This window comes from Kogia breviceps, chromosome 17 (assembly GCF_026419965.1).
Source record: "Kogia breviceps isolate mKogBre1 chromosome 17, mKogBre1 haplotype 1, whole genome shotgun sequence".
In the NCBI taxonomy this organism is placed as follows: domain Eukaryota; kingdom Metazoa; phylum Chordata; class Mammalia; order Artiodactyla; family Physeteridae; genus Kogia; species Kogia breviceps.
Window position 1 is genome coordinate 1710441 of NC_081326.1, and position 288358 is coordinate 1998798.

At 44.2% G+C, this 288358-nt stretch overlaps 2 protein-coding genes, 2 long non-coding RNA genes and 1 pseudogene across 22 annotated transcripts; 1 reads left to right on the forward strand and 4 right to left on the reverse strand.

Annotated features, from left to right (window-relative positions):
* Positions 1-2330: 2330 nt before the first annotated feature.
* On the reverse strand, positions 2331-105905 carry PXDNL (peroxidasin like). Its single transcript, XM_067018055.1, has 8 exons — positions 105759-105905; positions 104829-105013; positions 102384-102437; positions 101499-101570; positions 87591-87660; positions 9136-9296; positions 5621-5724; positions 2331-4409 (listed from the first exon to the last, which is right to left on the reverse strand). Exons 1-8 carry the CDS (start codon positions 105903-105905, stop codon positions 4396-4398), a joined length of 807 nt encoding a protein of 268 aa, XP_066874156.1. The 3' UTR covers positions 2331-4395.
* Positions 51590-51849, forward strand: LOC131743727 (signal recognition particle 9 kDa protein-like; annotated as a pseudogene).
* A 10700-nt stretch (positions 105906-116605) lies between the features above and the next one.
* LOC136792907 (uncharacterized) lies at positions 116606-125305 on the reverse strand. 2 transcript variants are annotated; one of them, XR_010837506.1, is made up of 4 exons: positions 125168-125305; positions 123916-124050; positions 118363-118497; positions 116606-116851 (listed from the first exon to the last, which is right to left on the reverse strand). It is a non-coding gene; the product is annotated as an uncharacterized lncRNA (long non-coding RNA). The 2 variants fall into 2 exon arrangements; XR_010837507.1 differs by lacking the exons at positions 116606-116851; positions 118363-118497 and adding an exon at positions 121937-122001.
* A 28510-nt stretch (positions 125306-153815) lies between these two features.
* On the reverse strand, positions 153816-215736 carry PCMTD1 (protein-L-isoaspartate (D-aspartate) O-methyltransferase domain containing 1). 17 transcript variants are annotated; one of them, XM_067017530.1, is made up of 8 exons: positions 215440-215696; positions 188879-189308; positions 183314-183433; positions 182503-182761; positions 176188-176290; positions 164196-164367; positions 162534-162657; positions 153816-156836 (listed from the first exon to the last, which is right to left on the reverse strand). In XM_067017530.1, the coding sequence occupies exons 6-8, from the start codon at positions 164247-164249 to the stop codon at positions 156472-156474; spliced, it is 543 nt and encodes a 180-aa protein (XP_066873631.1). In that variant the 5' UTR covers positions 164250-164367; positions 176188-176290; positions 182503-182761; positions 183314-183433; positions 188879-189308; positions 215440-215696; the 3' UTR covers positions 153816-156471. The 17 variants fall into 17 exon arrangements, 15 of the variants coding, with proteins under 15 accessions (XP_066873631.1, XP_066873633.1, XP_066873630.1 ...); XM_067017532.1 differs by lacking the exon at positions 188879-189308 and having other exon boundaries at positions 215440-215572; XM_067017529.1 differs by lacking the exon at positions 183314-183433 and having other exon boundaries at positions 215440-215527.
* On the reverse strand, positions 169201-174661 carry LOC136792908 (uncharacterized). Of its 2 annotated transcripts, none has more exons than XR_010837508.1 (3): positions 171942-172715; positions 169705-169895; positions 169201-169308 (listed from the first exon to the last, which is right to left on the reverse strand). It is a non-coding gene; the product is annotated as an uncharacterized lncRNA (long non-coding RNA). The 2 variants fall into 2 exon arrangements; XR_010837509.1 differs by lacking the exon at positions 169201-169308 and adding an exon at positions 174617-174661 and having other exon boundaries at positions 169498-169895; positions 171942-172110.
* Positions 215737-288358: the final 72622 nt, after the last annotated feature.

Here is a 288358-nt window from a genome sequence, read left to right on the forward strand (position 1 = left end):
TTTATATTTTCAATCTTGGTGTTTTTCTCTATTTTGGAAAGCCACCTCAACTCTATTTGACGATTCCAATAACATAGATGAACCGGGGTGACATTTTGCTAAGTGAAATGTACCAGTCACAGGAGGACATACTTACATGTGATTTCACTTATATGAAATACCGAAAATGGTCAAACTCATAGACACAGAGGTAGAATGGTGGTTGCCAGAGACCAGGGGCAGAAAAAATGGGTAGTTATTCAACAGATATAAAGTTTCAGTCATGCAAGATGAATAAATTCTAGAGCTTTGCTGTACAACATGGTGCCATGAGCTAACAATACACTGTGGTGCACCTCAAAATTTGCTGAGACCTGCTGTATAGCACAGGGAACTCTACTCAATGCTCTGTAAAGACCTATATGGGAAAATAATTTTAAAAAGAGTGTGTATATGTATATATATTTACCTGATTCACTTTGCTGTACAGCAGAAGCACAACATTGTAAATCAACTATAGTCCAATAAAGATTAATTTAAAAAATTTGTTGTAGTGTGCTTACCACAATTAAAAACAAATTTTTTTTCATTTAATTAAAATAATTTTAAAAAGAAAAAATGTAGACCGATTATCCTTCATAGGAGAATGATAGAAAATACATACATCAAAACCATCATTAAGTAAGAATAACACATTATTACAAGTGGATGTATATTAGAAGTCCAAGTTTGGTGTAACATTAAGAAATCAGGTAATGTAATTCGGTACATTATTTGTAGATAGAATGAAAGACTATGGGTAACGGCTCAGCAAAAACTTTCCCCTTCTTCATGAGCATCAGACCGTTGGTTAATCTCCTGCCTTTCTTTCCCTGGAAGCTGATGATACATGAGTAGGCCGTGGTGTATTTGATAACAGTAACCCCGGGAGATGAATCGCTTCTGTTTAAGGATAACTGTACATGCACGACGGGAGTCCTCTATCTTTGTGCTTTTAGAGTGAGGGTCCTTGGGACTGGGCAGGCCCTGTTGGGGGGCACCAGAAGCTACGTTCTGGAGTCACTACTCGGATTATTTTCAGGGAGGGTTGCAGTTTCTAGACCAGGGGGCTCCTACACGCACAGCAATTTAGTAAGGATTAATATTTAGGGTTTTGTATCTTCACTACCCCTTGACCATAGCTCCTATTCCAGACACTGAATCGACACTTTTTAGGTAGGTCTATTTAATGCCAGCTAAACGGTTTCATACACAATCCACTGAATCATACACTTTTTTGTTAACACACCCTTTGGCAACTTTATTCCTCCAATTTTAATATTCAGTTCTTTTCTCAGCCCAAGGTTCTACGGTTTTAAATATGCACCTTCATTAAGAGTTTTCAATATATATCTTTGTTGAGAGTTAAGCCATGTATTTTCTGGATGGTGTGACAGGAACAATATCATATTTAAATAGACAACTCTAATTGATTTATTAAAGTATTGCTTTTAAAAAGATAAGCAGGGCTTCCCTGGTGGCGCAGTGGTTGAGAATCCGCCTGCCGATGCAGGGGACACGGGTTCGTGCCCTGGTCCGGGAAGATCCCACATGCCGCGGAGCAACTAAGTCTGTGAGCCGTGGCCGCCAGGCCTGCGCGTCCGGAGCCTGTGCTCCGCAACGGGAGAGGCCACAACAGTGAGAGGCCCGCGTACCGCAAAAAAAAAAAAAAAAAAAAAAGATAAGCAATACTAATCAATTCTAATGATCAATCAGCTCCGCACTGTGTGTGAAGTTTGCGATGCAGGCTACACTCTATAATGAGCCTGTATGCTCTTCTGAGATGAAATAATTGGGTTTTTAAAAGTCCTTTTCTCTCCTAAAACACTGAAATTACAAGATTGTTCTCCAGAGTAAAACCATGTTAATATATTTCTCCTGCTAAGGTCAAACCATTGTATTGTGGCGGGAGGGTACATGCCCTGCTGAGGGAACATATAAGTGGCTGCAGTTTCCTGAGAGTGTTTCGTTCCAGTAACAATCCACTCTGCCCTAAACCCCAGCAGGTGAAAATGACTCACTGCTAAATCCAGCGAATAGCCAGACACATGGAAAACTTCCAAGTGTATTTTACAAGAAGATGTTTAATATCTAAGATATTTGATAAAATTTTCTTCATCGATTAGTGTATCAAGAAGGACCACTTAAATCTCCAGATTATAAGAAGTTATTGATTAATGCCACTTGTCAAGGGCTTAGAAGGTTATGGCAATTTAATAAAATTCACACATGAAAGCACATTTCCCTTCTTTTGGAAAACACACAATTTTATCTCACGTTTCTAGAACAACATTAGCTGAATGTAGGCGTACAATTTGTGTTAGGGTAGCTGGACATTGGTTTAAACTTTGATCTTTTAAATTTTCTGTGATATTGGAGTTGATATTTTGACACTGAAACATTATAAGCTATATCTTTTTTTCCCCCACTCTTACCATTTTTATTCAGCATAGTGCTGGAAGCTCTTTTTTTTTTAAATTAATTTTTATTGCAGTATGGCTGCTTTACAATGTCATGTTAGCCTCCACTGCACAGCAAAATGACTCAGCCATACGCATACAGATAAGCCCTCCCTTTGGGACTTCCCTCCCGTTCAGGCAGCGCAGAGCACTAGGTGAGTGAGTTCCCTGTGCTACACAGAATGTTCCCACCAGCCGCCCATTTTACACACAGCATCAACAGTGTATACGTGTCCACCGCGGTCTCCCTGCTCCTCCACCCCACCCCTTTCCCCCTTGGTATCCAAACATTTGTTCTCTACATCTGTGTCTCTATTTCTGCTTCGCAGATAAGATCATCTATACCATTTTTCTAGATTCCACATATATGCGTTATTATACGATATTTGCTTTTCTCTTTCCGACTTCACTCTGCGTGACACTTATATCTTGCTGGAAAAGTTCAGGAAAGGTGACAACTGATATCAGTATACTATTGATGGAAATCAGACTGACTCGTGATTCCTACAAAGGTGTTTCCATGTACCAACCTTTCCCATGAACTAAAAAATACCTTTCTGAAACGAAGGAAGGATACTATGGAAAACTGGGTGGTATAAAATGCCTGCGCGATTCCCTTCACCTTCTCTAACTTATTCTCTGCCCCTTTACCATCAACATCGTCTTAGTGACAGTTCTGCATTGTGCCCATTCTGTCCACTTGTATATACTGTGACTGCCTGATGAGTTTGCGGTAATCAGTTGCTCTACTTGACTGCTTCTAATACATTCTCTACTTTATTCATCTCTGCTGACAGAAAAAAATAAAATCTTCCCAAACCACCAGATACAATAATTTGTGTGCAAATCCTCTAGGAACCTCTACACAATTTTTCAAGCTTATGTATAATGTCGATTTGAGTGCTTTATAACACTTATTCCGTTTAAGCTGATTTAGGCAAGTGCTATGTCTTATTCTTCGTATAGTTAGACTTTTCCTAGTCAAGTCTAGCACAGAACATGCTCGATCCAGGTTAGTCGAATTTATTTAAGTTCCTTTTCCATGGAACTACATTCTTAACTCTATTCAATAGTTGTTCTTCAATGTCTGTCCATTTCTGCAACACTCACCTAGTTTCAACAGCACGGTGTAACAGACACGCAAGTTTCCTCTCAGATAATACAACACGTTCGGCCTCTCCTAATCTTTTGCCTGTTGGTATACTCATCCAAGCGAAGGTTATTGCCAAGGTCTTGCACGTGAAGAAATTCAATTAACGTGAGCCCGTTTATATCAAAGTACCCATGACTAAAATGCTTTTTACACATTCATACTTTGTAATCAGAGCGTTACAGCATCCTTTAAAGTCTAGCCCTACTTCCGTCTCTTTCAAAAAGCCTTCCGGGCTTCTCATTCCTAATTCTTGCTGCTGTGTGAAGCCTCTGGATGGCTAACATCAAGGTAAGAGATGGAGGCCTGCATCAGGCTGATAAAGAGGGAGACCGAGAGTAAAGTTGCTGCCGTTTTGGTGACGGAAACCATTAGAATTAACAGTGGTTTAGATGGGTGTGAGGTAGGCTGAATAATGACCCCCCCCAAAGATGGGGGGCCACGTGTGAGTCCCCGCAGTCGGGGCCTGTTCCCTGGCGTGTTCAGAGACTGCAGGTAGGATAGAGTGGAGGACTTTGCGATGGGGAGAGTAGCCGGGGTCACCCCCGTGGGCTCAGGGTGGACATATGGGTCCTGATGAACCGGAAGCCGGAGGACCAGAGTCAGCAGTAGGAAACGTGACCATGGAAACGGGGTTAAAGTGATACGAGGAGGGAGAGCCACGAGCCAGGAACGCAGGCAGCCTCTAGAAGCTGGAAAAGCATGGAAACGATTCTCTCCGGAAGCCTCAAGAAGACGCACGGCCCTGCCACATGTTGATTTTAGATCTCAAACCTCCAGAACTGAAAGAGAATAAATGTGCGTTGTTTTAAGCCACTAAGTTTTGTGGTAATGTGTTGCAGCAACAATAGCAAACCAATATAGAAAAAAATGAGCTAAACGATCAAAGAGATCTCCATCAGGGCTTCCCTGGTGGCGCAGTGGTTGGGAGTCCGCCTGCCGATGCAGGGGACGCAGGTTCGTGCCCCGGTCCGGGAGGATCCCACGTGCCGCGGAGCGGCTGGGCCCGTGAGCCGTGGCCGCTGAGCCTGCGCGTCCGGAGCCTGTGCCCCCGCGACGGGAGAGGCCACAGCAGTGAGAGGCCCACCTAGCACACACACACACACACACACACACACACACACACACACACAGATCTCCATCAGAAAGGACTAAGGCTCCCCCCACCACCAGTGACGTCCTGGAGGCCAGACGGGGAGACACCTTCCACCTCCACCTGGTAGTAATGAGGTCCCCCTCCCCTCCAGTACTGGGCCGGTGTCAGTGGAGACCAGTCAGTGGGCACTGGAAGGGAAGTACCCGTGGCCATGGGAACCTCCACCCACGCCCAGCAACAGCAAGGGTGCGTCCCAGTATGTGTCGACGGAGGCCCAGTGGGCACCCTGGACCTCTGCCTGCCCCTGCGTTATAAGGGGGGACGCACATTCTCCTGCTGGAGCAGTATTAGAGAGAAACCCCTGAAATAAAAGGTTTATATAAGCTCCTGAGCCTGGAGTAAAATCACCACAAAATTATTAGTATTATCCATTTAAAATGAACTGGTACATCTACATAAATAAGCAATAGGTTGCTTAAAGAAAGAACTAGCAAATCTAAAAGTCTCAGGCCAATATTCTCGGTTTACTCCAAGCTTCACCTTTGCTAATGTGGTTGGCTTTCTTGAAATCTTGGGCTTTGCCAGCGGTGACCTCTTTGTACGATTTTGAAATTTTTAAAATGTAGTGTATGTGAACGGAAGCTGTTAATCCAAACACTCTTTTTCTTGTGCTATAATTAGACTTCCCAGTCATCCAGTACTTTTAATAATAGCATAGTTTCCATCTTGGCCAAAATGTAAATGCCAATGAGGAAACACGTTTCTCGAATGAAGCTGCTTCTTTCTTTTCACCATGTCAGTGTGCAAGAGGTGAGGCATTTGATTTCAATAACCTTAATTAACATGAAGAATGTTCTGCTTTGATAGCACTCATTTTTACTAGCATTATTCACCTACCTGTTAGCTTGAATCCAGTGATGGTTGAACTATTTTTAATAAACTTCCTTATCAATACAAGACATAAATGTCCTCGGTATGGTTTCTGGTTCCCTGATCGGATGCTGAGTAAGGTAAAAATAAGAAATATTTACCTTAACCAATAATCCCGTGTCCTGACACCCCAAATATGTTCTGTCTCAGTCCCACGTTTGTTTCACTTATAACTTAACCACATTGTGAATTTGTTCATGGGTGTTTACTAGGTTTTTGTCTGTGTTCCTATCTAGACTATGACCTACAGCCACAAAACTCTGTCTTTTTACCGTTCAGTTCTCACTGCCTTGCCAAGCTCATGGATTAGCCACTTAATGAATGTTTGTAGAAGAAATGAGTGAATCACAGTAAACAGTCAGTTGAGTTGCTTCCTACAGACTTGGATTTTTGTCTCACAACTTTTCCACTGTACTAACTTTACACTATTTCAATGATTTCTGTAATTTGACTATGCACAAATTGGATAGATAGATAGATAGATAGATGATATAAAAGTGAAATCTTGTTCACAAATAATTCTGTAAAAAAGGTGTGCTTGAAATAATCAAATAAGTGGATTATGTAGTTATTTTCCTTTTAACCATTATTCCCAAAGATGCTGCCAAATTATAGGTTTCTGAAAAGAATTTCTTTATTTCCATTATTATAAAAATGGATGAGTTCACTGACATTCTTTCTGAAGTCTTTTGAATACATTTCTCTCTCTGTCAGAGAACTAATTTTTATCTTTTCTTCATGACTGTCTTTGTAGGAAGATATCATTCATGCTCATCTCTTTCCTTTGCACTGTCTGACCTCCTCTGTAAGTTTTCTTCAGACCGTAGCTTGCATGTGGTGTGTGCTGCATCTGCACAGAATCACAGGACATGCATTTTGCTCTGAGCTTTTCTTCTCTCCCTAGTTCGAGAAGCATTCACCTGATTTATAACTTTTCCAAGTTTCTTTCTACCTCGACTTCCCCATTTTTTAAGGCATTCGGGCAATTTTACTTTCTTTCCCTTCTGAGTATTTTTCTCTTCATCACAAAGCAAATCAATTGTTTTAATGCACTAGCCCAAGGGCAGGAAAAGCTGCCAGGCCGACCCTGGAGCCTTACATAGAGACTCTGACTGGAGGTAGGGGAACAGCCGTGGGTTTTCTGGAACAGGAGGCCCAGCACACAGCCTCAGGATTGACAGGGAGAGAAAGGATGCCCAGCACCCAGGGAACACTGTCTGTCTGAATCAAGGTTGCCAGTTCCCACCTTTGCCCTGACTTTTCAAAGACTGACTTCCAACTTGTAAGGCAGATGCTCTAAAGTTCTCAGGGAGTGGATGAAGTCTGGCATCTACTTTGCTCCAAGCCCAGAGACTGACATAAAAAGAACGAGACTTTTAACAATGTAAGTATTTAAAGTCTTGTTTGTTCCCTCGTTCTCTCTCTCTCATTGTCTCTCTCTCCCGACTCTGTACGTGTGTGTTGTATTGAAGACCCCTTATTAATTTGCTAAAAGTGGATACATAAATGAATGCATTAAAATCAAATTTCATTTTTTCTGAAAATTAAGCCAATATGTAATATATAATTTATGAAATTTGGAAAATGAAGAAAATAAGAAATAGTTGCCTTAACCCATAACCCCATGCTTGTGCTCCTTTGTGATTATTTCATTATTTTTATCTAATTAATTGTGTGTCTCTTTTCTCTCCTTGATGGTAAACACTATGACAGCCAAGACTGTACCTGGTTTTCTTCTAACTGTTAAAATTAACACTGCTTTCCGTGTAATATGTGTATATACAATAGGTGGTTAATACCTAAAATCAAGCCTTGCTTATAGTGTATGTATATCCAAATACAGTTTATACACACAGAACATGATTGTGTAATTAAAAATTGGATTATATATTAGTTAACATTCTGTAGGTTACTTTTTCACTCAACATTATACCATAAGTTTCATCATAAGCATTAGGTCTTTTAAACTCACATGTTATTACAGTTCTCTTTCACAGTTGGGAAAACTGAGGCTCAAAGAGGTTAAGAAAGTTGTCCAGGATCACACAGATAGTAGGTGGCAGAAGTGGGACTCTCATCTAAGGTCTGTTTACTCTGAAGCAGTAGTACTCAGCCCCTAGTTTATCAGTCAATGCAATACTACTAAAAAAAATTTTTTTTTCTATATGAAATCTTGATGAATATCTTTATTTTGCCATCATCTCTGATAATTTCCTTAGAATATAATCCTCAAGGAAGTCAAAAATTCACAGGGTATGAGCATGTCTAAAACGATAGGAAGGAACAGCCTTTCATGATGTTTTCATGGAAGTTTCTATGTCACTGTGCCTATAATGTGTTAAGAATAATTACTTTTATAAATAATATTTGCCCATGTGATATTCTTTTGATTGCTGGGTTTGGTACTTTTAAAAAACTTCTTTATTATTACTGAGATTGACTATTCCCTAAGTGTATTGGGATGTATTTTCTTTTGTTAAAAACGAATTCCCGTTGCCTTAGAACAAATCCAAATTCACTCTCATGATCTCCAAGAACCTTCACATTCTGTGCAATAAAAGTGCACTGACTGAATAAATTGATGCTATGTGAATGTAACCCTTTTCCCCACTATATATCTCAACTGTTCATGGTTAATATGTTGGAAACTTTTCTTCCAATTTAACCTATATCTGGACATTTCACTGAAAACTCCTCTTGGGCATTCTCACTGCAAACTGACACAAAGCACTGGGGTCTGTGTCAGGGTTGAGGTTCTCTGAATGTTTATATTGCTTCTCTTGGTTTTCCAAGTATGTAATCACATCCATTGCAAATAGCAATCATGCTTTCCCCATTCTAACAATTATATCTCTCATTTATTTGTCCTATACACAACTTTGGTCATGACAATAGGCAATCTAGACCTGTCTTTTCCCAAGTTAAAGGCATTGTTTTACTAGTTTATAATGTTAACTAATAGTAGGGTATAAATATTTTTTTAAATATTAAAGAAGATATTTCTGTTTCTAATTTTCCAAGGATTAGATGGAAAAATAGTTTTGAATGTTATAAAAGGCATTTTCAATGCAAATGAATGTCTTAATTTGCAGTTGTTCTCATATGAAATATTTTATTATCTTGTTAGATATCTTAAACTTCATCTTTTTTATCATTGTAATGAATTATATTCATTTACGCTGACATTAAATACTGTAGAATATTTCAATTTATATTCTAAGTTGGTAGATCTATAGTTGATTTTTCCTGTGTTGTTTCCATATAAGAGTTGTGAAAGATTTAAAACTTAGAAAGCTTTGCACATGTTTCTAGAATATAAAAACTGCATATAAAATATGTTCCCTAATTTTTTTCTTATGTCATTCCCTGCAGTGGTCCACTTTCTATGACTCATCATCATAAATGACTAGTGTTAGAAGATCGGCCCATCTATTTTTCTCTGTTTTACACATGAAGAAGTAGAAATCCAGGCTCTACATTACCTGTCCACTGCCACAGACGGTAAGCTATCATCCACACCCTCTCGTAACATGTACACCTGCAGCCCCCGGAAACGGCAGAACCCGAGAAAGGTGTCTGGCTCCTGAATCTCCATAGCAAGTAGCTCTGCCCGCCACACAGAAACACGGCTATCGCACTGCTCCTGAGCAAATAATGACACGAATAAAAGGATAAATCCAGGTGTTCTGATTTCTAACCTGTCTATTTGTAGATTTCATGATCGCCCCATTATTTAATCATGGCGATCTAAATATAAAAACAAATAAATATTGATATCAACTACTTTTGGGCCATGTAATTTCAAACAATAGTTATATGACTCCCCACTTGTCCTAGCTGGTCAGCACGTTCAGCAGAGACTCTGCAGATAGAAAGAAACACCAACGTGTGAATACAGCCTATCCACGTGTACAATCTATCGAAATTAAAAGCAACAGGAGAAAGAAGATAAATAGAGACAAATGACTCAGCTGAGCAAACAGAAATTCAGCTAAGGTCCACTGGAAATATGTTATTGTCTTTTTGTCGTTTTTGTTTTTGTTTATCTTCAATGCCCCTGGGCAAAACTATGATTTCCAGCTATAGATGAGGCTGGCATTCGCACGTATATCCAGACAGGGAGATAGCAAGCTCAGTAAGAACATGAACCACGCCCCCAAATCTACACTATAAATTTGCAATGCTAACATGAATAATTAAAAAGCAGAATTAGTCGGACACAGTTACTTTTTTATTATGTTAACATTTTATGTAACACTGGAAGGTGTGGTAATAACTGAATAAAATCCACGTCTTGTATAATTACATAGGATTATCCAAATAATTGCTAAGATAATGACACCACCACCGCCTGCAATCAGTGACACGATGAAGGGCACGGGTAGCCGATCTGGTGGTTCCGTCAAGCCTGATATTACGAGAACACGGAAAGCAGGGAAGTGCCCTGGGGTAAGCAGGTATCTCACACTAAAACGAGGGACTAGACCGAACGTGATGAAGGAAAATTGAAAATTCAAATTCCAAAATAGAACTAAGAATATATGTGATACAGGAGAAAATGGGAAATCTAAAATACTAGTCTTGGGCACCAAAGAATTATAGGTTTGAAGTTTTATTTTGTCTTTTATTATTACTCTTCATAGCTAAGATAGTTAATACTTAACCTGATATTCTTGAGCAGAGTTGAATTTCAATTATTTTTAAATTTGCACCATATTTTCGAACTGCTTTGGAATATACATTCTCCACACATTTAAATGGCACTGTTTTGAAAGTATCATGGCTTAAGACATGGAAAGGGGTTGATAGAGTGTTGTTCATTACAAAATTCTTATAATTATTTTCAAAGACTAGCTGGAATTTTTGTGAATAAGGTATTAACCTGAATTAATCTGAAAAGTAAATTATCTTTTAAATTTTTTTCCTTCTCATATAAATTAATGCTACTTGTGGGAATACATTGATTTGACTCAATCAAACAACACTTGTAAAGTTAATGAAAACCAGAGTATCTGTAGATTAAATATAGATGAATTGCTTCATGACATTGTGTCAAGTGCAATGCGAGTATTGCTGTTGAATCTTGTTTTCCATTATCGCGGCAAAATGTTATTAAAAGCATTTGTGAATTCAAAATCCTTAAATCTTTTGACCTCTACAAATGAAATAAGCCCTGAAAACACGGCATCAAAATTCTAATTCTCCTTCAAACCATTGTATATTTGAGGACTCTAATTAATTCATTATTTTACACGATAAAGTTCATCTTGACTTTGCATTCCATTTTAATTACTTTAAGAGTTCAAGAGCTGGGCTTCCCTGGTGGCGCAGGGCTCGAGAGTCCTCCTGCCGATGCAGGGGATGCGGGTTCGTGCCCCGGTCCGGGAAGATCCCACGTGCTGCGGAGCGGCTGGGCCCGTGAGCCGTGGCCGCTGAGCCTGCGCGTCCGGAGCCTGTGCTCCGCAACGGGAGAGGCCGCGGCAGTGAGAGGCCCGCGTACCGAAAAAAAAAAAAAAAAAAAAAAAAAAAAAACGCAGATGTTGGAGACGGAAACACAGGGAAGACTAGATTCATTCAACAGTCGCAAGATATTTTTAAAGGATCATAAGGTTTATGGATAATTTTTATTCATAAAGTTTGGCCAAGTGTGTTTGACTAATCATTTGTTTAAGACCCCACTTAATTCCACGTTCGCTTATTCCTTCACTCCATCAATGCTTATTTCCTGCCAGGGACCAGGCACTGCCCTTGGTACAGTAACTGTTGAGGCACATTCTGCAGGACTGCACCCTCCTTTGCCCCACCCCACGGGGCACCCTTAGTTCTCCCGTAGTCCCACGACGTACGGTCACTTAGCCTGCACTGACCCATATTCCTTGTGACTACTTCTTCCTCTACCTGGACCGTCAGCTCTTGGAGGGTGGTGGTCCCATTCCGTACACAGCACTGATCGGCGTCTCATCGTAATCGTGCTGGACATGCTGGTAGCCTGGAAGTTAAAAATGTGTTGTATTCAAGTATATTCTTCGGCTTCCAACTCACAGGCTGTATTTCCTAGTGCCCTGTTTGGGCTGACTGGCTTATTACCTACTGACAATTTGAACTGATTTCAGAATATCCCGACAGACTAAAGAAAAATAGACTAAAAAAAAAAAAAAAATAGGGCAATATTTCAAAATCCGGTTCTCCAATTGCAATCTTGAGGGACAATTTTCATAATATATTTACTTCAGAGACTTTTAAGATATTGATTTGGGGGAGGAAAGATGAATTTCGGAGTAGAATCTCTATTGCATTCCAGCTCTAGCTACATGGCTTTATCCACAAAATAGCTTCCATTAACAACAGTGCTCACTTAGTACCTACGATGTGCTAAAAAGATGTGCAAGGTGGTACCTCATTGTGGTTTTGATTGGCATTTCTCTGAAAATTAGTGCTGTTGAGCATTTTTATGTCCTTGTTGATCCTTTATATGTCTTTTTTGGAAAAATGTCTATTCAGGTTTTTTGCCCACTTTTTCAGTTGGGTTATTTGGTTCCTTTGCTATTAAGTTGTAGGAGTCCCTTATATATTTTGGATATTAACCCCTTATTGGATATAGGGCTTGTAAATATCCTCTCACTTTCTATAGGTGCTGATTGTTCCCATCGCTATGGGGACGCGTTTTAGCCTGATGTAGTCTCACTCGTTTATTTTTGCTTTCTTTGCCTGTGCTTTGGTGTCACATCCAAAAAATCATCGCCAAGATCAGTGTCAGTGAGCTGTGTCCCTATGTTCTCTTCTTGCTGGACACCTTAAACAAGTGCACGTTTAACACATCAGTCATCCTCTGATAAAGCTGGGGAAAGTAAAGAAAGAAATTCTTCATCAAAATTGAAAAAAAATATACAAGACATTGAAGTTTTTTTCATTGTGAAAAATACGGGATCCTGGTCAATGCACTTAGGGTCTAGCAACAGCTAAATAAACCATTACAACAACCATTAAGGACTGTCTTGAGGTTTGTACAGAAAGCAAAGGCAGTACATGGGCAGCACATCTATTCTATTTTGCAGGATTCTTTGGAAAAAGTTAGGGAGAAATTAGCCAACAGGAGGAAGGTAAAGGATAAGCAAAGTGTTTCAGGTGGAATAAACTGGGAAGGTCCACCGATGACACGGGCTACCGTTTATTGATTAAGCTCGTGGGAATGTATGTGTCCCATCTTAAAGCAGCAGAGGTAAGACACGTACATCCACCTCACAAGGGTTTATTTGTAAAGCTCAAATGAGATGAAAGTGTGAATGTGCACGAGAATATGGGCCTTTCTAACTTCACTAGGGTGGCTTACATTTACGGCAAAGACTTCTTTTTAAATTACTATTCAATTTACTTAATTTATTGAAGTACAAGTAAAAGTAATTTGTTATTAAATCTAGTTTATACATATTACTCTATAAATATAGTACAACTTACCATTTACAAGGTTTTTATATTGTAGATGATTAAAATCTTTTACACCTTGTAAACATTATAAATTTAATATATCCAGTTTCCTAAGTACCGAATTGTCTATCTAACAAGCAAAATATTTCTAGTTATTAAATAAGTCTTATAAATCTAATGAGTTATACTCACAAAGTTGATTATTATAAATTCTAAATATTACCATACTGCTTAAAATCTTAGTGAAAATTCCTTTATACCTTTTAATCATAAATGTTAAGGTAATGAGTCTCTTTACACATTTCAAAAAGAAAAATAAGTTTTATCTGTTAAGGCTCTAACCTGCCAAGTTCTTTTAAGCATAATAGATAAAACAGTACCAAATGTTTGCAGTTGTTCTCAATGGAACACAAGAACATTCAGAAAATGGGTTTGATTTTCTTCATAATGTTTCACATTTAGTTCCACTTTTTCTGGAAACGTATTCAACATGCTTACCCACTGACAATTATTATCATTCCAAACAAATCGAGCTTCCCTTTTCAGTATTTTTATATCACCCACAGAGATACTTGGCCAGGATGATGGCTTGATTTGTACCCCAGACACTGTTTGAGAGCAGGAAGCCCCAGAGTCACAAGAACAGAACTGCACAACTCCTGAGGCTACAGCGTCTACAGACTCATCTGGGTTAAATCCGAAGCCTCGCAACCCCAGCTCTCCATCCACTGAGGGAATTAAACACATCTGCTTACCGCTCAGTTCTGTTCTGAAGTCATATTCCTCTTCTGCGCACCTGGTAGGACCCCGGTTTCTTTAGATATGTCCCTGATGCCCCACGGGGCCCCCTTCACCCCCAGAGGCTCCGTCACCTCCCGCACGTCACTGATGTGTAGTCAGCACTGACGTACAACCAAACCACGGGAGACTCAGTCTTTCACGGGGCTTCCGTGCTAATGGACTAGTGCCCCACTAGCCGTGAGAGCATTAAGTGAGATCGTGGAAGAGTAACTGAATGCCTCCTTCCTTAGTTGGCCAGGTAAGCCCTTTTCAAAAGAAAATAAACAAGATGCGTAAAAATCCGAGAAGAAGAGGAGAGAAGGAAGAGCTAGTGAGTTGGTGTTGAACACAAAGTACTTCAGCGTCTGAACGTCAGCCAGTGAGGCCGGAAAACAGTAAGTTAGGGAGAGAAAGGCTAGAGCCAAAACCACAGCCAGACCTTGCGGACACTTTTAGGCAAAGATAAATCTGGGGTAAAAGGCCATCAGAGTTGTAAGCAAGGGTGCTGCACGGTCACATTTTAGAAAATCTTTCTGTTGATTACTGTGTGAAAAACTGGTATTAAGGATTTAGAATGAAAGTAGCGGGACAAGGATGAAGTTGATCAGGTGACGGGGGGGGTGAAATAAAGGTGGAGGTGGTGAGAAGAGGTCGGGCCCAGCATGTTTTCCAGGCACAGAATAAGTAAGACGTGCTGAGGGAGCGGCTCTGGGCACCGTGTGTGGAGACAATCACTGCTGATGGAGTAACGTCAAACCTGGGGCTTTGAGAACCGTGGTTGTGGGAGCTCTACTGGGGGCACGTTGCGTTCGAAATGCTCATTTAACACCCAACTGGAAAAGTCACGGGCACAGCCTGACATACAGGCCTGAGTTAAACGGAGACGAGTCAGGACTTAGGAATATATTTGAGTCCTGACCTATAGGTGTACTTAAGCCGTGAAAGAGTTGAGATCACAGACAGAGCAGGTAGACGGCCAAGGTTAAAGTGCCTGGGAGCCAGGGCTGCAACATTTTAAGGACAAGAAGAAAAGTAATAAGACAAACGAGGGAAAAGAAAAGAAAGGCAGTTCACGGGGAATACGGCATAGAAGGAAAAACTGAATTTTTGTTTGGATAGAAGCTCAGGGGAGAGAAAAAGCGCTCAAGATGGAAAACACGGTGAACGGTGTCAGATACTGAAAAGCATCTGGGTGAGGAATAAACAGAGAAGCAGGTGCTGGACGTGAGGCCAGAGGCTGACCAGGGAGGGTCGCGGCGGGGAGCGCGTGCGGAGGAAAAGACGACGGCGGGGCGGCAGGTCCCCGGGGTACACACAGGCGACCTCGTGCCTCCACTGAGTGGGGCGGAGAGATGAGGGGGCGGCTGGGAACCATGTGGGCAAGGAGGCAAGCGCAGATGTCTTCATCAGGAGAAAACATGGCTTTATGATGAAAGAACTTAAATGATCAAGATAGCTGTACTGACGGCGCCGGGGAGAGGAGAGGTCCCCGCAGGAGCCAGGCTTGGAGAAGCGAGGCCAGCTCTCGGGCGAGGGCAGGTCTCTGCCGGGAGCGGAGACAGCGATTGGCCGTCGCGGGGAAGGGGGCGGGGAAGAGGCGGAGGGCACGCCCCTGGCTGATGCGCTGGCGAGGAAACAGAAGAGACGAAGAGGACCTTCCAGATTTCTCGATGGCACGTAAAGGGTCGGCAGCGCGTGGAAGGCGGCTAGATTCAACGGACGTTGTCAGACAGACACGTGGGAAAAGCGCAAGACACGGTACGAAAAGTATGGACAGCGTGCCTGATGTGATGGTATCCGTTTGCCATCTGAGGTCATGAACCCGAGCGAGACTCGGGTACCATATTGCCGTGTTCCCAGGCACAGGAGGGCTTGAGGCGTTCTGCCAACGTTAGCTTTCATTCGAGGGGGTAGGAATGCCTGCAAAAGAGACATTACAGCAACCTACCGTGACATCCAAGCTGAGGAGGGAGGATTTGACAACCAAATAGTGAGAAAAAGAGGCAGTGGCTTCACTGGTGGCGATGGCGTGAGAGGTGTGACATGGAAATGGCGGAGGGAATATGCAAAATCGGGTTTTATACATATGAATACGTGACGTTACAAATATTTGAAATTGTAGCAAGTAAATAGGACTGAGTTATTCACAGTTGATTGTCCTTCCAAAGACACAGCGTACAGACATACCCAGTATCAACATACTTATTATCAACTTTACACACATGTATGTCTTTCAAAGACATACGTATTTCCCCCCTTTGGGGGGAGAATTTATCATCAAAATGAACTTAGAGGAGTTCATTTAAATAAATTCCCTAAAACAGAAACTTACAACAGCTATTCGTGATTTAAAGGATGGAATAACAAGAGAATAAGATATTCAAAGTGGTTTAGGTAACTTCCAATTTCCAGTCGGGCATTTAAGGAGTTGGAAAGTCATGGCACCCACAACAAAAAACTAAACCAACTGAAAATCAAAACTCTTATTAGACCCATCAGACCGGTGAGGTCAAACGGCACATGACTGCCCCCAAATTTAGAGAGAACAGGCAGGTACGGAGAATGACAACTCACCGGCAGAAGCTCGGGGGCAGGCGCACTGCTGGAACCGGTACGAGGACAGGAAAACCTAGCTTAACATTGACAAACAGCTAGAAGCTCCGTGTAGACAAGTTGAAATCTACACCTAGGCTTACCATAGTCAAACTGCAGACGTGAAAGACCAAGAGATGATCTTGAAAGAAGCCAGAGGAGGAAAAAAACTTTACTTACAGAGGAGCAGGTGTAAGAATTACATCTGGCGTCTCTTCAGAAACCATGAAAGCAAGAAAAGAATGGGACAAAATACTTAACATACTGCAAGAAAAAAACAAGCACCCAGATGTCTGTACCCTGTGAAATTATCTTCCAAAAGTGAAGAAGAAATAGAGACTTTCTCAGACAAACAAAAACTGAGAGATTTTGCTGCCAGTAGATCTGCCTGCTTTGCAAGAAATGTTAAAAGAAATTCTTCAGAAAGAAGGAAAATGAGAGTGTTCAGAGACTAAGCTCTACATAAAGAAAATGAATAAATGGTAAAATAAAATATTCTACTTTTCTTATTCTTAACTGACCTAATAGATAACAGTTTGTTTAAAATATAACAAAACATTTGATGGTTATAGCTTACGAGTATATGAAATGAACAACAGAAATGTTATAGGAAAGGGAAGGAGGAATTATGAACACTCTGTAATAAAATATCTTCACGACCCATGAACAAGTGATTTGTGCTGTTTGGAAGAAAACTTGGATTAGTTGTAAATGTATACAATGAACTCAAGGGCAATGCTAAAAAAAAGTTGATACGCCAAGAGAGAAGAAGTAAATGGAGTCATTGTAATCATGTATCATTTTAAATGTCAGTGGTCTAAACTCACTAATTAAAAGACTCAGACTGTCGAGTGGAGAGAAAGACAAACCAAACCATATGTTGATCGTAAGAAACTGATTTAGGCCACACGTCACGATGTTCTGCTGTAACACAGTCTCTCCGTATATACTGTCCCACATACACACCTTCTTAGCCTGGATGCGGACTCTTAAGACATCCACTGATATAGTGATTAGAATAGCCACGCTTCCCCACTCGGTGAAAGCACACAGCATCTCCCGAGGCTGACGGTTTAGTGTTCTATTTGGGTAATTACGTAATTCGGCTATTCACCTAAAGCGCTATTGACACCTCTCTGATTTCTAGCTGGGCCCGGGGTCCTAGAAGAGCGCTCGTTGAGTGCCCCAAAGCAGACTTTTCCATCAGGGTGAAGTGTCTCCTGGATTTTGACCTGATTTAGGAACCAAGACCAGTGTCTAAAATCCCTAGAGAACGTGGCATAGCAGGGCCCACACCGACCAGGTGATCACGTGTGCTGTGCCCCCGGGCATTCACTTCCTCGCTGCTACTGGAGAAACGGTCTGAGCCCTAAGCTATCGTGTTTTCCACTAGACTGGCGATTAGGTGTATTTACCTCCCAAATGTGTCTCCTCTTGGGAATGCTGTGAAAGCACCTGTAAACATTCTTTGCATGCTTTAGGAGAAGACGTATACTCATATTGGGTCAGCAGGCCACAGACTGAAAACTCCGGAGAGGAATTAGCAGGCTAACAGAAGCATCCCAAACTCCCCTCCCTTAGGCTGGCAAGTTGCTATTTCTGATTTCCTTACATGTGTTTCATCCCCAGACACGGTCTTATATTCAGAAGAGCAAATCTAGTCCTACATGCCACAGGCAACCACAGTCAGCTTCCCGTTATACACAAGCAGATGCCTTCGCCAACAGACCATCTTGATTTACAGCCACGCAGAATGTGACGGCTATGCCGTTTGGCATAGATGGTGGTGGTATTTCTCGAAGTCCTTGGGAGGAACTAGGATGGTACACATGCCCTTGAAACCACAAACTGAGGAGCAATGTGGCCGCTTACCTAGAGGCTCAATCAGGGGCGTCACATCACTTCTTTTCACCAAATTATCCAGGTGGGCTCTTTAGGCAGAGCTAAGACTATCCTCTCCTATGGGCGAAACAGAGGTGTCTCCCTGTCCCGGCTTTCGGTCAGCACCACGCCCAAGAAAGGTACCTCCGTGGATCGCTCGCTGGCGCTGAGTCACCCTCATGGCAACGTGCTGCCGCGTCCTCCTGGGGCTGTGGCCCGTGTGTGACTGGGGCCCGTGGTCTCCCCACGGGTACTAACTGCCTATCTCACCCCCGTCCTTGCCCGGTGGTCAAGTTATCCACTTCTGACGTAGAGCTTACCCACGGCGCCTACACGAGCGGGGACCTGGTAACGTGTCCTGGCCCCCCGCCCCGAGGAGAGGTCATGGCACTTGGCAGGTAAAGGATCACAGTGCTGCCTGGGTAGCCACTTACTATTGGAGCTGTTTTCACAATTACCTGTACACTGGCAAAGCTCTGACCCACTCTGACACACCTTTAGGAAATTCAATGGGAGCCATTTAAGGACTTCCCTGGCGGCGCAGGCGTTGAGACTCCATGCTTCCAATGCAAGGGGCGCCGGTTCAATCCCCGATCGGGGAACAAAGATGCCGCATGGCATAGCCAAAAAAAAAAAAAAAAAAAAAGGAAGCCATTTAATGTCAAGTATAAAGGGATGAATGTCACCATGTGTCAACTTCCAGCACCTCCCACACATACGTGCAAGTTTGTATTTGTTTGTTTTCTGAACGCTGGCCTCTCACCGCCGTGGCCTCTCCCGTTGCGGAGCGCAGGCTCCGGACGCGCAGGCGCAGCGGCCACAGCTCACGGGCCCAGCCGCTCCGCGGCACGTGGGATCCTCCCGGACCGGGGCTCGAACCCGCGTCCCCTGCATCGGCAGGCGGACTCTCAACCACTGCGCCACCAGGGAAGCCCTCGGGTCTTTTTATAAGAACGCTAATCCCATTCACGGAGGCTCCACCCTCAGGTCCTCATGACCCTCCCAAGGGCCCACCTCCCAACACCATCCTCCTTGAGGGTTAGCATTTCAACGTACAGATTTTGGAGGGACACAGACAGTCCCACCTTAGCACCTCTGTCGCGAGGAATGAGCTCCCTCTCCACGCGGGGTGAGCGGCCTAAGCGCCTGCCTACATGTTTCACGAGCTCAGACTAACCTGATATTCATTAGTGCCACAGATTAATGTAATATCCCTAAAAAATTTTAATAACTCACTAACCAGCAGAAGTATAGGTACTTTTACTTCAAAATTGTTACAATATTCAAACTCTCTGCCTATAGAGAAAAGCATTTACTAGTTTAACAGCAATAATCAAAGACATAAGTCATGCCTTAGAAACCTGTGATTTAATATTTGGGCTTTTTTCTAAATTTTTGGTTGCTTCTTTGTTTTTACAAAGTATTACTTCCCTTTAAAGGATCTAAAGCATCTGGTTACATTACGTAGCTCACCCTAAGATACTTTTAATAAAGTACCCCATTAAATTATCCTTTTACATCTCACCTAAATGTGGAGTCTTATGAAAATATTCCAAGGAAATTAACATGAGGAAACATATAAGTTGCCCCTTTTAATGGAATGAAAATTAGGTAAAAAAAAAAAAAAAGAAATACCAATGAAGCATCAATATTAATGCAATAAGAGAAAAAATTATGAGGTGGCAAAAGAACCCTGCAGAATACTAATATCAAGTGACATACCTCCCAAGTCAGAGATGAGCTGATAAGACACTGACAGATTCGGCCTTTGCTCTCCGAGCTCAGCGAGTGCTGTCAGTCTGCAGAGGCAGGCTGCAGGCAAAGCAACTTCCTTGGCGATGCCGACATATTGTGAGAAGCCCGAAGGAACTATTTCTGTCTAAAGCTCAACAAGTACGAATTCCACAGAATTTAATTAAAAACATCTATGCATGTCAATTTTTTTAAATAATAGGAAAAAGATGATAGATTTGTGAAATAATCTCAAAAATACATCATATTCTTTCCAGAGCAAATAAAAATGCCCAATTGGATATAAATAAATTGCACAAGGATTATGTCTAAATTTCTAACATCAGCAGAACTGAATATAAATAAGATGAGTATGGCTTTTTATTATCTGTATTAGGATTAATTAGAAGAATATGGAAGAAGCATCAGTGAGATGAAGTTAGATTCCATATATCTGGGAACCAAAATAACCACGGTTTAAACAAGATAGTGATTTCTTTCTCTCGTAAAAGAATTTGAAAGCAGGACATCCAATAATATCTATGGCAATTCCTGACTATCACCTGAGAAGCAGTCTCCAAACCTCTGTTCTACCAACCTCAGCACAAACAGCATCCCCAATTTACTTCATGCTCCAACAGGGGTCCCTGGGACTCCGTCAACCTGTCAGCCTAACAACGGGCAGTAAAAAGGAGGAGAGAAGATGCAGCTCAGCCCAAACGACCTCAGAAAACTAGACTGAAATCTCACGGAATAATGTCGCTTCAATATCGTCACTAAGTAACAAGGCCACACCTAGGAGCAAGGATGCAATCTTTTAATAAAATAGCAAAATGTTAACATTAGGGTTTTTCAACTAAAGAAGGAGGAGGAAAAATAGATAATTTTTTGGCAACTGGCAGTTTCAGCCAGAAAAAGGAAACTGAGGAATGTATGTTATTATTGTAATTGTTAAGAAGACCCATTTTGTTTGGAGTTAGACATCCTAGACTGAAATCCAGGTTATGTGAATTCCAAGGTTACAGATAAGGGCTAGTTATGTCAGCTCCCAGGCCCCCTTTCCAACTGTGAAATGGAAATAATGATCGTACCTCCCATATGACTATTTCAAGGACAAAACAAGATAACATACAAATGAACTGCTAGACTTGATTTGCTAATACTTTGTTGAGGATTTTTGTATCTTACTTCATGATAGATATTTATCTATAGTTTTGGGATACTCTGTCTAGTTTGCATATCAGGGTAATAATATTAGCCTCATAAAATGAGTTGGCAAATCTTTCTTTTTCTTCTATTTTATGTTTGTAAAATTGGTCTTAATTCTTTAAAATTTTGGTAGAATTCTTCAGTAAAACCATCTGGGCCAGAAGACTTCTTTTTCAGGAGCTTTTAAATTACAAATTCAATTTCTTTTATAGTTACAGCAAGATTCAGCTTTTGCATTTTACCTTGATTGAGTTTTGGTAGTTTATGGTTTTTGAGGAATTGGTCTGTTTCAGCTAAGGTAGCAAATTTATGAAAGCAAAGTTGTCTGTAGTATTTCTTTATTATCTTTTTAATGGCTACAGAACCTGTAGAGTTATTCTGGTTTCATTCTTGATACTGGTGACATCTCTTATCTTTGCGAATCTTGCTAGAGTTTTCCATTTTCATTTTCTCTAAGAAATAACTCTTTATTACACTCATTTTCTCTGTAGTTTTCCTGTTTTCAATTTTATTCATTTTTGCTTTTACCTTTATTATTTCCTTCTTCCTGTTAATTTGAATTAATTTTCTTACTAGAATTTATGGATGGAAGAGTTTAGACTATTAATTCAAAACATTTTCTTTGTCTAATGTGAGTGTTTAATGCTATAAATTTCCCTATTAGCACTGCTTTAGCTGAATCCTCATCTTTTGATATGTTGTATATGCATTTTCATTCACTTCTAAATACTTTTAATATTTCCTTTGAAATTTACTCTTTGATCCATGCATTATTTAGAAGTGTGTAGTTTATTTTAAAGTGATTGGAGATTTTTCCTCTTCTCTTTTTCCTATTGATTTCTTTTTCTTTAAGTTCTTATTTTTTTTTAATTTATTTTTTGGCCGTGCCACACAGCATGTGTAGCTCCCCGACGAGGGATCAAGCCTGCACCCCTTGCATTGGAAGAGTGGAGTCTCAACCACTGGACTGCCAGGGAAATCCTCACTTACTGATTTTTAGTTTGATTCCATTATTGTTGAAGAACATATTCTGTATAATTCAAATATTTAAAAAATTAATTGAGAGTGTCTTATGAACAATCATATGGTCTCTATCTTCGTGAATGTTCCATGGGTACTTGAGAAAAAAAATGTGTACCTTACTGTTGTCCAGTGTGGTGTTTACACACATATGTGAGTTAGATTCTGTTGGGTGATGGGATTAGTCTTTCCTTACCCTTGCTGGTTTTCTGTCTGGTAGTTCTTCCAATTCTTGAGTGGGTTTTTGGCGTTCTCAATTGTAACTGTGAATTTTTCTCCTGCCTGTTCTGTCACTATTTTTGCTTCACAAATTTTATAGCTTTTTTGCTCAACACATGCACATTTAGGATTACTGTGTCTTCTTTGTTAATTGACCCTTTAATCATTATTTAATTGTCCTCTTTGTCTCTAGTAATCATTTTTGATCTTAAGTCTACTTTACCTGATTTTAATATAGCCATTTATGCTTTTTTAAATTAGTGTTTTCATGGTATATTTTCTATTCATGTACTTTCAACCTAACTATATAATTGTCTTTTAAGTAATGTTCTTGTATATGGCATATTAATGATGGTGTTTTGTTTTGTTTGATCCACTCAGCCAATCTCTACCTTATAATTGGTGTATTTAGACCATTTACATTAATGGTACTTATTGATGTATGAGAACTCTAATCTGCCATATTAATATATGCTTTTTGCTTGTATCCCTCCATTTCTTGACTTTCTGTTTCTCTTTTTTTACCTTTTTCGGGTTACTTGAATATTACTTAGGGTTGCATCTTGATTTATTTATGTTGCCTTTTTAATGTTTTGCTTTATATCATCCTTTTAGTTGTCACTCTGGGTATTAGAACATACAGTACGTAATTACTGCCTACTGCTATCGATGTTTTATCATTTCAGGAGGAAATCCTACTTCCACTTAGCTCTCTGCATACTCCCCATTCCTTAAATATACTTTTCTTAGGTATCTCTTTTGCATCCAGTCAACATCCTATCACTTGGTGGTTATCATTTTTTGCTTCAGCTATAAAATACCATTTAAGAACTTATGAGATAAAGAGTAGTCTATCATAGTTATTCTTATCTTTATTCATTCCCATGTTTTCTTCCATTTCTGAAGTTTTAATCTTTCCTCTGTCATCATTTCCTTTCTCTTTATAGACCTTCTTTAGCCATTTTTTAAGGGTAGGTTTGTTAGTAACAAATTCTCCGAGTTTTGTTTCTACTGAGAATGTCCTGATTTCCCTTTATACTTAGAGATATTTTTACTGGATAGAAATCATGGCTGGCAGTTCCTCTCTTTCAGGATTTAACACGTGAGCTGCTACTTTTATGGCCTTCGTGGTTCAGATGAATCATCTGTTAACATTCAAATTGCTGTTTCCCTGCAGGTAAAGTGTCATTTCTCCTAACACTGCATCCAAGGTTTTTTTGTTTGTTTGTTTTGTTTTTTGTCTTTATTTTTCAGAAGTTTTAGTTATGATCTATCAGCACAGAAGTCTTCGTGATCATTCTTTTTGGGGTTTACTCAGCTACTTAACTGTGAAAAGGATCAGAATATGCCACCCCAAAATATGCCACTTCAGTATAAAGATTATTTTGACCTGAATATTTTTGAGATTCAATGCTGAATGTAGAAAGAAGCCTTCCCAGAGTTTCCTTTATCTGACTGAAAGCAGAAACTTCTGATAAAGGAGGACCGCCATAAATCTCCCCCTCAGGGAAGTTTTACGATAATGAAGAAGACAGAAAGTTAGCACCAGAATGAACCTTCACAAAGAAGCCTTTTTGCTAAGATAGCCCTTACCTTGCATTAGTCTCTCTAACACATCTACCTACCCACAGTTTGCAGCCCTTAGAAGCCTAAAAACCCTTTTTGTTTGTGAAGTCACATCTTTGCAGTTTATCACCCTATGTTAAAAACGGAATCTAAGCTCTCAGGCCTTTTCTAGGAAGGTGCCTGTGTCATGTAAAAATTAACATCAAGTAAAATTTGTCCTCCTTTTCCTCCTGTTAATCTGTCTTTTGTCCGTCTAATTTGCAGGGCTCTATCAAAGAACATAAGAGGATGGAGGAAACAATTTTCCCACCGCTACAGTTTTGTATATTTGTCTTTTACCCTATTGGAAAAGTTTTCAGCCAATTTTCCTTGGAATACTTTTGGAGTTCTACTATCTCTCTTTCTTGGACTTCAATCCTGTGAACATTAGCTCGTTTGTTACTGACTCACAGATCCCTGAGACTGCTCATTTTTTTTTCATTCTATTTTCTTTATGTTGTTCAGATTAGGTAAATTCTATCAATCTGTCCTTCACGTTGCAGATCTACTCTCTGTCATGTCCACTCTACTACTGACCCCAGTCAGTGGGAGGTACATTCTACCATCAGTGGGGTGCTGCTTTCTTCAGGGTGGCAGGGGTGAAGGAGGAAGGTCAACTCCCACCAAAACCTAGGGCGGGGGAGAGAGTGGTTCCACTGGTGTTTGTCTAGGAGATCACTCATAGGTTCAAGAGGGACTCTAAGATTCCACCCAAATTAACAAATGGGAAATGTGTACTCCAGAGCAAGCTAAGCAGTAAGCAGATCAGTGAGAAAGAGTACGATGTCAACGCAAAACAACTGGAAAGAATAAAACCAAGGGTACAAGCTACTAAATTACACATAAAGACTAAGGATATTTTCTCTTCAAAAATACATTTGGTTTAAACATCAAAACAAAGAATGAGTAGTATAATCAAATTTTTCAGGGAAAAAAACACGAAGGAATAAGTTTCAGGAATAAAACTAGGGGCCTTTCTTATTTTTGCTCGTTAATTTGTAGGTAGCTATTTCAGTAATAGAGTCATCTCCCTAGTCTAATTACAGGAAGTGGAATAGGAAACAAACATCTAAGAAATGGAGATTAATCCAGGTAGAGCACATATTGGCAAACTTTGGTAGTTAACTGAGACACTTGAACGAAGCAGTAGATGCAAAAATTAAGAGACCATACCCACTATATGGCACTTCCCATCCATGGTTCACCCTGCCTTTCTCCTTCAACCAGGAAGGCAAAATGAGTTAACCCTTTATAGAATACCAAAGGCCATTATCTAGACTAGGTTTTCAGGAACTTGGTTAGGTCACCTATGTTTCTATTTCTGATTGATAAATACCCACTAAGAAATTCACAGAAATTAAAAATACTATATAAAATTCACCTAAAATTTTTATAACTTCAATTTGATATATTTTAAAAAATTTAATCTTATGCCCCTTTTGCATAAAAATTATAATAAACTGCCTTATTTCCTAGAATTATGGTTCCACCAAGACATATGAAGTATAAGAATGAAAATGATGAGCTTGGTATTTGGAGCTATATAATAGACGTCTATGTTGCAGAACTCTCTCACCCAGGATGAAAAAGAAGGAACAGGAAAAATTAAAGACTCTAAGCTTGGTGGCAAGATAGCAGATGACAGAGAGAAAAATGAGAGAGAGAGATTTCTGAATCATTTAAAATCCTTTAAGCTACAAGTAAAAGAAACCAATTTTTTTTACATTCATTCATTCTTTATTTAATATTCATGACTATTAATTTAATATTCATGAATACATACTATTTTATTTTTCAATGCCAATAGCTTGATCATAACTCTAGGTGCTGTCAGTTCATAGAAGCATGTCTACCAATATTTGAGATAGTTCACTAATATGACTATCACTTCTAAATAAGTATAAGCAATAGTAGAAAAAGTAAACTGATTATCAAAAGCAGCGATGAAAATCTGGAATGCATTTGTTTCATCTAACAACTACTTAACCATTAACCATAAAGCAGTTAGTATTTTATTCTCAAGCATCAAACAGACGTCATTCCATGTCATTTAGAATTCTGACTAAAAGCTGTCTGTGTCGACTTATGTTTTAACAAGTTTTCATACTATGAAAGTAGCTATTTTCTCCCCAGAATTTGACAGCTGGTTTCCCAAAGTGTAGCTGGTCCTTAAATTTGATACACCAGCAAAGCCACTGCAAGAGAGTAAAATGCAGAAGCCAGTATATATATTATGATAGAAAGGTGAAAATTAGAGATGAAGAAATTTTGTTTTCAAATAACAAATGTTAAAGAAGTTTCAAATGATCCACATTTAAGAGATGTACTAATAATGACTTTTAAAACAATTCTGCCTAAAACAATTTTTTAAATCACCCTTCCTGAGATTATTCAAATCGTATAGGATAAGACCTCCCCCCACCCCCCACCCCCCACCCCACCCCCGCATCCTGCCTTCTCCCGGCCTCCTGCTGTAAGAGCCTTTGTTTCTCTTCACCACAGTTCTTCCATCTCACAAATGGGGAAACTCATCAAGTCCACACACGGATGGAAGGAAAGTCGCAATTACAAAACTGGATATTAAAGCTTCCTCTCCATTGTTCCAGACCATTTCTCTCCTCCAGATCATCTTCCCAGTGACCTCAGGTTCTGCACGCTTTCACCTGTCCACACGCACCCGTTTGCCCTGAGCTCCTGTGGGTCTCCGCTGGAATGTCTTCCAATAGGTGTCTCCCGAATCCTTCTTTCTGCTAAAATTCAGCTTAAATTCTATAAATTCTGGGAAGCTCACCCAGGTCTCTACACAGTTCTTAAATCCCCTTGTCTCTGATCATTGAGATTGCCTATAAAATATAGAAAGAGGATAAATAGCACACTCATTTTGTAAAACCTCACCCGTTTCAGGATCTGCCCGCTTTGATCGCCACCACGGAGACAGGAAGGGGGCAAAGAGAGGATGGCGGAGCCACAAAGCGTTTCTTCTCTGAACTGCACATCCAGCAGCTACGGCTCCTGGTTATGCCCCATGCTGGCTACTCCAGACCTGGTCCACCTGCCCAAAAGGTAAAGCCTTGTTGCAAATAAACTTCACACCCACAAAATACAAAAATAAATCCTGGGCTTCCCTGGTGGCGCAGTGGTTAAGAATCTGCCTGCCAATGCAGGGGACGTGGGTTCGAGCCCTGGTCCGGGAAGATCCCACATGCCGCGGAGCAACGAAGCCCGTGCGCCACAACTACTGAGCCTGCGCTCTAGAGCCCAGGAGCCACAACTACTGAGCCCGTGCGCCACAACTACTGAAGCCCGCGTGCCTAGAGCCCGTGCTCCGCAACAAGAGAAGCCACAGCAATGGAAGCCCGCGTGCAGCAATGAAGACCCAATGCAGCCAAAAATAAATAAATGAAATAACAAATTTATAAAATAAAATATAAATAAATAAACAAATCCTGCAGTTGACTCCTAGACTCCACCTTGTAGGCAAGACAATGAACATACGGAAAATAATGTTTACTACAGCAGACTTTAGAGTGAATTTTCATAAACTGGAAATTTGATCAGGATATACGGATACACCCACCTCAGGAGAAATCAAGCACCATTCACAAGGATGAGTTAGAATCAATGAGTCGGAACGATTTCCACAAAGTTTCTCACCGGAAGGATCAAGAAGAAAAACAGAATGTGGAAAAGGATGCCTCCTGTGATGCTATTTTTAAAAAGTTAACGCTGAAAAAAAAACCCGCTGTTTATAAATATGTAAATGATTACAACAAAAGGTTGGAGGACACACACAAGGTTGTAGAGATCACCAAAAAGCAGAAAAGAGATGGTATAGGGAAGGGGAGGGGATAAAAGATCCAGGCAGAAACAGAAAAAAATATTTAAGTAAACTAAAAAGAACTCACATTCTCATATGTGTGATTAACGTAAAAGCCTGTTTAGGTGTGTACATGTGTAAAGAAATTAAATAGATGTTTAATTAAACAAGCAAATTACTATTCCTTGACGATCTCAGATTGGCTTTTCATAGTGACGTGGTGGGCTTAGGACCATCAGCAATGAGGTACACAGCGGTGTTGGTTCTCAAAGATACTCAGGGCAAAACGTTGCATGGGCAAATCCAGGCATACACACCCCACCCCACCATCATCCTAGACTCTGTTCTTTTGTCTTAAAACTTAAAGAAAATCCACTTTCTCCTCACATTTTAACGTTTTTAATGTTATGGGATATATGCCGCCTGTTTCAAACTGAGACTCTATTCAAATCCCTGTTCTAGGGCTTCCCTGGTGGCGCAGTGGTGGAGAGTCCGCCTGCCGATGCAGGGGACGCGGGTTCGAGCCCCGGTCCGGGAGGATCCCACGTGCCGCGGAGCGGCTGGGCCCGTGAGCCATGGCCGCTGGGCCTGCGCGTCCGGAGCCTGTGCTCCGCAACGGGAGAGGCCACAACAGTGAGAGGCCCGCGTACCGAAAAAAAAAAATCCCTGTTCTATCTGTCCCTCTCCGTCCACTTACCGAGTCATACACGTATATATCTTTTATTCACACGAATCTGTTATTTTGGAAACCATTTCCAATGAAAGAGTTATGTGATGAATTAGTAAACGCAGCATATATTCCTCAAGGTGGCACATCTAAATTTTGTTATCTGGAAGTGCTTTAAACACGGGCTTTCACAAACCAATCACCTGCTTTCTTTGTCTCTGCCTTTTTTTAATATGTCAGTGTTTTTGAAGATGCCAGGCTCATCTGTGTTTTTTTTACAGCATTTTTGGAAATTTTGGCTTTTGGTGAGAGCTGTTATTTTGAGAGTCCTTTATTTCCTTGGCCTGATGACAATCTACAATTTAAAGCAAAATGACAAAAATTCTCTTTTGTCATTTCCAAAAGCATAGTCTCCACTTGCGTTGTGCTACCGACCAGTGTATCCAAAGAGTTCACTTTATTGTATCGAGGAATATGTTAGCATTCACAATATGGAATATATAAGGTTAGGCATAAATTTTGACATTATTCTATACATAGAATAATTAACAGCCAGAATACAAAACTAAACACTCACTTGTACTTTCTGAAGACACACTGTGTCTTCTGTGTCCTCTCTTAGTGTCTACCGCGAATTTCTATCTGTTGAAGTCAAACCCTTAAACAGCCTTTGGGTCCTCACAATTTTTCTAGGCGGCACCTGAAATTCCTGATGCTCTCAGTTTGGTGGCTGCAGTTTGCGCTGCTGCCTCCCCTTGGCGTCCTCAGTCACTCTGCTTGTGGCGGCCACTTTGGTTAGGATTGGTTAGGTTAGGTCAGGTTAGCATTGGTGAGGTGAGATTAGGTTAGGTTAGGTTACATTAGGTTAGGATCAGTTAGCTTAGGTTAGTTTAGATTAGGATCAGTTAGGTTAGGTTAGGATTGGTTAGGTTAGATTAGGCTGAATTAGGATTGGTTAGGTTAGGTTGGGTTAGGTTAGATTAGGTTAGGTTAGGTTAGGTTAGGATTCGTTAGGTTAGGCTGAATTAGGATTGGTTAGGTACGGTTGGGTTAGGTTAGATTAGGTTAGGACTGGTTTCAGTGTGGGTTTTGGCTCAGTGAAGGGACTATATTGCACGTCGTTTCCATACAGACCTGACCTCTTCTCTGCAGTTTACAAAGTAGATATTCACCATCCCTAAAATTCAGTGATTTATTTTTTCAGTGACTAATTTATCACTCATGGAACTCACCACTGAACACCTAAATCTGATACTAAACTGCTGCTGGTTTGAAATATTCCATTTAGAAAATAATACAGTTTTATCCCAGATATTAGTAATGTTAATATTCATAGATGTGCAGGGCATCTTTCTATAGCATGCCAGTCAGCCACACATAACTGATCTGCTCTTGCTCGTGAATAAAGCAATGGCCTGCTCTCTGCGGATTGTCTTTTTCTGCCAGGCAAGTACAGAGCAGGCAGCAAAGAAGCATTCAAAACCCACAGGTGCAGGAAGTCAGCTGGCCCGGCCATTTCGCCTATCCCAGGTAAATGTAACGAGACTCTGATAGAAATCCAGAGGAATACAGATAAATGAACACACCAAAAACATTTTTGGTGTGTTTATTTGAAAATAAATAATCCAGTTCTAAGGTATGAGCATCTATTTAGATATAAATAAGCACAGCAGCTACAATATAGATTACGTGCTCATCTAGGACCCACTACATTATTAAAAGTCTAAAAACTCTATTGTAAGATTTTTCATTTAAAAAACTTTACGCATTTAAAAAAGCACTTAAAAATTTCAGGAAAAAGGCATTTTATATGTTTTCCTTATTCTTACAGAATATACAAATTTCAGGCAAATTGGGTTCCTCTTAGAGAAGAAAACCCACCTTCGATGGCCTTATTTAGTAAACTGCAGATGGATATGTTTTATGCTTTAAAGCTACAATGCTATAAACTTTTTTTTTTTTTTTTTTTTTTTTTTGTGGTACGCGGGCTTCTCACCGTTGTGGCCTCTCCCATTGCGGAGCGCAGGCTCCGGACGCACAGGCTCAGCGGCCATGGCTCACGGGCCCAGCCGCTCCGCGGCACGTGGGATCCTCCCGGACCGGGGCTCGAACCCGCGTCCCCCGCATCGGCAGGCGGACTCTCAACCACTGCGCCACCAGGGAAGCCCTAAACTTTTAAATTAAGTCAGTTTATAACTCAGTCAGCAAGTATCAATACTTGTGAGATGCCTACTAAGGAAATGGGTAGTAGGTTAGACTGAAGGTGGATAAAGATAAAGGGGTTCGTTTATTAGCACAAAGACGCTAGTCTCTTGCAGGTGACAGGTGTGCAGCAACGATCACAGGAGAATAGACTCGCTGGAACTGATGTCCATATTAAGACCCATCTACCTGTGCATCTCGCCCGACTACGTGAACGCGATCACGGGGAGAAAGACATAGTTGTCCAGGGCGGATTTTAATTGGCCTTTTGATAGTAGAGTATCTAATTAATGTTTATTCAACTTTTACCTTAAGAGGTAGAACTGGAGGAATTTCAGCTGATATGTGTTTAAAATCTCTCTTCCTTTTCTTTCTACGTTGTATTAAAGCCATTATAATGGCCATCGGTGAGCCTTTACGGTAACTTGCGGAAAATTGTTCACTTCTGGCGTTCATATGACACATTTTATCTTTACTGTCAAATAAGCACAAAGCATGCCAGGTGAAAGCTCTGTAATGAAACTGAAGGAAAGGCAAAGAACATCTCTACCAGGAGCAGAGGAGACATCAGCCCTGCCAGGGCAGCAGTGACATTAGAAAAAAATTCAACAACCCATAAAAGCCATAAACCAAAGGTCTCCTAGAATAAGGATTAATAGGGGGCTTCAAAATGAAGTTCTACTCAATTTAACTACTTAGAAGTCTTTGAGTGAAAAATATAAACATTTTTAAAGCAAAGTCTGTTGCAAGAATTGGTTATTTTTTTCTGTGTTCGTGGCACCTCTCTTTCACTGAATTATAAATAATATTCTCCTTATTCCTCTGCATCTTGTCTATCACCTCCTAATCAAAATGGTTCTCCCCTCTAAGACCCCTTACTTTACAACTTTTAGCCTTTTTATCACTGACCTTCCATCTTCTTCCTTTAATGCACACCTTGTTTTTACTTCATACAAGCATTTCATATCCACTGGAGAAAATGACTATTTGGATAGGGATTGAATAAGTGATAGAGACTTAAAATATATATTGGTAATTAAATTTATTGATTACACATATCAAGTCTTTCTTACCATACTTCTTCAAGGGACTTATGGACTGAAAACCATATGACCTGTTCTATGTTTTGAGACCTCACAACAATAGTCACTATTACGTTTGCTAAATGCCTCTCATTTACTGGACACTCACAGGCAACATTAACTGAACTTCCTCATGTAAGATGTATAATGCACAACTGACATTTAAAAATAAAAATGAGGCTTTGACAAGAGAAGAAGTTAGAATTTAAATTCAGATCTGTCTACCAAGTATATGCTGTTTTTATAGTCTATCTAATCTCCATAAGGAATAAAATGTTCCAAATGCAACAGATTATGTCCAGGAGAGGAAATAATTAGAGGAATCTGAGATGATTCCAGATAAGAATTAGCCAAATCACAAGCAGAAATGTTAGGAAAACAAGATCAGAAATTGGGTATTTGCAATGCATGGAAAAGGTACATGCTTTTGAAGGTTAACAGCAGGGGATGCAGCCCTTACCTACTCCCCTAAACCAAATATATGCAGAGAACCACATGCTACCCATCCTTAAATGGACAGAAATGCTTAACCAGACGTAAGAACTAATTCCACAAGAGAACTCTGCCTTGGGCTACTGGCTTACGGAATCAGTTGGGGGCCACAGATCCAAAGCCTACCCACCCCCCGGGGTCAGGTCCTCAAGGACCTAGAGCCTGAGGACAGTTTATGTGGAAGGTGTAAGCTCACGATCGGGATGGGGATAAAGACCGGAGGTGAGACAAAGATGCGGGCTGGCTGGCGCTCAGGAGGCCCACCGAGGGATGCGGTGCAGTTCTCAGGAGAGGCTGCAGCCGCACCACAGGGCGGCCCACGAAGGAGGGCGACGCGTCTGCCTGGCCCCCTGCACCCCGTGCCCCGTCACTCACGCCTCCCTGGTTGGGGTGAATTCAGGCTGTGTCCCCAGCCCCGCAGTGCTGTGCAGCGCTCACGCCCACCGCCCCCCGTGGACCCTCGCACCTGAACCTGGACATGGAGGTGACTCGGGTCCGCAGATGTGGACGGCGTGGGGCTGGGCCTCCGGGCAGCCTGGGGTGGTCCTGCAGCCCATCTGGGTAGAGGAAGCAGGGCCAGAATCTGAAACACCGTCTAACTGGTGCTGCCTATGAAACTCCGAGCCGCTACTGAAACTGTCTGTGATTTTTCAAGTCTTAAACTGCCTTTGTGCTCTCGAACTTGCTAGTCTGTTAGCTTTCTGCTCTTTATTTTGAAGAGGATATTCAATAAATGTGTGTGTCAACAGAGCCGCAAAATTGGCATTATCTCTGTCTCTGAATATCTATTCCAACAACCAGTGGATTTCATTAATATCCTTGCTGATTCCACATCCGTGAGCCTGTCACTCAGGATGTGAGACGACGTCGCTAAACGACACCAAGATTGTTTGTGTGATTCCACTAGAAAATGAGTGCGTGTGTTGCTTTGACCTCCACTCTCTCAAAAACTGTCCTGTTTGAACTGAAGCAGAGACAAATACGGGATTGAGAACGAATCGGTAAAAACATATCTCCACTGCCATTAAAAAAACAGAAACAAACTTCATCTTAGTAAATGTACTGGATTCATTATTTTGGTAGAAACATATTTCGGTAGCTTCATCATTTCATTCCTCATATCCCTCTGGGTGACTGAAGTTTACTAGAAAGTTTATTTCATCCAATTTTATAACAGTTTTCCAACATGTATATATGGCATTTTTCTCTCTTGTCTACCGGCCCAAAGAGTTTCCTTTTCTTCCAAATAACCCAGAATTCTTCATTAAATATTCTGGCATAATCAGGATTTCTGGCTCTCCTTTCATACATATGCATACACACATTTTAGGCTAATTCATAATCTAGGATAATTTGTAATCTTCCCAGAGATTGCAATAATTCACATACTACTGAAAACTAAATAAAAAACATTAAATTATTCCCTTCTCAGTTATGAATTTCACCAAGATGGGATTTCTTCTTAGAAAGTTTTTACAAATGGAGATGAATATTAAATGAGATATTTGAACCACTTATCAATAATCTATAAACATGATCCCTAGAATTAGCTGACTTGAAGCATTGGCTGTACCACCTTTTAGCTATACACTTGTCTAAGTCTCCTAAGTAAAAGTAAGCTCTCTTAAGTGAAAGACCCCTTTTGTAAACCAGGTGCACGGTTGGCTCTCACCTCCCTGGGAGGTGAATGTTAAAGACAGTCAGACACTGTCACAGCAGGATAGGCAAAGCCTGGTGGAAATGGCAGCTGTAGCCATAACAACAGGAGAAGTAGTGGATTTGTTCATTTAATACTTCTAAGTCCAGATGAACATTGAGGAGAGACCAGTGCGTCTGTCAGTAAGGACGTAACACTGAATAAAGTTACCCAAGGAGAAAGTGACAAGTAACAAGAGAAGGATGTGAGGCTGAACCTAGGACAACTCGCACACTTGAGAGGAAAGTGGGGGAAGAGGACCCAGCATCAGAAAAGTCTGAGAACAAGATGGGGGAAAGTCCAGGAGGAAGGAATTGTGACCCTTGCCAGACTCTGAAGAAAGTTCCCATAACTGGAACACTGGAAGGGCGTGGGATGGGCTGAAAAATCATCTATCCTTCAAGTAGTGACGGTGAAACCCAGATGACAATGAGCTTAAAAAAAAAAACCTAAAATAGTGGCAGTAAAAATAATATCTCTTGAGATGTTTTATGGCAAAAGAAAAGAGAAGACAAAGATAGATCAGTGCCGGGAGATTTAGAGAACAGCTTTTTGTGAATAGAGTTTCAATGAAACGCCCATGTGTTTACACAATGTGGCGGTCTTCTTGACTGTCTCATGGGGACAGAGCTGAGAAGTTGTGACAAAGACCACATGATCTACAAGGCCTAAACTATTAACTACCTGGCTTATTATAGAAATAGTTGACAGACCTTTGCTCCAAATGGTCCTAGAAACAGTGACTTTGGAACTCACAGATAGAAACTTGTTCTTCCTTGATTGTATATATTTTAAGATACAATATTGGTGCACCTCCTGTATAGCACAGGGAACCCTACTCGATGCTCTCTGGTGACCTAAATGGGAAGGAAATCCAAAAAAGAGGGGATATATGTATTGGGTTGGCCAAAAAGTTCGTTTGGGTTTTGCTGTAAGATGTTACGGCAAAACCCAAACTTTTTGGCCAACCCAATATATGCATAGCTGATTCACTTTGCTGTAAGTAGAAACTAATACAATATTGTAAAGCAACTATACTCCAACAAAATTTTTTTTTAATATTTGTGCAGATTTATTAACTTATTTATGTAGATACTACCTCTTGCTTCTTGACTAATTAGCTTCTAAATTCCATGAAGAATACACTCTGTACCCTGATAACGTATTTTTAGTGTCTCATGAAACAGGAACAAAAACCAACGTTATTCCCTCAACTATATAAAACTAAATGTAATTTAAAAGAATTTTCATCAAAATATACTTTAAAAGAAGAACCTTATGAAAGTAAAATGGCTTCCCTTACCTCTGACCATTTGAAGTTTCTTTTTACAGTAAATGATTCAATGTAAGTCATGTGCGATAAATCACAATTAATCAGTATGTTTAATCATTTCTGTATTAATTTTTTAATATGATGAGTCATTCAAAAAATTATCATTCAAACAAGTAAGGCATTATTTTAAAACGTATTTTTTACGCAGATGTGTATAGTGTGATGAGCACAGATACCAACAATTTTGGTTCCGCAAACACCATCTTGGTGAGTTATGGTTTCTATAGTGCCCAAGAAAAACATATACCAAATTCAATTCCATTTAATTGCAAATTTCTAAGGACGTGCTGGAGTATATTGGATTTCAGAAATGCTAAAAATTACTTATTGGCTCAAGGCACAAACAGTAGGTATTTCTTGTATGTTTTAGGAAATGAAAAATAACATCTGACCTCTCAAATAATATGCATAAGGAGCAAAATTGAACACGCTGTTCAAAATCTTAATGGCACATGTGCTGCAGATGCCAGATACTGAAGTTCCTATTTGATGAGAGTGTGCAGTAAAGGTTAAAGCGATGAGCCAAGTGATTAAGATGAAGCACACATATGGCTACTATGCTTTAACTATTGAGCCCGCGAGCCACAACTACTGAGCCCGCGCGCCTAGAGCCCGAGCTCCGCAGCAAGAGAAGCCACCACGGTGAGAAGCCCGCGCACCGCAACGAAGAGCAGCCCCCGCTCGCCGCAACTAGAGAAAGCCCGCGCGCAGCAACAAAGACCCAACGCAGCCCAAAATAAATAAATAAATTTATGGAAAAGAAATAAGATTATATTTAGTTTTCTAATTTTTTCTAACTATCCTTTTGCATTTACTTTGGCCTAATCAATTTTCGGTCTAAGTTTCCAGATATTTAATTGCATACTGCTCAACCATTCATTAAGCGTTGTGATGTATTATCAGAGCAGATTCAATCCTATGTTATGTTTTTGTACCAAGTGGTAATTTTCAGTGGTTTTCCCACTCACTTTTGCAGGATACAGAAGCATAAATCACTTCCAGACATGAATAATGCATCAAACAAAGTTCAGTTCAATAGCACTAATCTACTTTTATATAAAAATCAATTGCTCCTTTTTGGGCATTCAATTCCAGCTTACTGCCTTATCAATATCTTCTCATTTGACATTCTTGAGGAAAAAAAAAAAACAACCAAGGCAGTTGAAATGTACCATTATGTCTATAATAAAGAGATGAAATACACATAGATCTGTCAGAAAACATCTTCTCAATATAATGGACACTCAAAAGCCAGAATAATTGGTCTAACTTGTACACCTTATTGATTCTTGGATGGAAATATACAGTAGAACCCAAATCTCTTTCTTTTGTTTTAACATCTTTATTGGAGTATAGTTGCTTTACAATGTTGTGTTAGTTTCTGCTGTATAACAAAATGAATCAGCTGTACGTATACATATATCCCCATATCCCCTCCCTCTTGCGTCTCCCTCCCACCCTCCCTATCCCACCCCTCTAGGTGGTCACAAAGCACCGAGCTGATCTCCCTGTGCTATGCGGCCGCTTCCCACTAGCTCTCTATTTTACATTCGGTAGTGTATATATGTCCATGCCACTCTCTCACTTCGTCCCAGCTTACCCTTCCCCCTCCCCATGTCCTCAAGTCCATTCTCTACGTCTGCGTCTTTATTCCTGTCCTGCCCCTAGGTTCTTCAGAACCTTTTTTTTTTTAGATTCCATATACCTGTGTTAGCATATGGTATTCATTTTTCTCTTTCTGAGTTACTTCACTCTGTATGACAGACTCTAGGTCCATCCACCTCATTACAAATAACTCAATTTCGTTTCTTTTTATGGCTGAGTAATACCCCATTGCATATATGTGCCACATCTCCTTTATCCATTCATCTGTCGATGGACACTTGGGTTGCTTCCATGTCCTGGCTATTGTAAACAGAGCTGCAATGAACACTGGTACATGACTCTTTTTGAATTAGGGTTTTCTCGGGGTATATGCCTAGCAGTGCGATTGTTGGGTCGTATGGTAAGAACCCAATGTCTTGAATGATTTCTTCACCGATTTAATAATAATTCTGATCCATGGAAGAAACTGATATGGCCGTGACAGACACTGAAGGTCCTCTGACCGGCTCTCACCGCCAGCTTCTTTCTCCCGGGCACCCTCCCACCACAGAAACCAAGAATGCTGACCAGCATGTCCCAAGGCTCCTTTGCAGGTGGGCGGTCAGGTGACATGGTGCCAGCCAAGGTGGTCAGAAATCTGCTGGGAGCAGGGGATCCTGTCCGGGTCCTGATTCTCTATTAAAAGGGACAGAAAGCTTTGAGCATAGATATCTCCTGGCATCAGCACAGTCTTACTAAGACCCAGAGGCAGCAGACGTGAGGGGGCCAGAGAGGGTGGCCCTTTCCTTTCACCAGTGCCAGCAACCACCACATCCACAGTCCTTATTTTTAAGGCTTTAAAATCAAGGCTAAATGCTGCTCACAAACCTAGATATTTCTAACTTAAAGAGCAAATAATTCTGCCATCGATCTGGCTAGTTGATTTATAAAGGATTAGTTTCTATTATTTTCCTTTCAAATATCTCTTGCGATTACATATGATTTTTCATTTTTTTCTTTATGGCTCCAGGTTAAGTTACCATCTCATGCCAGAAATCCAGTTATCACCGTTTATTTGTCATTGGACCACTTGTAAAAGAGTGCATTGGGCTGATCGTGGATCCATGGCCCTCTGTTTTCTGGGTCTCACCCATCCTGTCTTTATATAATACACCCCAAGTGTAAAACTTGGGTCCACAGGATCAAAGGGTAAGTGTCTTAGTAGTTCTGTTTGCTAGAACTCTCTTGTGACAGGCTGTCCTTTATCTGGGCTGTATAATGTAGGAGCCACTTGCCACAGTTGGCTGGCAAGCACCCGAAATGTGACTAATGCAACTGAGGAAGGGAAACTTTAGCATCATTTAACTAATTTAAATGTATATATCCATATGTGGCCAGGGGCTACCATATTAGACAGCAGAGCCTAGAAGAACTAAATTCACTGGTACTATGGCTTTCAAACTAAACTTTATACTTAATTGCCTCCAATCCTTCATTCTCTAATCCAACATGCATGTGTTCTCCAGACTTAAATTCCTTAAGCACTGGATAATTTCACCTACTTTCTCAAAAGTGTATGCAGGACTCTCATGTCCTACAGAACTGAATTCCAGCTTCTAAGACTGGCATTCAAGGTCCCTCAAAACTTAGACCTTCTTGGTCTCCCGAGGTTCCTCTAGCCATGTGATGATTCTTGCCAAAGTGGTCTGTTCACTGTGCTTGGAGCACATTCACGATGTTCTTCTCTGCTCATTGTGGTGGCCTCACCTGAAATGGCCTCCCTACATCTGGAGATCAAATTGGCAAGTGTTGCCCTCTTAATAATATTAATTCTTCACCTCATAAATATGGCATGTCTTTCCATTTATTTTGGTCTTCTTTAATTTTTTTAAAATGACATACCATTGTTTCCAGAACTTAAAAGAAAAAAAACTTAAGTTCCTTTTTTAAAATGCATTCCTCAGTATTTTATTCTTTTTTGATGCTAAAAAATAGAATCATTTCCTTCGTTCATTTTCACTGTGCTTCTTGCTAGACTATTGATTTTTATATAGTGATCTAGTATTCCTGCAACCTTGATGAATTTCTTTATTATTTCTAGTAGTTGTTAGTGGATTCCTTAAGATTTTCTACATACAAGATCACATCTTCTTCAAATAGCACTAGTTTTACTTCCTTTCCAAGCTAATGCCTTTTATGTATTTATTTTCTTGACTTATTGCTCTGGCTAGAAATCCCAGCACATAAATGAATAGAGGTGATGAGTGGACAGCCTTTCCCAATCTTCAGGGGAAAGCATTCAGTCTTTCCCCATTAAGTATGATGCTAGTTCTGGGCTTTTCATAGATGCCCTTTATCAGCTGAGAAAGTTTTCTTCTAGTCCTAATCTGTTGAGGGTTTTTTTATCTTGAAATGGTGTTGGATTTTGCCAAATGCTATTTCTGCATATGTTGAGGTAATTGTATTTTTTGGTCTTTTATCCTATTTATATAGTGTATTACATTAAGTGATTTTCAGATGTTAGAACCAAATGTGCATTCTTGGGATAAATCCCACTTGGCTGTGATATATGATATTTTATATATGTTACTGGATTCTATTTGCTAGAATCTGCTTGAGGATTTTTGCATCTATACCCGTGAGACCAGTATAGACACCTGAAAGTGCTACTTTTGGTGTTGTTTAACATTTGAGACAACTTGAGGCTGGGAGACTCTAAGAAGCAGCACTGGTTATTTTTCTAAGACTTTTAACCAACTGGTTCCACGACATTAGGCCATGGCTATATACACAAGGTATAAAACAGGCACTCACAGCTTGGCCATCATTCTCTCCTCTGATTTTTAAAGATACCATCTCAAGTTCCTTGTCATTCACAATAGCAGTAATACCTCCACAAAGAAGTGATTCCAAGACAGTTAGCAATGCTCAAATCTTGACTAACTTTTGTCTGCTTCATATATGCCAGTTTCTGAGAGAAGTGAATGCAAATCTGAAGAAGGAAGAATTATAGACTTGTAAATTTCACCCTGTGACTCTGGCAGTTTTTAATGTGAACATTATGGTGTTTTATGTGTATACAGGTGTAGGATTGCTGTATATTTCTGATGAATTGTTTTTTCTTCACTACTAAATGACCATATTCGCCTTGCATTATTTTTCAAGGGCAGTTGTAATAGAATTCTTTATTTCTCCTTTCCTGCCTTCTTTGGAATTGATCATGCTTTTCTGAATGAAAATCATACACTTATATTATTCCAGTCTTTACACTTAAATTTCTTTTCTTTTTGCGGTACGCGGGCCTCTCACTGTCGTGGCCTCTCCCGTTGCGGAGCGCAGGCTCCGGACGCGTAGGCTCAGAGGCCACGGCTCACGGGCCCAGCCGCTCCGCGGCACGTGGGATCTTCCCGGACCGGGGCTCGAATCCGCGTCCCCTGCGTCGGCAGGCGGACTCTCAACCACTGCGCCACCAGGGAAGCCCCAGCACTTAAATTTCTGAATGCATGCTCAATTTAGAATATATTGTTAATCAATACCACTATACACTTTACAAAAAATATAAGAACTTTAGAATTCTTCAGCTCTCAATGCCTCTCACGTTGTTATGTCATATTCTTTACTTCTTTAGTTTTATCCCGTTTAAGAGTAGTCCAACATTAGTTGTTATTATTGTTATCTTGTAAAACCTGTTTAACATTTTCTAACTCTGCCATACCACGTTGCCTTCTGCATAATTCCCTTACATCTAGATTACAGTTAAAAATTCTCTTAAACATTGTCTAAATCTTCTGGTTAAGCTAACTGGTATTTATTTTGATTGTTGTACTTTCATTTTTAGACATCATATTTGTTTCTTTCCAAACCTGACTCTCTTAAATTTGCTGGATCCTATTTTACTACAGCTCTGTTCCTTCTCTTATTTCTTTAAATCTCTGAAGTTGGAGTCGTTCATTCTCTTTCAGAAGTTTCTATCAGCTCACATCCTAGAGTGTGCGGTGACCCTGCTCTGTGATGAGCTCTTTCGTCTCACGGTTTGTGATATCTTTATTGGCAAGGCCAAAGGTTTTCATTGACGTCTCGGCCTGGGGCGTCTACAGCCCGACGGCCGTGGGAACTGGATTCCACTTCTTCATAGGGTCTTCAACCCAACTGGAACGTTCTCCAGACCCAATATTATTCTGTGTGGGTCTCGCCTATTTCTGAACTGTTGTTGTCATGGTTACTCCTACACCTAGTTTAGGTGCTTTACCCTTATCGGTTGTTTTCCTTTCTTCCTTGCTTGTTTTTTGCTGGCGGGGCAGGGAGCGAACAGCGTCTATGCATCTGCTTCCCATCTCAAGCGCGTCCTGCCTGCCAATTATCTTGTGTGTTTTGCATGCTTCTCCCTAAACAGACTGCTTGATTCTTTCTACTTTTGAGAGGCTTCTAAGTCTCCAAAAATCCAAGTTTTCTTCTAACTAAACTTAGTTCCTCTGCTCCCAAAGTAGTGTAACTACTTCATGTGGAAAACTTAGATCAGCTTACGGAGCCTTTACTCAGCTGTGTGTCTGACACGGTATTTTCCTTTAAAATCTGAACAATTGGAATCTCCACCCATTCACAATTCACTAGTAATTCTCAGTAAGTCGAAGAGCAAACATTCTCATTCTAGGCCCTCTCAGCCTGTGCATATGCCGTGTATGTTATTTTTAGTCGGCAATCGCTTTGTATTAAATAATGTGATATAGAGAGATGGAAATATACAAGGCAATTTGTTTTAAGAGCTGAATCAGAGATCCTTCCTTAAATGATCTTCATTTATTCCTCATATTTTAGGATATGTTCATTTACATGGAATTAAGAGTAGTCTCAAGACTTCGTTGACAAAAATATGAATGATGGATGGCTAGATAAATGAAGGATAAATAATTAGATAGTATATTTCCCTTCCAAAGATAAAAATACAATTTAAAACTCATTTCAATGGATCTTTCTCACATGTACAAATTCTAAATGTACAACAATATTTAGGTACAAGGCATAAGAGAAGATATTTTAACTTTTGTTTACATATATTATACATATTATATATAAATGTATACAGTATGTTATTTAGATAATAAATATGTATGTATTTATATATGCATTGTTTTATATACGTGTGCTGAGTCTTAGAGTTGAACCATTTTGACTAATAATTAGTTTAAAGAAATTCTCTTCATTTGTTTTACAAAGTATATTAATAGAACAGAAAATGAGCTTCATAAATTTGGGAGAAATTATATATTTTCTCTCTCTTAGTTTATGTTTGAAATGCAAATTTAAGCATCAATTCATTTCTGATGCTTCAAACAAAAGTCCGCAAATTATCTGACACAAGGGATAAAAATACAGCCTATGGAGTTATATTTAAACTACAGATTTTAGCACGATTTATACATAGTACATCATCACTCATTTTGTATATTCATGAGGAACAAGTAGGCTTTACATTGTTTTTCACAAACTCCATCAAGCCAATCAGCGTCGAGGACAGTCAGCTAAACGTGGCTGTTCTGGTGCACAGCCCTCCTGAAGCGGAAGGCGGGATTTCTGCGTGAGCTATTCACAAACGGAACTTACTGATGGATTATATTTCAGTTGAAAATAAAAATGTATTATACCTGACGTCGGTCAAGGGGCATTTGCAGAAATTGCCGTCCAGTAAGTCTGTGTTAACACCGTCTCACAAACTAAAAACAAAAGACCTTACCAGAGCACCAAACAGCCCGCTCTCCCTCTGCTCTGTAATGTTCAATCTAGAAGATAAACAAGTCGCATTGAGACACATCTTCTCAGACACCGTTCCTTGCCCGACATGCGTGTTAGACTGACTGTCGGATAAGTGCTGTTCTCCGTGTCTACACCCTCCAGCTGCGGTTCCTCGTGCCCGAGGCCATTTGTGCACAGGGGACTAGGACCGAGATGACAGCACCCCTGCAGGAAAGGAAAGGAGCTGTTCTCTCCCTTTTCCCACAATCATACCGCCCAGTTAGAAACTTGGCTTTTCTTGATCAAAGGAAATCAGGGAAAGAGTGAGCCCCCGAGGGCTTTCGTCTTCTTGGTGTGCACCGTCCCGTCAGAGAGGGGGCCCCAGATTTATTAGGATCAGAACGGTGTCACGTACTGGAAATGATCAAACCTCTCTGGATCTTACAATGGGCGATTTTCTGCAACACTCAGAGTTCTAAACATTATGACATGGTATCCTTTTTATTTGCACGTATGGTTTAGGAGGCTGGTAGGTTACAACAAGAAATATTTCTTAAGCTAGAAGAGTCCCTATGCACGTTAGAGCCTTTAATTGTGCGTTATTTCAAGGAGTGTTCGAAAATGAAAAGAGAGAAGATCTTCAGTGTGTTGCAGGCTTAAGTGAACTCACTTGCTCTTAAATCAGCTGTTTCCATGTCAAATGTGTGACTACAGGTTAAAGTGAGAAGCACTGGGTGTCTGGCTACCTTTTCCTGAGAAATCCCCGCCCAGGGTTCAGAGGCGGGTGACACTGTCAGCGTTTCTCTGGGAAATCAGCAGGCACCCCAGGGTCTCTGCAAACCAGACAGCGGGTTCCCTTCACCAATTCAGGGCTGAGACATGGAGCCGGGGGACAAATCCCCCCCCACGGGTGACCTGGCCACTCTGAAAGGCAACATCCAAAAATTACCGCCATGGGGTAGATTCCAGTGAAATTACTTTTAACAAGTTGTTTATAATACATAATCTGATAGGCTGACTGTCTCAATACAATGAAAGTTACCCACGGGATGAGTTCATTCTTACATTAGTTCCTATGAATTCTTCATCTCTACACATCTGGAGCGTGAAGAACGTGGCTAGAAGCGCTGGCCTATAACGTGTCACCTCCCAAAGCGCACGGCGTGGGGTGTGGGACCCACGGGCAGCGTGAGATGTAAAAAGCCACTAAATCAACACAGAGCTTTTGTCTTTACACAAAAGCCATCATCAGGTGGGTGATACCCTGACCACACCCTCTACACTCACGTAGAATTGGGTCGTTTACCCAGGGCTTTCCGGCAGCGTTTGCAGGGAGCCTGCCCGGAGAAGCAGGAGAGGAGTTCCAGCCCTAGCTCTGCCTCAGTTTACGTGTGTGACCTTGGACTACGTTCTGGAAGCTTCCAGAACACAGACCTCTCATTTGTTGGCGAGAATGTGAAAAGCATGTAGCATGGGTCAAGTACGCATAGAGAGTGGCCATGTTTATACGGAAAATCGCAAACCTCAAAGTCTCACACCACTATCCTGACCTTACGAATATGCCTAGAATCTGTTCACCAAAGCAGCTTCTTTTTCTTCTCCTTCTGGGTTTTTCGGGTCTTTCTCCTCTGGCGCTGGCACACCCCTCGCAGACCCCGGAAGCCAGTCTCCACCCCCCTCGCAGTCCCCCATCACCTGCACCTCCGGCCGCCCAGTCGTGCCTCGAGGAAACCGGAAATTGCAACAGCAGCGGCAACAGAGCCGAGAGATAACGCGGCCTGACGACATGCTCCGTCTTGCAGCCACACACCCGGAAGGCAAAAGACGCTTCAAAGCCAACGCAATGTCTCTGCGTTTTTACCCCAAACGTAACGAATCTGACTCATCCAGTGTCTAAGCTAAGGAACAGCTGCCTGTGTCTGGCAGAATATTGAATACGGATCTAATATCTGAAACAGTGAATTTATAAAGTAAACTTAAAATCAAATGAATAAAATGACATCTTTGGAAAAATCTTCTCAGTGAGCACAGACACGAATTCAACTAACCGACCGTTTGTTTTTTGTGCCTGGGTGATCACAAACAGCATTCTTTTAACACGTACTTGTTCAGTCTCATAGACAAAGCAAACTTGAGGAGCTGAAATTTGGTAGGAGCCGGACCGGTAAACCACAGCTGTAACAGGGCATGGGGGGCTCACGGGGCAAAGAGCACGTGAGCTGTAAGTGCAACTGAGACTAAGCCTTTCAGGAGAACAAGCAGGGAAAAGGCACTTCGGCCAAATGGAAACGAGTTTTGGCCAAACCGTGGGGACGGAGAGCAGGTGAGGATTTCAGGAAGGGAAGTCACAGGGCGGTGCTGGTGGCAGCTGGGGCTGGGGAGGGGGCAGCACAGGAAAGCAGGACCCGACCAGCCGTATAACTTCATGTGGATATTTCGGTTAGGGCTTCCCTGGTGGTGCAGCGGTCGGGAGTCCGCCTGCCGATGCGGGGGACGCGGGTTCGAGCCCCGGTCCGGGAGGATCCCACGTGCCGTGGAGCGGCTGGGCCCGTGAGCCGTGGCCGCTGCGCCTGCGCGTCCGGAGCCTGTGCTCCGCAATGGGAGAGGCCACAACAGTGGCTATTTCGGTCAGTCCCTAGACCATGGGGGAAATTCCAGGGACCAGCACATGGAAATGTGAGGGACAGGCTTGTGAGCGCCGGGACGGAGAGCAGAGAACCTGGCAGGGCAGTGCCCCGGGCTCGGGTGAGGAAAGGAAGAAGGCCATCAGCAGAGACACCAGTGACAGAAGCGCTTGGCTGGCTCTGGGGGCGATGATGCCAGAGCTCCCCTTCTCGCAAGCTGCACAATATGGTGGCCACTCTTACGTAATAATCCATGGAGTAATTTTAAATGTTTAGTTGAGACAGATTTTAGAAATGGTGAAAAGAGTAGTTTTACAAAAGAAGAGGCCAAGTCCAAGAGCCCTGCGATGGGGGAAGGTGGCAGCTGCATTGTTACAGGCTGACGTGTGGCCTCCATGTGTGGACGTCTCAACCCCCAGCACCTCGGAATGAGACTGTATTTGGAGATAAGGGCCTTAAAGAAGTAATGAAGTTAAAATGTGGTCACGGAGATGGTGCCTACTCCGGCGTCCTTACAAGAAGCGGAGATTAGGACACAGACGCCCACAGGGGAAAGACCGTGTGAAGACACAGAGAGAAGACAGTCGTCTGCAAGGCAAGGACACGCCTCGGAAAAACTCAACCCTATCAACACCTTGACCCCGGGCTCCCAGCCTCCAGAACTGTGAGGAAGTACATTTCTGTTGTTTGAGCCCCGCAGTCTGTGGTGTGCGTGACGGCAGCCCTAGCTTACTAGTACATGAGCCACTAGGGCCAGAGCCCGTGCTCTCAAACGACCTTTCTAGCGTCTCACACTCTACCCGTGCGCCAGCACGTTCCCATCCTCCGGGGAGCATCCCTTTCAGATTCTTCCAAACCCTGTTGTTTGGTTGGAAATTATAAAATAATTTCTAATACTTGACCAAGGTTGTTCATATGTAACAGAGATGACTCCGCCCAAGAAAACATCTGAGACAAAGCATTAACTAGACGGGATGTCTTGGGGATCATCAAAGTGATGATTTATTTTTAAATAGTTGCTGAGCACCTACTATTTGTCAGCTCTGTCTAGAGGACGTTGTGATGATAAAGAATCCTGGGCTTCTGTTATTAAGGTATCTGTAATCCGGTAGGGGGAGAGCGTTTGTACAAAAATAAGTGTGACAGAAGCCCAGATGCTGCATGCTATAGGAGGCCGCACACAATGGGAGTTCAAGGAAAAACAATTATTCTTAGAAAAATGGAGTGGGAAAGGGAGTAACCAGGGGAGAATTTATGATTTAATTGGTACTTGGCCAGGCCTCGAATAAAGGTGGCATTTGGCTACAGGAGGATGTATGCATGCATGCAGGCGTGTGGGTGGAGGGTCTAGAGCATTTCAGCTACAGGGAAAATGTGTGAATAAACTTGAAAAGGGAGGGGAAACTGAGTATTTCAGTGTGACTAGAACATAAAATATGTGAAACACTTATAAAAGATGGGTTAGGTCTACCTTTTAAAGAGCCATGAACATCCACGAAATTGGACTTCATTGAGGAAGCAAAAAGTCTTGATGTGAAAAAAAAAACACAAACCAATTTGATTCTGTAAAGTATTTCACCACATGTGATTGAAGCAGGACAGCATTACAAAATTACCTTTGAGGTCAGTTAGTATTACAGTGCCTATGCTTGGGAAGTGGCATTCATTTTTCATTAATTTATTCATTACCCAATAGGAATATTAAGTACCCAGTATGTGCCAGCTAAACACCAATGAGCTAAAAAGACCGCTCCCTGGCTCTGTGTGAGCATGAAGGGGATGATGGGGTAAATTAAAAATTATAATGGAGGCAGGAAGGGTAGGATTTTACCATGAGTGGGTGTAGACTTGAGTTATCCATTGCCTAAGTGGATCCAGGGTGTGAAGAATGAAAATCTCAAAAATCTCTAGAAATATCTGTGATTATAGCCTAGAAGACTAAGACAAAAAACAAAACAAAACAAAACAAAACCACAACTTTTATTTCTAAAAATACTGGGGAAATGAAAAAACATTAGTCAAGTTGAGTAAATTCCAAAAAATATTTAAAAGAATAGAACTAGTTCTAAAACATGGAAAAGAAATTCAGGTGGTAACTTCTGTCCTCAAGAGGAAAAGTAGAGAAAATGAAAATAAACAAACGACAGCAACATACCCATTGCAAACTTCAGGCATTTTGAGGAACAAAATATTTTCAAATTTTAAAGAACTGACAAAGAAACTTTGTAAAGAAGGGAGACGGTCTGAGAATCTTCTGTGAGCCATAAATATGAGACATAGTACATGATGAAGTTTTGTTTTGGGCTAAGTTACAACATCTTGAGAGTAAAAAGATGGCTGGGGGGGGGGTCAGAACATGCTGGACCATACTTTCCTTTCCCCACCCTCCATGCACTCACTGCCAGTCTACAGAAATACAGTTCATTTTTGTATACTTATCTTGTGTATCTTGTATCCTCTGACTTTGGTGAACTTGCTTACTATGTCTAGAAGTTGTTTGGTAGGTTCCTTGTGATTCTCTACAGAAGGAACTCTATCATCTGAAAATACCTTTGTTTTCCTTTTCAGTCTACAGACCTTTTCCTTTCCTTGCCTTATTGCACTGGCAAGAACTTCCAGCACCGCGTTTAATAAGACTGGTGAAAATGGACATACTTACTTTGCTTGCAATATTTGGGTGAAAGCATTTGACCGTTCACCATTTAACCTGTTAATATAGTAGATTACATTGATGGTTTGCGAATATTAAACAAGCCTTGAATTCCTGGGCTACACCCTCTTAATTATGCTATGTTATTCTTTTGATATATTGCTGTATGCTATTTGCTAATATTATGTTAAGGGTTTTTGCATCCATATTCATGAGGAACATTGGTTAGTGGTTTTCTTTCTTTGTGCTGCCTTTGTCTGGTTTTGGTAACAGAGTAAATACTATCTTCAAAAATGAACTGAGAAACATTCTTTCCTCTGCTATTTCTGGAAGATTAGTGTTAATTTTTCCTTAAACATTTAGTAAATTGTTTAGTGAAGCCACATCTGCAGATGGGGATTTTTGAACTAATTCAGCTCCTTATTACATGGAAATATCCCCTATATGTGATTATTATTCTGCTATTGTGCCGTATCTCCGGAGAGTTATTGGACGGGTTTCTTTAAAGTTTAGTTATTCCAATCTATACGACAAGGCATGGCACTTAGGGAAAAAACAAACCTGCTCTTTGAGAGTTTTAACAGTTTTTAAAATTTCTGCTGCAAAATGGCTGAAATCCTCGGCAAATTTTGCTTTTGCCAGAAGCCTTGCATTCCTACCATCTTCATCCACATTCAAGTTATCTTGTTGCCTGTTGATACAGGAAGTAAATGAAACGCTGAAAAATGGAAGTTGCGTGAGGATAAAAAGAAAATCAACAAATATTCCCTAGGCATTTGGAACACACAAGGCATTGTGACCGCTGCTTTGTGTGATCACAAAAAGAAAAATATGTGACTGGAATTAGAAATTAAAATTAAATGCCACGTAAGAAGATAATCCAGAGTCACACCTGCTTCACGTAGTTTATTTCAAATGATAACGAAGTATTTATTGTGGAATAAAGGGAACGTCATGTAGTATTACATACATATTTGACACATCATTCAGATCTCAATGGATTGTTCATTTCACTTCACCCAGTGAAAGAGCGATGACAAATTAAAGGTTACATATTATGTAGCACCCAGGTGGGAAAGACGCTTGCTCTATTAGAAATTCACGGCCAGAACGAAATTAAGGCCACTACGACTAACAAAAATCTCATCTTGTACCACATGCAAAATAGCTCAGTATTGTTGATAATAAAAGGAAATAAAAGTCTCCGGTTGAGTTTAAGATATGTTTCTTAGAGCTTAACTGACGTTCTCAAGAGACAGAGGGAAATAATGAGTTTGGGGAATTGAAATGAAAGTTCCATCCATCTACGATTATGATGTATTTATTGTTTACAAAAATTATACAGATTTGAGTTAGCTGACATGTTACCTGTGCCCCAAGTTTTCGGTTTTTGTCCACATTTTGTGCAAAGGTGTTCCTTGTGAAGAAGCCATTGTCACTTTCAAAATGGCTCTGCTTTGCTCTGCTTGCTGTGGGTCGTCTAGTGCTTAGTAAAGAATGGCTTACGTCCTACGAGCTTGTAAAACAAGTTGTGAGTCAGGGACATGCTACAGAGCTGACGTCAGAGAGGGAATTTAGAAACGGGGAGCACTGAAAACGGGCCCAAGTTACCAAGGCCAGCCTCTTAGCCACTAGACAAACTCGGTGCCGTAAGACACTGTGAACTAGAGGCGCCGCGGATCACAGCTTTTCCTATGGCACTGGGTGAAAATCGATTCCAGTTTGCAAGTATTGATATGTATAAGATAAATAAAAACAGGTAAATTTAAGGAAAATAATGTGACACTTTTGTTTTCTTGGTGCTCTCTCCTGTAAATCCGCGGTGTCGCATCAAAGAGGATTTAAGCCCAAAGAAGTCTGGATAAGCGTGTAAAGGTATAACCGAGACTAAAAGCACCGAGCGTGGGAACGAGGGGAGCGGCTGATGCAGGCGCGACCGCACGTGCAAGAGGGGCTCCCACCCAACGAGGATGCGCTGGGCGCTGCCACACGCCGGCAGTTCTGCTGGGACAGACATGGGGGCGCTGCCAGCAGGCGGCTCGCATTCTCCCAGAAAAGACGCGTCAGCAGCAGGCGGTGGATGAAGCACTTGTTCCGGGAGGACAGAGACGGAGGCAATGACCTCTGCCGGGGCCGGAAGGCGGGGTCAGGGAAGCTACGTGAAGGGGACTAAAGGTCTCCATCCACTTTGGGGACCACGTCATGGTGTCGGCTCTACCCCAGGCTGTAGTCTAAGTGCTGGGGACCCCGCGGTGTCCCTAGATCCACCTTCCAGCGCTGAGACACTTCACATAGCCCTGTTTTCAGATGAGATACCGCAGCTTAGAAAGTTGTCAGCGTGTCCATATTATATTGCTATTAACTGACACAGCTGGGATGTAAACCAGGATTTTAAAAATTTCTGAAGCCCCTCCGCACGACACAGACTGCTCTCCACCCATGGAGAGGGGGTCACGCGAAGCCTGATCACATGTGTGTTTTAGACAAGGTGTTAGGAGAGAGACAGACGTGGATACTCGTTAGGGAGATTATTGGGGAAAAAGGATGGACATTACGGATGCTGCTATATTTCAAATTCTTATTGAAAACATGAAACTTAGCATAGAGTTTGTAAGAAAAAGTAATGATATTGATTAAATCAAATGGATTTTAACTGACGGATAATGGATGGAAAGGAAGGCTCCAGGATGTGAAGGACAAAGTTACTACAGAGAGTGCCTCTGTCTGCCTCAACTGGGGGGCTGGGACTGCAACATCATCTGGGGAATTTAATTACTCTGGGATCTGCTGAGTGTTTACTCAGTGAACTGGATACATCCAGGCACAAGCCACTGCTCCTGTTTTCAGAAGCTTCCAAGTAGATGGTGAGGAGACACTTTGTAGAGAAGTAACTATCAGCGAGCATCTAGGTGTCACAAGAGGGGTCCTGAGAGATTTCAAAGGAGTAAGATGGACATTTCTCAAGTTTCTAACATCAAAAATATTCCATGTTGGGCTTCCCTGGTGGCGCAGTGGTTGAGAATCTGCCTGCTAATGCAGGGGACACGGGTTCGAGCCCTGGTCTAGGAGGATCCCACATGCCGCGGAGCGAATGGGCCCGTGAGCCACAACTACTGAGCCTGCGCGTCTGGAGCCTGTGCTCCGCAAGAAGAGAGGCCCGCACACCGCGGTGAAGAGCGGCCCCCGCTCACCTCAACTAGAGAAAGCCCTCGCACAGCAACGAAGACGCAACACAGCTAAAATAAATAAATTAGTTAATAAACTCCTACCCCCAACATCTTCTAAAAAAATATATATATATATTCCATGTTGGTCGCAAATTAAACCTTTCTTGCAATACCTTATACATGAATTAAAATCAACTTAACTTGGGAATCCGCTGGCAATCCAGTGGTTAGGACTGGGTACTTTCACTGCCATGGACCCAGGTTCAATACCTGGTCAGGGAACTAAGATCCCTCGTGCTGCGCAGCACTGCCAAAAACAATAAATAAATAAACTTAACTTGATAAACATGATGACCTTTCTTGCAAACAATAAGCTGAGTTCCATGTTTTCCAAAAGAATTTGACTCTGCTGTTCTGCCGCGGGCCCGCGATGCCGCAGTACCAGACCCGGGAGAGCTCAGTCACACAGCAGAGAAACTCTGCCTCGCAGACCCTATGAAGGCACGTGTGGTTCCCAAATATAGGCGTTCTGATGGGAGTTTGTGTATTAAAATAACAGATGATTTAGTTTGCTTGGTGTATAGAACTGACCAAGCTCAAGATGTAAGGAAAATTGAGAAATTCCACAGTCAACTAATGCGACTTATGGTGGCCAAGGAATCCCGCAGTGTTGCCATGGAAACGGACTGAATGGTCTGAAATGAAGACTGTCTTGTTCTGAGGAAGTAAATATCTTTTGAATTTGAGACAAGTGTTGGGACAGAAAATACTTTATGTAACTAAGTGGGCTATTCAGAAGCCAAGAGATCATTCTTTGTACGTTGTTATTTAATGTTTATTTAGAGAGCTAGGAATGTAAATGCTTTCGGTTCGAAAGCCTTTATTTATTTTTGGAAATGGAACAAGGAATGCCTCTATCTTGGAAACTTTTTGCAGATTGTTTGATGTTAGACAAAATAAATAATTACTCTCTGGTAAGTTTGCATCGGTAATTTGAAAATGAGATATCGAGAAAAGCCAATTCTTCCTTAAATTTAGTTAATCTGTCTTTAAAAGAAAATTAAATGTAACCATTCTGCTGGATTGATGTATTTCTTTTGGAGCATAAATTCTGTGCTGTTGATGACCACCAAATGTAAAATACGGTAACTGGAATTAACTGTGCACAGCAGTAAAGCTGATTATATACGGTAGTGTAGTCTCAATTATATCTAAAAATAACTGAAAACAAGTATGCTTTACCTTAAACTTTACAAATTTAAACTATATATTTTTGTTTTGTTGTTTTTTTAACATCTTTATTGGAGTGTAATTGCTTTACGATGGTGTGTTAGTTTCTGCTTTATAACAAAGTGAATCAGCTATCCATGGACATATCTCCTCCCTCTTGCGTCTCCCTCCCACCCTCCCTATCCCACCCCTCTAGGTGGTCACAAAGCACCGAGTTGATCTCCCCGTGCTATGCGGCTGCTTCCCACTAGCTGTCTATTTTACATTTGGTAGTGTATATATGTCCACGCCACTCTCTCACTTCATCCCAGCTTACCCCTCCCCCTCCCCATGTCCTCAAGTCCATTCTCTAGTCTGTGTCTTTGTTCCTGTCCTGCCCCTAGGTTCTTCAGAACCATTTTTTGGGTGGGGGGGGGTTTCCATAAACTATATTTTTAAATATAAGGGATTCATAGTATCATTAACCTGTTGAGCAAAGACTTACTTTGAATCTAATTTTCAGTGCCAGAAACATCTGGCGTTACTTTAAATGCATGAACAGAAAGCTCACTAATGGATCGAAACCACCATATTACAGAAATGTTTGCCACATATTTGCCATCTACCTTTTCTCAGAAGGGCTCAGGATTATTTGAAGTTAAATTTTTGCACACCTCTGTGACACCTCAACCCAAGTCTCTCATTACTTCACCAACGTGTGAAGCATGACTGTCACAGCTGTTCTCCATTAAACCAAAAGTATGATATTATTTGATATCTATATTCTATTTGTAACCTGAATTTTACCACCTAAATACAATGTTCACATGTTGATTCCTACATTAAAATATTTTTTGTTAGAAAAAAAGAATTTGAAAAATAGCGACATACATATATATGTATATATACTAACAGATCTACAGGTACCTACTTTTACACGGTTACCTCAACCTGCTGTCTTATCAACAATCAATAAACCATAAATATTTGCAGATCTGGGTGAGGGAAAAAAGAAACAGAAATGAAAACCAAAAGAATGCAGCTAAAAAATAAGTTTCAGTCACGTAATGAAACTCAGTTTTTCTATTTCTGAACAGTATATAATTTTTGTCAAGAAATATTTATGTAGAACTTTCTAAGTTGAGGTATTAGACTAAGCACTGCAGGGGAAATAAAAATGAATGAGGCGTGGTTCCTGATTTTGAAGAGTTGGCCAGCGGGTAAACACAGCATTTCCAGTGAAGCCAAATAACCCCCCTTCTAATCCTCATATAAAAAGGGAAAAAATACAGAGAAAAGGTGCAGGTGGCCATCTCTCATTATCTATTTTCTCTCGTGTATTTTTTTAGAAAGATAGAACTTGAGAACTTATTTCAAAGCACCAATAGAATACGAAGGTCATTTACAGAAAAGCCACAGCAAAGAGCGGCCTCTGTCAGGTGACAGTCACGCAGGGAGGTACCCTGTGTGGCGCCCGGCGCTGTCCCGTCACAGAATGAGCGCTGGGGCTCCCTCTGCGGCGGGGAACTCAGGCCAGCGGCTCCACGGGACCAGCTCACTTAACGTGACAGCTGAAACGTTTCACTCCTGACGTCTACTTTTTTAATTCACCTTAGCATTTATCCCTGGTTATTACTGAAGAGGCAAAGCATCCTTGATTGCTGTTTGGCTTTCACATAAACAACATCTGAATTTAAACAGTATGTTAATCTGGTAGATGCTTTGGTGTTATATACATGCACATATATCTTATATATATATACACACACATATGTATACATCTGTATGTGTGCAGGTATATATATATATATATACATACACACACACACACACACACCCGCACAAGTGTTCAAACTCTGTTCTTAGGCTCAATATGAAACTTCAGTTTGAAACTTTACAATACGATGTGCTGACATATTATTAACCCTATTGTTAACTTGAGAAAACGAAAGCACAGCGGGGTCACATTACCTTCTCCAAAGTCCTACAGCTTTTTAACAGAAGAGCCAGGATTTGAATCGAGTCTGACTGACTCAAAAGTCCAACCTCTTAACCACTGCACCACAGCATAGAATGAGGATAACGGAAATAACAAGATGAACACCTAGGTCTCTGCTGTGTACAATGTGGGAATAATGGCACTGTTATCTGTTAACTGAATGGATGGATGAATGGATGGGTCTAGAGAGGCAGATAAAAAAGAGATCACTTGAATTTCAGATTGCCTCAAAAGTGTTGTCAAACATCAGGTCTACGTATGACGTGAGGGGCACGAGATAGAGCAGAGAGAGCGTTTCAAGACATCGGTAGGAGGTGTGGATGGAGACACAGCAGCCGGGCTCATCTGTGGGAAGAGGATGCCGTGCGTGAGCCCGGGTACCTTCCCCCAGCCCCCCGGCGCAGCCTCGCTGACCCCCAGCCTTCGCTCTGTGGATGGAGCCCTAGGTCCTTCCAGGGTCAAAGTCCTCCCCGTACACACCTGTTTACCTTTCCATCCTCACTTCTCTCAGATGCACCATTCACGGCCATGACCCAGCTCCATCTTCATTTGATCTCGGCTGAGCACAAACGCCGTGGGTGTCAGGTCACCTTCTCTAGGGAGCCTTTCCTGAACTGCCGAGGCCGGGCCAGGTGGGAATTCATCGCACCTCCTCAGCACCCTGTTCACACCGGTCCCACCGCCCGCTGTGGGCCAAGAAGACACGGAAGACGCGGGCTCTGATCTACCTAAGGGTGTCCTCACCACATCACACAGCGTCTGCACGGCACACACTTCATGGGGTTCAGGGCAGGCCGCCCCCAAATACACCCTTTGGCATATTGATTATTTTGAATTAAAGCTACTTGAGAAACAGCCAGTGCAAGAAGGACACTGTGACTCTCCTTTGTCCCCCTGAAAGCGGGAGATAAATCTCTCACGTGAAGATGCTCTCCCTGTACCAGGAGGGTGTAAGGTATCCTTATCACCAGAGGCAGGGAACTCAGCGCCCAGAGGCTGTACAAACAGACCCTGTGAATTCTTTACGAATGTGCTCCCCAAGGCCAAACCCCTCTATTTTGCCAATTCGTCCTAAATTTATTGTTTCTTTGTCTAAGTTTCTTCGCTTCGGTCACTTTTTTGAGCCCCATATCTTTGAGGCTCCCACACATACAAAATTAAGTTAGTTCCTGTTAACCTGTCTCACGTTAATTTACAGGCCAGCCAAAGAACCCAGAAGAAAAGAAGGAACAAGATTTTCCCCTACACACTCAACAAATATTTAAATGAATGAATGAAATCAAAGAGGCCAAATCATTATTTTTAAATAACCAGTTTTTTGTTATTTTCTGAGTTTAAGAGTATGATGTCAGGAATCAGACTATCTGGGTTTGTATCCCGTCTTCCACATTTAAAATATATTATATTGGAGAAGCCATTTAAACTTCTTTGACTCTGTCCTCTCATTTGTAAATGAGGAGGATAATATAATCTATTTCATGGAGTTGTTGAGAGTATTAAAGGAGTTAATGCGAGTAAAGCACTTTGCAAGAATGCCCTACACCCAGTAAGCTTAAATGTGGCTCTCAGTTTCGGAATAAACTTTAGAGAACAAAATAACTGACTTACTTAGTTCATAAATAACTTTTGCATAATGCCACAGTTATAAATATATCCTTGCTCATAACCCACAACTGCCATTCAAACAAAGCTGTTGAATGAATTAGAACTTAAGAGATTACGTTTACAAACTCTTTTGCGAGGTAATTCCAAGTGAGTTTAAAAAACATTTTTCCCAAAAACAATTGGGTGTATGCATTTTAGGATTTTTTTTAAAATTCACATATCTTTATAGTGAAAAATAGCACAGAAAATTTTGCAGAGCTTTTTAAAGTGCAGCAATTTGCTGTTTAAAATTAAACCAGTAGAAACCAAATTAAATCGGGCTTGATGGTGAGTGCTGAAAAAAGGAAAGTTTAGTTCAGTGTGTGTGTAGGTTTCAACCGTGTCCCGAAGAGTCACGTCAAAACTCAGACCACATCCGGTCTGGCCCAGAGATGGACATATGTAAGTAGATATTTCAGGACAAAGGTTATGGACATTAATAATTAATTTAACGAAATCAGAAGGTTCTGAAAAGAGCGGCTTGCTTTAGGAATATGTCTGGACGTTCCGATTGTTGGCGTGGATTGACACTCCTTCACGGGGGTACGGTTCATGGCGGGAAAGCTGAGTTTCAGTAGCGCACACGTTTTTCCGTGAATTGATCAAAGCTCTGCAGCTACGCAGTGTCCCAATACTGCATTCCACACATTAAAAATATACCAATAATGACAGACTTCAAAAATTGACGAAAATATACGACACTTTCTGATTTTACCTTCAACACTTGTTGCTTACATTTTAGCACCTCTCATTTGTTTGAATGGAAAAAAGTACAAATAACAATTTAAAGAAAAACTAAAAATGACAATTTTGGGGGGGTGTTTGAGAACAAGATTATCTAATGCTGTGGCTTTATGTTGTGTATATATGATATAATAGCAAAATGTAATTCCTACTTCCTATGAAGGAATGAAGTATATAAACATTTCATATCTTTAGAGGATGTTTCATCTGAACTAGTGAGAAATACTGAACTTCCTCCATGATTGCTTTGAAGTGAAGGGCTCACAGCAGGGAACCATTGATACTTCTTCACACTCTTACTGGCATTTCATTTTCTTTTCACTTTACAATTGTGTCAGTTATCTACTACAGTGTAACAAGTTACCACAAACAAAGTGGCTTACAAACGCATCCTCATGGATGGAATTGTGTCCCCCTAAATTCATATGCTGAAGTCCTAACCCCAGGACCTCAGGATGTAACCTTATTTGGAAATAGGGTCATTGCAGATGTAATTAAGACGAGGTCGCACTGGGGTGAGGGGTTCCTCATCCACGGCAGCTGGTGTCCTTATAAAGAGAGGGGCCTTGGACTCAGAGGCACAGGGGCAGGTCATGTAAAGAGCGAAGCGGGGACTGGAGAAGTGACTCTGGAGAAGCGGGGGTGCCAACGGTGCCGGCAGCCCCAGGAGCTGGGCGAGAGCGGGGGACCGGGTCTCCCCGACAGCCTCAGTCGGCACCGACCCTGCACCACCTGGGTCTCGGACTTCTGGCCTCCAGGACAACGAGATAAGGACTGTCTGCTGTCTGAGCCACGCGGCCCGTAGGACATTGTTTTGGCAGCCCGAGGAAACTGACTGTCAACGAGGCAAAAACTCCTGAACCCATGTGCACAGAAAGCAACCGTGGTGTCCGCTCACGTGTGCAGACACATGCCACATGGGCACACGGCACTCAGGCATCACAGCCTGTCTGCATCGCTAGGACCACAGCCAAGGTCCGGTGCAGTCTCCTGGAGCCTGCCTACACACGGACTCTCTTACCTCCAGGATGAGCTGATTCGTTGAGGAAAAGGGCTGTATGTTGTATAAATGTCTGACAATCAACTTTTTAAACAGTCACCCCTGATAATCAACTCGCAGAGTCTAAAGCCCTATAACCTGATGGATGATTAAATGTAAAACGATGCCAATTATAAATGCTTCCAAATAGTGAGATCGCTGTTCTCATGGCAGCAAATCTTACCTAGAAGCTTGATTGATTGATTTTTAATTTTAACGTGGGATTCAATACACTAGGTCAGAGTAACTCATGTGTGTTGAACTCCATCCATCCTTAAATCTCTGGCTCCACATTTATTTGGCTAAGATTTCATTCCGTAATTTTCAATTCCTAAGAAAACATGATATACATTTGCAAATTCTTGCTTTTGCTGTTCCCTGCTGGCATTGTTCTTTTTGCTGCTTGATACCCGCTTAAGAGCTTAGATTTTTTACAAAACATACAATAGCTTTGATTTATTAATCATATTAACATGTTAGACTAAAAAGAACATATAAGGGGACGGAGGGTAGTGAGGTGAATCCTTTAGGACGAGGAGTAGAAGCTGTCCAAGGACACTTATTCAGCTGTGGGAGAGGCTTAAACACTTCCCGGTGACAGCAGGACGGACTGGCCCCAGTGAGGCCAAAGGAATTCCGCGTCTCACAATTGCCTCTTCCTTGGTCAGCAGCCCTGCGTCCACCGAGGACCTGGAAATTACCACCCTCTGGAATCAGAACCCCGGCCTGGGAGTCAAACAGAACTGTCACTGGAGGAACGGGGATTCCTTACAAAGTAACATCTTATGGTTTGATACAGTGTCATTGTTCAGCAAATGTCCCCTAAGTGCCTACTGGGCCTCAAGCACTGGATGAGGAGCTATATGACTCCAGTGGAGAGGGAGAAAGAGAAAGTCTCCAGAAAGCAAGGCTTGTCTCTCTAATCAAAATAAATATGACACCTGGGGCTTCCCTGGTGTCGCAGTGGTTAAGAATCCGCCTGCCGATGCAGGGGACACGGGTTCGAGCCCTGGTCCGGGAAGATCCCACGTGCCGCAGAGCAACTAAGCCCGTGCGCCACAACTACTGAGCCCACGTGCCACAACTACTGAGCCTGCGCTCTAGAGCCCATGAGGCACAACTATGGAAGCCACGCACCCAGAGCCCATGCTCCGCAACAGGAGAAGCCACCGCAATGAGAAGCCCGCACACCGCAGCGAAGAGTAGCCCCTGCTCGCCACAACTAGAGAAAGCCCACGCGCAGCAACAAAGACCCAACGCAGCCAAAAAGAAATAAATTAAATAAATAAAGAACTACCAGGAATCGCTTGCAATGAATAAAAATATTTCTACATTAAAAAATGAATTCATGGGCTTCCCTGGTGGCGCAGTGGTTGAGGATCCGCCTGCTGATGCAGGAGACACGGGTTCGCGCCCCGGTCCGGGAAGATCCCACATGCCGCGGAGCAACTAAGCCCGTGAGCCATGGCCGCTGGGCCTGTGCGTCCGGAGCCTGTGCTCCGCAACGGGAGAGGCCACAACAGTGAGAGGCCCGCATACCGCAAAAAAGAAAAAAAAAAAAAAATGAATTCATGACACAGTAAAAGCAGGTTGTAAGTAGTTAAGACAAGTCATCTAGTCAAGGCACCAATGATGAGAAATTCAATTTCAACTTTTTAATAGTAACTAAAGGTCACAATTAGCCAAGTCAGGGTGGCAAGTATTGTTACAGTCAATGTGTTCTCACACACAAAAAATATTGTTTTACATTTCCTGACTCTACATCCTATAAAAAATAGAAAAAAAAAAAAACCCACTATAATGACCAACTTGCTAGATCACTGACGAAATTTTGATCTAATGGTGAGAAAACCCCAAAGACCTTAGCATCCAAGGGCAGGAAGTGTGGGCTGGAGGGATTCGACGGGAACAGTATGTTCACTTTCTGGGCCTTCTCACAGCAGTGGCCAGGAACACACACACACACACACACACACCCGGCGCTGTTTTATTAAATCCCACACTTCTGGTAGATTTTACCAAGTTCTTGACCATGATGCTGACACAGAAAAGCATTTGTATTTGCACTGCTGATGACTAGAGGTTTGTTCACCGGAGCACCCACACCGCGATTCACACCTTTTCTTGAATCTCTCTCTCTCTTTTTTTTTAACTTTATTTATCATTTGCTAGGCCTGTCTAGAGAAGGAAATCAATCTTTGGGTAATTGTGCTCTTGGCTTAAAAGGACATTAAAAGAACTAGAGAAAATTGATACAGTATCTGTTAAGATGACACAAAAAGGGTACATCTTAAAATAGTATCTGCACCAGTCAAATAAAAGAAGCCTCTTTTATAAATGTAGTGAATGATTAATGGGCCATTTCAAGACCAATTAAAAGTCTCCACACAAAACTCTACAAGTATGCAGTTGCAAGAGACAACAGATAAGCAGATGACGATTTCAGTGCCAACCCACTGGCAGAAAGAACTCATTAGCAGATTGTAGCCTGAGAAACGAACAGGACCTTAGTCACCAGCTGATGCAGATGGACAAACAGAAAAAACAGAAACTAATGCAAGACACTGACAAGCTGGGTGTGAAATAAGGGAGCCAGTTAGAGGGCAAATGTCTAATCAGGGACCTTGCTTCCAAAGAACAGCCATTATATGCAAAATAATGCAAGCAAAACAAAACTGAACACCATTTCTTCAAGAGCATTGTTCAATCTCCACACAATGAAAGCCTAAAAATAATGTTTGGGTCCTTTAAAAGTAATTTCCCCCAGGAGTTACCAAGAAAAAATGTCATTTCTGCACCTACTTTTCAGAGCACAGAAAATCTTTTTCATGATATTAACATTTCTAGGGGGAAAACACACTTTTTTCCTCAGACGTGTCAATGGAAACAAGAAATTATTGATCTATCGCTACTTACGGGGTTGGTGCTGAACAGTTCAATTCAGAAAACACTGACTGGCTTCCGGCGGGTCAATCCCACAGCTCACACCGCCTGACGCTGCCCAACCAGGACCCCCCGGGGCTGGGCAGGTCCCTATTTCTAAACTCTTTTCGAAAGTGTTTCTCAGGGTCGTTTTTTTTTTTTTTCTCTTATTCCATACGAACTTTTATTTATTTATTTATTTATTTATTTATTTATTTATTTATTTGTTAACATCTTTATTGGAATAGAGTTGCTTTACAATGGTGTGTTAGTTTCTGCTGTGTAACAAAGTGAATCAGCTGTACATACACATATATTCAGGGTCGGTGTTTCGATAGGTAACATCCTATGCAAATGTAAGATAAGTAAAGTAATAAAATTTAAGTAAATTTTAAGTAAAACTATTAAACAAAATAATACAATTTCTTAACTAAACGACAATGTCCACGGCTCCAGGAAACCCTTAAAAAGGATAACTGCAAATTACTATGTTCTTGTCCACGGATGAGAAACCGTTTTGCACAGGACAGGACAGGACTGCCGGCATCCCTCCAACATCACTTACATTCTGCTCTTTGCTGACCCGCTGAGCCCACAAAGAGTGCTGCGTGCACGTGGGGGCACACGCACACACACAACCGCACACATAGCCCTACACGTGCACACAATCAACACCCACGACGGAAAGGGAGGCGCAAAAGAACGGCGGAACACGAGCGCTTCGCCACGTCGCCGCGCGCCGGGGCCTGTGAATTATCTGCTGTGCTCAGAACAGTGTTGTGGGAGCTTGGCCCCCGCAGCCCAGGCCACGTGCACGACGAGCCCGGGCCGCCTTCCTGAGCTGCGCTGAGCCCGCAGCGCTCAGAAGCGGACGCACCTTTTCTCCTTCCCGGCTGCGGGGTCTGCGCAACGTGTGTGAGGTGTTCGCAAGCGCAGGTACCTTCTGACCGTTTGCTGCCAGACTGAGGACTTCACCCCTGTTATTGCTCACGGCTGATTACGGCATTTGGATGTAGGCTGAGTGAAAAAAAAAAAAAATCCAAGTTTTAAGGTGAAGCAGATTGGTTTTGAAAATTTTATTGTGTCCAAAACCACGGCAAATAAAATTCTGTATCCACTGATTTACGTGACATTGTGTTTTAAGTGGACAGCTAATTTTCCGAGTCTGGCAGCATGAACAGCTCCACCCGCCCTCCTGCCCGGGTACCTTGTACGATTCTGTTGGCTGCAGCTTGAGCAGAGCCTCGGTCACTGTTGGCGGCACCGGTGACCCGGCCGCGGTCCCCGTGGGATACTCTGCGGACGGAGCTGCCCGAAGCAGCAGGTGCCGGGATCCGCCCGGTGCCTCTCCGTCGCTCCTGGTCCAAGTGACACGGGGGCGTGGGGGGGCCCGTGGCCACGGACTGCAGAGCTGTGCTGGTGCCACCGAGAACCTCCGCGTCCCCAGGCTGGATTACAGAGCTGGGCTTGGCCAGCGGAAAGGGAAGAGCCGAACAGAACACCGCGGTAACAGTTTAGAAGGTGAATTCACTCGACACTGTGGTGTTCAGACTGTTGTCATTTTCCTGACCACTTTGTACTAAAATATTAGGTACACAAGTTAAATTCTCAAATAATGCAAAATCTAAAATGAATTATATCTGGATTTGATATAAATACATACATATTTTTTAGACTGGTTGTCTTGATGTCATGATGTACTGCAGACACTGCTGGAGCCCCCCTGTTCCTTATTTTAGGGACTCAATGTTCAAATGTTCCCATTGAAAAATATCCTCTCCAGGCCCCCATTCAGTTAAGGACGTTCATGTGACACAGTTCTGCAGTGACACGTAGGCACAGGTCACCAGGAGGAGCTTCCTTCCCAAACAAAAGGGCAAAAACTAGCTAGTCAGGGCTCTTCCCCGTTTGCTACCTGGGATTCAGGTTACGGGAGCCACTTTGTGACCAAGATGTGACAATGATGAGGAGGAGAGACAGGCTGACGTGCAAAGGATTGAAAAATAATAAGATATCATTTCACATTGGGCTAATGAAGCAGCTCTGGGCAGACCTATCCTGCACTATTCAGGGCATATGAATAAGCCACACACATATACACACGTACACACGTACACACACACACACCCACACACAGATGCACACACACACGAGTTTAAGCCATGTCTAATCAAGTTTTCAGTTACTTTCAGCTAAACACATTGCAAACTGATCCACCAAGTACCCTTGTAAACACAAAATTTCAACTTCCATATAGGGTGTTCCATTCATTGATTCATAAGAGTTCCACCTTTTCTGGGAATTTCAAGCAGAAATTAAAGATTTACTGGGGTGATAAAATGCCCAATTATTAGGCTTAAGTTGTGGAGGCAGCCTTAATTCCTGAGATGAATATACGCTGAAGAGTAAACTGATTTAATCTACTTCAGCAATAAAAACTTAATTCAATTTTGGCAATATTGATACCTGATGTATGTTAGTAAAACGGTAGATACTGGACAGAGACGGAGATGCACAGGACACACACCTTCCCTCCGGCAGCTGCTACGGGGACAGAGGACAGAACACCCCGTCTGTAAAACTATAGTATTGCTTGGCAGTCATTATACCAGAACTAGGTGTAAAGTGCTACAGAAAAATAAAGTGCCAGCAGGAGGGAAGGGAGAGCATAGGGAAAGCTACTAATAATCAAGGTAGGAAAGGTTTGGAAGTGAGTCCCCTGGCAGCAGAAGTGGAAAGGAAGATAATCTGATATGTCTCGGAACTACGTTTTTAGGGACTTGAAGAAAAAGTAGCTGTAGGGGCGGACTGCCTTTAATAAAGGTTATTGATCCTTCTTCATTAAACCAAATGTGTTTATTGGCACATTTTCAAGGAAAAAAGCCAACAAGTAAATTCTACTTATGCAAACCTGAGTGTTTTTACATCAAACACTTTACCTTTAAAATTCTCTCTCCTTTCCCTTACTCAGGTTGACACAGTTTTCTTGAATCACTCTTTCTCTTCTTCTAGCATGGAAGTGATATTCTCTTCCTATTTTTTAGTATTTGAGTGCAATTTTTAAGAGGCCTTCTTGAGTTACCAAAATCCAACCTTTGTATCCCTCTCCATCTCAGGAAAGAGGCCTGTAAATGATTTAATTATGTCTCCTGTCCTTACAATTTTTGGTTTGTGTGGTCTAACTTTTCTCTTCTCCCTGACTTAAACTTGGTCAGTACTTTACTTAATCTCAGTTAGTTCACATTTATCAATGTGTTTTAAAAACGCTTTGTTTTCACCTTTGCTTCTTGCATATCACATCTTCTTATGGATCCAATTTCCTACTAACTGAGGCACGTGTATTTGTAGTACTTTTAGCAAATACCCCCAAGTAAGGTTCAGTTCTTTGTCTGAAAATATCTTTATTTTCCTTGACAGATAATTTAGCTGGATAGAAAACTAAAGGAAACCAATTTTATTTTTCCTTAACACCCTCAGTACATGTCATTGCCTTCTGGCTGGTGTAGAGTTAACTGTCAGTGTAACTGCTATACATTCGAAGGCAATCTGAAAGTTACCATGGAATGAAAAACTTTGTCTCCGACTTTCAATTTTCTGACCATAATGCACCAGGCATAGATTCTTTTTAAGCCCTGTTTGGGAGTCAGTACAATTCTTAATCTGAAATCTCATGATTTTTGTCATTTCTGGAAAATGCCTGGCTGTTACCTCTCCAAACATTGTCTTCAGTTCTTTGTTTCTCACCTCTCCTCCTGAAGCTCCTCCTGGATCTGCATGGGATCTCTGCATCGGAGTCTCCATGACTCTCAACCACTCTGAAATCTACTTTATTCCAACCAATCTACCTTCTCATTCTCTAATTCCACTTTTGCTTGTGTCTCATCAGTTTTTACCCCACTCCTCTAAGGACTTGTGTGTTTTGGCCACGCCGCGCAGCATGTGGGATCTTAGCTCCCCGAACAGGGATCGAACCGGCACCCCCTGCGTTGGAAGCACAGAGTCTTAACCACTGGACGACCAGGCAAGTCCCTCTAAGGACCCTAAAGTCAGGATAGAGGTTATCTCCAAGGGAGGAGAGAAGGGTGACGCTAAGAAAGGGACACCAAGTAGCTTCTAATGAATTGACGGCGGGTTTTTTTTTTTAGCCTGGCTTATGTTAAACAGATATTTGTTCAAAGTATTCGCTATACTATATTTTACCCTTCATGAACTTTCAGTATATGTTTTATCTTCCTATAAAAAAAAACTGAACAACAAACAGTAAGTTAAGACTTGCAGATGTTAAACATTTCTTGGTATAAATCCTTCCCTTTCATCTGTAATTTTTCTATGGTTAATATTCTAACAGACATTTCCACCTCTACCTCACCTTTCCTTCAATTTATTTCTTCCTTTTCAATTTCTTGGTTTCCTTTTTAATGATCTTAGTTCCTTTATTTGCTGTATTTAAAACCTTTATGCCATATTTTCCATTAGGCAATATGATTCTTGATTTGTCCCTTTCTAAATACTAGTCAGTGCCTTTGTAACCTTGAACGCATAATGACTGAATTTAAACTGTAAGAAGGCAGAGCAAGCAGTTTTAAGACATTACAAGCAGCCATTTCCATTTCCCAAGTGCTCTTGAACACTCTCCAGATAGAAATAAATTGAAGTCTTCTGTCAACTGAAGTCTTTCTCCTGGGCTATATGCCAGATTTAATAGTATTCATAATCACCTTCTTGCCAAAGTATTTTTAACCTACACTTATTAGTTTTTTGCAAGAATTAAAAACACATTCTACAAACATGTCTGAGTTTCTGACTACAATTAGATATCCAAATTATACACAAAAAGGACAAAAACGATTTATAATATCTCTTAGAATATTACCACGAAGAAAAGCATAAAAATTCAGAGTTGATTATATGCTGGCTTGTCGGTAAATGGAGCATTAGAAAGCAAATTTCTGTCATAAGCTGTCATCCGAGCAATCTTCCAAGGAGTCCAAATGTCACACACATATCTACACATGGGCATGCACACGTGCACACACACACACACGCACACATATGTGTGCATTTATATTCGTCAATTCATATTTCAAGCTAAGATAGGAATATAGAAACAAGCATACAGATATTCTCTCATTTACATTAAAAGCTTGAAATGAGAATCAAATAATATCCCAAGAAGCCACCCTCAGCTCTTTAAGAAAGGCCTGATAGATTTAATAAAGCTGCCAGAATATAAAACATTTTATTTAACCCAAAGTTGGCATTATCTAAAATATACAAAAGATATTAAAACAAATTTTCATCACTTTAGCGGTATTTGTGGTCCTATCTTACATGGAAAAAAAGGCAGATTTGTTGAGTGTTTCTCCTCGCAATGAATAGTCATGACTATTTTATGTAAAGTTGCGAAAGCTAAATTACTGATTAGCCCTAAGCAATACTGAGGTATAAGTGGAGACTTCAATGCCAGCCTGAATGTCCTGGGATCTTGTTGAAAAATAATTTCTCAATATTTCTCCTTTGAAACTTGGAAGTTGGATTAAATGATCCTCAAAGACACTCCCAGCTCTAACAGTTCATGATGATAAAAACCTTAAATAAAAATGCAGATGATAAAAAGGAAATTGACCATACTTTTCACTAAATGCTTAAAAAACATTTCTGATATTATGCTCTTCCAAATGCAACTTTATATAATAAACTTCATAGAAAGAGGACAAAAAAGGCATTTCCATTTTACATGCACAGAGCAAATTACACGCCGCAGGTGAATTCCTCTACTGTAACCCCTGCTAGCGGCCATCCATGGAGTGCACTGGGATGTTCACACATGGCCACCGTGGTCACAGCCCCCCATGAGCTCCCCCTGGCCACAGGAAGTCATGGTCACACCAGAGCCCTGAATCCAGACGCCTGGGCAGGCAGGCGAGACTTACAACTGTTTTTTTTTGTTTGTTTTATTTGTTTTGTGGCCGCGCCTCACGGCATGAAGGATCGTAGAGCCCCAACCAGGGATCAAACCCATGCACCCTGCGAGGGACGTCTTAGTGCCTTAGTCTTGCCAGGCGAGACTTAGAACTGTTTAAAGTGACTATTGATGTCTATTTTAAATCTTCTGAGTTAAAATATTTAATTTCCTCTCATTTACCTTCTCTGTCTGTTTTGACTCCAGTTCTAGTTACCAAGAAAGAGATGAAAACAAAGGCTTACCTGGTGGCATATCTTGAACAGAGGAGGCACATTTCCATATTAACATTGTTTTGTAAAGCACGATATTCATTGATCATAAATGAATAACTGTAAGATGAAATGAACACATATTTGCTTTTTGAAGGTTTTCCTGCATCAATACCACGCCAGGTGCACGGAACGAAAGACAGCAGCCTCCTGGCAATATCCAGTGAATAATCACAACGCAGAAACAGTTACTCACTTTGCCTCTTCTCTGCTCAATGGGCAATTTCAAAGAAAAAAAAAATAGCATTAGGTAAATTTATCTCTTGTATTTGAAAAGAGAGGACTACATCACTTGACTTAGAAAATCCCCTTCGTTTAAAGGTCCCAAAGCACTTTTTAAAAGCATTTCTTTAATTTTCTCAGTAGGTGTGTGAGGAATGGGGTGGTCGTGAGTTAGAAATGCTAGAGAACAGGTGGAGAAGCCAAGGCAGGCGTCGCACGCAGAGCCAGTGTGGCTCGCAGTGAACTGACACCCCCTCCCCCGGCTGGGGAAAGACCTCGCGGTGGGAGATTGGATTTATCTCACAGCAGGTGGCGCCTCTATATTGGCCCCCAGCCACTTTCTGGCATTCTGGGGTTCTCGTCTCGACGACAGTCTGGACAGGCACACAGGGATGAGGATATGGACTAAGTGGGTGCCGGCAGCCACAGTCTCAGCCCGATCGGGACGCCACAAAGCCCGAGCAGCTTGCTCCGGCCACCTTTATGTCACCTGACCATCAATGGTCAGTGTGCCACCTGTGCAGAAAGATACTTCACTGACACAACATACTAACACCATTATCTTAAAAGCGGCCTAAGACATGTGAAGTAGAGCAGCGCACGCACGTGAGACACATCCTGGGGCATCCGTGTAAGCAGGCTCTTCCTCTGCTTCCTCATTAGCATTTAGCTCTCTGGGTCTGTCCCGGCGATGGGGTGAACGCCATTTCATTAAGTGTAAGAGGTCAGAACAAGAAGGAATAATAGAAAGAGATAAGAAAAAACGAAGAGATTGAGTATTTCAAGACGTTTTAAGAGTCCTAGAAGACAAGAATGATATCTAGATAGAAACCTGTGTAGAGAAGAAAACGCTTAATGGGAATGATAATTGCTAATATACAGAGACAGTGACTCTTTCCATAAGTGATGGAACAGATCCAATAAAAGAGAAAGAGGGCAAGTAAGAAATAAAACACGATATTCCTCCCACTACTAAAATAAAACATCCTTTGACCTTGTTACAAAATGTCTTGGCACTTTTCCCTTCCCAGAAATGATTGGAAAACAAGAATGATACAACAGCGAGATACCACTACGCACCCATTACAATGGCCAAAATCCAGAGCACTGACAGCACCGGATGCTGGTGAGCCTGCAGGGCCACAGGAACTCTCAGTCGCTGACGGTGGGAATGCAAATGCGGCGGCCACTTTAAAAGACAGTTTGCGGGCTTCCCTGGTGGCGCAGCGGTCGAGAGTCCGCCTGCCGATGCAGGGGACGCGGGTTCGTGTCCCGGTCCGGGAAGATCCCACGTGCCACGGAGCGGCTGGGCCCGTGAGCCGTGGCCGCTGCGCCTGCGCGTCCGGAGCCTGTGCTCCGCAACGGGAGAGGCCACAGCGGTGAGAGGCTCGCGTACCGCAAGGACAGTTTGGCAGTTTCTTACAATACAAAACTAAACATACTTTTACCATATGTTCCGGTAATTGTGCTCCTTAGTATTTATCCAAAGGAAGTAAAACTTACGTCCAATCAAAAACCTGCATGTGGATGTTTACAGCAGCTTTTTTCGTAATTGCCAAAACGTGGAAGCTACCAAGGTGTCCTTCAGTGGGTGACTGGATGAATAAACTGTGGTCCATCCCGACAGTGGAATATGATTCAGAGCTATAAGGAAATGAGTTATCAAGCCATGAAAAGGCTGCATACTGTATGATTCCAACTCTATGACATTTTTGAAAGGCCAAAATTTTAGATACAGGAAAGAAAGGAAAAATCGGCGCCAGAGGTTGGCGGGGAGGAAGGGGTGAATAGGTGGAGAGCAGAGGGTTTTAGATCCACTGAAAACTGCCCTGTTTGGTACCATAGCGATGAGCGCGCGCCGTGACACCTCTGTCCCAACGCACGGAATGTGCACCACCGAGAGCGAACCCCAAGGTAAACTACGCCCTCCGGGCGGTGAGGACGTGTCAGTGCAGGTTCATCAGCTGCAACAAATGTACCAACCGGTGGGGACACCGTCGGTGAGGGAGGCTGTGCGTGTGTCGGGAAATCTCAGTATTTTCTGTTCAGTTCTGCTGCAAACCTGAAACTGCTCTAAAAAATAGTCTATTAAAACACCAAACGGACAAGAAGGGGTGGGTGTATTACTGCTGGCTGCGGTGCGACCGATTCTGACAAGTGAGAAGCCTCTGGCAGGAAAGGAGCATCACCCAGCCAGGCCTCTGTAGGCTTGAGCACAGAGAGCACAGCCCAGGGAGCAAAGACCCTGCCAGCAGCCTAGAAGGCGGGGAGTACAAACTTGGCAAAACGGGCTAGGACTGAACGGAATGTCCCCTAGATTGTTCACGATCCTTTAAACGAGCGTTACTTCCAGCCACCAAGTAAACAGAAATTTGTTCTCCCCAGTGTCTGATTTGTACTTAATCTTCGCCTTCCCTCGCTCATGGACCCGGATCTGGGCACACAGCGGCCCCGGGGCAAAGGGCAGCGGCGTGGCCTCGGGCGGGAAGGCCCGCCCCTGCGCTCTCTCGGCCACGTGCTCCGCAACCAGCATCGGAAGCCAGACGCGTGACCTTCACCTGGTAACTTACACGGGTGGTGCCGAGGAAGAAAATCACAAAACAGGAAAACATCAACAATGCAGAATGTACGCCGAGGTGGGGTGAAGGCCGGGTCAGAGTGAAGGCACGTGATTCACCAGGCATAACAGCGAGGCCAGCGGAGAGCCCGTGGGGACTGCGATTTGGGATTTCTGTCCGGCTTGTTTAATGAAGGAAGAAACGGACTGAACTGGTATCCACACAAGGCCCGTCTCTGGAACTTCTCACATCCCTTTGTTACTAAAAAAGTAAAGGAAAAGGAAGTCTTGGGAATCTTTAGATTTACCAGTAAGGAAATTACTGAGAAGCGAGGAAAACGTCTGTCTTCAACGTTCCCGGTGACTGGCGCTTCTAAGAGAACACATGAAAGCGTGGCGGAGGATCTGGGTCCCCCCTCAATCCGCAGCTCCCAACCAGAGTTTTCTCCATAACGTGCTAGAACTGTAATGACCGCACATGGCAAAAGGAGAAGGCACATCACTGCCTGGGGTTTAGTTATTTTGGAGAAAATCATAGGTTTTTGTACTTATGCATTTGCTTTCACTTAACAATCTCTTTAATGAATCCAGATGGGAAAAGTTCCCAGCCGGCATTTCGGATCATTTGTTGCTATGCAAAAATCTGAAAACTAAAAGATAACTTTTAGTCACAACTGAGCAATGATGAGTTTAGGGGGCAATGTTTTCCACCTAACTGTGAACGCAAATACATTTCTAAAGTATTTCGGGGAGAAAGGGCAAATCTAATACAAAGCAGAATGTCCACTACGCGAGCATTCGTGTTAAAGATTTACATGTACGCATCTTGCACCACATTGGTATTTTCTCATTGCTCTTTTGAGTTTTTTGCTTTATTTAGTTATAGATTACAAATGCTAATGAGAAATTCACAAAAATAAGGCTTTAAATAGATAGGAAATCAAGGTGGATGGTGTATTCATCAAAAAGAAGGGCACAGGAATAAGCACATGACTGCAGAAGCCTGCGGATGAACCCTGATTTAGGGGACCTTGAGGAGGGCACCTGCGTCGGTGTCAGCTTTCGGCTGGCCGCGGTCTTCCCAACCTACATTCCCATTTGATGCTGCTCGGGTCCCCGGTCCCCGGTCCCTGCAGCTCCAGGCCAGCCCTCTCCCCGGGCACCTTCACAGAGAAGTGAGTCCCGGGCTCTGGGCCCAGGCTTCCTCTCCCTGGTCAGACTCGTCAGGGGTTGATGGAGAGAAGCAGGAAACAGCAGAGACCCAGCCATGGCGCCTCCCCCTCCTGCTCCCCGGACAGCCCTGCACCCCTGGCCATCCCACCTCCTCCCACTGTGAAACTGAGCTGGACTGGGACCAGCTAGAGATAGTCTGGTCTCCAGCACCACCAGATGCATCTTCAACAGAGAGCACAAGGGTGTAAGAGGACAAGACGGCAGTGTCCACAGCACAGCGGAAAGACAGCTCCGTGCCACTCACGTCTGGAGCCCGGCGCAGAGAGCACCACCCATCAGACACGTCTGGAAAGTGTTTACAGCCTCTCGCTGAGCTCCTGTTCACGACGAGCGTCCCGCCTCAAAATTAAATACGAGCACCTGACCGTGTTCTCTTGTCAATGTTCTGTCCGTAGCTTCTCTGCAACTGTTTTATTTATTCGGGGTTAAGGTAAAGGGGACCCAGCAGAGCCATTCTTTTTATTGGTTTGGAAATGTGACGCACATCGATCGGAGTAGATATACATCTTCCCCGGTTCTTTCTATTTCGATTCCTTATATCCTCAACCCCCTGCCCCACCCAATCCACCAAATGCAGAAGCAATGACTGGAGAAGAACTCGTGGACAGTTGGGTGAGGAAGGGTGTGCGGTGGGACTCCTTCCTCACCGCAAGCCCTAGCCGTAACTCAGGGAAAACTGGAACAGCATCTCATGATGGAGGAGAAACGGCTTAGAGTACACTGCAGCTGAACCTTGGGAGAAGCCACATAATTTGGACAATTTATGCATGTTTCATTTTTGCTAGGCTACAAGTTTACTTCATTATTTTACCACTAGGGTAGTTCAATGGGATATCAACCGTACAAAGACTGCTGTTCATTCTCTTACCACCTTTAAAAGGCTGGAAATTGCATCAATAATCAGCGATTAGAAGATGTCATCAGATTGGGATTGACATATATACACTAATAGGTATAAAATGGATAACTAATAAGAACCTGCTGTATAAAAAAATAAAATAAAATTTTAAAATTAAAAAAAGGATGTTATCAATTTTCCAAGCCAAGTAGACAGAATTAATTGCTTAACAAGCAAAACAAATCAAGAAAAAAGCACAGCATTTCCATCATTACAGATTTTGAAGCAGGTGTGTAAATACTGAAAAATCATTGTCAAAAATTTTTCTTAATTTTGTATAAATGGTGACAAAATATTCCAAAATAATGTTATTTCAACATTAGTCTATGTCATACACATTATTATGGTCCCCAAATCAGGTATTATTTCTACTTTTTATTTCTGTAACTGTTTGTTTTCAAGCAGATTTATCTTTCAGTCTCATTATCTTTATCTATAAAATTGGGATGCATTATGATAATAATTATTATTATTTACCCTTAGATTACTATCTCAATGACAGCACTAAAAGAGTAATATCGTTTCAGGAGTCTGTTTAGCAGGGGTGCAAAAATGTATGCCTCTATTCTGCTTTTTCTTTCTTTTGTCCAACTTCCCTGAAGTTAATCTTCAAAACATTTCTGCAAGGTTTTTGCTGATTTCTGCTTTTTTGCAGAAGTATTGCTTTGATTGCTTTACTGACAAAAACAACCTAAAAAGCACTTCTACCTGCAGTGGGAAGTTTGTGAAATTATTTGCTGCTGCTGTCTTCCATCCAAGATACTTGGTCAAAAAGATAATATTCTGGCAACATCCTCTGGCTGGAAATTAACACAAAGACTGACCTCTCTCCTGGGACAGAAGATACACACGTTAAGAAAGCCAAGCCACCACTGAGTTTCCTCAACAAAAGTGTTCGGAGAAGGAGAGAAAAATGAACCTTCAGCCTGAATTTTAGGTTAGTGTTTCGAGAGAAACACTGGAAATTCGAGAGACTTCTGAGAAGCAGAGAAAACTTCGTACTCGGCTCCAACTCCCCGAGAAAGCTTTTTGAAGACGCCTTGGCTTTGGTGAGGTGCATGCCTGGCAAAGAAGGCGTCTCCCGGGCTGGCCAGCTCCAGGCCCGTCCACGCCGTTCCGTAAACCCCCAGCGGCACGTTGTTGGGAGTCTGTATTCTCCCCAAACCAACAAAACCAAGGTGTTCTCAGGCACCACAGCGTTCTTTCTGGGCCGAGAATACCAAAGTTTTCTTCTTCTTGATGTTTTTTTTCCCCATTTTTTACAGACAGAATCACTAAAGATTCCAAAAGAAGCAGAACACAAGCCGTGGCTCGATGCAGTCAGCGCACACGTACAAGGTACGCACAGGAGCCGGATTAACCAAGGATGCCCACCGTCTCACCGATTTGCACGTTGCAAGTGCCGTTAGAGAAAAATGGCCCGGTTGTTAGGGCCTTCGATACCCATCATGAGTCACTAGACAAAACACCAGAATTGTGTAGCTCTCGCGGAGGCATTACGGCTATTTCCTGCCTACGCTCCAAGCCACCTTGCGCATTTCAAGCCACGTGGCTCCGCCGAACGTGCAGAGCGCTTCCTTCCCTTGGCGATGCAATAAAAGATAGTTTATGATGCTTAAAGAGAAGGCTTAGCTACTGCAGAAAAATCTAACTTTGGTAAAGCGCCAGGATTTTCCAATCACTCCTTCTAGCGGAGGACAGACGAAGACAGGTTTTCTCCTGCCTCCGTGGGCATCGGTGCCTCCCCGGAGAGGACATTCACATCAGGTGGGAGGGTGGGTGCTCAGGAACGAAACCCGGGGGCGGGGGTACTTTTCTCAAGTCCCACCAACGAAGAACTAGTCTCCGTATCCTGCTGCTGCTGAAGCAGTTACTTGAGAACATGAGGTTATAGGCAGAGTCACACCGAATTTGTTTAGACTCAGAAATCCCTTAATAGAATAATTAATTTTAATATTTAAGGTGTTATTTCAACCAACAAATTTCAAAGTTATAGGGAGAAAAATTCTGATTCAAAACTGAGCTGCGCACACCAACCTGCTTCATTCTCTTTCGAGACTCCACTGAAATAACAGCCGAGACGGTCAATACAAATAAATAAACCCATGACAATCAAAAGGCCAGAATGGGGGAGGTCACCAACAGACAGGAGATTTCAGCAAATTCTGGAAACACGTTAAACGCGTGGGAGAGGGCCGACAGATGAGACAGGCGGGGAGAGGCGTGGCGCAGGAACCACCGGCTTCTCTGGGCCCAGAGGCCCTGCGCGGTGCGGGGCCAGGAACGCCGGAGGGAGCTGCAAACAGCGAGGCTCAGGAAGCCGCCCTGTGGACGGAGACGTACAGTCGATCGGTAGCTGCCACCCCTGTAAGGACACCAACTGCTGAAAGGAAAGCGCCATATATATAATTCGTCAAGAAACTGAACAAACTGACAGAAGAAAAAGCATGGATTCTGGGTGGAGCTGAACTCAAGAGAAGCCATTCTCATTCTAGTATTTTGGGAGGAGAAATCTGTCATTTTCCCACCCAACTGTCCAAACTAAAATTCCCACCAAGGGGAAACTGTGTAAGAAAACAGACCTACGTGCAGGAGCGCAGAGGAAGCTCAGACCATCTACCCAACGTCTTCCAGTATGAACAGACAACCAAGGAGTACAAGGCAGAAGTCAGTCAGGACCATGGCAAAGAAAGGCCGAGAGAAAAACAAGGAAAACGAATCCCAGAAGAAACAGGGAAATTCAAAGAACTAAGGAAAAAGGAAAAAGTAACAAAACAGATTCTGATGAATACACTCAGAGACCTTTCAGCAAATACCAGTATATGTATTTCTGTAAACAACAGGAAGGAGACCAAAAGCCCTGCCTTTCTTGTTAGTCTGTTTCCGACCCCCTCGAGCCCTGCGTGTGGATCCTAAGATGAGACCCCCCTCGATAAAGGCAGGACCTGCCATCCCTGCTGTAGGGCCTGGGTGGGTTCCCAAATGCCCGTCAGGCACCAGGAAGTCCCGTCCCAGCTTTGTAGCTTTCAGTGCTGCTGTTTAGTAAAAACAGGGCAGGGGCTTGTATTTCTCAAAACACATCAAACTTCAACGTGTAAAATTTCTATATTTAATTTAAATATGCCACATTAAAAAAAAATAGGGCAGGGGGTTTGAGAGTCTGGTGGTTCAGTGGGCGTCTTGCTACACAGGAGGAAAGTAACGCTGACTCATCAGCAGAATGTCCCCCAAATTAGAGGTGATGCCCCAGGCTTTCTGAGGTTATTGATCATGATGAAGCTACACCTTGACTTTGCCAACGGTGGGCCTCACTGCTCACACCTGCTAGAGCCAGAGAGGGAGTCCCAGGAAAAGGCGTTAGAGCCTGAAAGAGCCTTTCTCCTACCCAGACCCTACACTTCCTCACATGCCTCCAGCAAAACAAACAAAACTAAAGCGTGTAATTTTATGCATTACGACTCCTGTGCTTCTATATGCAAATAGGGCTGGAGTAACGGTATGAGAAGGGGATGAGTAGCTCTTTTTATCTTTCAATTTTACCCTCTGTTTTGTGTATTAATATTAAAGGGCATCCTTTTATTTTTGATTTTTTTTTTTTTTGCGGTATGCGGGCCTCTCACTGCTGTGGCCTCTCCCGTTGCGGAGCACAGGCTCCGGACGCGCAGGCCTAGCGGCCACGGCTCACGGACTTAGTCGCTCCGCGGCACGTGGGATCTTCCCGGACCAGGGCACGAACCCGTGTCCCCTGCATCGGCAGGCGGACTCTCAACCACTGCGCCACCAGGGAAGCCCAGGGCATCCTTTTAGAAACCTACAAACTCCTATTTCAGATTTTTTTTCAGATCTATTTTAATTCAAGTAGATTCCTGATTAAGTTGAACTATGTAATTCTTCATTTGCTTTCTTTTCAGGAAAAAATACCGTATCTTCAGCTAAAGACACAATAAACGTGTTAATATGAGGCATTAGAGGACATGAAGTAGATTATCCTCATCTGATAGAAGACAAAACAAAAGGAGGCTGTCCAAGTTTTCCCTTGGTGTCCACTGTTACTTAATGAAGCGTTATTAAGACAGAACCTTCATCAGAAAAGTGCACACATCCTGACTTCCCCCAGAGAGAAGGCAGCTGTGTGGCTACCATCCAGGAAGAGCAAAAAAAGACAAAGGCTGGCTAGGCCTGCAAGAGCCCCTGCAGCCCCCACCCCTCCCTCTCTCCAAAGGTAACTGCTGACTTCTCAATACTATGTCTAGTCCTGCTATCTGTTTTTGAACTTCCCCTAAAAACAAAATCAAAGTATGCCCTTTTCAGTGTCTGGATTCGTTTTTCTCAAAATGCTTCTGAGATTCATACGTGCTGTACAGGACTCTACTTTATGGATATGCAACAACTGATCTCTCGTTCGTTGTTGCAGGGATAGTGTCCAGGGTGAGCTATTATAAATGACACTTCCGTCCACACTGAAGAGCACGTCTTCTGGTCACACAGAAGTGCGCTTCTGATAGGTCACGGGATGTGTGTGTTCAATTGTAGAAGTTTCTGTGCCATACGTTTTCGAAGAGGTTTCACCTCATTTGTGAAGTGCTGTCCGTCTCTGTTGCCCTTTTTCCATTGAGTTATCCATTTTTTCTGCTTTATGAATGACCTAGGCCCTTCTTTTCCTCTTTCCCACTTTTTAAGCTTCTTCTGAACAAGTCCTGTATTAGAATTTCCCCCATAAATAACCCTGGAGTTCAGCGCAAGCATCTGTCGCTAGCACTACTCCACCATCATTAGTCAGACGTGCACCTGTGTGCTTTGCATAGGTACCTGGACAGAAGGTCACGCAATCAAGAGAGCTTTCTGTTGGGAGGGCGTCTTACACACCGAGCCAACTAAAATCAGGGCCAGAGACAACGGAAGGGTTAAAATTGCACACAGCGCTTTATTCAACGTCATACCGTGACAGTAAGGACAAATCATACAATTGTAGTTCCCATCAACAGAATTCGCGATTTGTATTCCACAGTAATTAAAAGAATTGACAAATACTGACTTTTACATTTAAATATTTTAGACTAGCAATTTATACTAAGTCCTTCACAAGGAATGCCTAATTTCTTCCAGCACAGACCTACCGAGGACCTGCTAATCACCGTCTGTTTGTTTCCTCCAACGCTTCCCTGGAATAAATCTCCCTAATTCTAGACTCATCCAGGGATGCCCTGTAGGTCGAATGCTTTCTGCTGGATTTCACTCAGTCTCATGCATGGTAGGATAAGCCACTAGCATTTGAATTCACTACTAATGAATGTAGAAAATGCACAAAAGCAGATTTTGCTCCCAGCAGGGAAATAAGACAACCCAGAGAGTTCTAGTTGATTATAGTGCAGATATCTGTCTTTAGGCTGTTTGTCCACGAGACTGGACAAATTTTCTAACAAAATTTCCCCCCCCCAAAAATTGTTTTATTACTTTACTTCAAAACAGTATGATATTTTAAATTAGGTTTGTTTGACATACGTCACGGCTTCAGCCCCATCACATCAAGATGGATTTAGCCTTGATTTTCACTCCCTTCTCAACTTGGTAACATCGCAAGTCTACCCTCTCCTATAACTTTATTTTTACTAGACTGTTGAAAATCCTGACATTTCCAGGCATCTGTTACAAGTAGATAAATGTAAATGATCACTTGAAAGGATGTGAAATCTGTTTAAATCATTTCAAAGAATTTAGACATAAATGAATTAGTAGCTATTTCTTCATATGTTGGAAGCAGGAAGTTATCACCGTTGTCTTTTCATGTTTATCCAAATACAACCTCTCCAGATAATTTCACCTACACCCATGGCTTTAGTTAGTATCTCTACGCAGCAGGCTTACAAACGACATCTCCAGATTTATCTCTAAGATCTAGATTCATACATGCAACAACTTCTTTTTTTAAAATTTTTGTTGGAGTGATAGTTGCTTTACAATGTTGTGTTAGGTCCTGCTGTACAGCAAAGTGAATCAGCCATACCTATACATATAGCCACTCTTTTTTGGATTTCCTTCCCATTTAGGTCACCACAGAGCGTTGAGTATAGAGTTCCCTGTGCTACACAGTAGGTTCTCCTGATCTATTTTATACATAGTATCAGCTTTTGGATCTCAGCTGTGTCACTTCTTCCAGGAAGCCTTCCCCGAGCCCCTGTCGAATCCCCCTATTCCAGGCTCTCACAGCACCACACAGTTGCGATGTTATGGTATCTGAGTGAGTCTCTGACCCACGTCTGTCTTCCCTGACTAGATTCTGAGCTCCAGGAAGATGGCGGCCACGCCGGGTTTAGGCTCATTTGCACACCCCCAGGGTCCAAGCCCAGGCTCAGCAGACGGGTCCTCGACATACGGCTGACCACTGGGAGAGTGAATGACCAGCAGGTATTTCTACACAAAGCTTTGCCTTCACAAGCATGAACTCTTAGCACATCCTAGGGAATACAACAGAAGATGGGTTTGTGAACCTTAAAAAAAACTTTCTCAATTAGTATTGGCTCAGCATCCTACAAGGGCGTCACATTTTCTGGAATAAGAACCGTGACAAACGCTGACGTGAGCCTGACCTTTGTGAGGTCTGCGATAATGTCTGTTTCTCTGAGTTTCCTCAGACCTTATAGAGTCGTTAGGCTCAACGACCCTAGAGGACATCTAGCAAATTCCCCGTGGAGTTCTCTGAATCCATCCCATTCCAAGGCGACATCTTAAAATCCCAAGTGTCTGACAGCACTTACGGGGGTAAACGCTTCCTGATACAACCACCCCCCGGGTCTCAGGCCACCAAAACGAGGACACGGGTCCTCCCAGGGTCTCTGAAACGCGCAGAGGGAGCACGCGTGGCCTGACAGTGACAACAAAAGCGGTGCAGGGGGAAGGGTCGTCAGGGCGAGAAGCGGCTGCCATGGGTCGTCCTCCGGCGCACGCGCGCTGGGCACATAAAGCCGACGCGCTGCGCTGGCGCCGGACATGACCTTGGCAACCCCTCCGGACGTGAGAGCAGAGACGGGGCCAGAAGACGCTCTTTGTCTGGGTCCAACTGCACCATCAGAAAGGACCCGCGTGCAGGGCCCCAACCCTTCTGTGAAAAGGAGCTACTTCTCCTCTCCGCAAAACCTTGGGATCCCAAAGGGGCCAGGGGAGTGGCGGGCAGGGCGGGGCGGGGTCCGCCGGAGTCTGCAGAACACAAGCTAAGGAGATGGGGCCGGAAGGCTGCGGCTGAAATGTCTGAAATCCGAGCTCCACGGCCTCCGAGAAGGGGCGGCTTGGAGGCCCACCGCGTTCCGCCTCCACGTCCGCGTGCCGGCTGCAGCCCTGTGACTCCAACTCTCCCTGAAAGTCAGGTGACACCAAGATACGCATTTTTCTAGCCTCACCGCACGACGGCAGGCAAGAGTGATGCCAGAGCAATACATTATTCATACCGTTTATAAGTTAATTAAGTGTCGGAACGGAGATCTGTATTTCAGAGCACACGAAATTATTCCAAGTGAGTTTAAAGGAAAAAGAGACTGAATTATCATAAGCCACTAGGCGCAAGAGAAAAGCTTTCGAGTCACGTATTCGCATGCTGTGCTGAATTCAGTAACAGTGGATTCTACCACAATGTATTCTAAACAGGACTCCATTTATCCTTAAATAGTCACCACCAGTTGAAACGCATGCTGTACAAGTCTGAGTCCTCAAGAAGTTACTTCAATCCTAAATTAGAATAGTTACCGAAAAAGTCATGTTTCTAAAGCAGTTTAGGTAAAGTCCAACTGAGAGTTGTAAAACGTTTTTCACCCTCTTATTTCACGTCTGTATTTCTTTTTGCCTGAACTAATAGCTGTAAATGGTCCATCTAAACTAAGTCTCCTCTTTCCTGTCTCCTGTGTCAGACTATCTGACAAGCCTCCAGAAAACGTGCTGCTGATAGCATCCCCTTGTTAGGATCACGAACGCCTCCCCCCGCATCGTCCGCTGGAGTGAAGGTTTCCCAAGATCTGGTGCCAACGTGTGGCTCATCTCAGCCCTCACAGGAGTCGAATCCCCCTCTAACCAGGTTTCTACTTGCTTATCCCTGAATCTCCCCCGACCTTTTCCTTCCCTACAATGTCCAGTGTTTAAAATATTTTCTCGTGCATTTAGGCTCAATTCAAATGGTACCTTCTCCGCCGAGAACTAGATGATCGCTAAGGTCCAAGGTAACTTCACTTTGCCGCGATCCTTGAAGCGTACTGAACGCTCGTGAGCTTTACCCAGTGTCTGTGAAGCGTAAGACAAGATCCTGACCTTCTCAGAGATTAAAGTCTGGCAAGAGGTAGAACACAAGAAATCAATGACCACATCTCACAGGATATGTATTCTGATAATGGGATGCAGGGAAGACCACGAGAGAAGAAAGGATCTAAACCAGATTTAAAGACAAAGAAAGGCGTGCAGAGAATAGGATTCTTTAGCTAGTTTTTATGGACAAGCGGTACTCACTGGATGCAAACGAGGAAAGGTGGTTTAGGAAGCGGGAAGGCAAGTGTATTGAGCACAGAGGCAGGAAGGGGCACGACTCTTCCAGAGCGGAAGGGGAGGGTCGGAGGCCTAAGCGCCTTCGGAGGCTCAGAAAGCTGCAGCTGGGAAGCAGAGCCCTTGTTTCCTTTGCGCTCAACGAGCAAGTCTGAACTTTACCCTGAAAGCGATCAGAACACGCTACAAAATTTAAAGAAACGGAATTTCTTTTTTTTTTTTTTTTTTTTTTTAATTTTTGTGGTACGCGGGCCTCTCCCTGTTGTGGCCTCTCCCATTGCAGAGCACAGGCTCCGGACGCGCAGGCTCAGCGGCCACGGCTCACGGGCCCAGCTGCTCCACGGCATGTGGGATCCTCCCGGACCGGGACACGAACCCGTGTCTCCTGCATCAGCAGGCGGACTCTCCACCACTGCGCCACCAGGGAAGCCCAGAAACGGAATTTCTTAATGACATTTTCGTTATAAAGCTATCATTCTGGTAGCAGTGTGAACAAATTGGAAACTAGCTTGAGAGTGTAGAGACACACACACAAGCTAGACTACTGGTTTCAACTCAGGAACAAGGGACATTTGGTGACATGTGCACATATTGCTGTCTGTCACAACTGGAGCTGATGGTGCTACAGGCATCTCATGGGAAGAGGCCAGGAGGTCACTCTACATCCCACACGGGCAGGACAGCCCACCCGTCCACAATGCCCAGGTAGCCAAGTGCCGAGCAAGGTTTGATCGTCAAGCACGAAAGGGTGGTGGTGACTTTTGGTGACAGTGTGTGGACCACAGGCTGCAGGGTTGCTTCCAAGCCCAGAAAAACAACACGACGGGAAGCAATGAAAAGGGTGCCAGAGAAGAAGATGTGGTACATATATACTATGGAATACTCCTCAGGCATAAAAAAGAACGAAATAAAAAAGAACCGCGGTGGCGAGTAGTAAACACAGGCCCCCCACAATCCTTCCAACCTGCAGGTAGAAGCAGAAGCCTCCACGGGGAGGGGTGACGAGATCGCACAGAGTGGGAAACCAGAGGGGAGAAACAGAGGCTGCTCTGACCTGGCTTTGAAGGGAGAGGCCATCAGGAAAGGAGCGCAGACAGGCAGCACGTGTAGAGGCTGGGAGCACGGATCTGGACCCGGACTCCCGCTCACTAGCCGTCTGACCTTGGCCGAGGGGCTAAAGCACAGGGTGCCCCACTCATACGTCTGATCTGGTGGTGGTGTGCAAGGTGGTTGGGAAAAGGGAAACACCAGGAGCCACTGCAGTATTACAACCATGAGTGGATTAAAATGTTAATAAAAATGGCCACTGGACGCATCCCTAAGTTATTTAGATAACTGCCCTGGGACTGAAAGTGACAGACCCTCCCAGGCTTCTTGCCACCAAGGAAAGGACCTGGTGTCAAAAAGACATAAATGAGGGCTTCCCTGGTGGCGCAGTGGTTGAGAATCCGCCTGCCGATGCAGGGGTCACGGGTTCGTGCCCTGGTCCGGGAAGATCCCACATGCCGCGGAGCAACTAAGCCCGTGAGCCATGGCCGCTGAGCCTGCGCGTCCGGAGCCTGTGCTCCGCAACGGGAGAGGCCACAGCAGTGAGAGGCCCGCATACCGCAAAAAAAAAAAAAAAAAAAAAAAAAAAAAAAAAAAAAAAAAAAAAGACATAAATGATTTCACTTAAGGATGTAACAAAAAAAAATGAAGGCCGAAGGGATATCCCCACAGTACTACTTAAAACAACACAATTTGAAAACATACAGACCTCCAATAATAAATGTTTAAAATTAATCATAATATATCCATATGGCTAAAAATACAGAACGATTAATAGTGTTATCAAAGAAGGTTTGGGCTTCCCTGGTGGCGCAGTGGTTGGGAGTCCGCCTGCCGATGCAGGAGACACGGGTTCGTGCCCTGGTCCGGGAAGATCCCACATGCCGCGGAGCGGCTGGGCCCGTGAGCCATGGCCGCTGAGCCTGTGTGTCCGGAGCCTGTGCTCCGCAGCGGGAGAGGCCACAGCAGTGAGAGGCCCACATACCAAAAAAAAAAAAAAAAAGAAGAAGGTTTAACCATAATTCAAAAGAGTCATGCACCACAATGTTCACTGCAGCACTATTTATAATAGCCAGGACATGGAAGCAACCTAAGTGTCCATCGACAGATGAATGGATAAAGAAGATGTGGCACATATATACAATGGAATATTACTCAGCCATAAAAAGGAACGAAATTGAGTCATTTGTAGTGAGATCCCACATGCTGCGGAGCGGCTGGGCCCGTGAGCCATGGCCGCTGAGCCTGCGCGTCCAGAGCCTGTGCTCTGAAACGGGAGAGGCCACAGCAGCGAGAGACCCACATACTGAAAAAAAAAAAAAAAAAAAAAAATTCATTGGCAAAGAAAAATATAATCAGTGAAAAAATGTCTACTGTATCAGTGGAATGAAGACTGGAAAGCAGGTTGATAGAGTAATAAGACAAGAAATATTAAACTGTGCTCTCAAAGAACACACCAGCTGCTCATGCTCTGATACGTGGAAGCATTGGCACCATCTCTGTCATCTGTACTTTGGAGATACCACCTGCCTTACCAGTGGTGTTCAGCTATACACAGAAAAGAAAGTTATACCGAAGGCAACGGTCTTTATGTTCGGTGAGAGTCATTGTATTCTCACAGGTTTGTGCATTTTAATATACACTCTCCTAATATGTCATCATTCTGTTTTCCTACATAAAAATTCAATGGCTATAACTCTTATAAAGATAGTTACTCTTCCCTGCACCATCTACACAGTCACTAGAAGAACAAATTATGCTGAATAAATAACTATGCCTTTTTAAAATAACTTTTAAAAGTTATTTTATTTATTTATTTATTTATTTTTGGCTGTGTTGAGTCTTTGTTGCTGCACACAGGCTTTCTCTAGTTGCGGCGAGCAGGGGCTATTCTTCATTGCCATGGGCAGGCTTCTCATTGCGGTGGTTTCTCCTGTTGTGCAGCATGGGATCTAGGCGCGTAGGCTTCAATAGTTGTGGCATGTGGGCTCAGCAGTTGTGGCTTGCGGGCTCCAGAGCTCAGGCTCAGCAGTTGTGGTGCACGGACTTAGTTGCTCCATGGTATGTGGGATCTTCCCAGAGCAGGGATCGAAACCATATCCCCTGCATTGGTAGGCAGATTCTTAACCACCGTGCCACCAGGGACATCCCTAACTATGCCTTACTAATGCTTAAAATAACACACTTGTGTTTTAGTCTAAGCCTTTATTGGGTTTAATTACAAAATTTATCTTTATGTAACCAACATGTAGAAAATGATATAATGTATCATTTGGAGGTGATGGGTATGTTTATGGCACAAGTTGTGATGATGGTTTCATGGGTATATGCTTATCTCCAAACCCATCAGTTCATACACATTAAATATGCACAGGCTCCTGTTTGTCAATCATATCTCAGGAAAGTGCTTTTTAAAAAAGTATGTGGTCTGCCAAATTTTCAATTGACAGAAAGATTTTTTTTAAAAAGGAATTAGACTAATAAATCCTTCTTTAATATCTCTTCTTCATTTCCCATGCCCATTTGGGGGAGTCAAAGACTGTGTTATGAGGACCACAGGCATACCAAAAGGTGTATTTTATACTAATTGTGAACAACTATGTCAGCAGCAGAATTAACAATAAATGCTTTACTATTTGCAAGGCTATGCAAACATCTACCATACAGCTCCGCCTTCCTCAAAAAGGAACTTGATCCAGAAAGGATATATACAATAAGAATCATTAAAAGAAAGGCAGTGTAAATAGATCTTAATGAAAAAATGTCTTGGGCATTTCAAATTCTACTTTAGTTTTGTAGAGAAAACTACAAAAATAAACTACTCTGAAATAAAATTGACTTTCAAAGCTATAATTAAAATTATGAAAAATTCCAAGGATTAGAGAGTACATTTTTGGATACCAAAAATCTTCTTTGAATAGTGATTCACAAGCACATGGAATCATGCTTTAAAAATAGAAAGCAAAAGTGCCTGTTTCCATGGCTTTAAACATTAGCCATTACTCAATATTCGTAAGACCAGTAATTATTATCAGAATATAAAGCACTTGCTGATGAGAAGTATTTGCAATTTAAATGGAAATTACAATTTTTCACTTGCAAATTTTCATAAACCATCTGTAAATATATTTGCTGAAAAACACATCACAGTGATAAGAGTTTTGTTGTTGTTATTAAAAAATTTATACTTAACTGGTTTTTGTGATGATTCTGCAGTATAGTAAAAATTACCTAAAACATTACACAATTCAAAATGAAAGGAAAAGATAAAGAAAACACTTTGCTTCAGGGATGTCTTATGTAAAAGAAAATTAATAAGGGGGAAAGTAGACAGAAGCAGTAATAATTTTAAAAAATATATTTGATGATTGATCATATTTTAATATTATAAACTAACCCTTTGGCCTTCTAGGAAAGAAAAATCCAGATTTCTTGAGGCATGTTTGTTACAGAATGACGGCAAATAGTTTTCTTTTGAAATTAAGAGGCCACATTGAAGACAGAAACTAAGTTAGGAATCAAAGCCTTCTGGTATTTATTAGTCCTATTAATTAGAAATCAAAGAGAATTCTACTTATATTGGAAGAATTAACATTGTTAAAATGGCAATACTAACCAAAGCAAACTACAGATTTAATGTAATCCCTATCAAATTACCCATGATGTTCACAGAACTAGAACAAATAATCCAAAAATTTATATGGAACCATAAAACACCCAGAATTGCCAAAGCAAGCCTGAGGAAAAAGAACAAAGCAGGGGCATAACCCTCCCAGATTTCAGACAATACTACAAAGCTACAGATAACAAAACAGCATGGTATTGACACAAAAACAAACATATGGATCAATGGAACAGAATAGAGAGCCCAGAAATAAACCCACACACCTACAGTCAATCTTCAACAAAGGGGGCAAGAATATACAATGGAGAAAAGCCAATCTCTTCAGCAAGTGGTGTTGGGAAAGTCGCACAGCTGCAGGTAAATCAATGAAGTGATAACATACCCTCACACCATGCACAAAAATAAGCTCAAATGGCTTAAAGACTTAAATATAATAAGACAAGAAACCATAAAATTCCTAGTAGAGAGCATAGGCAAAACATTCTCTGACATAAACTGTAGCAATGTTTTCTTAGGTCAGTTTCCCAAGGCAATAGATATAAATAAAAAATAAACAAATGGGATCTAATCAAACCTTATAAGCTCTTGCACAGCAAAGGAAGCCATAAACAAAATGAAAAGACAACCTACAGACTGGAAGGAAATATTTGCAAACAATGCAACCGACAAGGGCTTAATTTCCAAAATATACAAACAGTTCATGCAGTTCAGTATCAAAAAAAAAAATACAACCCAATCAAAAAATGGGCAGAGGATTTGAATAGACATTTCTCCAAAGAAGACATACAGATGGCCAAAAAGCACATAAAAAGATGCTCAAGATCGCTAATTATCAGAGAAACACAAATCAAAACTACAATGAGGTACCACCTCATTGTAGCCAGTCAGGATGGCCATCATTAAAAAATCTCCAAATAATAAATGCTGGAGAGGGTTGGAGAAAAGGGAACCCCCTTACACTGTTGGTGGGAGTGTAAATTGGTGCAGGGAACACCATGCAGAACAGTACGGAAGGGTCCTTAGAAAACTAAAAATAGAACTACCATATCATCCAGCAATCCCACTCCTGGGCATATATACAGAGCAAACTCTAATTCGAAAAGATGCATGCACCTCAATGTTCATTGCAGCACTATTTACGATAGCCAAGACATGGAAGCAACATAAATGTCCACCGACAGATGAATGAATAAAGAAGATGTGGTATACACACACACACACACAAACAAAACACACACTGGAATATTACTCAGCCATAAAAAAGAATGAAATCATGCCATTTGCAGCAACATGGCTGGACCTAGAGATGATCATAGTAAGTGAAGTATGTCAGACAGAGAAAGACAAATATCACATATCACTTACATGTGGAATCTAAAATATGATACAAATGAACTTATTTACAAAACAGAAAAGACTCACAGACACAGAAAACAAACTTATGGTTACCAAAGGGGAAAAGAGATGGGAGAGGCATAGATTAAGAGTTTGAGATTAGCAGATACAAACTAGTATACATAAAAGAGATAAACAAGGTTCTACTGTATAGCACAGGGAACTATATTTAATATCCTGTAATAAACCATGATGGAAAAGAATATATATATATATATATATATATATATATATACACCCACATATATATATCACTTTGATGTACACCAGAAACTAACATTGTAAATCAACTATATTTCAATTTTAAAAATCAAATCAAATCAAAGAGCATTTTACATATCAGAGCTTAAAATCCCATAGCTTGTAATCAATGGGGGAAAGTAATTTAAATTACTTTTAGTAATTTAAATTAGTATTTGTGTCACAGGCACTAACAAATGAGAAAAATCTCAGAATAAAATATCAAATTGTAGTTCAGTAGCAATGGAACTACGTAACACGACTTTTTTACACTGGGGAATTCATATTCCACACAGAAATTCTGACAGGTGAATGTAAGGCTTCAGGGATTTCAAATGTGTTTTTGAAACCAGCTGTAAGGTGGCAAATGCTAAACAGGGCACTGAGGTAGCAGCAGGGAGGCCTGGGTTGTAGTAGTAACACCACGAACTTTTACTCCTGGGCAAGTAATTTAAATTAACATTGGTTTGGCTTTATCATTTGTAAAATGAAAGCTTAGATTAGATGTTCTGGGGATTCCCATATCAGCTAAATGTCTATGAGCTTGTTTCATAAATTAATAATAATCAAAACTACCAGTATCAGTAAATGCCAATTTTGTGTCAAGCGATCAACTACTCTTCGCATGCAATACCTCAGTCCTCAGAGCAGAAATGTCTTCATTTCAGAGATCTGTGATTCGTGCACAGCTGATCAACACAGAGCTGGGATTCTCTGTCTGTCTTCCTGCCCTCAAATGCCAACGCAACCACACATTCTGGTCTTTATCCAACTGACGACAGAATAGTCAATCATTCAAGCTGCATAACAAAGCTTAAAATAATGGTTCAACTATTCCAAAATGAAATTTTAAAAGCTTCTATTTGAACCATAATGTCAGATAAGGAAATTTTTGTTACTTACAGCTGTTCCAAGGGTGAGTCCTTTAAACGTCTGCTTATCTCGTATACGAATTCCATCCTTGTAGAAGTACCTGGAAAACATACAAGATCTTATTAAATTATAAATTAGCACAGATACCACATATCTTAGGACAGGAGTTTTTAAACTGCAGTATGGACCCAAGGAGCTTTGGGCTGTTAATAGATTCCCTAAAAATATAGGGAAACTTTGATTTCATATCGATATGTTCAACTGTCTGGGTAGGAGAGCTCCAAGGCTCTCATCAGAGCCTCCGGTGATCTTGGACCAAAACACTGAGCATCGCTGCCTTAGCCTCTAAAACTTGGAATGGCCATGGGAAACTTCCGACTGATGACGTCACCTCTACCGGGTGGCAACCACTCTAGGAAAAAGAGAAGTTTGACAGTAACGATTTTTAAAAATCCAGTCCATCGTACTGAATATATTGAGTATATTCAATATACTGAATATATTGAACTGGGAGTTACATTTGCAAAGCTGGCCAATATCACCATTAGGACTCATGTGCGGGGGATGAAAGCATTCACAGTCGGCTCTCCCATAGTTGCTGCCAAAGATCTACAGGAAATGACCCTATTATGGATTTACAGACACCGTACAACTCATGTGACCCCCAAAGTGACTGGAAACAAACTATATAACCTACTAGCACCTTCTTTGCCTTTTTCCTTCAACTAGAGGATGGCAACATTATTTCCTCTCTAAATCTCCCAAAGTTTGTTGTTATTGGTTTTTATTTCCCTTAACAAACAGTGAATTGATTTAAACTGGAACCAATGTCGTATACTTTCTGAAGCGATTGAACCCAAACTAACACCGAACTGCAAAATACAGAATCTTAATATTAAACCCAAATTTAACTGAAAAAAATCTCTATGGTTTCTGTGAATGCCGTGCAAGTGAATATCTTTTTCTCTAGAGGTTGCAAAAGGAATGGGGCCGACTCCAAGGAATTTTAGAGACTGGGAGAGAGGGCAAAGGCCAGTCAATGCTCAGTTAACAACTGCAAAGGACCCACTCAGCCAATGACCCAAGAAGGCAAAACTTGCACAGGGAGCAGCGCCGGGTAGCAGGAGCTCGTGAGACAATGACGCAAGAGCTGGGCCAGAAGAGGAAGAAGCTGTAATTCAGAGAGGAAGCTAAACCTTGGAAACGGGAACCACGCCAGAAACAGATTCATGGATTTGAGTGTGGACGAAATTTCCTCTTTAAGTACCACCAGTGATACTCAGTGTATCCCCAACCTGCGCACGTCTGCAACACTTCCTGCCCAGTGGATTTTTTTTTTAATTGTTCAGTGCTCGAAAGTGATGAGATCATTATCACTTTGCAGAGGCCAAGACGTTTCTGAACAAATAAATGTTACTTGGGAGTTTATCATTAGACTAATTCTAACTTGGTTAATGGTTTATATACAGGGATGCTGTCCTTAGTTGCTGGTTCACCAAACCAAAGAAAAGGAATGTTTTTCTTTTTTAATTTATTTATTTTATTTATTTAATTTTGGCTGCGTTGGGTCTTCATTGTTGCACGCAGGCTTTCTCTAGTTGCGGTGAGCGGGGGCTACTCTTCATTGCGGTGCATGGACTTCTCATTGCGGTGGCTTCTCTTGTTGCGGAGCACGGGCTCCAGGCGCGCGGGCTTCAGTAGTTGTGGCTCACGGGCTCTAGAGCATAGGCTCAGTAGTTGTGGCACACGGGCCTAGTTGCTCCGCGGCATGTGGGATCTTCCGGACCCGTGTCCCCTGCATCGGCAGGAGGATTCTCAACCACTGCGCCACCAGGGAAGTCCTGAAAAGGAATGTTTTGCTCTCAGTTTTTCAGTGGAGCTCAGGTCTCAAATTCAGCTAACCTTAAATGAACCACAGTTCCCAAAGAGATCCTCAAACAATTGCACTTTTTCTTATGAATCTGGAGGCAAATTTCTCCTAAGACATTTCAGTCTGTTTTGCCCAAGGGAATCAATGATACATTTTGGACCAAAACATGTTACAATTTCAGAAGAGTTCGGAAAGGCTTTTGTTTCAGAGAAAAATCTGTGCTCTCCTTTGCGTTTGACAGAGGGCAGAACTGCAGTCCGGTGGTGTGTTTAGTCTAAAGAAAATTAGCCTCCTGGACATCATGCACTATATAGCTACTCTATGTAAACACCCGAAATGCTTGGGAAAGGCCACCACAAAAATCACTGATGGACACACGTTCCCGAAAAAGCTGAGGCTTTGCTGGTCTTATCCTCCCTCTCAATGAATAATGAGCTCAACACAACTAAGACTGTTAATCAATCACATGTCGAGCATTTACTCAGCACCTTATGTTCTCTTCTTTATTTCCCAAATATCTCATGAGCGGTTACCGCGTTCTCAATGCTGGGGTATGTGGTGAATTAGAGGAGACGGCCCCTCGCCTTCACAGGATCCAGCGGGAAAATCAGAAAGCGAGTAAGTAAAAACACATGAGAGGAAAACATTAGCTTCTGTGGTGTAATACATGAACAGACACCGTGAGAGAGAACAACAGAGAGGAAGCCTCCTAGAGGAGTTGACATTAAAGGTGGGACAAGACAGAGGAAACGGTCACCAGCGAAAGACCCACAAGCCTCCCGTGCAAAGGCGCGCAGGGCTGGAGAGTGAGCGCTTCCCGTGCGCGGAGAGATTAAAGACCAATATGCATCCAGAGTGAAAAGCAAAGGAAAGGAGACCTAAGATGAATCGACGTGTGTGTGTGTGGATCAGAAGCCACCCTGGGACGCACAGACCGAAAGAGGGCGTCTGACTCATGAAAATGAAACGTGAGGCAGGGAAATAGTGATTCCTTGAACTAGGGTAGGTGCAGGGCACACGGGGCAAGTGGACGCCATCAGAAGTGTTCTCGGGGGCGGAGTGGACGGGGCGCGCTGGAGAACCCACGCGGGCGGCTCGCAGAGCAGCGGTGCTGGTTCGCTGCGAGGGTGCGAGACGCACAGGCGGGCGGCGCGGTGCGCGAGGCTGGGAGAGCAGGGAAGCGAGTCCTGCGCCTCGTGTGCGCTGCACGGAAATCCAAGCAGGACCCTGATCCTCAAGCGTGCAGCTGTGCCCCCCCCCCCAACACACACACACACAGCCTCACTGCTGGGCATGGGATTGGTCGCGGACAGCTAGGAAAGCTAATATTATAGAAAGGACTTATTCTAAACAGGAACCAAGATTTCAGGACTGAGGGATGAAAAGAGCTGTAGGAGGTCTTGTGTCATAGGCTGGGTGTCTCAGTTGAACACAGCAGGCTGCAAGGCTCTTGAGCTGGGGTGTGATGTGAATTCTAGTGACTCAGGAAGATGCTATGATCATTGCATAAATTAAATGGGAGAGAAAGCGTCGGGACAACATCTCTCCTTTACAAGAATAATTTCAGCTTTTTCCCCAGAGTCCTAAATGAATCCACAAACGGAAATATTTCTATAAAATTGTTAATTACCTCCTTAATGTTTTTTTTAAAAAGAAAGTTGCAGCACTCACTCCTTAATTAAACAAATGTCCGTCCGGTTTCTTTTTTCAGCCTATTCCACATGAGTGCAGCAGTCATGACCTCCCAGCTTTCAGCTCATCAACATGCATGGTTTCTGCGTCAAAACAGGAAGTCGCTTAAAATACCTTTACTCTCATTTACCTACAGACTCAAAAGAGCTCCACAGTGGCCAACGGTCATATGTGTGAGCTCACTGCTCCAAAGTGTGGTTCTTCCCCAAGTTCACTACAGTTCCTAACTGTGGAACTGCCCTGGTTGGTCCAGTGGTTAAGCATCGGTCTTGCAATGCAGGGGACGCCGGTTCCATACCTCATCGGGGAACTAAGATCCCACATGCCATGGGGCAACTAAGCCCGTGCGCCACAACTACTGAGCCTGTGAACCACAACTACTGAGCCTGTGAGCCACAACTATTGAGCCAGCACACCACAACTAGAGAGAAGCCCTCACACTGCTGCGAAGAGCCCAACTGCAATGAAGAGCCCACATGCCACAATGAAAGATCCCGCGTGCCACAACTAAGACCTGATGCAGCCAAAAAAATAGATAAATATTTAAAAAATAATAATAAAAAAACTAAAGTCCCTAATTGTAATGTGCTCACTGCTCAAGAAGGTCTTGGATGGCTGAGTTGTTGACATACAGCTTCTCTTGGATCAATGGAATTTTTACAATTATTGATTAATTAGATCTGAATATGAAAGTTGCACAAACTCTGTTTTCTTTTTATTTTTCCCCAATTTAGAATTTTTGTAGCAGGGATGGAGGAATAGAAATGTGCATAAATATTCAAATGTTTTCAGATGAATAATCTGTTGAAAGCAACAACTGACTTCACTTAAAAATGATGAAATGAGCTTTGCTGAAAGGTGGACAGTGTTTTTTAAGAAGATGAAGAATTACTTTAATTAAACGAAAAGGTGAAAATAATCTATCAGCACTGTAAGTCACTGCTGATTTTTCTTGCAACTTACAAGTATAGCAAATTTTCAAGTCCCTCAAAAGCATTTCTGGAAATCTTTCTGATTTGGCTGTTGTTCAGGAGACTGACAAAACGGAACGAACAAACAAGAATTCCAGGATGAGAAAGAGATTCTTCAAACCTTATGCTAGTCCTGCTAGATAGAGCTTCACACAGCAGAAAAACATTTACTGACATGGTTCACTAAATTTAGAGATTTATAACTTTCTGTTCAAAAGGCTCTATTATTTGCTTGTCACAAAAGCTTTTCAAAAAAAAATATTTTCAAAAATATTTTTTATTTAATTAAATCACGCTAAAATACCCCTAAAAGAGCACTCTACACACAAGGATAACATCCTTGTTTTCCTGAAGCCTATCCTTTAAAAGGACAATTATCAACATGGTCATGGTAACAAAGGAGCATCTCCCTAAATAAACATACGGAGAGTCACACACACTCAGGCTTAAGCGTTTTCCTGGAAAAAACAGACACCACAGCCCTTGGCATGCAGTGAACTCCCATTGTGCATTTGCTGAATTGTCAAACCAGAGTCAACTACACCACAGAAAGGGGAGGCTTATATAGGGCTATCAAACGGTCCAAAAACAACTTCTCAAAAATTCAGGGAGAAAAATAACAGGTGGCAGAAATAAATTGTATTTGAACAGTAAAATGCATTACCCCAAAATCACCTTTCAGCAACTTGGAAAGCTTTGGGGAAAACTCTGGCAAATGAAAAGTACAGATTGCTTTGGATACATATACTTAAATTTTCTTTCAAATTTAAATGATCATGGCATGTCTAAATGTATAGGGAAAGTCGGCTAATTGGATTGGCACACATGTTTCTGAATATCCTACAACAGCTACAAAAGGCAAGCTTCTAAAATCTACTGCCAGCATCAAATGCTAGAGGGTTCATTTTTAAAGTATTACAAAATATTTGTTTTTTGCTTTTTTGATGACTGGTTAGGATAACAGAAGTGCTTTGGCTAGCGGAGCAGGTGACTGTTTTAGCCATTATACACAATTACACAGACAGCCAGGGGTCCAGAACTGTTCCTAACCTCTCACCGCTAAAGGTTCAGCCACAATTCTCCAAACAGCGCCTGGGCTGCGGACACCCCACCTGTGGCACTGAGGCCACTCCTCGCCATTTATGACTGCCCAGTGCCCTGGCCGTCGGAGCCGGGGGGCCAGGACTGCCAACCTGTGGTCTGCATCAGAGCTGATGCCGTACAATGGCCATCTTCATGGACGGTTCCCAGCTTCCGTCAGTGACCCGGTAAACTTTATAACCCTCTGGGAGCTCACGGAACTCTTAGGCCGGCTGAACGCCACGTGGCTAGTTAATATCTAGCTAATCCCAGACACTAACCTTGTCCTCAGAGAATCTGCGGCTCAGTTACGTCCTCTGTATGTTCTCTTAATGTTCAAAACCCATTAAGATACTTCCTTTAGGTCCCCAAACTACCAGCATACCAATATTTTTAATTAAAGAATTACAATTCTGTTCCCCTATTTTATTAAACACTTGTACCAATACATGCAAAAGAAAGTGTGTGCATGTACGCACATGTATATGTCTACGTATGCATGTTTATATACGTGTGCACATGAATATACATACATGTGCGTGTGCTTATGCACATATAAAGTAAGTGGTGGTCCGCACATGTGATGTGTGTATACGTGTGGTGCGCTGTACACACTGTATCCTCAATCTCACCCGACCCGCGGAACACAGGAAACAGTTTGACTGTTTCCACAATCCTCCCAAGGACGGGGTCTAGCAGAGAGCTTGTTCCATTCAATGCAAAGAATGCCTTCCGGCCTTACTGCTAATTCCCTTCAATACCACAATTGAGAAAGGAAAAGATACTCCACACCATAATTCACACTTCTTCAGTACATAAATGTGCTTGAAGTCTGTGTTTCTGGATATTCTTATACAGTTATCTAGACTTGGGTAAAAATAAAATGTGAAATTTCTAAAGCTTGCCCTGACGTCGTTTTTATTTCTTTAACATTCTGATTCAGTATGAACGCGAAGACTCTGAAGCAGGGGTCCCCGAGCCCCCGGCCGCGGCCCGTTAGGACCGGGGCTGCGGGGCTGCACGGCAGGAGGGGTGCGGCGGCCGGGGGGGGCGGCGCCGTGGGAAAACCGTCCTCCGCGGGAGCGGCCCCTGGTGCCTAAAAGGTTGGGACCCGCTGCTCTGAAGTATGAGATAAAATATTATGAAACAGATTCACAGACACAGAGAACAGACTAGTGGCTGCCGAGGGGGAGGGGGGTGGGGGAGGGATGGAGCGGGAGGTCGGCGCGAGCGCGTACACGCTATTGCATGCACGATGGAGAAGCAACCAGGTCCTGCTGTAGCACAGGGAACTGCGTGCAATGTCGCATGATAAACCATAACGGAGAAGAACACGAAAAGGAATGTAGAATATATCTAGATAACTGAGCCACTGTGCTGTGCATTAGAAATGAACAACATGGTAATGGCGGCCACCGAAGTGCCAACATACAGCCCAGCGCCGTTCCCGTTGTCGCTCCCTCATCTGGCTGGAAACAGCACATCAAACTTGAAAGAGAAGCGTTGGAAGTAACATACCTGTTACGGGACTTGAAACTTTCCCATTAAGTGTATTTTTTTTCTTGAATTTAGAAGTTTGTAATCAGACATATATACAACCTATACAGTATGGACAAAAGAAACGTGTTATTTTACCTGTCTAAAGAGCCATGGAAGCAGAGAGGATGAAAGGGTTAGACTCCTTCGTAGAAGGAGAAATCTTTGCAGGAGTCAGTCCTCATGATATTACCCAGCACAGAGCGGACATTCAAAATATTTATTGATAAAGGAATGATCTATAAATAAAGTAATTTCCCCAAAATTGTGGTTTAAAACAACTATTGTTTTATTATTTCTCATGACTTCTGTGGGTTGGAAAATGTACTACAGTTTTAAGCTATAATTTTAACAGCTTTCCTTGTAAATTCTTCCTGTGGTGGCATCTTTTTTTCTATTGGGGAATAAGTGAATTTGTAATGCTCAGAAAGCATAATCCCTGCACGTCGTGGATGAAGAAACTGTGACCGAGGACGTCGGACAATTTACTCAGGGTCACTAAGTAGCCACCGTGAACCATCTATCACAATACTTCACATACAACACGGGTACAACAAACAGTAAGTGCTTTTCCTTTATTTTTAATTAAACATTTGATATTGACTTCAAAATATTATCATCATTGATCCGTTTCACAGATGAATCATTCTTTGAAAGGTGAAAACACAGTGAGTAACCTCTGCACTCATTCCGTAGGAGTTCTGCATCTGAGATGCTACATCATCATACACAGCAAAATACTGACAGTCAAGAGAGTAAGAGAGTAATACTCAGAATTTGATCATGTATATGCACAGATAGAAAATACAATGATGTCTTCAAACGGATCTCGCAGTAAGTGATTTTCTGGCGGGAAGTTTTCTCTAATCTGCCCTGATTCCTTCTACCAGCCCTCCAGTTACTCACAAACATTTCTGCCATGATCTGTAAAGAAGTGACAGACAGACATCATGACCATTTAACTCTGCTTTATCCTCCTGCTGCTGTGGTTTTCTTTCGTAGGATCGTGAGGAAAAGAAATTCACTGGGAAGAGATCAGCCAGAGGTAAAGAGAGGATGCCCTCTCTTCGCCACCTTTCTGTGATCGTTCTTCCAATTGTCTTCAACTGCATTCCATACCCTGGCCCTACTGCTTGTGGGGTTTGCTCTACGAGACCCACATCTAGGATCAGATTGGGTCCATAGGCGGAATAATCAGTCTCATGTTGGTGAAGCTGAGTGCAATTTATGCTACAGTGTCAAATTCGTGGAGATAAATTAGTCTGTTAGCCACCAGTAATGAGGTTAATTGTGGACCAGCAAAAGTAAGAAAACTGTATTCACTGTGTAATTCAGTAAGAGCAAAGACATAATCATCTCTTATCAGTAGATGTACCACAAATCAAAGACTAGCTCATCCCATGACACTGTATTCTCAAAACAAGCCTTACAAAGAAATCTACAGCTAACATCACATGCTATCCCCTAAGGCCGTATAAAGATTAAAAAGAAAAAGAAAACTTTTTTCCCCCAAAGGACGTGACTATGTACATATAAAATCCCAAAGATTTATACGGAAGTGGTTCAATTAATAAGGATTAATTTAATGAGGTCACAGTATACAAAAATCAATCGCATTTTTTATATATTAGCCAGAAACAATTAGAAAGAAAATTTAAATGCCATTTAAAAATATCATATATACATATTTATCACGTGATATATATCTATGTATTCTATATACCTGTAACTACATATCTTACCTAGGAATAAATCAAAGAATATGCAAGACTTCTACACTGAAAAGTACACAGAGTAAGCCAGAAAGAGAAACACAAATATTGTATAATACCACTTATACACGGAATCTAGAAAAATGGTACAGATGAACTTATTTGCAAAGCAGAAGTAGAGACACAGGTGTAGAGAACAAACTTATGGATACCAAGGGGGGAAGAAGGGTGGGATAAATTGGGAGATTGGGATTGACATATACACACTACTATTTATAAAATAGATAACTAATGAGAACGTACTGTACAGCACAGGGAACTCTACTCAGTACTCTGTGGTGACCTAAGTGGGAAGGAAACCCAAAACAGAGGGGATACATGTATACATAGAGCTGATTCACTTTGCTGTACAGCAGAAACTAACACAACATTGTAAAGCAACTATACTCCAATAAAATTAATTTTAAGAAAGAGACCAGGGGCTTCCCTGGTGGCGCAGTGGTTAAGAATCCACCTGCCAATGCAGGGGACATGGGTTCGAGCCCTGGTCTAGGAAGATCCCACATGCCACGGAGCAACTAAGCCCGTGCGCTGCAACTACTCAGCCTGAGCTCTAGAGCCCGTGTCTCACAACTACTGAAGCCCAAGCGCCTAGAGCCCGTGCTCCGCAACAAGAGAAGCCACTGCAGTGAGAAGCCTGCACACGGCAACAAAGAGTAGCCCTCACTCACCGCAACTAGAGAAAGCCCGCACGCAGCAACGAAGACCCAACGCAGACAAAAATAAATAAATTAAATAAATTAATTTTCAAAAGATAAAAAATAGAGACCAAAAAAGTAAAAGTACAAAATACTGTTAAGAAGAACTTTTAGACACCTAAATAAAAAGAAAGTCTGTATCACGCATTGGATGACACAACATTGTACAGAAGTCAATATTCCCCCAAACTGATCTATAAATTCACAGAGTCCCAATCAAAGTACCAGGAAGCTTTTCTGTGGAAATTGAACAAATTTATAAGATTTCCACCACCAGATTTCAAGACGTGCTGTAGAACAATGGTAATTAAGGTAGATTTGTGCCAGTAGACAGATGGCTCAATAGCACAGAACACAGAGACCAGAACCGTACAGCTCACACAGGCACTACATCGTCAGTTAACTTATGTCAAAAGTGCCACTGCAACCAGTGAAGCAGGGGTGGTCTTTTCAGAGAGGTGAAGGAGCAAGCGAACGCCCACGTGGAAAATACGAATCTTAACCCTCCACCAACGCCCTTCACAAAAGCGAACTGGAGGTAGATGACAGATCTCTAAAATTCTTGAAAAAAGATTATGATCCTAGGGTAGCCAAAATATCTTAAATAACATTAAAAAGTACTAACCATTAAAGATGGATAACTTAAACTTCATTAAAATAAAAAATCATCATTAAGTGAGTAAACAAGCCACGGACTGAGAGATGTACACATTACATATAACTGACAAAGGACTCAACCAAAATTTATAAAGAAATTCTATAGATAAAGAAAAGACAGACACCCCAATTTAAATGAGCAAAAGACCCAAACAGGTGTTTTACAAAAGAAAATATCTGAATGGCCAATAAGCATATAAAAATGTGTTCGACATCACTAGTCATAAGAGAAGCACAACTAAAACCACACTGGAGTATGATTTACAACCATCATAAATGGCTAAAAACGATTAACACTGACAATGTCAAGTGCTGGTGTGAGTCTGGAAGAACTGGATTGCTCCTAGGTTGCTTTGGGGGGTGGAAGTTGGTTCAATCACCTTAGAAAATCATTTGTAGTATCTACTAAACTTAAGCATAGCTTATCCCATGGTCCAACAATTACACTGCTATGTGTATACCCAAGAGCTACACAAATGGATCCTGAATTTCAAATGAAAATAAACATGAAGAACGTCTAGGAAAACGGAAAAGGAGCAATGACGGGGCAGCAGCAGGGGTGGGCTATTAAGCCTCTATTATAAAATGTGGTGTTGGCGCATGAATAGACAAACCAGTGGAAAAGGAACAGAAACCTACCAGACCTTGGTTTCTACGACCGTTTTTCAGTTGAAAAACAAAACAAAACCGGGGGACTTCCCTGGTGGTGCAGTGGTGAAGAATCCACCTTCCAATGCAGGGGACATGGGTTCGATCCCTGGTTGGGGAACTAAGATCCCACATGCCACGGGGCAGCTAAACCCACACGCCACAACTACTGAGCCTGCGAACCACAACTACTGAGCCTGTGAGTGACAACTATTGAGCCTGTGTGCCACAACTAGAGAGAGAAAACCCACCACCACAACTAGAGAGAAGTCCGTACACCACAAGGAAGAGCCCACACACCACAACGACAGATCCCGCATGCCTCAGTGAAGATGCCGCGTGACGCAACTAAGACCTGACACGGCCAAAAATAAATAAAATAAATAAATAATAAATACATATATATTTTTTAAAGGGTCTAAAGAAACACAACAACTAAATGGAAACGGCTTCCTGGATGGATCCTGGAACAGCAAAAAGATCATAGATAAAAATTAAGGAAGTCTGAATAAACTATGGACTCTAGTTAATAATAACATATCAATACCGTTCCATTAATTGTGACAAATATGCCACAATGTGAGATGTTAATAACAGGGAAGCTATGTGCAATTCGGGGAAGGGGATGTTATGAGAAATCTGTACTATTTGCTCAATTTTTCTGTAAATCTAAAACTGTTCTAAAAATAAAGTCTACTAGTAGAAAAGAACAGAAAGTTCAAAATTAACTCAAGAACATACGGAAATTCTGTATATGATAAAAGTGACTGAACTTTTAAAATAAATGGAGTTGGAACAAATGGTAGCTATTCAGAAGATAAAACTGGATCCAAACCTCAAAAGAAACCCCAAAATAAGTTCTGAATGGCTCAGGGATCTAAATGTAAAAATATGAATCTATATGACTACTAAAAGAAAAACATGGATAAATTCTCCTTCTATGAACCTGGTATGGGAAAAGGCTTTCTAATTATGATTCCAAGATTAAAAGTAATAAAAGAAACAATATATAAATTTAACTACCGAAAATTTTAAACCTAAGACTTTAGTATTGCAAACAACAAAACATCTTAAAGTCAGAAGAAAAATGAAAAACTATGAAAAAAAAAACTATGGGAAAATATTTGTAGTCATATAAAGGGTTAATCTCTCTAAAATATAGAGAGTTAAAAATAAAGACAAAGAGGACTTCTCTGGTGGCGCAGTGGTTAAGAATCCGCCTGCCGATGCAGGGGACATGGGTTCGAGCCCTGGTCCAGGAAGATCCCACGTGCCGCAGAGCAACTAAGCCCGTGCACCACAACTACTGAGCATGTGCTCTACAGCCCGTGAGCCACAACTACTGAGCCCACGTGCCACAACTACTGAAGCCCGCATGCCTAGAGCCCGTGCTCCACAACAAGAGAAGCCACCTCAATGAGAAGCCTGCGCACCGCAACAAAGAGTAGCCCCTGCTCGCCTCACCTAGAGAAAGCCCACGCACAGCAACAAAGACCCAATGCAGCCAAAAATTTAAAAATAAAATAAATAAATTTTTAAAAAATACTTAGGCACAAGTTGATAATAGGTATGCTTTCTACCAAACGAAGAGGTGGATTATCCATTCATAATTAAAGCATCATGTACTATCCTGAAAAATGTGGACAAATGCCAACAGAGATGATCATTTTGTTATTCTGCTCTAATGAAGAGATTTGATAACATTTGGTAACATTAACAATTTGATAAATTCATAAGATATCTGGTTATTTATCACCAACATATCTCAGTAGACAGTGGTGGAAGGCTCCCCAAGTAGCAGAACCCCTAGAGACACTCCTTAAGAGGCAAACATTTGGGCTGCTCCTGAGAAATGCTGAATCAGAGTTTCTGGGGAGGAGGGCTGGGCATTTTTCTGTCCACATGCACCCCAGAAACCGTCTTTACACATCACAGCTTGAGAACCACTGTTTAATGATAAACAAGAAGTAAACCCTGCAGTCCCTACTTTCGCATGCTCTTGTGTCATCCCAGAGACACTGTGATAAAGTATGTGTATTTGGACATCAGTTACTGGAAAGAAACCAGATGGAAAAGTACAAGCGGAAAGCCATGATCTTAGCCCTAATGTCAGAGGACTAGCTCGGCTGCAATACGGTGAGAAGTTCAGCTAAATTGGTAATATTTCTAACTCTCTTATGAAAATATTTTGACGAGAAGACACGTACCTACACGGTACTAAGAACAACGCATATTCCTAAGTTTCAGCACTTTCACGTGCGGATTAATCTAGATTTGGCACAGAATGACTTCAAGCACTGCTCGTCCTTCTAGGGTCTGTCATCATCTCCCAGAGCACACCCCACTCTTTCCTCGCGGCACTTACTGTGTTCTCATTACTCGTGTCTTACAGTTGGCTCTTTGCTGTTGGACCCACAAGGTCAGACCATCAGCTATTTCAAAGCAGAGTCAGGTGTATTCTGATCTGGATCCAAAGCCAGCAAACTGTTATGCACACAACAGATCATAAGTATCTGCAGCGTGAATAAAATGAGTGCTTCGAACGTTGAAAATTTTTATTGGCGTTTAGCCATAAAGTTGTCATTTTTCCTCTGACGACACGATGTTAAATGTCTTCACGGTATTACAGAGAAGGAGACCCAGCAGCAGCCTGGGGCCAGCATGGGCTTTGGAGTCAGCAAGTCATGAGGTTTAACTGCATTTCTACTGCTCTGGTGATGGGACCCACAGACAAGTCATTAACAACTCTTTCTCTGCTTCTTGCATCTCGTGAGCTTTTCTAAGCCAATAGACTAAATGACAATTAGACAAATAGGAATATCTCCTAATTCAGAAGGCAGCAAAAATACAGGCCCTGGGAGGAAGCACAGAATGCTGCTGCTTACGAGGTCCCTAGCAAAGGTGCCGATCTCGTGTATAGCTGTTCTTCTCTTTCAAGATGGCTTTGCATGGTAAACTGCAGTCCAACTAGCTCATAAGTTTAGAAACCCCACAGCTAAGCAACACGTACTCACAGAGTGTTCAAATTCCTGGGTTTCTTGAAGGTGTTCCTGGGAATTTCTCTGATTCTGTTAAACCTCAAGTCTCTGGGAACATTACAAAATGGAGAAAGATTAGAATATGTTGATATCAGTTCTGTCGTTATCTCCAGGAGCTTGAGAGTTAATTCTCCTCTTATGACCAATCATATAGCACCGACGGACTGAACGCAGTTAAGGCAGAACTAGACACACCATGCAGTAACCATCGGTATGTACACTGTTCACAGCTGACTGCACGCATCGGGCGCCATATACACGTCCAGAGAAGTACAGCTGGTTACAGCGCCAGCTACCCCCCACCCCCCGAGTCAACGGCAACTACACCACGCGCTTTAGGCTGTGGCTACCTGACACCAAAATAAATTCTATTTATAGCAACATGCCAACCGAGGACATTTAGTTTGGAAAATAATACTGACACGTCAGATGTCACCTGTCAGCAGCAACATAGTGCCGCTGCTGGAGTTTAGGCAAAGTCATTAATTAGTCAACTGTTCTCCACGGTCCAGGAATACGACAGCTTCCTAAGGAAGCACTAAAGCAAGTCAACAATGAGTCTGAGAGAGATGTTTTCGCACAACCAACATTCTCTTTCATTGAAATTCTTATCTCGTTAAATTACTGAGTGCCAATGGCATGCCACATATCACGCGAAGTAATCGGGACACGAAGGTGAACAAGACACCGTCCCTGGCCCTGGGCACACAGTTCAGCTGAAGGCGACAGACCGTCGTAGCACCGGCACGTGAAGCTTCAGTGGTACAACAGAGGGACAAAGCGGTCCGCGCGGAGAGCCTCGGGCTCTCCATTTCTGACGTCACCGGTGAGGAACCCTGGTCCCGACCCCAGGACGCTTACCTGCACTGCAGCAGCTTCACTAAGGTGACCTTTACCCCCCACCTCCACCCGTCGCTACCAGGATACAAAGCTCACTTCTAATGACTCAGCCACGGTGCTAACACAACAGGTGGAAGGAAGGAAAGACCTCTTCGAACAAGGATTTTATTCAACCTATTTTTTCTATAATGCCTACAACCTGCCGTACAGAGTTGCGTGACTGCTGGTGTCGTGCTTCCATTGAGGGTACAGAGTCATGACTCCTGTCAAAGAATTTTCCATCTGCCATTTACATACATAATTCTGACATCATTATAACTGCCAATGTCATTAAAAATTCTAGTAATATATTTAGCAATATTATCTTCTATTAAAAAAGTATTCTTCCTCTAAATGGTATGTGAGGTTTAGGTATAAATATATTTGTGTAAAATGGTCCAGATATTTCTAGAAATACTACCTGCTCGGAAGGATTATAAACTTTGAAATGTTCCTACATACAATAAAGTGATCAAAAAACCACTTGTTGGGGCTTCCCTGGTGGCGCAGTGGTTAAGAATCCGCCTGCCAATGCAGGGGACATGGGTTCGATCCTGGTCCGGGAGGATCCCACATGCCGCGGAGCAACTAAGCCCATGCGCCACAACTACTGAGCCTGCGCTCTAGAGCACGTGAGCCACAACTACCGAGCCCGTGTGCCACAACTACTGAAGCCCGTGCGCCTAGACCCCGTGTTCTGCAACAGAAGAAGCCACCGCAACGAGAAGCCCATGCACCGCAACAAAGAGTAGCCCCAGCTCACCGCAACTAGAGAAAGCCCGTGCACAGCAATGAAGACCCAACGCAGACAAAAATTAATTAATTAATTAATTAAAATGTAAAAAAATTCGTTGACAAATGATGGATAAAAGGACAAATGCATAGATAGAGGGATATGGGCTCTTCCAAGAAGAAAATAATCATTAATTAAAATAAATACTATTAAAAATAAATAATACAGTAGTTTGCACACTGAAGTAACTCAGAAATTGTATGATAAACAAATCAATGAATGAATGAATAATAATGAATGAATATATTAAAATACTAACCTACTTTATCCCTCAGGTTAACCAAGAAACAAGATCTGGAAGAAATCTTATCAACCATATATTTCAAACCAGATTTAAGAATAAGGAAACACGGTCTAGAAAAGTTCACAAAATTAACTCGACCTACAAAGGGGACTATACTTCAGACCTCCTGATTTGGATTAAAGTGATTTTCCATTGGGGCACATGACTGTTTGCTTCTAGTAACTAAAATGAAAAAAAAAAGTTGTTCTGTCATGACCTATTTTCAGAGAAATGTTTTTTAATGAGCAAAAGAATACTGTATAATTCATTGCAGTTCCTAGTCAGCAGTTTGATTGTATGACTGGAAAGATGGAATGATTCTAATTGTTCACTTAGGTCTTGGAAACGTTTCAAACTTCTTTGCCAATTTAGAAGTGATGGCACCCTTTAATCTCCTGATCAGGAGACAGTTGGTTAGACTGTTACCCCCGATGGCAGGTAACGCCGGGCTTTCGGATGAAGTACAAATTGGCAGGACTTTATCACATGCGTGGGCACACACGCAGTCACAGCACACACATTCATAATGTTAGATTCAACTCCTGATTTAATTAACCAATGATAAAATAACTATCAAAAGCAAGGTGGCCATACGGACAGAAGTAAAGCTACCCTAGCTTCCCTGAGCCTCAGAAACCAAAAGAGAGACGTGGTAATCCAAGGAGTGGCATTTCTAAACCATTTACAAAATGGTACTTTTCACACACACACCGCCCTCCGTGAATGCCGTAAGAACACAGAATACATTACATCCTCCCACAGCTTCTCTGATGCAACAAATGCACTGGTGAACAATGAACACTATGTTTTATTCATCATTTTTAAATTGCCCACTGCTGATAAAGTGCGATGCAGTAGAAAAAGCATCGGATTTGGCATTAAGGTCTACCGTTAACTCGCTGAGTGGCGCTGGCGATCTCCTTAACCTCTGAACCGAATGAAGTGTCCTCCCCGGGAGAAAGGCGAGCTTTATCTAGCTCTGTGCTAGGTGACACTCCTGCCAACCTTAATCATGAGGTGTCAGCCGCCATCAGTCTGTATTAGCACGATAATTATCATCAGTCTGTCGGTTCAATGATACAGTACTTGAAATCCATATGCCCCAAATACAAATCTTGTAACGTGTCCTTCTCAGGAGTTAGAAGTTGCAAGAAAACCTATGACGTTTTGTCCTCCTGTAGCATTCCAGAGATTGCAGCCACAGAGACCCTTACACCTTTTCACTTTTTACCAAATCCTACTTGGAAACAAAGGTCTGAGTTATCTCCCGAAGTACAGAAGAATTAGATATTGTATCATTTTCCAAATCATGTGGCTACATCTCATGTGCTAATGGTTGTCTCTATTTTACGCAGACGGTAAATGCTGAGGAACAGCGTAAACCAGTGCAAAGTCGCCCTTCAGTAGCCTCGCTGCCCGGTCACTCCAGGCTGGCCTCACCCCTGGGACCCGAGCCCGGCTGCCCTGGCTCTTCTGGACGCTGCGCCCACCCCGGGGGCTGACAGCCCAGGACGGCTCACTCCCCCTCGCGGGGTTCTAGTAACTCAAGATAACTGATTATGCGTAAAGCTAGCACTGGCCAGGATTTGTCAGTGAAAGAGCTAACGGACGATTCCATCGCATTATTAGACGACAGGAGAACAGTCATCAGTTATAGGAAAACGTACTCCTAACGTGCGCTGAAATGCTCAGTTGTCAACCAAAGTATTGCGTTTGGTTGTAGGTAAAAGGTACAAGCAAACAAGATTAACTTCAGGAGAAAGCAATTTCGATGGTGAAAGGCAGAGGAAGTGTGTTACAGGGGAAACAACTGGAAAAAAAACTGAGGGGGTTTTAACTTTGAAAAGGCTCAGGGGAGACACGAATACTCTCTTCAAATACGTGAAAGGAATTCCAAGTTTTATCCATGTACGTTTATGTGAACTGAGTGACCCACAAACTCAGGGGAGGGTAGATAAATTACGGCCTATCCCAATTTTGGACTATTTGAAACCATACTTTTGAAGACTATTTGATGACGTGGAGAAATGTTTCCCACGTTAAGATGTAGTTCTGAAAATAGCGTGAGGGGCCAGAGTTCCATTCCAATTTCCCACTGTGTTTACAAGCACACCTGGGAAAATCTGTAAAAAAAGATACCAAATGCTAACGGTGACTGTGTCTGCGGGGCAGACTGTAGGGGAATTTCATTTCATTTTTCATTCTATTTTATGGTTTCTAAAATGAACAAATACTTCTTTTCTGAATGTGAACAATATCATTATAATAAAAATTTGCTTACGGCTCTCCTCCCGAAAGACAGCAACACAGTCCAGCAGCCGTAGGGAGACAGATTTTGGCTTAACGAAACGTTCTCAGTTTCTAAGTCACGTTCGTCCAGCGAGATGAACAGCCCTGGGAAACAATCAGTGCTCAGGACCTCAGACATTTCGACAAAGGCTAGAAGGACAACCCAACTAGTACCTCATAAAGAAGAATCAAGCAGAAGATGTTTTCAACTTTTACAATCCTTTTAACGCAGAGAATCTATGATCCCTTAAATGCGAAAACCCAAGAGTCACAAAGCCGGCCTATTGTGAACAGTCTGGTTAAACCCAGAGCTGAGGTACAGAAACACCTTAGCCCTCCAGCGACTCAGACTTAGGAGAAGTTTAGGCTTTTCTAGGTTTCTAGATGTGGGTATAACTTGTTCAGTATTTAATTAGGAAATGCCAACAGGTCACAGATGCTAAATAATTGTCTTTTTAAACATCTCTGGGCTTCCCTGGTGGCGCAGTGGTTGGGAGTCCGCCTGCCGATGCGGGGGACGCGGGTTCGAGCCCCGGTCCGGGAGGATCCCACGTGCCGCGGAGCGGCTGGGCCCGTGAGCCGTGGCCGCTGAGCCTGCGCGTCCGGAGCCTGTGCTCCGCAACGGGAGAGGCCACGACAGTGAGAGGCCCGCGTACAGCAAAAAGAAAAAAAAAAAAAGCATCATCACAGACTATGCTTTGAAGCTGTACAGAGTCTTAGCAAAAGCCCAAGAAAAGAGGCAGAGTAACAATTTTGTGCCTTTAATAACTTTTTTGGGGGGAATTTTCAAATGTATTTTCAGGCAGTTTCCCTGGATTTAAACACAATCTATGTCTTCTAAAAACCATGGAGCCTCTATCCATTTCAAGGATACTACTCAATGAGCCCACTATGCTAGAAATAACAAATTGCGTCCATTCTAACATGAAAATAAATGCCATGAAAGTTGCAGGTAATAATAAAATCTTGGCATTCACCGGAAGAGACGGGCACAAAGTAGCAAACAGTCAAAACACTAGTCAGGCTCAACGTCCTGAAGACTATGTTGAAGATTTGCGTTTTCTGGATCAAGCCTGCTGCTCTGTGCTGTGGGTGTGTGAGGACGAAAGACGAGTTATTCACTTCCTGCCAAACCCTGGGTTTGTGCTCTGCATTACTATCCTTATTTCACAGAAGAGAAACAGAGACTGAGGTTCAGCTTTCTGGTCAACATCACCCATCTACTAAGAGAATTTGAAACCAAGGCTAATATCTCTTCACTTCAGGCTCTTAACACACAGGCTATAAATGCCACAGAAGGACATCTTTCACTGTTAACAGAAATGTGATCACAGTGTACATGTTATTTAGAGAAAAAAGCTGGAAACAAGAATTTATCTTAATAAAGATGATAATATACTCAGAGTTACTAAATCACAGTTCTGTTTTGCTCCCAAACATAATTCTTTTTGGGGAAACACAGAAGCTTTCTCTTCACCACCCTCCATCCCACCAACGGGAACACAGAATGCCAGCCTGGTCTCCTGGAGAAAAATGCTTCACCAACGCCCATGATCTCATAGAGCTGGTGCCCTTGTGAGAGAAGAAACAGCAGAGTCCTCTCTCCACCAGGTGAGGACACAGGGGGAGGCGGCCATCTGCAAGCCAGGGAGAGGGCCCTCTCCAGAATCTGACCACCCCGGCACCTTGATCTTGGTCCCTCAGCCTCCAGAGCTGTGAGAAATGTATGCCTGCTGTTCACCACCCTGTCTGTAGTATTTGTTACGCAGCCCAAGCTGACTAAGACGCTGGTTCAAGTCAGAGGAGCATCTGGACAGAGAAGGCAGGAGACTGCTCCTCGCAGGACAGGACTCAAGGCTCAGGGAAGCACACATGTGCACGTACACACAAAACCACACACACATCACATATACACGTTCACATACGTGCACACAGGCTCATATAGATGCACACACATACAAATGCATAAACACATATGCACATACTCACAAATACATACACACACATACATGCTACTTTGGAACCGCTTTTGTTGGTCATGGTGCTGCTTTTTCAAAGCAGAAACCAATAGACAAAATAGATGCATATATGAGGAAAGTTATAGATAAAGAACAGAACAGTTCTTTAGATTTTCATTTAAACATGGAGGAATACACTCAAAACTAAATAAGGAAATAGAAAAGGTGATTACTCTTGTTCTAAAAACATTTAATGAAGAGCTTATTGGCTTAAATGTACTTAATGGTGCATAAGAAAAGCAATCTATTCTGCCAGGCAGTATACATTGAGGGAGAGGTGGATTGTAAAACGAAGCAGGCCTTCAAGGTGCTTTTGCTATCCGGAAGAGTTTCCTCTAGAAAGCTTCCTAATGACTACTGGTTAGTAAGTCTTTTACTCAAAATTATATAATTACAAGTACTTTCAGGAAAGCACATTCTACTTAGATGACATAAATTACATACATTAGCATTAGCAATTTCGTTATTAGTACGTCATATGTATTTATACAAACAACGCTTATCTTCATCCTGTTTAGATCATTATGTTTAGATCACAGATGAAATAAAGCAGAAATGCAGGAATGCAGGTGGATGTGGGCTAGCACGCCCCCGCCCCCGGCTCCTTCACCCGAAGTCTGCATTAAAACCTCCTCTTTCACGTTCAGAGGCTCTCCAGACGTTGCTTTGAATAATTTGTGGCGGCTATCATTCCAGAGCAGATGTAATGCATTATTCAATGATAATTCATTTTCCCCTTGTTTTAGAAGAAGAGTTAATCATTCTAAGGTTTCGCTTTCAGGCTGGAAACCGGTGGAACCATCTCCGTTCCACTTGGCCAAGCTGAGGGATCCCTTCCTTTCGGTCCCTGGCGGCTCATTAAAGCAATTAGCATCACCTCGGTGATGTATTTCCCCCCTCTCTGCATTGCTGTGATTAACCCGATGCCAGCGTGATTGATTTACATGAGCGTCTCTGCACTGCCCAGTTCTCTAATCCTCGCAAAACCAACTCTGAATGTCTGCTTGTGTTGCCATCAAGGGAGGTTTAGGTACTCGATTAAAAGATAAAGGCGAATAAAAAGAACAAAAGAGGCCACTTGCGGCAACACGGACGGACCTAGAGATCCTCATACCGAGTGAAGTCAGCCAGACAGAGAAAGACAAATATCATATGATACGGCTTATATGTGGAATCTAAAAAGAAATGATACAAATGAACTTATTTACAAAACGGAAACAGACTCACAGACGTAGAGAACTCACTTATGGTTACCAGGGGGAACGGGAGGGGGAGGGATAGATTGGGAGTTTGGGATTGGCATGTACACACTGCTCTATTTAAAATGCATAACCAACAAAGACCTACTGTAGAGCACAGGGAACTCTGCTCGGTACTCTGTAATGGCCTCTATGGGAAAAGAATCTAAAGAAGAGTGGATATATGTATATGCATCACAGATTCACTTTGCTGTACACCTGAAACTATCACAACAGTGTTCATCAACTATACTCCAAAATAAAAAGTTTTTTAAAAAGATAAAGCCTGGACTTCCCTGGTGGCGCAGTGGTTAAGAATCCGCCTGCCTATGCAGGGGACACAGGTTCGAGCTCTGGTCCGGGAAGATCCCACATGCCGTGGAGCAACTAAGCCCGTGCGCCACAACTACTGAGGCTGCGCTCTAGAACCCGCGAGCCACGACTACTGAGCCCACGGGCCACAACTACTGAAGCCCACGTGCCTAAAGCCTGTGCTCCGCAACACGAGAAGCCACTGCAGTGAGAAGCCCGCGCACCGCAACGAAGAGTAGCCCCTGCTCACTGCAAATAGAGAAAGCCCGCACGCAGCAACGAAGACCCAACGCTGCCAAAAATAAAATTAAAAATCTTCTTAAAAGATAAAGGCAAGATTTTTCAGATATAAGAACACAGAAAACACATTCCTTAATTACTTAGAAGCAACTCAAACGGCACTTAGACGGGAAACATCGTAAGACAGTGGTTCTCAGCCCTGGCTGCCAGCTAGACTCACCTGAAGACATTTTTGAAATCCTGATGCCTGAGCCCCTCCCCAGAGATGCTGATGTAAGTGCTGTGGGACAGACCTGGTCCTGAGTACAATTTAAAAGGGCCCATGTGAGTCTTGCGGGTAGGCCAAGTAGAGACCCGCTCGTCCAAAGTTTGGACTTTAGATGAACACTGAAATAGGCCATTAATCAATTTATTTTTTGTTAGAATGTTAAAAGCATTCAATAAAAAACACTGTATTAATCCAGAATACTCCTTTAAATATTTTTACAATGTTAGAAAAATACGTTTCCCATCCAGGCTCACGTTGAGAAGCATGACCATTTACTCCACTATTTTCCCCCAATTTTTCAGGAGAGGATGTTCAAGTAGCATAACAGCTCTCACACTGCAGCAGCATCTCCTGCTACTTTATCCATCGGTCTTCCGATGTAACAAGCTGGACAAAGGACACTGACCTCTAGAACAACTTCCGAACGACTGACTTGCTATTGGCGGCAGGCTCTCTACTGACACACCCACTGGGATGCTGTGGCCCCCAGGTGACGCAGAAACACGACCCTCGGGCATCAGTCCTGGGAAATTAGCGTGGAAGGTGAACGCCAACAGCGGTGGGCGTTTGAGAGAGAAACTTGTGGACGAAGGCGGGGAAAGCAAGGACACGGCCGTGCAGAGAACTCCGCAGCTCTCGCTAGAACTTTCAGATCAGAATCAACTCACACCCTCCCTTCATCCTACATGAAAGATTCCAACCTGGTGATTGGGGTGTGTGGGCGTGAATTTGCAGCTCATTAAACGTGGGACATTATGCAAGACACTGAAACTCGCCTGCCCAACTCTCCGCATCTGTCAGGCAGGCAGAGGAATAGCCAGAGTTTAAGAAGAGTAAATAAGAGGCAGCGTGAACTGGTACCACTGGTATCACGGCTTCAAAATGGTTCCATCGTTTTCAAATCTATCCAAGCCATCCGGAACTACACTGAAATGCAGCAGCAAAACTAAACTTCCTGACTGTTTTCTATGTCAACACAATCTCTTTGGTCACAAGGAAGGACCGTGGAATCTGAACACCCAGGTAGCTTCGACATTTTTCATGATCACATTCTCATCACCACACTTCCTCTGTATTCAGAATAACACTTCAGAAACATTCTTCTCTACACTGTAAACTGTGGCCACCCTCTAGAATCTTGGCTAATCAGCTGAGGTTAAATGTATACAAAGCACCAGATGTACTGTGAGGGAAACCACTGCATTAACCTTTCAGTTCTCAGTGAACTTCTTTCCTTTTCTGTGCTAAGTAACTCGAATACATTAATCAAACTGATTTTACACCAGTATAATTTAATAGTACAGCATAAATTTTTCATTTTGAGGATTTTTTCATAGCAAAAGAGATACGGTGTTTCCCATTAACAGCTGACCACGAAAAGCAGCCAAAGGAAATTTTCTGGGTGTTTTCCTTATATGCTCTTTATTTATTAAAAATTGATCATTAACTTATCTGTCAATTTCATTGCATTTTTTTTTCAAATGAACAAGCATAATTGTATCTTTGCCAAAATTTGAGGATTTGGTTTGTTTTGGGTTTTGCCTCTCTAGTTTTTATTTGCCCAAACTTGCAAATTGTGAACTCTTGACTTTAACCCAGTGTCTCTTATAACGCGGTCCCCGGAACACGAACGCGGCCCCTGGAACACGAACGCAGCCCCCGGAACACGAACTCGGTCCCCGGGACACGAACACAATTTCCAAATGGAGGTACTGGTCTAGACTAGCATTTCCAAAAGTACAGCACGTCTTGCTGGTATACAGTTGATTTTATTATGTGTCAATAAAAAACACTGTGTCTATGTGATTTTCCTTAGCACACCTGCTTGTCTTTACCCTGCTCTAATTTTCCTTTTTATGTAGCATTTATTACCATATGAACTATGTTTATTTACCATGTTCCTCACTTATTTTCTCCATCTCTCTGCTAAAATGTAAGGCCATGAGGACTGGTTCTGTTTAGTTCGCCCATCTGTTGCAAGCATGTAGAACAGTGCCTGGGACATAGCAGTCACTAAATAAACATTTCTTGAATAATTGTTTAGACATTTATCATGTATATCAAAGTTAATATAAACAAAACAGATGACTTTAGCTCTTCTAGTACAAGAAAAACGTAATGACTTTAGCCTCTGTAGCAGAAGAAACAAAATAATTTGCCTTGTATGGCAAAGTTTGAATATTAGACACATGTTCCATACAGACACATCTAGATTAGACACAATGCTCAGAAGATTGTACAATTTGGTTTATTAAATTCTGCTAACTGTTAAAATATTCCTTTCTCCATAGTGGTTGCAACAATTTACATTCCCACCAACAGTGTAGGACACACACCCCACCACGTTCACAGCAGCTATATTTACAATGGCCAGGACACGGAAGCAACCTCAGTGTCCCTCGACAAATGAGTGGATAAAGAAGACGTGGTGTACACATATACAGATACAGATATATAATGGAATACTACTCAGCCACAAAAAGGAGTGAAATAATGCCATTTTCAGCAACATGGATGGACACAGAGATTATCATTACTAAATGAAGTATTAATAAGTCAGAAAGAGACAGACAAATACCATACGATATCACTTATACATAGGATCTAAAATATGACACAAATGACCTTATCTACGAAACAGAAACAGACACACAGAGAACAGACTTGGGGGAGGGATGGATTGGGAGTCTGGGGTTAGCAGATGCAAACTATTATATATAGGATGGATAAACAACAAGGTCTTACTGTAGAGCACAGGGAAGTCTATTCAATATCCTGTGATAAACCATAATAGAAAAGAATATGAAAAAGAATGTATGTATGTACAGCTGAGTCAATTGGAAATACAGCAGAAACTAAACAGAGCATTGTAAATCAACTATACTTAAATAAATAAATAAAATATTCCTTTCAAACCTGTTTTGGAAATGTTTTAATATCCTATGATTAATGGGTAATAAAATACAGCATTTCTTTATTTACAATTTTGCAATGTTTCAGAGCTCCAGTTCTGAACACTATTTCACATTATGCAACAATAAACCACAGAAAGAAACAGTATGGAAGACTGAGCCAAAAGGGTACTGACCACAATTAAACCCTTCATGTGAACTCATTTTAAGGTCGTTTCTATCTATCTCCTCAAATGTGAGCGAATAAAAAACCAGGTTAACCAATACTTGGGGTTTAATCCAGCTGAATTTTTCTAAATGACTTAATAAGGAAAACATTACCTGAAACTGGTTTACATCCTTTCTCTTTAGAAAATCTCATTAGACAGATGTACTTAAACATTACCAAGAATTTATAGGTTAGGCTAAAACATACAAAATCTCACTTGAAATGCCACCCAAGGCACCTCTGAGGTTTGATATGCCTGTGCTTTTTTTATTATTATTTTAAACTGGGGGGGGGCGGGGTCTTTCGTATTATTTTTTCTTATACATTTATTTATTTTTGGCTGCGTTGGGTCTTCGTTGCTGTGAGCGGGCTTTCTCTAGTTGCGGCATGTGGGCTTCTCATTGCGGTGGCTTCTGTTGCAGAGCACGGGCTCAGTAGTCGTAGCGCACGGGCTTTGTTGCTCCGCGGCACGTGGGATCTTCCCGGACCAGGGCTCGAAGCCGGGTCCCCAGCATTGGCGGGCGGATTCTTAACCACTGCGCCACCAGGGAAGCCCCTGCCTGTGCTTTGTTAATGAAGAAGCTTTAAACCCCTAGAGCAGTCTTCTGGAAAGCAGCGGCTGGCTGACTGTAAAGTGACGGTGTGACTTGGCATCCAGACAGGGACCCCTGAGGGTGGAAAAGGACACCTTGACCCCGAGAGCAGCCACGGAAGCTCCGCGAGGCGTAAACGAACACACTGCAAGGCCCGTTTAGTGAAATGGGCTTTTTATCCTTTTGTCATCAAAGTAGAAAACAATGCAATGAGAAAATGAAGTGCTTTGCCACAGAGCAACATACATTTTTCTGAGAAATCATTGGTAATACAGAAGAGCTGGTTAACAAAATCTGAATTTACCATCGTGGGCCATTTATCTTAATTAGGGCTGAAATGTATTCCCAAAGTATATTAGATGTCAGATCCAAGCAAAATAGTCACTAGTTTTATTAAAATAAAAGTGGACTATTATTAAAAAAAAAAAAGCCTTGCCTTTCCTCTGTATCACTCTAATTCTCTACACAATTATATTTGCAAAATCCATGCAATAAAAATGTAAATTGTTTTGTCAGAGCTTTCAGTGAAGGAAACTGCAAAAATAAGATCCAATAATCACCCAAAAACGCCCTTTAAAGCTATTTAAAATAGAGAGTACATTGTGATTTCAACCTCTTGTTAAGATTAGAATATTGTAATCAGTGAAACTGTCATCCTTAATGACTATTGCATAAATTGGTCACATTTTATGGACTGTTTTCCTCTAGGCCTCATATGTTTGAGTTAACAAATATGTCTGTACTTTCTTTGGGCCTCCAGATCCCTTTTCTGCTGCACAGACTGACTGCTAATCACTGACTACACCGCGCTGTTAATGATGTAGTAATATTGCGGCGCTCTCACCCAGCATCACCCTGTTGTGGCACTGAGGAAATCTCCGATAGCGCTCCGTCCCCACTAGACTGTCTAAACATATCTCTAGTGAACAGACACTGCAGTCATTCTGGAGAGCTGCCTGCACTTTCTCTGAACGGCTCAAGGGAACAAAAAAAGTTTTCCCGAGTATAATATTCAGGAAAACATTCAAGTTTAAACATTCAGATTGTTAAATATTGAGATCCTATTACCACAATAATCCAATTCTGAAAGCACCTGAAAATCTAGAAGGAATAAAGTGTCAGCAATTTTCACAGAACAATTCAAGGGAGAATTGTCCAGAGAAGAGAATCGTCCAGAGAGAAAAATAATTGACAAGAAGGGGGGCGAAATGATGACATAAGGTGTTTTTTCCAAAGTGCCATTTTGCAAACTAAAATGAATCTGATTGAACAAATGAAATATATTTCCAGATGCTATTTTTTCTTTGCACTATTTGCTATTTTCCCACTCAATTTACAAATTCAAAGTCCATCAACAGATGAATGGATAAAGAAGATGTGGCACATATATACAGTGGAATATTACTCAGCCATAAAAAGAAACGAAATTGAGTTATTTGTAGTGAGGTGGATGGACCTAGAGTCTGTCATACAGAGTGAAGTAAGTCAGAAAGAGAAAAACAAATACCGTATGCTAACACATATATATGGAATCTAAAAAAAAAAAAGGTTCTGAAGAACCTAGGGGCAGGACAGGAATAAAGACGCAGACATCAGACGTAAAGAATGGACTTGAGGACATGGGGAGGGGGAAGGGTAAGCTGGGACGAAGTGAGAGAGTGGCATGGACATACATACGCTACCAAATGTTAAATAGAGAGCTAGTGGGAAGCAGCCGCATAGCACAGGGAGATCAGCTCGGTGCTTTGTGACCACCTAGAGGGGTGGGATAGGGAGGGTGGGAGGGAGACGCAAGAGGGAGGAGATATGGGGACATAGGTATACGTATAGCTGAGTCACTTTGTTATACAGCAGAAGCTAACACACCATTGTAAAGCAATTATACTCCAATAAAGATGTTAAAATTTTAAAAGTTCAGTTTTCTTTTGTCAAGGAAACAGAGAAAAGCGTCAAGGAGGTATTGATATTCCTCCTTCTGTAAAGAAAGAAAGTGCAGAGCCATGAAGCACTTCCAACCTCCCCAAGTGTCCACTACTCAGACATCACCGGGCAGCATTACCTGCCCACATCCTTGCCATTTCCCTCAACTCTCCCTAAGGTTTCCATTGCTTCTGAGGCAGCTCTTTTGCCCCTTTCCTGTTTCCCCATTTCTGTCCCCCTCCAGTCTTAAAAACCTGACGACAGGAACGCGATCACTAAGCAACTGAACCTAACCCTTGACTTGTGCTCTCCTGAGGGCACACCATGCCTTGCCTGACCTGCTGATTCTCTTCCTAGATGAAAAGAAGTAAGATGAAGAATTAAGTGGTTAAAGAATGACCAGCTCTCTACCCCCAGCGGCCCCCTTAGCAATCCCGCAGGCAGATCACGTCGGCAAGAGAACATCTGCAAAGCGTCGGCCAGTCTGCACATAATGGAGACTGATGAAGAGTCAACCTCCTGCCTCGAGGATTCACGGAGATTCTTAAATCCCACTTTTCCCTTTCAACACTGTCCTGGCTGCGCAGAACCTTCAGAGCTGGTCTCTGGACACAAGTCCACCCTCGCCCCAGACCGCCGGCTTTCCTGATGAAAGCACCCTTCCTCTCGATCGACACTTGTCTCTCCAATTATCGGCTTCTGAGTGGTAAGCAGCCAAACCTGAGTTCGGTAGCAACTGATGAACTGAGTTTGGTTCAAAGATGAACACTAAACACAGACACACCTCACTGACACGGATGAGAAAGGAAGACTTCCTTCCTCTCTAGATTTTTACACCCTACGTCACGACGACGTCAGGAAACGCAGTGACGTCTGGTTTACTCGGTGGGCGTCTTCCGCCGCGGCCCTGGCCTCCAGGGCCCCTCATCTTTGCTGCCTCTGCGCCCTGGGCCAGCACACGAGGTCACCTGTGTGGTCTGTTTTCCTCTCCTGTGTCACTCACCTTTATTTCTTCCATATCATCCTCTTGTTTTTGACAAACTCTTTTTCACACTTACTGACTTGGATGCTCTGCTTTACTTTCCTGATACCCCTCATTCTGTCGTCTATAAAATGATACGTCAGGGCTCTGGTGCCATCATGAAAACTACAGACAGAAATGTGATTTTAGACTTCAGTGGTCCTGAAACGGGGCATTTGTTGGTGATACAGAGGCAACGGCCCCCTAACATACTCACGCAGGGTAAGGGGAGCGTAACGCCAGGCTCAGCAGGAAGAGGCCCAAAGGATACTCGTTTGTCTGCTTGCTGCTTGGTTTTCTAACCTTATGGATGAGGGAGCTGGATCCTTGAGGAGCTGCGTCTGAAGCTTCATGGCTAACAGGGGGAAGGAAGGGCGAGTCCCATGTCACCTGACGACCCCACCGCGCTCCGGAATCACAGATTTCAGCAACATCCCTCAAGAAACACAGAACCATTCAGGTCTATGGAACCATATGGTATATGGAATTATTTAGCTCATAAAATAGGAGCCAAGTTAGCATGTCTAATCATTTGCATATTTTCAAACGCTTTCTTCGGCGAATCTTTCCTACTTTACAAGTCCTTAGTGTCTGAATAAATAAGGACCTTAAGAAACCTTCAGCACCATCACACACAAATCTTCAGCTTTCTGAACAACTGAAGCCATCAGTGTCATTACACGCGAAGCTGCAACATGCCGCGGCGGAGATCAGACAGGGCGGTGTCCCGATCGCACGGGTCTGGCGGGCAGGCTGCGCGGACGCCCGGGGGACTAGGCTGGGGAAAATGCAGCCGGCGGCCGGCGGGGTGACCCGGGGAGTAGCCGCGAGGACACAGCGGAGAGGTGTTCAGCGGCGAACCGGACGTCTGTGTGCGGGCCCGGCGGGTGGGGCGTCCGGGGGCGCGGGGGCCGAGCAGGATGCGCCCTCTCGGGCCGCCGCTGGGTCCTGGGGCTGCTGGCCGCGCGAGGAGCACCTCGGGGGCGGGGGGGGCCGGGCCTGGCGGACAGCGGGGGAGGACTGCTGCCTGGGCTCTGCTGAGGACGCCGTCTAAGCCACGGTGTCCGGGGGCTGCTGGATGCACTCGACCAGCGTCCGCGAGGGAGTCTGGGGCTACAACGGGCTGTTTCGAGCCCTGGTCCGGGAAGACCGCACATGCCGCGGAGCAGCTAAGCAACTAGGCCCGTGCGCCACAGCTACTGAGCCTGCGCTCTAGAGCCCACGAGCCACAACTACTGAAGCCCACGCGCCTAGAGCCCGTGCTCCGCAACAAGAGAAGCCACCGCAAGAAGCCCGCGCGCCGCAACGAAGAGCAGCCCCCGCTCGCCGCAACTAGAGAAAGCCCGCGCGCAGCAATGGAGACCCAACGCAGCCAAAAATAAATAAATCGATTAATTTTAAAAATACATATTTTAATATTTTTAAATGCTAAATGCTTTTGGCTGATTTCTTGTTAGCAACAAATTCCAAATAGTCATTCAACAAAAATATCCGTTTTGTCCTACTTTTAGATTAGAACAAGCCTTTCACTTAGGATGCACAACCCCTGCTAACATCCCATAACTGCACAATTTGAAGTGTAAAAACTTAATAAACAGAAACCTCAATTAAACAGAGCCGGGAGGCAGGAAGGGGGAGCTCTCATGCCTGTGCCGATGGCAGACCCCAGCAGGGAGAAGACAGACTCCTCTCTCCTGGCCAGGACTCAGCCAGTGACAAGCCACAGAGCCTTTGTTTACTACATCCCTCCTCAGTTCCTTTCCCCTCTATAAAAGATTCTCCTTCCCTTGCCCTGCGGGGACTTGCTGTGGTTGCCATGGTTGCAGACCCCGAATGGCAATTCTCTGCTGCTCTGAATAAACCCACCTTTGCTGGATAAATATCTGGCAGGCTATTTGTTCCAGGTCGACAGAAGCACAAGTGACCTCCACAGTCACTGATCGTATATTTTCATCTGAAGTCGGATTATGCGGTAGAGCTACTATCATGACTACCAAACAGCTGGAGAAGACACAAGAACAGAACTAAATTCCAAATATCATTTTGTCTTCCTCTTTTTAAGTCCCATCTGTTTGCTGAAAAGCCTACATCGCACCCAAGTGTTTACAAAACAAATACAGATTATAAACAAAACCAGATTCTGGATTTCAAACAAGCTTACATATTTTGCTTTTCTTGAGATAGATTTGTGGCAAAGATCAGGTCTAACAAAGCCTGTAAGGGCGCTGTGGGTGCAGCACCCGCCCTGTGGCAGGCAACCCTCTGAAGCTACTGCACCGCGATACCAGTGCATCTGCAAGAGTGGGGCTCGTCACCGCCACCCACCTGCTTTCCCAGCCAGCCGTCCGTCCATCAGTACAAAGCCACAAGGTAGCCACATCGACACTAAAAGCTTTCCTGGCCCCAATGCCGGGTATGTGATTTTAATTAGTCTCTGGGTTGCTGCTAATCCAATGGCTATTTTCTCATGTGAGTTTATCATATTTATAATTAGGTTAAGGTAAAAAGTTAGATTTAGGTCCTTAGAATTAGATTTAGAATTAGATTAAGGTAAAAAGGTGAAAAAACAAGTCTCACAAAATTACCATTTAAGGCATTAAATTAAATTAAATTAAATTAAAGAACCGTTGACGCCTAAGAATCATTTAAAGTTGGAAAGAGGAGATTCTCCACGCGGTAAGGAAGAAGCCACGCAGGTCCTGGTGGAGCCCGAGGGGACGCCTTCAAAGGCTGCTCCAGCCCCAGCACCTAACCAACAGCAGGGATGGGGGTGGCCACGTGAATATTACGCACCAAAACAAAAGGGTTGGTTCAAAAGCCACCAGAAGGAAAGAACAAAGGAAAATAGTTCCTCTTCAAAGAATTACTCCTACATCATGCATCTGTGTATATCTTCCCCTTTACACCTCCTACCTTTTATAACAATACTACACTTGATATTTGCAAGGCTTAATATCTTTACCACTTTTATAGTGATTGCCTGCGAGGCCAACATTCACTGCGAGGCCGGACACCGGGCACCTTGATGGGGAGAGAGCCGGAACACGACCCCCGAAGTCCCAGCGCTCCTGGAACACACGCAGTGGTGGGTGGACACGTATGGGTAACAGAGACGGAAAAGGAGGACTTGACAAGACCACGGGGGCACTGAGAGCAGATGGGAAGACACCTGCAGAGGACAGTGTAACAACGATGGACGTGACACCCGGAGACAAGGGGCAGCCGTGCAGGCTAGCGATGGCGTCCGAGGTGCCTCTCGGAGAAGGGGACGCTGCAGGGGTCCCGTGAGCCAGGCCGAGCCAGCATCTGAAAACCAGAAGTTTGAGCTTTCCCAGCACTGACTCAGCAAACTGAGAACAAGGGGTGGGTCCTAGGAGAAAAGAGAGCAACTGGGAGGGGCCAGGACCAGCTCAGATGGACAAGCCCTGGCCCCTGAAGGCGGTCTGAGTCCATCCCAAGGACCGTGAACACTGCCTGGAAAGTCCTAAGCAAGGGAGTGTGACAACACAAGTTGTGTTCTAAAAAGATGACCCTGTGTGACCTTGTGTAGTATTTTATTTGGCCGCTGCAGAAGACCTCTGATGTAGTCAGCTCAGATAAATTACCTTATATATACAATATCAGATATAAATATAAGGATTTTGTATTTTATAACCTTTTCAAAATATGGTACCAATCTTAGTAGAACTGGGGTTGGGAAAGAGCCTGAATGAGGGGGATTTGGTATCCCTAAGGGACACATATAAAAGCTCTGCATTGTGCTCTACAATAAGCATGTTTGTAGAACAGCTTTCAGTGGAGAAGCACTTAATTAATTAAAAATCAAGCTCCCTATGCAAGCAGGAAACCTTTTCAACTTTCCTTTAAAAGTCGGCACAATCTCAGATGGCATGATTATCTACATAGAAAATCCAAAAAACTGACAAAACAACTCCTGGAACTAATAAGCAATTACAACAAGGTTGCAAGTATACAGGTGTGGCGAGCACTGCCCTCTGAGGAAGGCGCCATTAAGACCCTCATAAGCCTCAGGGCCCGACTGTACTCTCCTTGGTCTGCATCCTGGACTTGATGGGATGAACGTAAAAAAGGAGATGGCCTTTGGCCAAATCGCTCCAGGGACCTGCTCAGTTACTGGGAGTCCCTGGTTGTTCCCTAAAGCTAGGAAAAGCAACCCTGGAGGGGAAATTGGTGCCTTTGAGGGAGAAGCCGAGAAGCCAATCAACCAGCTGATGCCGATAAGGCGTGACTAAGCAAATTCCCTGCTTTAGGGGTATATATATGGCTATGCTTTGTCATTAAACTTGCCTTGCAACCATCAGTTGCTTGTGCCCTTCTGCGTTCAGTTCCCTACCTCCTCTCGTCGATCGTTGCTGCAATTTGAGGACCCGCCGTGGCTGGCGGCAAGTGGTGCCCGAACAGGGACCTGACAAGAGGGACATCTGAATTTCGGTAGGTGAATCCCCGGAGTGAAGAGTGAAAGTGTGGCCACATAGTAAAGTTGATAGTAACTCGGGGCAATAGTCAGAAGTAAAAAAATATGGGACAAAAAGTATCCAAGAAGCGACCTGAGATCACTGATCAAGAGAAGGAGCTGTCCACCAGTGCTTTCCAGGCTTTCACAGCTAGAAATTATGATGTCTGTCTGCAACATCTTGCCTGGTTCCTTAGGATATAATATAACTTGTCAAAATTGTATTTTTAGTACTTGCATTCTGCCTATGAAAGGAACTTTTTCTGTTATGATGTTAAAACAACCTTCCTATGTAATGCTGCCTGTAAATATTTCTGAACCATGGTATCATAGTACTAGCATGCAAGCTTGGCTAGAATTATCTGAAGCTTTAAAAAGACCTACACGATTCATTGGAATATTAATATGTAGCATATTAGTCTTAGCCACTTTAACAGCTACAGCCGCTACCGCCGGTTTAGCATTAAGTAAAACTGTACAACAAGCACATTATGTTAATCAATTGTCTAAAAATACCAGTATTGCATTAGCATTACAAAGTCATATTGATACTCAACTAAAAACTGAGGTTGATGAGTTAAAAAATGCTCTCATAGGTTTAGGAGACCAAATTATGGCTTTAAAATTGAAAATGCGTTTGATTTGCCATGCTAAATATACTTGGATTTGTGTGACTCAACACGCTTATAATGAAACTGACTGGGATTGGAACAAAGTAAAAATGCACTTTTTAAGTGTATGGACTGATGGACACATTAGTATGGACGTACAAAAACTTAATACGGAAATACAAGCAATTCAAGAAGCTCATCTACAAGAAGACGGGCCCCAACAATTAATTCAAGGACTCTTGGATCAGCTTCAATGGTTAAACCCAATGCATTGGTTTCAAAATGGACTCACAGGATTGATTACCGTGGGGTCAAGTGTATTGTTGATGTTAATTGCCTTACCTTGTTTATTACGCTTTATTGTTGGCCGTCTTGCTGCTCTTCGTCAGGAGGTGTATGGGTTGAAATTGCATTATCAAGCTTTAAAAAATAAAAGAGGGGGAAATGCGGCGAGCACTGCCCTCTGAGGAAGGCGCCATTAAGACCCTCATAAGCCTCAGGGCCCGACTGTACTCTCCTTGGTCTGCATCCTGGACTTGATGGTATGAATGTAAAAAAGGAGATGGCCTTTGGCCAAATCGCTCCAGGAACCTGCTCAGTTACTGGGAGTCTCTGGTTGTTCCCTAAAGCTAGGAAAAGCAACCCTGGAGGGGAAATTGGTGCCTTTGAGGGAGAAGCCGAGAAGCCAATCAACCAGCTGATGCCGATAAGGCGTGACTAAGCCGAGAAGCCAATCAACCAGCTGATGCCGATAAGGCGTGACTAAGCCGAGAAGCCAATCAACCAGCTGATGCCGATAAGGCGTGACGAAGCAAAGTCCCTGCTTTAGGGGTGTATATATATATGGCTATGCTTTGTTATTAAACTTGCCTTGCAACCATCAGTTGCTTGTGCCCTTCTGATCCCATACCTTGGAGCGTTCAGTTCCCTACACCCTCTCGTTGATTGTTGCTGCAATTTGAGGACCCACCGCAGCTGGCGGCATACAGGTTACTATACAAAAGTCAATTGCTTTCCTATATACCATCAATGAACAAGTGGGATTTGAAATTTAAAACACAATACATTTACATCAGCACCCCAAAAATTAAATCCTTAGGTAAAAGTCTAAAAAATAAATACACAAAATCTACCAAATTCTGATGAAAGAAATCAAAGAAGAGCTAAATAAATAGATATTTCATGTTTACAGACTTTTGAGGAAGACTCAAAATCGTCAAGATGTCAATTCTTCCCAAAATGACCTACAGATTCAACACAATCCCAATCAAAATCCCAGTGAGTTATTTTGGGGAGATTGACAAACTGATTCTACAATTTATAAGGAAAGACAAAAGACCCAGAATAACCCACAATACTGAAAGAGAAAAACAAAGTCAGACAACTGATACTACCTGACTTCAAAGTTTACTGTAAAGCTACAGTAACCAACACAGTGTGGTGTTGGCAAAAGCACAAATAGATCAACAGAGCAGAGTAAAGAGCTCAGACCTAGACCCACACATTTATAGTCAAATGATCTTTGACAAAGGAGCAAAGGCAGAATAATAGAGAAAATATGTTCTTTTCAACAAATGGTGTTGGAACAAGACACCCACAAAACCAAAAAAGAATCGAGACAAAGAACTTATATCCTTCACAAAAATTGACTCAAAATGGATTATAGACCAAACGATAAAATGCAAAACTATAAAACTCCTAGAAGATAACACAGAAGAAAATCTAGAGGACTTCGGATTTGGTGATGCCTTTTTAGGTACAACATTAAAAACGCAATCCATGAAAGAAAATTGATAAGCTGGACTTCATAAAAATTAGAAACTTCTGCTCTGCAAAAGATAGGTCAAAAGAATTAGAAGAGGGCTTCCCTGGTGGCTCAGTGGTTGAGAGTCCTCCTGCCAATGCAGGGGACACGGGTTCGTGCCCCGGTCCGGGAGGATCCCACGTGCCGCGGAGCGGCTGGGCCCGTGAGCCGTGGCCGCTGAGCCTGCACGTCCGGAGCCTGTGCTTCGCAACGGAAGGGGCCACAGCAGTGAGAGGCCCGCGTACCACAAAAAAAAAAAAAAAGAATCAGAAGACAAGCCACAGACTGGGCAAAAATATTTACAAAAGACATATCTGATAAAAGATTGTTAGCCAAAATATAAAAAGTGCTATTAAGGCTCAACAATAAGAAAACAAACAATCCAACTAAAAAACTGAACAAAAGACCTCAATGGACACCTCACCAAAGAAGGTAAAAACATACGGCAAATTGGCACATGCAGAGACGCTCCATATAATAATACATCATTTGGGAAACGCAAATTGAAACAATGAGCTACCACTACACACCTGTTAGAAGGGACCAAAATCAGAGCACTGACAACACCAAATGCTGGTGAGGATGTGAAGCAACAGGAACTCGCATCCGCTGCGGGTGGGAATGCAGAATGGTGCAGCCACTTTGGAAGACAATTTGGCAGATTCCTATGGAAGTAAACATACTCTTTACTCTTACTACGCTCATACTCTTGCTATAATCTAATAGTTGTGCTCCTCGGTATTTACCCAAATGAGTTGAAAACGTATGTCCTCAGTATAACCTGCACACAGATATTTACAGAAAGTTTATTCACAATTGCCAAAAGCTGGAGGCAACCAAGATACCCTTCAGCAGATGAATGGATAAATAAACCGTGGTCCATCCCGACACTGGACTATTAAAAAGGAAACGAGGGCTTCCCTGGTGGCGCAGTGGTTGAGAATCCGCCTGCCGATGCAGAGGACGCGGGTTCGTGCCCCGGTCCGGGAGGATCCCACGTGCCGCGGAGCGGCTGGGCCCGTGAGCCGTGGCCGCTGCGCCTGCGCGTCCGGAGCCTGTGCTCCACTACGGGAGAGGCCACAACAGTGAGAGGCCCACGTACCACAAAAAAATAAATAAATAATAAAAAATAAAAAAGAAACGAGCCATCAAGCCATGAAAAGACAAGGAGAAACCTTAAATGCATGTGACTAAGTGAAAGGGGCTCATCTGAAAAGGCTGCACACTGTGTGATTCCAACTATAAGACGTTCTGAAGAAGCAAAACTACAGAGACAATAAGAAGATAGGTGTTGCCAGGGGTTCGGGGGAAAAGAGGGATGAACAGGCGAAGCACAGAGGATGTTTAGGGCAGTGAAAATACTCTGTATGGGAGTGTAACGCCCGTATACATTTGTCAGAGCTCACAGAACGTCCAAATCCAAGAATGAACCCTAATGCAAACTATGGACTCTGGGTGATAATGAGGTGCCAGTGTAGGTTCACCGATGGTAACAAATGTACCATCTGGAGGAGGATGTTGACGGCGGGAACGTGAGCTTGGCAGAGGCTGTGTCTGTCCGGGCGGGCGGACAGGGCGTATACGGGAAATCTCTGCGTTTGCCACTCAGCTCTGCTGTGAACCCAAAACTGTTCTAAAATATGAAGTCTATTTTTTTAATTCAACACAATCAAATAATCTTTCCTGAATTTTGTTTCTCTTTCCTTCATTACACATCCCATATTTCAGAACCAGTTTTTAATTACAGCACATTCTGTGAATAAATTATAGCTTTATTCTCACCATCTGGCTCTGATCAAACCACAGTCCTCGCTTTGCAGCGATAAGGGGGAAATCTCTAGTCTATGAGCAGGTTACCAGTTGTCTCCTATGCCGGTGACTGTCCATATGCTGTGGATACAAAGGTAATTAAGAGGAGAGCTCTGACCCTATGGTCAAAAGTCAACACGCATAAGAGGTGTTCACACATGAAGAAGCAGCGACACGGGACCCCACGTGTGTTCCACCGCTGCACCGTTCCCTGTTCACTGCAAACGCTCGACGCCTGTGGCTGCTTCTGGAGCAGGTTCTTTCCCAACAGCCCCAACGACAGCCTGAGCTGTGTGTTCTTTCCGGACGGTGCCCGCCGCGTGCTCCGCGCTCGGCAGCTGTCCGCGGCACAGGCGCAACTCTGGGGGCAGTCACCTTAGGACCCGACCTGGGAGTAAAGCTAAGGCCCGGGGGAGAGGGAGAACCCGGCCTTGGCCTTGCCTGGGATGGTAAAACTTATTTCAGGAGCATTTGGAAGAAACCAGCCAAGGAGCACAGCTTTGGCTTCCCTCTTCTCTCTCTCCATCCGCAAAGGGGCGACCGCAGCTCCCACTGTGCCCAAGGGGGCTGGCCCAGGGCTGACAGACCTCTCGGAACCGTCACTCAGGCACACTCAGACGGGCAGCTTTGGGTTTTGGAAAAGTAGAGGAGTAAAAGGTCTGCACACCACGTGCTTACCACGAACAGAAATCAAGTTTATCGATGATTCATTTCCGGAAAAGGAGGATACACGAAGGAGAAAGGAACGGAGGCGGGTGGAATATACAGAAAGGAAAAAAGCAAAAGAAGAGATACAGGGAGGGCTGCCTGGCTCAGAGTGCGTTTTAAGTAACACACCTGCACAAGAATATTTCATTTCATGTTAACAGACATCTTGAATACCTACTTTGTCATTAACACCAAACATCCTTGTCTAAAAGTGTACCTTTCTTTTCTTTTAATTTATTTATTGAAGTATAGTTGGTTTACAATGCTGTGTTAATTTCTGCTGTACAGCAAAGCGATTCAGTTATACATATATACACATTCTTTTTCATATTCTTTTCCATTGTGGCTTATCACAGGATATTGAATACAGTTCCCTGTGCTATACAGTAGGACCTTATTGTTTATCCATTCTCTATATATAAAGTTTGCATCTGCTAACTCCAGACTCTCAGTCCACCCCTCCCCCTACCAGCCCTCCTCCCCTTGGCAACCACAAGCCTGTTCTCTATGTCTGTGAGTCTGTTTCTGTTTAGTAAATAAGTTCATTTGTGTCATATTTTAGACTCCACATATAAGTGATATCATATGGTATTTGTCTTTCTCTGTCTGACTTACTTCACTTAGTATGATAATCTCTAGGTCCATCCATGTTGCTGCAAATGGGAGTATTTCATTCTTTTTTGTGGTTGTGTAATATTCCATTGTATATAGGTACCACATCTTCTTTATCCATTCCTCTGCTGATGGACATTTAGGTTGCTTCCGTGTCTCGTCTTACTGTAAATAGAGCTGCTATGAACATTGGGAAAGTATCTTTCCAGCTGAGGAACGACGGTCTCATCATATCAGCAAAGAAACTTCACTTTCAGTATATTACGGAGCTTTGGTCCATAGGATAGCATCTTTCTAAGTTTCTTATTTCGGAAATTATTTTAGAACTTACAGCTCCAAGAATTGTTTTTAAGAGTCTGTTAGGGGAGAATAGAGATAAACAATGAGTTCAGACTAACTAGTTTTTACATCTTTTACTGAGAATAAGAACTGAAGAGAGGGTGATGCAAGAGGGAAGAGATATGGGAACATATGTATATGTATAACTGATTCAGTTTGTTGTAAAGGAAAAACTAACACACTATTGTAAAACAATTATACTCCAATAAAGATGTTAAAAAAAAAAAAAAAAAGAACTGAAGAGAACTAAAACAAAAATAGAGGACATATCTGAAAATACCCTATTTTTCCAGTACCCTAAATTCCTTCCTGTGTATGGCCTAGATAAATGGGTATATTTGAGTTCCAGTTGTGCTTTCAAAATGACGGAAACAGTTTGGTTATGATAGCTCAGGCCTGAAAAAGGAAATCTCGGAAGGAGGGTGAATAGTCTCCAGCCCTTCAGGAAATCACAGCTCATCAGTATCAAGACACAGTGTTTGTATGAGAATCTTAACGTTTTAATAGGAAAGAGATAAACGATACAGACAATACAAACGGGCATTTTGCCCAGCAATTTCAGGCATGCATGCTGCTATATATAAGGCAGAGGAAAACAGACCAAACCATCCACTACCTTCTAGGTTGACACCTAATAAATCAAGCGTAGACAGTATTTCCTGCTCGGCTCTTTCAAACCTCCAAGGAAAATCAAAAGACGGTGTTAACTCAAGCGTAGAGTCACTGAGACTCAAAATTACATTACTTGGCAGTATCAGCACCGCAGAAAACTGAGAACACGAGAGGCGAGTCCCGTGACCCTCCCGGAAGTCTCCCACACGCAACACTGAATTAGAAGAGTCACGACCAGTCCTTCGCCCTGATGTTCTAGAAAGAGATGCTGAGGCCGAGGCACAGTTCCGTGATAAAGGCTGCATCTCTGGACTGCTTTGGAGGCTCCTCCCAGAACTGTTGTCTTTCTCCCTATGCGTCTGTCAAGATAAAGCTTCCAGCTTTCCAAAAAACCTCAATCACTATTCAAAACAAAATAATACAAAACATAATAACCAAATAAGAGGAAGAAAATAAATCCAGGGCTTCCCTGGTGGCGCAGTGGTTGAGAGTCCGCCTGCCGATGCGGGGGACGCGGGTTCGTGCCCCGGTCCGGGAAGATCCCACGTGCCGCGGAGCAGCTGGGCCCGTGAGCCACAACTACTGAGCCTGCGCGTCTGGAGCCTGTGCTCCGCAACCAGAGAGGCCGCGATAGTGAGAGGCCCGCGTACCGCAAAAAAAAAAAAAAAGATAGGTTATCAAAAGGAAGTATGTGCTAGAGCAGCAGATTTTATTCACCTTCAGACTATTTAATCTAAACCAGAAGGCAAATCGCTACTCTGCTCCCAGGGTCATAAATCAATACCTACCGTCCTGCGGCACAGTCCTTACCTGAAGGCAGAGAGCAGATGGGGTCCCCTGTTACCCACTCCCTTCAGGTAAGATCAGAGCCAGCAATCCTCGCGGAGCAAACGCCCTCACAGCCTACAACCACCTCCAGTTCTCATGTGGGGCTTAAGTCTGCAACGCTGGCGCAGACTCGGACCTGCAGTGTCGTGGGGACGTCACTAGTCAGGAGATCAAGCAGAGAACGGAGAATTGAGGCTCTGTCTTTATCTGTGCATATCGTCCTCATTACGGCCCCCGATGAAGGGCCGACACCACTTCAAACACTAAGGTACATTCGGATCTCCAGGGGGTCTGGCTGAAGTGCACGTTCTGAGTCAGAAGGTCTGGGCTGCTGCTGAGATTTAACCTCCTCCCCGGGGGTACCAATGTGGTTGTGATGAGTTGTTCAGGTATAAGAACATTCCTTGCATTACTAAAGACTATGTTATTGTTACCAGCAGCAGCTGCTGCATTACTGGTGTTGCAGGCTGAATGAAGTTTCCCCCAGAAGGTCTACGTCCTAATCCCTGGAACCCATGAATGTGTTAACTTGTATGACGAAAAGAACTCTGCAGATGTGATCACACGAACGATCTCGCAACGGGGAGACGACCCTGAATTATGCAGGCGAGCGCAGGGTAACCACAAGGGTCAGAGGTTAGAAAGAGGCAGGACGGTGAAAGCGGGAGGAGCTGGAAGGTCAGGGGCAGAGATCAGACAGAAGAGAGGGTGCCACGCTGCTGCCTTGGAAGCTGAGGAAGGGGCCCGGAGCCCAGACACGCAGGCGCCTCTAGAAGCTGCAGAAGGTCGGGAAACAGACTCTCCCCGGCAGCCTCCAGAAGGAGCCGGCTCTGCCCTCGCCTGGACTTCGGTGGAACCGCTTGCAAACTTCTGGCGTCCAGAACTGTAAGAGAATAAACGTGTGCTGTGCTGAGCCACAAAGCCTGTGGGAGTTCGTCACGGGAGCAATAGGAAACTAATACAGTGAAGGTCAACAGTAACAGTTTATAAAGAGCTCACTATATGCCAAGCATTGTCTTAACTGCTTTACATGCATAATTTCTCAAAGCAACCCTATTGCTACACGGATAAACCTTGAAGACATTATGCTAAGTGAAATCATCCAGTCCCAAGAGGACAAATACTGTACGATTCTTATATGAGGTCCCTAGAGCATCAAATTTACAAAGACAGAAAGTAGGATGGAGGGTACCAGGGACCGGGGTGGGGGGGTGGTGGTGTTATTTAATGGGTATAGAGTTCCAGTTTGGGAAGATGAAAAAAAATTTGGAGATGGATGTGACTGACGCTGGTTTCACAGCAGGTGCATGTAGTGAATGCCACTGGATTGTACATTTAAAACGGTAAGTTTCATGTTAAGTTTATTTTTACACCGTTTTGTAAAAACCTATCACCTAATGCAACCCTTGGAAGACCTAGAAAGCAAGGCTCTGTGGCAGGAAGAGCCCAGGTGTGAGGTGAGGCGACCCAGCCTCTCACAGGTCACCCTGTCCCGGGCCTTCGGGCCTCAGCTTCGGCTCGGGAAAGAGCCGAGGGCTTCGCAACATCCAGCCGTGAGCAAATTCCTGATGGGAAAAGAAGCTATTTTTTTAAACGCCACCATTGCGGGTTTTATTATGATGATTTATTAATAAATCCCACACAGAGGCTCCTGACCCCAGACACATGTCGCCCAAAATGAAATAACTCAACCCAAGGAGCTGAATGTCTCTTTCTAAATAAAAGACGGCAGGTATTAGAGACCAAGATTGATCGCGATAGTATTCCGAGAAGGAGGCCTCCCGTGATTAAATTCTTTCGACGACTCTTTGGGAAATTGTACATTTATAGTAAATAACACGGACTTTTTACACTTCTTTCGACGTCACTTTGCCAGGCGGGGTTTCAGTAAAAGCCTCTCGCCAGCAGAGTCCAGGCTCAGCCAGGCCCTGGAGCCCAGCTCTCAGTTCCGCCCTGTCATTTGCGTCTCCGTGGACACATTGCTGTTCTCTTATTTCTATAATGAGGACAATAACAGAACTTTCCCCATACGTTTATCACGAGCATTAAATGACTTAATCATTTAAGGTACTTAGACGAGTGTCTAGCACACAATATGCATTATAAACGTTTGCTACTTTATTATTATGATTCCTCCCAAACTCAACATAGAAACCTATGACCATGGTATTTTAAAGGCAAGTTAATGCTGTGGGTAGACTACTGACATACTGACATAGTTATTGTTAGTTAATACCTTAACACTGCTCTCTGTTTAAAGACAAAATATAAATAGCCACGAAAGATAAATACCTATAAAGATATCCAAAACTCTATTAACCCTCCTAATCAGAGACATAAAAATTGAAACAGTGAGCCAGTAACAGGAGTGACCAGGACGGTGTCTCGGGAAGCCCGGACCCAGCGTCCCAGGGGCCCCGAAAAGCCCGCAAAGCCCCGACTCTCCAGAGCAGCTCCAGAAGCAGCCCCCGAGCACCGGCAGAAAGGAGCTTCTGGAGCTAAAGACGCGAAGAAGGGCCGCAAGGAGACGGGGCGGGCGAGATGCGGTTGAGTCGAGCCCCACCCCAGGATGCGCAGCCAACCGACGGAGGGTGACCACAGAGGTCACCGCAGAGGTTCCGCCGGGAACAGAGGTCTGTGCCCCACGGGGCTCCCCAGCCCGGGGCCTGAGCCAGGAAACGAGCCCCCGGAAAGTCTGCTGCTGAGGCCAGTTGGGCGGACTCTCAGGGGAGCAGAGGACTACGGGGATGGAGGCTCCAGGCCTAAAAGACGTGCAAAACCTCCCAGGCTCCGGGTGGGAGCAGTGACCCGATAGGAGACCGGGCACCTCCACCAGGGGATCCTGGAGGGCCTCCTGAGGAGGAGGCCGGCTGAGAGACAGGGAGGGGAGGGGACCCTGTGCTTCCCAGGGACACAGACAGGGCACAGCCATCCTGGGGGCTCACTCTACCGCCAGGGCATCTCCAAGTCATTTGCCAACATCTTCTCCCATTCAGTAGGCTGCCTTCTCGTTTTGTTGACAGTTTCCTTCACTGTGCAAAAGTTTTTCAGTTTGATGTGGTCCCATTTGTTTGTCTTTGCTTTTGTTTCCCTTGCATATTTTTATAGAGACAGATCCATAAAAATATTGCTAAGACCAATGTCAAAGAACATACTGCCTACGTTTTCTTCCAGGAGTTTTATGGTTTCAGGTCTTACATTTAAGTCTTTAATCCATTTTGAGTTTATTTTTGTATACGGTGTGACAGAGTAGTCCAGTTTGTTTCTCTGGCATGTAGAAGTTCAGTTTTCCCAATACCATTTGTTGAAGAGGCTGTCTTTTCCCCATCATATATATCCTTGCCTCCTTTGTCGTAGATTAAATGACCACATAAGTGTGGGTTCATTTCTGGGCTCTCTACTCTATTCCATTGATCTATGTGTCTGTTTGGGGGCCAGTACCATACAGTTTTAATTACTGTAACTTTGTATCAGACTGTGAAATCAGAAAGGATGATACCTCCAGCTTTGTTCTTCTTTCTCAAGATTGTTTTGGATATTTGGGGTCTTTTGTGTTTCCATACAAGTTTCAGAATTATTTGTTCTAGTTCTGTGAAAAAAATTCCATTGGTATTTTGTTAGGGATTACATTCAATCTGTAAATTGTCTTGGCTAGTTATATTTTAACAATGTTAATTCTTCCAATCCATGAATATGGTGTATCTTTCCACTTGTTAGTGTCATCTTCTATTTCTTTCATCAGTGTCTTATAGTTTTGGGAGTATAGATCTTTTACCTCCTTGGTTAAATGTATTCCTAGGTATTTTATTCTTTTTGATGCAACTGTAAATGGGATTGTTTTCTTAATTTCTCTTTCTGATAGTCTGTTAGTGTATAGAAATGTAACAGATTTCTGTATATTAATTTTCTATCTTGAAACATTACTGAATTCACTTATTAGTTCTAATAGTTTTTTGGTGGTGTCTTTAGGATTTTCTATATATAGTATCATGTCACCTGAAAACAGTGACAGTTTAACTTCTTCCTTTCCAATTTGGATTCTTTTTATTATTATATTTTTTAGTCTGGTTGCTATGGCTGGGATTTCCAATACCATGTTGACTAAAAGTGGTGAGAGTGAGCATTCTTGTCTTGTTCCTGATTGTAGAGGAAATGCTTTCAGCTTTTCACTGTTGAGTATGATGTTGGCTGTAATTTTGTCATATCTGGCCTTTACTATGTTGAGGTATGTTCCCTCTAACCCATTTTGTTGAGAGTTTTAATCATAAATGGATGTTGAATTTTGTCAACAGGTTTTTCTACATTATTGAGATGATCACATGATTTTTATTCTTCAGTTTGTTTAATGTGGTGGCAGCAGGCTGGTGGGTAGAACTGGAAGTGGTAACAGTACCTTCATCAGCATCTTCTGTGAGGAGCAAATGAACTGCTGCATCAAGAGTGCTCAGTGAAGGGACTTCCCTGGTGGTGCAGTGGTTAAGAATCCGCCTGCCAATGCAGGGGACACGGGTTTGAGCCCTGGGCCGGGAAGATCCCACATGCCGCGGAGCAACTCGGCCCGTGCACCACAACTACTGAGCCTGTGCTCTAGAGCCCGCGAGCCACAACTACTGAGCCCGCATGCCACAACTACTGAGGCTGCGCTCCAGAGCCCGCCAGTCACAAGTCCTGAAGCCTGGGGGCCTAGAGCCCATGCTCTGCAACAGGAGAAGCCACCGCAATGAGAAGCCCGCGCACCGCAACAAAGAGTAGCCGCCGCTCGCCTCAACTAGAGAAAGCCCGTGCACAGCAACAAAGACCCAACGCAGCCAAAAATAAATAAAAATAAATAAATAAATTTTTTTAAAAATAGAAGAAAATAAAAATTACCTGAGAAGGGCGGTGCTCATTTTCACAATTAGGGCACTAAAACTAAGCAGAGAATGTATTTTATTTAAGAACCTCATTTGCTTTAAAACTACCTGTTGTTTCTTTCAAATTTATTTAGATTTCATTATAAATTCCAAGATTTAACTAGTCTAGGTGTAAGAGGGTCAATTTAGCGCATAATAAGCTGAAAAAGAAAAACAATTTTAAAGGAATTAGGGACTTCCTGGATGCTCAGCTGCTGAGACTCCACACTTACACTGCAGAAGGTACAGGGTTCGATCCCTGGACAGGGAACTAAGATCCCACAGGCCACATGGTGCAGCCAAAAAGTAAAAAATAAATAACTAAAAAATTGTAAAAAAGGAATCATTCTGAATTCTTTTAAAACAGTTTTAAACCTTTTGATACCAGTATTCACTGCATTGGTCTGTAGGCTTTATTCACTGATACCAATTTCCTGATTCAAGGAATGTGTGCAGATGATCGTATTTATATAAAAATAATCTTCCAAATTATGTCCTAGGACCCTCTAGGAAGGCTTGAGATGTAAATGGACAGCAATCTATTTGAGATAAATGGTCGGAAAATTATTTTACACCCAAAGTAGCATCTGAGCCAGAGCTACTCAGAGGGCAGGAGACAAGTTCTCTTACTCACTTACCCTTCCAGCTACCGAAGCTTCCTGAAAGCCTTTTTCTTGGAGTCAGTCCCAGTACCCAGGGGTATCTAAGGAAAGGTGACGTGGGCTCCAGAACCCCAGTCCTCTGAGGGCAGAGCATCCTGACACACGGCCCCTCTGCCGCCCCTCAAGGTCTCATCAGGACGCGAGGGGACCCGTGCTGCCCGTGGCTTCCTGGACAGGAGGCAGCCTCCCGGGGTGGAGGGAACCCCCGCTCAGAGTCCCAGCCCTGGCTGACCTCCAAACACTCCTTGTAAGGCCTTCAAAGCCCTGTTTACAAGAGTCCACCAGCCTAGACTCAGCGGCCACAGGGATCACTGGGCGTCTTCTGAAGCTCTGAGCAAAGGTGTGGACGGAACTGGGGGTCTCAGGAGGTACCGCAGGTCCAGAACCCAGCCAGATCCCCCGTCAAGATCACCCTCAGAATCTTTTGTTTACTCTCCTGTTAACTGAAATACTTATCTACCCCGTAGCGAATGTGGAGGCTGATAAGTGTTGTTGAATTTAACTATTAAAATACTTTAGAAACGCCTTCAATAAGACAAACGTGATTCACAAACGTGGGAGGAGCCACACTGACCCAGGCTCACTGCCTCTCTCTCTGGTGCCCTGCTTCTCACCCAGGCCGTGCTCTTCCGTTAGGGCAGGCGACACAGCACTGACTGATGAAAAGCATCCCACGCCAGGTTTAGGATGACGCACAGCACTGCCTCCAAAATCCCTCATCAGCAACGCACGCACGCGCGCACACGCACACACCCCCTCCATTAAATAATAAGGGAGAAAAGGGCACAAATGACGTGAAGTGGAGGACAGGTCAGTACCTTCGTGAATGTGAACCACATCAATACTCACAATTCATCCCGAGTTTCCACCTGAACCGGAGGCCACAGGTGGATTAAATCACCCACATCAAGCACCGCAAACATCATGGAAGAGGCAACAGAAAACAAAATCCTTTCTTTCTTTCTTACGCTGTCTACCCAACGCTCAACCTAGACAACCTTCTAAAAAACAGCAGGCCTTAAATATTGTCCAAAATAAATAAATAAATAACACATATTGTCTTTGCTGATAAAGAGGCAGTTCAGACAGAGAAGTTTCCCTGGCTTGAGACAAGAGCTGCTATGGCTTTGGCAGTCTCCAACTTTCTGCTTACGGCAGGGGAAATGCAAAGTCTCTCCAGAGAAAATGCCAGTTATTTAAATACATATATATACACATAGAGGAAAAGTGCTTACAGACAGTTGCAATGATTTTTCAAACAGAAATGTCATCGCTCTTATTTTGCCAAAGGGAAACTGAGAGACCTCACCGTGGGTCACATCAACGTGACCTGGTGACAAAATGCTTCAGACACCATGCTAGATATGGAGCAGACCCCTTCTAATTTTAATTACTTGAGAGCTTAAAATTACTAAAAAAACACAATTTACAATAACATGAGACACTATAGACATACAGTGCCACTAAAGACTGTATTTTCAAGATCAAATACTATCCAGCCTTCGTTTTCTGAGTACTTCCTCGGCAGATTTTGTCCCTGTCAAACTGTTTTTTCCTTCTAAATTTTAACCACCATTTCCAATCCATGATTTCTCTGTGATGTGTGAATAAATGAATTGGCATGTTTCTTTTACACTATGCTCGAGCTCATGTTTTCTCTGAGCTAAAATAAAGCTCACGTATTAGATGATGCTGTCTGACTCCAAGTCACCATGGATTCCAAAGGTCTGATAAGAAAAAAAGGGAATGTTGCATTAGAAAGAATATTTGGTTTAATCCCAACTGCGTCCTCCTGGCTTGCCCTCTGATCATGTCCAGATTCAGCAAAGAAAACCCAGATGCAAGAAGCTGGGTGGGGGACAGAAGGGGTTTGCTTTTATTGTCATCCTACCCGGTCCTCGATAATCTCAAAAAGAGAATCAAGGTTTACAAAAGTAAGTAGTTTTTTGGTAGTTAGTGTATTCTCCCCCCAAATTCCTTTCTTTATCAGCTAAGATACGTACTTCTGTAACTTCAATTCACACTTAGTTAGGGCTGTTGTTGTTTTTTTTTAATTTTATTTATTAATTTATTTGGCTGTGTTGGGTCTTCATTGCTGCGTGCAGGCTTTCTCTAGTTGCGGCGAGCAGGGGCTACTCTTTGTTGCGGTGCGCAGGCTTCTCATTGTGGTGGCTTCTCTTGTTGTGGAGCACGGGCTCTAGACGCATGGGCTTCATTAGTTGCAGCATGAAGGCTCAGTAGTTGTGGCACACGGGCTTCGTTGCTCCGTGGCATGTGGGATCCTCCCGGACCAGGGCTCGAACCCGCGTCCCCTGCATTGGCAGGTGGATTCTTAACCACTGCGCCACCAGGGAAGCCCAGTTCGGGCTGTTTTAATATAGATCATGTATTCTAGCATCATGAACCCAAACTAAAGACCACCATCCACCATCTCTGGCCAAATGGGTTCCGATGGGGGAGGTTAAGTGTGCCCACACATCTGCAGTGAAGTTTTCTGTCCTCATTGTTCACTTCCTCAGCGCCTACCTTATTTAAAATTACTGTCATGACATCAGTGATACCTGCTTGCATTGTAACAAAGCACCACGTTACAGCAGCCCCAGGAATTCCTTTGGCAGTGGGGAAAATCCTGGCTTTGCAGATGGAAGTGAATTTGGTGGTCACGTCTCAGCTCCCCAAGAAACCTTCCCACATGACGAAGTCTGCTCACAAAGGATGAGCAAACTATGTGTGTGGGCGGAGGTGCTCTCCAAGCTGGGCGCTGAGGTATCTCAGGTCAAGACGAAGGTGAAGACCTGGAAAGGCGGGGCGTGCCAGCCAACACCCAGGCACCTCCAGCCGCCACCACTAGCCCTTCGTCAGTGAGCACGTGACCATTTCCGCAGCAAAACGGGAAAAGCACAGTCACCCTTCAGGGCACGGATCGGTCCTCCAAACAGATCTCCCTTGCTCGCGTAAAATCTAACGGAATAGTTTCCAGGGAAATCTAACTCCCCTTCCCATTGTTCGGTAAAGATGACCCAAAGCCGTAAACTGCTCCTGGCTATTTTTAAAACTATTTTTGAATACTGATGACTCATTTTCCTCTTGAAGCTGCCATCACATGACCTCCCAGGTGTGAGACAATGAATACGAGGCAGAATCCTTAACAGAGAAGGTCCCGAAGGAAAGAGTAAAGACCCACAGGAATTGCAATCACCCCTCTATTTCTACCAAACCGGTGGAAAATGAGGATGCATTTCAAATGTTTATAAACTGACATCACTTCATTTGGAACTGCTTTTTAATAAAAAAGAACACCTTTTTTGTTTTCACTCTGACCCATAATATCACAGTCATCCTAAAATAGCACCTCGGTGAAGTCCTGAAACCCGCACGTCTCATGCCAAATGGTTCATCAGTGATCTGGTTCATTTTCTGCCTGAAGCAAGCAGAATAAAAAAGAACAGAACGGAATTCAGCTAAGGTCAAGCTGGGAAGTTTCCTTCACAAGGACGGAAAAACGAAAAAGAAAGAAGGTGCTTAAGGCGGTATAAAGTTTTCTGAGAAAATTACAGCAGCTAAAAACAGATCATCTACATAGCAAGCAGAGTAAAGGTGGTTCCCAACGCAGATTTACAATTAAATGAGCAGGGCAGGAAGGTCGTGACCCAAAGCCTGGCTGTGACGAAGCTCTGGTCCACACGGCCTCTCAGACAGACCCGGTAGACTAGCATGCACTCCTTTCTTTGACTTTATAGAAAATCACATTTAACCTCAACAGATTAATGCATCTTTGACCCTCAAACTATGTATTTCTTTGATCAAGCCACCAGAGGTCTGAAACTTATTTTTATATTTTTCTCTTGGCTATTTTGGTAACAGCTTATAAAGATTTATCCTGAAACATGATAAAAATCATTCACCAGAGTCTCAAAAGGTACAGTGTCTGTTATGCACATATTTAACACAAGGTTAAAAAGTCCGCAGCAAAAGGACAAAACCACAAGTACTTATTTCAGAAATGTGGAGGAATAGGGATTTTACTCTAGGATTTATGTATACAAATTTCTTACAATATGATAGTCAGTAAAAGAAAAAATGTCCTGACTACCCCCATGCCAAGTCCTGTGGGAAGCTGCAAAGACCACTGTGTTTGCCCTCAGGCTGCTGTGGATACAGGGACAGAGGGGATGCTGAGAGCATCTGCGATGACCCTCTATGGGATGTCGCCGGACGTAAGGTCTGCAGAAGGGCAGAGTGGGAAGCGATGGCTCGGGCTGATGGTGGGTGGGAAAGGCTTCCCTGAGAATGAGCCAGTCCATCCAGGCCCTGAAAGGCAAGTCGCAGTGACAAGTGCAACTGCAGGAGGGGGCACCAGGTAACGTGCGTTCATCTGGCAACACTGACCGGGCATCACGAGAACACGAGAGGCCCCACAGCACTGAGTGATGGAGGCTCGCCCACCCAGGCCAGCACCTCCACTGCAGAGCCTGGACACGACTACAAATAGACCCTCGCCGTGCGTCTACACTGTAAAGTAATGGAAACCAAACTATTAAATAAAATATATTCTGCCACCCTCTCCTGAAAAGAATACCTCCATAATCATCAGATCTTCTGAATATCATAATCATCACCTGTGCTGAGAAGTTCTGATGATGGACCAGTGGTGGCAGGTGACTAATAAAATGAAGACCTAGAGAACTCATAAATACTCACATATTTATTCCACAAAATTTATCTCTTGCCTTCATGTCAAAAAAAAAGTCACTAATTATGTGTTTACAATCTAGACTGTCCACATAATCTTTTGCTCTATTGAGAATAATGCCAAATTAAACCTCATTTCTAGAGTCACTGCAATTCTTGGAGAGATGTTTTCAGTTCGGAGAAATTTTTTTCACTGAGGCAGCAGCAACTGTTAATAAAATTCTTAAAGTGATACTTAGAAAGAAAACCTAACAGATTTTACATATAGAATTGTAAAGGCGGATTGAATATGAAAAATTATCATTATCATGGAAAATGCCATGAAATATTTTTTTTTTTTTTTTTTTTGCGGTATGCGGGCCTCTCACTGTTGTGGCCTCTCCCGTTGCGGAGCACAGGCTCCGGACGCGCAGGCTCAGCGGCCATGGCTCACGGGCCCAGTTGCTCCGCGGCATGTGGGATCCTCCCGGACCAGGGCATGCCATGAAATATTTTAACTTCCTTCATATGAATCATTATTACAGATCTCAACATCTCTTAAAGAAATAGCTAAAAAAGAGTGGATCTATGTATATGTATAACAGATTCATTTTGCAACACCTGAAACTAACACAACACTGTAAGTCAACTATACTCCAATAAAATTTTTTTTAAAATAATAAATGAAAAAAGAAATATCTGGATCCTTACAATATTCCCATGATATTAAAAATTTCACTTGATTTTATCATTCTAGATAGTTTTATTTTGTTTTATTATTTTTATATTTATCTGACATATTCAGACATTCTAGCCTCAAATTCCAAAGTTACTTCTTCTATACTTTGAATCTATCCATTGTTTTCAGTAAATATTGGACACTGTCAATAAATAAATAAAGTGTCATTTTATTTGACTATGTTTGGCTAAGTAGTTTTAGAACATCATACCAATGTTTTTATATTGACTATTACTTCTCTTTGTTAAATACTACCAATTTTTTGCTATTTCTCCAGAATTTTTTCAATTCTAGCCATTGTATTATGTGTGCTTTTCTCTATAATAGTGATTTTTTTTATATTCTCTTCATAAAGAACCCAACTGTTTCCATCACAAATAACTTCACTGACAAAAGCTGCTCTCCAAAATTAGCTACAAAACATAGAAAAATAGTAACAAAGTATAGATTGTCTGTGAAATTAAAATAAAGGTTCGTTTCTATTTCTTCTTCATCCAATGAAAAAGGTGTTTCACTGTGAACCCGAATCAGCTTGTTTTCCAGAAGCAGGGCCCTCCTCCAGCATCAGTTCCCAAAGAACAGCGGGGCCCCCAGTCCTGACTTTCTCCCCCATCTGCTGACTCTGGGAAGGAGTTTTCTTTGTCATCTCACACTGGACAGAACTGCCTTTGTGCTTCTGGGTTAGAAATTTGATGTAAATACTTTTGTCATTTGTTCTCATTATTTTGATCAGTAACTCAAGCTTCATTTACTAAAGACTGTAGTTTCATAAATTTTATCAGACCTGATAAAACTGTGGATTTGATGAGAATAATTTTCTGCTCATTTTCATTATTTTGATCAGTGGTAAAAATCTAAACAATTTGCAATGCCCAGTTGGCTTGTTTTTATTGTTTTGATCAGTAATTAAACCTGAAAAATGTGTAATGAACTCTGCAGATTTTATATGGGTCATGCATGACAGAAGCCTACTCTTTCATTATTTTCAGATTTTAAAAATTTAAGCAGATTGCTTCTAAAATCCTACTTTTCTGCTGTTTTTTCCCCTTTTCTGAGCTCTATTTTTGTGTCTTCTTTTCCAGCCCTTCCTTGGCATGTACTATAATACTTCTCAATGATCTAAGAAATTTTTAAAACATAATTGTATCCAAAGGCTGTTTGAATATATATTCATAAAAATCCAAATCAAATGTAAAAACTGAATAAATTATTTTTCATACGTATTTTGACAAGATTTATTTTTCTAAAATAATCTAAACTGAGCAAGATGAAACGGTAGCAGATACCAGTCTTCATTCCCCTCACAAAAAAACAATTAGACAGCTATTCACAATTGAAAATAGACTTTGAGGGCTGAAGAATCCAATTAAGAACCTACAGCAACACAGTGGAGCAAAAGAAGGAGAAAAACTGCACAGAAAGGATTGCTGGGGAGATCAGCTCAGCAGAGACATCAGAGGCAGCGAGGAACAAAGAAGGGTGTCCAACAACATCAGCCAAGCAGCAGGTGCCCCTGTGGTGCCCACGGCCTGTTCTGTGGGGACCTGGCAGCCTTTGCCATTGGGGACCACGGAAGCTGTAGATTTCCCGCAGCTTCCCTAGTGGAGGACCCCTAGTGTTATATGCACAGGCCCCCAGAGAGGGAGACACTGCCACGCCTCCCACCAAAAGGAGCCTCTGCTACACTGCCCCATGACCACAGCTGCCAGCAACCTCACCCCAGTGCACACCCAGCCCCCGAGGCCTGCTCTGCTTACTCTACACTCACCTGCACCCCAGACAATGGCTCTGCACCCGTACCTCAGGCTCCCCGAGCCAGCACCCGGGACACAGGAGCTGCTGCTGTTCCACAAGTGCCCACTCTCCAGACCCCGGCTCCACGGCTACTCCATGGGCACCCCCACATCCAACACCAGTGACAACGCCACCATGAAGGCAACCACAAGCTGGACCAATTACCAAAAAACTCCCCTCAGCCACAACAGCCCCCATGGAAGAAAAAAATATCAGGTGGTCCCAGCAGACTTTGCCACTAAAGACCCCAGCAGCCCTCAGCACCACTGTGGACACCCACAGCCTTGGTCCTCTAGAAGCCCTGCAATCTTCACCAACACTGCCCCCAGCTGACAGAGCTGCATAGAGCCTAACACAGAGGCATCCCCAGAGCCAGAACCACTACTCCAACCCAGACACACCCTCTCACCCACGCACAGGTGAAGGTCTTTCCACACCAAAACCAGTCTGTCAAGTATGAAAGAGGTGACTGCTCCATCAAATACGCAGACATCAGAGCAAGGCTACAAGAAACATAAAAAAACAAAAAACATGACGCACCAAAGGAACACAACGTAAGCTGCTGTCAGCTTAAAAGAGACTGTTACATTTACATGAAGTTTCATGTAAGCCTTATGGTAACCACAAGGCAAAAAAACCTAGAGTAGATACACACAAGACAAAGAAAAAGGAATCAAAGCATACCACTATGGAAAATCATCAAATCATAAGGAAGAAAGTAAGAGAGGTAGAAAAAAAAAAGAAAAGAACCACAAAACAGCCAGAAAACAATTAATAAGATGATAACAGTGAGTCCCTACCTATCAATAATTACTTTAAATGTAAATGGATCAAATTCTCCAACCAAAAGACACAGAGTAGCTGAATGGATTTTTTTAAAAAAGAGAAAGACCCAACTATAGACTGCTACAAGAGACTTGCTTCAGCTTCAAGGACACAGGCTCAAAGTAAAGAGATGGAAAAAGATATTCCACACAAATAGAAACCAAAAGAGGGTAGAGGTAGCTATACTTATCTCTGACAAAATAACCTTTAGGTCAAAAACTATAACAAGAACAGAGAAGGTCATTATATAATGAGAAAGAGATCAATTCATCAAGAGAGTATAACAATTGTAAATATATATTACCCAACACTGGTACACTCAAATACATAAAACAAATATTAACAGATCTGTAGGGAGAAATAGACAACAATGTAACAATAATATGGAACTTCAATACCCCATTTTTAACAATAGATAGATCATTCAGACAAAATAAATACGGGGATATTGAACTTATACTACACATCAGCCAAATGGACCTAAGACACATATAAAGAATACTTCATCCAACAACAGCAGAATATGCATTCTTCTCAAGCTCACATGGAACATTCTCCAGGATAGATCATATGTTAAGTAACAAAACAAGGCTTAACAGATTTAAGAAGATTGAAATCATATCAGGTAAATATCTTTTCTGAACCACAATGGGGTGAAAGCATACATTAATAACAAGAGGAAAACTAAAATTCACAAATATGTGGAAATTAAACCGCACACTACTGAACAATCAATGGGTCAAAACAGAAACCAAAAATGAAATTTTAAAAAAATCTTGAAACAAATGAAAATGTAAACACAACATAGTAAAATTTATGAGATTCAGCAAAAGCAGTTCTAAGTGGGAAGTTGATAGCCATAACACCCACAGTAAGAAAAAAGAAAGACCTTAAATAAACAATCTAGTTTTACACTTCTAAGAACTAGAAAAAGAAGAACTAAGCCCAAAGTTAGCAGAAGGAAGGAAATAAAAATCAGAGCAGAAATAAACGATATGGAGACTAGAAAAACAGTAAAAAAGATCAATGAAAGAAGGATCTAGATTTCAGACAGGTAAAATCGACAAATCTGTAAGTAGACTAAGAAAAAAAAGAAGACTCAATTAAATAAAATCAGAAATTAAAGAGGAGACATAACAACCGACAGCACAAAAATACAAAGGTTCATAAAAGGCTACTATGAAAAATTATATGCCAACACACTGGATAACCTAGAAGAAATGGATAAATTTCTAGAAAAGTACAACCTACCAAGACTGGATCAAAAAAAAAAAAAAAAAGGAAAATCTGAAGATCTATAACTAGTAAGAAGATTGAGTCAGTAATCAAAAACACCCAAAAAAGAAAAGTCCAGGACCAGATGGTTTCAGTGGTGAATACCATCAAACATTTAAAGACAAATTAACCTCAATCCTTCTCAAACTCTTCCAAAAATTTTAAGCTGAAGAAAAACTTCCAAATTCATTTTACAAGACCAGCATTACTCTCAACAACAAGAGTAGCATGAGAAGAGACAATCACAGGTCAATATCCCTGACAAAAAATACATGCAAAAATCCACAACAAAATACCAGCAAGCTGAATTCAACAGCACATCAAAAGGATCATACACCACGATCAAGTGGGATTTATCCCTGGGACGCAAGAACAGTTCAACATACACAAATCAATAAATGTGATACACCACATTAAGAGGATGAAAGATAAAAATCAAATGATTATCTCAATAGATGCAGAAAAAGCATTTGACAAAATTCAACATTTTTTCATGATAAAAACTCTCAACAAAGAGGGTTTAGAAAGAACATATCTCAACATAATAAAAGCCATATATAGCAAGCCCACGATTAATATCAGACTTGGTGGTGAAAGCTGAAAGCTTTTCCTCTAAGATCAGGAACAAGACAAGAGTTCCCACTGTTATCATTTCTAATCAACATAATACTGGAAGTCCTAGCCAGAGCAATTAGGTAAGAAAAAAAAATAAAAGGCATCCAAATCAGAAAGGAAGAAGTAAAATTGTTTCTGTTTGCAAATGACAATCTTAGATTTAGAAAACCCTAAAGACTCCATCAAACTAACTGAAAGAGAAATTAGGAAATCAATCCCATTGACAATTGCATCAAAAACAATAACATACTTAGAAATAAATTTAAGCAGGGAGGTAAAAAAAATCTGTGTGCTGAAAACTATAAGACAATGATGAAAAAAATTGAAGACACAGGCTTCCCTGGTGGCGCAGTGGTTGAGAATCCGCCTGCCGATGCAGGGGACACGGGTTCATGCCCTGGTCTGGGAAGATCCCACATGCCGCGGAGCGGCTGGGCCCGTGAGCCATGGCCGCTTAGCCTGCGCGTCCGGAGCCTGTGCTCCGCAACGGGAGAGGCCACAACAGTGAGGCCCGCGTACCGCAAAAAAAAAAAAAAAAAAATTGAAGACACAAACAAATGAAAATATATCCCATGTTCACAGATTGGAAGAATTAATATTGTTAAAATATCCATACTATCCAAAGTGATACACAGGTGCAATGCAATCTTTATTAAAACTCAATGGCATTATTCACGAGAATAGAAAAACCTATTTATAAATCCTAAAATTCATATGGAACCACGAAATACCCCAAAATAGACAATGCAATCCTCAGAAAGAAGAACACAGCTGGAGAAATCACACTTTCTGAGTACAAGCTATATTACAAAGCTATAGTAATCAAAACAATATGATACTGGCATTAAAAAGACACACAGACTGATGGAACTGAATAGAGAGTCCACTATTAAACCCACACATATACGGTCAATTAATATTTGCCAAGGGCACCAAGAATGCACAATGGGGAAAAGATAACCTCTTCACTTTATGGTGTTGGGAAAACTGGACAGCCATACACAAAAGAATAAAACTGGATCACTAATTTATACCACTCACAAAAATTAACTCAACATACATTAAAGATTTAAATGTAAGAACTGAGACCTAAATCTCCTAGAAGAAAACACAGGGGAAAAGCTCCTTAAGATTGGTCTTGGCGATTTTTTGGATCTGATCCCAAAAGCAAAGGCAACAAAAGCAAACACAGGACTACATCAAACTAGAAAAATTCTACATAGCAAAGGAAATCATCCACAAAATGAAAAAGCAACCTACAGAATGGGAGAAAATATCTGCAAATCATATATCTGATACATGGCTAATACCCCAAATATATAAAGAACTCATACAACTCAATAGAAAAATCCCCAAATAATCTAACTTTAAAATGGACAAAGGACCTGAATAGACATTTTTCCAAAGAAAATATACAAATGGCCAACGGATAGATGAAAAGATGCTCAACATCACTAGTCATTAGGAAAATGTAATTCAAAACCACAATGAGATATCACCACGCTTGTTCGGATGGGATGGCTGCTAACAGACAAGGGACGACAAATGTTGGCAAGGATGTGGGAAAAAGAGAACCCGTGTGCACTTTTGGTGGGAATGTGAACTGGTGCAGTCATTATGGAAAACAGCGCGGAAGTTCCTCAGAAAAATGAAAAATAGAACTACCATATGATCCAGCCATCCCACTTCTGTGTGTATCTCCACAGGAAACAAAATCAGGATCTCAAAGAGATTACCTGCACTCCCAAGTCCACTGCAGCACTGTTCACAATAGCCAAGATACTGGCAACGTGGATGAGCTGGGGGGCTTCATGCTAAGTGAAATAAGCCCAACAGAGGAAGATAAACACTGTGTGGTATCACTTATATGTGGAACCCTAAAATTAAACTAAAGTTGAACTCACAGAATCAGAGAACAAGACGGTAGTTGCCAGAGCCTTGGGAGTGGGGAAGTGGGGAGATGTTGGTCAAACTGTACAAACTTTCAGTTAAAAGAGGTTCTGAGCATCTAACGTACACCATGGTGACTATAGTATTCTCGATGTGAAATGTGCTGAGAGAGTACAGTTAAAGCATTCTCAGAAACAAAACAAAACAAAAAGAGTAATTATGTGAGGTGACGATGTGTTATTTAACTTGGCTGTGGTAATCATTTTATAATGTATACACAGATCAAATCATCACACTGTACATTTTAAATATATACAATTTTGTCAATTATTCTCAATAAAGCTGGAAAAATAAATATAATAATCTAAACTAGTTAAATGAAAATGCAAATCATAATCTATCAAATTTTAAATCAAATGTATTCAAATTAAATCTTTACTTATAAAAATGTAATTAAACCTTAATAAATATTTTTACAAAAGTAAATCTATTTGTAATTAAGCATTCCAAGTTTATACAGTTACCAGCGTAAAGGGTCTGTTATCACACTTCACACACATTATGTCTAGACATACACAAATACACCCATGTAGAGTGTGTGAATTCAAGAGGGAGATGCAAACCCCTTGCTAACTTATGAGTATACGTCCAGTCCAGGGATGGGTTCAGGAAGAGAATCAAGGAAATGGATGATCGACAAGATTGGAAATTGATTATGCGTGAATGAGAATGGCTGTCATGCTATTGTGAATGGAGGGATGTGACAAGGTAGCGTATTTGTGTTCTCTCCTACCTACATGTTCCTACAGCTCAAATTGCCTCTCTGCTCCAGGGTCAGCACCAGTATCTCCCACTAGCCCCGGCAGCCTTTGGAGAGGTAACAACCCCTTTTGTTTTGAGGCATTAGGGCAGGAGATGAGGAGAAGTCTCTTCTGGGACCACACGGTGATGGCCACGAGAGCAGACGTTCGGGTTCTGGGTACACCCTGCCAGCACCGAGTCCTGGTTCCCAGGGACAGAGGCCCAGGGGCTGCTCGCCTGCCCAGGCTTGGCTGAAGGAGGTTCTCCTCTACTCGCTTCCTCTACTCGACGTCTTGAGACACTCTCCTTTCAGCCCCGAAGCCCCACTGCCCTTCTTTCAGCTTCTCTAAGAGCCAAAGTCTCCTCAGCCTTAGACTTCACTCCTCTGCTTGGAAGTTCTTTGAATGGCTGTCTCCTCACTCCGTAGGTTTCAACTTAAACCCCCTTCTCAGGCAGGCCAGCCCTGATGCTTCTAAGTAGGCTCTCCCTACGTCCACCCCCGCTGGCAATGGTCCCTCCCTCACACTTGTCTACATAGGACATCTCCGAATTTGCACTCTATATATTTCGGGGGGTGGGTTTTTTTTTCTTTATTATCTATGTTCCCATTTTTGGTATAAGAGCCAGAGGGAAGGACCAAGAAGCAAAATATAGCTCTTTTTTTTTTAAGCTATTAGTATAAAATAGGCACTCCATGAATATTTGTAGGAAGGAGAGAGGGAAAGAGACTGGAAAATTCTCTGTAGGCAGGAATTATTTATAGATCAGTTCTCCACTTAAAAATACTGCTAAAGGGACTTCCCTGGTGGCTCAGTGGTTAAGAATCTGCCTGCCTATGCAGGGGACATGGGTTTGAGCCCTGGTCCGGGAAGATCCCACATGCCACAGAGCAACTAAGCCCATGCACCACAGCTACTGAGCCTGAGCTCTAGAGCCTGTGAGCCACAACTACAGAGCCCGCATGCCACAACTACTGAAGCCCGCGCGCCTAGAGCCCGTGCTCCACAACAAGAGAAGCCACCACAATGAGAAGCCCGCGCACCGCAACGAAGAGTAGCCCCCGCTTGCCGCAACTAGAGAAAGCCTGCACGCAGCAACAAAGACCCAACGCAGCCAAAAATAAATAAATAAATTTTTTTACAGAAAACAATGATGAAGGAAATCAAAGATGACACCAACAGATGGAGAGATATACCATGTTCTTGGATTGGAAGAATCAATATCATGTTTTCGTTCTTCTTGGACCAGAATTGCTGGGTCATATGGTAATTCTACGTTTAAGGTTTGGAGGAATTGCCAAGCTGTCCTCCAACGGGCTCTACTTCACAATTCCATCAGCAGTGTTTCTCCACATCCTTGCTGACACGTTATCATCTGTCATTTTTATTTTGCCATTTTCAAGAGTTAAAGTTGTAGCTCATTCTGGATTTGCACTTCATTAATTACTAATGATGTCGAGCATCTCCGGATGGGTTTTATTAGCCATTTGTGTACCTTCTTTTAAAAACTAGCTCTTCAAATACTTTGCTCAATTTTGACTGGGTTATCTGGTTTTTTAAATTGTTGAGGTAAAAGCATTCTCATATATGATTTGAAATTTTTCTCCCATTCTGTCTTATTACTTTTTTGATGGTGTCCTTTGAAGTGCAAAAGTTGTTGATTTTGATGAAGAACAATTTATCTATTTTTTTCTTTTGTCAGCGTGCTTTTGGTGCATGGTATCCAAGCATCCATTGCCGAACCCAAGACTACGAAGGGATGTGGTGGAGGACGGAGACCCTCGGGGGAGACCAGACGCCCCTGGGGCAGACCTGGCCAGTTCTCCAAGGTCCCTTCCCGCCTGCATTCTGCCCTGGGGCTCCTCTTGGAAGTCAGGTGTAACACAGCACTTTGCTATAGTTTTACCTGATTAGTTATCTTTATTTACCATTCGTCAAATTCAACTTTCTGCTAAGAAACAGAGTATCTTGAAACTTTCACATTGAAAAGTCCTTCCACTAAGTGTAAACGATTTACACAATTTCCAGCAGCAGTCCTTTTTTTTTTTTTTTCAATTTTTATTTCTGGCTGCGTTGGGTCTTCGTTGCTGCGCGTGGGCTTTCTGTAGTCGCGGCGAGCGGGGGCTACTCTTCGTTGTGGTGCGCGGGCTTCTCATTGCGGTGGCTTCTCTTGTTATGGAGCACAGGCTCTAGACACGCAGGCTTCTGTAGTTGCGGCACCTGGGCTCAGTAGTTGTGGCTCGCGGGCTCTAGAGCGCAGGCTCAGTAGTCGTGGCACACAGGCTTAGTTGCTCCACGGCATGTGGGATCTTCCCGGACCAGGGCTTGAACCCATGTCCCCTGCATTGGCAGGTGGATTCTTAATCACTGCACCACCAGGGAAGTCCCGAGAGTTCCAAATGGTAGTAGAATATTTGGTAAATGATATGTGCTTTGATATCTTTATAGATGGAATCAAATTAAAATTGCAGAAGGGAATGGCTTTGCATTTTTCTAACCTTAAAGTGCTGATTAACCATAATCTTTAAATATAGTGAAGTTTTTTATCTATGGTTAAGAAAAATATTTTCTACATTAAGGTTAAAATTCTAAAAACATGGAAAGAAAAAAAATCAAGACAAGTATCAATATGACAATACTACAAATTAACACTTAGTAGCATTTTGGCCATTTATAGTGTTAAATGTGTTCTTTACACTGTTTCCACTGTTACGTGACAATACACATACATTTAAATGTGCTTTAACAAAAACTTAATTCTGCTGTTAGGGAGAAACTGAGCCAGGCCCCATATGCCTTTGCTTTCAAAGGCTGATCTGCCTTTTCTTTTTCAGAATTTTTATCTTAATCAGTTAGTTGTGGTCCTTCATGATATTGCTTGCATGAAAATGTAATCCTATGTCAAGGTTTTTTGGCCCCAAAGAAGTAGAGGACCAATCCGTACAGACTTTGCATATATTTCTCTCGGCTTTCATACCATGTCTCCAATAGGGGTCAAAAACTGAAGGTTCTGGGCTGAAAGCAACCTGCAAATACACGTGGTCAGGCCTTTCACTTTGAAAAACTGTAATTAGCTGCTAATATTTAAAAGTCAGGGGGACTTCCCAGTGGGTAAGACTCTGCGCTCTCAATGCCGGGGGCCCAGGTTCGATCCCTGGTCAGGGAACCGGATCCCGCACGCAGAAACGAAGATGCCGTGGGCCGCACTTAAGACCTGGTGCAGCCAAATAAATAAACAAATTTTTCTGAATAAATAAATAAAAATAAAAGTCAGGGAGGGAACTTCCTGGCAGCCCACTGGTTAGGACGTCACGCTTTCACTGCCGGGGGTCCAGGTTCCATCCTTGGTTGGGGAACTAACATACCTGTGAGCCGTGTCGCTTGGCCAAAAATTTTTTTAAAAAATAAAAATCAGGGAATTTCACTTTTGACTTCCATATTTTCCTGAAAAAAACAGCCAGCTCATTATCAATGGGCCCCAAGCCCTGAGGGCAGCACACCCGGAGCTGGCTGGCCCCGGGCTGCCCCCCTTTCCCCAGGACTCCAGCTGCAGGTCAGCGGCTTCCCATCACTGCACTAGGGCAGGTCGTCTTTCACCCACCCTGCTCCCCTCAGAGGACCCTGCCAGCCAGCTTCCTGTAGGTATGTGAGTCCGAAGCTCGTGCCCTGAGCCGTCAACAGTAGTCACAGAGAGCCCTTCCACAGCGCTGGGCAGAGCCAGATCCTCTCCTAAGCGTGTAACGCGCACGAGCTCATGGCACCTGAGAATAACCCCAGGGGACGAACACCGCTAGCATCCCCATTTTACAGACTAAGAAACCGAGACCCCAGGAAGCTGGGAACTCGCAGGGCGCCCGGCTGGGGACCTGAGGGTCCAGCCACTGGGTGTCATTCTCCAGCCGAGGAGGCTTCTGCACAGCTGCAAGGACAACACCCTCTCCCTTCCGCTCAGGGCCTCCAGGAGACGGTGTCCGGCACGGGCCGACCGCCGACCTTGGCACCTGACGGACAGGCCGCCCTGCGCCCGGCGCTGGGGCTTCTGCAGAAACTGACGCTGCAACACGACACAGGCAAGGTTCAAGGCCAAAGGCCCCGCTCCCCTTGCCCTCTGGCCGCCGCACGAGGAGGGGCCCCGGGCTCAAGCACGCGTCTTGTGAGTTTTTACAGTAAGACTGTTTTTCGTATTCACGAGCACATAAAATTAAGAAGATGCTTAATAAAAATTACCCTGGGCCGAATATAAGTGGGCTTATGTGCAACGACCAACCACCAGCTTCAACTTTCATTACCCAGCTAGATCCTCATTTCACGATTGTGACGACAAATGACCCGGCGCTGCTCGTCCTACCTCTTGCTCAAAATTCCCGGAGTCTCACTCGGGCCACTTCCCACTCCGGCGTGGTCTCTCCCGGGCCCCCGCCCCGCGCTCCCGGCTGCTCTGGGGACCCGGGAGCATCGCCCACCGCAGGGCGCGGGGAGGCCTAACCGGAAGCGGGGACACGCGGCATGGGCGGCTGCTTCACCCAATTCAGAGTGGGGAAGATTTGGGGGTGGGGAGGGCGACGATAAAGGGGCTAAACTGCGACTCTAGGCAGGCAAATTACCCAAGGAATGAGGATGGGAATTCTTCGTGGTAAGTTCTGGAAGATGCTAGAAAGGAGACCCGTTCCTTTCACCGCTTCAGGGCTCGCGCTTTCCAGTCTAAGCGCAGAAGCCTTGGGTTGCGGTTAAGCGAGGACCCTGCTCCGACAACCCGAGCGGGGGCGGGACCTGGGGGGACGGAGGCGCGGCCTCGGCGGGCGGGGCGGGGAGCGCGGGGGCGGGGCTGCAGGCGGGGCGGGGCTGCAGGCGGGGCGGGGCTGCAGGCGGGGCGGGGCTGCAGGCGGGGCGGGGCTGCAGGCGGGGCGGGGCTGCAGGCGGGGCGGGGCGGGGCGCGCCGCGGGGACGAGGACCTGTCCGCGCCAAAGCCGCCCGGCAAAGGCAGCCCCTCTTGGCGCGTCGCTCCACCGTTTCCGTGAGCCCAGCCTCTCAGCCCCCGGCCGGGCTGCGGCAGCTCACGTTGATTATTTATTGCATCCACGCAGGACAGCTTTTCTTCTTTTTATCCGGTAACACTTCCAAACCCTGAAGGGCGGGCCCGGTGATAATTGGCTGACCCAGGGGCACATACTCCCTACTCCGAACTGTATGATTCCACTCCTGAAACCCAAAGCGCTGCACTAATACGAGATTCCCACCAGCGGCTTCTGGTTTCTTCCTTTAACACTGGGTGTTTAGCGCCCGCTCCCGGCCCTGGCGCAGACGCACCCAAGGTCACGCGTGTGAGCACGTGAAGTGGCACCGATGAGCCTCCAAGACCCGCCGCCCCGGCCGCTGCAGACCCGCCTCTCACCCGCTAGGTGCCCGGGGGCGGCCGGGCGGCCCTCTCCCCGCGACATTGCTGGAACACAGAAGACTTCTGCCACAAGTATGTCTTGCAGTTCAACGCGTACGTTTTGGCCACTCTGTAAGCAGGTATTTAAGGTTTTAGTTTTATCTTTAAAGACTGAAACTTTCAAACAAATCTCATCCCTTAAAATAGAACTTTAAAAAATGCAAAACAGAAAAACCAAGTGAAACTTGGATGGTTAATTTAGGCAGCAACTCCAGATGACCAGGCTGGGAGACAGAGGTAGTGAGTGGAGAACGATTTGTCAAATTTTATCAACCTTATGAGTATAAAGAAACAAATTCATTCTCCTCTCAGTAATTCTTCCGTCCCTTTACATTCTACTGTAGTTGAACACTGCCCTCTTTTGGCAGAATGTTCCAACTTTTAAATATGTGGGGTTCGGGGTTTTTTTAATACAAAAATCAGAAAAAAAACTCAATCTCCATGAACAAGAATGATTTTTAAATAAACTTGAACTATGCTTGACATCGTGCGTGTGTCTCTTATTGTCTATATCAATAAACGAAAACGCCAGCTTCGTCCTTTCAGGCCCACCTCTAACAATTCCGATGCTCTTGGTGATGTTTGCAATTTGGAGAACTTGGACAAGACATGAGGGTTTGTGCATCGTTTTCAGTTCAAAATATTCAATATAATAAATATTACATTGTATTCGTAGGGCATTTTTCTGGAAGGAAAGACTAAAAACTTTCTACTTTTAGAAACCTAAGCTGACAGTCAATGAAGAAAAAAAAAAAAAACCGTACTGTTACCTTCCCTGAGTATAAAGTGCAAGGCCCAGAGGAGCACGAGCGCCGGCCTCATCGTGGCTGTGGGACCTTTCCTTGCAGGCCTTAGGAGACTCTCCAGCAGAAAACTGTGTGTGCTAGATAAAGCATTAGAAACATTTTTTTTTTTAAGGCATCAGTCAGGGCTTCCCTGGTGGCGCAGTGGTTGAGAGTCTGCCTGCCGATGCGGGGGACACGGGTTCGTGCCCTGGTCCGGGAAGATCCCACGTGCCGCGGAGCGGCTGGGCCCGTGAGCCGTGGCCGCTGCGCCTGCGCGTCCGGAGCCTGTGCTCCGCAACGGGAGAGGCCACGACAGTGAGAGGCCCGCGTACCGCAAAAAAAAAAAAAAAAAAAACAAAGAAATGGCTATCAGTGGACTTCTCAACAGCTACAATGAAAGCCACAATGCAGAGAAGTAACTCCATTGTTTTAGAGAAAAATACCGTCATCCTAAAATTGTATTAGTCGTATTTTTCAAGAACAAAGATAAATTATCTTCAGACAGACAAAACTAAGAGTTATTAGCTACCCAGCATCTTTCACCAAAAGAAATTTTAGAAGATGTACTTTAGGCAAAAGAAAATTGAGATGATCTAAGAGTCAAGAAGAAATAATGAACAAAAAAGTGGGAATGTGGGAATCTAGCATCACTACAGACAACAGGGACCAGCCTCAGAAAGACAACGTGCAGTGAAAAGTAGGTGCACAGGAATGATCAGGGGTGATTCCACTCATACCGCCTGGAGATACAAGCGTATGTGCAAAACCACGGCAAAAGGCCAGGCGTGGTCGTCGCAAACAGGCACGCTGAGAGGGGGGTTAAGATGAGCGGGGAAGAGGGGCACACAGGTAACGGCAGTGCTAGCAGTCAAGCCTCAGAGTTCGTACTCACATGTACTTACACGAACACTCAGTCATTCCTTGGACTCACCATGCATCTTATAAATATCCTTCGTAGCTACTTGAATCGTTCAGAAAAATTTTTATAAGCCCTACACCCTTCAGAGGTGGCAACAGTCAAAAGGAAATGAGATGTCCAAATACAGACAATTCTATACCATAATTCAGCATATATCCATAAGTGTACTGACACTGTCTAAATTTAAAAAGAGAAAAAAGGCAGGCCACTGGAGAACGATGCTTAATTATATGCAACTGTTTATTTAAAATAATTTTCCAAGTTTTCCCATAAATTAACAGGTTTTGCTTCACTTTTGTCCTCTCCAACAGCTAGAAACCAACACTTACACATTTTGTATTTCAACTACTATGTATGCTATTTTAATGACATTTTTCTCTATTAGCACTAGAAGCAGAGGTATCGACCAATATGCAGCACAGGTTGAAACGATGTTCCTGGTAGTTACGGTGTTGCTGGCAGTTTCTCGGGCTTTATCAGATTCTGGAGGCTATTTCAAGCCGCGACCTGACTGAGGGGGACGTCCTCGTGCTTCCTCCCTAGGCCTACTTCCTCTCCGCAGAACAGATCATTACCCCACTGTAAAATCCCACAAATACACTGCCCATCATTTTCAATTACTTCATCTTTATTTGCGACCTCTCCACCTATAAAGCATAATTATCCACACTCAAATACAACATGATTCATTAAAAAATAAACACCCAAAATATTCTTAATCATTCTAATATATTCCCATTAATAGATAAAAGGGCTTTCGCTTAAAATTTCATTTTTTATTTCTACTTCTTTATTTAAAGTCAATAGTAAAGTCACAACTGTGAAATAAATGCATTTAAAAACACAAAAGATACATTTCAATGACAAAAAATAGGCAATGATTATGAAAACCTACTGTACATTTTGCCAAAGCCAACAGAATGAAAGCTGATATGAAAAACTCCATCTTCAAACATATCCTTAACAAAAACATCCCTCATGAATAGTTAACACCATGATTTAAGGAAACATTGTGTTTACATTAGCTGAACACTTGCCCCGAAAACGACGAAGCTGGTGGGGGGGGCGGCTAAATAAAAATATGTGGGCACCAGGAACTCAAAATTAAACTTCTAAAATGGACACTGATTTCAAAATAAAATGAACATTTCTAACATGATAATTGTATGAAACTATTTTTTTTTTCCTTGATAGAAATGAATGGGGCATTTCTTAACAATAACAGCTTAGTAATCACCTACGAAAAACTGTGGAGATACCCCCAACGCCCAAGCCCAATGGTAAAAAACAAACAGCTTCCATGAAATTATCTTTCACATTACTAAAATATCCCAATTTACCTGGGATAATTCATGCTTAGACTATTTCAAACAGCTGTTTTTAGATGTGTGGAATTACCAGAGCTGAGATTTTTTTTTATCTAACGGTTGAATCTTTGCAGAGGCATAATAATCCTTCCAGTACACATTGATTGCGTTTCCTCAAGCATACCTGCTCAACAGTTGTAACAGTGATGCTGGTGGTGGTAAGTGAAACTCTCAAATTTTTCCTTTTAAAAAATATATAATCCATGGAACACTAAATAGTAAATATGCTACACTGTATACTTTCTTAAACAAGGCATGACTCTTCAGGCCCTCGTAGGAAGAAAAGAAACACACTAATAATGGCGTTTCACCTGTTTCGCTACTGACGTTCAAACAATGAATACAGTAGTATGTGATAGTAAGCAAAAAACTGAAAATCACTGTTACCTTACCACAAAAAACAAGAACAAAATAAACACATGGGAAGAAATTAAATGAGCCCAACGTAGGTCCCAAAGATTACACTATGATTCCGAATTTTCAAAGAAAAGGTCAACTACATATAATTTCTGTGAATACTTCCTATGCTACAAAGATGAATTTCAAAGCCAACGCAGGCTGGCGCAGCCCTACTTGTCAAGGATGCGCCTGCCAATGAACCAGGAGTCCCCTTGCTAAAGTGCACCTGCGACCAGCCCACTCAGGCCGATCCGCCCATGAGCCGTCAACAGTCGCGGAGAACAACGCACTCTCTTAAAGCAGATACTTCGTACAGCGGGCTACAGGCAAAACCGTCCTACACACACTATCTTCTACAACTTCAGAGTGAGGCGTAACCTCATCATTTTTAAACACTGAAAATGCAAAGGGTCCACACAGACTAAGCGTTGTATTAAGTATATACGTCTTACTTTAATATTCACTTGACGTGCTCCTAAAATCTCTATGAGAGAAGCAGATGTTTTCCCCACGTCTTTTGGCAACAGATTCAAGAGCAAGGGTAGCAGTGCTGTTGGACTCCCTGAAAGGAGGCTTTTTAAAGCTACGTTACTCCGCCTCTGCACTGTTATTGCACTCATACACTGCCCGGGACAGACCTACGGCAACTCAGCAACAGTGACTGCGCCACACAAAGCTTCTGATCTCCTTGTTAGATAAAGGTTTCATGGAGGAGATGCAAATGGCTGCAATTCGAATCAGACTACACATGCTTCATGATTATTTCACCTCGTGGAAAGCTGACTCTAACCCTCACCACCACTAGTCTGTAAGGAACCAGACGAGGACCTGACCTGAAGGACCCAGTCTTGACTACTGTTACATTCCACTCTTGAAGCCGCTCCAAGTTAAAACAGCAATTTTTCCAAGATTTAAAGAAAAATATATTTTATAAAAGGGATTCTTTTTAATCACAGAATACATCATTTTTATTACTAAGACAGAAACAAGTTATACTTTTTCCACTAAAAATTCACTCTGATGAAAGAAAGAATTCTCTTTTAACTTCTAACAAATATGCTACATTTTCAAGACTAAAGGAATTATCAGTAGGCATTCTTTCTTCTTGCTCTTATTTTTCCCTAAAGTACGTCAAGTAGGCTTTGAGAGACTCGGGCAGGGGGAGCTTCATGATCTTCTCCCTCAGCAAGTTCTGGGGCGGCTCCTCCGGCTTCCGGCCCCCGCCGCGCTCCCCCTCCTCCCCCTCCCTATCTTCGCCCATCTTCTCCTCCTCCTCGCTGTCCAGAGGCTGAGGGATGAGCTGATTCCCCACAAAGACGTACGTGTTAATCCTCTGCTTGACCCTCTTCCTCTTCCTTTTGGGCGGAGCCCTCTGAGGAATCCCCTTGGCCTGCATCTCATCGTTTATGAAATTTCTAAGTGTGCGTCGAATGTAAATACGAGCCAAGTCCTGCAGATTCCTGACAGCACAGGGGGCTAAAAACACACGAGAAACATAAGAAGTAAAACGTTATACACTGTTTGTTCGCTTCTTAGTGAATATTAGAAGACAGAGACGTAAACAACTCCGACTTTCACCTAACACAGATTCTCGGAAGGGCGCTCGCTACGCGCCGGACCACGGCAGCACCGAGGGCGGCGCGCGCGGCTCCCGGGTCTGTGTGGACAGACGTGTGCACGTCGCCAGGTGTGAGCACACCCCCCCCCCCGGGAAGGATAAACAGCTTACAACAGTTGGAGCACGTGTGAATTAAGTAGTGAGGGGACAAGGATAGAAGAGACTTCACCCTACACATTTTCTGTACTTTCTGATGTTGAAAAGCGTGTGAAGGACCTATGTAAAAACCTCAGATGAAGGCACCGTCTGAACAGCTTGCCTCGGTCTGAGTTCTGAACTGTTACACGCGTGCACACGCAGAAGTGGTTCACAGGTAAAGGGCCACCAGAAGCCACGCCGCCACACTTCAACAGCCCCAGCAGCACGGCTCTACGCCGCTGACGCTCCCTTCGATCAAGCACGCGGGCAGTCGGGGCGGGCCCCGTCCGCTTCACTCCTGCCCCCACCGACGCGCAGATGTTGAGACCTCGAGCCACACGCCCCTCCTGGTGGCCTCCTCCAGTGCTCTGCACCCAGACAAAGAAAATTCTCGGGTCCCCACCTGAAATTCGTTTTTCCTAGTTTCCACCCCTGTGGGAATAAAACCCTTATCAAGGATTCTTCTCAAATATCTAACAAAACAAAACACAGCCCTCCTCGGTTCAACAGCACGAGAAAGCCTTCGCCACGTCTCCCCTTACTTTTAGTACTTTTTCTTAGCTACCTCCTTCCAAACCTTCCCGCTACCATGTCAGTTAACCGAACGTGTCTGTGGTCGGTCTCTGCCCTCAACTGTGAGCTCTCGGGGGTGGGAGGTAGGAAGGAGGCCTGGGGCCCTTCCTCCCCCCCCCCCCCCACAGAGCCCGCAGGCAGGTATACGTACGTCCTGTGCTGTGCGCCCCCCTCCGCCCCAGTGCCCGGGGCTCTGCCCGGTCACAAGGCGGGCACATCAGCAGCGGGAGATGTGGTTTCTCATAAAACTCCAGGCAGGAGGCATTTGAGACCAATTCAGAGATCCCTCAGCACACACTTCCTGGCCTGCTACAAAACCTTTTTCTTCAGACTCTCCACTGAAACCCAAAAAGGAAAGGAATTCACGTCTGTCCTGCCGTCTGCACCTGCCCCCAACCGTGCGGGGAAACTGGAAGAACCAGTAACACGTCTGCCAGCAGCCAGCTGTGTGAGCAACAGACTGAGACTAAGGGCGCCCCTGCTCTTACAGAGGAGAGACGGAGGGACTTGGTCTCCTCGCGTCCCTGTGGCTGCGACCCGCCCACACCCCGCGTGCTCTCCCAACACCTCCACTGACCCCCTCCTCTGCCAGCGCCGCCTGCTGCTCCAGGGACGTGAGCACCGCGATGGCCGCCGGCGCAGCCCGGCTTCAAAAGCACCAACCGGACCCCCAGTGGAAAAGGATTCAGACCCGGCTTCATTCAGTCGCCTCTAACACTCACAGGTCCTAAAGCAGCACCCACAAGAGCCTCATTTAAACGTTTTTCTGATAATATGAAAACTTTTAGACGATTCTCGGCCCTACTTATTCGAAATTCCCAGTATTTTCCGTACTTCAACCCTCCTTGTTCCTAATGCTTGGAGTCAAAGGACCAGACAACACGAGTCCTGACTGCTATAAAGCTCTGCTGCGAGTTGAAGCTTTCGGGCCCAAACTACAGCGGAGGTTCTCTCTCTCTCACACACACACACACACGTCAGCTCTATCTGTTCCCCAAAGGTGGTCTCTATGTAGATTTTATAGGAACCTAGCAGTCAGCACTTTCGTTTTTACTTGTTACGGAAGACTGGAAAGGGCACCGGATTTAGGTCAAAGCCCATTTCAACCTACAGAACCGCAAGCTCGCATGGCTCAGCGCGCCGCGGTTCCCCGGTCCGTGAGATCGCCGGACCTCTGCGATACTGCGAGGTCTGTAAGAAGACATGGACATTTGGCTTCCCCTTCCTGACACGGAGCCCCTAAGACACGTGGAATTTCCCAAGTGGTGAGAGCAGCAAAGTGAAAAGCAGTGCCTTTTAGTGTCACAAGAAGCTCCTTTCAACCCCACGTGAGGTGATGATCCGGGGGTGACGTCAGTAAGCCCTTCGAGGTGCTAGGCTGCTTGTCGGGGGCGCCAACCGTGGGACGAGAGAAATGGACCTTTCAGGCTACCCCTCCAGAGACGGGAAAGGGGCTCGAGGCTGAGTGAATCCCCGAGCGTAGATGATTTAATCAATCCAGCCTCCACAGAAGCCCCTAAAGGAAAGGGGGCGGAGGGCTTCCGGGCTGGTGAACAGCTGGAGGTGCTGGGAGGGCGGTGCGCACAGAGGCCGTGGAGGTCCGCGTCCTCCACACACACCTCGCCCTGGGCATCACTCCCCCCGCCCCCGTTACGTGCAGATAACGAAAGCGTCTGCTTCACAGCCTTGCTGTGGATTTAAGTGAGTTACATTAAGTAAAGCACATGGCTGCAGAGGTCACTAGCTCTGGCTACTAGTGCTCAAAGAAAGGAGTGACCATACACGACTCGAGACAGGCATGACGGAAGGGCTGACTTTCGCGACAATGTGAATTTCAACGGAAAAGATGACGCGAGCCCTCTCGGTGGAAAGGTCGTATTGTACATCAAAGGAGACACACCGCGGCTGCTGTGCCGCTTAGGAACAAGGTCGGGCAGACATGCATTTTTTCCTGTTCACCCACCTGTGCGAAGAAGGACGCCTTTTTGAAGGAGAGCAATGGATGGAACCGTGCTCGTCCACTGGCCCTGTTATACCAGAAACTGTGAGAGATCTGGTCCCCAAATCACCATATCACTTTCTTTCTGTTTTTTTTATTTCTGTCCATTCTGCTTTGGTTAAAGAAAAATGGACTTGAACCCGTGTTGGCTCTACACTTACGACTGGCGAGCTTAGCCTTCGGAGTCAACTTACTCACCGCCGAAACGAGAACAACAACGCCTCCCCGCTCTCCTTTAGAGAAGCAGTGCGTGAAGCAAATCAATTAAAACATGCGGCTGTTCTCCAGTTCATCTAATGAGTCATCTGCTCTCCTGCACTCTGGGAGCCGCTCCAGCAAATTATCCAACTCTAGGAGGCGTCATGGGGGCCTGACTCACAGGCAGCCTGTGAGAGGCTGGAGGAGGACAGAGCCTGCGGCCGGCGGGGTCTGGGCTAGCACCGGCGAGCGCCGGCACCGCACCAGACCACAGTACAGCTCGCTGGGGTCCGCGGAGGACCGCAGGATCGCTCGGGGAGGAGAACCCACGGGTCTGGACGACACGAGGATTCGGTAGGCGGTGTATAAAGGAAACAAGAGTTTTCCTTTAGTCGGTGTAGAGTTTTTCCTTCACCCCTTCTAAAGGGCCTGCTATGAAATTTATGTTTAGAATGTCTTACACCAAAGAAAGAAAAAGAAATATGACTTCAAGTTGAATAAAAATTTGTGATGAACCTGAAGAACAGTTACAAATACATTTTAGTAACTGTTATATGAGCAATTTCATAGCTACAAAATACATTGGGCAAAGGGTTTGCACGTGTATTTTTTAGGGTTTGTTGGTGCTAACATTCTTCACGTTTTTATTCCCTATGATTAATGAAATAATGTTCTCTACACAGAAACCTATTTAAACTTATTTTAACAGAAAAGCAAACGTGTTCTTCTTCTCCACACATCCTATTCCATTTCAACTCCTAGCGATCTGGGTCCCCAAGCCCACCTCTCCACTGGGAAGAACTTGAGCAGGGGAAACGGGTGTAATTGACTGACCTTCCCAAAATCCCAATACTATTCTTTACTAAGCCATTATTACCCGCTAAGCACTTTATAAACACTACTTCATTTAATTCTCAAAACCACCCCAGGGCTTCCCTGGTGGCACAGTGGTTAAGAATCCGCCTGCCAATGCAGAGGTCACGGGTTCAAGCCCTGGACCGGGAAGATCCCACATGCCGCGGAGCAACTAAGCCTGTGCCTGCAACTACTGAGCCTGCGCTCTAGAGCCCGCGAGCCACAAATACTAAGCCCACATGCTACAACTACTAAAGCCCATATGCGCCTAGAGCCCGTGCTCTGCAACAAAGAGAAGCCACCGCAATGAGAAGCCCGCGCACCGCAATGAAGAGCAGCCCCCGCTCAGCGCAACTAGAGAAAGCCCGCGCGCAGCAACAAAGGCCCAACGCAGCCAAAAGTAAATAAATAAAATAAATAAATTTAGGGCTCCCCTGGTGGCGCAGTGGTTGAGAGTCAGCCTGCCGATGCAGGGGACACGGGTTCGTGCCCTGGTCCGGGAGGATCCCACGTGCCGCGGAGCTACTGGGCCCGTGAGCCACAACTACTGAGCCTGCGCGTCCGGAGCCTGTGCTCCGCAATGGGAGAGGCCGCAGCGGTGAGAGGCCCGCGTACCACACACACAAAAATAATAATAATAATAATAATTAATTAATTAATTAAGTTTTAAAAAACAAAACCAAAAAAAAAAAACCACCCCAAAAGGCCACAAAACCACATGGGTTGCAAGAGGGTAAAATAACCCTGAAAATAAAATGAAATCTCTCCCAGGTTCCTATGAAATAAATTCATTTAAAAAGCAAATTAAACCAAGAAGTCTACTATGGTAAAGTTCTGAAGCTCATTTCTGGCAAAGAACTCTACTTACTGGTTTCCAAAGCCATGATCCGCGCTGGGCCAACCACTGCCGCACTCACCGCCCTTCCTCGGGGTCTCATCAGCCCTCGGGGAGCGCAGCGCTCCGGCCTCTTCTCCAAAGTCTGGTTCCGCACACCACACACCGCCGTCCCCCCACTTCTCAGCCCTGCCCCTTGCTCGTGGTCCAGCTCTGATCTGACGGATCACAGGCCCAGGCCCAGCGCCTCCCCTGAGTCTCCTCACCCGTCCTCACAGCTCTTGCAGCAGGATGACACCCATACGCCTACCTAACAGGAAACTCAAGCACAGCCAAAATAAAAGTCTCTGATCCTCCTACACCGGTTTCCAAGCTATTCACCCTCAGTCCTCAACAGCAATACATGGTACCATCCCTCAGTGAGGGGCTCAGGGTAAAACTTTAGAGCCCTCTTTTTTCCTCCACCATTTTCCTACCTTCAAACAACTCCACCCCCATCAACACTGACTCTCTCCTTGAGGACAGGGAAAGTCTCCATCAGCTCTCCTCTGCAGCCCAGCCGAGGAGCCGCAGCGACCCTGAAAGTTGCTGCCGGTCTTGGGACGAGCAAGCCCTTTCAGCCTAAAGAAAGGCTTCTGTGTTTGCCGTCCCTCTGTACGTACGGAAAACGATGCCAACCAATTTACCGTAATTAACCAAGTCACGACTGTAAGTAACAAATTCATCGTTTCGTCTGACCTGCCCCTTCTTTTCCCGCCTCCATGAAGGCAGCCGACAGGGTCTAGTGCAAGGTAGGAGCTTTATCCAAAAACAACAACAAAAGACAAATACATCCATGGGATATGTTACTGCACCGTTTACTCAACTCTTCATAATTAACAGAGTCCACTAACCCCAAGCACGGCTGCTGAACAACGTAAGGCACAGTGCAGTCAGAAAGGCCCGGCGGGTACTTACGGAGGCCCACAGAGTCTGGCTTGCCGTTGTCATTCTTGCTCGGCTGCACAAGTGGGGCAAATGACACAGCAAGGATGTTTTTACTTTCCCAAGTGTTTTGTCCAGTTCGCATAATTTGTGTTAACTATTTAGAGGGAGAAAAGAAATAGAACGGCTTAATCTTGGAAGTGTGATCACCTTACAGTCACAATGTTAACAGAATAACAGCAGTGATTGTTATATAACACTTGTGTCTGAATGCAACCAAATTACTTTCGTTTAAATATTTACCATAAAATGATACAGGAGGAATCACAAATACTTGCTGTTCAAGACAGACACCTGAGCACAAAGGCCATGACTCTGCAGGTTGTATCTGGGGTCTGAGGGCTTCTAGGGGTACTCTTCCAACCCACACCTGCCACTGGCCCCCAAAACACACGTCTCACACAGGTTCAGTTGTTTGGTTGAAGTGTTGTATTAGTAAAAACACGTTTTCATTACTGTACCAACGAATCAACTTCATGATCTTCCATGGTGGTTATAAAACACAGATTCTAATTCTAATCCCAACTTGACGTTTCATAGATAAATGCAATTAGTCACAGGGGATTTAGAAGTTTTACCCACTCAGCAAATGCCCACCATCTGTTCTTGAGAAAAAATATTAGCTCAGTACATGACTGAAGGAAGATGAATTAGTATCTTCACTTTATATTATGGAAACCAGCCTATTATATTTTACATTAGCACAATAGTATATAATAAATATTCAATAAAATACCAATGGGAAACCATATTTTAAATGCTTAAAAACGTCTCTTTAAAGGAAAACAGAAAAAGACGATTAATCTGGGAGTCTCAACCCCGGAAGCATTCAAGTAACAACAGTTTTCCAAGAATGTGTTTTAATGAATGCTTTATACTCTGTCTTTTTAATAACTGACAAACACAGTACGTGGTGACGATGACATACTCTGACCTGCAAATCACACGTGTGAACTTAGGGGACCCTCAGCTATACAAACTCCAACAAGACGACCACACTACGTCCCAGTCATCTTGGACAATCTATCTTCTTCTACTTAGAAACCACAGGGTGTTTTAAACAACTCAGATGTAGGTTAATATGAATATAAAAGATATTTTTTGAAATGTATATTTATAAAATCTCAAAGTAAAAGAGCCACCCAATTTCTGAATAAATTAGTATTTCATACACTTATTATACCTAATAATTCCCAACCAAAGGCAGACAATAGGTGAAAAATACTTTCAAATGCGTCTACGTATACTAACAGAAGATCCAAACATTTTCTGGATGGAGTTAAGCAGCTCAAACCAAACCCCGAACAGGATGTCCCTTTCGTACGTGCAGCTAGAAGCAGTCCCCGCGTTCAGAGGCACTCCCTCCCCTCTCCCCGGCGAGGACAGCAAAGGGGGAGCAGCGAGGCAAGCTCAGGGCGCGTCTCTCCTAACCCTAGTTACCCTAGTTACCGGGTCTTTTCCGCACCTGCCCCGGTTAACAGTCAAGAGCCCGTTTCAGTGTTTTCCTCGATAGGCGGATCTGGGAAGAGTATTTATTTCTTCCTCAAAGCTTACAGTGTACCTTTCACTGAGGTAGCGCTCCCGTCCTACACTAAGCGCGCTTCCCACACCAAGCGGGGGGACGCTGGAGGCTACCTGGTCTTCTACGGGCATGACTAGGATGCCCCCGACCTTCAGCAGTATCTTCATGTGCTGCTCGTGGTCCTTCTGGACTCCAGCCCCGCAGTACACCCGGTCATACTGGTGGCTGTCTGACGCTATCTGGAGGCAGTTACCAACCACAAACGCGGGTTCACAGAACTCGAATCTATATGGAAAACAGACAGTATTTTAGCTCATTAAGCAAAAGATCAGATCCAAACAAATTAACATAGTCCAGCTTCTTGAAATAGCGAAGTTACCAAATTAATTATAAGGATAAAGTAGTATAAAATTTGATTATCAGATTTATGAAGTGTAACACTGATCAAATATGTCGTTTTGTTATCAGCGATGCAGTGTACATTTTTTCAAAACATTAACCTTTTTTGGGCCATACTGAAACCTTACTTAAGGCTTAAAAGGTGAATATAGTGAAAAGCCATCACACCGATCTCGTGATGCCACAAAGGACATACAATAAGGATGAGAATCCCAAGGGTCGAACAAAAGAGAAAAGGCTTCACTCCCGCCGCCCTTTCCAAAAGAAGCCAGGGGCCAGAGGACATGGAAGGGCTCAGCGCAGTCTCCACTGTGGGCACCTTGCTGCAGTTAACAGCGGCAAAGCCTGTCAGGAAAAGACACTGGTGCCCTTACCCTATGCTCTTGCAACCACTGAAGAGTAGGGAGATTTTCCTAACAGATTTTGGCAGAACTATGTCACAGGATTGGAAAAGAGAGCAGAACGAAGTGTTTTCTGGCCCCCGTGATCTCCCTACACAACAAAAGAAGAGAGATGGATGGTTTCAAAGCAAAGGCATCTTATCTTATCCAGGCCGCCAGTTCCTGGTTACAGTGTTGGTTCATTGTACATAGAGTTATGCTTGTACAAAACTATCCTATCTAGACTTCTACTTTATTCCTTAAGTTCTGGCAAATCTGAAAACAGTCTCTAAAATACATAATTAAAAGCCTAATGCACTAATAAAATACGTACGGTAATTTTTTTAAATTAATTCATGAAATATCCTTTCACTTTTAAGCTGACTGATGTTAATTTGACCACACAGCAAAACCAGGCTACATTTGAGGATGAAATAACTTACATTAAAAGTTTCAGCATGCAGTGAAAAATGACTCTGAATCATAATCATTTTTATTTTGTAAAACGTATCCTTTCCTTTGGTAATTAACAGACTTATTATGCAGTTAAGTTCCCATTAAACTTCACTGAAGTACAGACACACTGTGGTCATCGATACTTAAAGAAGAGTTTCGCAGCATGATGCCGTCCTCCACTTCCCGTCCCCGTGGTGGGGCTGGGGGCATGAGGGACAGTGCAGAGCCTGCACCCCCCTCTCCACACGGGGCTCCACACAGGGCCGGCCCCTCGCCACCCGCGCCCCGGTGCTCACGCTTTCTGGCTCTCCCCTCCCTCCACCGCTTCCCGCACTGGCTGCTCAGCACAGGTCCGCGCCCCTTAGAGGGCCATGTGGGGCTCCTTGCGGTTCTACCTGGACGTCCCCCCTTCCAGACTCACTCCCTGGCTCTGCCCCCTACCCCCCACACACTGCGCTGCAGCCACGGGTTGAATTATTGGCTTCTCATCACTTAGGGGCAATATTACAAAGTGTCTCCTGCATCTGTGTCTGTGCTGTTCCTCTGACTGAAAGGTCCCTCCCTCTCTTCTTGATAAACGCCTAGCATCACTTGGAGACACAGTTCAAATATGAGCTATACACAACGAAATCTTACCCAACTCCTTAAGAGGATCTCATTCTTTCTACTTGCATAATACACACAAAAGTGTGAACTTACCTATGTAATGGACAATGTTTAATTTCTCTCTTACACTCAACACAACCTAGGATTGTCTAAAATATGGCTTTCAAATAACTAAATAATGAGGATCGCGTGGTTTAATCACCTCATCAAGGATGCTCACCACAGTAAGCATCCTTTAAAAAGAAAAAAAACCAGTATTTTCAATCTAAAAATTTTCATTCTTACAAAAATTCATTTTAAATAACTTAATTTTATAATAATTTAAGCCAGTCTTAAAATTTTCAGGATGAACATAAGCAGGGAATTTAAATTTAAAAATCAGAATTTCTAAACCTCTTTTACCATTAAGCCTGCTAAATCAACTTAAAAATACGCTTATAGTTTAGCCGGCTTCCCTGGAGGCGCAGTGGTTGAGGGTCCGCCTGCCGATGCGGGGGACGCGGGTTCGTGCCCCGGTCCGGGAGGATCCCACGTGCCGCGGAGCGGCTGGGCCCGTGAGCCGTGGCCGCTGCGCCTGCGCGTCCGGAGCCTGTGCTCCGCGACGGGAGAGGCCACGGCGGTGAGAGGCCCGCGCACCGCGATCAAGAGTGGCCCCCGCTCGCCGCAACTGGAGAAAGCCCTCGCACAGAAACGAAGACCCAACACAGCCAAAAATAAATAAATAAAAAAAATTTTTTTAAAAATACGCTTATAGTTTAAAAGTTTCCTACTAGTTAAAAATACATGATAGCTCACAGAACTATTATCTAGGAAAACACCATTACAAGTAAACTACTTACAATTAAAACCACTTCTCATATTCGTGATATTTTTATATACTCTCATCCCAGCAAAATGAATTAGAAAGAATTTAGTGTCTGATTCTAAAATCAAACGTGTGACTCTAGCCAAGTGACCTGACACTAGTGATTAGGACAATTCACTCCAATTACTGTTTGTGGAGCACCATTTGTGTGTCAAGACTGGAAATTCAACGGGAAACACTCATACGCCTCCATCTAGTGGAAGAGACAAGCACCTCAGGAATTAAAGATTCATTTACAAGTGTGATAAATGCTCCAAAGGTGTACGACTCCATGAATAAAACTGAGGGCGCAAGGAAGCGGACAGCCCAGGGGAGTGGGAGGAAGGCTCCCTGAGAAACGGTTAAGCCGTGACCTGAAAGGTGAGACAGGACAATCAAACCACACTATCCGAGATGGTAGCCACTTGCCACATGTGGATACGAGCCCCACACTGAGATGTGCTGAAAGGATAAAAATCACACAAGATCTCAAATATTCAGTATGAAAATGTAAAATATCTCAGTATTCCTTTTATATGCGTGTGTGTATGTGTGTGTATATATGTGTGTGTCTATGTGTGTGTATGTGTGTGTATACCTCAACAGCTGCATAAACTGAAAACACTGAACAACTACCCTTCTAACTTTATCACCTGTAAACAGGAGCTTCCAATATTTTCCTTAACACAAACTTCCCTTTGGAATATTCTCCTGGTTTTCCTGATATCTCTTTGAACACTTCCTCTGAATTTTAATTGTATCTCCATCACCTACTACAGGCCTCAAAAAGCATTTACTAAGTAGGTGAGAAACATAACTGTTTTGTCAGCTGTTCCACCTACCAACTTTGAATATGAACCCAAACTTGACAAATTAAATACGTTAATCACAAGAACCCCAGGACTAGAAGAGAAACCTGCACAGAAACAGTTACAGAAAAAATATGTGCCCATGGCACCTTCTGTATCAATATGATGGTTCTTGTTTTACTAAATTGGACAACTATAAATAACTGTAGCTTCATGTTACAAAATACTTGATTTTTTCCCCAAGTGCCAAACAAAAAGCAAAACTCAAACGGTAAATAAAAAAGAACAAAACAAACCCTTTTGCCTTTAATGAATAAACCAAACCAACTGTCCTCTAACTGAAAGGTACTTTTTAGGGGTTTTTCTGAAGATCTTAAATAAGCCACCTTATTCTAGGAAAGAAAGTCTTTTCCCTTGTAATGCAGATCTGAACAAGTATATCTGCTTCCACTTAGGGAATATTACAAAGAATCATTATAGAGAAAAACTAGACCTCTAAATTTATAAATAATTTCTACTAATGCAAGTGGACCATACACCTCTAACAAATGCATATGGGGTCTTTACACTTTCATTTAACATACCAAATTAATTTCCTTTACCAGCATACTCCAATTTTGAAGTTTAACTGAACTTGAGACAACATTCCAAAAAGAGTAGAAGGACCAGACTATTTCTAGACACAAAATAGTAAAGCTTCAAGGACATATCAGGTAGAAGGGTGAATATTTTTAAGTATAGGCACGAAAACACCTAGAACATAGTAATTTACTAGTTACAAGAAACTGTCTGTCTAGCAGAGACAGTGTTCCGTCTGGGTTGTTTATTACACTTACAGCCATGGCTTCAGCTTCTCCACCAATAATTCACGGATCCTTCACGTTAGCAAAGAAAACAAAACAACTCTCCAACTGCCTGTACTTATAACATTATCTTTTTAAATACACAAATGGGTTATAGATTATCTTTCCTAATAAAGGATTTAGAGATGAGCTTTAGGTAGAGGTGAGGATCTTACTTGGACATTTTGTACTCTGATACTGAAATTATGGCTCATTTTAAAAATAGCATTTCATGTAAATAAATTCATACAAATCCTACTGCTAATAATATTTTTTCAAAAGTCTATGATTAAAGTTTTTCAGGCAAATGTTTACGGATGTGCTCATGTATGTATGAAGAACCACCTGACTGATTTGAGGCGCGGATGACAGCTACCGAGTAGCTAGAGTCAATTACAACTGCTATTAATTCTTCCAGAGTAAAGAAGAAAAACAAAGAGGACAGTTTCCTCCTTCAGCTTTAACTAGATTCTGAAAGCTGCATCTGCCCTAAGTTTCCACAAACCTCTATAGGCAAAGGACATATTTTATAACAAAAATACCATTCTGTATAATCTGGAAGACTGTAGTAATAAACTAACCAGAAGTTTTCACTTTATTATAAAATATTGCTACATTATTTATAGATTTAGACATAAAATCTAGGTTTGAAACGAGTGAAAGAGAAAATCCAAATTGCACCTTTTCACATCAAGCACACACAAATGGAACCTGAGAAGGGGGAAAAAAAACACCCCAGCAAAACAAAAATAAACAAACAAAAAGAAAGACAAGAGACCTACCAAAAGGAGACTTCCTATGTGGTTATCATTTTAATCCTAAAAGTATGGTTCTTGTGTTCTCTTCCAGTTTTCATACTTGATTTAGGGGAGCTCATTAAAATTTTATGTCTGTTAGTAACATGAAAAGTAGCAATCATTTTTATCCTTTGAAGAAAATTTCCAAAACAAAATTTCCCAGATACAGATACCTTATACTCCTATATTATACCAAATTATACTTCCTAACAATGTAAGTTACCTGTATACAAAAAAAAAAAAGTTAAACAGTTCTAAAATGTAATAACTACAAATTCATCCACTTTAGACTTGTAATTGTTTATTGATCTAAACCTGAAAATCTAATGGCTTTTTAGACTCTTACGTGGAGAGGGAAAATCATTTGACACGCCCTTACTAAAATAAAACGAGCACGGAAAATCATTTGTGGGGAAAGAGAGAGCACAGATAACTTGGCCTACGACATGAGCGCTTGGCCAAACCAGCATCCGGATTCCAATCACTTACCTCCGCAGTGCTTCTCTTTACAGGTGCGCACGGATTATCTTCATCTCGAGACGGACAGTCGATTCCACTCACGGCAGGGCCCTTGCCAGCTTGCCCATGTAATTCCTTCGATAAGCTGCTAGGAGACCAGGGTGACCTAGCCCTGCCCTGCAGCTTCCCTCTCAGACGGGCAGTCTAGGTCTAGGAGCTGACTGAGAGTAGAAAAAACAACATTCCCCCCCCACTTCAATACGCCGTTGGAGTGGGAGCTGACAGTTTGTACACCTAGTTTATCATGCGCCATGGGATGCTGTCACTGAAATTTCAGACTATTACTCCCGTGGAATAAAGGACTTCAAGGACAAAGGAAAGAATGCTACCTTGTTCTCATACCTCATCCAAAACAACCTGCCAAATGAATCACAGACACTTCTTTTTCTTAAAACTCTTTGTCATAATATACATTTTGAACCTTAACAGCTAGGACTACACTTCATGAAAGCACTACTTCACAACCTTCCATTGGGAAGAAAACCCAAAGAAACGTTAACCTCTTGATCTCCAAGTACAGTTATACCACTCAAAAACTCGTACAACCAAGGATTAAGCTACTGAATTTCAAAAAGTTTTAAAAAACAAAGACTTTACCTTTTCAAGTGGTTTCCCTTCCAATTGTATCAAACTCATTGCAGAGTAATTCAAGCATTATTTAAAGCACAGTGTTAAGAGTAAAGACACAGATTTCTCATTGAATAGAGCTTCAGGAGACTCCACAGGACCAAAAACAATCTCTAAACATTTTATAGGGAATGTGACAGGTACACAGTATAAAAGTGAGCCTTCGTATATTTCAACAATAATTTCTCATAAAGTAACTTGGGATAAAAACTATTTTATCTCTGTCAAACAGTAGGTTATTCCCGGAATCATTTCTTCTCCTAGAACGTGTTAGAAGCCATCAAACTTTGCCCCGTGCCATCTCTAACCGATGTTAAAATACATAGCTGGCAGCCCTGATGACTATCTTTAAGCCTTTTTCTGTCCCACCATTTGAATGTTTGTCACGATTAAAAACTGTGTTTATAACCTATAATATCTCTCATAAAACTACCATGTGAACATTATTACTATACCAAAGTGCTCAAGTATCTGAGAACCAGTTTGAAATAAAGTTGACTATATAGCTATAGATAGCAAAACTACTTCAAGTACGCCCAGGTTCTCTTAAAGATGAAGCAGGACTGCTCGAGTGATAAACTGACGGGATACAGTATCATTTAATTGTTCCCAATGCAAACTGAATTATGTGGAAAAGAAGCCTATAGTTAAAAATAAAATTAGGATCCTAGACATTGCCACAAATCAATCAAATCTTCTAAAAATGCAGACAAGTACACTAGCTCTGAAGGTAATTTGAAGTGTGTACCTTGACTGACCCTGAGGGACACGCTTCCTCCCCTGCCCATCTCCATCACCCATACCACAGGCAAGTCTCGTTAATGAACAGGTAGCTGTGCTTTCCGATAAAAATGCTATAGTGCACGTAACCATGCTAACAGCACTCCCTAAATTCTAATCTGGAAAAAATACATACATGATGGAAATAAAAGTGCTGCTTCAACTTCTGTATCTGGGGCCAAGTTGCTAGGCTGTAATTCATTGGCACAGCTTACCCCTGGGAAGAAACACTAGAATAAATCAGTTTTTACATCATCATAGCTAAATCAGAACTAAACGAAAAGACTGGCCTAGCTGAAGTTATGGACTGTCTAACCCTGTTTTCCCATCTGGGCAATGTGGACATCAATATTGCCTCTAGGGGGCTTCCCCGGTGGCACAGCGGTTGGGGAGTCCGCCTGCCAATGCGGGGGACACGGGTTCAAGCCCTGGTCCGGGAGGATCCCACATGCCGCGGAGCAACTGAGCCCGTGCGCCACAACTACTGAGCCTGCACTCTAGAGCCCGCGAGCCACAACTACTGAAGCCCGCGCGCCTGGAGCCCGTGCTCCGCAACAAGAGAAGCCACCGCAATGAGAAGCCCGCGCACCGCAACAAAGAGCGGCCCCCGCTCGCCGCAACTAGAGAAACCCCGTGTGCAGCAGCAAAGACCCAATGCAGCCAAAAATTTTAAAAATAAATAAAATTTTTAAAAATAAATTTAAAAAAAAATATATATATATATATATATTGCCTCTAGGACTGTGGGTACAGCACTTAGAATGGTACTTGGTACTTAAGGAACAGATAATACACATTACCTGCTGTTATTTTTATCATCTCATTACTGTCTTCGTGACTCACTTCTACAACAAACTGCAGAAACAACAGTCCTCCATTCAAAGAGAATGAAAATCTTCCATTAGTCAGGCTACGCTGCACTCATGTGGCTACTGACGGCAGAGCATTTCCAAAATCAGGTACAGCGTCCTTGGAGGGGAGAGGAGACAGGACCTGCTGGCTCTCAGGGAATGCAACACCCCAAAGCGTGCCCTCTAGGGAGCCGGGTCAGCTCCACGTGTACTTCGTACACAAACACGTAAACGAAGCCGCGAATAAATGCTACGCCAAATTACCAACTTACTTGCAAAGCACTTACAGGGTAAAGGTTTATAATTCACGCTCCTTTGACTTACTCTTCCAAGTAAACACAGCTGGAGAGATTATTTTGCTTACTCTACGTGCACAAACACTGATTCAGACAACCTGACCTTCCCCAAACTTCTCCTTCCCTCACAAAAGCCAGACACCTAAGGGCCTTTAGAACTTAGGCCCAAAGACCCGTTTGTATCAGAGAGTGGGGGCTAAGATAAAAACGTCACGGAGGGCGTGTGTGTGACGAGCACAACAGGGGTCGTTAGACCAACGGACAAGAGGCCCAATGCAGCCCGCACTTGTTTCTGCCAATGAAGTGGTCCCAGAACCCCTGGCCCACCCCTCCACAGGGTGTCCCAGGAGGCCCCTGCATTGCAGTGGCAGAGCTGAGTGGCTGCCACAGAGACCACCTGGCCCAGGAAGCCAGATACATTCACTACCTGGTCCTTCATTTGAAAAAGCTTGCCAGTGTTCTAGAGAACCTTTGAAATCAATGTCAGTTCATTAGGGAATTTCGGGCACGTGGGTATACCACAGGCAGAGCAAAGGAATAAACCACACAAGAGAACTCCCCCTTCCCTCCTATCTCCAAGTACAGTAAATTCAGGGTAGCCTCTCCAAATTGTTTCATTTGCTGATACAGAACCAAGACGTAGAAAGAAAGTTTAAAGTATACACATTATACTAAGGATCTTTTTACTGAAAGAAGAAATAGTACTTTCAAGACTCAGGAACCAAGCTTGCTTTATAAGGAACACAGAGAAACATATATCTGTGTATATTTTTTTTAATATGTATCTTACATTATATATTCTAATGTTGAGTAGTTTACTGAATCTTTTCCCACCTACTATGTTTGGGAGTTCACTATGATCTCCAATAGATATACATAAGAAAACTTTAAAGATACAATTTAAATCATAAGTGACATGACAATAGTCTCGAAAAAGGAACTGATAAAAAAGATCCAAACCAACAGGATAAATAAGATTGGAAAAGTATTAGGTTTTAGCTTTCTACCGTCTTCATGTTACACACAACCAAGGATAGCCTGGAACTAAGGAACAATACTAAATACTAAGGAATACATAAATAGCAATTTGTTTTCCTGAGTTACTTTATATTTTATTAATTAAAACATGTATTTTGATGACCCATACACAATTAAATATAATAAAATTTCTTAGGAAGGGAATTTTAAACATCACTTTCCAAAGCAAGTTTTTCAAATTTAAAAATTGAAAATAACTGGGAATATTATCAACAAACGCCAAGAAAAATCAAAGAAATCATCAAAACACAAGTAAGATAGGAAGAAAACTACTACACCTTCATCATTTCTATCACCAAAACCAAATGACGTTAAAGGAGCCCATTAAATGACTCAACTTTGATTACTTAACTTCTACCCAACTCATGACTGTGCAAAACAAAGCATTTCCCAGTACCTACTACCCCTTGTATGCGCAAGATACCTTTATAATCTGAAGTACGTAACCACTATTTCAGGAGCTACTTCAAAACCAGAATAGATAACATTTCCAGAACTGTCTTTTCTTTTTTTTTTTTTTTTCAGAATAGTTTATTAATATAAGACTCTGTTTTAAAAGTAAGTTGTAACACTTCAGAAACAACCATGTTATAAAGTCTGATTATTTTAACTAAAGTAACAAGACCATTAAAAATTATAAAGAAACATTCAGATCTGTCATATCACCGTATTTGATGGCTCACCATTTTATGAATAACAAACCTGTATAACACAGTAACAACAACACTCAAGAAATACAAGCCAAGGACATTTGATCATCTTACGATTACATGAAAACAATTTTAGAAAACTTTTTAAAATTGAGACATTTAAATATATAAAACCTTCAAAATTATCTGTTATAAATGATTTAATATTTAAATTACATCAACACAGAACTACTTTAAAGAATGACCTATTTTAACTGTCTGCCGGGACCATGCCCACTTGTCAGCAAGAAACTTGACCCCACAGATATTGTAAAGAGGTGCTCCGATGATTCAAAGTTCTTCCTTGAGTTTGTTCTGCCTGATTAATGACCCAAAAGTGAATTATCTGTGCCTTTATGTGTTAACACCTGAAATATATTACCTAATAGATAGAAGTTCTTAAGATAGACCTTAAACATTTGCTTTTAGTAATATTACTTTCATATTTTCCAGGTTTACTTGTATTCAAAAGGTCTTATGTGTACGTTAAGTTTCAACATCAAAACAAATACTTAGAATAGAAATTCAATAAATTCAACAAAGTTCCATAGTTCTAATAACCAATATAAAAAATACCCATGCCCATATCTTAAGCACTTACCGCACCACTAACTGTAAGACAGACGGAAATGACGAAGAACAAAAGGATACTAGCATCGAAACTCAATTTCTTATCAAATAACTTGAACTCAAAACTATTTTATTTCTGTCAAACAGTACGTTATTCTTGGAAACAGAATATGAACCCACATGGTAAGCATTTGAAAAATGATTCAAAAACATGAATTAAATGTTAACTCTTGATACAGACAGAATAAATAAGATAAAGAACTGTGCTCAGCAAACTGGTGCAGAAAATTCAAGTGACTTGCTCAGATCCGCTGGCTCGATTACAGAACAAAGCCAAAGCCAAGCACAGGCATACTCTGCGGCTCCCAGCTCGCCGCCTGAGCTCGCCGCCTGAGGTCGGTAACACCCAGTCACACTCCCTCCCTGGTCCTTCCCCCTGCACTGCGGACTCTGCGGCACCTCGGTTTTCTGTTCCTCAACCCACCAGGTGCCACTTGCCAGGGGACACGTACAAACTGGCAGTGGCAAAGGCGACTGAAAGAAAAGGGCCAGGGAAGGAAGGGGGGGGGCAGAGAAGGGAGGAGAGAGGGGAAGACGCTCCAGGAGACCCTCAGAGGCCCCCCTGCTTCCTTCGTAGCGCTGACGCCCCGCCTGCACCCTAGGAAACAGCCCTCAGCTCGGAACCCACCCCCAGCCCAGGTCCCCACCTCCAGGCCAGGCCAGGCCAGGCCAGAGCTGAGTGAGGCCCACTCCCAACAAGCTGGGTTGGAACCCTGGACCAAAGCTCTGCTATACAGCGAAGGGACTGGGTTCTAAGCTTGATTCCTATCCGTTTTAGGCCTTTCTCTCTTTGAAAATATGACTAGTTGAGAGAGATAAAAGCCCTCCAAATTTTCCAGTTTCACAAGAGCTCACGGACTTCAGCAGAAGAAGCAGCCTTTGCTCCACAGTACTACCACTGCTGGATTTTAGGGACATTACACAACGAACAGACTTCCTTGCCCGCGCAAGGGCCAACGCCTGTGCAGTATTTCTTCTAAGGGAAAGGAGGAGTTCAAAACCATGGTTCTATACACAAATTTCTCAAACACAGCCCTCACAGGGTATATCAATATATTTCGATGATAATTTCCTCTGGCTATATTACTAAGTAACTTCATGTCTTTAAGAAAGTCCTCCATAGTCTAACAGGTATCACTCTTATGCTACAAATAGAGGGCAGACGATTAAATTACTATCCCAAAGGTGTAAACACATTTCCCAGAAAGTATTCTAATGCCAAGCACATCTTTACATTCTATCTTCAGGAAAGGTACTTGTATGATGTTTAATGAATGGAACATTACCCTACTAATAAAGTGGCAGTAGCATATAATTAAAACATAGAAGTTATTTATTTGTAATTTACTATATACGTACACAGAATAAAAATTACAGCAGTTTTCTAACTTAATTTTTTCTCTCATTTTATACCACACTGATTTTTGCTGCACTCGGTTGACAACTCAGGAGCAGTAAACTAGCAGCAGTGAGGAACAGACATGTCACACGTGTCTACTTATCAAGTGCTTTCAAAGCAGAACTATAGATATGAATACTTACTTATCAAAGCTATCACTATTTTTGATGAAGCTCTCCAGTTTTTCCTTGGCATACTCCACCACATCTGAATGAAGCTCAATCCCATGATTTATTCCAAAAGGACCTGCAATTGTAGCAGCAGCATTTATAAAAAAATATTAGGAATGTCTTTATAGAGCTCTTTTAATTTCTGCTCATTTATCTATCACAGGAGCATTTAAAGAGGGCTTGAAATATGTATCTGCTAGCCACAGATTTAAAAAGCTATATGGAAGTCTATGTACACTGCTTTAAAAAGAAATAAGTCACAAAGAGTTCTCTCCAGGGTGTAGCTTATCTGTCAGGACAATACTGCCAAAGAAATTATCGTTTTTCTATCCGAAGTTTAAGTTAATTACCATTATCTTCTCCTTTATCATTTGTTAAAAATTCGGGAATTCTCAACTGTCTGAATCCACGGGCCTCGCACAGCACCCCGCGACCCGGTGAATGCTACTTTCCTCCGGGGCTGAGACCACACCCTCGGCCTCGGGAGCTCCCCCCCGCCCCGTCCAGGGCAGTGGGGCCACCGGGCGGAGCGGGTGTTACTCTCCTGCTCCCGCACTCCTCACACCGCTCACTTGGTGTTTCTTTTTGCACACAGCCAAGCACGAGTGACGGTCCAGGAACGAGGAACAGGGCAACGATCTAGGGGCTGCCCCTTCCCCCACCCTGGTACTGGCCGAGAATGCGACCAACAGGGTTCCCGTTTCCTAAGGCTACCGTGCCTCCTGCCTGCCCCGTGACCCCATGACGGTTACCACGCTGTTCTGAGCTAGTCATCTCATTTCTCCCAAACTTCTGAGACTGAGCCAATCAGGTTTTCCACTCGACTTTCTTGTTGTATTTCTGTCTTACTCTGAGATTGGTCTCTCAGGAAAAAGTGTGTGTGTGTGTTATTTTCTGTACCTGGTATGTATCTTAGGAACTACTTCACTGGATGTGCCCCCAACTGAATGCCATTAAAAATACAACATACACTGGAGTTCTACCAACCTCTAAGAACTTTAAGATAACAAAAAAAAATCACAGTCCTCAATTAACATTTCTGAATGTACAGGAGGCACATGAAAACACTGGTTTGTAATTTAAGAATTATCTAACTATAAAAATTAAATCAAAATGTTCAGATACTATCTTCAAGTCAAAAGCAGATAAACCTACTCTATTTCTATTGCATTCGATTTAAAAGAAAGAAACGGATTCTACTTGGAAAATGTATTCAGATTAACAAAAGATTAAATAAAAAGGTACTTGATCCATCAGACCACAACAGTTATAGCATTAACTTCCTTTGAAATGTTTTATATATTTTTAAATAAGTTATTCTGATCAATGAAATCGTAACTGTTTTGCTTCTCATTTTTTGTTTCTTTGCTGTCAAACTGTTAGTCTTCACGTGCTAACTGGAACACCCATCCAATATATTTTAAGATCTCTTGTAATTCCTTAATATTACCAAAGACAAACTGACAAAAACGAGAATTTCCTTTTTTCAAAAAATAAACGAAAATGGCAAAAAAAAATTAAACTTAGAGAAGTACACACAGTAACGTCACTTTTTAATTTAGTATTGAATCTCTTTTGAAAACCTGAATTTCTGTAAGGAAACAAAAAAGGCTAGGAAACACTGAATAAAGTTTTCCTCATTTAAAAAAACTCAAATTACACTACAGTTACTTAACATTATATACATAGTAAGGAAAATATTGTTCTAGGAAATGAATCTAATTTTCTTTCTACCCTTTTAAGGTAATCCACTGAATGTAAAACATAACGGAGACTTTTTTTAATTTTAAGAATCTAGTAACCATCTGGAAAACAAAAGGAGGGCTATATGGATGCGAGGTCAATAAAAAAAGGTCACTATCGCTGGGGTTGAAGTTTCCAATAGGACCGAACGGATAAGCACTGTAATAAAGGCGGCAAGTAAAGAACGCAGAAATCAAGGCTTCTGTTCAATATTTCAAACTGCCTTACTAACAGAAGGAGTCTGAACTTGAGAGTTCTAAGTCAAAAGGGACTACATAGGCTGTTTGTCACTTAAGACACCACTGGTCTCATTTTCCTTTTCTTGATTTCTGCTTATACAATATCTAAAAGCAAAGTGGCACCTTTTGGAAATAAGGTTTAAAGTTTGTTAAGAAAATTTCTTAAGGTTGTTTTTCACATCACCTTGACACAAAATAAAGACAATTTCATTAACATACAATGGATTTGTTTGATAGTATCAAAAACACACATGTACGATATACTATCACTATTTTCTAGTACAAACACCATTTATGATTTTCTAATGGGTGGAATTGCTTAATTTTAAAATATCATGGAGACATATCTTTAATTATCACTAATAAACTGAACAGTAATTAACATGTTGAAAAAAATAAACTGAAAAGAATGCATTAATAGAAGGCAGAACTTAAATGGCAATGTCAACAGTATCTCATTTATTTAGAATGTGATATACAACTAGATAGAACACATCAAGTATATAAAATTGTAGTGTGATGCTCTTTATTACAACTCACTTGACACCTGTATTAAATAGAACGGAAAAATAGAACACAGAAAACTAAAAAAGCATACACAGCTGCTTCTAAGGAAGGGGACTAAGAGGTGTGGGGTGGGGAGATGTTTTCACCATTACACTCTATTGTCTAAAGTGTGTCTTCACACATGCAGGAGTAACTTATTCGACCAAAAAATAACGAGCTAGTCAAAGAGATTTTTTTTTTAAGCACAAGATTTTCAAATAAATAAGTAATATACAATAATTCTAGTAGAAAGGTATAAGCTGTTGCTGGAGAAAACTGAAATGGCATCCAAAAGACAAAAGCTTAAGACTCCCTATCACCATCTAACAGATGAAATGTTAATCTGACCGTGCCGAATAGATGCCAGTGTTATTCTGTATGTGCCACTGTGAAGAGATTTTTCTATGAAATAATAAAAGCTTAATTTCTGTCATATAAATTCTTTAAAAATCAAAGTACTGACAGTTGGCCGCTATCTTTAATTGCTAAATACTAAAGAGAAAACAGAAACTTACACAGAAGTCAAAGTTTATTAAGACAAATACAGTTATTAGGAAAACATAGGTATCCTACATTAGAAATTATTTTTGGGGCCGGCAAAAGTCCATTCCTTAAGAGCCATCACATAACAGAACCCCTGTATAACAGAAAACTCTGAAGACTGGTTTTCTGTTGCAGAGCCTGTTTCTGTTTGGGCCTCAGGCAGCTTTATTCATGACCCTCCAGTCAGTCAATAAGAGGAGCTCACGCACAGAAAGGTCGCGAGGTATCAAGTGTCTACCAACACCTCCATCTCTTACCTCCATGGCTGCTGACGCTGTGTGACGCCCAGCAGCCCACGCCCCCTCTGCAGCACCGAGCGTGCGGGGCAGGCCTGGGCACCTGAGAGCTGCCCGGCGCCCGGGGTGCCCGGCGCCCTCCGCGCTGTGCCGAGAGCTCATCCGTGGAGCAGCCACAAGCAAAGGGCACCTCACAGCGCAGAGCACATAACCGGAGGCGCTCTGAAGATGAACAATTCGCGGTCCATCTGAGACCGCAACACTGCGGGGTGCTGAGCAACCGGGTGGATTTAAGGCCAGTGCCTTCGTTTCCAATCCTGGCTCCCGCTACAGCTGTATCATCAGACCAGTCACTTACCATGTGAGGTCTTTCCTACTATATGAAATGGGTCTGTGGGAAAATCATGTAAATTATGTAGAAGTCTTTCACACACCATAAAGTACAAGATGGGTACAAATGATTGGAAATTATAACATGCTCTCCCCTTGGATACAGAACTGGTTAATGGTAGAAGCAGAACTGCAGCCTATAGGTGGTTCTCTACCCTGACTACACGTTAGAATAACCTGTGACTTTTAAAACCAAATTTCAAAGTAGATTAAATTTAATTTGATTTAAACTGTAAACAGGGGGAGGGAATCTCTCAGGGTGAGGCCCAGGCTCTGCAGGTGATCCTAACAAAGCAGCTTGGGTCGAGCACCCTAGCTACACCCTCCTAATTTGCAATGCCCAATCTAAATGATTTTTTAAATCTCTTTGTACTATTCAAATCTGTGCTCCCGTTGCTAAAATGATAATCAAGAGTTAATGACTACAAATAAAAGCATCGGGATAAAACTAAATATTTACCACAAGAGGGAGTAGGTGAATCAGTTATTCAGTTTCCATGAAACGAGCATAAAGTTTCTCAGTGAGAATTAAAACATACAGTCACCCTTCAGTATTGGGGGGGGGGATGGTTCCAGGACCACCCGCTGCAAATACTGACATCTGTGCTCGCTCAAGTCCCTCATATAAATGGTAGTATCCGCATGCACCCTGCACATCTGTACATCCTCCCCTAATCATCTTGACTACTTATAATACCCAATACATATATGCTACGTATGGGAAATACAGCGTAAATGCTATGTATATAAGTTGCCGGCACGTGACAAATTCAAGTTCTGCTTTTAGGGACTTGCTGGACTTTCTTCCCCCAATATCTTGATGCATTGTGGATGAATCCATAGACGCGGAACCCGTGGATACAGAGGACCAACTGTATATGTAAAAACACTTTGAAACAAGTTACAATGATATTTTATTACTAATTCTAGTTGAATAAAATAGGCATCTTTGGGAAGATTTACAAGTAACTTTACAAGAATTCAGAGATGGTAACAGGTGAAAAGCAGACAAGAATAGGTTTCATTCTTTCTTTCCATGAACACCCTGGGGTATAACGCCAAGAAACAAAATAGTGCAAAGGTAGATGAAGAAAAGGGGAAAAATAATGAGATCAGCAAAAGATTAAGTAACCAATAACTAGATAAGAGAAACTGATCGAATGCATTCCCACTTATGATATAGCTTCTTACGGTTCTCCACCTTATTATATCACGTTAAAAAAGCATATTAACAAAAGACACTGTCAAACATTTACTGAATCTTGCCATGTTAAGCTTAAGATTCTTTACCTAGTGGGACATACCTAAGACTGGAGACTTGTTCTCTGCTCTCTAGGTTTGGGGAAGGCCTCGTGAAGCAAGCCTTGGAATTTACCAGAACGTTCCAGTCCCTCAGGCTTCTCTCAGCTTATGGATACAAGTACTGTTTTCTTTTACTACACCTGAATCTTAAAAATATGCTTACACGAAATCTGAAAGTGTCGGTTTGAACAGTTATGGAGCATGGACCCAAGATCCTAAGTAAACTGTATGTCTAAAATGTCAAAATATCAAGAACACATGTCACCGTCAGCTGCTTCAGATATCTCCACCCAGTGGGCTGATAATACCCAAGTCTAACGTGGCCAGGGTAATTTACGACTGTCTCTCACACGTCTACACCAGAACACTGCGCCAAAGCAGTCAATCAACTGAGGGGTGTGCTCGACTGTAGCGTAACAGAGCGTGCTTTAAAAGGTGACGTGAGCGGCTCTAGGTCTTGATCCAACTCTGCTGACGCACTCACTTTCCACGGAAGCCATTTCATCAGCCCCTTGGCTGTACTGCGTATTCACCTGTGAAGATACTCCAGGGCCAGTGCAGTGACCAAGTCACATCAATACGCAATAAAAATTCCTGAACTAAGTGAAGAACAGCCAATAAATCTGACCCAACGCTTCTACTGCTAGTTCAGAAGCGACGTGCACAAAAATTTCAAGGGGGTGGGCTGTGTCCTCTGCACTGCTGTGTCCTCAGCAGCTGGCTCAATGGCGCGTGTAATAAATACCCTTTGGGAGGGCGATAAAGTACATCAACTTAGCTACCATCGCAAATTTAAAAGGTTCACAAGGAAGACTGAGGCAAATGATATACACAAAGCATAAAAATGTGCATTTGTCACGTCTTCATGTGTCAAATCTATTTTATCACAGAATGAGGCATTGTACAGAAGTAAACCTTACAGAAAAGTATATGTCATTGAAAATAAATTTCTTACTAATTTTAGCTGTTTGCTAGAAATCTGCTAAAATGCAATACAGACTTTCCTTTATGTAACTAGGAAAGTTCTTCTGATTTCAAGTCGACTGCCACCCTCTAAGCACGCTGCGGGTCTGCGCGGAAGTGGAGGTGTCCCCAGGGCTCCGTGCGCCGACCGCTCTCCAGGTGGGAAGACGAGACAAAGCGGAGGAGACAGGTGAGGGGCCTTTCGGTTCTTTCAGGTTTTTCTAACCCTGTGAACAGGCTGCCTATCCCGCAAGCTAACGTTTAGGACAGAGAAGAGAGGCTGCTGTTCAGGCCCTGCCTTGAGTAATTTTTGTAGGAAAAAGTACCTTTCACCAAAATGGAAACACGGGAGGTATAAGCCACTTGAGCTGCTCTGTGTCGTGTGGGCGAGGGTAAGGAAGGGTAACTTGAGCCGGAGACAGGCTGAGCTTGGGGATCTCGTGCCCACCGAAGAGGAGGCGTGCGGTAAGCACTGCGTAATCAAGTATCCAGCTTGTTGGCCAGCTTGGAGGATGCGGAGTGTCCAGAGCTCAGCAGACAGACCTGGTGCTGGAAACCTGGGAATCCTCTGCCTGTGGAGGTGACCTGAAGACAGAAGGAAGAGCCACCCTTCACCATAGGCTGAAGCCAAAGAAGCTTCCACAAAAGGACAGAGGAAGTGTACGCAAAGGCAACGCAAAGAGAAGCAGAATCCAGGGGAAGATTCTTTGCAGGCCCAAAGGTGAGGGAGGCTGGACGGCTGAGGCTGCAGGAGCTGCCCTCACAGGCGACGTGAAGGCAGGTTCCAGGAGCAGCCCTGCGACCCGGGTGGGCCTCCGATGCGGGTGTCCAGTCCGGCACCCGGCTCAGCCTAGGGGAGACTCTGCCAGGGGAGAGCCACGGCCGTGGGCGCCAGCTCCGGAGGGAGTCACTGGGAGACGGAGATGCACAAATTATTTTACACAGAGACACAAACTCAGGAAGGGTGACGAGTGTTCTGAAGTATACAGTCAGCACGCGGTATCTGCGGTCGTTCATGTTCTGTAAAGCCCAGAAAACACAGAGCAAATGGTACACCACGGCTACTAGGGAAATACGCACACATACACATACATACGTACCTCACAGAGATAATAACGCTCGGTCCTAAAAACTCACCCTGGTAGAGTCTATTTTCTCTATTTTGCAAAAGCAGCTTCAGGAGAAACGGGCCCAGCACCCAAGCTGCTCGCACCGCACCGCACTGCGACTCGATCCTCTGGCCGCCGCTCTGAGACGCTGAAACCAGGAGCAGAACCGTCCCTCGACCCAGGCCAGCTGGGGCCAGGCCCACAGAGCGGCTCCCACCACCCCGCCCGCCCCCATCCCCGCACCCCCCCGCCGGCGCCCGCGCATGCGCGCCAATGACAGATACCGATGTCAGGGTTACAGACGCATTTCAGCAAGTCGGCAAATTCGCAAATACGGTTCAACTGGTTTCGGTGCATGGATGATCCAGGCTGGGGAGCGTTAACCCTGAAGGTAAAAACTCAGGATGCAAAGTGACCCACCTGAGACTTTTCACAGCACTGAGGGAAGTGCCCTTCAACCTCGAAGAAGAGCATGAAGAAACATAACCAGAAGAAATCACTATGAAAACTTGGTAAAACTTCTACAGCTTGCACTGTTCCTTAAAACTGTATTTTTATTACTATTAGCTGCCCTGTAATAATCACCAGTAACACCCATGAACACAGACTCATCCGGGGACTTTCACAGGAGCAGCAATGAAGGTCTGACGGCTGTCGGTAATGACTTCCGCTCCACAACCAGAAGTGAGGGAAAAACCCCAAGAAACACAATAATGGTAGCAACTCAATGCAGGGCATATGCGCAGAGAAAAGATGCACGGAAGCCCGAGCAGGACTAAGAAGTAATGGTGTGAACAGTAAGGAGCTTAATAACTGATTTCAGAAAATGGTAGTAGCCTAAACGAAAGGGTTCTTTCCAAAACAGATTTGCTCAGAGCCCAAAATAAAGCCCAGACCAAGAACAGTCTTTGTCATTCTTAAAAAGCAAAAATGATAATAATCATCTCCTAAAAAAGAAGAAGTAGGGTAGAAATACAGAGGGAAAACTGAGGTTTGGCTTAACGCAGAGAAGAAGAGAAGAGAAGCTACCTTGGAGAGAACCCTGGAAACCTGCAGCATGGGTTTTGTCTCACCAAGAGTCGGGGGGGGGATGAGGCAGAAGAGCACCGTGGGCCCCCCTCCCTCTCAGGCCTGAGGCGGGCCGTGGGGCTTTCTAAAAGGGGCGCTGAAAAAGATAGGGGACGGTTCTTTGAAAATCAGGTTCCTGATAAAGGGCTTGTAACCGAAATATATAAAGAACACTTAAACTCAATAATAAGTACACCAACAACTTAATTTAAAAATGGAGAAAAGATCTGAGTAGACATTTCACCAAAGAAAACAGAGGAATAACCAAAATGGACAGAAACAGATACGCCACACCGTTAGCATCAGGAAGTACAAGTTAAAACCAGAAGATACCACTTTATGCCCACTAAGATGGCTATTAAAGGAAAACAAAACCCATCAGTGCGGCTGTGGAGAAACTGGAACCTCGTGCACTGCTGGTGGGAATATAAACTGGTGCAGCCACTCCAGAAAACAGCTCAGCAAGTTCTTCAAACGTTAAACATACACTCACCACACAGCCCAGCAATCTCCCTCCTAGGAATCCAGCCCCCGAGAGAAATGAAACTGGATGTGTCTCCAGCAAGGTTGGTGCATACGAATGTTCACATCAGCGTCGTTCAAAATCAGCATTAACTGGCGAAAGGACAAAATGCGGTGTACCCACACAGTGGGGTATTACTCAGCCACCAAAAGGAATGGAGCACACGCTACAGCCACGTGAACCCTGAAAACGCAACACTAAAGGGAAGGAACCACACACAAAGCGTCACAGACTGCGTGACCCCACTGACGTGAAAGGTACAGAAAAGGCAAATCCATAGGAACAAAAAGCAGGTAAGTGGCTGCCAGGGGCTGGGGTAGGGGCTCTTTATGGGTGATGGAAGTGCTCTCAAAGTGGATTACGGTCATGCTTGTACAACTCTGTTAACAGACTAGAACTCCCTGACTCGTACAGTTGAAATGGGTGAACTTTATGGTGCGTAAATTGGAACCTCATGCAAGTGAGGAAGAGGGCTAAAACGAGAGAGAGCACATGCGTGTCTGAGGTCAAAGGCAATGTCGGTGTAGCTGAACTAGTAAGTACCACTTAACGTCCTGCGGTACAGAGAAAGGGAGAGCACAGAGACCACACGTGGCGGCCACCCGCAGCCTGACCAGCCGCCCTGGCGGTGACGGCACTCAGGTGCGTCGGCAGTGCTTCCCCGTGGAACCCGCGAGCCGGGCCGCCGTGTGGCCTGTAGCGACTCGCGCTGCAGAGCCGAGGCGGCGGCGTTCGGAGGGCCGGGTGACTCCGGCAGTCTCTCCACGGTCTCGCCTACTAACTCGGGACCGAGGCGAGAGACTGAGAAAGTCATTAAGCCCGGCATCACGGGTCTTACAAGAGACACCCAAGTTTTACAGTGTGGGCTACGTAAGGAGTGAATCCCTAGGCAAAAAGGTTCAGAATGGAGACCACCCACCCCCACCGGAATCAGAAAGATTATCAGAACAACGTGCCTTCGCGGCTCTGGTACCTGAGGAGGACACGAGAGGCCTCTCTTCCCGCACCCTATTCAATGGGCTTCCCGGAGCAGAAGACAGCGCGGAAAGGAGGATCAATTAAGGACTAGATTCTGTGTGAAAACCCTTTGCCCCAGGAAGACTCCTAAGGGGAAGAGGGTGGAACAAGAATGCGTCTTCAAATGCGAACGAACGAAACAAGCCGTCCAAAACGAGGCATGATTCAGAGCCTGGAATAATCCATTTTCTCAGTGTGGGGCAAAACTAAATTCCATTTATGAGCAACTGCTCCAAGTGGGGTGGAATCACAAGACCTGTCCTGCAGTCAGGATAACCCCCACTTCGCTCACTGAACGAGAGCTCTCAGGATGCAGCCCATCCTCTCCGGGCGGAGATCCCTCAAGGGGTCTCCTCCTCAGACGCCCCGGCCTCCCGGCCCCGGCCCAGAGCCTCCGGGTCACACGGAGCGTGTCCTCAGGCCAGGAGGGCGGGCGCCCGCCCCATCGTGTGACTGGCGAGCAGGGCTGAGGGCCAGGGTGCTAGGGCAGTGCAGTAAGGACACAGCTTCTGTTGCTACGGCCACTGGGAAGCACTGGGGCCGCGCCCCACGCACGGCTCTCAGGTTATCACAGGCAACACGGAAGCAGCCCCCAGTGGGGCTGGTTCTAAGTGATCTTTACGGATGTATCCCCCTCCTTGACTTTAATTAAATGCTCGAGAAACACAAACCCAAAAAGGGGAGCAGGAGAAACAAAGATGAGCTTCCTCAGAAGCTGGAGAGATCCAAGATTTATTAACTGTCATCACAGTTTTACAGACTCCGTTCTCTCTGCCTTTCCTGTTTTAAAATGTTTTTATTTTGTCTTTCTCATCAAATGACTATTTACCAGCGAAAGGAGAGGTATGACATCTTGGTCTTGACTGCAGGACCGCACACAGACAAATGCTGGAATACTGCCCAGTAAGTGCGGTCACACATGTGACTGAAGACTCGCGACCCCCCGGAGCCTGCTAACAGGAGGAAGTGTCATCACTGTGGGTCACTCAAACCCCGGTCTGTTTCCCCACAATGCCCGCGGGTACAGAGGAGAAAACATTCAAGATACGATGAAGTCCGCAGTCGGCCTACAAATGCGTCTGGCCCCAGTCATCTAATTTCTTGGAGACAAGCACTAAGGAACGGCGTTTAGGAGGGTGACCTCACTGCCGGTAAGGCTGCTAGTTAGGACCCCTGCTCTCCCCCCACCAGGCCTTCGGCTCAACCGCCCTCCCTCAGCAGGAGCCAGCTGACCGGCCAGAAGAGTGAAAGGCAGGACACCAGGTGCCTGGACGTGGAAGGAGGCCTGGACTTGAGTCTAAGCAGCCACAGCTCGTCAAGAAACGCACTGGCTCAAGGAAGGCAGCTCCCACTTTGGAAAAGAAGCTCTCCCTACTCCCTCCGCTAAGTTCCTCTGATAAATGAGACCGTCTCAAACCCTAGCGATTCCTTTCTCAAAGCGGCTCTAATGATACAAGGGCTAGGTTTCTGCGATTCCCAGCCTGATGAAATATTGCTATCTCAGGATCAGCAGAGCACCAAGTTTCCATGCAAGCTGCTGAATTTCTTTCTTGGCAAAACTTAATACTGTTACCCTTTTTGACCAGTTATTATGTATCGGGAACTGACTCAGCTGTGGGATGAAAGGGCTTTTTTTTTTTTTTTAAAGTGAAATGATTGCAGGTTCCATGACTAGGAGAGCAAGTAGGGAGCTAGTCAGTGTTTAGGAAGGGGGAACTTCAGGCCTGAAAATGCCTGAAGTCGTACGATGTGAACCCATAATTTACCGTCCAGACTGGGACACTCTGGGAAAGGAAAGGACATCAATAATACTGACGCTAGGATAACCGGGAAAAACCAGGCCTGCCTCAGAACACCAAGACACAGGCCGCCCTCCTAGAGCCCAGCCATTTCTCTGTTTAAAATCCGCCATGACCCCCGTCACTGTAGAGGCAACTGTAAACCAGTCTCATCCCTGAAACTCGGGCACGCCCCCCAACTACAGCACACATCACACGGGATGAGAACTGCATTTTCCTATGCCTCTCCACTCCCTCCAGTCTGCAAACTCAAGGGCGAGAGCCTATGTTCTGGGCCTGACGCTCTACCTTAATGCCTGTCACACAGCAGTTCTCAGTAAATACTAAGCGGCTCAGTGACACTCATGGCTGTTCACCCTCCATCCAACATCACAATGTCTTAGAGCAGACTCTCCTGCGTGCATGCTTTGTCCACCCGCCTTCTCAATCTCCCAGCTGTCATTTCCTAGCTAGGTGACTCCAGGCGAGTTACCGAACCTCTGTGCCTCGGTTTACTCACCGACATGCGCAGGAATCACGACAATACATACTTCACAGGGCTACTGGGAGCGTTAACGAGTTACTGTGTGTCGAGTGCTCTCAGCAATGCCCAGCCCTCGTAGTAAGCAGAGACATTTGTCCCTTTTGATCACTGCTGGATACTCGCTCCAGAAATAAGGCCTGGCAGAGACATTCAACAAGGTGGCTGAAACGTGATGGCAGACACACTTCTCTCCCCGGTCCTGTGCTTTGCCCCGCAGTGCCACCCCCTCCGTGCCCCACAGACTCCTGCCCCCTAACAGGAGCACAGCACCATCCCCTCCACCATGGGGCACTGACCGACAGCCATCCGACTCTCGATGCCAGCTGTCAGGACACTCTACCTGAAGTAGATTACATGATACTCCCGAGTTTCCCACCTTCCAACCGTTCAATTCTAAGTACAGACAATGGCTGGGGGTTCAAAGATAGTTCCAAGAACTTTTTAAGTCTAGGACTGAATGCAAAGCTAACTATCAGGGTCAGGGCTGAAAATAAGAAAAGATTACTCCTATGACCTTGTGTTTCCACTCTTAAGGAAGGTAACTACTTTTAGAATATACATTCAAACACATATTGTACACAAAGTTGCAAACCCTATAAATCATAAACAGTAACACAAACTCAGCTTACTTTTTAAAATAGAATTTTACAAAAATTAAATTACCTAAAATTAAGCCCACCATTGTACTTAAATATCCGGTTCCACTTCCCAGGTTAAGAAAAGACAGTCCTGGTTGAAGTTTCAACGCTTCCATAACTTCTGAATAAATGCAAGGTGCTGACAAGTGTATGTTGCCATGCTTCCAGGCTAAGTCTTTGTAAGCATTGTCTCGGTAGCCTTCCAAATAGTAATCTCCGCGATCAATCGCTCTGAAGGCTTGCTCCACTCTTTCAGTGCGGATATACTGAGCTTCTTTTAAGTTATCAATTAAGTCATCATTATCTTCCCCAGCACTCACAGCGCCTCCCATGATAGTATTCAAATCAAACCATAAATTTTAAAATGTAATAAAATTAGCAGAAATGGCTTCCAATAATGTAGTGTGGTTTGTTTTCCTTTAATATTGCACTTGATTTCCAAAAATAAATTAATCCTGAAAGGGAAGAATAAAAATAAACAGGTTTAAATGAATGCTCAAAAGGAAAGTAATTCCAGTTTATTAAATATATAATAGTCATTATAACTAACTACCATTTCTCAAGGACATATCCTGTTCCAGGCACAGAGTTAAATTCTTTAAATATACTGTTTTAGTTATTCTTGTAACCACCACAAAAGGCAGCTTAAGTTTGATCTCATCTGCACAGACGGAAACCTGGGACACAGAACTAAGTTAAATCACCTCATACTGTGAGGCCCAGCATGGCAGCCACAGTCACACACGGCTACCTAGACCTAACTTAATTAAAATTAAATACAATTAAAAGTTCAGTCACAGCGGCCTCACTCCACGTGCTGAAGAGCCCCACGTGGCCAGCGGCGGCCACGGTGGCCGGTGCTGCTCGGAAGGGGGCGCTGCTGGGGCATGGTCCCCGGCCTCCCAGGCTCCAGAGACCACGCTCCTCCATCACTGAGCCACGGGGCCTTCTTCAGAGTGCGGAAAGCCTGGGTAAATATACACGAGTTACCGGATTTAAAGTCCCTAAACTTAAACATCCACTATCAATTCCTAAATGCACCACATAAATTCAAAACGTTAACATAAAGAACAGATTACCTAAACACGGAATACAAAACGGAACTACAACATGTTTAAAATGTGTGTATATAAATAAATATATATACATATATGTAAATATACATATTAAGATGGTTGTGTTTGGTAAATCCTGTCATGATAAATGAGACCACAAATTTTGTTAACAACTTTAATAGTTTAGGCGTTAGAACATACGTTATACACACGTAGGTACAATGAACTTCTTTAACAAGTCAAACTCAGCATCTTTGAAAGGAAACATAAGTGCAACTAGATAAAATAAGAATTTCGATAGTACTATTCCATACACAATTTAAGCTTTATTCAATGCGCTAATAAGCAAATTCATGTATCAATTAATTTCTGAATTGATAAATCAGGCGAGAGGGAAAGCGAGAAACGAAAACACCCATATGGCCAAAAACCAGAGTTCTGACAGCCCACTCGGTCCGCTCCTGGCTGGAGAGAAGACAGCAGCCGACCGAGCGGCCGCACCCCCACCCCCGGGCCCGCCCCACTGCCGGGGCCCCTCTGGTCTCTCCTCCCCTCCAGGCGGGGGAGACACTGCAGGCTCGCGCCGCGCTCCTCGCTGGCGCGCTCACGCTCGCGCTCACGTTCACGCTCACGCTCGCGCTCGCGCTCACAAACGGCTGGCTCCGACGTGCCCACCCGCTCTCCCCGGAAAGGGCCAGGGCCCGCAGCGCCGTCGTCCCCGCGAGCTGAGCTGAGCGCTCTGCAGCCGCCACGCAACGCAGGCGGACGAGGACAGACCCCTTCCAGCCCAAGCAGCTCGCGCCACGCGGGGCGCAGTTCCAGCATTTAAAGGTGGTGGGATCTGGGGCCGCGCCGTGAGGCTTGCGGGATCTTCGAGTCCTACCGCCGGCCCGCCAGGGAATTCCCCATTGAGAGGTGTTTTTGACAGCATGGCCTCTGAGCACAGGTTAGCTTTCTCACCTGGTCCTCAAAGTCTTCCCGAGACGACAGAAAAGCTGGCGACACTGGGCTGCGGCAGCTCCCGTCTGCCCCCCGGGCAGCACTTGCCGAGGGTCTGGCGAGAGCGACTCGAGCGGACTACGCAGGGACATTTTTACACACGGCTCTCCCGCAACGCCGTAACCGACTAGTGTGAAAACTCATCTCCTTTCGGCTGTTTCATGGCTGAAGAGTGACCTGACCCTTCTCGGGCCCTTCTGAACTCTACCCAAAATCATCATAGCAAAACGCACACGTGGACCTCACCACACGGGAGCGCACACTCAGCGAGAAAGGCACGGGGAAGACCCAAGCAAGCAGGGACTGCCACCATTTGCTGCCGTCTGCGAACTACCTCACCAACGCCACGACAAGCCGGGGAAGAAGGCCCTCGCACGCCCACTGTCAAGTGAGAAACCATCCGTAAAGGGGTGGGGAGCTACAGCTCACGTGACAGACGGCTGCTGAAGGAGCCCCAAAGAGGGAACTGGCTCCCGGGATCAAGGAAGCTTTCTTACGGGCGTGGGCTGTGCAACACAGTAAAGGGAGTTAGGGAATTGCAGGCAGGAAACTTGCAGGCAGGAAACAGCTCAGCCTAAGTCAAGAGAGCAGAGAAACTACAAGGAGCTGGGGAGACTTCATCCTGTAGGCCATTGATTTCTTTGGGGGGGCCCCTTTTGAGAGTTTGATCACAACCTCCCCTCTATTAAAAAATGAACAAATCAGAAGTGTTGCATCCAATTTCAGAAGGCTCCTGAGTTCCTAGAGATCCAGGAGTCCACTCTAGTTTAGGAACATCTACTATAGGCAGCAGAGTCAGGTATTAACAAGGGAAATTACCTTTCCATTTTAGAAAGTGCAGTGCATCTATGTTTCCGATCTACTGCAACAGACCAGGCACTCAGAAGGCTGGAAAAAACATCACCTTGTCAACAGGGTGTAGCGCCCAACTGGGAAATCAGATTTCCCAGACTCCTTTCTCTCTGGTCTGGTAGGAAAGAAACAGATCTGAACAGAAAGCTGAAAGGGTATGCAGGAGGGAGGAAGTCAGGAAAGGCTTCCTGGAATAGGAGGTACAACCTGCTGCAGTGCACGTTTCTTCAACACAAATGAGCTCACACGTTCAGCATATGCGGTAATGATGCGGAGATAATGAAGGTGTAATGGTTTACAATACATGTTCGTGCTCTGAAGCGACAGGAAGGTACAAGCTTCCACACACTAAAGGCATACCGTAGCAGCTCATAAAGACTTCAAGCAAAAAGCTTAGAATAGAGTACCTTCGTATGTAAGACAATTAGATGATGGGACAGTGTCTTCAAGTGATCTGGGGGACTGTGGATGCAGATGTAAAAATACTAAGACGTTTTCCCTGAATTAAAACAACAGACTAATGAAGGCTATACCCAGGTTCAGATTTTTTAAATTTTAATAAAAATGACATCTATATGCAAATAAAATGATAATCCATAAGCAAATGGTCTTCCAGGGCCTGAATGTCAGAGGACAATGAACCCTAGGGTTTAAGGCTGTGAAGGACTGACTGACTGTGATGCCGGCTGCAAACCCCAGCAGAGGTTTAGCTGTCCCAGAAATTGTATTAGGATTGGTACTGTTTCTGCTGGTAAGCTGGTTGCACAGGCTTTGATGGCATGCTGCAACGCTATTTTTCCCACAAGCCCTGCTGTTTTGCAAAACATTAGGTATTTTCAGATGTTATAGTAGAAAAACCCAGTACTTGACCTCTCACACCCTTGAAAAGATCCTAGGAGACCTCAAGGAACCCAGAGCACATGTGGCAAACAGCTGGCATAAATGATTACAAACTCAGATGAACAGAGCACAGCAGTTGCACAAGCTGTTAGGGGCACCCAGCCCAGACACAGTGGGGGCGGGGGAGGGATGGAAGGACCGCCAGAGTTGCCTACAGAAGGCCTGGGAAGCAGAGACAGCAGAAAACAGGAAAGGCATTTCGGGATGTAGAAGGGACAGAGGCAATACACCCGCTCAAACAGCACCGCAGAGGTGAGCCCAGGGACAGAAAGCAGTGCCGCTGAGGCCAGAAGGACCAAGGGGCCTGGCAAAGTCGCAGGCCACAGCACATGGAGCCTGGAGCTCCTTCGGCAGGCGGGGCAAGGCAGGGAAGGATTTCAGATAATGAGAGGCGCAATGAATGACTGAAACAGGGTGTTAAGGGAAAACCAAAACCGTAAAAGAAAGGGACTGTTAGAATTGGGATACATTATTTGGTCTGTGGAAGGCAGTATTTACACAGTCATAACAGAAAACATGATTGCTGATTTCATTTGAATAGTCATTTAACCACACTGGGAGGATGAGAGGGAGGTAAAGGGGGTATGGGAGTTAACCCTTCATCTGTAGCAGAAGGTAAAAGCTATCTTTACAAGTTCCCTCTGGAGCGTGAGCCTCCTGGGAGGGGGACAGGTGAAGCCAGGAACTGCTATGCTTTGTCCCCAAGGCTCGTAGTATCATTTAACTTTCTAAACTGTGTATTTGCATTATTTGAACAAAACTGACAAGGTAAAAATAAAGACAGCTATATATATTTATTTAGACCAGATGAAGTACAATAAAGACACATGGAGAGTAGTTTCCTAAGGAATAAAAATACATTTAACAAATAAAATAAGTCTACAGCAGAAAAACCACGGAACAAAAGAGATAATATAAATAATAATTTACACTGCAGAGCTTCAAAGATGTCATTTTATCATATACATTGTTCTGAAAAACTGGGTGAAAAATGAATCACATAGTACATATAAATTATATGTATAATTATAAATTACATTTTATAATATTCACTTATTTGATTATAAAAGTAGTACATGCATTTGCAAAAAACCTGAAAACCAAGTAAAATAAATAAAAATTATTGATAAGCCTAACCTTAGAAGAGTCACTATTATTTACTTTCTAAGCATCAATATTCTTATTTTTTTAGCACAATGTTGGTACTATACTGTATATATTACTTCAGACTTTCACTTAATATGTCTTAAGCATTTATTCATGCCATCAAAAATTCTTCCAAAATCCAGGGTCGTGATATTCCACCAGACAGATGCACCAAGCAACCAATCCCCTGACTACTGGACCATGAGAGTTTAAATGGATTATAATCAATGTACATATGAGGAGTTCGCAAGTTAACACTGTAGTGAATATTTTGATAATTCAACAATAATCTCCTAACTTGAAATACAGTTCCTTTTTTATGAGTAAAGGAAACAATATTAAAAAAGCCATTACAGCATTGGGTCAGGGACTGTGTTTGCCATTTGTCAATTCTGAGATAATCCCGTCTCGATCATGGAAAAGGGCCAAACAGAAGAAGCCAAGAGGCCAAGGTCTAGGCCTCGACCCCGACCCCACCGACAACTTGGCTGCACGGCTCTGGGCAACCCCCCGGAACGTCACCCCCTCACTTGGGAGACGAGGGGCGAAGCTCTGGCTCCTAAGGTTCCCCAGGGCTCTGACTCCTCTGCTGTTCTGGCACCAGTTAAACCTGCGTTGAACTCAGCTGAGGTTTACTTATCTAGGAATGAGTGTCTGTGCCTCAGCGTTTCTGTCACTTTCTATCACAATTTTTTCTGCCCACTCCTGCCATTTTCTGTAACACAGAAGAAACAAAAAAAATTCAGGGGCGTTCAAGGCCCGCATTAAACAATAAAAGCAAAATAAGGGTTCTGAGACAAAGAAGGAAGGGTAAAGGTGGAACGGAACGAAGTGTCAGAAGACAGGACTGCACAGCTTAAGGAGTCCCAGAAGGAAGCTGCCGCGCTCACCCCTAAGAACAGTTCTCACGCCTTGAGGGTGGAAGGGCGAAGGCCACATCCACATAAGCTCACCGGACAGGATTTCCAAGGGCTCCAAAAGCTGCCTGCCATGCTTTCAAAACTAGGCCTGTAACTTTAAAGTCCCTGGTTGTGGGAAAGAACTACTGGCAGCCCCATCCAGTACCACGGCGCCTTCCAGGCAGCCCAGGGACGTTCTATGGAAGGTGAAAGCCAAGTCAAAGGAGGCAGGAAGCAAGCTGGTGGCGGACAGATGCCACGGGGTGGAAAGAGAACGGGCTGCAGGCCGGCCCCTCCCTGCCTTCCTGGCACCAGCGGCCGGCGGTCGCTCTCTGTGCTCCTGTCCCCGCAGAGGTGGGGACACAGCTCGCCCAGCGTGGGGAAAGGACACTGGTGGCCCGAACAAAGGAGCACACACTACCGGAGGGCACAAACATGGGCTCGTTCTTCCTCAAGCCCTCGAGGACCTTGCCATGGGAGTCATGGACCAAGGCCGCTCTGAGTACAGACGGAACCGCACGGGAACCTTTCTCAATGATGACAGACAAACACGAGGAAACAGAGACTTATGAAAGGAAGAAAAAGAAAAAACAGGGTGAGCCAAGGTCCGCTACTCCATGCCAAAAGCTGCTGAGAACATCTCATTAACTCCACATCCAAGGATAATGCAAAGCTTGCCCTTGTTTCAGTACTAGTAACACACACATGCAATTCCCTATGTACCTCTACCTACCAGGCACTGGAGTCTGTTTCCTCCACATCCCTACGAAGAAGCACTAACCTTCTTACTGACGAGAACAAAGTTCAAAGACCATGAGACAAGCTCACACGTGGCAGGGGTGAGCCACAACGCAAATCTGGTCTGTCAGGCCGTGGACCCTCCTGAAACACAACAGTTGGCCCAGAGGCTCCTGACCTCTCGCTCAGAAGAACCTACCATTCTCTTAGCTGAAAAGATATTCCGTTCAGATCTCCCTCCCTCTCTTCAACCTCTCATTTCCCTTTTCTTCCTCCCTTTTGTACTCTTGGTTCCAAAGAAAGAATGGATGAGAACAGCGGTGCCCAACCTTTTGGGCACCAGGGACCAGTTTCGTGGAAGACAGTTTTCCCCGGGGCGGCGGCAGCGGCAGACAAGGTCTGGCTCGGTCGCCCGCCTCTCACACCTGCTGTGTGGCCCGGCTCCTAACGGGTCTGCGGCCTGGGGGTTGCGGACCCCTGGATTCGAAAGAAATGAAGCATCTGATGTCATTCACTGACCGTACAGCCTCGGGCAAACTGTTTAACCTGCCATCTTCAGTTTCCCTATCTATAAAATGGGAAAAATAATAATCACATCATCAATTTGTGAAGAGTAAAGAGTGTGCTACATATAAAGCTCCTAATAATACACAAATCCAGTAAATACTTCATTTTCTTTCACTTCTATGACACAACGCACATTCCCACATTCCAAACTTTCATTTTTCAATCTAGAAGAGCAAAAGGGAACACAAAGAAGGACCAGTCCTGGAATCTGGCACAGTTGTGACCTAGCGAGTGGGCTCCGTGAGACACGATTCTAGAGGGAGAGCGTGACCCCTGAAGCTGGAGCGCCAGGAAGAAAGGCAAACTGATAAGCCGCTGTCTCCTCCCCAGCCCTTCAGTTCACTACCACTGACAGTCTGAAGAAACGAAAGAAAATCTGTTCAAGCGCCCGCACTAGATACTCTTGACATCCGGCAAGTGCTAAGAGGCTTATGTTCACAGATACGACTTCTCAGCCACCTTCTCAACCCCACGACAGCAGAGCTGCGCCGGTGCCTCTCCCCACAGTGCCGCATTCTTCTAATCCTCCCCTCCTCCCCACCTGGGACAGCGGACTACAGCGTGAACTCACAGATGGACAAGCAGCAGGCGGCGGCTCGCTGAGGAGTTCAAGGTACAGGACATGAGGGGATAAAGAAATACACAGTTTTTTAAAAGAAGAGATATGAAGCAACTCAATCTGAAATTTTATTATTTTGAAAACGACAGAACTTCATCTAGCTCCAGAAGTCTCTCCTCCTCTCCTCTTACTCAAAGATCTGAATCTATGGCCTTGGCAAACCTTTACCACTGCCACACAAGCATGTGGTCACTGAGCACAGCCCTAATCGTAGACCACAAACACCCTCACTATACAGACACGTCTATGACCTAACAAAACCTATCCTCAGGGAATAACCTCATCGGTTTGAGGATATTTACTTAACATCTCTCGATTTTTCAAGAAGTATTAAGAAGTGCTGGGCTTCCCTGGTGGCGCAGGGGTTGAGAGTCCGCCTGCCGATGCGGGGGATGCGGGTTCGTGCCCCGGTCGGGGAAGATCCCACGTGCCGCGGAGCGGCTGGGCCCGTGAGCCGTGGCCGCTGCGCCTGCGCGTCCGGAGCCTGTGCTCCGCAACGGGAGAGGCCACGAGGGTGAGAGGCCCGCGTACTGCAACAAAAAAAAAAAAAAAAAAAAAAAGAAGTGCTATACTACAATCCTTAACAATTAAAAACAATCCTCATAGGAGCCACAGCCTGCCAGTTGTTTACCTCCTCTAACTCGGGAAAAGTCTGAACCAGAACACGGAAATGGCGCTTTCAGTCCGTTAAGTGACAATGTTCTTAGGACATAATGAGATCGATGGGGAAGCATGAGAGAAAAGCATACGTATTTTCAGCTCCTCTTGGGTCATGCTTTCAAAGTGGGGCTTATTTGAAAAATTATGAATTCACAGGACAATATTCAAATAAAAATAAAAGAATACTACGAAGCAAAACTACATGGTTTGGAAACTACTCATCAGTTCAGATGATTTTTATCTGTTCCCTTCCACTCATTTGTTCCAATATTTCGTTATAAAATAAACCAGAAGATGAGCTCACGCCAAAGATGTTCTTTCTATATATTAACATACTGTGTAATGCAAAGACTGGCCTTGTCACACAGTATGATTTTGAGCAAGTGGTTACCTTTTCTGGTTTTGGTTTTTTCAACTGGGAGACAGTCATTACATCAAATTATTTTGATGGCACCTTTAAAAACTTTCAAAAAGTCTAAGTAAGCGCTTTACTAAGCAAAGATAAAGAATGTAAGTAGGTTAACTACAGTTTTCCAATATTATAAAATGGCACCTTTTTTTTTAAACATCTTTATTGGAGTATAATTGCTCTACAATGGTGGGTTAGTTTCTGCTGTATAACACAGTGAATCAGCTGTACGTACACATATATCCCCATATCCCCTCCCTCTTCAGCTTCCCTCCCACCCTCCCTATCCCACCGCTCTAGGTGGTCACAGAGCACCGAGCTCATCTCCCTGTGCTCTGCGGCTGCTTCCCACTAGCTATCTATTTTACATTCGGTAGCGTATATATGTCCCTGCCACTCTCTCACTTCGTCCCAGCTTACGCTTCCCCCTCTCCGTGTCCTCAAGTCCATTCTCTAGTAGGTGTGTGTCTTTATTCCTGTCTTGCCCCTAGGTTCTTCATGACCTTTTTTTTTTCCCCTTAGATTCCATATATATGTGTTAGCATATGGTATTTGTTTTTCTCTTTCTGTCTTACTTCACTCTGTATGACAGACTCTAGGTCCATCCACCTCACTACAAATAACTCAATTTCATTTCTTTTTAAGGCTCAGTAATATTCTATTGTATCTATGTGCCACATCTTCTTTATCCATTCATCTGTTGATGGACACTTAGGTTGCTTCCATGTCCTGGCTATTGTAAATAGAGCTGCAATGAACATAGTGGTACATGACCCTTTGAATTATGGTTTTCTCAGGTTATATGCCCGGTAGTGGAATTGCTGGGTCGTATGGTAGTTCTATAAAATGGCATCTTTCTGAAGTCCATGATGGTCACTTTATCTACAGACAGACACTAGTAAAAGCTGCATAAAACAAAAACACCTTGTTATACTTCAGTACCAACTCACATAATATCATAATTACCTTAGGGTATTTCAGGACAGGTGGTATTACCTGCACCATATGAATGAAGAAAACCAACTGAGAAAGAGGAAATTGTTCTAGATTTCCTAAATACAGAGATACTTCAGCCTTATTCATAGATCTTATGTCATGCACTACTACTAGTATTCACAGTATCAGAAATAAAATGAGTAGAAATGCAGGTCTGAGACCCTTGAGAAATGCAAACACACATACACACACCACATTGGTACTACAGCCTCACTTCATTTATGGGGACAAATAGTTCTATCCTTATTTTTACTCACAACCCAGAGAAAGTTTAAGAAGTTCTGAGAAATGAACTGTTGTCCTAAGATGATCAAAACAATGCTACATGGGCTCTGAAGTGAGTACTAAGAGCTCCACCTTAAGTTCAAATGATTAATTTGTCATCAGTGGCTCCTTCCGTTAATGAATCTCATTTTGAGAAAACCGTCCAAACTAAGCAATCAAAATGCCTGCAAAAGCTTTTAAAACAATAGCTCAGTACCTCCCTCCAGGCTGCACTGAGCACTTCTTCACCACGGATCCGGCAAGGTGAGCACGACACAGGCACACTGAGGGAAGAATGTCAAAGGATGGCTTCAGCGCACACAGACAGCCTCTGCTCAAGGAAACCAGCCTCTTAAATAGTTAGCATATTTTCAGAAAAAACGTTTAAAAATTACTTTTAACTTGGCTAAAATGAATTCACAGAACTAAAGATCTCCAGTAATGTAAGGAACCGTTTCATTTTAAAATGAAATTAGACTGGTCTTCAAACTATTAACAGTAGTCAAACTGGGTGAGTAAAATCATGTTTATTAATAGTGTATTTTAAACACTAAATGTTCCCTCAACAAAAAGTTACTCAAAGCAAATAGTATTACCTTACGTTTGGATATTTTAATTTTTAAGTGTTTCGCACAAAAAGACTTTACTTGATGATTTCCCCATTTAATAAACAAGCTCTGAAAACCTAGTCTCAGGAACCCTAACAGGAACAGAGGTCACGCTGCCGAGTCACACCCTCCGCAATGTGAAATTCCGGTCGGAATTCAAGAGGAGCCACGTCAACAGGAATATGACTTAATTTTACTTTACTCTTTGCTACCCTTACAAGGATCATTTGTAGAATGATCATTTGTAGAATGAGTATTAGTATATCAAATCGTAACTTTGCATCAAGTTGTATGTTCATTATGAGTCATATTCTAACAGAAAGTGCTCTTTTAAAATAAAAATTATACTTAAATAAAGGCTCATAGGATACTGTGTGGATTCTGGGTCGGAACCCTAATTGTACAGCTTCCCAGCTATGCGGCCTCAGGAAACATAATCCATCTCTCTAGGCCTCAGCTACTACATGGTTAACCCAATATTAATAATAATAACTACCTCAGGATTAGTGAGAAATACATGGGATAATCTACATATACTGCCTGTGACAGTCCATAACACACACCATGTGCTCAACAGCTGTTTTTATGACTTAATACAGACCTACTTAGTCCTCTCACAAAAGAACATGTTTCCATTTCAAGAAGCATTCACCAAATGTATAGAAATCTAGCAATAAAATATAATAAAGACACATAAAATACTGTGGATGTTAAGTGCCAATTGTCAATGAAACCTCAATAACCCTGTGGTGTTTCTGAGGGAAACCAAAGCACGGAAAGTTTGGGGCGAGACTAGGAGGGTATACCTTGTGAGCTGAATGGAACTGGAGGAATCAATGTGGACTCATGATACGAGCTCAAAATACATATGTGTGTGTATACATATACACGTATATATGCACACACGCATATAAAAATAAGCTATAGAAAACACATATACATACACAGTCTTCCGTGTTTTAGAAGGCCTAGAAGGTGGATAACGACTGCTTTTCACTCTTGTTGGAAGAGGTGCAGGAGATGTGGTGCACTTCTACCTCCCACTCCACTCTGCTGTCTGTGCACACGGATCTCCCCGTCCGCACACTGAGGACCCTGAGGTGTCCCCGCCCCCGCTGTCAGTGGGGACTCCGGCATCGCAGCTGCAGGTTCTCTGCCGCCAGCTCTCCCCACCATTCTGGGCACCTTCAACAACTGCTCAAGCACCGAAACTCCAACAACGGCAACTGTCTCCTCTCTGAGGACCTGCCCACCCACTGGCCCTCGGAATCCTTGTTTCATTCTCCAAGCACATCTTACATCTCATTTGCTGATCCTTCTACCACTACACTTAATCTTCAGTGTCCCCAGTCCTTGAGCTAACTTTTTCTGTTAAAGGTCAGAGAGCAAGTATTTTAGGATTTGCAAGCCATAGTTTCCATCACAACTTCTGAACTGAGTGCTTCTAGAGCAAGAGCAGCTACAAACAACTTATAAATCAAACAGTGTGGCTATGTCCCAGAGATTTTATTTATGGACCCTTGAAAGCTGAATTACATAGAATTTTCATATCATGAAACAGTACTCTTCTTTTAGTATTTTTCCAACCATCTGAAAATGTAAACAGCCTTCTTAGTTTGTAGGCTACACAAAAACAGACAGACAGGGGGCCCAGTTTAACCCGTTTAACCCATTTAGCAACGCACTAACGCCTGCCAGCACCCCCCCCTTCCCAAACCGAAGGTCCCACGAACAAGGCTCCCCTACTCCGCTCCCCCTTCCGTCCCTCTCAACTCCTCACCGGCCTTCCCTCCTCACTCCCCTTGCGGACTCCTGACCTCAGACAGTCCAGTCATGTCTCGGCAGGCTCCCACAGAGCAAGAGGGTTCCCGGCACCTGGCTCCCTCAGCGGCCGCCCTGGGCACTTGTGCAGAAGGCAGCCTCTGGTGAAACACCTCTCTAACATTTTTGCCTCATACCCCAGAGAGCAGATTTCTGGAAAATTCCATCAAGGAGCACCAGAGCAACTTCTCTACCATCCAATGAGCCACACACCCTCTCTACAAGGCCTGGATCTCAGCCCCAGGTGGGCCTCTTCCTTGAGTGCTCAATCACAGCCCCAGGAGTAGTGGCTGCTCCTTATACCGTTTCTATATTCTTTAGGGCTCTCTTTACTTACTAGCCAATCCCATTATAGCTAACAAGTCTTCACATTAAACTTTCCCTGTTCAAATTACCGTGTGGTTTTCCTTTCCTGTACAAACTAGACTCATACAAACCTGAAAACCAGAAAGACTACATTCAGGTCCATCAGAGAACGAAAGACAGTGAGGCAGTAAAATGAACTGAGGATACACGAGACCCTGATACTATGCCAGCCGAAACACCCACAGTCCCATGGATCTGACGTGAGCTGCTATATCCTGCAACGACCCCCCCCCTTTTTAAAAACTTCTAAATATGTGATTGTGTTTTATCTTAGTTTCTTGGCAAAATGTTAAACGCTTATCACCAGCTTTTCTGTGCTATGAGAGCTGTCCACCATGACCACGGAGGGAAGTTAGATGGCCAACAGCAACTAGGAGTCTGAGGGCAGCAGGCGCCAATTCTGCCGTCTTAAAGCTCTTGCTCAGGGGGACTGTCCTGGTGGAGCCATGGCTAAGAAACCGCCTGTCAATGCAGGGGACACGGGTTCGAGCCCTGGTCTGGGAAGATCCCACAGGCCACAGAGCAACGAAGCCCGTGCACCACAACTACTGAGCCTGCGCTCTAGAGCCCGTGCTCCACAAGAAAAGCCCCCCCTCACCGCAACTAGAGAAAGCCCACACACAGCAACAAAGACCCAACACAGCCAAAAATAAATAAATTAATTAATTAATTAAAGTTCCTTCTCAGGAGATCCATCACTGGGTCACACTGTTAGACAGAAGGATGCCTGGTAGCGTCAGCTACTGGGAGTCAGCTTAAACATGAGCTTGTTAACTGAAACACAACATGTTTCTGGGTCCCTTGTTTCCCCTGTACAGACTTCAATAATTAGCACACCTGGAAAAGGACAGAATAAAACCAATGAAAAACTCATTAAATTTCATGTAGGCATGGTAGGCAGGCTAAAAATAGAGACCCACAAAGGAATGAAGGAACAGGGAAACAGCAAAGCCAAATTCTTGAAACAAATGCCAGAGATAAGCAACAGTAAAGGTTACTTTTTCTTACCAGTGGCATTTCAAATTGAAAGAAGACAAGACCATCAAAAAACATTGGAAAAAGCAGTCCCAGAGTTGTAGGAACACAGAGGGAAAACTAAATATACAAACAGGCCCTAAAGAATTCAATGGATTTGCTGTATTACTCATTTAGCAGAAAATAATTTTGGAAGAAAGCAACAGTAAAAAAAAAAAAAAAAAAAAAAAAAAAAAAAAAAAAAAAACGCTAAATAAGCCATATAAACGTTGCTGCTGCCCTAAAAATGTGATACACTGAACACCAGAGAAGAGCAGGAATAGCCAGAAACACATCCTTATGTTTCTACAGAGCATTTGATTTTATTTTAATGTGTGTTGTGTGGGGAGGTATATGTGTTCTGGAAGAACAGAAATATTTTCAAAAATAATAATCTCTAATAGTTTACCATATCCAACTACCTTACTGTCATTTTTCCATTTTCTACAGCAGGGGAGCCTAGGGTAGAAATTTACTTATGTCTATTTTAGACATGGGTTCAAGCCCTGGTCCAGGAAGATCCCACATGTCGTGGAGCAAATAAGCCCATGCGTCACAACTACTGAGCCTGCGCTCTAGAGCCCACAAGCCACAACTACTGAGCCCACGTGCCACAACTACCGAGCCTGCACTCCAGAGAACACAAGCCACAACTACTGAGCCCGCGTGCCACAACTACTGAAGCCCGCGCACCTAGGGCCCATGCATCACGACAAAGAGCAGCCCCCGCCCGCTCTCTGCAACTGGAAAAAGCCCGAGCGCAGCAACGAAGCCAAAAATAAATAAATAAATAGATAAAAGTGACACTCATATAAACGCTCTAAATCAAGCCTTTAAAACAAATTTTTTAATAAAAATAAACACAGCAGTACTAGGTTTTTATCAGCTTTGTAAATGTCATCTAAATATTTTGTTGGGGGAAGGGGTTGCTTAGCAATCATTTCACTAAGGAATCAAATGATCACAATGTATTATTACCTGTATACATTTTCTATCACTGCCTTAACAAATTACCGCAAATGAAACTGCCTAAAACCACACAGGTTCATTACATTACAGTCCTGGAGGTCAGAGTCTAACACAGGTCTCACTGGGCTAAGATCAGGCTGCAGGCAGGGCTGCATTCCTTTCTGGAGGCTCTAAAGGGGGGTCACTCTTGCATTTTCAAAAGTCTAGTGTCCACCTGCTTTCTTTGGCTTATGACCCTTTCCTCCATCTTCAGAGCCAGCCTCGTCAGGCCGAGCCCCCACTCTGCCTCTCCCTTCAACTCTGAAGGGTCCCTGTGATCACACCGGGCCCGCCCGTCAGGGTGGTACAGGACACTCCCCCTACCGAAGCCAGCTAATGAGCAGCCGCAATTCCCCTGAGCCATACAGGGCAACAGACCGACAGGGTCCAGGAATTAAAGCATGACCAGCCTGGGGAAGGGGGCGTTATGTGCCTGTCACACTGCCCCAAGTCTACAGCCAAACGCTGCTCCACAGGGAATTAAATCTGCACACTTGGGCACTGAAGCCAGCCTACTCACCTAAGATACAGGAAACAGAATAAGAGCGCACAAGGATAATCGGCGGCACACGCTCTATTCCTCGACAGAACATGGAATTCCTTTTCTCTTACAGATCAGGCACGGTCACCTTAAGACAACCCGAAGTGCCCCGAAACAACAATAACTATACTGCAGACGCCTGCACGAGGACTTTAAAGGTGGCCCTGAAATCCAGTGTGAAGTACTAACTGAAAACACTGCAACAAATAAAGCCATCAATTGTTTGGTTTGGTTATTCTTAAGGCGTGTGATCCTTTTTTCTTATAAATGAAAATGTATGCCCAGCCCTAACCCTTGAGCAGTATCACACAAAACACTTGAGCATCCTAACATGCTACACCACTGGGAGAGACTGTGCCTAGCTTAAAACCACGGAGGGCTCAAATCGGCTCAACTGCTGCCCTCACTTCCAGGACAGCGGGAAGCCACTGCACAGACTCATTCTGAGGGCTGACAAAAACTCAGTTCAGCGTGAGTTAAGACCCGGGACGTGAAGAGTTGGCACCTTTTCTCAGCTGTTGGTACCCGTCAGGATTTCTGCAGCAGATTCAAAATCGCTCAAACTTTAATGTAGTGTGATTCCAGGTTGGCCTCAAGAGGGAGCACCCTTTTAAAAACAGACTGCCCTACAGCTGGTGCTTTGCGCGTTGTCACTAAAAACGAACGGAGGACGGGCGAGCCTAGTGCGGCTCCCCGGCGACCCCTGTGGCCCCCCCGCAACACTGACGTGAGGCCGCTCCCAGGCCGGCCTCTCGTCCAAGTGGACACGACTGCTGTGCGAGGCTCGCTCGGCCGAGTGACAACTGATCTCACGATCTCTGAAAAGCAGTGTGTGACTCATAAAGCATCACTACCGTTATCACTAGTGCAACTGTCATTGGTTGAGCATTTGCTGCATATAGAGCTTTGCCATGTTAATTCATTTAATCTTAACAAAACTCCGTGTAATAGTACGACTTCCAAGGAGAGGGATGACCTAACTTCCTTGGGAGGCAGAATGGGCTTTGAGCTCCAGGTCTGTTCTCACACCAAGCCCTTTGTCCTTAAAGACTGCACATCATTTCCCAGGAAGGAAAGCAGATTCAGCAGATTCAGGAGGAGGAGCTAACCCTGAATCTCAGCTCACGCATCTATAAAATGAGACTGAGGACCCGCACCAGACAAGGTGCTCTTTGACGGGGCTGCTCTAACGACTAAAGAAAGGGAAAGTTACGCAAAAGTGCGGAAACGTCAAAGCACCAAGATACTAGCATCTCGTACTGCACCGTTCCGGGGAGCATCAGTCAGACACACGAGAGGTCCTGAGGCGGCGCGGGGAACGGCAATCACACTGAGTGTGTTCGCTGTGTGAACGGGGCCTCCTGGAGCTGTGCACCGCGCATGTCCACGCGCACGCGCACATGCAGGTGCGGCCCCAAATACATACGGGATGTACTATCTAGGCACAATAAAACCAGGGATTATTAAACAGCGACAACTGAACAAGTCCTTAACGAGAAACGGAAAGCTTACAAAAAGCTTTTTTGCCATAAATAATAAGGTGGCTCAACTAGTTTAAGACCATGGTGATCTCTCCCTTCCCATCAGAACCAAGCCCATTTCGGGAACAATTACAATACAGATATTTATATAAATCACTGCAGAAAAGCCTAAATCTTTCTTTTGCCATTTCTAATTTCTCTGGTTCATACAAGAATAAAGGTTCAAAATCACTCTATTTGCAGGAAAAAAGTCAAGTCCATTAAACCGTTAAAATGGTTTAGAAGTATGTGAAGTAATTCTTTCACAATGGTATTTACATGTTAAATCACTACAGACTACTGCCACGCTTTTTCTTAAAACTAGAACTGTAGTAACTACCTTCACGTGTTCCAAAATCTGCTCTTATGTTTGAGTATCAAGGTGACCATGAATTTAAAAATCCACTCTAGTCATCAAGAGACTACAATGCAGGGGGCTTCCCTGGTGGCGCAGTGGTTGAGAATCTGCCTGCCGATGCAGGGGACACGGGTGCGAGCTCCGGTCCGGGAAGATCCCACATGCCGTGGAGCAGCTAAGCCCGTGCGCCACAACTACTGAAGCCCATGCGCCTAGAGCCCGTGCTCCACAGCCAGAGAAGCCACCGCAATGAGACGCCCGCACACCGCAACGAAGAGTAGCCCCCGCTCGCTGCAACTAGAGAAAAGCCCGCGTGCAGCAACGAAGACCTAATGCAGCCAAAACTAAATTAATTAATTAATTAATTTTAAAAGAGACCACAATGCAACCAAGAGACTAAGAGCGCCGGGACTCGCCACAGGGATAAAATACACCACCTTCGAAATACTGTCAAACAAAGAAAGGTTCATTTTGTGTTTGTTTTTGAGCTATGGCATTTCTAAATATGTCTTTCTAATAAACTTAAGATCCAGTATTTTAAAGACAGATTACAAAAATACAATGATACACAATGAGAATAAAAGCTCTGAACTACTACACCAGGAACAGCAACAGAGGTGGATACTAACCCCCCTACTGGCACACACGGGGCTCCATCTCCAACAGCTAAACCACTCAGCGCTTGGCCGTTCACGCGCACCAATCACCTGACATGCTAAGTGGGGGCCCTACCAAGCCTTGGTTACCTGGCAAAGCATCCAGGACAGAGAAAATTCAAGCATTCACATCTTCCATGCTTCTAGCACCAAATGGATTTGCCTTATATGGCAGCAGGATTTATAGAACTGGGCTTTTCTAGTTGGTGTTCTCATTAATACAGAAATCTCTCAGAATTAACTAGAGGACACACACCCTGGGTGATTACATTCCCGACAATCTGTTTCTTTTTTTAATCCATATTTTCTAGTCTTTATACAAGGAATTCTTACTGCTATTATATGTGGCAGGATCTGGGGATGAACAAAGACAAATGACCTTTTTACCTATTATTTCTACGATGGCCAGGAAAGTGTATATGAGTGACCAAAAGAGAATCACAGGTGTTCAGAAATGAGTCAGTGCAAACGAACCCTTGTTAACAAAAACTGAGCCATGTGGACCCAGGCAGCATATACAGTACCAACATAAAGAGAAATGACATAGCTATCAAACACCTAAAAAACTAATTTTCTGATGCCTATCAGAAAAACACTCAAATCCCATATTTAGGACAGAATGACTGAAAAATAACAAAGAAAAGATAACCCATCCTATTCAGTAAGCCATATGTACTATGTTTAAAAAACGAACAAACAAAAAAAAGGCACAGCTTGGGAAACCTTAAATGACTTGTTAGGAGTAACCTGATAGACCAGCTACACAACTTTAGCAGCTGTTACACTTGTATACAATAACAGTCTGTATTTATAGCACCCTTGGTCAGAAGGAATCAAAGAGCATTCATTATTTACCTGACACCCCATCATCACCTTATTCACTTGTTATTACATTCAATTCTGACTTTTATGTTACCATGACTTGTTATTCAATAGGATTCTGACTGACATTTTTAAGATACATGAGTGCTATTTCTGTTTATACATAAAGTCTGAAAGGACTCACACCACACTGTTAAAAAGCCATTATTACCCAAACAACCCATGAGGAACAGATGTGGATGGCAGAGGTTTGCTGAAGGAGGAATTTGTTAAACTTCATTTATTTCAGTCGTTTAAATCTTACGCCTGAACATACAGTAATGAATGCTACAGTAAAAAATGTAATGACCTCATAAAATATATCATGTTGTTGGCCATGACATTTCCTTCTAGGTGACACCCAGGGATCTTAGCTCATTCCCTGAACAGACTTTCTATGCTAAATATACTACTACAGGCCACAGTCACAGAGACGAGTGTCCAGACATGAAGAATCCTTCCCAAGCACATTAGTTCTAAAGGCGGGCAGAGGTGGCCTCGCCCAGAGCAGACACAGCTCTGGTCCTGGCAGCCGCGGCCCGTCACCACTGCCATTCCTACTCTGCCCACCCAAGAGTCAACCAGGGACTCCTGCAAGCATCTTCACATGGGCCCATCCTTCTCTTACCATTAATCACCAGGCCTGAAAAGGAAACCATTTCATTCCCCAAGACACACTCATTTCAGTTTCCAATTTTTATTTTTCCCTAGAAAGATCTACTCTTTATTTCTCTTCCTTCAAACGGATGCCTCAATGGGTATAACAGTAGAAAACTGGAAACAATCTAAATGTCCATCAGTAGGGAATAAGGTTAAATAAATGATAATATATACAATCTATGTATGAAGCAGTATATAGCAGATACTTTGAGGCTGCAAGAAGATTTTTTTAAAGAATGAAGAAATTCTTTACTGTTATGGAATATTAGAGATATACTGAGTGAAAGATGCAAGTGAAACTGTTTGCAATGAACCTCATCCTAACTGGAAAGAAAAAGTATTTACTCAAATTTACTCGTATACAAATAGTTTCTTTTGTACCATTCCAGAGCTAAGTGGATGCCTCCCAGCGGAACGGGAGGCTGAGGAGGCATCTTCTGGCTAGAGACTCTTCACAGTGCTTAAACTCTCAACCATGTGGCTGCAATGCCTATTTTCAAAATCATTTTTTGTTGTTGTTTTTTGTTTGTTTGTTTGTTTGTTTTTCGGTACGCGGGCCTCTCACTGTTGCGGCCTCTCCCATTGCAGAGCAGGCTCCGGACGCGCAGGCTCAGCGGCCATGGCTCACGGGCCCAGCCGCTCCGCGGCATGTGGGATCTTCCCGGATCAGGGCACGAACCCGTGTCCCCTGCATCGGCAGGCGGATTCTCAACCACTGCGCCACCAGGGAAGCCCCCAAAATCATTTATTTTAAACTTCCTTAAAACTTTTATCTTTAGGGAAGTATTTGTGATTACTTTAATCCTTTATGAAGTCGAGAGCAGGAAGACTGTCTAATTAGTCTCAGAATCAATCTCACTCTTTTATAATCATGCATTTAGTATTCCAAAAAGAAACCCCAAATGTGTCCCCCTATCACCATCACCAAGATATCCTACATTCTCAACTCCTAACAGAAAAGATTATATTTTTACATGATAAAGCAAAAACTACTTAATATAATACTTATATTGTATTACTTACACTATAATACAAGATGCAGAGGCAGATATAAGAGAAATATAAAATTTTAACATTTGCATGGTAACCATTAACTTTGATAGATTCAAAATAATCTGAAATTTCTCATGAACTCTTCAGGAAGCAGACTTATGTATAATCTGTGTGAGGGCATTTCAGCTGACCAAAAAGTTGGAGCTTCCTGGTGTCACAAAAGGAATAAATGACTGCAGGATAGGCCCATATGTATATAAGCAGAGAAAGGTGTGAGGCCAGAAAGCTTATGAGAACACTGTAGTTCATTTGACAATATGTCTAATTCAACAGCATCAAAAAGAATTCAGGGCTTCCCTGGTGGCGCAGTGGTTGAGAATCTGCCTGCCAATGAAGGGGACACGGGTTCAAGGTCTGGTCTGGAAGATCCCACATGCCACGGGGCAACTAGGCCCATGAGACACAACTACTGAGCCTGCGCGTCTGTAGCCTGTGCTCCGCAACAAGAGAGGCCGCGATAGTGAAAGGCCCGCGCACCACGATGAAGAGTGGCCCCTGCTCACCGCAACTAGAGAACCCCCTCGCACAGAAACGAAGACCCAACGCAGCCAAAATTAAATAAATAAAAATAAATAAATTTATTTTAAAAAAGAAAATTCAAATGTCAAACCATTAATTTTAAGAATTTATATACATATATTATACATATGTACAACTGTCAATAACTCAGACACGTGCATACAAAAAAAACTGAATTTTTAAGAAAAATCAACTTATCATAATTACCTAAAAATGAATCTGAAAATTGAACTCATTTGATAGCCTACAAAAAGAAAATCTGGTTTTATCACATACACAAAATTAAAAACTCCAATAAACTACTGGGTGTCATCTACCAACTAAAGTCAAATACTACTTAAATTGCCATTAACAGGAGAGTTGACCAGAGATCATTTTCATATTCATTCACACCCATCTCCTGAGCAGCCAAAACACACGGTTTCTGTTTCCAAGCATTTTTTTAATCCAATTACAACTGTTAGAGTACTCAAAAACAAATTCAGAGTAGAAAGTTCTCATCACAAGGTTAATTAAGCAACTATATGAATGAGAGAAGACCTTACTCGCAGACGGGGAAGAGGAGCCCTAGAGAAACACAGCGCATCAGCAAGCCTTCCACAGGAGGGCCTCAAAAAGTAGAGAAAGGAAAGGGAGGAAACGCCAAAAGAAAATGCATAAGAAACCAGAAGTTTGAATAAAACAAGGAACAAATTTGAGGAGCGCTGGGGCCATGTAATGCAGTTCTGAAAAGGCAAAATGTGAAGAACAAGGACTGTATTCCAGAGTTGATCAGGAGCCACGTGGTGGAAGCACAGAGATCAGGAACACAAAATTGGAAGACATGCTTGGGATTCCAACTCCAGTTCACCTACCTACTAGCAACTCCTTCAGGCTCACGAAGTCTCAATTTCTTTCTCTGTCAAGTGGCATAATAGTACCTACAACATAAAACTATTACGAGGACCAAATGAAACAAAGCACCCAGCACAGTGGCTGTCAGAAGAAACATTCCGTAAGTTCTGGGGTTTTGTTTTGTTTGCAAGCAGGGGGGAAAAAAATGATCAGGGCTGCATAGCAGCAAACGATGGATGGTAAAACCTAGAGATTAGGGATGTCTCCTGTTAATGGCAGTTGAAGCAAAGGGATTAAAATTACTTAACTGTTAGGAAAATGGAAAAGAGGCAGGAGAATCAGGAACCACATGCAATAAAATGACAAATCATTTATAAGAAAGGGGAAAGTGAAGAATCAAAAGTGTCCTTTGATTTTGAGTCTAGATGACTAAGAAAATGTGAGGATCATTAATACAAACACGTAAATGCAGGAAAAAGAATTAAATTTGCAAGGAAAACATGTCAATTCTGAATCTATTTGATTCAAGATAACAAAATGGCAGCCACTTCAAAGAGTTTGTCAAGGAAAACAACAAAAGGCAAGTCTGAAGCTCTGTAAAGAAAATGAAGCTGGTGATGCAAACTGGGGCCTCAGCAAAGAGGGAAGGAACGGGGCGGGGGGGGGGGGGGGGGGGGAATCCAGGGGCCTGAGGCGGCCAGAAAGGAGAAAACACAGCTCCAAAAAAGGGAGACGAGAACTCTATCTCAGGTAGCACCTGTACGTAAGTCCAAGGTGCTGGCCTGTAGCAGGAACAGGGAAGACAAGGGCCTCAAGACACTTCACAGTCCACAGCTCTCAGATGCTGACTGCACTTGAGGTTATGCACTGAACTGACTTACTGCACCGTGGTTATTACAGGTTTACAAGAGCCCACACGTTACAGCAACGTGTTAATTATCCCAACTCAAACCCCAGCAGGACACACAGCTACCACAGGATAATAATCGTAATTAGACTTTTTTTCAGTATCTCAAAGAACTATAACTTTTAAGTTCTTATCTCCCTTGACCTCCAACCACAGAGCTGACTCTTTGAGGACTCCCCTTTCCCTCTGTCTACTCTGAGGGCCAACTCTCAGACTATCTCCCCTCTCTTTTGGCCTCTCTTGCATCTTAACTAGTTTCTCCCTAGAAATAGAGCTAGTTATCAGGGAACAGGTCCTTTAGGCAATTCCACAAGAGTTCTTTCATACTTAGCTTTTAAATCTCATCTAGATTTTAAACTCTAGATCATAGCTGATGTTTTTGTTACCATTCATAGGTCCTAAATACTTTATTGACGGCTACTCATGAACGTATGCCGCCCCAAAAGGATTTTTAGGCTCAACTGGAAAACTCTGTATTTCTCCCCGTCAGCCATAAGATCTCCATCATTACCTTTTGAGACTATGCACACACAGAACTGGATTCCCCATCCTCCAACAGCTAGAAGTCCTAACGTAGTCTAAAGACATCTTGCTGGTGCTGAATTGTTTTTTTTGTATCCCACAACTATAAAACCCACTCACATCCAGTGTAAGTTGTCCAAGAGACAAGTGATGGCAGATATGCCATTTAAATGTGAATCTAATTACCATCCTTAACAAATGCCAAGAAAAAAAGCTCAAATATTTTCCTATACGTGAGTTTCTTCTCAAATACATATTACAACTGATCATACTTTAACTTCAGTATGTGCCATATTTCTTTAAACCACACAGCTGTCACATCTGCTGGAAAACCAAAACAGATACCATAACATTATGACATATACTCTATGAAACTGCCTGTCATGATGCAGTTTTAGGAGGCCAAAATAAATAAGCAAATTTTAATCTTTTCAGGACCCTCTCTGTACTGTTTTCATCATATTAGTTTACAAAGAGTGTAATGGAGTTCATAAAAATAACACTAAATGAAATGAGACTAGTCTATAAGGAATAAAAGCACCTTTAAGAGTTACAATTCACTATGACATCCAAATTTAGCACGGCATCAAATAGAGTGACTGAAAACTAAAGTAACACAACCCCCCATCTTCTTGCTTAATGGCATCACCTCAAGGAATTCAATATTTTAATAATACACCATCAGAAACCTCATCTAAAAGATACCATTAAAGGGGCTTCCCTGGTGGCGCAGTGGTTAAGAATCCGCCTGCCAATGCAGGGGACACGGGTTCGAGCCCTGGTCCAGAAACATCCCACATGCCACGGGGCAACTAAGCCCGTGTGCCACAACTACTGAGCCTGCGCTCTAGCGCCCGTGAGCCACAACTACTGAGCCCACGTGCCACAACTACTGAGCCTGTGTGCCTAGAGCCCGTGCTCTGCAGCAAGAGAAGTCACCGCGATAAAAAGCCCGCGCGCCGCAATTAAGAGTAGGCCCCCCTCACTGCAACTAGAGAAAGAAAGGCTGCGTGCAGCAACAAAGACCCAAAGCAGCCAAAAATAAAAATATTGTTAGAGTTTCACACTAATTGTCCTTTATTTTTCAATGCATACAATTATATTTATGTCTCTACTTTGTAAGGAACGTTTCCAAGCCAAAAAAGAGAAGGAAACTCTAAGATCAGTAATTCTGTAAGGTAATTTTCATTAATGGGGGGCAGCACAGCAGAGCGAAAAACAGGTTCTCGGAAGCATGTCTGAAGCATGAAGCATGCCTGAGTCTAATGCAGTCAGCACCACTGAAAAGGCAGTGGGGTCTTCACCAGGTTAATCTCTCAGAGCCTGTTTAAAAATTCATAGAATGGAGAGACTGCCACCTATGTCGTAAGAAATACGTGAAAGAACATTCTATTACCAGCAAGGATAACTAAAAATGCCACGGATGTTTTTGATTCCTACTAAACACAGTTTCCCAAATAATAAAACGCAAGTGGGCCTCAGATTTCAGGCTATACATGTTGAGAACCAAACGGTTCTCTGTGATTACCTTAGTTCCGTTTTCCCTGGAAGCCAGCGCCAAGATGAACGCACAGCACATTTTTAATAGATACAAGCCGGTGACTAGATCAACAAAGCTTCCTGTTCTTCTGCACGCAGAAATATCAAGTGTAGCAGAGATTCCCTACTTTCCTGTCCTCTTGAATAGTAAGCAGCTGCTATCTTCCCTCCACTTCACAGCTTACTCCCTATGGTTTACCTGCCGGAGACAGCAACTTGCGGGCCACTGGCCTCCTACCTTTACCTCTTCGTCAAACAGGGGCCAGTTCATATTTGAGGGACTGTCTGTTTTCAACTGAGCGTATGGAATTTAAGTTTACTCTGAAAAATGCACTTAAAAAAAATTAAAAATGAAGTATTTTAGTAACCTGCTTTATGAAGTCACCCAGGCCTCCTGTAAGCTACCATTAAGCTCTATGTAAACATATTACTCAACTTCCTACTATGTAACTATCCCCAACTGGCAGACATTCTCAAGTTCTACCACATTATGTTTCAAAACATTAGTTTGTAGACCTTATTAAAAGCTAACTAAAAGCTAAAAGATTACAGAACTATGGACGACAACGTTCATCGATTAAAAGAACAGAGCTCGGTAGGTTTTTAAAAGAATGAGGTATGTCATAAAATGGAGAAACCACCTTGAGTAGAACTGGCCAATAAGAACTATTATACTATATATGATCCCAATTTTGGTTTTTGTTTTTGTCTTATTGAAGTATAGTCGATTTACAATAACGTGATAACTGTGTTTTTAAACCGTATTTATTACACGCACAGACAAATCCTTAATGGCTAAACACCACACTTGCAGACTGGTTCTCCTGGGCAGTAAGCGAGGGAAAGATGGGTGGGAGGCCGGCGCGGGGGGAGGACACACTTCGTCACTGTGCGGCTGCGCTGTGTTTCCTTAAAGAGCACATACTACTTCTGCAACAATGATACATAACAAACTGCGAGCAAAAACTATCGGGAAGACCGTACTTCCTCCTCCGTACCCAAAGGATGCCAACGTGTAATTTAAAAAACACAGTTAGGATCTCTAAATTTTAAGAAGAGAACAGATGGAAACACAGTTCTGGAAGTAGGGAACAAACAAACAAAAAAAAATTGTATTCGCAAAATTTCTCCCCGTGCGGTTCCACGCCTGGGTCTCCTCTACTCCGGCGGTAGACGAGCCCGCACTCTACAACAGTAACCGCCCGACCAAGACCCGAAAACGAGAAAAGGCGGCGCCGTTCCAGCCCCCGAGACCCCCTCCAGCCGCAGCGCCGAGGCCGCGCGAGGCGCCGCGGGCAGGTCCGCCTCCTCCGAAGCCGAAAACAACAAAAGTGCCGCGGCGGGGCCCGGGCCCGGCCCCCCGGCCCTTCCGCCTCCTTGGACCCCGCGGCCCCCAGCCTCCCCTCAGCCCCCAGGCCCCCTCGAACCCTCAGCCGCCGGTCCCGACCGCCGGCCCCTCGGCCCTTCCGACCTCCGGCCCCCGACCCCCGGCCCCTCGGCCCTTCCGACCTCCAGGCCCCAGACCCGCCTCCACCCCCGGGCCCAGCCTCCCCCCGCCCCCTCGGCCGCCCGGCCCCGACCTCCCTCCCTCCCGGCCCCCGACCACCCCCTGACTCCCTCATTCCCTCGGCCCCATTCGGCCCTTCCGGCCCCTTGGCCCCCGACCCCGCCCCCAGCCCGGGGCGACGGCCTTACCTGTGGCGAGGCGGTCGGTGGGCCCGCCGCAGCGGGCGCAGGTGAGGCGCTGGGACTCGGCTGGCTCCGCGGCAGCCAGCGCCGCCGCCAAAACAACACGTCCACCGCCGCCGCCGCCGCCGCCGCCGCCGCCGGGAGGAGGGGCGGGGCCCGGACGCTGGTTGGGGAAGCCCGAGCGCCGCGGCCTCCTAGCTGGCGGGGACCGGGCATGCGCGGACGGCGGCGGGCGCGAGGGCCGCCGCGAGGACGCTGAAATCAACAAGGCCCGGGGACGACCCATCCGACTCCGCCCCTCGGCTCGCCCCGCCCCTAGCCCAAACCACGCGAGGTCTCGATGGGGCCCGAAAACACGGAGGCAGAGAGAGATCCCGCGAGAGCAGCGGCCGCTTAGCCGCCGCCGCCGCCGCCCCCGCCGCCCGCCCCGCCGCCCTCCTCGCCCCCGCCCCCGCCCCGCCGCGTGGGGCTGCTGTTTCCGGAGCTAGGGGCGGTCGATGAGCTGATGCTGCTCCGCGGTGCCCGGCGGCGTGTGGCCGCCTGTCCGTCCGTCAAGGCTGACGGCTTCCACCCAGTCGGGCGGCGCCGGGAGAGGAGGCAGGGCCAAGGGCTGCCCGGCGGGAGGGCTCTGCCCGCGGCTGCGGTCCTTGCAGACGTGCGGACCCTGTCCGCGGGCTGCCTCAGCGGTTGAACACTTAAGAGTGCCCTGGATGCCGTGCTGCTTCCCACCGTGGCTGTCTGTGTGCAGAAGCGGTTAAATCACATACGGTTGGCGGAAACCCTGCAAGCGAGGTCAGAGCCGGGGTTCCTAGGGAGGAACTCGCAGACGGAGCAGAGTTGCTAAAGAGCCGGTCGGCGTTCAGTTCAGCAACTGTGTTTGCAGTGAACGGAGTGTGAGTGCAGGTCCAGCGGCCGCTCCGCTCCTCCTGCAGTCTCTCCATCTGCGGTGCCCTTGACCCCTGCATTCTTGGTCCCGGGCCCAAACTGTGTACTCACCGTGATGGGGTTACGGAACAGTCTTAAAGGGTTCGCTTTCTGAAATTCCCAAGCAGGACTCTCTGCACCCGAAAGTCTCCTACCATAAGCTAAATAAGTAAAAATGGTCAAGTAAGGAAAATCGCTGAAATCATGAATCACCTGCCACAGCATTTTCCCTCTTTTCTCCCCTTCATTTCTTTATGCATTTTCTTTACTTTCCCCATTCTGCAATAGGAATTTTTCAGAGTTCTAGACTTTTTTGTTCTTCTTCCGCAACTGCATTAAACTTGACCACGTCATTTTTAGTAAGACTACCAGTAAGGATGTAGTTAGCAAACAGGACCAAGTTCTGTTCTTGTGGGTGAGTGATTCAACAGCAAATCGGCCGACAGCTCTGTCTTCCTGGGGTTCTCCACCTTCAGACCATTTCTGATTACGCCTGCATTTAGCACTTCTCGTGCATAATTTAGTTCTGGTGAGGGTGTGCCTTCCTACTGATGTGTAATCCCAGTACAGGGTCTCCTGCAAGACTGGTCCTCTGCAGTTGTTGAATGGCTGATATAATTTTAAATTATCCAATCATCCAGAATTATTTAGAGATTTGTTTAGACTTTGATTAATCTAGATGCCCACAAGACAATTTATTCCTAGAGCTCTTGGTCCAGTGTTGGCAGCGAGTGTGGTCCTGGCAACAGGAAAGTAACACTTGCTGCAGTAACTTAATTCTTCACACCAGGTTGCTTCAGTTTTAATATTAAGCAGAAAATAGCCAGAGTGCATACTTCATGAATACAGAATCCTGGGTAGGCAGGAGCCTTGTAATGTCGGAAATGCTCTGTTATTTGCACGCAGAAGGCTGTGGACTGAAAAAAAAATGCACAAAGTGAGAGCTGTGAGTTAAGTTTTACTTGCGGGAAGATCAAGACTATAGCCCGGGAGACAGCTTTTCAGATAGCTCTGAGAAACCGCCCCAAAGAGGTGGGGGACGGTCAGTGTTATACAGGATTTTATACACGTTTTGGCAGAGGCTGGCTGCTAGTCACCAGGAGCAGATGTCACTGTTCATGCTTTTAGTGCTTTTCTAGGTATGAGGAGATGCAAGAATTGGGCTCATACAATCTTCTGAGAATATCTGACTGAAAGCCTGTTAACGCCAGCCTTTCCCGGAGCACAGAGGGCCTCATTCCTGATCTCTACCCTGAGCTCCTTTCAGGGGGTGTTGAAGGTCAGCAGCTGCAGCGGCTCATGATTTAATCCTTGTAAAGGTAGATGGCGAATGCCAGTGTGTAGTTGGCAGGGCATTCAGCAAATGCTTATTAAACTAAACCAAATTCAGAATACAAACTACTGTCACCATCCTGGAGTTCACATTTCCCAAAGTCATGGCAAGAGTTGTTGCATGTTCTCTTCAGCCTCAGGATTGGAGGTCTTCGTGTGTTGCCCAGATTAACCTTAAATCACCTAGTTATTTGCAAACATCTCTGTTGCATAATAGGCCTTGGTTATGGTTTATAGTGAGTGCCAAGTCTGGTCTGAGGCCTGAAAGAATTTCCTTGTATCTTTCATTTGACCTGCAATGTCTGGGGAAAATCCAGGACTAAATCCTACTAAATATGGAACTGTTTTGTTCTGCAACTAAATTTCCTTGTACTATTTTCAGTACAGTTACAAGTCCATCGCCTCCTTCCCCACCCCACAAAAAAAAAAAAACAAAAAAAAAAAAACAATCTCCTCTCTAATAAAAGAGAATTAGTTTCACTGTACTTACTTTTCTGTTTGATAAACAAGGGCCACACAACGGCATTTCCTTACTGATTTTAAGAAACATAAATTTGGTTTTTTGGTAAGACGGTAATGTTTCCAGAGTAGGACTAGAATTTGAAAATGAAGGAGAAAACTTCAGACCCTACATTCCAGAGAAGTGTTATCTATATAATTTACAAATGGAGGAAATACAAAGCAGTCTCAGAGCTGACAGAGATGAAAGGGAATCTTTTAAATTTGTGACAACCTTTGTTTATAGCCATTAGCACTTTTCTTCCAAGGTGTCTCCTTGGTGTTGCGGCTCACTGTGATCACTTAAGATTACTCCACGACTGAGAAACATTAAAGTCAAAATTAAGGATTTCTCTATGACAACATAAAAGTAGCTATCCTCTAGAAGAAAAGGGAAACAGACTTTAAGTCAATGGTTCTCAAAATGTGGTCTTGATCTGGGGTGGCCTCAGCCTGCAGCAGCTCGAAGCATGGTTTCAGTTCCTGGCCAGTGACTGAGGTCGGGTAAGGGCAGTGAGAGCGCCGAATCCTAGCCACTAGACCAAAGGTCAGTGACAAGGCCCTGGCCCTACAGCTTTGCAGAAAAAGAATTCCCACAAAGACAGAAAGTAGTGAAACAAAGTATTTATTAGGAGAAAAAAAAGAGTACAGTACGTGTGGAGAGACACACGGGGGTGGGGGGGGCAGACTCAGAGAGAGAGTCGTGCCCTCGCAAATCAGTGAATCACTTTTATGGGGCATTTCTTCCTGGTTTCCTTTGGCCAGTCATTTTGATTTGCCTGATTCTGAGTCCGTATTTGGCTTATTTCAGGATTTCCCCACGTGTGTGCGCACATCTCTTAGCCAAGATGGATTCTACTGAAGAGGCCTATGGGCCTCTTAGCATCACTCCCCTCTGGACCTCCAAGGAGCCTTTCTGGGCATGTGTAGTCGGGGAGGTCTCCTGACTTACAGAATGAGGAGTATGTGGTCTCTTATCTAATATCCGGACAGGGCCCAGACTCCTCGAGTGTCCTGTTATGCTCCTCAGAGTATGGGTCCACATGGAACGTGCTCCAACCATTTGCCCCGGGGGCCAGTCTATTTCCTGCCTCAGTCTGGGCCCAGAGGCATCAAATCATAAGGGAACTCACCAGAAGTGCAAATCCAAGGGGCCCAACCCCAATTTAACAAGTCCTCTGGGTGATTCTGATCAGTGCTAAAAGTTTGAAAATAGACTTTTTCAGTACATCTTTTTTCTAAAGTACATATAGTTCATAGATGTGAAACTGGGTGGAAAACAGGCTTCCTTTGGTGAAAATACTCCATTCCTGGTATTCCCAGTGGCTATAAATCATCTAGTAAGGAAATTGTACTCATTGTTCATGGACCTTCCCCAGTGTTTCTTCCTTTATAAGCCTTTCTGAATCCTTTGAGCCACAATATGATGTTGTTTTGTTGATATTTTTCACATTCAAAGATGCTATTCGTGATGGTGGGTGTGAACGGAAAGACCGCTCAAGCAACCCTTCCCATGTGGGAAAATCACCTGGAATTGTGCACCACTGCTGCTTCTGTGGGCCTGAGACTTTAGTGAACTCTTCTTTATTTTTTTTCCCTCTGAACTACCCACCCAGAATGCCACGTTGATCTATTAGTTTCCCAGCATTTCAAAGCTATACTGTATTTTCTGAAACTTCTTAATATGTTAAAAACAAACAGCAACAAAAAAATAAAGTTTAAGTAAAGTTATTTTATAGTAAGAGTCTTAAAAAACCAACCTGGAACAGCAAAGAATTCAGTTCTTTTGAGACCAAACAACAAATGTAAAAACACATACTTTGCTGTGTCTAACCACCTCCCTCCACCGGAAGTATTTACAGCAAAACACTGAAAAGCTGAAAAGTTGCTTTTAGTTTCTCAAATTCAGTAACCATTGAAATCTAAGTAATAAAGGAATTGTATGTGCAATTATAAATAAAATTATACTTTCCCAAAGTCACTTGACCCTATTCTTTGAGTGGATACTTCCAAAATTTCTGCTCTATTTAACATTAAGAATGAAACCTGGGCTTCCCTGGTGGCGCAGTGGTTGAGAGTCCGCCTGCCGATGCAGGGGACGCGGGTTCGTGCCCCGGTCCGGGAAGATCCCACGTGCCGCGGAGCGGCTGGGCCCGTGAGCCGTGGCCGCTGAGCCTGCGCGTCCGGAGCCTGTGCTCCGCAGCGGGAGAGGCCACAACAGTGAGAGGCCCACGTACCGCAAAAAAGAAAAAAAAAAAAAAAAAACACGTATTTTGAATTCTTTGTCAGGCAATTTGTAGATCTCCATTTCTTCGGGGTTGGTTACCAGAAATTTAGTGTTCCTTTGGTAGTGTCACATTTCTTTCATTTTGTGTGTTCCTTGTAGCCTTGGTGAGTGTACAGTGGTCCCTTCCAAACTTGACGGACTGGCGAAAGGCCTTCCCCTGCAGAGGTACAAGGGTGCCTGCTGGGGGATGTCACACCGCAGCACGTCCAGGGATGTGGGGTGCTGTGGAGACACGGACTCTGGGGGAGCACAACGGCACCGCGGATGGGGGGTGTGCGGTGAGAGGGTCTCAGGGGCGCCTCCAGCTGGGCAGGGGCCACAGGGGCAGAGGTGGCTCCACGGAGGGAAGGCGGGGTCTTCGGCCCCTCACTCAACATCAGCAGACTGTGGAGGCCCTCCTGCTCTCCTTTTTCCCCCCAGAGGGAGGCTGCAGCCGAGGGTCTCCCTCTCTACACTCAGCTGTGCAGTCTGCAGGAAAGGCCGATGCAGGTAAAATGCTCCCTACGCTTTTCTGTGCAGCCATCCTTGGTTTTTATGCTCCACTGGCTCGCTGCAGCATTTTAATTGTATTCTGGAACTTTCCCAGAGCTACTTTCTTTCTTCCATTGGTAGTTGTTCATTGTTTTTCTGGGGGAAGGAGGGCTGGGAGGTCCTAGTCTACCATCTTGCTGACATGACTTCTGTATGTAGAACTCTAGGTAATCTTACTACATGTGTAGATTCCTGTAATCACTACTGCAGTCAAGACATAGGACGATTCTATCATCACAAAGACCTCCCATCTATTACCCCTTTATAACCACATCCACCCCTTCCCCACCATTCCTAACCCATGACAGCCACTAATCTGTTTTCCATGTCTATAATTTTGTCATGTAAAGAAAGTTATAAACGTGGAATCATACAATAATATGACATTTTGAGATTGGCATTTTTCAATCAGGTTAACATCTTTAATATCCTTCCAAGCTGTTGCCTGTATCAGTAGTGTGTCCCGGGCTTCCCTGGTGGTGCAGTGGTTGAGAATCCACCTGCCAATGCAGGGGACACGGGTTCGAGCCCTGGTCTGGGAAAATTCCACATGCCGTGGAGCAACTAAGCCCGTGTGCCACAACTACTGAGCTTATGCTCTAGAGCCCCGCAAGCCACAACTACTGAGCTCGGGTGCTAAAACTACTGAAGCCCGTGCACCTAGAGCCCATTGCTCCGCAGCAAGAGAAGCCACTGCAGTGAGAAACCCACGCACCACAACAAAGAGCAGCCCCCACTCACCACAACTAGAGAAAGCCCACACACAGCAACGAAGACCCAACACAGACAAAATTAAATAAATTAAATTTTTTAAAAAATAGTGTGTCCCTTTTCATTGCTGACTAGCATTTCATGGTACAGATGTACCACCGTTAATTGAACTTTTCATCATCTATTGAGGGACACCCTGATTATTTCCAATTTGGGGCTATTACAAATAAAAGCGCTATGCATAATTATGCATAATTATGCTATGCATAATTTTTTTTCTGCAGACATAAGCTTTCATTTCTTTTGGACAAATACCCAGAAGTAAAATTTCTGGGTCACATAGTAAGTGTATGATTAGTTTTTTAAGAGTTTTCCAGGCTATTTCCTTTCTTTTTTAAAAAATAAATTTATTTATTTATGACTGCATTGGGTCTTTGTTGCTGCGCACGGGCTTTCTCTAGTTGCGGCGAGCGGGGGTTACTCTTCGTTGCGGTGCGTGGGCTTCTCATTGCGGTGGCTTCTCTTGTTGCGGAGCACGGGCTCTAGAGCACAGGCTTCAGTAGTTGAGGCACACGGGCTCAGTAGTTGTGGCTCATGGGCTCTAGAGCGCAGGCTCAGTAGTTGTGGCGCACGGGCTTAGTTGCTCCACGGCATGTGGGATCTTCCCAGACCAGGGCTCGACCCCGTGTCCCCTGAATTGGCAGGCAGATTCTCAACCACTGCGCCACCAGGAAAGCCCCTGCCAGGCTATTTTCGAGTGGTTATACCATTTTACATTCTCACCGGTAATATATCAGAGAACTAGATTTTCCACATCCTCACCGGCCTTTAGTATTGTCATTATTATTTTTATGTTTTATATTTTGCAGTACGCGGGCCTCTCTCTCACTCTTGTGGCCTCTCCCGTTGCGGAGCACAGGCTCCGGACGCGCAGGCGCAGCGGCCACGGCTCACGGGCCCAGCCGCTCCGCGGCACGTGGGATCCTCCCGGACCTGGGCACGAACCCGCGTCCCCTGCATCGGCAGGCGGGCTCTCAACCACTGCGCCACCAGGGAAGCCCCATTATTTTTTTTTAACTGTCCTACTAGTAGTGATTCTGAACATCTTTCTATGTGCTTACTTACCATCAGTATATCCTCTTCAGTGAAGAGAAACATTTCAGTGAGGTGTTTCTATAGGTCTTTTCCTCATTTTCCAATCGAATCTAAAATAGGACACAAATGAACTTACCTACGAAACAGAAACAGACTCAGACATAGAGAACAAACTTGTGGCTGTCACCATTAGGTTTCAGGACCTCGGGATAATCATCTGGGCTCACATATTCACCCTCCGAATTCCTGACTGTCCTCTGGGCTTGTAGGCCCATCCTCTGGTTCCCTGTCTCCACCCGTAGAGCCATCCTTCTTTTTTCATGAAAGGTAGCAGGTTTGCGATTGAGTATTTTATCAGCCTGTTTCCTGCCTGGAGAATTTGGGGCGGCTGACACCCTTGGCATCCTTCCTTCATGAATGCTGCTGATTCAGTTTAGTGAAAAGCCCCACCCTGAGCAAATTCCTCATCCTCAACCTTTGCTAGCTGCCTTCAGCAAAAATCCTGTCAGGCCAGTTTAGCCAGAGTCCCCCACAATCCCCCACCCACATTGCTTCACTTTAGTAATTTTCCATCCACGGAACCGCCACCTGCGCCTTGGGGTACTTGTGCTTGTACTTGGTGTTAAGCTGAATCTCTTTGCTTCCTGCAAACTCCGTCGTAGTGGTCGCTGAAAGAAGTCAACCTTACTGTCTTTCACACGAGTCATGAAAATTTTTCTTTACCAATGTCCAAGTTCATCACTTCCAAGTTCTGCTTTCCACAGAAAGGCAGGAAACTGCCAGTACGTAACAAGGATCCCCTTCCTCCAATTTCCGGTAATGTTTTCCTCATCTCCTTCTGGACCCTCACAGCAGAGCCTTCCGTGTCTTTGCTAACAGTCTCTTCTTGATGATTCACGAATTCTCTAAGACAATATCCTTTCTCTGCCATGCTTCTCACTGCCTGCTGAGTCCATAGTAGCAGACCCACTAACAACCACATTTTCTAATAGGAAAGAACAAATCTCCTTTTACTTTAACCTTTGTATTCTATTGCAAAGTACACACAATTGCCCATCTCACGGAACCCTGCCCCCATGCTTGAATGTGAAACTAGAATACTTTTGTTCAGCTCACAGGGAACATCCGGACTCCGCCCACCTGTAAATGGCTGCTGGAAAGGAGACATTAACACATCCCCTCCAGAGTCGGGCGGAAACCAGGAGATATTTGTAACAACCTATAACCTAGATGGCCTCTTTTGTTGTTTCTTGCGTTAACAAACGTGCGACTGAGCCTCTGATAAAATGGTAATGTATAGTTCCAGATGAGATTGTCGACTTAACAAAAAATGCGCAATGTGAGAGTTACGAGTTAAGTTTTATTTGGGGCAAAATGAGGACTGCAGCCTGGGAAACAGCATCCCAGATAGCACTGAGAAACTGCTCCAAAGAGGCGGGGGGGAGGCGGGGGGGCGCGGCGGGGGAAGGTCAGTGTCTATATATACGTGATTTTGGTGGAGGCTGAGTACCTGCAGTCAAGCACCTATTGTTTTGCAGAAGGTTACTGCTAGTCACCAGGAGCAGACGTCACCATGAAGGAATTTAGTGCTTTTCTAGCTATGAGGAGATGCAAGAATTGGGCTCATAAAATCAGCTCCTGAAAATACCTGACTATCTGACGACCTGCTCTGCCAGTTTTTCCCAGAGCACAGAGCGCCTCATTCCTGATCTGCACCCTGAACTCCTTTCAGGGGTTGTGGCCGCAGCAACACCTGATTTAATCTTCGAAGAGGTAGATGGCGAGTGCCAATGGCGAGTGCCAATTTGTAGTTGACAAAATCTTTGCCATGGGCTTCCCTGGTGGCTCAGTGGTTGAAAGTCCGCCTGCCGATGCAGGGGACGCGGGTTCGTGCCCCGGTCCGGGAGGATCCCACGTGCCGCGGAGCAGCTGGGCCCGTGAGCCACAACTACTGAGCCTGTGCATCCACAGCCTGTGCTCCGCAACGGGAGAGGCCACAGCGGTGAGAGGCCCGCGTACCGCAAAAAAAACAAACAAAAAAACAAGCATTTAAATAAAGTATTCGTATAAGGCAGATTCTTCACAGTCCAACCCTGTGATTCTTAGCCCCAGATATTCCCTAGAGTCTCCTGTGCAGCTTTTAAAAATTAAAAGTTCCTAGCCCTCCCACCTGGAAACTGATTTAATTGGTGTGGATTAGTGTCCTGGGCTTTATTATTATTAATTTGCATTTTTTGTTGAGGTAAAGTTAACATGACATAAAATTGACCTTTTAAAAGTGAAGAGAAAAAAAAAAAAAGTGAAGAGCAGGCTTCCCTGGTGGCGCGGTGGTTAACAATCCACCTGCCGATGCAGGGGACACGGGTTCGATCCCTGGTCCGGGAGGATCCCACATGCCGTGGAGCTACTAAGCCCGTGCGCCACAGCTACTGAGCCTGCGCTCTAGAGCCCACGAGCCACAACTACTGAGCCCACGAGCCACAACTACTGAAGCCCGCGCGCCTAGAGCGCATGCTCTGCTGCAAGAGAAGCCACCGCGATGAGAAGCCCGCGCACCGCAACGAAGAGTGACACCTGCTCGCCGCTCGCCGCAACCAGAGAAAGCCCGCGCGCAGCAACGAAGACCCAACGCAGTCATAAATAAATTAGAAAAAAAGAAAAGTGAAGAGAGACAGGGAGAGAAAGAGAGAAAGAGACAGAGAGAGAGTTTGAGGCATTAGCTCAGGCCGGTGTGTGAGCCTGGCAAGCCCAGTGCCCGCAGGACAGGCGGGCTGGAAACTCAGGCAAGAGTGCGTGTCTGTAACCCTGATTTCAGCACTCACTGAGCAGGCTGGCCGGCCGAAGACTCTGTGTTAGTCAGTCTTGGCGCGTTGCTCCTCCTAATCTGGGAAACCTCAGCTATTGTTCCTAGGTTGCCAGCTGATTAGATGAGTCCCACCCACATTAGCAAGGACCACCTCCTTCACTTACAGTCGACTCGCTGTAGAAGTTAGTCACCCCTAACCTTCCCAGCAGCATCTAGACTGGTGCTGAGCCAAACACCTGGGTACCATGGCTCAGCCAAGCTGACATGTAACATTAACGCTGTGCCCCCCCCAGATTCATATGATGAATCCCAGCGCCCACTGTGATCCTCCTTGGAGGCGGGGCCTTTGACAGGGGGAGGGGTCGCGAGACAGCCGCCCGCCCGCATGGCATTAGTGCCTTCGACGTAAGTGGGGCTCCAGAGAGCTCCCTCAGCCCTCTTGCTGTGCGAGGACACAGAGAAGACGGCCATCTGTGAACCAGGAGCTGTGACTCATTTGCTGTGAGTGGCCAAGCATCAGTACGGCACTTAAGTTTACTGTCAGGTCCTACCTAGCCAGATATTCATTTATAGCGATACCTGGAAAGGTTTTTTTAATCTACGTTTTTTCAATTGTATCAAAGTCGTGGGTGTCATGGTTAATAAAAAACCCAATCGCTGCAGAACTTAAAACGAAATCAACAGTTCTTTTGCCCATCCTTCTTTACCCCTGCCCCACTCTCCCCAGGGGACATCACTCTTAACCTTTCCTTTTAAAATGCTTACGGTGCTCATTTTTTTTTGCGGTACGCGGTCCTCTCACTGTTGTGGCCTCTCCCGTTGCAGGGCACAGGCTCCGGACGCGCAGGCGCAGCGGCCACGGCTCACGGGCCCAGTCGCTCCAGAGCATGTGGTATCTTCCCGGACCGGGGCACGAACCCGTGTCCCCTACATCGGCAGGCGGACTTTCAACACTGCGCCACCAGGGAAGCCCACCCCGCCTTTCTTATTTGAGGGCATGGAGGAGAGAACTAGATCTGTTTTGTAACAAAAATGTAGCAAAGTTCTGAGCATACAGAAGCGCTAGAGCAAGATGTGAAGATCAAAGACCATCTCCTGCTTTTGTTCTGCGACCAGAATAGCAGCATCCCCATTCAGTAAGGCAGTTTATCCATGCCAGATTTCGCAGAGGTGAAAGAAACACTCTCCACAGCCAAGGAGGCAAGCTGTGGCCTCCAAGGGTGTCGAAGTGTTTCAGGCACGTTTAGGAAATGGTATTTTTGATACACACCTCAGATAACTCTCATGCAGGTGGTTTAAAGATCACAATTTTGAGAAACAAGCGTCTAGTCCCTTATTAAATTTCAATCAAACTCAGAACTTTTAAAATACATTGCAATTTAATTGAATAAACTGCCTGAGGTTTTCTATTCTTCGTAATTTTAGATGAGATAGGATTAAAGGACTTAACAGTTATGCTGGATTTTTATAAAATGTGCAAAATGTTCTTTGCATAGGAGCAGGTTCCTTTATTTAACATTTCTGACCTACTCCTTAATTTCACATTAGAGTCCTTAATTCTTTTTCTGTTTTGTAAACTACTGAGAAGCTTCAAACAGCCCAGGCTCATGCATTCCAAGAGTCAGTTGTCTGGGTCTGTGCAATGAGTACAATTTTGTACACTGGGATTTTGTTCAATGCTTTTGCAAATGTGCCACGAAAGACAGTCCAACAATGTTTTAATTGGTTATATCAAAAACAAGAAAAAAATTCATGGTGGATCAAGCTGTTAAGATAAATGTTTTTAGCCATAGCTTATATAACAGTACATGAAATTGTTTTGCTTTTTTTTTGAGTTGCTAAATGTGGTCATGTTTGTGGGTAAATTTACCTGAGGCTTTACTTCTAACTTTGTCCTTATGTAACTATTAGGAAATGGCTCATATGGGACCCTTAAAAAAAAAAAAAAAAAAAAAGTGCCATAAATAAATGTCACATCTCACAGAAATCATGATTTTCCCAAAGATGAAAATTACAGGAAACAGGACTGTTGAATTCTAGGAAGTCGTTGTCTGTACCAAGGACAATGGTCTTTTAAATTTCAACATTCCTTTTAAATTGTGTCTTTTCAGATAAGCCAGCGGCCCGTAGGTGGTTATACACAAGGCCTTTGGGTTCTGTTGATGGATTGGGAAAGTTCTGGCCTTTTCAAAATGCTCACAGTTACCATGTCATAGCCCAGCACCCTCCTTGTGTCTTTGTTGAAAATAAGAAGACATATACTAATGGAAAAAAATCAACACTGTTTTTGTGAAGTATTTTTTTTCCTAAAGAAAAGAAACGCCTTTATTTATTTATTTTTTTTTAATTTAAATTTTTTTTTTTTTTTTTTTTTTGCAATACGCGGGCCTCTCCCATTGTGGAGCACAGGCTCCGGATGCACAGGCTCAGCAGCCATGGCTCACGGGCCCAGCCGCTCCACGGCATGTGGGAATCTTCCCGGACCGGGGCACGAACCCGCGTCCCCTGCCTCGGCAGGCGGACTCTCAACCACTGCGCCACCAGGGAAGTCCAAGAAACGCCTTTAGTAAAAAAAGTAAAATAAATAAAATATTATCTTTCTATCTCCAATATGACATAACAGAGCCTTTAAATATTCTTTTGTACTCATATGGTGAAACTACCATTCCCTACTTAGGAGGATTAATTCATGAAAGTGGCAGATGGTAAGGAGTGGGTATGAAAGATAGGGGGACTGCAGTGTCACAGTGAGTGGGAGAGAGAAGTAATGACCACCCTTATCTAAAATAATCTGAGGAGAGAGAGAAGAAATCCTCAGAAGATGCAGAGGCAGCGGTGAGTGGCCGGTGACAGAGGTGATGTTAACTGAAACAGCACGAGGACCCAGACCGTGTGAGCTCCTACAGGCTGTGGGTGATTTTATTAAGGAAGGTATTCGTGGCCCGAGTGTAGAAGGATGCCCATTCCAGAAGCTTCCAGAGCATTCTTCCCCACCTCATCGTAGGCGAGGACGTCGTCTTTCTTGCCTAAGCTCTTGCTGCCACTTTCCACACGGCCACGAGGACAGCGCCCCCATAAATGCCTCCATATTTTCACTGCTGCTTGGAGAAAAAAAACTCCACCCTTCTTAACAATATAAACTCACAAGCCTTCGGATCCGAAAGATCTAGGGAGAATTGGGCAAACCTTGGCCAATTCTGTGGAATTGTGGAAAGCTGTGGAAAATTCTGTGGAGCCTGTGGAAAGTGAACCTCCCCTAAAGATGTTAGGGGCGGGCTTCCCTGGTGGCGCAGTGGTTGAGAATCCGCCTGCCGATGCGGGGGACGCGGGTTCGTGCCCCGGTCCGGGAGGATCCCACATACCGCGGAGCGGCTGGGCCCATGAGCCATGGCCGCTGAGCCTGGCGTCCGGAGCCTGTGCTCCGCAACGGGAGAGGCCACGACAGTGAGAGGCCCGCGTACCACAAAAAAAAAAAAAAAAAAAAAGATGTTAGGGGAATTCCAGGGCCTGTCCTGCGTCTACGCTTCTGTTTCCACGAGAGCGGCCTCTGGGAAATCCCGCCCTGGGCCACGAGTGAAGCCCACGAACGATCAGGGTGATGCACTCATACAAACCGGGGGTCTACAAGGACGTGCAGAGGTGCTGGAGGACTGCGGTCTCTGGGGACTGACGCTGGGTCCGGGACACTCGGGGTCCCCACCCTGCCTTTCCCGCCCCTCCCCTCGCACTGTGCCCTACCCCCTCCCCTGGGGCAGAGCCACACTTCTCCCACGGCTGCCTGTGGAGGCGTTTAACCACCGGCGTTTGGGGGGTTCTTGCCTGGGCGTGATTGTGGGGTCTCACCGTCCATCTCAAGGCGCCCACTGGGGCATTTTTCCCCCAAAAGGAGTTCTCCTGAGCTGCACATCCTCTTCTTGTCCCTCGGAATTTTCGCTCTGGCTCTGCGGCCCAGCGAGCCCGGGGACCGCATGGGCCAAAGTCCCTCATCTTAGGCTCTGGTCACACCAGCCAGTGGAGGCTCGGAGGTGACGGGGCCGGGGTGGGGGGCCCCCAGGTCCAGGCGGGCCTTTCCCCAGCAGCGTCCCCGGGGAGTGGCGTTAACGCCTTTTGTGACTTGGAGCCGTGACCCCTCTTTGTGAAAAGTCTGCTGGTGATGCTCCAGTTACCAGCCTGACGAGGGGGCAGACGCCTCTGCTCTGAGGGCTGGAATTTCCCCACGGGATGTCACAGGAGCACCCGCGTGTCACGGTTCCTTTGCATCCTGTCTCCTCTCTCCAAACGCCCGGCGTCGCCTTGAATCCAGCCGTGCTGTGACTTTGCTTCCTCTCCGGCAACACAAGGCTCCTTTCTGCCCACACCTGCCTCTCCATCTCCAAGGCCCTTCTCAGCGTCCTGGCTCTGGGAGCCTTTCCCCTGCGCCCTCGCCCAGAAGGGCTTGGATCCCTGCTCCTGACTGTTCCGTGGCGTGTCTGTCGGCCCTACGGGCATGATGTCTTCGTGCCCCCACACAAACGGGCACTGAACATCTTCTACGATTCGGGCACCGTTCTACATCATGGCGCACAGCATCGATCAAAACCCCATCCCTGCCCTCCTGGAACTGGTACCCTCGTGGAGAGACAAACAGCAGACCAGGAAGCAAGTAGGTCTGTGGGGCGTCCGGCGGGGCTGGGTACCGCGGAGGTGAATGGAGCTCACTGAGGGTCCGTCTGTGTTGGAAAGAGGGGTCCCCAAAGGCAGAGAGTTGTTGCCAGGGGGGCCTGAGTGAAGACAGGGTATTTGAACAGAGACCTGAGTGAAGTGCGGTGATCTCTGACGCTACGTCTGTAAGCCATGGAAACAGCAGTGCAAATGTCCTGGGGGAGAAATGGGTTTAGCACTTTCTCGTGAGGAAGAGCCGGGAGCCGTGGGCGGGGGGCACCCTAGGACAGGAGGTGGGGGGTCCGCAGGGAGGTGAGCCCAGGAGCACAGCTTCAGAGGCCCCCGGAGAGCTGTGAGTTGGGGGAGGGGCCCGGACTTGACTGTAAGTCCTGCTCCTCCTCCCCAGGGCCTGGATGAGCGGAAGGTTAAATTCGAGTCATTCACAGTTAATTCTGGGATTTTTCTTTCCCCTTTTGCCAACGAACTCTCCTAAGTGTTATCAAAATAACTGTGGCTTTTCTTAACCACGGAGCACCAGGCAGCACAGCTGACACCCACGGGGGCAAGGCTGGGAGGTGACCCGCCTGTACCTAGCCGGCCTCTGCCTTTGTGTGTGGGTGTCTCTGTGATGTGCAAAGTTCCTTTCAGTGCCGGGTGCCTGGGGTCCCTGCACGAGCGTGAGGGCAGGAGGTGACGAGGCTCCTCCACCTCTGTCAGGACCACTGCACATCGTGGTCACAGGTTTTTTTTTTAATATAAATTTATTTTTTTATTTTTATTTTTGGCTGCCTTGGGTCTTCGTTGCCGCGTGCGGGCTTTCCCTAGTCGCGGCGAGCGCGGCCCACTCTTCATTGCAGTACGTGGGTTTCTCGTTGCAGTGGCTTCTCTTGTTGCAGAGCACAGGCTCTAGGCGTGCAGGCTTCAGTAGTTGTGGCACGTGGGCTCAGTAGCTGTGGCTGGCGGGCTCTTGAGCGCAGGCTCGATAGTTGTGGCGCACGGGCTTAGTTGCTCCAGGGCATGTGGGATCTTCCCGTACCAGGGCCCGAACCCGTGTCCCCTTCATTGGCAGGTGGATTCTTAACCACTGTGCCACCAGGGAAGCCCAGTGGTCACAAATTTTGCCTAATTAGTTCTACCTTAAACCAATTTTTATTAAAATTTAAAAAGATGGTAAAAAGAATGATTTACACTAAGAAAAATGGATGCTGATAACCCATGAATTAACAAAATGGTCTCCTTGATAAGGATATATTTGTGAGATGTTTTATATTCTCATTCATGAATCAAAATATGAAGTTACCTGTAAAATGTATTAATTTCATTATGCTTTTTCTTTCTGTAAATTTTAGTATCATGTCATTACTCGGGAGAATGAGGAAATAGATAAGAACAGAAAAAGCTTGACCTCTAGTTCTGCACTGAATAGTTATTTTAATTTCTGGATTATGCAAATATTTGACCAGAAAGAAACTCTTCTAGAAGTACGTATTTATCAGTGTAGTTTATTGTACTTACAATGAGCTTCATTGCTTCTATTAGGTATACTTTGTGATTGAGAATTCCAAAAGGAAAACTTATAAAAATATATATGCTTAAATTTCAAAACAAACTAATTTTTGTGTGTGTGTGACATGGTGGATGGATTTCGGTGAGGCAACCAGGAGATCCATTTTTTTTTTCCATTATCTACCATTCTTTATTTTTTGACTTATTTTACTGAAGTATAGCTGATTTTCAATGTTGTGTTAATTTCTTCTGTACAGCAAAGTGACTCAGTTATTCACATATATACATTCTTTTTCATATTCCTTTCCGTTATGGTTTGTCACAGGTTATGGAATAGAGTTCCCTGTGCTATACGGTAGGACTTTGTTGTTTATCCATCCTATATATAATAGTTTGCCTCTGCTAATCCCAAACTCCCAATCCATCCTTCCCCCACCTCTCCTCCCCTTGGCAACCACAAGTCTGTTCTCTATGTCTGTGAGTCTGTTTCTGTTTTGTAGCTAGGTTCATTTGTGTCATATTTTAGACTCCACATATAAGTGATATCATACGGTATTTGTCTTTCTCTGTCTGACATACTTCACTTAGTATGATCATCTCTAGGCCCACCCATGTTGCTGCAAATGGCATTGTTTCATTCATTTTTATGCTGAAAACTCTACTATTCTTAATCTTTTATTCATTAATTAAATAGCACATCATGAAAGCAGGTTATAATTGAATATAGAACGATTGCTCACAGAAAGCTAAATCTATTCCGTAACTAAATGTAACCAGTAAACAACTCCTTACCGGGTGGGGGTGCTGGCTGGGAGTGCACGGCTGTCATTGTTTCAGTAACATCACAAGGACTGGGCCAAACCACAGTGGCTGCCCTTGGCCAGAGCTCCTGATGGAGAGGCTTCAGTCTCAGGAGTCCAGCTCAGCCCTTCCCGAGTCACTGTTTCTCACCTGTGAAGAAAATGAAAGTTTGGGCAAATCTATGATTCAGATTGCTTTGCTAAAGATTGATTAATTACCATTTTTTTGAAATTTTGGAAATGGAACCCTCTTTAATAAATCAAATATAACAAATCCACTCGAGATTGAAAAAGGAAGAAAGGAGATTAAATTGCAATGGGAGACATTTGGTTTACGTAGAATAAAGACTTTTTAACAGAAAAAGTGTCTAGATATAGCAAACAGGTCCCTGAACTGGCCTAAGAAATACTTCTCCCTTAGTGTCTGTAGTAATGTGGCAGAAAGCCATGTTTTGAAATAGTTAAAATATTTTAGAAGTTAAAGAAATGAATTTTTTTCAGGAAATGAACAGTCTTCTGTTCAAATAATTGTGTCAAAAATGTTTAGGGGCTTCCCTGGGCGCAGTGGTTGAGAGTCTGCCTGCCGATGCAGGGCACATGGGTTCGTGCCCCGGCCCGGGAGGATCCCACGTGCCGCAGAGCGGCTGGGCCCGTGAGCCACGGCCACTGAGCCTGCGCGTCTGGATCCTGTGCTCCGCAACGCGAGAGGCCACAGCAGTGAGAGGCCCGCGCACCGCAAAAATAAATAAATAAATAAATAAATAAATTTTTAGAACTTATTGTTATCTTTCACATTACATAAGACCTCAGTTTCATTCTTTACTAGTCTCTATTTGTTATAATATTAAAAAGAGAATTTTACTGCATACTTTCTTTTTATGATTTTTAAAAATTTTTTATTTTATTTATTTTTTTTATACAGCAGGTTCTTATTAGTTATCTATCTTATACACATCAGTGTATGCCTGTCAATCCCAATCGCCCAATTCATCCCACCACCACCATTACCCCCCGCTGCTTTCCCGCCCTTGGTGTCCATACGTTTGTTCTCTACATCTGTGTCTCTATTTCTGCCCTGCAAACTGGTTCCTCTGCACCATTTTTCTAGGTTCCACATATATGCATTAATATACGATATTTGTTTTTCTCTCTCTGACTTACTTCACTCTGTATGACAGTCTCTAGATGCATCCACGTCTCTACAAATGACCCAATTTTGTTGCTTTTTATGGCTGAGTAGTATTCCATTGCGTATAGGTACCACATCTTCTTTATCCATTCGTCTGTCGATGGACATTAGTTTGCTTCCATGACCTGGCTACTGTAAACAGTGCTGCAGTGAACATTGGGGTGCATGTGTCTTTTTGAATTATGGTTTTCTCAGGGTATATGCCCAGTAGTGGGACTGCTGGGTCATTTGCTGGTTCTATTGTTAGTGTTTTAAGGAACCTCCATACTGTTCTCCATAGTGGCTGTATCAATTTACATTCCCACCAACTGTGCAAGAGGGTTCCCTTTTCTCCACACTCTATCCAGCATTTGTTGTTTGTTGATTTTCTGATGATGCCCATTCTAACTGGTGTGAGGTGATACCTCACTGCAGTTTTGATTTGCATTTCTCTAATAATTAGTGATGTTGAGCAGCTTTTCATGTGCTTCTTGGCAATCTGTATGTCTTCTTTGGAGAAATGTCTATTTAGGTCTTTGGCCCATTTTTGGATTGGGTTGTTTGTTCTTTTAATATTAAGCTGCATGAGCTATTTGTATGTTTTGGAGATTAATCCTTTGTCTGTTGATTCATTTGCAAATATTTTCTCCAATTCTGAGGGTTGTCTTTTCATATTGTTTGTAGTTTCCTTTGCTTTCCTTTCCATTTGCTTTGCAAAAGCTTTTTCAGTTTCATTAGGTCCCATTTATTTATTTTTGTTTTTATTTCCATTACTCTAGGAGGTGGATCAAAAAAGATCTTGCTTGATTTATGTCAAAGAGTGTTCTTCCTATGTTTTCCTCTAAGAGTTTTATAGTGTCCGGTCTTACATTTAGGTCTCTAATCCATTTTGAGGTTTTTTTGGTGTATGGTGTTAAGGAGTGTTTTTTTTTTTTTTTTTTTTTTTTTTTGCGGTACGCGGGCCTCTCACCGCTGTGGCCTCTCCCGTTGCGGAGCACAGGCTCCGGACGCACAGGCTCAGCAGCCATGGCTCACGGGCCCAGCCGCTCTGCAGCACATGGGATCTTCCCGGGCCGGGGCACGAACCCGTGTCCCCTGCATTGGCAGGTGGACTCTTAACTACTGCGCCACCAGGGAAGCCCAAGGAGTGTTCTAATTTCATTCTTTTACATATAGCTGTCCAGTTTTCCCAGCACCACTTATTGAAGAGACTGTCTTTTCTCCATTGTATATCCTTGCCTCTTTTGTCATAGATTAGTTGACCATAGGTGTGTAGGTTTATCTCTGGGCTTTCTATCCTGTTCCATTGATCTGTATTTCTGTTTCTGTGCTAGTACCATATTTTCCTGATTCCTGTAACTTTGTAGTATAGTCTGAAGTCAGGGAGTCTGATTCCTCCAGTTCTGAGTTTTACCCTCAAGACTGCTTTGGCTATTTGGGGTCTTTTGTGTCTCCATACAAATTTTACGATTTTTTGTTCTAGTTCTGTAAAAAATGCCACTGGTAATTTGATAGGGATTGCACCGAATCTGTAGATTGCTTTGGGTAGTATAGTCATTTTCACAATATTGATTCTTCTAATCCAAGAACATGGTATATCTCTCCATCTGTTTGTGTCATCTTTGATTTCTTTCATCAATGTCTTATAGATTTCTGAGTACAGGTCTTTTACCTCCTGAGGTAGGTTTATTCCTAGGTATTTTATTCTTTTTGTTGCAATGGTGAATGGGAGTGTTTCCTTAATTTCTCTTTCAGATTTTTCATCATTAGTGTATAGGAATGCAAGAGATTTCTGTGCATTAATTTTGTATCCTGCAACTTTACCAAATTCCTTGATTAGCTCTAGTAGTTTTCTGGTGGCATCTTGAGGATTCTCTATGTATAGTATCATGTCATCTGCAAACGGTGACAGTTTTACTTCTTCTTTTCCAATTTGTATTCCTTTTATTTCTTTTTCTTCCCTGATTGCCGTGGCTAGGACTTCCAAAACTATGTTGAATAATAGAGACGAGAGTGGACATCCTTGTCTTGTTCTTGATCTTAGAGGAAATGCTTTCAGTTCACCATTGAGAATGATATTTGTGGTGCGTTTGTCATCTATGGCCTTTATTATGTTGAGGTGGTTTCCCTCTATGCCCACTTCCTGGAAAGTATTATCATAAATGGGTGTTGAATTTTGTGAAAAGCTTTTTCTGCATCTACTGAGATGATCATATGCTTTTTTTTCTTCAATTTGTTAATATGGTGTATCACATTGATTGATTTGTGTATATTGAAAAATCCTTGCATCCCTGGGAGAAAATATGATATAAAATTTACCATTCTAACTATGTTTAAGTGTACAGTTCACTAGCACTAAGCACATTCACAGTGTTGTGCAACCATCACCGCCATCCATCTCCAGGTGTTTCTCATCTCCCCCAACTGAAACTCTGTTCCCATTAAACACTGACTCCCCACCCGCCCTCCCCCAGCCCCTGGTCCCCACTATCTACTTTCTGTCTCTATGGATTTGACTGCTCTACGTACCTCATACAAGTGGAGTTGCACACTATTTGTCCCTTTGTGACTGACTTGTTTCACTTAGCATAATACCCTCAAGGTTCAGCCATGCTGTTGCCTGTATCAGAATCTCCTTCCTTTTTAAGGCCGAGTAATATTCCACTGTAAGTATATACTGCCTTTCGTGTATCTATTCATCCACTGACAGACATAAGGCTGGCTTCCACCTTTTGGCTACTGTGATTAATGCCATTGTGAACATGGGTGTACTAATGTCTGTTTGAGTCTCTGCTTTCAATTCTTTAGGGTATTTTCTCAGAAGTGGAATTGTTGGATCATATAGTAATTCTATGTTTAATTTTGTCTGAGGAACTGGCGTACAGTTTTCTACGGCATCTGCATCTTTTATATTCCCACCAGCAATGCACAACAGGTCCAATTTCTTCACATCTTGGCCCACACGTGTGGCTTTCTGTTTTTATTTTTTTATGAGCAACATCCTAATGAGAAGTGGGTTTTTAAAAATAATTATTATTTTTTTTGGCTGCATTGGGTCTTCGTTGCTGTACGCGGGCTTCTCATTGCGGTGGCTTCTCTTGTTGCGGAGCACAGGCTCTAGACGCGTGGGCTTCAGTAGCTGCAGCATGTGGGCTCAGTAGTTGTGGCTTACGGGCTGTAGAGCACAGGCTCAGTAGTCGTGGCGCATGGGCTTAGTTGCTCCTTGGCATGTGGGATCTTCCCAGACCAGGGATTGAACCCATGTCTCCCGCACCGGCAGGTGGATTCTTAACCACCGTGCCACCAGGGAAGTCCCACAGCTTGAACCTGTGTCCCCTGCACTGGCAGGTGGATTCTTAACCACCGTGGCCCCAGGGAAGCCCCTTGCACTGGTTTTGATTTTCATTTCCCTAATGGTTAGTGATACTGAGCTTCTTTTCATGTGCTTATTGGCCATCTGTGTGTCTTCTTTGGAGAAATGTCTATTCAAGCCTTTTGCCCTTTTAAAAATTAGGTAGATGGCTTTTTGTTGTTGTTGAGTTTTAGTTCTTTATATATTCTAGATGTTAATCCCTTGTCAGATATACGATTTGCAAATATTCTGTGGGGGACATAGTTGAAGTAAAAATTTTCAGAGTTACAAGTAAAGATATTCTAACGGGAGTCAGATCTCAAGCACTGGGAAGTGCCACGGGCCAGCGAATTTCCCAGAAATTGGCCTCGGTGTCGCTTATTTTCTTTGGCTGCTCACTAAGCGCGAGGTTTCCCCAGCTGTTCGTCCCCACGTGGGATGATTTAAGGGATTGCAGACAGGCTGGCACCCCTGAAGGTTTCCAGCACCTGCCCGTAGGCTTGTTTTCAAGACCCTGTATGACCCCGAGTAAGCCTCTCACACTCTTGAGGCCTTAGTTTCCCATTTCCAAACTCTCCTTTAATGCTAAGTTCCTCTGCGGATAAGTTATACAACCCGCACTCCTGCTTCTTGCTCTCGGTATTTAATAGGTTATTTCTAGAACTCATTTGGCCAGAAAATCCAGCATAATCTGTAGAGAATATTCTCACGATTTGCAGTAGCTTTTAGAACAAGTTAAATGCAGGATCATTAATCGTATACTTTCTCTTCTCTCTCCTCCTCTCTCCAACCTCACGCTTTTTCTTATGATCTTAAAATATTATGTGGTGCCATAAATATATTTTGAAGTGAAAATTTTTACATTCTTTCACGTAAGGTGACTCAGGGTACTAACTTTATTAGCAAATTAGTTGTAGTCGATGTTAATATTGTACAAGTTATTAACATTTTATTGCCAATAATTTCCAAAAACCGTTTTAGTTACTAAGCATTTAGTATCCAACATTACGGCACCCATAGTCGCGTGGTGATTTCCTCCTGCTTAAATTACGTTTCCGTACCCACTAGTCCTGTCTGAAAGCACTAGAAGCTTCACGGTGCGGGACGCGAGCAGCTCCGGATACGGCGCGTTCGGATTGGAGTCCGCGGGGGTCAACGCGCTCGGAGTGCGGTGAGCGGTCTTAGCTCTGGTTGCTGTTAGGGAATTCCCACCCTTACCCCCCTCACTGCCCGGCAGCGCGCTCAGGACCCGGGGTTTATTCGCCCTTACTAAGCACAACTCTGAGCTCCCCTGTTGCTGGGTCTCCCCCTGTAAGGTCCCTGACAACCCTTCCACCAACCTGGCTTGCTATTTAGAGCTAAGTAGGTGTTGCAAAGCACTGACTCCTCTTGAAGGGCTTCTGCCCAGGAGACTAGTTTGGTTCAAGGGCTAAAGTGCTCTGAGATACTAAGCACATCCAAAGACCCCACAGCTGTTAGCACCTGGCTGGGACACCCTTCGCCTTTTTTTTTTTTTAAACACTCTTTTATTTATTAAAAATTTTTTTAAAAAATTAATTGATTTGGGCTTCCCTGGTGGCACAGTGGTTGGGAGTCCGCCTGCCGATGCAGGGGACATGGGTTTGTGCCCCGGTCCGGGAGGATCCCACATGCCCCGGAGCGGCTGGGCCCATGAGCCATGGCCACTGAGCCTGTGCGTCCGGAGCCTGTGCTCCGCAACGGGAGAGGCCACGGCAGTGAGAGGCCCGCGTACCGCAAAAAAATAAAAAATTAATTGATTTATTCATTTATTTTTGGCTGAGTTGGGTCTTCGTTGCAGCGGCGGGCTTCTCATTGCAGTGGCTTCTCTTGTTGTGGAGCATGGGCTCTAGGCGCGTGGGCTTCAGTAGTTGTGGCTCGTGGGCTCAGTAGTTGTGGCTCATGGGCTCTAGAGCGCATGGGGGGGGGGTAGGGCGACACAAACATTCTGCTCACAGGAGACGCAGCCTGATGCACTGTGCTTAGGGTTTCAACACATCAATTGTAATCCAGCCCGTAACAAGGAAACATGTTTTTTATTCCTGTAACAGAAGGGGACAGATGGGCAGACCCGGGTAGGTGTGTGAACTTGGGGGGCAGAAATGGGGGGAGGCTGCCTAGTTTTCGGGGTCTGGCATCTCAGGGAAACAAGTGGCTTGTTGGACATTTAACTTGCTGAAGGCACAGAGCAGGAGTCCGTGCTGAGGGGAGGCCTGGTTCAGGCTTGTGGTCATGAATTTAAAGTGAAACCAGTCAGCTCGGTTTGTGATTTCTTCCAGCAGCAGCTGCTCCGGAAGAACAGAAGAAAGGGGGAGGGCCCTTTACCAGCAAGCGCCCCCTCCCCGCCCCCCGCCCGCCCGAAATGAAAATAACACGCAAGGAACAGCGGGTAGAATCCATCACTCCCTTCGCCCAACGTTAGCTGCTACCAATCACACATTTATCTCTTTCTGGTGCTCTCCGAGCTTGGCTAAGTGAGCTTGCATCCAATGTCTTAGAACCAAGACTTTCCACTGACCATGTCACATCTCCGGGCTTCAGAATAGCCAGATCCTGTGGATGGGACTCGGGAGTATCCACCTGCGTGTGAAAGAGCAGCCAAAGCTCCGACCTGGAGAAGGCTTGGAATCCACTGACTTTCCTGTTCCCTTGTAACCAGGGAGCCTGGAGAGGTTCCAGCGCTGCGCATTCGTAGCCTACAGCGAACTCCCGTTTATTGGCTCAGCAGACGTGACCTGAGAGCACGCCACGTGAAGGTGCTGTTGTCGCACTGGAGGAGGTGAACAGGTCTCTGAAGTTTGAAGGGAAGAGGAAAGGGACATAAACGTAAGCAAAATTCCTGTGATTTTACATGCGGATAGCACTGTGAAGAAAGTAAAGCGCAGTGAGGAGGCTGGGGGCCGGGGACTCAGACAGGCATGGAGTGAACTCCGAGGATGTGCGTTCGGGGAACACGGGAAGGAAGTGAAGGACAGGCCCTCCGCAGGCCTGCAGCCCCCAGAACTCTTTGCGCTCAGTGTTTGCTGAACTGCAGGTGGAATGATTGGTAAACCTGGGTCTTGAGGACTCGACTTATTAACACACACACGGTGCTTTGCATACAAAGTTGATTCGCCACTGCTTTACTGGAAACACTGCAACACGGTAAAAAAAGTCCTGTTATCAAATTATTAGTGAATACACAACTGTTGTTTCCACTGTACCTGTTGGTTCCCCTATTATTTGAAGTTTTAGTGACTCTTTAGTACTCGTAAACAAAGTTACTAGAGACGTTGAAGGCACACAGACTGTCAGTTTTCACGGACAGCGGCTAGATGCTAAAATATTCCCCCGCCCCCATCATTACAATTGCTAAATGGGCTTTTGGACTAGCGGACTCTTCTGATGACGCAGAGGGTATTTCCATATCACAGGACTGTCACATGAGCTTTTTCCAAATATAAATTCACCTCTCTGCCAAGGCACCATGACATGATAGCTAAACAAGTTTGGTATTAAAAGCAGTAGAGACATTTAGAGAGAGAGATAAGATCACAGTTTAGAAGGAAGCTTCGCATGCATGTGGCATCTATGTAGATATGTGTGTCCATCTCCCAAAGTGCTACACTTCTGCCTCTTTCAACAAATTTCGAAATCCACAAAGGGGTGGTTTTCGTTAAGGTAAGTCAGCCCCAAGTGTGCTACTTCATTTAGGTGGTGCCTTTTCTAGGGTAGTATTTTGCATCTGGCTATTTGCCATATAGTTGAAAATTTCAGTTTCCATCAGGATGGATCCCCACCAGAAACAGCCGGTTCTGGCGAATCTAAGAATCCGTCTCTGTTCTCCCTGGCAGATCACTGCTCAGTCAGGTGAATAAAACAGTGGAGGTAAAAGCCCTTTGAAAACTGAAAAGCACAATACAAATACATAGTTCTGTTGTGTTTCAAAACTGTTCAGAGAACCATAGATGTACATTTGTCGTAGCAGACTGGTTAATTATAATATATTATCATATATCGAGTATTTCTGGAAAGTTCCAAATGCACAGCTTCCATTGACCTGAGGACGTGGAACCCTCTCAGCATCAATGTATGATACATGGAGTATTGCTGAGCAGGGCAGCTTGTCCGGGGTTCCGCGTCAGGGTTTTTACTGAGACTTTATTACAGGGCGTGATTGATTGACTGATTGATTGATTGCCCGAGGGCTGAACTCAGTCTCCAAGCCCACCCCTGCCCCAGAGGTTGGGCTGATACAAAGTGGCCCATATACCCACCATGCGTCAGCTTGTTAACGTAAACTGTCAGTGTCATTTGAGGGGCTCAGTGAAGATACTATTATTGCTTCAGAAATTCATGTGGTTTAGGGGTTCCCTCCCAGTAGTTGGGGACAAAGGCCAGACCTCTTATGGGGTAAGGTCAATTCTTTACCACACAACCTTTGTAACAGAGTTGAACTACTACTGTTTAACTAAATCATGAAAACAGAAATTCATGCATATTGGAAGCATGCCAAGCTAAAACTATATATCTCGCACATGTGGATTGTTTATAAAAAGTTAAAAAATCGGACTTCCCTCGTGGCACAGTGGTGAAGAATCCGCCTGCCAGTGCAGGGGACACGGGTTCGAGCCCCGGTCCAGGAAGATCCCACATGCCGCGGAGCAATTAAGCCCGTGCGCCGCAACAACTGAGCCCACGTGCCACAACTACTGAAGCCTGTGCACCTACAGCCTGTGCTCCACAACAAGAGAAGCCACCGCAATGAGAAGCCCGCACACCGCAACGAAGAGTAGCCCCCTCTCGCTGCAACTAGAGAAAAGCCCGCGTGCAGCAACGGAGACCCAATGCAGACAAAAATTAAAAAAAAAAATTTTTTTAAGTAAAACCACCTTATTTTCTTATTTAGAAAAATGATTTGTCAAAATGTATCAAAAAGTCTTAAAAGAAAGCATGCATTGCATCCAATGATCTCATCCTGTGACTCATTCAAAGAGTAATATCAAATATATTAAACAATTAATGTCGAAAAATTGAAAATAACCTAAATTGGGAAATGTTTATGTTTGGAGGAATTTAATGAAGCTCTTTTCAATCCACCAAATTGAGAAATGTTTCTATATATATAGTGTTATCTGAAAAAGTATGTAAAATTATACGTTACATGAGTAAAATTATATTTTAGAAGGCATACTAAAATTTTTATGGTAGTGATCTTTGATCTGTAGAAAAGAAATAAATTGCTAATTTAGTTTTACTTCTCTGTATATTTCAATTTTCCACAAGCATGAGTTTATAACAAATTAAAATTTAAAACATAAATTTGCATGGAGAGTTAGTTAGTAAGTAGACTCCTTATGTACCCTTCACATACATTGTGTTTACTTGTTTTAATGGACTTGGACCCTGGATTCACACACAGAATTTTTACAACATCCTTGGTAGAACTTTGGATCTCAAGAAAGGATGGGATTAGATTACTCGAAGCAGGAGACACTGCCCCCTTGTGGCAAGATTGCGAATTTCAGGGATTGTGCCCAGAGGAGTCAATCAGTCGGAGTGTTAATTTATCAACCAGGATGGATGCCATATTATTAAATCACAGTGAGTCAAAAGAGTTGTCTATTTGGGGGCGGGGGGAGTGAACGACACTGAAAAACTAAGTGAAGAGGAACTCGTACCTATCATGAAAGTCCAGTACACAGTATTTTTGGGGTGGGTTTCAAAGTATGGCCCAAGGAACAGTCCTAAACAGAGTTGACTAACTGAACACTTATGAAGTAAATTTGTACAGTGATACTGTTCGCCCCCCTGCAAGCTCCTCCCCCCGTAGGCCTTACCTGTAAGAAGCCCTGTCACCTGTAAGAAGTCTCATCCCACTATCCAAGCAGGGGTGGCCACTCCCCTCTCTGTGGTCCCATGACATCAAGGATGTCTTGCATAGCAATTATGGGATAAGTAAAATTCGAGAAAAAAACCAGATGATTTAAGACTGTTTCCAGCCTTTCTTCTTCTTCCAAACCAGAGACGGAAGGGATAGGAGGAAAAGCTGGAGGCCAGGAGAGAAAAGAAGTTTATCTCTGGGGAGACCGCAGGGCACGTAAGAAATTTTAGGAGGGTCTCACGTTCCCTGAGAGTGTTTGAAACCACGTAAAGTCCAGGGAGAGCACCCCTGTGACCCTGTCCAGCCGGGGCCCCCGGCCTGCCCGCCCCTCCAGCACCGCTCACCTCCAGGAGCGCCTGGGGAGATGCAGCGTTACAACACACCTGGTACTGGCTTCGCTCCCTCCCGGTCTACCGGCCACGTTTCCTGCGATCAACTCCCCCGTTTCGGGGCCTGGGAAAACCCAGGTTGCTTTTAAACTCACTCTGGCTGGATCGTGTCCTGGCTGTCATCACTCCCTCCAGGACCGGCAGGTGAGGCCCTCCGCGTGACTGTCTCAGAGGCCTGGTCTCATTGCTCTAACGTGCAGCAGATTTTTGTGAAGTGAGTAAATGTACGACTGAATGAAGGCTACCCCAGAGCAGCCGCATGGTAATGTGGGAGATTCCCAAAATGCCACAAGTTAGGGTCCCCATGGCTTTCCCACTTCAGCAAACATGCCCACTCTTCATGAACTGAGCCATGTTAGGGAGTGAGTGAAGCTCTAAATATCCGAATCACGTTTGCCCTCTCCAAATGAGTCATTTTTTCCCAAAACTATGTAATGTATTATTGGCTTTAAAGATGTTTTCACTATTTCAAATGGTAACAATACAGTTTCAGAGGAAGAACGTTTTACTGAGTTTAATGTTCCCAGAGACTCATTACTTTTCTTTCTTGAAACACGGAACCCAAACATTTCCATCTCTTCCTAAATCAATGAAGCTGACTTTCTCCACCACTGAATTTAGAGAGAAACCTCTTAATTCAGAATCACATATTACATACTCTGTGTGAAGACTTAAATATGCAAGTATATATGTAAAGTAGCTTATTTTCTGCACCATGGAACAATACAATATTCAGGTTGATATTTTAAAGAGTCAAAATACAGAAACTGAAAGGAATAAGGGTTAATTATTTTTAGTTGGTCAGAAATCAGGTTTAAGACGCTAAAACATTATATTCAGCAGAGGATGGTTGATACTCTTCACATCTCATGCGAGGTTTGAGAGCATTCTAATTTGACAGCGTCCAAAGCAAACCCAAGTTTGCACTTCCCTTGTCACTCTGTACTGATGAGGAGTTGGGGGTCTAATATTTCATCTCGCTTTTAACGAATGTGCACACGGTGCCAGGGTTCTGCTGTGGACTGAATGTGTGCTCCGGAGTCCCACGTGGAAGCTCCAACCCCAACGTGATGCGGGCGTTTGGAGGGAACTGGCTCAGGAGGGTGCCCCCCCCCCCCGAACGCGACCCGTGCCCTTAAGAGAAAGGACACCGGGATGATCTCTGTCTCCCTCTGCTGTGTGAGCACACAGTGGGGGGCAGCTGTCCCCGAGCCAGGAGGAGATCTCGCCAGGACACAAACTTCACACCTGGACCTTGGGTTCCCAGCCTTCTGAGATGTGTCTTATGTCAGCCTCCCAGTCCGTGGTGTTTTCGTGACAGCAGCTAGAGCCGAATGAGACGGATTTCCAAGAGCACACCGCCAGTGAGAACCAGGAGAGCCTGCGGGGAGGCTCAGAGGAGGCCCAGGGGAGGCTGAAGAGAGGGAGGCCGGGGGGAGGCTCAGAGGAGGCCCAGGGGAGGCTGAAGAGAGGGAGGCCGGGGGGAGGCTCAGAGGAGGCCCAGGGGAGGCTGAAGAGAGGGAGGCCGGGGGGAGGCTCAGAGGAGGCCCAGGGGAGGCTGAAGAGAGGGAGGCCGGGGGGGAGGCTGAAGAGAGGGAGGCCGGGGGGAGGCTCAGAGGAGGCCCAGGGGAGGCTGAAGAGAGGGAGGCCGGGGGGAGGCTCAGAGGACCGCTGTGCCCCTGGCTGCCCGGCACTGGGTGGGTGTTACCGTCCTCTCAGGCACTGCAAGGAAGGGCATCTGTAAGATTCATGGGTGACTTTTCATGGGAATTTATTAAAAATACACTGCTGTTCCTCTGGGAAAAAGTATGCCCTCCAAGGGCATAATGTTGGTTCCGAGGGCGGAACCCACCGTGGAATGTGGTTGCATCAGCCCTCGACTGTCACACGGGTCACGTCGGGCCTGGGCCCACCAGGCCCACGCCCGGAGCTTGGGAGGTGACAGAGTTTCCCTGTGAGGCTATAGGTCCAGGTCAGGTCCTCTGAGCCCCTTCTGGTCCCCGCAGGGAGCCATCTGGGCAAACACAGCCGGGCTCTGACCCCCAGGCGGCCCCTCCGGCCCTGAGCGCCCGCTGGGAGGCCCAGCCACCCGGAGCACGCCGTCTGTCCCCGCGGCGCCGTAGGGCCCTGTCCCCCGGGCTCTGTGCGAGGAGGAGCTGGACTTTGCTAAGGATAAGCTGCAGGGAGCGAAGCCCGACCACCTGGTCACAGGGACCAGCCGCCCAGGGGCTCCGCGGGGCTCCTCCTGCCCTGACTGTCCCCTCGTCCCTCCCTGTCCTCACTTCCACGTCAGACGTCCCGTCACCGCTGAGCAAATCCACGGTGAGCTCAGGTCACGCTGGACTCTCTTCCTTTGGTGTATTTCTGTGAATTTTGACTAAAGCACACAGGCAGTAGCTGTCACCGCAGTTTAGATGCGGAACAGGACAGCAGAAACGAACAACAACATTTTACATCAACTATACTCCAAAAAAAAAAAAAAGAAAACACAGGAAAAAAAAAAAGAATCCTGACTCCTTCAGTGATCAGCTCTGTGACTTGGGCAAGTTATTTACTTCTCGGTATCTCGTTTCCTCACGGGTGAAATGGGGATAAGAACTCTGCGGTCAGGATTAAACAAGTAAATACACGTAAGACGCTTAGAACCATGTTTGCAAGGCTGTCAACTGCTCAGTAAATATTAACCAGTGTTTAAAAAAAAGGATGTGCAACAGATCTATTACCCCAGATGACGGGTACCTTTTAAATGAGTGTTTTCGTACTTTTTTCCATAGAAAATTGTTCTTTTTATGCATTATTCTCTCAAATCTATCCCTTTTAAGTTAATTTTTCTCCTGAAAAATTATTTTTAACTTTTAATATAAATTATTTAATTTCTATATAATGAATTAAATGAATAAATAAAATGTAATATAAAGTATTTTCTATTTCCTGACCCCCTTTCGACTTTTGAGGATCCGTTGAGCCATCCGGTGGGTCTCCCCAGCCCCTGCAGGCTGCTGGTGTGGGGTTCCCGGCAGGGGCCGCTCCCCTGAGCGAGGGCTGGCTTCAGAAGGTCAGCGAGGCGGGCAGGTGTGTGAACGGCAGCCTGCACTTTCGGGTCCCTGGCAGGACACAGGCAGGCACGCCGAGGGCCCGGAGCACGAGGCAAAGCCAGCCTTCCCTGGCTGCGAGCTGTTCCCACCCTGGGCGAAAGCTCCCTTTTCCTTTTTCTTTCTCGTGTCTGCTTGTGATGCTGGCCAGAGGTTCCTGAGACACACCCACTCTGTCTTAGGTGTTTTCTCCCCACCAGAAGGCTTCCTGAGGCCTGAGTTCACTCTCTGCACAGGGCAGGTTTCAGGTTGAGATCTCCTGTCCAGGCCAACCGCCGACGGATGCTGCACCCTGTGTGCGTGAGCACAGGTGTACACGTGTGGGTGTGGGTGCGTGTACACGTGTGTGCACGTGCGTACGCGTGTGCAAGTATGTGTGCGCGTGCGCGCGCGCGTGTGGCGGGGGAGCTCTCTGCCCGCCCACCTGCTACCAGGATGAGACCCGCCACGGCCTCAGCGTCCAGGACTCCCCACCAGCTCTCGTCCACTGAGGCCCTTCCTGGTTCCCAAGGCTGCCGTGTATTTCCTGTTTCTGTCCTTCCTTTCTTTTCCTTTTCCTCCTTCCCCGCCTCCCTTCTTTCCTTCCTTTTTTTTTTTTTTTTTGTAATTTGTATTGGAGTATACTTGATTTACAATGCTGTGTTAGTTTCAGGTGTACAGCAAAGTGAATCAGTTATACATATATATCTATGTATCCACTCTTTTTAAGAGTCTTTTCCCAATAGAGTAGGTCCTTATTGGTTACCTATATTTTATGTACAGTAGTGTGTATATGTCAATTCCAATCTCCCAATTTATCCCTCCCCTCTTCCCCTCGATAACCATAAATTGTTTTCTACATCTGTGATTCTATTTCTGTTTTTTTTTTTTTTGCGGTACGCGGGCCTCTCCCGTTGCGGAGCACAGGCTCCGGACGCGCAGGCTCAGCAGCCACGGCTCACGGGCCCAGCCGCTCCGCGGCACATGGGATCCTCCCGGACCGGGGCACGAACCCGCGTCCCCTGCATCGGCAGGCGGACTCTCAACCGCTGTGCCTCCAAGGAAGCCCTCTATTTCTGTTTTGTAAATAAGTTCATTTGTACCATTTTTAGATTCCACATATAAGCAATATCGTAGGATATTTGTCCTTCTCTGTCTTCCTTCTTTTTCTCATTTCCTGTCATTTTGTTTTCAGTCCACTATCTGATCCTTCTTACTTACTGGAGCCCCATTTTTCTTGCTGGAGAGGCCGTGCGGGAAGGTGGCTGAGAGCGTGTACTCTGAGGCCAGGCAGCCAGAGTTGGAGATTCAGCTCTTTCATACATTCTCTGTGTGACCTTGGGCAAGTTGCTTTACTTTTCCGTGCTCCGTTGCCATCTCTACTTGATTGTTTTAAGGATTAAATTTAATATGTGTAAGTCAGTTAGAACATTGCCCGGCAAAATATTTTTATTGTTTTATATATTATGTTCTTAAAATTCAGTGAGTTCTTTTTTTAATATTATGCTTAAAAAAACTTTTGGTTTTATGGATTAAACCATTCATTTAATTTACTTAGTCCAAAGGTGAGAAAAACATAATTTGTATAAAGATAGTTGTATAATGTATTATTCACAACTAGAAATGATTCAAATGTCTAACAATTAGAGAATGGTAAACCACATAATATTTTATTATTTAATATTAAATCAGTAAACCACAGAATATTTTATTGTGCATTAAAAGGCAAATGTGTAGGAAAAGCAGATTCACAAAAATTTGTGTGGCATAACTAGTAATATTTATACATTGTTTTCATGTATAATGTTTGAGTGTTTATATGTAACTTTTGAGTGTTTGAGTTTTATATATAACCTAATAATATTTATACATTGATTTTATATATAACTTCCGAGTGTTTCTGATTAGAATGAAAAAAGATTACATTCCACCTTTTTTTGTTTTAACTTGGTAGATTGTTATTTGCAAGGAGAGGACAGAGAAAGGAGACACTGGAATTCCTGTAACAACCAGGTCAGTTTTTAAGTTTATTTTTTATTTTTTTTAAATTATTTTTTTGGATGCGGTTGGGTCTTTGTTGTTGCGTGTGGCTTTCTCTAGTTGCGGAGAGCGGGGGCTACTCTTCGTTGCGGTGCGTGGGCTTCTCATTGCGGTGGCTTCTCTTGTTGCAGAGCAGGGGCTCTAGGTGCACGGGCTCAGTAGCTGTGGCTCGTGGGGTCTAGAGCTCAAGCTCAGTAGTTCTGGTTCGTGGGCTCTAGAGCGCAGGCTCAGTAGTTGTGGCGCACGGGCTCAGTAGTTGTGGCGCAGAGGCTTAGTTGCTCTGCGGCATGTGGGATCTTCCCGGACCGGGGCTCGAACCCGTGTCCCGTGCATTGGGAGGCATATTCTTAACCACTGCGCCACCAGGGAAGTCCCCAGGTCAGTTTTAAGATGCCTCCCAGCTCTTCAGGCCTGGAGATGGGCGATGCTCGTGTTCAAGCAGGCTAGAAATGAGGCCTCAGATGCCGTAATTGCCACTGGGACCCACCCTAGTCGAGGAAAACAATCCTGAGACTCTATTTGGCTGAAATGAAAGAGCTCTTTGTGTTTCAACCTTCAAAGGCGGCCCTCCCCGCCATGTATATTACAACACCATAGCTACAGTCAGAGCTTCTAGGAAGAATTTTCCAGCGAAGAACAAATCTTCTGGAAGCTGAGATTAGAGGACTCCAAAGGAGCCTGGAGAAAACCGTTCATATTAAATAAGCCCGACAGTGTTAACGTAAATAAAAATGAGGATATAGCTGGTGAAAAATATTTTAGGTTTCCTTTTAGGGGCAGGTCCTGGGACAAGATGAGACAGATATTTAGAGTGTTTCTTTCTTTCTCGTCTGATTTAGGATTAGACAATCAGCAAGGTATTTTTAAACTGTGGACAAAGCAAAGAAAGCTAGGGGTGTGGTTAACATGTATGATTTTTAAAAAAATGCGTGTTTTGATGGCTACATTTTGGAGATTTTATAATCTAATAATCACCTGCATTAAAATATTTTAAAAATGTAATCATGTCCAAGCTGGTGTTGCGCACCTTTAGATACTGTAATCTTTTAAAAATTAATTTGAAAACTAATTTTTGAATCATGAAAGTAGGGTAAAGCTTATCATTCATTAACATGTTGCTTCATTTTTGTGTTGTAAACAAGCGAGAAGGATGTTTATACCTACATATTTTTTCCTTTTAGGAGATCAAATTCTGTACAATAATACTGATAAACCCTGATTTGTGTACTTAAAAAAATTATATTTGGAAAGATACAGTACATCCCTTAAAATGTCTCTCTGATATTTTCTTTTAGTTAACAAATTAAAAGGGGAAAAAAGTAATGTGACAGCTGAGAAATAGGAAAGAGTCTACTAAAAAGTAGCTTACAGATTGAGTTAAAATAATGTGCTGAGGGGGCTTCCCTGGTGGCGCAGTGGTTGAGAGTCCGCCTGCCGATGCAGCGGACGCGGGTTCGTGCCCCCTTCCGGGAAGATCCCACGTGCCGCCTGCGCCTCGGTGAGAGGCCCGCATACCGCAAAAAAAAAAAAAAAAAAAAAAATGTGCTGAGGAGACTTCTGGCAGACACATAGGACTTGTTTATGTTTTGATTACAGTTTAATAATTTGTTGATTGCATTATAATCACGGCAATATTGCATACATTTAATCACATGCATACATTTGTTTAACAAAATTAATGCCTTTAAATCACAATTTGATTTTTGCTAATACATAACCAGTTCTTTTTCTGTCCCTGCTCCAATAAGGATCATAATCAGTAAGCATGGTTTAGAATCAATTCTTTTTGTTTGTTTGTTTATGTTTGTTTTTTTGCGGTACGTGGGCCTCTCACCGCTGCGGCCTCTCCCGTTGCGGAGCACAGGCTCCGGACGCGCAGGCGCAGCGGCCACGGCTCACGGGCCCAGCCGCTCCGCGGCACGTGGGATCCTCCCGGACCGGGGCACGAACCCGCGTCCCCTGCATCGGCAGGTGGACTCGCAACCACTGCGCCACCTGGGAAGCCCTGGAATCAATTCTTTTTGGTGAACTCCCTAGGCATAGCCTACCAAAGACATTATCTTTCACACAAATGTGGAAAAATGAATAATGCTTCATAGAATAATGTATAATAAATTGGGAGCATGCCTCATCTAGCATAAACCTGCAATATTCCCTGTGTGAGTAAATCCACAATTACTGAGCCCGGCAATTGCCCTGCCCCTCACACACTGGACACCTGTCTACCTGGCGCTGAGGCGGCCTGGCTTCAGAGGACCAGTGGCTGGACCAGCTGCTGCGGGGGGGGGGGGGGGGGACCCAGGCATGTCACCAGACCCGCTCAGATCTGCAAACACCGTGAAGCTTGTAACGTGCCTCTCCCCACGAGTCCAACATCTACTCATTTTTAGTAGAAAATATTATAAGAAAGCAAAAATGACTCCTCATCCACTGCCCAGAAAATCTCTGTGCCATTTTAAAAATAAAATGAAAGTACTACACGGGCGGTAGAACATTCAAACCATATAGAGGAGTTTGTAGTGAAAATAATTACTTTCCACTCATTCCCACCTCATCTCTTTCTAGAAAGGCCACAGTGCCATGAAGCCCTTCCAAAAGAGTTTTCTATAATAGAAGAATACTGTTTTACTTCTTTACATCTGAGATGTGATTTTCATGAATAGGCCTGTTCTACTTGAATTGTATCCTTTACTCCGCCTTACAGCTTCAGGAAATATCATCTCATTTTTACAGATGAGGAAATTGAGATTAGATTGATGGCTTTACCCGAAGTTATACAGCCCAGAAGTGGCGCACCAGGTTTTGTGCCCAAGACCCTCAAGTCCAAAGTTATTTTGCACTGGATCAGTCAGGGGACAGCCAGAAAGTGGAAACCACACCAGTTATTTCAATGGAGAAAATTTACGTAACGTTCACTAGTATCAAAAAACCGGAGAACTCGGGAAAGGTGGGCACTTCTTCCTGTCTCCTGGACTATGAAGGTGGTGGTTGGAGCCCTGGGCACCATATTGGACCTTGAGGTTAATTGTAAAGATAAGAACCACAGGACTCAGAACTGGAGGATAAAAAAGCAGAAAGAAATTTTGAGGATCTCAAATGACAGCGGAGTTTATGTGTGATAGAAATAGATGTTTATCTTGGACTTCCCTGGTGGCGCAATGGTTAAGAATCTGCCCCCCAATGCAGGGGACACGGGTTCGAGCTCTGGTCTGGGAAGATCCCACATGCCACGGAGCGGCGAAGCCTGTGCGCCACAACTATTGAGCCTGCGCTCTAGAGCCCACGAGCTACAACTACTGAGCCTGTGCTCTAGAGCCTGCAAGCCACAACTACTGAGGCCACATGCCACAGCTACTGAGCCCGCGCGCCTGGAGCCCGTGCTCCGCAATGAAGAGCGGCCCCCGCTCGCCGCAACTAGAGAAAGGCCACGCACAGTAACGAAGACCCAATAAATAAATAAATAAATAAATAAGAAAAAGAAATAGATGTTTATCTTGTTTAAGTCATGGTCATTTGGGGTTTCCTTTACACGTAACCAAGCACAGTCCTAGCTACTTACGGATATAGGGTTCCAGGAATATTTAATAAATTGCCTCAGATCATGCAATGTATTCAGAGCTAGGATTCACATCTAAGATATGATCTTCCTTTGCATCTCATAAAGTACTCTGCAGTACTGAATAATAACACACAGTATATTTATATCAATTCATATCAGTTCATTAATGCAATTCACTTTCAAAGCTCCACTGGCATACTTGAATGGTACTTCAATGAAATAGCAAAAAATGATCAAATATTAGGATCAAAGCAGGGCAAGACAGTTCTTTTTTCTTTAAAGTTTAAACAATCTATTATCCAGATCACTGATGGTTTAACATTTTTAAAGTAGGACATGTGTTTTCGTCTCAGCAATGAGCTTCATCGGTAACAAGCTTTCAGTGACTGGGTTCGTGGAAGAATGCAGCTGTAGGAAGGTGCAGAAATTCTGAGCTTTACACACACTGCTCTTAGTCCTGGAGCTGATGGGGGAGCTCTGTGACCGCTGGGTCGGGCCGAGGCCGGCTGGCCCTCTGCCGCCCTCCTGCAAGAGAGGCTGCTGCGTCTGCGTTGCTAGGGCTTCAGGGCACAGGCTTAGGAAGGAAAACCCAACTAGAGGCAGAAAGCTTGCTCAGTCACTTTCTCTGAATCACCTGATCCCCGTGTCCTTTAGAGTTCTTGGGAGGATAGATTTTTACTGATTAGCCTTGACTTTACGTTTTAAATAATAGAGTCTTAATGAATAATCTGAAAAGACCACATGTTAGAAAATATCAATCTAAGCCCAAATGACACACAAGACATTTGATTTCGACCTTCCTAGGTATATTCTCATCTTTTTCATTTACACACTCAGTTTTAAGCCATCTTAGGGATTTGATGATGTCTTAATAAATTGACACAGTGAGTTAGTATAATTAACATAATTATGACATAATAAATGAAACTTTGTATTTTGTTTGACACCTATACCTTGGTGAGTTAGGTAATGATTAAAGATTATACCACTAGGGCCTCGACTTAATTAGTGTTCTTTGACTTGAAAGATACAGTCGCTAGGTAATCAAAATGCTGAATTGAGATCATTTAGTCATTTCAAAGAAAAGGACCCTTTCTTCAGTCCCATAGGATATTATAAAGTCTCTAAAAGGAGAGCTGTTCGGAAAAGGCAAATTGGGTGAGACATTTTAAATGCTAATGATTCAGTTCTTAGTTACGAGCTCTACTTTAACCCAGTGAGCAGGTGCAGTAACACTGGGGCTGATTGTGGAGGCATTTGAGCTGATGCAAGTGGAAATGAAGGGAGAGGAACAGCGTGGGAAGCCATAGGAGGACGGGTGTGTCTGGAGGGAGGTACAGGCGCCAGTCCCAGCAGCCCTGGGACTCTTGTCAGCATCACACCGCCACACAGCCCCGGGGAGGGCTACCAACTGCCTCTGAGCTTGGTGACCGAAGGGTAGACCGTCCAGCCTGCAGTACCTCTGAGAATAAAAGGAGTCTCTAAGTTTAATAAAATTGAACACCCGTTGGTTTTTTTTTTTTTTTTTTTTTTAACATCTTTATTTGAGTATAACTGTTTTACAATAGTGGGTTAGTTTCTCCTTTACAACAAAGTGAATCAGTTATACATATACATATGTTCCCATAACTCTTCCCTCTTTTGTCACCCTCCCTCCCACCCTCCCTATCCCACCCCTCTAGGTGGTCACTAAGTACAGAGGTGAACTCCCTGTGCTATGCTGTAGCTTCCCACTAGCTATCTAATTTACATTTGGTAGTGTGTATATGTCCCTGCCACTCTCTCACATCCACCCGTTGGTTTTATTAGAGCGGTAGACCTGTAAAATAATTACATTACAAATAATGTTCTAATATAAATTTTCTAAAAAATAAAAGTAGCATATGTTGCACACATTAAAGAAAAAAATGTAAGCCACTTTATATCGATTACCTGATCATTAGAATAACATAAGCAAGATCGTTATTCTTGGTGTATATTCAAACACTTTAATCAATGTTTTTAGACATCTCTCTCTCTTTTTTTTTTTTTTTCTTTTTAAAATACCATGGCACTGGTATTTTTCCTGGAAAATGTTTCACAATTTTGTTATTTTGTTAAGTTTTTTAAAAATAAAATTACCTGTAGTTTTTTTTTCCAAATTGCATTTAGCGTCAAGTTGAAATTATTGGTACTTCCCACTGAATTTTCTGTATGGACCATAATTTTTTTTTTTTGGCTCAAAACAACATTTATTTTCTCACAGTTTGCATGTGTCAGATATTCAGAAACAGCTCAGCTGGACAGATCTGGTTCAGTTTCTCAAGAAGCTGGAAAAATAGAGTTGCCACATGATCCAGCAATCCCACTCCCGGGCATGTGTCTGGAGAAAACTCTAATTTGAAAAGATACATGCACCCCAATGTTCATAGCAGCACTATTACAATAGCCAAGACATGGAAGCAACCTAAGTGTCCATTGACAGATGAATGGATAAAGAAGAGGTGGAACATATATACAATGGAATATTACTCAGCCATAAAAAAGAACAAAATAATGCCATTGGCAGGAACATGGATGGACCTGGAGATGTAGGCCAGGCAGAGAAAGACAAATACCATATGATACGGCTTACATGTGGAATCTAAAAAAAATGATACAAATGAACTTATTTACAATACAGAAATAGACTCACAGACGTAGGAAACCAAGTTATGGTTACCAAAGAGGACAGCGGGGCAGAGGGGGGGATAAATTCGGAGTTTGGGGGAAAAAAAAAGAATTTGCCATCAAGATTCTTGGACTGTAATATTCTTAGCTGAGAAAACTCTCTACAGGTGTTGAGCACTTAGTAACCGCAGAGTAAATTCCGCTTCGTGGAAGTCATTGAAGACGATAATGCAGAACGTTCTGGGTGCAGTGCAGCAGGACAGTGAGAGTGGTGGTCTGACTAAGTGGAGAAAACCAGGAGCAGCAAAGCCCTGGATGTGGCCGTGGTGTAGACACCATCCCCAGCGCGTCTGCACCCGCTGCAGTGCCGCTCAGGTCTAAAGAGAGGCCACAGCCGTCGAAATGCACGAGTCGGTTTGTACACGTGCCCGTTGCCGAGCGCATATTGTGTAATCCTTAAGGGCCGGCCTGAGTCCCTGAGAGGGAGGTGTTAGTAAAACGCTTCTGGAAAGGCCGGGAGAGGACGTGGGCTGTGACCGAATCGCCCACACATTGATGGCCTCTGCTCACCGGGCAGGGGCCTCCCGTCCACCGAGAGCCACTGAATACAGGGCCACAAACCCCTCCAGCTTATTTCGTGCAGCTATTAGCACTACTTTGTTTAAAGATCAAAAACAAATCCAGGAGACGCGCCAAACTGGATGATTCTGTCAGGACACTAGGTGCGACTTAAGGCCGTCCTGGGGGCCCCGGGACAGGTGGCCACCAGCCTTATGCCCTGGGTCAGTGATGTGTCCAGCAGAAATCTCACACCCGTCAGAGAGGTCATTTAAATAATAAAAAAGGAAGCAGGTGACTTTTTGTTTTTTTACAGGTGACATTTTAAATGACATACTTTTAACCAGTAGCTTCAAAATGTTCTAGCTATCAAGGCAGCTGTCGTGAAATAGTTGAGGAGCTTCTCCGTGTGCTGTCCGGGGCTCTGGCTTCGGAATCTGCTGTGCATTTGCAGCTGGAGCCTCTTTCTCCTGGGACCATCACACCCTGCATGCTCAGTGGCCCCTGGGCTGGACAGTGCAGCTGTAGATGACAAGCCACTCGTAGGTGGCAGAGAGGCTCCCACCTGGGTCTGGTGGCTCTGGCGCCCAGGGCCCCTCACTCTCCTCTGCAGAGGCAGCTCCATCGCTCGGCCTCGGGGCTGCGGAGGGCCCCCTATGAGATCCCTGCACCTAGGTACTGCCCCAGGATGGGGGACATTTCCCCTTTTCCTGTCACCCTCGAGTCCATGGCCCTGGCAACAAGCCACCAGTCAGCCACCCCCAGGCCTAAGGCTGCAGACTGGGGTCCAGGTCCACCCCCGGAGGAGAGACCAAGGGAGACAGGAGCAAGGCTGGACGTGGGTGCAGGCATCTGGGGGTGGAATTCTGAGCCCCTCGGACCTGGAGGAGGGGAGGGGACACGGCAGGAGGGCCCGGGGGAGCCTGGGTCTAAGGGAGGACTGCGTTTCATTCGTCTCCTTCATAAATAACTTGCTAGGTAAGGACTTCGCCTCATTTAGAAACTCAGTTTCTGAGATCGGTTCAATTCTACCGACGTGTCCACGGCTGCCCTTTTCTCTCCTACCGTCAACCCTGCACTTGAGCAGCCCCAGGCCTGACCCGCGTGCTTCGCGGGCGGCGCCCCTGCGGGTCCCTCTGTGGGTGCAGCCCCGCCCCTTCAGACCCTCCCCGCCCAGCGTGCTAGGCTTGGTCGGGACGCGGCCGTCCCCGGTGGTCCCCGTGGGCACGGTCCTCATGCGGTCCACGGGTCCGGTCACTGTTCGGGCGCCGGCGAGGCCTCCCGAGAGGACGGCGCGGGGGGAAGGGGGCGGCCCACAAGCCCCGGGGTCTCTCCGCTGCTTTCAGCACCTGCCACGTGGTGCGGCGGGGGTGGGCCGCGCTCGGCGTACGTGCGGGTTACGGTATCTGGTATGAACTCAACCAACACCACGGAACGAACAAGAGACCAAAAAGATTCCTGCAAAGACATCGTGACTTGAAGATAATAGCACCGAAATAAACACAAGCTAAAAATAACAAAACCGCGGAGGGGTCACCCTGACCCCTAAAACAAGCCCTTTATCAGTCACACGACAAGGCAAAAAACCAAAAAGCGACAAAAATCAGAGCTGACAGTAAACCACACAAACTTGAGATTATCAATAAGAAAACTTTGAAAAATAGGTTTGTAAATGTAACAGTGAGCCTCAGCCCCATACCTTGAGGAGCCCTAACAATAGTGCAGGGCTTCGCAGAGGGCAGAATAGTTACTGGAGCACAGAGACACACCGCTACATCTTTGTACACGTGATGAGAAAGACAGACACTCCCTCAGAATCACCAGTATCTCTTGTTGGTTGTTAGAAAGAGAAAGTAAATCCCAGCAAAATAAATGATAATCTTCAATCTTGGGTTTTCTAGACAAACACTGACATTCTTTCTGAACAGCCTTCCTGCAGTTTGCCCGTTGTAATGACAAGACCACCCCTTGCAGTTCTGTGAGCTGGTCTAGTTTGAGAGAACCCCCATACTTTGGGTTTGTTAAACATCAGTGTTATGACCACCTGACTTCCTGCTGGGAATAATCCCTTTGTCCTGGCAGAGCAGTTCTGAGCAGATGACCGTGGAGATTCGAAATGTGATGTCTGTGTTCTTCACCTTTATACTCGATTCAAAACTTTAAAAAAATTTATTGAGTTAAATCAAAAAGTGATTAGAAGCCGTTTTGTGAGTTTTTGTTTTTAGTAGCAAAAGCAAAAGCCACATGATATTGGGGAACCACCGGAGCCCACCAGGAGCACACCAGCTGAGGAAGCTGGGTTATTGCTGGCTGCAGCCAGGCAGGCACACACCACGGGGAATGGTGGACGCCTCAGTAGAGGGTGCTGGAAGGAAACGACTCTGGGATTTGGGCTTCTGTTAGGTAAGTTGGGAGGAAGGTTCAAACGAGAGGGTTCTGCTAAGGCTTGATGCCGTCAGGGAGCAGGGGCAATTCTACGACTGGGTATCATACTACATCTTTCTTTTTCTAATTTAAAAATTTTAATTTATTTATTAACATCTTTATTGGAGTATAATTGCTTTACAATGGTGTGTTAGTTTCTGCTGTATAACAAAGTGAATCAGCTGTACGTATACATACACATCTATCCCCATATCTCCTCCCTCTTGCGTCTCCCTCCCACCCTCCCTATCCCACCCCTCTAGGTGGTCACAGAGCACCGAGCTGATCTCCCTGTGCTGTGCGGCTGCTTCCCACTAGCTCTCTGTTTTACATTTGGTAGCGTATATATGTCCCTGCCACTCTCTCACTTCGTCCCAGCTTACCCTTCCCCCTCCCCGTGTCCTCAAGTCCATTCTCTAGTAGGGCTGTGTCTTTATTCCCGTCTTATCCCTAGGTATTTTATGACCTTTTTTCCTTAGATTCCATATATATGTGCTAGCATACGGTATTTGTTTTTCTCTTTCTGACTTTCTTCACTCTGTATGACAGACTCTAGGTCCATCCACCTCACTACAAATAACTCAATTTCATTTCTTTTTATGGCTGAGTAATATTCCATTGTATATATGTGCCACATCTTCTTTATCCATTCATCTGTCCATGGACACCTAGGTTGCTTCCATTGTCCTGGCTATTGTAAATAGAGCTGCAGTGAACATTGTGGTACATGACTTTTTTTGTGTGTGTGTTATGCGGGCCTCTCACTGTTGTGGCCCCTCCCGTTGCGGAGCACAGGCTCCGGATGCGCAGGCTCCGCGGCCGTGGCTCACGGGCCCAGCCGCTCTGCGGCACGTGGGATCTTCCCGGACCGAGGCACGAACCCATGTCCCCTGCATCAGCAGGCGGACTCGAAACCACTGCGCCACCAGGGAAGCCCTACATGACTTTTTTTGAATTATGGTTTTCTCCAGGTATATGCCCAGTAGTGGGATTGCTGGGTGTTGTATGGTAGTTCTATTTTTAGTTTTTTAAGGAACCTCCATGCTGTCCTCCATAGTGGCTGTATCAATTTACATTCCCACCAACAGTGCAAGAGGGTTCCCTTTTCTCCACACCCTCTCCAGCATTTATTGTTTCTACATTTTTTGATGATGGCCATTCTGACCGGTGTGAGGTGATACCTCACTGTAGTTTGGATTTGCATTTCTCTGATGATTAGTGATGTTGAGCATCCTTTCATGTGTTTGTTGGCCATCTGTATGTCTTCTTTGGAGATACCTAGGACAGAAGCTGGGCTCTTCGCAGAAGCTGCATTACCTGTCCTGGCCGGCAGAGGGCGATGTATGGCCATTTGTGCCTGAACCGCTGGTGTTTTATCTGGACAGAGCGGTCTTGCTTCTGTCCCCGCGGGTCATGGTCTCAGAATGGTTTGTCCGATGTCGGTGTCCTGTGAGTGGTTCCACAGGAGGACGCGCAGCCTGTCCGTGAGTGCCACGCGACTCCGACGTCAGGGCTGTGCTTCTGAGAACTTCAGCAAGTGCTCCTAGAAGCTGGGGAGCCGCTCCAGGGCTTGAGCTCAGGGCACCGTCTCGGGTTGCCGGGAGGACAATTTATTTTACAATAGAGTGCTTTTATACATTTAATAAAGAGTCTCAGAGCTATGAACTAATCTTTCATAAAAGTGCTTCAGATACTGCTTCTTTCGGCTGGTCAGTTTGTCAAGGCATCTTGTGTTGTATCTTAATGAATACGACAGATAGAGCCTGAGACATAGTAACCCTGATTTCTGCATACAATTTATTTAATGTTTATTCCTATAAAAAATTCAAAGTTTTGAAAATAAAACATATCCTCTCTTAATAATTTTACCTGGGTCTCTGGCATCTTTAATGCACTTGATTGTATTAGCTTGAACATAAGAAAAAAAAAAGAAATTATTTTAATAAGGCACTTGATTTTATACTGTAGAGATAGAACAGAAATGTGTATTTTGCCTAATCATTACTTTATTTTAGTAAAACTTTAAGGTCCTCGCTCAGGATACCCAGTGCTACACATTCAAGCAAACAGATAGAAAGTCATCTCAGCAGTTAGAAGTCTCAAGACTTAGTAAGACTCATCCTCCTTTCTGGAAATGAAGGAGCATTTGGGGACATTTGCTTTGTACCAGCTGTGCTGTCACAGACTGTCTCTTTGCCCACCCTGCCTATCCGGGGGTAGGACGTTACAGACCGACATGAGAATCCTCTTCTGACAGCTTCCCTAAAACGTTTATATGATTCTGCTCCTACGGGGATTCCTTTATACTATTTATCATTTTAAAAAGTAATTATTAAATATTTAACATATTCACAAACACAGTAAAAAACATAACAGGAAACTATAATCCATATCTAACAGAGGTCAACATACTTTCCTAAGATACCCGCAGACCTTTTCTTAGAGATTAGTGGGTTTGGGGTTGAGATGTTGTTGGCAGGAAGTGGGAAGAGAAGGATTCTATTGGATGCCAGATGAACGGAGCGTGTGAGTCCAGTTTAAGCACCAGCAGCGATGTCTAAACATTGCCGTCATATTTTCGCCCCATTGACGTGATCTTAAGTTTCCGGCATCAACTGCACATTGCAATGTGGCATCCAGGAGTCGGATTTGGGGTATCCAGCATAGGAAAAATTTCATAAAACACGGCTTACGAAGTGAAAACATAGTTCTGAAAGGGCAGATGCCTAAAGACATGTTTCCAAAATGCATCTTTTCCATATTTGCCATTTTCTCTTGTCTTCCTTGGTTTCTGCTCTGTCTGTCCTCTGTCTTCCCCGTCTGGCCTCACACCGTCCCGGGAGGGCTTGGTTCTCAGTGACTCTGTCGTGCCGTCAGAATCCCTTTCTCACTGAGGTCCAGCCTAAGATTTAGGTCACATGTTGAGTTGTCTTATATTTTCACTGAATTAGATATGATTCTGAAAACAGTATATATACACATACCATTCGGTAATATACATGTGTATATATATTTTTTTTTCTAAAAATTATAAGATTACAGCTGTAAATTAGAATTAAAAGAAAACAAATGGTAAAATTAGGTGCATTATTGTTGGTTATCTCTGTTGTGATACTAATCGTATCATTACTCTGTAAGATTTTGTACTTGATTGATATTTTTTACTGTCAGTATTGAGAATGCATTCACTTTGTACTCTGAATTAAAGGAATTAATTCTAACATACATTTTTATACTAGGTAGATACATAGTTTTATATAGATACACAGACCTTCCAGGCTTACGTATCTATATGTTGCACTTCGGGAAAATGGAAACACCAGTTTGGTTCCTGCCAAATGGCTACATCCGGCCACAGTCATGAGTGCTCTGAGAGCACTGAGTGTGTCGGCCGAGGAAAATTAGAACGAGCGCTTGTGCTTTCCTTGTGCCGTGTTCCCGATGGTCCAGGAATGGACGGCTTTACCGGCACCCATTTCATCAGGCCCCGGAGACAGACAGACCTCCCAGGGTCCCTCTGTGTGCGTCTCGGGTCCCGGGCTTGCAGTGTCTCCTCTCTCTGTGCCTCTTCTCACCTGCCTCTCCCCTTCCCCCGTTCTCCACGTGGCCGGGTATATCGTTTTTATACAGCACAGCTCTGATCCCGGGGCTGCTTGAAAAACAAGAGGGCAAGCAGGGGACACGACTTAACCCTGATGCCCCTGTGACCTCGAAGACTGGCCCCAGCTGGCCAGCAGCATCGTTTCGGGTTCTCTCAGCAGAGACCCCGCACGTGTATCGCCCCATGGAAACTCTGTGCATTTCAAGTCTCTGTGCCCTCTGGGCTAACTTTTCAGCCCAGTGTGAAATGTCTTTTCTTCCCTTCTTTGCCCGTCGCGACGTGACCTATTCTCCGAGCCCAGTCGGCGGCCACCACCTCCGCAGGCGGGATGAGTTACCAGCTACGCTGTAGCCCCGTGGCCGAGGGTGTGGCCCCTCACAGCCCGTGTGGGAGCGTGTGCCCGGCCTGGGGGTCCAGCCCCTCGCAGGCGCCTGGTGCGCCGAGTGCAGCACGGGCCGTCGGGCGGACGGCTGACACCAGGACTGCGGCCCTGCAGACTCCACGCGTCCCTCTCCTTCCGGGCCCTGCGAGCAGCCGCCTTTCCTCGGGGGCTGCTGTCGTGGTAAGAGGCCGCCTGCAGGTGCATTGCCCGGCCAGCGCACGACCTCTTTCGGGTTCTGTTTGCCCTGTGTCTTTTCAACCCAGGAGGCCCAGCGCAGACGCTGGCATCTGGTAAACTCTCAAATATGTATGGAATGTATGAAACAATATGTAAGCAGCGATTAAACAGAGGAATTGACAGAGATTACAAGGAAAAAATATATATGATCTACTGTATTCATATCAAGTATTAAACTCTAGCGGGCTGTGAAGTAGAGCTAGAGGAGCGGGAAAACCTCATCTTGTCATTTTTTGTGACAACCTATTGTCAGTTGGACTTCTGATTAGGGAGAAAAACCAAAACCACAAATTCTATGTCCTTGATTAACTTGTACAGAATAGTTTCCAGGATGAACCAACTGGCTTCCATCCTTGAAACTCAGAACTTATAGCCCAGAGGTCCTCAGTCATTGGAGATTTGGTTAAATACAAAATCAAACCTAATTCAGGCCATTAATTACGGAGCTCTCCTGATTTTTTTTTGCGGTACGCGGGCCTCTCGCTGCTGTGGCCTCTCCCGTTGCGGAGCACAGGCTCCGGACGCGCAGGCGCAGCGGCCACGGCTCACGGGCCCAGCCGCTCCGCGGCATGTGGGATCCTCCCGGACCGGGGCGCGAACCTACGTCCCCTGCATCGGCAGGCGGACTCCCAACCACTGCGCCACCAGGGAAGCCCTCTCCTGATGTTCTGTTCAGCTCTGATAGTTACATTCTTTAGAAGAAAACGGCGACCATTATAAAAGAGTTATTCCTGTTGGCTTGGAGATTCCAAGTTCTTTGGGGTTTTACCCAACTCTACGTTTATTAAACCTTCTTTTCCCACAGGTTAGGAACGAGGTGCATTTTGGGAATTTGCACAGATTCGCTTGGGTGGCCTTGCGTTCAGCTTCGACACGAGTAGGCAGAGCTGTGACGCAGGAGGACAGGACCGATGTCGTCCTACCTGCCCAGTGTCTGTCCCTCGTCAGGTCGTGACACCCCCATCCACTCCACCCACGCCGCCTAGGTCTCACTAGTGCTCCGGGCCAGCATTTCCCCAGCCTGTGCCATCAGTGGTGACCTGATGGGACAACAAGACGCCCTCCGTCCGTCCACCCCAGACTCCGTTCCCGGATGTCCAGGTGCCCAAGCGTCCCTGCCCCCAGGTCTGCAGAGCTGCCCGTGGTTCCCATCAGCCCGAAACCCAGTTCTGCAGCTTCTCTTCCATCCTGGAAACCACCTGAGGGCCTGGAAGGAAGTCCCTTTTCCCCTGTTACACACAGAGTGGGCTCCTGTTGCTTATAACCAGAGAATCCTAGCTAACACATTTAAGAAAATTTGTATTAAAGGGAAAATATTTTAATCTCAGCATCAGCTTTTTTAAAAAAATTTATTTTTGGCTGTGTTGGGTCTTTGTTGCTGCACGCAGGCTTTCTCTAGTTGCGGCGAGCGGGGGCTACTCTTTGTTTTGTTGTGCGGGCTTCTCATTGCGGTGGCTTCTCTTGTTGCAGAGCACGGGCTCTAGGCTTGCGGGCTTCAGTAGCTGTGGCTCGCGGGCTCTAGAGCGCAGGCTCAGTAGTTGTGGCGCACGGGCTTAGTTGCTCCGCGGCATGTGGGATCTTCCCGGACCAGGGCTCGAACCCGCGTCCCCTGCATCGGCAGGCGGACTCGCAACCACTGTGCCACCAGGGAAGCCCCAGTGTCTTATTCTTACTTATGAATTAACAACCAACAATCGCCAGCAGTAAGTCATAAACTCAATGATTAAAGAAGGAAAAACAAAATAGGAAAAAAATGAACTCAGTTGGAAAATGTTAATAAAGATATTAGAATGAAACGAAAAAAACACTATGCTTAAAACCCTTGGAGAAATAAGAGATGACATTTTATTCAAGAAAAAAATATCGCAAGGCACAAAGAGGGAAAAAGAAAGAGCTTTGTACAATAGACTATGTGATAATGGAAATTAGAAACCTCGGCTGAAGATTTGGAAGATAGAGTAGAGAAGACCTACCAGGAGAAATGAAAATAAAATGGTAAAAAATGAAAAATGAAAGAGGAAAAATTAGAAAATAAAAAAATAGTGTTTGTGTTCCAACGTATTTAAAAGAATTTCATTAAAAGAGAAAGAGTGGGAGAGAGAAAAAGATTTTTTTTTTTTTAATGCAGCTTTTTTTTTTTTTTTTTTTTCAAAGCTGAAGAACATTAGCTTCTGGTTTAAATGCCTCTCCTCCCACTAACCTGATTCCCCACGACAAAGAGCAATAAAGCAAAGAGTCCAAATATACAGCAAGATTAAAATAGCTGCTTAGAGCGAGTGCAGAAGATCAGCATGTTCTGATACTTCTGAAGATCGCTCTGGAATTGAGAAAGACAGTGGAGATGTAGCTACAAAATGTCAAAGGAAAATAGTTCTACCCAGGGATGGCAGAGAAAATGAAACCACAGAAATGCATCTCAGGGGGCTCTGAGGAGCTCTGGTTCTTATTTTTTTTTAATTTATTGTTATTTTTTAATCTTTTTTATACAGCAGGTTCGTATTAGTTATCCATTTTAACAGCTGATGAGAGTAGACTTGATCCAGGAATCAAAGAAGTCGTTTCATGGTAGAGAAACTTCCAGACCTTTCAGAAGGGAGTCAAAGAAAATGCAGTGAGAAGTAAGGTCTGGGCTATTTGACGTCATGATACGGGTAAGGGGATAAACTGCTATATGCAGACTGTGGCTTCCTGGTTCTGAAAATGGGAGTGTCGTCATGACAGCACCTTGCTCCGGGTGTCGTGAGGGTGTGCTGACACAGGACCGGGCTCAGAGCCCGCTGGGCGCGCGGAGCTCACGCCAGACGTTCTCGGGGGCTCCCCGAGCCTCTGAAACTTCCCCCATGCTCACCACTTTCCACATTTAATTGCCTTTTGGTAGAACAGTAGTAAAAGCCGAAATACCAGTGCCTTTCTCTTTTCTGAGGCAGCAGAGAGAAAGGGACCTGGAGAAACCAGGACAGTCCGGTGGCCGATCTCTAGAGGAAGGCAGTGGGTGTCCTTGAGAAAGGCCACGTGGAGAGAGGAGGGAGAAAGCTCAACTTTTGAAGGTCCAGCCAAAAGCGGCTTTAGGGGCCCACCTGGCAGGAGGCGCAGGGATAATTTTCTGACTCAGAAATATCGACTGTCCAGCTGCAGACTCCCCCTGGCACCCGCCTGCCTGTGCATTTCCCAAGTCCTCCTGTACCTGGTCCCGTGTGTCGGGCCTCAGGGCAGGGAGACAGCTCAGTGCCGTGTCCTCAGCTGCTGGAGCCGGACGTTGCTAGCCTTTAACCCACCAGAATCACACCTGGGCCCGTGACCTCCAAGTTCCCAGACTTCCGGCATGACGGGCTGGCATCTGTGGCCCACTGATCTCTTTGGCCCTTTGAGCGCTGTGTACACCTGGCGGGGTGAGGAGTTGTCTGTGATCATGTTGTCGAATTATGGTCCTGTTTATTCGGCCTTACCCGTAACTGCAAGAAAGACTCAACCTAAAGAGAAGGCGAGATGCATAGAAAATGTTCACGGCCTTTATAATTGTCCTGGGCTTTTCTTGTCTTTGAGTTCTTGCACTTACATTAGTGCAGGAAACGGTTCATCAAGTCATTCAGCAAATATTTGAGTATGAACTGTATGCCAGCTACTGCAAGGCAGGGCAGAGGCTATAAAGGCAGAGATGGCCCAACGCCCTGGGGCTTGCTGTCACATGTACCAAAGCAGCTTTGGGATTCCGCAGGTCTTTCCACCCTGGAGTGAAGGAGAGCAGTGTTTCAAGTACCGAGACACTCATAAATTATCTGGAAAGTTTTCTGATCTCAGACCCGGAGACTCAGTGCTTTCCCAGCCTTGTTTATTTTGTCTCCTTTAAAGCTCCACTGGGGGGGCTTCCCTGGCGGTCCGGCGGTTAAGAACCGTGCTTCCACTGCTGGGCTTGCAGGTTCGATCCCTCCTCAGGGAGCTAAGATCCCACGTGCCAGGCAGTGCAACGGGTGGCAAAAAAAAAAAGCTCCATTGGGATTGTTACACAGTAATCGATATTAATTTTGTGAGAAACAGCTAAGAAAATTTTCCCTGGAAAGCGACGCGTTTATGTTTATCACAAGTGCTGATGAGAAGGTGGAGAGAAAAGTACCGCATTGGAATAGGCACCACTTCTGACTTTCTGGCTTTTCAGAATGAGCTCCAGAGTCTCTTAAAATCAATGAGTTGTTTTTCATTAGATATTCTTTTTGTATTATGTATATATGGAAATGTGTCTCTTCTATTCCGAACAGGAGAATAGATATCTCCACGGTCTTTAAGAAATACATGGCCAGGGCTGTTGGGTCCTGGAACACTGTGTGTTTTGCAGGTTGGAACAGCCGCGGGTGATGAATCGTCCTTGCCTCCGAGGTGAGCAAACAGTATTCAACTACTTAATCCTATTATCAAAGTGAGTTAACAAAATTCAGTGTAAATAGCATCAGTTCGGAATTGCTAGTGCAGATCTGAATAATGAATGTGCAGATCTTCTGGTGTCTCTGGATATAAGACGAATACCGTGGGTTTCAAAGTGTCTAACACAGTGCTTTTCGGAAACTGATGACCCATGGCTGTGTGTTTGCACGCGTGTGCGTGCTTGTGCATGCGTGTGTGCATGGGAGTGTGTGTGCAGGTGTGTGATGTGTGCGTTCGTTCAGCGTTAAATATACCCCTGACATTTGACTGGCTTTTGCTTTTTCATCTCTGTTGAAAGAATGCAAGTCCTTTTCCAATAGCCAGCTCCTCTTAGCTGACTAGTATTTAAACTTAGAATTTTCCGGAAGAAAATCGAAACGTAGATGTCCATCGATCGGTATTCATTCGATGCCAACATCTTTTTAGTAAACACTTTATTGTTATTGAAAAATAGTATAATATGTAAAGACGTGTTAGACATGCAGTGTTTGACTCTAGAAAAAATGGGAGAGAATGAAACCTAATAGGTCAGAAAGAGGTGGAATAATAATAGCTAGAATATAAAAGAGGAAGATCAGTAAATTTTATAGGAATTCAGAAATCACAATCAGAAATGCAACTTACAGAGAAACAAAATATTTGATCTAGAAGAAATCTGAACAAAATCTATATTCTATGTTATCATGAGATAGTCATAATTAGCCTTGTTCCAAAATTATAAATGAGTCCACACTGCTAAAAGGTGTTCTGACATTGAGAACTCTTTTCTAGAGGAAATAAATATGTCTAATTTTAAATGTACTTAAAATAGAATCAAGTTTTGGGGCCTCTCACTGTTGTGGCCTCTCCCGTTGCGGGGCACAGGCTCCGGACGTGCAGGCTCAGCGGCCACGGCTCACGGGCCCAGCCGCTCCGTGGCACGTGGGATCTTCCCGGACCGGGTCACGAACCCGCGTCCCCCGCATCGGCAGGCGGACTCTCAACCACTGCGCCACCAGGGAAGCCCAGAATCAAGTTTTAAATGAAGTCAGCATATGACTTAGCACCAGGTTTTGGAAAAGTTTGATCATGTTGAACTAGCAGCAGCAAATGAAATATTTTTTATTTTTAAATTAAAAGTTAGAGTGTATATGAGTAATATAAAAATCAGACGGCAGCTAATTCAGATGGAGCTTTACCATTACCACTAACATTCACAGCATGAAGATGACCACAGATGTTTTTGCCAAGCACAGGCCCAAAAGTCTGTAAACTGCTCTGTGGTGCTGGTGTCAGAACTAGCAACCTTCATATATAAAAATGTGGGCTCAAATCATGCATATAAGTCACAGAGCATCTTTGGGATAGATGTTCTATTTTCCGAATACAAGTGACAATTTGCAAATGTAATTCCATTTGCTAAAATACTTTGGATTCCCTAATAACACTCTCCTCTGCTCAAAGCTGCCTGGGAGGTTGGGACTCTTTCCCTTATGCCACAATGTGGAGTTTGCTCTTAACTTTGGGACGGAGTCTCTTGAATTCTACTACAGCAAAGCTGTGGTTGAATTGTTAATTTCTTCTAGAAATGAATCTCTCAAGCTGAGTCTATGCAGTATTAAGTGAAAGGATTATCTGGAAATTGCCCAGTTTGGAGTGAAGAAAGAGATCATGTCTGGATAATGGAAGTCTCAAGGTGAACATCTGTAGTCTGACAGTTTCCACAGTTGAAGTCAACCCAACAGATTTCATGTCGGCCCAGAACCCTCTGCTCTTGGAAGTGGACTTGGCTGTCTCTCAGCGTTTAACACGTGTTCAGTTCCCCTTAAGCTGTCCCAGGCCTCGGAGCAGCCAGATGTTTCAGGATCTTGTAGAAAAAACCCAGCGAGCAACAGATCTTCCAGAGGCGGGAATCCTGCCGGGTCAGGGCTGACCCTGCACTTGGAGAGCCCCGGACAGTCCCCGGGAGGGGCAAGCACCCCCTGCTGTGGGCCTGTCTCCTTACTGGCGTGCCCTTGACCTTGGTGGTCTGCCCCGTCCCCTCCCACCGCCACTGCCACCAGCAGGAGGCATATTTAGCAGGTTTCAACGTTTGATCTGCCTTCGCTGCTTTCTGACCCAAATTTAAGAATTGAAGCTTGCCCCTGTCCGTTGGCATTTTGGGGTTCTATTTTCCTGAAGTGCTTCTCCAGAGGTCTGATCCATCAAGTCCTATTTGATGACTAGGTTTCCGCTGTTCTCCTGCTCTTTCATCTTCCTTCCTCTGGAGGAGCTCGATCTCGTTCCCTCTCACCCACGCAGCTCACTGTGCACCCTTCAGGGAAACGGCGGCGCCGGTGTCTGTGTGGCCTCGGGTGCTCACACCCTGAGATGGGGATGGAAATGCAGCCCACTCGGTGGCGTGAGCCCAGCCCCTGCCCCGTGGCTGGCACCGTGGCCGTGACTCATCCCCACACGTTATCCTGAAGCCACCCACCCTTTTCTTCCTGCTGTCTCCTGTCTGGATATGAACCCCTCTAGCCTCCAGGCTGGTTTCCACACTCAGATCCCACCCACCCCGGGACATTTGCTGCTATGCCAGCGGGATAAATGAGCTTTCTAAACCTCATCCTGAGCGTGTGATTCTTCTGCCTAAAATTCTTCAATGGCTTTGCCACCGGGCAAATTCTAAACTCCTTCTCATGACATCTGAAACCTTTGAGAACTGAATTTCTGCCCATGTCTCGGTTCCACACTAGAGCTGGCGGGCCCTGGGGACCTTCCTGCAGGGCCTGTGGGGTCTTCCTGCTTGGGGACCCTGACCCTGTCACTGGGAGGCCTCCCATGACACCCCTACTCTGCCCTTTAGAGAACCTAACATGAGATTTTTTTTTGCATCATGTACTGCAGTGGATTATTGTTTACTTGTGAATTTCCTGTTAGAGTCTAGACACGGAGCCCTCTGGGAATGGACCATCTCTCTTTATATTAGATTTGCTTTTGCCTGTTGAATACACAGTAAATTCTCAAAACTTGTAGTGGATTAATAATACATTTGTGAAAATCTGAGGTCAAAATATATTCCCAATATCCTTTCCTCGACTAATATAATTATCATCATTTGAGTCACTGCGTCACTTACCCGTCTGTCACATCTTCCAAGAAAATGGAGTTATTTATCAAGAAATCTACATCGTATCATTACAGTGAAGCTTAAACAGCAGGAATTACACAGCACAGGATGGGCTGGAGGCTATGATTCTATCTCGACTGTTGGGGAAAAGCACAGACGAAAAGGCAAAAAAATAAAAACACAAAAAATTACCTACCATGAGTGCTGTAGCTTAGCTTAAAAACCTTAAATATAGAAGAGTTCTTTTGTAGCTACCGTGCTGTTTCTACTGACTGTATCTCCTCTTCTCCTATCAAACAAGGATGGTGAGAAGATCCCGTGAGGAGTATCTTGGCCTTGGGCGTCCATCAGGGCCATATTGAGAACTTGGCTCCTGCGAAGACCTGGAGCCCACACCCCCTCCCAGGCCAGCATTCTGCTTGGGCAGAGGCCGCCAGGTGCCTGATCGCACAGAGAGGTGGGATGGGATCGCTCAGGGTGACGGTCAGGGAAGATTTCACAGGCTGCAAGTGTTTGCAGGGACGGGGCACAATCGCACCGTGGAGACGTGGCTGCCACCTCCCCGCTAAACGGGGGGGCCTGCCAAGCGGGAGGCCACGGTCCCACGACAGCACAGCTCCTTTGGATGGTCACCCCAGAGAGAGAAATGCCTGCCGTGTAACGTGGGTGGATACCGTCGTTTGAAAAGAAAATTCCAAACTCTGTTCTTTACCTGATCAACCAGCAAGCACAGGGAAATTGGAGTTTAACATCACTCAGTGGATAATAAGCCTTTAAGTAATGACGTTTTTACAGTCCGTCCTCAAAGGCAGATGGTGGGGAAAAGGTGGATGTGAATCTGATCATCTAGCAGGCAAATTAATTTCTGTGACAATAACCAGCCTCCAAATTGGGCTTATTGACTCATTACATTTTCTCCCTATGAAATTTAGTAAAGTGCCAAACTCTACATTTTAAAGGAGCTGAAGGTTATTTTCTCATTTTAAAAGGGGCACGTTCAGCATTTGTTAGGATCTATATTAACAATATTCCCACAGCTTCAAGATAGTTGGTGATTCTTCTGTAGTTTCCGGATAATTCGTTGGTAATAAAATTTTGGTCCCCTCAGCAATCCTTAGTTAAGCTTAAAAATAACCAATTATTTAATTGCCGGGTCACTTTTTTTTAGGAGCCCAAATAATTAAGAAAATACATTTAGTAAAACTTCAAATTATTTTGATAAGTAAAAAAAAAAAAAGAAAGAAAGAAGGGATGAAGGGAAAGAAGGATGAGGCGGAAATGTTAATGTCATTTTAGCTGCTCCTTGAGTTTGCAAGGTCTGCTTGTGATAGAAAGGTTGTCTTATTTGACCTGCTGAAGCCAAAGTAATGAAAAGGAAGGGCTTGGACTCTAGAAAATCAAGAAGAGAAACAGAAACACAGACATTATTGATTAAACCGTAGACTGCGCGCTAAATTCTTCTAACCCAGACCTCGGAATCGCTGGCTGGCCCTGCAGGACCGCGTTGGTGTCCATCCAAAGCGTCTCTGAAGGTGGCCTCGTGCTGGCAGCAGCTGGACGCTCCTTGGGCAGGTGTTGCAGGCCCTGCCCAGCCCGCTGCAGACTCCTGGACCTGCTCATCTCGACTTTTACAGTAAAAGCCACATCTTCCCCAAACTTTCTCACTTTAGCTTTCGCTTATCTCCACAAGCCGAGAAAATGTGGTGGAGGTTTCCTTTTTGTCCACAAGACAGAAATAATCAGTTTGAGAACCATGCTTTTACATTTGTCTTTTTTATTTTTATTTTTTTTATTTTTTTGTGAGATTTTAGAGATTCAAAAAAGGGACTCCTTTGATCCCGGGGTGGGAAAAGCAGAAAAGCCGCCGTCAGGAGGCGCTCTCCCTATAGGGTCACTGCTTAAGGCAGATTGTTTTGTTTAGAATGTTGGAAACAAAAGAGTGTTAAGATGGGAAACAAAGTAGCTGCTTAATAAATACAGAGAGCGAGAAACATTTGGGTAGAGGAGCCCTAAATATACCGCCCTGCTCAATTTATGCAAAAATATTTATTTATTTTTTGCGGTACGCGGGCCTCTCACTGTCGTGGCCTCTCCCATCGCGGAGCACAGGCTCCGGACGCGCAGGCGCAGCGGCCACGGCTCACGGGCCCAGCCGCTCCGCGGCACGTGGGATCCTCCCGGACCGGGGCACGAACCCGCGTCCCCCGCATCGGCAGGCGGATTCTCAACCCCTGCGCCACCAGGGAAGCCCCTATGCAAAAATATTTAAAGTGTGTTATTCCACACTTAATAAGAATCTGTTGTATACCAGGCACTTCAACCTCTCCTGTAGAACTTCAACCTACATGAAGATCTGGTGTCTCCATTTGAGTTGCCCATTCTTTCTGTCTTCAGCTCCTCTCCTCTCTCGAAAGAACAAAAAACTCCCAAGTTAGCCAACACTTGGGGAGCTAGTGGGGACTGGAAATGGAGGCTCTGGGTCCAGCCCACCTGGCGCCCGAGAAGTACATGAGCGAGTGGCGAAGATTCCTAGTCAATTCGACCGAACGTTCAAAAAATTAATACAAATTCTTCATAGACCACCTACCCCCAAAAGAAGACGAGGGAACACTTCCCGTGAGTACGGAAGTCTTTCTGTTTATTTAGTTATTCTTTCATTTCTTTTAATAGTGAGTTGTAGTTTTAGAATTTTGCACTTTTTTGTTAAATTTATTGCTAAGCGTTTTCTGCTTTTCGATGTTACTGTAAATAAAATTGTTTCCTGAATTTTATTGTTCATTGCTGGTGTATAGAAATGCTACTGACTTTTTTATATTGGTCTTGTATCCTACAGTCTTGCTGAGCTCATTCTAATAGTTTTAACGTATATTACCTTGGAGATCTCTCTCTCTCTCGTGTATATATATATATATCTCATCCAAGGAGAGAGGCCTCAGCAGAACCAAACCTGCCCACATTTGATCTTGGACTTCCAGCCTCCAGAACTGTGAGAAAATACTTTTTTTTTTTTTTTTTTTGCGGTACGCGGGCCTCTCACTGTTGTGGCCTCTCCCGCCGCGGAGCACAGGCTCCGGACGCGCAGGCGCAGCGGCCACGGCTCACGGGCCCAGCCGCCCCGCGGCACGTGGGATCTTCCCGGACCGGGGCGCGAACCCGCGTCCCCTGCATCGGCAGGCGGACTCTCGACCGCCGCGCCCCCAGGGAAGCCCTGAGAAAATACATTTTTGTTGTTAAGTTCCCCAGTCTATGGTATTTTGTTATGGCAGCTAATACAATAACTGTGATAATCACCTTTTTCATCAATATTTTTCTCCAGAAATCTGAGCCAACACGATCCCATCCCCTCCTCTTACCACTAAAAAAAAATCCAAAACAAAATAAGACACATCCTGGCATTTTTTTCCCAGGTGGAAGTGGTGAGAGACATTTCCACTTTCAGACGGTTTTCTCTGTCTTTTTGGGCAAACCTCCCAAAGAACCAACCCCCGTCAGCTCACTTTTCTGAAAATTGGATGGTATTCCAGGATTTTGGAGGGTTTATAAATCACCCTTTCTCCCCGATACACACGCAATCCGTGCGGCGTGAGAAGCAGGCGTGCGGGCTGCTCAAGAGGCTCCGTCCCCCTTGTCTTTCTGTTTGAATCGCTCTCTTTTCAAAGATCCCAGACAGTGTGAAGCGTGTCCCTTCCCTTGTGGGATTGGCTCCTGCAGAGCTTAAACGGCTTCTAAGCGTCCTTACGGTTTACTCTGTTCAGTTTTAGAAAACAAGGGGTTGCTTTCCGGCTTCATTCCGCCGCAGTGTCGTTATTTCGTTCTGGCCCCTGCGTCCAGAGGGGCCTCTCAAGTGAAAGAGACGCGGTGCGAAGGTGGGCTTCTCGAGTCCATCCTAGGAGGCTCGGATTCTGTCCGAGGCAAACCTAGAGGGTCCTCAGGCTAGGGTTCTGCATTGCTGGCAGTGGTCTGGTGGGAGTGTCTTCAGATGCCCCCCTCCTACTGTGTGACAGAACATCGAGAAATGTGTGACCTAGGAAAACACGCTTCGGAGAGAAACCAGCAACAAAATCTGCTCCTGCGTGACTTAAACTTCATAATTGGAGTGATCGGTCCCAGGGTGGCCTCGATGCTGAAGAGTACGGTCGCGCCATCTGTTCCAACACCACGGTTTGGGGAATTTCTGCGTGGTGGACTGAAAGATTATTTTCAGAGGTGCAGTTTATGGCGAAGCCTTCTGAGAGCGCCTCTTTACTAAACCAGTTCAGTATTTATAAACGCCTAGGGGGGAAAGAGCCCCTGAAATTTTATCGCCACGTTCAGAAACATTTTGAAAGGGCTTGTTGAATATTAATGTCGTGCACGATTACTTCTGAGCTCTTTTGCCAAGAGGGCCCGGATCCTATAGGATATGCATGTCCCAGTGTGCCTGAAAGTTATTTTAATTTACAAAACCCGACCCAAGCTGCTGTTGGTAGACTTGAACTTGAGGGCAGATTCTGCAAAAGGGGAGGAACATTTGCAAAAGTCGGCACATGGGCATCAGAATGCAGCCCGGGGCTGAGAGCCCACAAGTCCAGGGGGAGATATTATATAATATTCAGAAGGACGAGATGCTCCAGGGCCTGCGATTCTACAGCCCCGTTCACGGGTGTCTGTGAGGCAAAGGGAGGTGTGGAGCCCGGAGCGCCCTCTGCTCATGGACTCTTCACACCCTTACCTGTTCTCCTGGTCCCTGTGCTACTTGACGTCTCTCTTCTAGTTTCTCCATCATTTTATTAAGCTGAAAACCCAGCTTTCTCTGTTCTCCATGCCCTTCCAGATTTTACCCTGGGGACCTTACCTTTTCCCTCAAAAACATTTTCCCTAAACTAAGAGCCACCTACCGTGAGATGGATTATGTATCCTCCCTCATGCTTTATTTTTTTTTTATTTTTATTTTTCGGTACGCGGGCCTCACACTGTTGTGGCCTCTCCCGTTGCGGAGCGCAGGCTCCGGACGCGCAGGCTCAGTGGCCATGGCTCACGGGCCCAGCCGCTCCGCGGCACGTGGGATCCTCCCGGACCAGGGCACGAACTCGTGTCCCCTGCATTGGCAGGCGGATTCTCAACCACTGCGCCACCAGGGAAGCCCCTCCCTCATGCTTTAAATAGCACTTTTCCTTATCTCTATCATGTCACCATCCTTTCATATAAAATGGGATGTATTTGTACTGATGACACAAAAAAATGCAAATGATTACTAGACTGAAAGAAGATGGCATAACGCTTAAAATATAAATAAGCCAAGCTTGAATTTAAAACTCTGAACTGGAGCTGGGGCATCTTTGTTAATTATCTTTTGGGTTATGCAGATAGTATTTGCACAGGGACAGCAGAACGTCAGTTTTCTCTGAATTCCTGCCATCTATTGGCTAATTCATGCAATAAGCATTTATTCTAACATTAATTAAAAAGCAACCATCACAAAAAGTCTTTCTATTCAGGGAATGGAAAATAGGTGCATTCTTTGTAGAATTATGTACATTTTCAAAAACTGTCCCTGCAATGAATAGATGAACATAAATTTCAGTGTCAGTAATTGAGTGCAATTATTTTTATTAGAAATATTTTGTCTTCATGGAGGTTACAGACGGAACTAAAGAAAAATTGAATAGGATCTTGATAAATATCACAATTTTATACCTAATCAACAAAAAATGTAATATCAATAGTGATAACAGGGATTTTTTTTATTACCGCTTTACAGAAAAAGGAAGTAGATTGCAGGGAAGTTAAGCAACGTCCAAAATCACACGGACAGTAATCAGCAAAGCCGGAATTCACTCCATGTTTGTCTAGTTGCAAAGTTCACGCTCAGGCCACATGGGAAAGTGGTGCTTAAAGGTCCCGTACTCTCAGTGGTGTTCAAAATAGTCACCTTTAACATACATCTAAGTCTAAGAGGTGTCCTTTGGGGCCGAGGCCTCTCCTTCCACGGCCGGGATAGCGACACCGTACAGTCACTGACAGAGGCCCCCCGAACGCACCATGCTGTCACCGTGTCTGCTGTCCTGCCGAGGGCACGGGGGGCGAGGGGGCCCCTCCATCCGGAAATTAATAGTCTCCATCCTGGGCAGAAGAACTGAAGCATCAGCTTTGTGGTTTCAAAGACACGGCGCTGTTATTGTTCTCGGGCATCCGCAGCCCCAGGCAGCGAGGCGGTACTAGTCCCCTTTCTACGTGGGTCCAGGGAGCTTGAAGCTGGCCTGGGACCCCTGGACTCTTACTCGGGTCCTTAGACTGAAAGCCTGAGCTCGACCGATCCCATGAATGAGTAACCCTGGACCTTGACTCTGGACCAGAAGGAGGAGCCAGTCTGCAGAGCCAAAGGGCGTGGAAGCTTGGGAGAGCGCTTGGTAAAGAGTGTCTTATTGCTGAGAAACAAACGACCCCGAAACTTTGCCTCCAGAACCACGACCCTTCGATGTTCCCCGACTCTGGTTAGGGATTCAGAGGTTCATCCTGCTCCGTGTGGTGTCTTCTGGGGCTGGACCATCCAGGGTGTCCTCTTCACTTGTTTCGGGCTGCTTGGCTCAGGTGTCTCCAACGGGGGGCGCTGGTGGACACCCTGGACGGGGTGGGGATGTCTAGGTCTTGGGGTCTCTTCGTGGGCTGTGCCCCTCTGCACCCCTCTGTGGAGTCACAGGATCTCTCCTCTCTCTCTCTCTCTCTCTCTCTCTCTCTCTCTCTCTCACTCACTCTCACTCTCAGACCCTGGGCCCTGTCCCCCTGGTCTCTGCAGCAGGCTTCCTACATGGAATCTCAGGCTTCCCCAAAGTGCACAACCGGAAGCTTCCAGAACAGAATCAGCAGGACCATATTCCTTATTGACATAAGGGAGCTGGATCTCATGAGTGAGGCCAGGGTTACCCCACATGCGGTAGGATCATGGTACAATCCAATTCCACTGCAGAACAAATCAGTAAGAATTACAGAGGTAGTCACTCTGTTCTCGGTCCAGATATTAGGATGGACGGACGTGACGACAGCTGGCCACGAGTTGGTTAGTTCTGGGCTCCAGGTTAGTTGGGGGCAAAGCTCATCATGCTGTCTTAGCTTAGAGGCTTCTATTGGGGCTGGTTTCCACGATGCGCCCCCCTGCCTTCTACAGGAAGGACGCAGGTGGCATTCAGAATATCTCCCATCCCTGCCAACTGTACTACAGAATTTGTCTGGTTCTGCCTTACTCTTGGAGTGAAGGCAGCCACATTGCCTGGAGGTTAATTACAAGTGGCCTCTGAGAATTTCCATGCATTTGGAGGTCCACAAGGTTTCCCGCAGGAGTGCCTCCGGGGCCTCATCAGCTTGAATGAGGCCGCTGTCCCGCTGGGGCTGCAGCCTCCATTGTATTAAAATCATCAGGAGGCCCTGGGGGTCAGGGCGCAGCCTCCACAGTGCTGGGCGGGGCTCTACGCGGCCAGGGTGTGTGTTGAGACTAAGCTGCATTCTCTTCCCAGGTGGCTCTTCTGTCAGTGCCTCTTCCTGGAAGAGAATTCCCTCTAATCTTTTCCTTCTCGTTAACAAATCTCCCTGTGAATATGCTGCTTCTTCTGAAAGGCAACTTCACCTTGACCTGGGACCCCTAAACCCGCGGCCATCGCCCCTCAAGCCAATTTCTGTCCTGCGTGCCAGCGTTGTTTAATCCACCGGGCGCGTCATTGCCCTCGTGAACTGACGGCCTGGGTGCGGTTAGAGGCGTGATCTGTACCCCGAAATCCCAGGCCCCCCACCTGCAGCTCAGCTGAGCCGCAGTCACACCCAGATGTGATTTCGTCGCAATAGGCCACCCACAGCCTTCCTTGTCTCGGGTGCGGCCACATCCCGGGGAACTTGGACCATGTGATGCCCATTGCTTAGTTCCATCATCCTTTTCTATCGTTTCGTAGCTTTTCATCCACAAAAAAGGCCTGGCGTGTACTTGTGCGCACACGGCTGCGTGTCGGCGCGCAGCTGCTGTGTTTCATCCATCGTAACGAGGCACCTTTCTAAGCATTTGCTCATTTTATAGTCACACAGATCCGGCTGCTGGCGGTTGTATCCCGCACGGTCCGACGGCCGTAGGTAGAGTGCTTCCCAGAGATTCCTTCCCAGACGATACCGCTAAGATGAGAGTCAGAGCTGTGGACGCACGACTGGAATCCCACTCAGCGTTAACGACTGGCCTCGTGTGTCACCCAGCTGTACGATGATGGGGATGCGTCTCGGCGATGCCACTTGGGTTCGCAGGCCTCTCTGCAGCCTCGTCGGGCTCAGAGCACGCGTGGTCGGGAAACACACGGCCTCGCCCGCTCAGGCGTCTGGTGAAATCACGCTAAGGATGAAGTCATCCCTTGCCTTTTTTTAAAAGACATTGCAGTAGAGCTGATTTACAATGTTGTGTTAATTACTGCTGTACAGCAAAGTGATTCAGTTATTCATACACACGTTCGTTTAAAGATCTTCTTTTCCATATGCTGGTTCATCCCAGGGTATTGACTGTAGCTCCCTGGGCTCCACAGTAGGACCTGGTGCTTTTTCCATCCTGTAGCTAAGAGTTTGCATCTGCTGACCCCAACTCCATCCTCCCCCAGCCCTTGGCAACCACACGTCTGTTCTCTAATTCCTTGTTTTGAGACTCCCTGGAGGCAGGAAACATAATCCTGAGTTTCCCTTGTTCCTCAGCTACCATTTCTCTTTTTCTCCATTTGTCACTGATTTTACCCAGACTTTTCCAGCTTGGAAGAAATACTGGGTCGCACCACCGTGCTGGGTCCCTTTGCCGGCGGCGGTGTTTCTCTAGCCAGCGCGTCGCGGTGGCCACTCCCGTGGATACAGGGCAGGTTTACACGCGGATGTGACCCCAGGGCTGTCTCAGCCACCAGGTGACACAGCCGCCTTCACTGCCAACGCCCACTTTGCCAGACGGGGGTGAAGGTACGATCCACCCCTCGAGGCCCGTGGCAATTCCGGCGTCAGTGCTCAAAGGTGAAGGTCCTGCCGAGGGATCAGCCCCGCAGCTGGAGCTCCGGTCCTGGAAGAGTCGCGGTCATGAGCGAGGCCTGTGCAGGGGCGCACGGCCCTCCCCGCCGCACCCTGTGCCCCGAACTCGTTTCTCCACCCGCACTCAGCGCCAGGCCCGCCATCCCTAAGTTAATGGCGCTCACAACCCACTTTGGTAAGATCCTAACAGCGGGTAACGTCAGTAGCTTCTTGGCTTTGCTTCCTCACCACCTGGACTGCCTTCTTGATGCTCAGAGGTCCTAGGGGCGCTACCTGTTGTTCCAGCATCAAGTTTCCTTTTGTTCGTGGTGCTGCGACTAGAGATGCAAAGGCAGAGACATGGGGGCAGCAGGTGAGCTGACGAGAAGGGAGCTCCCCGAGGCTGCGGTGTGGTGGAGAGTCCTCTGGGGAGGAGTAGGGCAGGAACCAGGGGGCACAGGGTCTCGCAGCCTTGCTGGGACCCGCCTCTGTCCCTGTGCAGGGCGCTGTCCTGCAGGGAAGTCTCCTGGCCCCCTTCCACCCCAAGGGGACCCGAGAGCTCCCCGAATGGTGGGACTGGGAGACCCAGCCCTTCCGGGCTCCGTCGTTGTTGGGGAATCGACTCTCCCGCGGAAGGCGTGTGCCACGTCTGTGCTTGGCCGTGTGATGAGGTCTGCCTGCCCCGCCCTGGCGCCCAGGACCGTCCGGCGGTGCCAGAGTCCCATCCAGGATGGCAGTGTCTGCAGCCCCACTGGCTCCCACCCAGAGCTGCATTGCCCAGCGGCGCTCCCAGCAGTAGAGACGCTGCTTTGCCCGCTATGTGTCCGTGTCCTGTGTCTGGTAGGACACAAAGGGATTGTGTAGGTAACCCATGAAAAGCAAGCATTAATAACTTAATATTTTTTTCCCAGCTGCAATGGCCAGATTTTGAAGCATTTCAAGTTGTGGTTGGGAGTGAAACGATCTGATTTACGTTCTATAAAGATCTTTTTGACTCCCGAGAGCATAATGAAACGAAGAGGTCAAAGCTCGATAGGAATCCAGCCAGGAGGAAACGTAGGTTAACTTGGGATTTGTCTGGATTGGACGTGGGAAAGGGAGTGAATGGCAGGGAGGAGTTCATGGTGTCCCTCGGTGTTTAGGTTTAATCGTGTGGAAGGCGCTCACGGGGACTGAGGTGGAAATTCGGTTTAAGGGCTCATCTGTAAGAACTGCGCTTGCGATTTTTAGCTTGAACTTCCAGTAGCTGAATTTGACGCTGAAGGTTTGGGTTTCTACATCCGGACCGGAAGCATAGATGTGGAAGCCGTCAGCAGAAGGTGGTAGTTGATGGCTTTGGACTCTGAAGAAAACGTAACAGGTGTTTGACAACTATAATTATGTCATGGATGAGTGTGATTCCATAACAGTACGGGGTTGGGGGACGAGGTGGAGGGCGTGGATCACAATTACCAACGACAGAAACAGTCGCTTTATGAAATACACACTCTCCCCACAGCTGAGGTGATGGGACGGTCGAAAGGCATAAAGCCAGAAAAACACTGTCAGGAAGGTTGTGTTTAACCAAGAGCATGAACCATAGTCTCTGATTTTAAAATGACTTATTTCACTCTTTTATGATTTATTGATAGTGTATAATTTTTTGAATGTTATTCATAAAATGAAATTTCAGAGAACAGGAAAAATGCATATTTCAACACTCAAACTAGGAAAAGAAATTCATTTTGATGCTGCTTATCTGAAAAGAGAGGCTCAACATGGCCGCTAGGCCTGCGCGTCCGGAGCCTGTGCTCCGCAACGGGAGAGGCCACAGCAGTGAGAGGCCCGCGTACCGCAAAAAAAATAAAAATAAAAAGAGAGGCTCAAAATGTATGGAGGAAAACAAGTCCTAAAATCCAAGGGAAACAAAGGATATGTAAAATGCTATGGAAAATTACATAATTTTTTTTATCATTAAACAAAAATTTGGATTCACTTATGAGAATGAATAAAAGAGACCCTCCCAAAGTCTTTGCCATATGAAATTGAATTTTTTTAACTGTAAAGTCTCAGCAGCTTGATAATAACATAAAAGGATGAAACATTTTTTTTTTTTTAATGATGCAAAGTGGACTAAAACCATCACAACCACTGCCAGGAAAAATTCTACAAGCAGACTGTTCTCCTATTATTAGATTGGTGTTAATAATTATCCAGGCACCAAATGGCAGTTTTGAGAATTGCTGGCAGAAGACTTTCAGACCAGTTCTTCCAGTTGAGACATTCAGGGACTGAGAAATGTGCGGAATTGAATTAAAACACTGGTAAAGCAATTTGTTTTCTCTTCTCTGTTACAGATAAGCTCGTGGAGCCTGCTGGTGGACTCTCGTAGCTGGAAGAGGGGAGGGGAGAACGAGGTGACATTCACTGAGACCAAGGGTGCTGGGCCCCCGGCAGCCGGTGACGATGGCCGCCACGTCTCCCAGCAGCTCCTGGACGGACAGAACAGACAGAATCGCTCTTTCTGGATGAGGACACACAGGCCGAGCGAGAGGATGGAGAGGATGAAGGGAGGATGCCCACCGGCTCCCCTAATGTGTGCTGGCCGGGCTCCCGCCCAGCCCGGTTCAGAGCAGAGAGACTGGAGGTTGGAGATGTGCTTTGCTGGGTGGGCGAGCGTCTGTAGGGCGTTTGGGATCCACTGGTTCATTCACTGAACACGTAGAGTGTGCTGCCAGTGATGGAACCGTGATGTGTCCTTTCTCACAAGAGTTGACAGCCCAGCAGGAGGTGATCATTATGGAGGTGACAGGCAGTGAGGAAAATACTGTGACTAGAAGCGCCAAGGGTGTCTACGCTTCTCTCCTGGACGAGCCACGCCAGTAACCGAGCCCCAGCAGAACTCCTGGACCCTCTCAATCCCTTGTGATTAATATGAATGTTGGTTACCAAGCGCTTACAGCCAACTTGACCGAACCAATAGGTCAATCAATGCATAACTGGTGGGTTACTTTGGGGGGTATATGTGATTCCTCTGGTTCTAGGTTGCTCACCATAACCCCCCAGTTTTGCCTGGGAACACGAGGAATTGCTGAAACTCAACTTTGTGACCAATTTTCTCATTTGCATGTTGGCTTAGGAAGAGAAGGTAAGAAAGTAGGTTTTAAACTATCTGGAGATTTCAGTGATTCATGCCTTGGTTGGCCTCCCTTTTTGTTTCTGAAGAGGTTTATCTGCCTTTCCCAAAATTTGACTCATTATTATTATGGAGTAGGTACGTTAACCGTCCTGATGTCTTTTAAAAAATGGAATCAACTTGAGAGTTTTAAAAATTAATCTTGCCATTTGCAGCCAACGTGGACGGACTTGGAGGGTATTATGCTAAGTGACGTAAGTCATCAGAGAAAGACAAATACTGTATGATCTCACTTACACGTGAAATCTAAAAAATACAACAAACGAGTGAACATAGCTTGAAAGAAGCAGACTCACAGACATAGAGAACAAACTGGTGGTTACAGAGGGGAGAGAGAAGCGGGGCGGGGCGATACAGGGGGTGCAGTGGGAGGTACAAACTATTGGGTGTCAGACAGGCTCAAGGATGTATCGTACAACACGGAGGATAGAGCCAATATTTTGTAATACCTGTAAATGGAAAGTAACCTTTAAAATTGTATAAAAAATTAATCTGAAAGATATAAAAATATAAGTTTATGGTAGTAAAATTTAAAAGTCCATATTGAAGAAAAGAAATATAAATATATTTCAACAGAAATTTCATTAACCAAAGGTAACCATTGGTAATATTTTGTTATAGTTTTACATTGTTTTAAAGCATACAATTTTCTTCTTAGGCATGTATCAGGAAAATTTTTTTCTAGATTAATGTGTGTAATTCAAATGATCTTTTAATGGTTATTGAATTCTACTATATGAATAGGCCATAAGTGACTAAACCATCCTCTTAATTGACAATGAAAATATTTCTATATTTTCATCATAAACAATGCTACAATTAACATCTTTGCACACATCTTTATTAGGCCTAATTTTTAGAAATAAAATTGCTGGGTCCACGACAGTAACACTTGTAAAGATTTTGATACATCTTGCCAAATTTTCTTCCAGAAATGTAGCAATTTATGCTTCTGACAGCAGTGTAACAAAGGCTTATTTCCAGAAACCCTTGTCAAGACTACTTTTATCTCTTTTTTAATCTTTACCGATTTGAAATAAGTGCAACTCATTGTTTTTAATTTAAAATATGTAAAATACTAGGGTGTTTTCTGTTAAGGTATAGTGTTTTATTTTTTTTTTTTTTTAAGTTTTAGGCAGACAGCACAAAGCAGGGGAAGTTAAACATACACTGCAAATACTGAGGCTGCATGGGTTTAATTCATGACAGGAAGGAAAGCTTTCTTTGATTTCAGACCAGATAGGAGGTGAGGCTGGCTAAGGGTCAGAGTCCTGAAGGCTGAGCGAGGCAGGCGAAAGATCTCCAGCCCTGGTCATTGGCTCTGGGCCTGCTGAACAAGGAATTCTGGAGGACGAACGGGTCTTTGGCAGATGCTAAGATGAGCTGTCCGGAGACACCTGGGGAAGGAGGATGAAAGCTGGGGGCGGTGCAGAAACACTGGGACAGAGCCCAACAGGAGATTATTACAGGAGACTTGTGAGGATGTTACGATAATGCTCAGAAGTGAGGAACAGAGAGACCCGTAGCCTCTGGGGCTTTGGTCATTTCATAGCTCTAACCACTGTCCTCCCTCCTTCAACCACGGAGATCTGGGAAGGAAGGGCTCACTCACAACTTGCTCTTTTTTCTAATTTCAGTCTCTACACACAAGGCACCCAAGATAAAGCGCCTGTCCCTTCTGGCACAGGAAAGCAGAAAAGCTGACCAGGGAGGGTGAAGAAGGGTGTGTTTTCACACAAGGACCCACGCTGGAGTTAAATGAACACCTGCTATACCCACATACGGGGCACTGAGAGAGCCCGGGGGGGGCGGGGTTTGGTCCACGTGGCTCCTCCCACTAGTCTCAAGTCAGCCTCCATATCCTAGAGGGAAAAACGCAGCTTTCTCCGGGGGAGGCTTCTTACCACCAACCCAACCAACAAAGCAACGTCCACAGAGAGGCAGTGATGGTTGTGCACAGACTCGCAGGTGGGAAAACACGAGAAAAGCAGGGCCAAGAGTAAAGACGTCCCTCCACAAGCCCCTTCATCCTTTAAGCCACCCATAAGCTCAGCTGGTTAACTGTACATCACCAAGTATCACAGAGACGCTTTACAGGCACGACTCTTTTCCTTTCTCAGGGAAACAGTCCGTGGGGCGGGGGAACTGAGACTGTTACCGATTGTCCTTAAATTAATCACATCGAGGTCTGTTAGCAACTTTCTCTGAAGTGTTCCTGTGCCTATTGCAAAAGTGAAATTTGTTTTCTTGCTCTTGCCTTTGAAATGTTATCAGATCAGAGGGAGGGATTTGCCCTTGGAACATCTCTCAAATACAGACGATTAGTGGTACAACGGCTCCTCATTTCTGTCCCAGGGGAGGGAATTATGGGGGTGTCCTATGGTTACATGTTACACCCTCTGTGTTTGCCCTCCAAAAGAGGGTGAGGCTCAGAACCAGTCTGGACTTTTGAAAGAAAAAAAGAAGAAGAAATCTCTCTGGCAGATGGCATAAATGAATCCAGCAGGAGGTTGAAACTAATGTAAACAATATCGAAATGTTGACTCGTATTTTGGGTAAAAGATAAATGAATAACACAAAATCCTGGACTTCCCTCCGTCTCTTGTTCTCACCAAATGTCCATCTTCTTGTTTGTTTTCATAGAATCAATATTTAGCTTAAAGAGTTGAGACAATTAATTTTGACCAACACCAAAGGCATCTAGCCATAGCACTTTTAAAAACCAAACTTACGATAGTTGAATTAAAATACAAATATTACCTTTCTCTCCACAAATAGTGTCACAAAACCAAATTTCTCATTCTTGGTATAAATCAGAAGAAATTTACCATTTGTTACAGTTTATCCATTCTAACATTAGAAAATACCCACCGTTTAGGAATTTCAACACATCTTGCCAGGTTTTTTTCTACTGTGCATTCAATATTCTAATATAATCCATCATTACTAGAATGACTTCCCTCAGGCCATCTTAGACAAGTTTCTGAAAATCTAGAATGAAGATGTTTTGATCTGTTCTTGCATAAATAAGCTTTCTTGTGGCTCAGCTCCAGAAAGAAAATGATATTAATGTGGAATTATTAGATTAAGTGAGTTTTCTGGTTCCAGAACAATTTTCTTGATGGACATAGAATTTCTTTTGTTTGTTCCAATATGTTGTTTAAGGCAAACGCTAACCTTAACTTCATTTTGATCTGACTTATTCATTATGAACTGTACCTGGGCCAGATGACTTCTGTTAAGAGGATTATCTTCTATTACTGGTACTGGTGTTTAAAAGAAATGGTTTAGAGAGAGATACAAGAAACAGTAAAGTAGCAATAAGAAGACTGCGGGACTTGCAATTGTTTCACTGGGAGAATGTTAATAATATGGCCTTAGAAGAAGCAGTTACCCAAGAGATTATCTAATCCAATCTCTTATTTTATTGTTGGAGGAGGTCAGAGAAATTAAGTGGCTTATCCAATGTTAGTTGCAGATCTGATCAACTGAGTTTAATTCAGTGTCCTTTCTACTTTGATTGATATGAATTTCATCTATGCACTACCAATCTATCATCTATCTATCTATCTATCTATCATCTACGTCTATATCTATGTAATCACGGCTCTCTACGTATGTGTGTGTGTGTATAATCTTGTTCTCTAAAAGTATCTGAATTTGGAAGAAAGTTCAAAACAGTTTTCACCCGGCTATGTAACCTAAAGTCTTGAAATAAACTAAGAATTCGAAATAATATACAAATGATGTCCTAAGGAATTAAATAGAATTTTTCTGAATTGGGGATTTAAATTATATATCACCCACATTAATGTATTTTATCACCTATATAAGTCATAATTAATTTTCTATTAATATTTTGTTGCAAATTAACCTAACCTGCTAAAGAAATGAGGTTATAGTGGCAAGTCTGGCCAAATAAGCTACCTGTGGGGAAACGCTTCAGAAATGAGGCACAGAAAAATATTAGGAATATAACAAGCTGACGATAGATGAACGAATCTCCATTCGGCCCGTATGTGCATTTCTCGCTGACCCAAGTAAAGCTGTATGAATGTGCTTTTACTTTAGGTGTTGTAAATGATGAACTTAACTTCTCATTTCCTGAGGGCGCTAACAGTAATAGCCAGCGTGCCAAGCACTGTTTTAACTACACAGTCAATTAAATCAGGGACAAGAGAGCCTATGTTATTTCCTTTCTCCTGAGGCCTTCAGAGGCCTCCGTGTCTGACCGACCATTTGGGGGTCCCGCAGCACGAGTAACTTCCGGCTCTGTGCTCTCACTCTTCAGGACTCGATGCTGGTAGGATGGTAAGGATTTGTTTCTGCGGATCTCTGTGCACTCACTTGATTCTGGTGTTGGCGTCTTTCGGTTTTATGGTCTACCCGTTTGATGATCTCTCTCAATGAACTGATGGTTTGTCGAGATCTTGTGTCTTTTGGGTGAAAGACCACGAAGAATCTGTATTATGAGTCTCTTCTGTTTGTCTGCTTGTTTTGAGCTCAAATCATTTAAGGATTCATACACTTTGGGAAGAGAATAGCTCTGTGGTATGAACCAGTGAGTTTCTTAATCCTGTGTTTACCTTTGACTCATGGATGAAATTTTGAATTGAAGCTGGAAGCTTTCTCTCTCTGAGCCATAGGTTTATATGTCTATTACTCAGAAAGGCGTTTACCTCACAATGGTGAGTGTATAATATTTTCCTACCTCCTGATGGTATTAATAAATTAGATTGTAAAATCTCTCAAAGGAACAATACTCTGATTATACCTGTATAAACTGAATACTTGTAAAATTCCCATAAATTAAGGAAATGTAACTTCTGGTACTTTCAATGTTCTCAAAAACTGTATTCTTACAGAAATCAACCCAAGCAAACATTCTCCCTATTGCAATAAGCCACATGAGACCATATCTTTAATTGTCTAGTGCGTTTTATCCTGGACAACACTGATCTACTTTCTGGCACTAGAGTAGTTTCCATTTTCTAGAATTTTCTGTAAATGGAATCACACAGAATGTCCTCTTTTTTGTCTGGCTTCTTTCACTCACCATAATGTTGCCGGTATCAGCGCTTCACTCCCTTTTATGGTGGAGGAATGGTCCATTGCATGAATGTATCACAATTTGTTTATCCACTCACCTGTTGCTGTACATTTGGGTTGTTTCTGACTTGGGACTATCACAGATCAAACTATTATGAACATTCATGTACAAAAGTTTTCACGGACATAACGCTTTCACTTCTCTTGGGTCAATACCTAGGAGTGAGAAGGCTGGTGGTAACAGATTTAAATGTTTAGCTCTGTACTAATCCTCTCCTATTAGAATGTCTTGAAATTGAACCCTTCTCTGTATGGCCAGTGGGATGATTTTAGGTAGAAAGTTTCTATAGAGATTTTCCTAGGCTCACAGGATGACCTTAACAACACTTTTGACAAGAACGATGAATTTAAAAAAAATCTGCGTGGCTTCTGTGGATTTTATTTAAAAAGAGAGAATTAATGTTGCCTGTAACATCTATAATTTTCAAATAATATTTTCAATGGCATAAAATTATCATAATGAGATGCTATTAACCAGAATTTATACTAGTGATTGTAATGAACACGAATTAATAGATCAGAAGTTTAATTGATACAGGAAAGTAATATTATGAGGGTGATGGTAGGGGATGTAAAATACAGATAGTTGACAGAAGATGAAAGAGGTTAAAAAGCATCTCTGCACTGTTATTTAAGCACATTTCTTTAGCGATAATATCTGTGCCTCTAACCAGTTCCTTCCCATCGGCCTATAATCACGTTCAAGTCTTTTCCCTGGGAAACGAAACAAAAGGCCGCCTCGCACCTGCGCTTCCCGTGGTGGCCTGTCCCCTCTCCTTCTGTCTTGCACCCGACACTGCAGAGCCAGTCCTCTGGGAAGGTCCCACGTGCCCGCAGGTGGCCCCGTGGGGAGGGTGGGTTTCCATTATCGCCTTATAAGACCTGTTTGCTCATCTTGTGCTTCCTGCTCAGATGCCTGCTTCCCTGAATTCTGGGCTACTGCTCTCTGCCCAGCCCTGCTCCTGCAGCCTCACCTTTTGGGTGGACCCCTCCCCTCCATCCCATCAACGACACCGTCCTCACCGCTCTTTGCTCTCTATACACACTTGCTTTGCGGCCATGGAGAGGACTTCAGCTTCCTTTGAGTGAATTATAGACGCAGGAGCCCCTTGAAGGGATGAATTAGGAAAAGGCAGCCTTCCCATCCAGAGGCACAGTCGAGCCGAGGGTGCACGGCTCCCCGGAATCTGCACCCTCAGGCACTGCCCTGTGGGCACCCGTTTCCGGCTCAGGGTGAGTCTTTGCTTCTTGGTGCTTCTCACTGTTTCGGGAAATGCAGCTTAACACGTATCTGCACGGTACGTCTCCTCCTTTAACTCACCACCCCTTCATTCTGCTCTGGCAGATGAGACCAGCGTCTGTAATTACAAACAAGATTCACCTCCAACGGGCATGTTTTCTGAGAGCTGCAGGAAGTACAAAAGTACCTACAGTAACGTTTTCTGGATAAAATTACACGTTTTTTTTTTTTTTCTTCAGAGTAGTTTATCAGAAAGGCTTTAACTGATATGATTTTCCCACTCATCTCTCCAGCGATAAAATTTTAATACAAATGTATGTGTTCATTTATCTTAGGAAAATTATTGGAGAAATATTCGGGAAAAGGTGAGGAGAAGGAATTTGCTACCACCAGGAAATGGCCGCTGATGAATGTGTCCATTTAAAGATTAACATTTCCTAAAATCTCTTTGTAATATCTCT

Bases quoted from the DNA above. Each gene is read 5' to 3' on its own strand.
- PXDNL (XM_067018055.1), bottom strand. From the start codon at position 105,905: ATGTCTGAGGTCCTGAGCACTGATTGTTTCCCAGGGCTGTTCATCTCG. The intron at 101,571-102,383 runs GTAAGCGTCCTG...TAATGTTCCCAG, and splicing joins GTGAAGCTGCTGCAGTGCAG to AGACTTGAGGTTTAACAGAA. The intron at 87,661-101,498 runs GTGAGTACGTGT...TATGTTTTCCAG, and splicing joins CCCAGGAATTTGAACACTCT to GTACTTCTACAAGGATGGAA.
- PCMTD1 (XM_059042668.2), bottom strand. From the start codon at position 189,185: ATGGGAGGCGCTGTGAGTGCTGGGGAAGATAATGATGACTTAATTGAT. The intron at 162,658-164,195 runs GTAGCCTCCAGC...CCCTCTAAATAG, and splicing joins TCATGCCCGTAGAAGACCAG to TTAACACAAATTATGCGAAC. The intron at 156,837-162,533 runs GTAAGTACCCGC...GTGTGTTTTTAG, and splicing joins GCCAGACTCTGTGGGCCTCC to CCCCCTGTGCTGTCAGGAAT.